This window comes from Dama dama, chromosome X (assembly GCF_033118175.1).
Source record: "Dama dama isolate Ldn47 chromosome X, ASM3311817v1, whole genome shotgun sequence".
Classification (NCBI taxonomy): domain Eukaryota; kingdom Metazoa; phylum Chordata; class Mammalia; order Artiodactyla; family Cervidae; genus Dama; species Dama dama.
The window spans coordinates 86,907,945-87,196,302 of record NC_083714.1 but is presented as its reverse complement, the minus strand read 5'-3'; the positions used below and the strand labels follow the sequence as shown (position 1 = coordinate 87,196,302).

At 38.6% G+C, this 288,358-nt stretch overlaps 2 protein-coding genes and 1 pseudogene across 2 annotated transcripts; 2 read left to right on the top strand and 1 right to left on the bottom strand.

Annotated features, from left to right (window-relative positions):
• The first annotated feature begins 27,641 nt into the window (after positions 1–27,641).
• Positions 27,642–27,742, top strand: LOC133053298 (U6 spliceosomal RNA; annotated as a pseudogene).
• A 33,379-nt stretch (positions 27,743–61,121) lies between these two features.
• On the bottom strand, positions 61,122–272,417 carry NEXMIF (neurite extension and migration factor). The gene is made up of 4 exons (XM_061137755.1): positions 272,371–272,417; positions 66,940–67,065; positions 61,839–66,243; positions 61,122–61,241 (listed from the first exon to the last, which is right to left on the bottom strand). The coding sequence occupies exons 2-4, from the start codon at positions 67,016–67,018 to the stop codon at positions 61,148–61,150; spliced, it is 4,578 nt and encodes a 1,525-aa protein (XP_060993738.1). The 5' UTR covers positions 67,019–67,065; positions 272,371–272,417; the 3' UTR covers positions 61,122–61,147.
• LOC133052039 (EP300-interacting inhibitor of differentiation 1-like) lies at positions 226,052–226,573 on the top strand. The gene has a single exon (XM_061136782.1). The coding sequence runs from the start codon at positions 226,052–226,054 to the stop codon at positions 226,571–226,573; it is 522 nt and encodes a 173-aa protein (XP_060992765.1).
• Positions 272,418–288,358: the final 15,941 nt, after the last annotated feature.

Below are 288,358 nucleotides of genomic sequence, written 5' to 3'. Positions count from 1 at the left end.
GCATCAGTTCTTCCGTGCTCAGCTTTCTTTATGGTCCAACTCACATCTGTACATGAATACTGGAAAAATTATAACTTTGACTAGACGGACTTTTGTCAGCAAATTGATGTTTCTGTTTCTCAGTACTCTGTCTAGGTTGGTCATGGCTTTTCCTCCAAGGAGCAAGTGTCTTTTAATTTTGTGTCTGCCATCACCATCTACAGTGATTTTGCAACCCGAGAAAATAAAATTTGTCACTATTTCCACTTTTCCCCATCTATTTGCCATGAAGTGATGGGACCGGATGCCATAATCTTAGTTTTTTGAATGCTGAGTTTTAAGCCAGCTTTTCCCTCTCCTCTTTCACCTTCATCAAGAGTCTTTTTGTTCCTCTTTGCCATTAGGGTGGTGTCATCTACATATCTGAGGTTACTGATATTTCTCCCAGGATTCTTGATTCCAGCTTGTGCTTTATCCAGCCTGGCATTTTGTGTGATGTACTCTGCATATAAGTTAAATAAACAGGGTGACAAAATACAGCCTTGACGTACTCCTTTCCCAATTTTGAACCAGTCCATTTTTCCATGTCCATTTTTTTTTACTGTTGCTTCTTGACCTGCATACAGATTTCTCAGGAGGCAGGTAATGTGGTCTGATATTCCAGTCTCTTTAAGAATTTTCCGCAGCTGTGATCCACACAGTCAAAGGCTTTAGTGTAATCAGTGAAGCAGAAATAGATATTTTTCTGGAATTCCCTTGCTTCAATTTTATACATATTTTTATATCAACATAAAGCCCTAAAGTCAAGATAATAAATATATCTATACATCCCACATTTTCCTTATTCCACATTTCAATACCTCCCTTCCAAACTTCATCATTTCCTAACCTCCCTCCCCTATCCCCTGTCTATAGACAACCACTGTCACAATTTCTGATTATCTTACTTTTTTGAAGTTTTATGTAAATGGAATCAAACAGTAAGTACTTTTTTTCTGACTGTTTCACTCAGCAAAATTATTTTGAGACTCATCCATATTGTACTGTGACTAGTTTGTTCTTTTTTTCCCTAAAAACTTTTGCATTGTATAGATAAAGCATGTTTCATTTATCCACTCATCTGGCAGTGGACATTTAGACTATCTTTACTTTTTGGCTGTTATTGATAATGCTTCTATGAACATTTGTATGGATTTATGTTATTATTTCTTTTAGGTAAATTCTTAAGAATGAATGGCTAGAACACATGATAGATGGGTTTTACCTTTATAAAAAAATTCCAAAGTAATTACACCAGTTCACATACACAGCACCATAAGAGGGTTCTAGTTGTTCCACATCCTCACTAACATTTAATATGGTTAAGAAATCTGTTGCATTTCTACACACTAAGAACAAACTATTAGAGAAATTGAGGAAACAATATCATTTATCATCTCATTGAAAAGAATGATATACTACCTAGGAATACCTACCTAAGGAAGTAAAAAACTTGTATTCAGAAAACTATGACACTAATGAAAGAAATTGAAAACAACACAAACTGATTAAAAGATATATTATTTTCATGGATTGGAAGACTTAATATTGTAAAAATGACCATATTACCCAAGACAATCAACAGATTCAGTGCAATTTCTATCAAAATATCAAAGGTATTTTTCACAGGACTAAAACAAATAATTTAAAAATTTGTATGGAAACACAAAAGACCCAAATATCAAAAAAAATTTTTAAGAAAGAACAGAGTTGGAAGAATCATGCTCCTGAACTGCAGACTATCTTACAAAGCTACCGTCATCAAAACATTATGGTACTGGCACAAAAACAAACACATAGATCAGTGGAATCAAATAGACCACCCAAAATTAAACCCATGTACTTATGGTCAATTAATCTATGATGAAGGAAAAAGAATATACAATGGAGAAAAGACAATGTTTTCAGTAAGTGGTGCTGGGGAAATTGGGCAGCTAAATGTGGAAGAAGGAAGCTAGAACATTCTCAAACAGCTTATAGAAAAATAAACTAAAAATGAATTAAATATCTACATGTAAGACCTAAACCCATAAAATTCCTAGAAGAAAATATAGATGGAATGCTCTTAGACATAAATCATAGCAATTTTTTTGGATCTGTCTCTGAAAGAAACGGTAATAAAAGCAAAAATAAACAAGTGGGAGCTAATTAAACTTAAAGCTTTTGCACAGCAAAGGAAACTATTGCCAGAAAAAGACAATATACTTAATGGGAGACTTTTGCAAACTATATGATATATAAGAAGTTAATATCCAGCATACAGCCATCATACAATTCAACATAAAAAGCAAACCCAATTTAAAAATGAGCAGAAGACCTGAATAGACATTTTTCCAAAGAGGAAATGCAGATGGCTAATAAGCACAAAAAAAGATGCTCAACATCACTAATTATCAGGGAAATAGAAATCAAAATCACGTGAACTATCACCTTACACCTGTCAGAATGGCTATCATCAAAAAGAACAAAAATGTGGAGCAAAGGATACCTTCATTCACAGTTGGAGGGAATGTAAATTGTTACAGACATTGTGGAAAGCAATATGAAGGTTTCTCAAAAAACTAAAAATAGAACTACCATGCTGTGTTGTGCTTAGTCACTCAGTCATGTCCGACACTTTGTGTCTCCATGGACTGTATGTAGCCCACCAGGCTCCTCTGTCCATGGGGATTCTTCAAGCAAGAATACTGGAGGAATGGGTTGCCATGCCCTCCTCCAGGGGATCTTCCTGACCCAGGAATCAAACTAGGGTCTCCTGCATTGCAGGTGAATTCTTTACCAGCTGAGCTACCAGGGAAGCCCAGAACTACCATTTAACCCCAAAATCAATTCCACCCCTGAATATATATCTTAAACAACAACAACAACACACTAGTTTGAAAAGATAAATGCACCCAAATGTTCATAGCAGCATTAGTTATTCACTATTGCCAATTTATGGAAACAACTTCAATGTCCATCAACAGATGAATGGATAAAGATGTGATAATACTGTAAAGAACTATGTGTGTGTGCTGTGTTTGTGCTCAGTTGTTTCAGTTGTGTCTTACTCTTTGCAACCCCATGAACTGTAGCCTGCCAGGCTCCTCTGTCTATGGGATTTTCCTGGCAAGAATACTGGAGTGGGTTGTCATTCCCTCCTCCAGGGCATCTAACCCATCTAATTCTAGTGTGTCTAACTCGACCTAGAGATCCAACCCATTCCTCCTGCGTCTCCTGCATTGCAGGCAGATTCTTTACCGCTGAGCCACCAGGGAAGCCCCAGAGAACAGTGTGGAGGTTCTTTAAAAAACTTAAAACAGAGCTACTATATGATCTTGCAATCCCACTCCTGGGCATATATCCAGAGAACACTATAATTTGAAAAGATATATGTATCTCAGTGTTCATTGCAACACTATTTACAATAGCCAAGACATGGAAGCAACCTAAAATATCCATCAACAGCAATGGATAAAGAAGGTGTGATATATTCATATAATGGAATATTATTCAGCTAGAAAAAGAATGAAATAATGCCATTTGCAGCAATATGGATGGACCTAGAGATGATCATACTAGGTGAAGTAAGCCAGAGAAAGACAAATATCATATTATATCACTTATATGTGGAATCTAAAAAAAAATTGATATGAATGAATTTCTATACAAAGCAGAAATAGACTCATAAACATAGAAAACAAATATGTTTATCAAAGGGGAAGGGGGGAACTTTCCTGGGGTCCAGTGGTTAAGAATCCATCTGCCAATTCAGGGGACACAGGTTCAATCCTTGGTCTGGGAAGATTCCACATGCTATGGAGGAACTGAGCCTGTGCACCACAACCACTAAGCCTGTGCTCTAAAGCCACGACCACAACTGTTGAGCCTATACACCACAACTATTGAGGCCCACGTGCCCTAGAGCCCATGCTCCACAACAAGAAAAGTCACTGCAAAGAGAAGCCCATGCGCAGCATATAAAGAATAGCCCCCACTTGCTGCAACTAAAAAAGGCTCATTCACAGCAACGAATACCCAGCACAGATAAATAAATAAAATTTATAAAAGTTGGGGAAGGGAGAGGGATAAATAAGGAGTTTGGGATTGACTTATACACTTTACTATATATAAAACAGATAACCAACAAGAACTTACTGTATAGCACAGGGTACTATGCTTAATAGTTTGTAATAAACTCCATGGTAAAAGAATCTGAAAAAAATAGATATATATGTATGTGTAACTGATCACTTTGCTAAAACTAACACAGCATTGGAAAACAATTGTATTTTTGTTTTAAAAGCCACCTCAGTCCCCCCAAAAATGTAATATGTATATTGGTCAACTCAGTATATATGGAATACTACTCAGTCATAAAAAAGGATGAAATTTTGCATTTGCAACAACATTGAGGACTTGGAGGGTATTAAACTAAGTGAAATAAGTCAGACAGAGAAAGAAAATACTGTGTGATATCACTTATATATGAAATTTTAAAACTAAAAGAAACTATTGAATATAACAAAAATGAAGCAGGCTCACAGATATAGAGAACAAACTAGTGGTTACAAGTGGAGAGAAGGAAGGTGGGAGGGGCCATTTAGGGGTAGGGGATTAAAAGGTGCAAGATACTATGATAAAATAATTAAGCTACAAGGATATATTGTACAACATGGGAAATATAGGCAATATTTTATAATAACTATAAATGGAGTATAACCTTTAAAAATTATAAATTACTATGTTGTACACCTGAAACACAACATTGTACATCAGCTATTATTCAATAAAAAATAAACATTTAGTGTGGTTAACATTTTTTGTTTTAGCCATTTATTTATCTATTGGCTATAAAATGTTATATTAGTTTCCTATTGCTGCTGTACAAACTAACATGAATTTAATGCCTTAAAACAGCAGAAATTTATCTTACAATTCTGAAAGCCTGAAGTTTGAAATGAGTATCATAAGGCTAAAATAAAAGCACACGACAGACTGTATTCCTTCTGGAAACTGCAAGAGAAACTCTTCCCTTGCCTTTTCCATCTTCTAGAGGCTACCTACATTCCTTGGCTCGTGCCTGGCCTTTTTCTCCATCTCCAAAGCATATCACTCCAATCTTTGTTTCTGTTGTCACATCCCTTTATTTCAACAGATACTCCAGCTTCTCCCTAAACTGGATTCTGGTGGTTATTTTGGGTCCATACAGATAATCTGGGATGATCTCCCCAGCTCAAGATCCTTTACTTGCTTGTATCTGGAAAGCACCTTTTACAATGTTAGATAACAGTCACAGGTTTCAGGGATTATGATGTAGGCAAATTGGGGGAGAAGCAGCATTATTTACCCTGCCACAATTGATACTTCCTTTTATGTGTATGTTCTTAATAGCTTGAGATAAAATTCACATACCATAAAATTCACCCTTTTAGTAGTTTTTAGCTTCAGTAGTTTTTAGTTCATTAACAAAGTTGTGCAACCTTCACCACTAATTCCAGAACATTTTTATCACCCCAATAAAATATCCTCATACCAGTTAGCGTGTTCCCTCCTACTTTCCTCTCATTCCCTTTTTCCAGCCTTAGGCAAACATTAATCTGCTTTCTGTTTTCATGGATTTGCTTGCTCATTTAATATACATGGAATCATACAATACATGGTCTTTCATGACTGGATCCTTTCACTTAGCATGTTTTCCACATCCACCCATTTTGTAGCTTGCATCAGCACTTTATCATTTATCCTAATTTTATTTTTACTTTTCTTTAAGCACAAAAAACATTTTCTACTGGAGTATAACAATGTTGTGATAGTTTCAGGTGAACAGTGAAGGACTCAGCCATACATTATACAGTATCCATTCTCCCGTAAACTTCCCTCCCATCCAGACTAGCATAGAACATTGAGCAGAGTTCCAAGTGCTATGCAGTAGGTTTTTGTTGGTTAACCATTTAAAATACAGCAGTGTGTACATGACCTTCCAAAAGTCCTTAATGACCCCTTGCCTCCAGCAACCATGAGTTCATTTTCTAAGTCTGTGAGTCTGTTTTGTAAGTTCATTTGTATCATTTCTTTTTAGATTCCACATATAAAAGATGTCATATGATATTTCTCCTTCTCTATCTGACTTACTTCACTCCGCATGACACTCTCTAGGTTCATCCATGTTGCTGCAAAAGGCCTTATTTCATCCTTTTTAATGGCTGAGTAATATTACATTATATATATATATATGTATATATATATATATATATATATATATACATATATATATATACATACATACAAACATACATTATATCTTCTTTATCCATTTATCCCTTCCTCTGTTGATGGACATTTAGGTTGTTTCCATGTCTTGGCTATTGTAAACGGTGCAGCAATGAACACTGGAGTGTATGTATATTTTGGGGCCATGTTGTTCTCTGGATATATGCCCAGGAGTGGGATTGCAGGGTCATATGGTAGCTCTATTTTTAGTTTTTTGAGGAACCTCCATACTGTTCTCCATAGTGGCTGAACCAACTTACAGTCCCACCAACAGTGCAGGAGGGTTCCCTTCTCTCCATACCCTCTCCAGCATTGTTGTTTGTGGGTTTTTTGATAGCCATTCTGGCTGTGTGAGGTGATATCTCATTGTAGTTTTGATTTGCATTTCTCTAATAACTAGCGATTTTGAACACTTTTTCATGTGCCTATTAACTGTGAACAGTGAACAGTGGATAAAGAAAATGTAGTGTATGCAGGAATATTACTCAGTCATTAAAAAGAATGGCCTATTCTTGTGTATGTCCTCTTTAGGGAAATGTCTATTCAGGCCTTCTGCCCATTTTTTGAGTGGGTTGTTTGTTTTGATACTATTAATTGTCATAAGCTGTTTGTAAATTTTGGAGACTAATCCCTTATCAGTTACATCACTTGCAAATATTTTGCCCCAAGTTGTGGGTTGTCTTTTGTTTACTGTTTCCTTTGCTGTGCAAAAGCTTTTGAGTTTAAGTAGGTCCCATTTGTATACTTTTGCTCTTACTTCCGTTATTCTGGGAGGTGGTTTAAAAAATATGTTGCTGTCGTTTATGTCAGAGTTTCGCCTATGTTTTCCTCTAGTAGCTTTTTTTCTCTAGGAGTTTTATCGTGTCTGGTCTAACATTTAGGTCTTTAATCCATTTTAAACTTATTTTTGTGTATGGAGTTGAGTGATCTAATTTCTTTCTTTCTTTTTTTACATGTGGCTGTCCAATTTTCCCAGCACCATTTGTTGAAGAGATTGTCTTTCCAACATTGCGTAGTCTTGCCTCCTTCGTCACAGATTAAAATTGACTGTAGCTGCATGGGCTTATTTCTGGGTTTTCTATCCTGTTCCACTGATCTATATTTCTGTTTTTGTGCCAGTACCATACTGTTTCGATGACTGTGTTGCATTTCTATATACTAACAACTAAAGTTCAGAAAGAGAAATTCAAGAAGCAATTCCATTTACCATTGCATCAAAAAGAATAAAATACCTAGTAATAAACCTACCTAAGGAGACAAAAGACTTGTACTCTGAAAATTATAAGATACTAATGAAAGAAATCAAAGAAGACATAAACAGATGGAAAGATATACCATGTTCATGGATTGGAAGAATCAATATTGTCAAAATGACTATACTACCCAAGGCAATCTGGACTTCTACCCCATGACTCAGTGGTAAAGAATCTGCCTGCAATACAGGAGATGCAGGAGACTTGAATTCAATCCCTGAATCAGGAAGATCCCCTGGAGGAGGGATTGGCAACCCACTCCAGTATTCTTGCCTAGAGAATCCCATGGACAGAGGAGCCTGGCAGGCTACATTCCATAGGGTCACAAAGAGTCGGGCACAACTGAAGCGAAAGAGCATGCATAGATGCACCCAAGACAATCTTCCCTTGTGGCTCAGTTGGTAAAGAATCCGCCTGCAATGCGGGAGACCTGGGTTCAATCCCTGGATCAGGAAGATCCCCTGGAGAAGGAAATGGTAACCCACTCCAGTACCCTTGCCTGGAGAATTCCATGGACAGAGGAGCAGGACAGGTTGCAGTCCATGGAATCGCAAAGAGTTGGACAAGACTGTGCGCCTAACTTTCACTTTCACAAGGCAATCTACAAGTTTGTTCAACGCAATCCCCATCAAATTACCAATGACATTTTTCACAGAAATAGAACAAAAAATTTCAAAATTTGTATGGGGACACAAAAGAACCCGAATAGCCAAAGCAATCTTTTTTTAAAAAAATTTTAATTTTTTATGGCTGTGCTGGTTCTTCGTTGCTGTGTAGGCTTTCTCTAGTTGAGACAAGTGGGTGTTACTCTCTAGCTGTTGTGCGAGGGCTTCTCATTTCAGTGGCTTCTCTTGTTGCAGAGCACAGGCTCTAGGGTGCTTGGGCTTCAGTAGTTGTGGTTCCAGAGCTTTAGGGCACAGGCTCAATAGTCGTGGCACACAGGCTTAGTTGCTCTGTGGCATGTGGGATCTTCCTGGATCAAGGATTGAACCCAAGTCTCTTGCATCTCCTGCATTGGCAGGTGGATTCTTTACTACTGAGCCACCAAGGAAGCCGGCCAAAGCAATATTGAAAAAGAAAAACGGAGCTGGAGGAATCAGGCTCCCTGACTTTAGACTGTACGGCACTTTATCAATTTCTGTAGCTGAACAATATTCTATTGTATAGATGTACTACATATTGTGTATCCATTTTTCAGTTGATAGACAATATAGGTGTTTTCATTTTTCCCCACTATTATGAATAATGCTACTGTGAACATTGTGTAGATATTTTTCGTGGGCATATGCTTAGTTTCTATTGAAATTTCTTTTCTCTTGGAAATGCCAGTTCAGATGGTATTCCTTTGTTTTACTTTTTGTTGTTGTTGGTCAGTCACTGCCAGGTCCAACTCTTTATGATCCTATGAACTGCAGCATGCCAGGCTTCCCTGTCCTTCTCTATCTCCCAAAGTTTGCTCGAACTCATGTCCACGGAGTTGGTGATGCCGTCCAACCATCTCATCCTCTGTTGCTCCCTTCTCCTCTTGCCCTCAGTCTTTCCCAGCACCAGGGTCTTTTCCAGTGAGTCAGCTCTTTGCATCAGGTGGCCAAAGTACTGGAGCTTCAGCTTCAGCATCAGTCCTTACAATGAATATTCAGAGTTGGTTTCCTTTAGATTGACTGGTTTGATCTCCTTGCTGTCCAAGGGACTCTCAAGAGTCTTCCCCAGCACCACAATTCAAAAGTATCCATTTTTCAGCACTCAGCCTTCTTTATGGTCCAACTCTCACATCTATACATGACTACTGGAAAAACCATAGCTTTGACTATATGGATCTTTGTCAGCAAAGTGATGTCTCTGCTTTTTAATATGCTGTCTGGGTTTGTCATAGCTTTTCTTCCAAGGAGCAAGCATCTTTTAATTTCATGGCTGCAGTCACTGTCTGCAGTGGTTTTGTACCCCAAGAAAATAAAATCTTCCACTGTTTCCACTGTTTGCCCTTCTATTTGCCATGAAGTGATGAGACCAGATGCCATGATCTTAATTTTTTGAATGTTGAGTTTTAAGCCAGTTTTTTCACTCTCTTCTTTCACCTTCATCAAGAGGCTCTTTAGTTCAACTTCACCTTCTACCATTAGAGTGGCACCATCTGCATATCTGAGATTATTGTTATTTTTCCTGGAAATCTTGATTCCAGCTTGTGATTGATCCAGCTCTGCATTTTGCATGATGTGCTCTCTATGTAAAACTGCCAAATCATTTTCCAAAGTGTCCACATTTTTTTTTTTTTTTTTTTTTTGCTATAACCTTCCTAGTGGTTGAGATGTAGTATCTCACTGTGGGATTTATTAGCATTTCCCTGAAAACTAAAGATGTCGACCAACTTTTCATGTGTGTATCGCCTATTTGTATGTCTCTTTTGGAGAAATATCTATTCAGATTATTTGCCTGTTTCTTAATTGATTTGTTGTTGAGTTGTAAAAGGTCTTTTATATATCTGGGTATATAAGATCCTTATCAGATAAGTGATTTGCAAATATTTAATCCCATTATTTAGGTAGATCTTTTCATTTTCTAAATTATGTCCTTTGAAGTAGAGGAATTTTTAATTTTGTTGTCTTAATTATCTATTTTTTCCTTTGTTGCTTGTGCTTTTGGTGTCACAACTAAGAAACCATTGTTGAACTCACAGTCACAAAGATTTACTCCTATTTTTCTTTAAGAGCTTTATTGGTTTATCTCCCACATCTAGCTCTTTCATATATTTTGAGTTATCTTTTGTGTATGGTGTGAGGAAAGGCTCTAACTTCATTCTTTTGCATGTGTATATCTAGTAGTCCAAGTTTATTTGTTGAAAATACATATTTTCCCCATTGAATTATCTTGGATTTCTTGTCAAAAAGCATCTATCCATAAATTTGAGAGTTTATTTCTGGACATCCAATTCTACTCAATTGATCTATCTGTTTAACTTTATGCTAGTACCACACTGTCCTGATTACTCTACTGTAGGTTTGTAGTAGGTTTTGAAATTAGGGAAGAGTAAGTGTTCCAACTTTGTCCTTTTTTCAAGATTATTTTGACTATTCTGAATCCCTTGAACAGCCATGTACATTTTAGGATTCACTTGTCAATTTCTGCAATATGGTCAATTTGAGCACTGCCACTTAATATTTAAGTCTTAATTCAGAAATATTGGATGTCTTACTATGTTTAAGTCTTCTTTAATTCCTTTCAACAACATTTTGTAGTTTTCATTTTACAAGTCTTGCATTTTCTTGTTAAACTTATTTCTAAATATTTTATTTATTTTGATGCTATTGTAACAAGAATAGTTTTCTTAACTTCATTTTCAGATTGTCCATTCCTAGTGTAGAGAAACATAGTGGTTTTGTATATTGATCTGCAACATTGCTTAACTCATTTATTTGTTTGAATAGGTTTTTCTTTTCTTTTTCTCTTTTTTTTTTGAGATTCTTTAGTATTTTCTATATACAAGATTGTGTCATCTGCAAATGGAGTTAGTTTTGCTTTTTCCTTTTCAGTCTGCAGGTCTATTATTTAATTCTCTTGCCTAATTGTCCTGGCTAGAAATTCCAGTACAATGTTCCATTGAAGTGACAAAAGGGATATCCTTGTCTTGATCCTTATCTTAGGGGGATATCTTTTGGTCTTCAACTATCATGTACAATAGTTCTATGGGTACTTTTGTAGATATTCTCTTATCAGATTGAGGAATCTCCTGCTTGTAATGAGTTGGGTGTTTTTTGTTTTTTGTTTTTGGTCATGAAAGCGTATTGGATTTTGTCAAATGCTTTTCCATATCAGTTCAAAGGATCATGTAGTTTTGTCCTTCATTTTATTAATACAGTATTTTACATTGATTAATTCTCATATTTAAAACAAACTTTCATTTCTTTGGGTAAGTCCTACTTGGTTCTTGGTTGTGGTAAATAATCCTTTCTACATATCACTGGATTCCAATTTTCTGGTGCTAGGGGTTTTGTTTTGTTTTGTTTTTGAGGATTTTGTATCTATAGTCACAAGAGATATTCAGACCAGTTATTTTTTCCTGAAGTCACTTGCTTCCTGTCTGAAGAATTTTTCTGAGCATTTCTTATAAGGTAGGTCTGCTAGCAACAAATTCTCTCAACTCTTGTTTATTTGGGAATGTTTTTATTTAGCTTTCATTCTTATAAGACAGCTTTACTGGATATATGATTATTGATTGACAGAGTTTTTTCTTTCAGCTCTTTGAATTTATTTATTTTTGATGCTTTTTGATTAGTAGTCACCTGTTCATCTTACTGGAGTTCCCTACATGTGGGGAGTCATTTTTCTCTTGCTGCTTTCAAGATTTTGTCTTTTTCTTTTAATACTTTTACCATGATGTGTCTAGGTATTGATTTCTGCATTTATTCTACTTGCAGTTCTTTGAGCTTCTTAGATTTTAGATTCATGTTTTCCGTCAAAACTCAGAAATTTTCAGCCATTATTTATTTGAATATTTTTCTGCTCCTTTTCTTCTCTCTTTTCCTTCTTCTGATATTATTTTTGTGCATATTTTGGTGCATTTAATGTTGTTGTACACATCTCTGAGGCTCAGCTAATATTTCTTCATTCTTTTTTCTCTTTATTATGAAGATTGCATACTTTCTATTGATCTATTTTCAAGTTCACCATTTTTTTCTTCTGCCAGTTCAGAAGAAAAGTTCAAGTCCACTCTTTGAAGCCTACTAGATCTCTTATAGTGAATTTTAAATTTTGTTATTATACTTCTAAACTCCAGAATTTTGATTTTTAAAACTAATTTATATTTTTAATGATATTTTATTTTTACTGAAACATTGTCATCATACCTTTCTTCAATTTTTTAAGCAAAGTTTTATATAATTCTTTGAACATATTTACTATAATACCAATTCTGAAATATTCGTCTTCTCAACTGATATCTAGGCTCTCTCACTGACAGTTTCAGTTTCTTCTTTTTTTCCCACGTATGGGAAAAACCCATGTATGAGTTACATTTCCTGTTTTTTCTTTTTTGCATGCCTAATTGTAACAGCTCTGTATAATGACCCTCCCTTACTCAGGGTTTATTGTTGTTGTTTGCTTCTTTGTTTAGTGATATGGGTAGACTATTTTATACTCTATTTCCCCTATAGTGTGCAGTTCCCCCTTAATGTCATTCCTCAAAAAGCACAGCTTTGGGCATGCATGCAGTCACCCTGAGATGACAGTGGTTTTAGCAGAGATCTTTTTTTCTCTTTCTCTGATGTCTCTGTTAAGCTATCTACCTCTGCTGGTAACACACAGAGCTATTGGGAATCACTAATTGCCAAGTAATTACCCTGCTGCTTTTGAGATTGCCCTGTGTCATATATTGCTCCTCAGTCCAATCCAATTAAATTTGTGTCCCTTTGTAGAGGTAGGTTTTGAGGTCAGCCTTTGAGTTTTGTTCTGACTACAGGAGGACTTTTCTTATTTCTTTCCCTCATTCTCTCTAGTAAGTTGGTCTATGGTTAGTTTTGCTTATTCTCATGAAGCTACTAGCCTCTTCTTAATTGCTTACTTCCAAAATCTCCAGCATTTCAAAAGCACCCTTTGGCTTGAACTTCCCCATACTATGTTTCAATAAATTCATTTCCCCTGGGGAAAGCATCAGAATTCGCTGTTCTTATGGATCACCTTTCTCCCTGGGGAAAATCTCTGTATCACTGCTCCAGAGCTGGAACTGGGATCAGTGGTCTGTTTCACAATGACACACCTACGTTACATGCACAGTGTGTCTTGGCCTCTTTTGCTGTGGAAAATAGCCTATATGTCAGCTGGAGTGAGGGTGACTGGGGACAAGTGTTTTTGACCTGACATGCCTAGGTTAGAGTTTCCATACTATGATTTAAAGCTGGCTAGAGGAAGGGAGCCACAATCCTCTCAACCAAGCTTAGATGAAACAGAGCTTCAAAATAGGTCTGGGGACAATAAGAAATGCTGGTTGCCCACCCCCTCCTGGGGAAAATCTTCATCTTCTTGGATGCATCTGTCTGCAGTGGAGCTTCTGTCATTGAACTTGAGATTCTCACTGTTTTTTTAAACCAATATTTAGTAGATTTTATTGTATGTGCTGCCAACTGTATATCTTCTTTGGTGAAGAATCTGTTCAAGTCTTTGGCCCATTTAAAAAAACTGAGTTCTTAACGAGTATGAAAGAGGAAATTAATAGTAACAAAATAATAGTGGGAGACTTTAATACCCAACTCACAACTATGGATAGATCAACTAAACAGAAAATTAACAAGGAAACACAAACCTTAAATGACACAATGGACTAGCTAGACCTAATTGATATCTATAGGACATTTCACCCCAAAACAATCAACTTCACCTTTTTCTCAAGTGCACACGGAACATTCTCCAGAATAGATCACATCCTGGGCCATAAATCTGGTCTTGGAAAATTCAAAAAAATTGAAATCATTCCAGTCATCTTTTCTGACCACAGTGCAGTAAGATTAGATCTCAATTACAGGAAAAAAATTGTTAAAAATTCAAACATATGGAGGCTAAATAACACACTTCTGAATAACCAACAAATCATAGAAGAAATCAAGAAAGAAATCAAATTTGTATAGAAATGAATGAAAATGAAAACACAACAACCCGAAACCTATGGGACACTGTAAAAGCAGTGCTTAAGGGGAAGGTTCATAGCATTACAGGCTTACATCAAGAAACAAGAAAAAAACCAAATAAATAACCTAACTCTACACCTAAAGCAATTAGAGAAGGAAGAAATGAAGAACCCCAGGGTTAGCAGAAGGAAAGAAATCTTAAAAATCGGGGCAGAAATAAATGCAATAGAAACTAAAGAGACCACAGCAAAAATCAACAAAGCTAAAAGCTGGTTTTTTGAAAAAATAAACAAAATTGACAAACTATTAGCAAGACTCATTAAGAAACAAAGAGAGAAGAACCAAATTAACACAATTAGAAATGAAAATGGAGAGATCACAACAGACAACACTGAAATACAAAGGATCATAAGAGACTACTACCAGCAGCTCTATGCCAATAAAATGGACAACTTGGAAGAAATGGACAAATTCTTAGAAAAGCATAACTTTCCAAAACTGAAGCAGGAAGAAATAGAAGATCTTAACAGACCCATCACAAGCAAGGAAATCGAAACTGTAATCAAAAATCTTCCAGCAAACAAAAGCCCAGGACCAGATGGCTTCACAGCTGAATTCTACCAAAAATTTAGAGAAGAGCTAACACCTGTCTTACTCAAACTCTTCCAGAAAATTGCAGAAGAAGGTAAACTTCCAAACTCATTCTACGAGGCCACCATCACCCTAATTCCAAAACCAGACAAAGATGCCACAAAAAAAGCAAACTACAGGCCAATATCACTGATGAACTTAGATGCAAAAATCCTTAACAAAATTCTAGCAAACAGAATCCAACAACATATTAAAAAAATCATACACCATGACCAAGTGGGCTTTATCCCAGGAATGCAAGGATTCTTTAATATCCACAAATCAATCAATGTAACACACCACATTAACAAATTGAAAGATAAAAACCATATGATTATCTCAATAGATGCAGAGAAAGCCTTTGACAAAATTCAACACTCATTTATGATTAAAACTCTCCAGAAAGCAGGAATAGAAGGAACATACCTCAACATAATAAAAGCTATATATGACAAACCCACAGCAAGCATCACCCTCAATGGTGAAAAATTGAAAGCATTTCCCCTGAAATCAGGAACAAGACAAGGGTGCCCACTCTCACCACTACTATTCAACATAGTGTTGGAAGTTTTGGCCACAGCAATCAGAGCAGAAAAAGAAGTAAAAGGAATCCAGATAGGAAAAGAAGAAGTGAAACTCTCACTGTTTGCAGATGACATGATCCTCTACATAGAAAACCCTAAAGACTCTTCCTGAAAATTACTAGAGCTAATCAATGAATATAGTAAAGTTGCAGGATATAAAATTAACACACAGAAATCCCTTGCATTCCTATATACTAACAATGAAAAAACAGAAAGAGAAATTAAGGAAACAATAGCATTCACTATTGCAACAAAAAGAATAAAATATTTAGGAGTGTATCTACCTAAAGAAACTAAAGACCTATACATAGAAAACTATAAAACACTGATGAAAGAAATCAAAGAGGACACAAACAGATGGAGAAACATACCATGTTCATGGATTGGAAGAATCAATATTGTCAAAATGGCTATTCTACCCAAAGCAATCTATAGATTCAGTGCAATCCCTATCAAGCTACCAACGGTATTTTTCACAGAACTAGACCAAAGAATTTCACAATTTGTATGGAAATACAAAAAACCTCGAATAGCCAAAGTAATCTTGAGAAAGAAGAATGGAACTGGAGGAATCAACCTGCCTGACTTCAGACTATACTACAAAGCCACAGTCATCAAGACAGTATGGTACTGGCACAAAGACAGAAATATAGATCAATGGAACAGAATAGAAAGCCCAGAGATAAATCCACGAACCTATGGACACCTTATTTTTGACAAGGGCAGCAAGGATATACAATGGAAAAAAGACAACCTCTTTAACAAGTGGTGCTGGGAAAACTGGTCAGCCACTTGTAAAAGAATGAAACTAGAACACTTTCTAACACCATACACAAAAATAAACTCAAAATGGATTAAAGATCTAAATGTAAGACCAGAAACTATAAAACTCCTAGAGGAGAACATAGGCAAAACACTCTCCGACATAAATCACAGCAAGATCCTCTATGACCCACCTCCCAGAATATTGGAAATAAAAGCAAAACTAAACAAATGGGACCTAATGAAACTTAAAAGCTTTTGCACAACAAAGGAAACTATAAACAAGGTGAAAAGACAGCCCTCAGATTGGGAGAAAATAATAGCAAACGAAGAAACAGACAAAGGATTAATCTCAAAAATATACAAGCAACTCCTGCAGCTCAATTCCAGAAAAATAAATTACCCAGTCAAAAAATGGGCCAAAGAACTAAACAGACATTTCTCCAAAGAAGACATACAGATGGCTAACAAACACATGAAAAGATGCTCAACATCACTCATTCTCAGAGAAATGCACATCAAAACCACAATGAGGTACCATTACACGCCAGTCAGGATGGCTGCTATCCAAAAGTCTACAAGCAATAAATGCTGGAGAGGGTGTGGAGAAAAGGGAACCCTCTTACACTGTTGGTGGGAATGCAAACTAGTACAGCCACTATGGAAAACAGTGTGGAGATTTCTTAAAAAACTGGAAATAGAACTGCCATATGACCCAGCAATCCCACATCTGGGCATACACACTGAGGAAACCAGATCTGAAAGAGACACGTGTACCCCAATGTTCATCGCAGCACTGTTTATAATAGCCAGGACATGGATGCAACCTAGATGCCCATCAGCAGATGAATGGATAAGGAAGCTGTGGTACATATCCACCATGGAATATTACTCAGCCATTAAAAAGAATTCATTTGAATCAGTTCTAATGAGATGGATGAAACTGGAGCCCATTATACAGAGTGAAGTAAGCCAGAAAGATAAAGAACATTACAGCATACTAACACATATATATGGAATTTAGAAAGATGGTAACGATAACCCTATATGCAAAATAGAAAAAGAGACATAGAAATACAGAACAGACTTTTGAACTCTGTGGGAGAAGGTGAGGGTGGGATGTTTCAAAAGAACAGCATGTATACTATCTATGGTGAAACAGATCACCAGCCCGGGTGGGATGCATTAGACAAGTGCTCGGGCCTGGTGCACTGGGAAGACCCAAAGGAATCGGGTGGAGAGGGAGGTGGGAGGGGGCATCGGGATGGGGAATATGTGTAAATCTATGGCTGATTCATATCAATGTATGACAAAACCCACTGAAATGTTGTGAAGTAATTAGCCTCCAACTAATAAAAATAAATAAATAAATAAAAATTAAAAAATAATAAAAAATCTGAGTTCTTTGTTTATTATTAAGTTTAGAAAATTAGTTATATATTCTTTGCTGAATATGTGATTTGTCAATATCTTCTCTCAAATGATTTTTTTTTACAAAAGTACAAAGGCAATTCAATGGAGAACTGATAGGATTTTCAATGAATAGTGCTGGAGCAATTGGATATCTGTATAGGAAGGCAAACCATGACCTCTACTTCACATCATACACACACAAAAATGAAATGTGCAGCAAGATAAAGCTAGATTTTCAGAATTGTGACATGAGGGTCTTGGCACATTACCTCTTGTTTTAATTCACTATTTTTTATTGCTTTATAGTATTCCACTGAATGGATATACCACTGTTTATTTATTTCATGATATGTAAATAATACTCCAATAAAGCTGCTTTAAAAATGTATGAACACAAATGCATTTAACAGTTTGGCTGAAACTCAAAAGCTTTCTGTTGATTTAAAGAAGTCAAACAAAATAGTATATACTGTATGATTTCACATACTGAAATTCTAGAAAAGATTAAACTAACCAACAGTGACAGAAAACAGCAATAGCTTCCTAGGGCTGGGGATTTGGGAAGGAAATTGACCATCATGAGGCCTGCAGCAATTTAGGGGAATTCTGTATCTTGTTTGGGGTTGGTGATTATATGTCAATGCTGATTGAACTGTAGACATAAAACAAAATTTTAGGTGATTGAAAAAACAGGGTGGCCCACATCCCAGACCCTCATAAAAATCAGAGAGCCCATCTTGCTTTCAGTGATGGGAACCAGGGCTGCTTCATCTCTACTTGGTGTAAGACAAAAACTCAGTTGAAGAATTTGGAGGCCACCTCAGAGACTCTATCTTATAGGAATGCAATGTAGACTAACCAATTCTTAGCCAGACTAACAAAGCCCTTCAAATTTATATTGGGTATTGTTTACTCTGATGTCATCTAAATATATATACTGCCCATGTTCATAAGAACAGTTTCTAAAAAGCTTAACTTTTTACTCCTAGACATCAAATCTCTTTTTTTGAAAATGATTCAGTCTTGCTCTATTAAGATGCTAGGGTTAGAGGGAGGGAGGCACAACTGGGAGGGTATACATGTATACCTATAGCTGATTCACTTTATCATACAGCAGAAACCGACACAACATTGTAAAGCAACTATCCTCCAAAAATGTTAGTATTCCTATTTTATACTCTGACATTATCAGGGCCCTGTACCCTATCAGTATCTGAGATCTTTCACCAACCTTTTAATGGCCATGTTTTGCCTTAAGGGCATACAAGATATTTGAAAATACTTTTTCCCTAACTCAATCACCTATAAAAAGGGCAATCAAGACTGAGTGATACTAAGATATAATTTAATAACTGGTTTTGTTTTTCAGAGAATATTTACCCTTTGAGACAGAAAATGGTTGTTTTAGGAGGAATAAAAAATTATTTAAAGATATATTGAGATTTAAAGACAAAATGAGAATTAAATTAGCAAATAGTATATTATTTATCATTTGTTATGATGAGCATCATCCCTTATCTTAAAATTTCAATATTGACATTCTCCCCTGAGGGATATGAGTTTTCTTTCTTTCTTTCTTTCTTTTTTTTTAGTGCTACTTTGTTTGATTTAGTTGATTTACAGCATTGTGTTAGTTTTAGGTATACAGTAATGAGTTTTATTTCTAAGACCAGACTGGAATTACGGGTAAAGGAAACTTTCTTTCTCTCTTCTGATTAAATTTCTTAAATTTATGGAATTGTCTTTCATTTTTTTTTTCTGTTTCCCTGATTATCAAAGTGGTAAGCATACAATTTGGAAAATTTGGGAAGTATAGAGAAATATATAAAAAGAAATAAGTCACTCGTCATCTCTACAGCAAGAAGCCACAAGAAATAGTAGACGTACAAAAGAAAAGCAACATTATTTCCAGTTACTGAGAAATTAGCTTTGTCCATCCACTCCCAAATGATTGACCAGCTTAATGAAAATAAGCTAACTTCATTTCCACCAGGATTTCATTGATACACGGGCTTTTAGATGGAGCTGGTCATAAAAAGGGTGAACTACAGATGAAAAGGATTCTATGACAAGTTTTAACTAGAAATCATAAAATAAAGTATTAGCGATGATGGTTCCAGGGACCAACCTCATTTCACTTCTAGTCTGTTTCTTGATCATATCCTGATGGATGTGGTCAGTCCTGTAAGTCCCAATCCAATAAGTCCTGCCTGCTAGGTACTAACATAAAATTTTTGATTATAGTAACTTGGTGTTATAGGCAGGGACTCATGGATAATTGTTTTGACTTAACCCATGCAAAGGTCATAAAGGAAAGATATACACAAGGGGCAAAGATAAATAGAAATTAAAATATTACTTTGTGATTAGTAGAGTTAGTGCCCAGTACTTTGGTACAGGGCTCTCTGCAAAGCTAGGTTTCAGTAAAACCTCAGCTCAAGGTCCAAAAAGGACTTCACATTCTCCTGCCAAGTCCCAGTCTTAGTAATTGACTACTGAATTGATAAGAACTCTTAACTACATGAAATACCAAGTGAAAGACACAGGAAAGCAAGATGGTTGGCCACACAGGAGACTCTGGCTTAGTGTTTTAACATCTCTGAATGGCAAACAAAAAAGCACTAAGGAGAAAGATCTTTTAATCCATAGTGATCAGCCCAAACACACTAGCAAACATGGCTCAAGGGATCCAATCAAATTACTAGGTCTGAAAGAGATGGGAATACCAGACCACCTGACCTACCTCTTGAGAAACCTGTATGCAGGTCAGGAAGCAACAGTTAGAACTGGACTTGGAACAACAGACTAGTTCCAAATCGGGAAAGGAGTATGTCAAGGCTGTATATTGTCACCCTGCTTATTTAACTTATATGCAGAGTACATCATGAGAAATGCTGGGCTGGAAGAAGCACAAGCTGCAATCAAGATTGCCAGGAGAAATATCAATAACCTCAGATATGCAGATGACACCGCCCTTATGGCAGACAGTGAAGAAAAACTAAAGAGCGTCTTGAAAGTGAAAGAGGAGAGTGAAAAAGTTGGCTTAAACTCAACACTCAGAAAACTAAGATCATGGCATCTGGTCCCATCACTTCATGGCAAATAGATGGGGAAACAGTGGAAACAGTGGCTGACTTTCTTTTTGGGGGCTCCAAAATCACTGCAGATGGTGATACAGCCATGAAATTAAAAGACACTTGCTCCTTGGAAGGAAAGTTACGGCCAACCTAGACAACATATTAAAAAGCAGAGACATTACTTTGCCAACAAAGGTCCGTCTAGTCAAGGCTGTGGTTTTTCCAGTGGTCATGTGTGGATGTGACAGTTGGACTGTAAAGAAAGCTGAGCACTGAATAATTGATGCTTTTGAAGTGTGGTGTTGGAGAAGACTCTTGAGAGTCCCTTGGACTGCAAGGAGATCCAACCAGTCCATCCTAAAGGAGATCAGTCCTGGGTGTTCATTGGAAGGACTGATGTTGAAGCTGAAGCTCCAATACTTTGGCCACCTGATGTGAAGTGCTGAGTCAATTGAAAAGACCCTGATGCTGGGAAAGATTGAGGGCAGGAGGAGAAGGGGAAAACAGAAGATGAGATGGTTGGATGGCATCACTGACTCGATGGACATGGGTTTGGGTGAACTCTGGAAGTTGGTGATGGACAGGGAAGCCTGGCGTGCTGCAGTTCATGGGGTCGCAAAGAGTTGGACACGACTGAGCGACTGAACTGAACTGAACTGAACTGAACTGAACTGTGAGGGAGGTAGTACAGGTGAGGAAGCTGTGATCCCTCTCTTTATTCTCACTTTGTGCTTAACTGTCACTCTGAGAGAAGAAACTGTACAATATGTGGATGCCCCAATAAAATTGGGAATCAGATGGTCATAATTCTTTTATAGATGGGAATTTTCTCTAATTGGATCTTAAGGACACAAGTTTTGTCTTCAGATAGCTGGGATAGACAGGCTCACATTCACAGTCTTCTTTTAGTATTACATTCATTGTAGTGGTCCCTCAAGCCTCTTCATCCTTCCTAAGCCCCCCTTTTTCTTCATTATCCATCCTACATATTTAAAATACAGTTAACTTTTGAATAACAGATTTGAATTGCATGAGTTCATTTATGTATATTTTTTTTAAATAAATATTTATCATGTACTATATAGTACCTGATGGGCTTCACAGGTGGCTTACTGGGCAAAGAACCCACCTGCCAATGCAAGAGATGCAAGAGATGGGGATTCGATCCCTGAGTTGGGAAGTTCCCCGGAGGAGGGCATGGCAACCCACTTCAGTATTCTTTTTTTTTTTCCATTTATTTTTATTAGTTGGAGGCTAACTACTTTACAATATTGTAGTGGTTTTTGTCATACATTGACATGAATCAGCCATGGACTTACATATATTCCCCATCCCGATCCCCCCTCCCACCTCCCTCTCCACCCGATTCCTCTGGGTCTTCTCAGTGCACTAGGCCCGAGCACTTGTCTTATGCATCCAGCCTGGGCTGGTGATCTGTTTCACCCTAGATAATATACATGTTTTGATGCTGTTCTCTCGAAACATCCCACCCTTGCCTTCTCCCAGAGTCCAAAATTCTGTTCTGTACATCTGTGTCTCTTTTTCTGTTTTGCATTTAGGGTTATTGTTACCATCTTTCTAAATTCCATATATATGCATGAGTATGTTGTATTGGTCGTTATATGAAACTAGAACACTTTCTAACACCATACACAAAAATAAACTCAAAATGGATTAAAGATCTAAATGTAAGACCAGAAACTATAAAACTCCTAGAGGAGAACATAGGCAAAACACTCTCCGACATAAATCACAGCAGGATCTTCTATGACCCACCTCCCAGAATATTGGAAATAAAAGCAAAACTAAACAAATGGGACCTAATGAAACTTAAAAGCTTTTGCACAACAAAGGAAACTATAAGCAAGGTGAAAAGACAGCCCTCAGATTGAGAGAAAATAATAGCAAACGAAGAAACAGACAAAGGATTAATCTCAAAAATATACAAGCAACTCCTGCAGCTCAATTCCAGAAAAATAAATTACCCAGTCAAAAAATGGGCCAAAGAACTAAACAGACATTTCTCCAAAGAAGACATACAGATGGCTAACAAACACATGAAAAGATGCTCAACATCACTCATTCTCAGAGAAATGCACATCAAAACCACAATGAGGTACCATTACACGCCAGTCAGGATGGCTGCTATCCAAAAGTCTACAAGCAATAAATGCTGGAGAGGGTGTGGAGAAAAGGGAACCCTCTTACACTGTTGGTGGGAATGCAAACTAGTACAGCCACTATGGAAAACAGTGTGGAGATTTCTTAAAAAACTGGAAATAGAACTGCCATATGACCCAGCAATCCCACATCTGGGCATACACACTGAGGAAACCAGATCTGAAAGAGACATGTGCACCCCAATGTTCATCGCAGCACTGTTTATAATAGCCAGGACATGGAAGCAACCTAGATGCCCATCAGCAGACGAATGGATAAGGAAGCTGTGGTACATATCCACCATGGAATATTACTCAGCCATTAAAAAGAATTCATTTGAATCAATTCTAATGAGATGGATGAAACTGGAGCCCATTATACAGAGTGAAGTAAGCCACTTCAGTATTCTTGACTGAAGAATCCCATGGACAGAGGAGCCTGGCATGCTACAGTCCATGGGGTTGCAAAGAGTCGCACACAACTGATGCAACTTATTATGCACGCATGCATGTAGTACATGATACAATCCAAGGGTGGTTGAATCCAAAGATGTAGAACCATGGATAAGGAACTGGTTCCAGCTGTAAATTTATATCTGTATTTTTGACTTAGGGGAGTGGTGGTGCCCCTAAACATCGTGTTGTTCAAGGGTCAACTGTATTTTCAATTTCATTTCCCTTTGACTCTTGTATTCTTTACAGTCTCATCTATTTCCTGTTTGAGAAGGTGCATGCTATGTCGCTTTAGTCATGTCCGACACTTTATGATCCCAGTCTCCTCTGTCCATGGAATTCTTTGTGCAAGAATACTGGAGTGGATTGCCATACCCTTCTCCAGTTATGAGAAGGTACCTTACATTTATAAAAGATAGCTCTCTGAGTGAAATTTATGGCCTAACAGTCTTCACTGTATCAGTCTCTTGCTCATCTATATGTACATCTCTGTCCCCAGCAAGATACCAAGGATTTTGCTCTATGTCACAGTGACTGCTGTTATCACTCTCTGCTCCAAGTTCCTTCAGACTACAAAACCTGCCTTTTAAGGAAGGTTCATCCCTTGTTCTCACAAATGACCCAATAAGGAAAGCACCCTTGACAAATTCCTAAACCAAAAGGGCTGCTGTTGATAACTTCCAAAGGCACTCACCCACTCAGTGAGTACCAGTGTATCTGTTGTCATGTCTTTTTTCCTGAAACCTTGCATTCCATTTGGTTTTTAATAACCTGTAGTATAACCTTCTTTTGCACTCTCCTCCCAGAAGTAGTAGCATATGCTTCTGTTTCTATTTCTTTCTATCTCTCCCTGATTTATTTCTTAAGGTTCTGTACATTCCCTACCATGCATAATGCTAACACTATTTGTTGGACCATATTGTCTTTTGTCTTTCCTTCTCTTTGTTTTGTGTTTTAGACATTTGTTTTCTTAACATACTCTAGACTTTACCTTAGGGGATTCCTCCCATAGTAAGAACTGTAAAGAAAAGAAGTTCTAGGGGCTTCCCTAATGGAGTGGTTAAGAATGCGCCTCCCAGTGCAGGGGATACAGGTTCGATCCCTGCTCCAGGAAGAGCCCACATGCCATAGAGCATGGGCATAAGCCCATATGCCATAACTACCGAGCCAGCACTCTTGAGCCTGCGAGCCACAACTACTGAGCCCAGGCACCCTAGAGCCCATACTCTGCAATAAGAGAAGCCACTACAGTGAGAAGCCCATGAACTGCAACTAAGAGTAGTCCCCACTCACTGCAACTAGACAAAGCCTGGGTGCAGCAATGAAGACCCAGCACAGCTAAAAATAAATAAATAAATACTAAAAAGAAGAAAAGAAGTTCTAGGTCTGCAAAAAGCATTCACAGTTCAAATAAAACTACCTTATCCATCTTCACATCCCTGAATAGAAGAATTTCTTTCAGGTGATATCTTTGCATCCTTCCATTATCTAATCCACACCAGATCCATGCATATTAAAATCCTAGTTTAGTGATTTCATCTTTTCTCCTCTTCCCTTAGAGCTCTAGCTCCCTAAGTGTTATGGGCATCTTCCTCCTTGCTCCAAACTATACCTGCTTCCCCAATCACAAGTGGTGTCTCCTGGAACTCACTAAATAATGCCTGAAGTATCCTATGCCACTCATTGTGGTCTTTTGCTCTTGATTTTTTTCCTGAATATTTTGTAATCTGTCATGAAAAGGACTGTAATCTGCTCTTATTAATGACACTTTGTCTGTAATACTCAGAGGGCTCCTCAATAGTTTTCTGGACCTGGGTTAGTTTGTGGGAAGAGAAGGGGCAATGATAGGTCATTCCAGTTTACTCTCATCTTTCTTTTTCTGTTAAATCTCTTTGACTTATCTTCCTTGACCTAATAATAGAGCATATACCCTCCCTTTTCCTCCTCTATACCAAAAAGCTTTTAGGCCTGGGGACATTTGGGGGGCAGAGTTATCTTTCTTTTCCTTTTCATATAAGCCAAATTTGACCACTAAGATCTTAAGCCTTCTCAATCTTCATTTCCTGATAAACCTCTGGCTTGCTTTCTGACATTTCTAAATCTAAAATGGTCTCCTAGGCTGTGATTCTCTGTTCATTTACAACACGCTGTACTTTCTCTGCCTGCTGCCAATGTCTTTAAGCTGTTGCTGTGCCAACCAGATTCTCGAAGCCAAGGCATTACTTCCAAAGTCTCTTTTAGTGTATTGCTTTTTTGTTCTGACTTTTTCTTTTGAATTCTTGGAAATTTATTCCACTGTCCGCCCCCTCTCCCCCTGCAACCTTAATTGTAAAAGCCGCCATATTATTCCATGTATTTAAGGCTTTCACACTTCTTAATCTGGTTTCTAACAAAATGTACCATCCTTTGGGTCTTTGAAATCAACAACAAGGATCATGGTATACATAAGGGATAGCTAGAACCGATTCGCAAACTTATGAAACAAGAAAGGGAGCCTTAGGAGTATGGCATACAAGTCACACAGAATAAGGTAAGCAGCAACATAATATGGGCAGATGGCACCAACTATAAACACTTAAAGGCCTAATTGTCTCCCACCAAAGTCCAGTTTACAGTCATGACAGAGGGACAGAATGAAAAAAGGGGGAAACAAACTATGGTATCCAAAATAATTCCATTATATTAAAGAGAAAGGATATGTCCAAAGAAAAGACACATAAACTGTCACTGTTTGCAGATGACCTGTTACTATACATAGAAAATCCTAAAGATTCCACCAGAAAACTATTGGATCTAATCAGTGAATTTGGTAAACTTGCAGGATACAAAACTAATGCATGAAATCTCTTGCATTCTTATACACTAACAAAAAGGCAGAAAGAGAAATTAAGGAAACAATCCCATTTACCATCACAACAAAAAAATGCCTAGGAATAAATCTACCTAAGGAAGCAAAAGATCTATACTTATAAAATTATAATACTCTGATGAAAGAAATCAATGAGGACACAAATGGATGGAGAAATAAACCATGTTCTTGGATTTGAAGAATCAATATAGTGAAAAGGAATATACAACCCAAAGAAATCTACAGATTAAATGTAATTCCTATCAAATTACCAATGGCATTCTTTATAGAATTAGAACAATTTTTTTTTTACAATTTGTATGGAAACACATAAGACTCCAAGAGTCAAAGTACTCTTGAGAAAGAAAAATGAAGCAGGAGGAACAGGCTCCATTTATACTTCAAATTATACTAAAAAGCTATAGTAATCAAAACAGTATGGTACTGGCACAAAAACAGAAATATAAATCAATAGTACAGGATAGAAAACCCAGAGATAAACCCATGTACCTATGGTCACCTAATCTATGACAAAGGAGGCAAGAATAAACAATGGAAAAAAGAGTATCTTCAATGAGTGGGGCTGGTAAATCTGGATAGCTACATGTAAAAGAATGAAATTAGAACACTACTTAGCACCATACATAAAAATAAACTCAAAATGGATTAAAGACCTAAAAAGGTCTGCATAGTCAAAGCTATGGTTTTTCCAGTAGTCATGTATAGATGTGAGAGTTGGACCATAAAGAAGGGTGAGTGCCAAGGAATTGATGCTTTCCCAAGAATTGATACTTTCAAACTATGGCTCTGGAGAAGACTCTTGAGAGTCCCTTAGACATCAAGGAGATCAAACCAGTCAATCCTAAAGGAAATCAACCCTGAATATTCATTGAAGGGACTTATGCTGAAGCTGAAGCTCCAGTACTTTGGCTACCTGACGGGAAGAGCCGACTCTTTGGAAAAGACCTTGATGCTGAGAAAGATTGAGGACAGGAGAAGTGGGCAACATAGGATGAGATGGTTGGATGGTATCACTGACTCAATGGACATGAGTGTGAGCAAACCCCAGGAGATAGGGAAGAACAGGGAAGCCTGGCATGCTGCGGTCCATGGGGTCACAAAGAGTCAGACACAACTTAGTGATTGAACAATAGCAACAACAACAAATGTAAGACCAGACACTATAAACTCTTGGAGGAAAACATAGGAAAAACACTCTTTGACATAAATCACAGTAAGATCTGCTTTGAAGCACCTCCTAGAATAATGAAAATAAAAACAAAATAAATAAAAAAGGTCTGCATAGTCAAAGCTATAGTTTTTCCAGTAGTCATGTACGGATGTCTGGTTTGTCATAGCTTTCCTTCCAAGGAGCAAGCATGTTTTAATTTCATAGCTGCAATCAACATCTGCAGTGATTTTGGAGCCCAAGAAAATAAAATCTGTCACTGTTTCCACGTTTTCCCCTTCTGTTTGCCATGACATGATAGGATGGATGCCATGATTTTAATTTTTTAAATGTTGATTTTCAAGCCAGCTTTTCACTCTCCTCTTTCACCCTCATCAAGAGGGTCTTTAGTGGTCACTTTGACAGCATATATACTAAATTTGGAATGTACAGAGAAGATTAGCATGGCCTCTGTGCAAGCACACAAATTTCTGAAGCATTCCATACTTTTAGACATAGAGAACAGACTTGTGGACACAGCACGGGGGAAGGAAAGGGTAGGATGAATGGAGAGAGTAGCATGGAAAAATATCTACTACCATATGTAAAATAGGTCAGTGGGAATTTGATATATGACTCAGGAAACTCAAACCAGGGCTCTGTGACAACCTAAGAGTAGTGGGATGGGGTGGAAAGTGGGAGGAAGTTTTAAGAGAAAGGGCACATATGTATACCTATGACTGATTCATGTTGGTGTATGGCAGAAACCAACACAATATTGTTAACCAAGTACCCTTCAATTAAAAATAAATTAAAAGAGACTCTTTAGTTCCTATTCACTTTCTGCCATTAGAGCGGTAAGTAAGTGTTAGTCACTCAATGGTAGTCCAACTCTTTGCAACCCCATGGATTGTAGCTCGGCAGGCTCTTCTGTCCAGCATTCTCCAGGTGAGAATACTGGAATGGGTTACCTGTGCCCTTCTCCAGGGGATCTTCCCAACCCAGGAATTGAACCCATTCCTGTCCATTTTAGTTCACTGTTTTCTAAGATGTTGATACTCAACCCTGCCATCTCCTGGTTGACTACATCCAACTTACCTTGATTCATGGATATAACAATTCAGTTTCCTAAGCAATATTGTTCTTTACAGCATCAAACTTTACTCTCACCACCAGACACATCCACAGCTGAGCGTTTTTCCCACTTTGGCCCAGCTGCTGCAGTCTTACTGGAGCTATTAGCAATTGTCCTTCTCTCTTCCCCAGTGGCATATTGGACATCTTCTGATCTGGAGGGCTCATGTTCCAGTGTACTATCTTTTTGCTTCTCATGCTGTCCAAAGTGTTCTCCAGGCAAGAATACTGGAGTGGTTTCCTTCTCCAGTGGGCCATGTTTTGTCAGAACTCTTCATTTTCAACCATCCATCTTGGGTGGCCCTGAGCAGCATGGTTCATAGCTTTTTTGAGTTACACAAGCCCCTTTGATATGATAAGGCTATGATTCATGAAGCGGTTCAGTGGTAAAGAACCTGCCTGTCAATGTGAGAGACTCAGATTCAATCTCTGGGTTGGGAGGACCCCCTGGAGAATAAAATGACATCCCACTCAAGTATTCCTGCCTGGGAAATCCCAGGGACAGAGGAGGTCAGAGGCTACAGTTCATGCGGTGACACACACACACACACACACACACACATCCACACACAAATATGTGGCAAGTAAACAATACACTACTAAACTAGCAATGGATCAGTGATGAAATCAAAGAGAAAATCCGAAAACACCTATAGACAAATGGAAATGAAAATGCAATTTTCATTTATATTTGTAAATGAAAGCACAGTCTAAAATCTATGGGATTCAGCAAAAGCAATTCTAAGAGGAAAGTTTACAATACAGTCTTACCTCAAGAAACAAGAAAAATCTCATATAGATAATCTAACCTTACGCCTAAAACAACTAGACAAAGAAGAACAAACAAAACCTAAAGATAGTGAAAGAAAAGAAATCATAAAGATCAGAGCAGAAATAAATGTAATAGAGGCATGGAAAACAATCTCAAAGATCAATGAAACTAAAAGTTGCTTCATTGAAAAGATAAACATAATTTATAAACCTTTAGCCAGACTCATCAGGGAAAAAAGGGAAAGGGCCCAAATCAATAAAATTATAAACGAAAAAGCAGAAGTTACAACTTGCACCACAGAAATACAAAACAACATAACAAAGCAACTGTGTGCCAATAAAATGGACAACCTGGAAGAAATGGACAAATTCTTAGAAAGATACAGTCTCCCAAGACTGAACCAGGAAGAAATAGAAAATATGAAAAGACCAATCACAAGCACTGAATTGAAGCTGTGATGAAAAATTCCCCCAAAACCTAAGTCCAGGATCAGATGGCTTCACAGGTGAATTCTATCAAGCATTTAGAGAATTAACACCTATCCTTCTGGAACTGTTCCAAAATATTGCAGAGAAGGCAAACTTTCAAATTTATTCTATGAGGCCACCATCATGCTGATACCAAAACTAGCCAAAGATACTACACACAAAAGAAAATTACAGGCCAATATCCCTGATGAACATAGATGCAAAAATACTTTGCACATTACTGATGTTTTGAATCCAACCATACATTAAAAAGATCATATACCATGATCAAGTGGGATTTGTCCCAGGGATGCAAGGATTTTTCAATATCCACAAATCAATCAAAGTGGTACACTACATCAACAAGTTGAAAAATAAAAACCATTTAATCATCAAAAAGAATAAAATACCTAGGACTAAACCTGCTGAAGAATACAAAAGACCCATACTCTGAAAACTGTAAGATGCTAATGAAAGTAATCGAATAAGACACAAACAGGTGGAAAGATATATCATATTCATGGATTGGAAGAACGAATATTTTCAAAATGACTATACTACCCAAGGAAATACAGAGAGTCAGTGCAATGCCTATCAAATTACTAATGGCATTTTTTACAGAACTAGAACAAAAAATTTTAAAATTTCTTTGGTGACACAACAGACCCTGAATGGCCAAAGCAATCTTGAGAAAGAAAAACAGAGTTAGAGAAATATAACTCAGCCATTAAAAGAATGAAATAATACCATTTGCAGCAAATGGATAGACCTAGGAAGTGTTATACTGAGTGAAGTAAGACAGACAGAGAAAGACAAATGTTATATGACATGGCTTATGTGTGGAATCTAAAATATTAATACAAACAAACTATTTACGAAACAGAAACAAACTCACAGGCTTAGAGAACAAACTTGTGGTTGCTGGGGTAAGGAAAAGAGGGAAAGGGATAGCTAGGGAGTTTGGGATGGACACGTACACACTGCTACATTTAAAATGGGTGACTAACAAGGGCCTACTGTATAACATAGGGCACTCTGCTCAATGCTACATGGCAGGCTGGATGGGTGGGGAGTTTGAGGGAGAATGGATACATGCATATGCATGACTGAGTCTCTTTGTTGTTCATCTGAAACTATCACAACATTGTTAATGGGCTATACTCCAATACAAAATAAAAAGTTTTAAAGAAAACTTGTTTGTATATTTTACTATGAGTGTTAACATATATTTTGTCCATTTTTCTTTCTATCTTTTTGTTGGAGACTTTGGGATTCTAATTACCAAACCTAGTTCCAGGCTCTTGACAGTGAATGTGCTAAGTCCTAACTACTGGAGTATTGGGGAATTCCCTTGCCCATTTTTCTATTAAGTGATTTTGGTAATTTCCCTTACTAACTATATATTAAGGAAATTAATTTTTTGTTATATGTGTTACAAACTATTCCCCAGTTTCTCATGTGCCTTTTGATTTTATTTATAACATTTTTCCCATGCAGGAAAAAAAGCCCATGATTTTTATGTAGTCAAATTTATCAATCTTTTCTCTAGTAACTTTATTATTTTACTTATTTTAAAAGTTTTTTTTTTACTAAAATATAATGTACATAAAAGTGATTATTATCACATGTCATAAATGTAGTTCAATGAGTTTTTGTAAACTGAATACTTCCCTGTAACCAGCATCCAGATCAATAAATAGAACATGAACAGTATCCATGGTACTCCCACACAGTCACTACCTGTTCCTTCCCACACAAGGTAGTAAATTAGTTTTATAAATTTTCATTTTTAAATATAACATTCAAAAACTCCTTTTTAGGGAAAAGAGTGAATCCAGGAACCCATTTTATTTTTTTAAATGACTAGTTAGTTGTCCCAACACCATTTATTAAATAATAAATAAATAATAAACCTTTTCTCCACTGATATGAAATTTTACCTTTATCATATGTCAATCTCTTTTATGTATTTGAACCTATTTCTAAACTCTTTTTTCCACTGATGTGACTATCTCTTCATGGTTTCTAGCAGAGGAATGACATAGTCTATGCTTTCAAAAGATCATTTTGGCTGCTGTGTGGAGAATGGACTGAATGGTGGGGTAGTGTGCAGGGTGCAAGTAGGGAGAATATTTACAAGGATATTGTAGTAATCTAGGTGAGAGACAACAGTGACTTAGAATAGGAAGTTACAGAATAGAGAAAAGTGGTCATAGATGAGGTAAGATTTGGGCATTTAATTCATAAATCAGTACCACACAGCTCTTTTAATTTCTATATCTATATAATATACTTTAATATACCATAAGACCAATTTCTTCCTCATTAGTATTTTTTCCAGAATTTTTCTTACTTTTCTTGATATGAGCGTTTCTTTATATTAGCTTAAGAATCAGTTTGTTCAGTTTCAAAAAAATCTATTGTTGTCTTTAAAAGATCAAATTAAACTTAGATAGTAATACATACAAGAAAGAATATCTTTGTACTATGAGTAGTCCCATCTGGTAACAGAACATTGAAGACTGTGATTGTCAAAAGTATATAAAGGATTTCTTCATACAGATCTTTTAAGTTTCATATTTTTAAGTCTTGAGGGTTTGTATTGTTGCTATTTGAAACTGGACATTCTCTACCATTATATTTTTATTACCAGTTATTATCTCAAATACACAAAAGGACAAAAAATCAGACATCCATGTTTTTATTATCTAGACTTAACTGAATGTTGACATTTTTCATACTTGCTTCAAATCATTTTAACCTTATTTTAAAATTGAAGTATTATTGATTACAATGTTATATGTTACAGATGGGCAATATAGTGATTCACAATTTTAAAGGCTATATTCTATTTATAGTTATTATAAAATATCCAAAAGTGTACAAGCAATAAATGCTGGAGAGGGTGTGGAGAAAAGGGAACCCTCTTACACTGTTGGTGGGAATGCAAACTAGTACAGCCACTATGGAAAACAGTGTGGAGATTTCTTAAAAAACTGGAAATAGAACTGCCATATGACCCAGCAATCCCACATCTGGGCATACACACTGAGGAAACCAGATCTGAAAGAGACATGTGCACCCCAATGTTCATCGCAGCACTGTTTATAATAGCCAGGATATGGAAGCAACCTAGATGCCCATCAGCAGACGAATGGATAAGGAAGCTGTGGTACATATACACCATGGAATATTACTCAGCCATTAAAAAGGATTCATTTGAATCAATTCTAATGAGATGGATGAAACTGGAGCCCATTATACACAGTGAAGTAAGCCAGAAAGATAAAGACCAATACAGTATACTAATGCATATATATGGAATTTAGAAAGACGGTAATGATAACCCAATATGCAAAACAGAAAAAGAGACACAGATGTACAGAACAGACTTTTGGACTCTGTGGGAGAAGGCGAGGGTGGGATGTTTTGAGAGAACAGCATCGAAACCTGTATATTGTCTAGGGTGAAACAGATCACCAGCCCAGGCTGGATGCATGAGACAAGTGCTCAGGCCTGGTGCACTGAGAAGACCCAGAGGAATCGGGTGGAGAAGGAGGTGGGAGGGGGGATCAGGATGGGGAATACATGTAAATCCATGGCTGATTCATGTCAATGTATGACAAAAACCACTACAATATTGTAAAGTAATTAGCTTCCAACTAATAAAAATAAATGAAAAAAAAATTGGTTATATTCCTGGTGTTGTTCATTATATCCATGTAGCTTATTTTATGCCCAATAGTTTGTACCTCTTAATCCTTTATCCCTATATTGCCTCCCCCCCCCACTGCTTACTTCTCCCCACTGATAACCACTGGTTTGCACATATCTTCAATTTTACTGAATATTGACTCACTTTCTGAATAGCAGTTAGTTCAGTGCACAAATATTTATTTACTCCACAATATATGCCAGACACTACTCTAGGAGCTGTTTGACAAGAGTGAACAAAGAAGACAAAATTTCCTGCATTCTGAAGAGTACATTGAAGTTGGGGGAGATAGACAAAACTCAAAATATCTAAAGAAAATATAGAATGTGTTATATCAGATAAATTAGAAAAAATGACTGGGAAAGTGAATATAGAGTGCAATGGTAGTTAATCTTAATTGTTAACTTGGCTAGGCTATACTACCCAGTTTTTTAATAGAATACTAATCTAGATGTTGCTGTGAAGGTATTTTACAGATGTGGTTAACATCTACAATTAGTTGACTTAAAGATCACCCTAATTAATGTGGGGGCTTGCGTGTATGCTCAGTTGCTCAGTTCTGTCTGAGCAAAGATGCAATAACAGAAATTCTAGCCTGCCAGGTTCCTCTGTCCGTGACATTTTCCAGGCAAGAATACTGGAGCGGGTTGTCATTTCCTTCTCTAGGGGATCTTCCTGACCCAGGGATTGAACTTGTGTCTCCATTGACAGGTGGATTCTTTACCACTGAGCCACCTGGAAAGCCGTAAATAATGTGGGTGGACCTCACCAATCAGTTGAAAGTCTTAAGAGAAAACCTGACGTTTCTTGGAAGAGAAAGAATTCTACCTCAAGCTTGCAGCATCACTTCTTGCAGTGTCCTGCCTGATGGCCTACTCTATGGATTTATGATTGACAGTCCCTGAAATTGTGTGAGCCAGTTTCTTAAGATAAATATCTTATTATAAATATATTAATACATTGTATATAATTTTATACATATATAAATTATGTCCTATTTGTTCTGTTTATCTGAAGAACCATGACAAATGTACAGTTTGGCTTGAGAGGACAGAATCTTAAGGATAAGTTTTTATTTTTATTATTGTTGTTGTTGTTTTGGCCATGCCACACAGCACATGGGATCTCAGTTCCCTGCCCAGGGATGGAACCTGTGCCCCCTGCAGTGGAAGCATAGAGTCTTAACCACTGGATCACCAGGGAAGTCCCAAGGATAAGTTTTATGAATTGGTTCTGGAGTTTCTGGAATTGCTTCTCTAATCTATTAGGTTTAAATACATGAATTACTCTATTTACAGTGGTAAAGAGGGCACTGGGGAAAAATAAATAATCAGACTTTCAGGAATTATTGATCATGAGCTCTGAAATGACATTAATTCTAGGAGACCCAAAAGAACAGTATACTCCACTAGTCAGAGTAAGGCTCATGCCTGTCAAGTGATAATGGATAGCTCAGGCCCATCTCACAGTGAACACAGTGGGTCCTCAAATCTGTCTTGTGGTTATTTTTCTGATCTGGAATGCATAGTTGGAATAGATATAGTCAGCAATTGGCATAATCCTTTCATTGGTTCCCTAACCTATGTAATGAGGTCTATTATGGTAGGAAAGGCCAAGAGGAAGCCACTAGAACTGCTTCTAGGAAACCAAAAGCAATACCACATTCCTAGAGGAACTGCAGAGATTAGTGCCACCATTAATGACTTGAAAGATGAAGGGGTGTTAATTACCACCACACTCACATTTAGTTTGCCTATTTGGCTTATGTAAAAGACAGGCGGACCTTAGAAAATGACAATGGATTACCATAACTTTAACCAGATGTTGAGTCCAATTGCTGTTGCTATTCCAGATGTGGTTTCTTTGCTTGAGAAAATTAATATATCCCTTGGTATCTGGGGGTATTGCAGTTGTTGATCTGGCAAATGCCTTTTATCAATGCCTGTTAGTAAACACCACCAGAAGCAGTTTGCTTTCAACTTCCAAAGCAGCAATACTGTCTTGTTGCAAGTATATCAATTGCTCCACTCCTAATTTTCATACTTTATACAGATCTTTATTGCCTTTTACTTCTATAAGACACTGCTGCTGCTAAGTCACTTCAGTCGTGTCCCACTTTGTGCGACCCCATAGATGGCAGTCCACCAGGCTCCCTGTCCCTGGGATTCTCCAGGCAAGAACATTGGAGTGGGTTGCCATTTCCTTCTCCAATGCATGAAAGTGAAAAGTGAAAGTGAAGTCTCTCAGTCGTGTCCGACTCTGAGCGACCCATAAACTGCAGCCTACCAGGCTCCTCTGTCCATGGGATTTTCCAGGCGAGAGTACTGGAGTGGGGTGCCATTGCCTTCTCCGTCTATAAGACACTACACTAGTTCATTACATTGATGACATTGTGCTGATTTTGGACCTGGTGAGCCAGAAGTGGAAACTACTCTAAACTTACTGGAAAGACATTTACGTGTCAGAGGGTAGGATATAAATCCTACAAAATTCAGAGGCCTTCTATCTCAGTGAAACTTCTAGGGGCTTAATGGTGTTATTTGAAGATATACCTAGGGTGGCTAAGTTGCTGCATCTGACCCCTCCTACAACCAAAATATAGACCCAATGCCAGGTGGGACTTTTTGGATTTTGAAGTTATGTTTCTCATTTGGATGTGCTACTCTGATCCATTTACCAAGTGATCACTATCTATGGTGAAACAGATCACCAGCCCAGGTGGGATGCATGAGACAAGTGCTCCGGCCTGGTGCACTGGGAAGACCCAGAGGAATCGGGTGGAGAGGGAGGTGGGAGGGGGGATCGGGATTGGGAATACATGTAAATCCATGGCTGATTCATATCAATGTATGACAAAACCCACTGGAAAAAATAATAATAATAATAAAAATAAATTAAAAAAAATTTAAAAAAAATGTGAAATTCCACCTATACCTAAAAAAAAAAAAAAAAAAAACCACTAGTTCTGCATGGATCCCAGAAGAGGAGAAGGCTTTGCAACAAGTTCAGGCTGCTGTACAAACAGCTCTTCCATTGGACCATATGATCTAGCAGATCCAGTGTCACTTGAAGTGGTATTTGTCAGTGGCAGATAGGGATTCTACTTGGGGCCTTTGGTAGGACCTTATAAGTCAATCATAGTGTATACCCTTAGGATTTTGAAGCAAAACCCTGCCAGCCTCTGCAGGTAATCACTATGGAGAAATAGCTTTTAGCTGCTTGCTATTGGGCTTTAGTAGAGACTGAACACTTAACCATGAGCCACAAAATTACTATGAGACCTGCGATGCTCATCATGAAATGGATATTGATTCCCCCACAAACCCATAGTGTTGGCTATGCACACTGGCACTCCACTAGCAAATAGAAGTGGTATATAAGATTATGCTTTAAAAACAAAAGATTATGCTTTAGCAGGCTCTGAAGGCACAGGTAAATTAAATAAAGAAATGTCTCAAATACTTATGGCCCCTACTACTTTTATATTACCTCCTTTCTCTCAACCTATGTCTACTGCCTCATGGGGAGTTCTCTACAATTAGTTGACTGAAGAAGAGAAAACTTGGGCCTGCATGTGATATACATGCATATCAAGATGGTTCTGCTTGATATGCATGCAACACTTAAAAGTAGACTGTTCCACCACTACAACCTCTTTGTGGGACATTGCTGAAGGACAGTGATGAAGTGAAATCTTTCCATTGTACAGAACTTTGAGCTGTGAACATGCTTGTTCATTTTTACTTTGAAGCAGAAACGGTCAGAGGTATGAGTGTGTATATACCAATTCATAGACTGTAGTCAATGATTTAGATGGGTAAGCAGTGGCTTGGAAGGAACATGATTGGGAAATTGTTGATGAAAAGGTCCAGGGAAGTTGTATGTGGGTAAGCTTCTTTGAATGGGTAAAACCCTTCACAAAACTGGATATTTGCATCCAATGTGAATGCTCACCAAAGAGTGACATCAGCAGAGGAGGATTTTTATAATCAAGTGGATAAGATGATCTGTTCTCTGAATAGCCATGAGCCACGTTCCTCAGCCACTCCTGTCATTGCTCAAGTGACATGAACAAAGTGGCCATGGTGGTAGGGATGGAATTTATGCATGGACTTAGAAACATCAAGTTCCACTCATCAAGGACAACTTGTCTCCACCCACTGCTCAGTGCTCAGTCTGTTAGCAGCAGAAACCATTGCTTTGTCTCTGATCAGACACAATTTCCAGGGGTGATCAAGCCAGTTATTTGGCGGCAGGTGGCTTATTAATACATTTGACCACCTCTATCATAGAGGGGACAGCCCTTTAGTTTTACTGAAACAAATGCATTAGATATGGACTTGTCTTCCCATCATTCAGTTCTTCTGCCCAAAATACACTCTGTGGACTTACAGAATACCTTACCCACTACTATGTGTTCCAAACAGCATTGCTTCTGATCATGTATCTCATTTTATAGTACTTGAAGTGTGGCAATGGAGTCATACTCATGGAATTCACTAGTCTTACCATGTTTCCCACCATCCTGAAGCGGCTGGGTTGATAAAACCATGGAATGGCTGTATGAAGGCTCAACTACAATACCATCTGGGTGACAATATTTGCAGGGTTGAGGCATGTTCTCCAGGAAATCGTACATACCCTAAATCAGCATCCAATACCTGGTACTGTTCCTCCTATAGCCAAGATTTATGGGTCTAGGAACCATAGGGTGGAAATGGGAGTGACACCACTACTATTACCATAGTTATCCAATAGCATAAATTTTGCTTTCTGTTTCTGCAACCTTATGCTCTGCAGATCTACAGGTCTTAGTTCCAAAGACTGGAATGCTTCCACCAGGAGACATAACAGTAATTTCATTGTACTTGTAGTTAAGAGTGTCACCTTGCCACTTTGGGCTCCTCATGGTTTTGAATCAACAGACAATGAAAGGAGAGAAACTGAACTCTACAACACAATGGAAATAAGTAAGAGCTTGTATGGAATACATTAGATTCCTTAAGGTGTCTCTTAATACTATTATCTTTGTGATTAAAATCAATGTAAAACTATAATAACTCTATTTGGTGGGGCTACTAATGGTTCAAACCTTTCAGGAACAAAGGTTTGAATGGCTTCATCAGGCATAGAACCACAATCAGCTAAGGTGTTTGCCAAAGTCAAAAGGCATATGGACTAAGAAGTGGAATAAGGTAGTTATGAACACCAGTTATGACCATGTGACCAGTTGCAGAAAAAAATCGCTATAATTGTTATGAATACACAATCCTTATTTTTTATGAATATGTTTGGGTGTATATTTATGTCAAATGCCTTTCTCCCTCCATTATCTCCTCATAGAACATAAGATGCATTAATGATAATTAAATTTACATCATAGCATTTGAGTTACAGGATATCAAGGAGAGGAGTGACTCAAAGACTTTGCATACTCTTATGGTGAAAAAGTTAGCACATTTTTCAGATGTAAATGACTTTGTTATTGTATTTATTTAGAGATATGTGTATGGATACCAATTGGACAAGAGTGGGACTGCGATGGTTCATTTTATGTATCAACTTGGCTAGTTTATTGTATCCAGTTATTTAATCAAGCACTTACATAGGTGATGGTGTATGCTAGATGTAGTTTAAATATGCAATCAGTTGACTTGAAGTAAAGATTACATTTGATAGTACGAGTGAGCTTCATCAATTAGTTGTAGGATATAAGAGAAAAAACTGAGATTTCCTGGAGGAAGAAATTCTGCCTCAAGGCTGAGGTGTCACATTCTGCCTAATTTCCATCCTGCAGGGTTTGCCCTAGATCCCACTCAAGACTGCAGCATCAACTCTTTTTGAGTTTGCAGCCTGCTGGCCTGGTCTACAGATTTCAGATGTGCCGGGCCCCACAACCACAATCACATAATCACATGTTCTAATTCCTTAAGATAAAATTATATATATAAACATATATATTATGTTTCTCTAGAGAACCCTGACTGATGTAATTGTGCAGGTGCAATTTTACATAAGATGTTTAGGGAAGGTGGCATTTGAGTACCATTTATGTTTCCAATAATAGTTTATGTATTTTTACTGTTTAAAAATTATTTATTATTTTTATTTATTAAACTTTCATTTTTAGATAGTATAGATTCACAGTTTTTTATAGTTCCATTATATATTACAATTATTTTTTAAGTAGATAAGTTAGGATTTTTCATTGGAATTTCAATATCAAACTCAATTAATAGAATGAATAGACAGAAAAGTAGGAAGATACAGATCTGAAAAGCACTATGAACCAATTCAACATAATTAAGATTTATACAATTTTCGCACAACCACAGGATACAAATTCTATTCAGGTCCCCATAGATTATAAACCAGGAAACACTGGAACATATCCAGGAACATGAAACAAGGTGCAAAAGTTTCATGGTCTAAAGGTATTGAAACTATAGAGAGTCTGTTCTCTCATCACTGTGGAGTTATGTTAGGAATCAAAAACAAAAGATATTTGAAAATAACCATTCTGGTTCAAGATGGCAGAGTAGAAGGATATGCACTCATCTTCTGCAAGAGCACCAAAATCTCAACTAGCTGTTGAACAACCATCAACACTGGAACTCACCAAAAAAGTATACCCCATGTCCAAAGACAAAGAAATTGAGGCAAGATGGTTGGAGCGGCACAATCACAATAAAATCAAATCCCATACCCACCAGGTGGGTGACCCACAAACTGGAGAACAATAATACCAAAGAAGTTCCCCAATGTTGTGAAGGTTCTGAACCATATGTAAGGCTTCTGCACCTGGGGATCTGACAAAAGGACTGAGAATCCACAGGGAATCTGACCTTGAAGGCCAGCGGGATTTGATTACAAGACTTCCATAGGACTAGGGGAAACAGACATTTCAGTCTTGGAGGGCACAAACAAACACTTGCATGCACTCAGACTCAGAGGAAAGGAACGGTGACCCCACAGGAGAATGAACCAAAACTACCTGCTAGTGTTGGAGGGTCTCCTGTGAAAGTGTGGGTGGGCAGGGGCTCACCACAGGGATGGGGGCACTGGCAGCAGCAGTCATGAAATATCCCCCTTGGTGTAAACCCTCTTGGAGGTCACCATTAACCCAAATACAGAGCCAGTAGACCCGAGGTCTGGGTCACTTCTGGTCAAAAAACTATCAGGGAAGGAGTGTAACATCACACATCAGCAGTTAATTGGATTAAAACTTTACTAAGGCAAGACCCAGTTTTTCCCACCAGCAGTCCCTCCCATCAGGAAGCTTACACAAGCCTCTTAGCTTTCTCCATCAGAGAGCAGACAGAAGAAACAAGAACAACCACAGTCTCACAGCAACTAAACAAAAATCACTTTACAGAAAGTTAATCAGCATGAAAAAGCAGAACGTTATGTCTCAGATGAAGGGACAAGTTAAAATCCCAGAAAAACAACTAATTGAAGTGAAGATAGGCAACCTTCCTGAAAAAGAATTCAGAATAATGATAGTGAAGATTCAGGATCTCAGAAAAACATTGGGGAAGATGCAAGAAATGTTTACCAAAGACCTATAAGAACTAAAGAACAAACAAACAGATGAATAGTACATTAGATGGAATCCATAGCAGAATAACTGAAGCAGAAGCACCGATAAATGACCTGGAGGACAGATGGTGGAAATCACTGCCGCAGAACAGAAAGTAGAAAAAATGATGAAAAGAAATTAAGACAGCCTAAGAGACCTCTGGGGCAAACATTAAGTGCTGTCCCCTACATTATAGGGGTCCCAGAAGGAGAAGAAAGAGAGAAAGGACCTGAGAAAATACTTGAAGAGATCATAGCTGAATACTTCCTAACATGGGAAAGGAAATAACCAACCAAGTCCAGGAAGCACAGAGAGTCCCAGGCAGGATAAACCCAAGGAGGAACACACCAAGATACATAATAATCAAACTGACAAAAATTAAAGACAGAGATAAAATATTAAAAGCAACAAGGGGAAAACAAGAAATAATATACAAGGGAACTCCCATCAGGCTATCAGCTGATTTCTCAACAGAAACTCTACAAGCCAGGAGGGAATGGCATGATATATTTAAAGTGATGAAAGGGAAGAACCTACAACCAAGAATATTCTACCCAGGAAGACTCTCCTTCAGATTTGATGGACAAATCAAAAGCTTTCCAGACAAGCAAAGGTTAAGAGAATTCAGCACCACCAAACCAGGTTTACAATAAATGCTAAAGGAACTTCTCTAGGCAGAAAACAAGAGAAGGAAAAGCCCTACCTACAGAAAATAAACCCAAAACAATTAAGAAAATGATAATAGGATATATGGATAATAACCTTAAATGTAAATGAACTAAATGAACTCACCAAAAGACATAGACTGTCTGAGCAGATGAAAACATGTGCATGTATGCACTTCCACTTCCATATCACTCTGCTTGACCCCCCAAATTGTAAGTAATTTTATATTGTTAGGTTAGTCATGTTCCCATTATGGCTTTCAACTATAATCGTCTTTTATTTTTTGCCTGGTTATTGATTGTGAAAACTGATAAACATCATTTACTATTGTGATTAGGTAACTATTACTCACTTAATACCATTGTATTGGTTAACAGAAAAATAATAGAACTCTATATGACCAAAACTACCATTTAATAGAAAAACCTATAATCACTTTTAAAAATCTAGATGTATATCAGAATCATCTTGGAATTTTTGGAAAAATACAAATGCCTAGGAATTGCATTTTATTCACCAGCACTCCAGATACGTTCCTAATGAGCAGTCATGTTTAAAAACAACTGGACTCTATGAGGATCTTTTACTTTTATATAGTTTGTTTCACTTTTTCTATTTCACATTCAGTGCTCCCATTTCATTTAGTTTATGTTTTCCAATTTCTCCATATCTTTTTTTTTTATGTCCTTTCACGCATAGTAGAAAGGCTCTTGTATACATATATACATAATGTGTACAATATATGTATTTCAGAAAACTTATGAATTTTTGCCTAGCTAAAAATTTTATGACATTTTGATTCCACTTGTTTGACTTAATATAAATACAATGCCAGATTTCTAATTAAGAAAACAGACATGCAACAAGCAACAAAGGTTTGCGGTCTAACACATGGAACTATAGTCAACAACTTGTATTAACCTATAATGAAAAGTAATTTCAAAAATAATATATGTGCTTATATATAAAACTGTATCACACACCAAAAAATAATTCTATTTTTTGAAATCTAGTAATGTTTATCTTTTTGCCAGTTTTTTAAATGTCCTATGGAAATCTAATAACAATGTATGAGATACAAAATTTTAAATATATTTGCGTAGCATATGATTAATATAAATTAATTAAATAGAAGTCTATTGTTTTTAAAGTATTAGTGACATAATTTTAGATCCTCCTATTCTTATTTTTCTGAACTTGATAAAATATTCTCAGAGAAATGTTAGTATGTCTCACTATGATTATATATTTTTTCTTTTCCCTGATATTTCTTCTGATTTTTGCTTTATGTATCTTTGTTTCTTTGTTGTTAGGTGTCTAATGGCTTATGATGTCCACCTCTTTTGTGAATTATACCTTTTATCATTAAAAATATTTATATTTGTTCCCTTTAAAAATAAATTTAATTAAAAATAGATATTTGAAAATAACCCGCATATTTTCAAGTGTAATATAGATTCAGTTTTATTGACCTTTTCTTTTACCTAGATTTTGCTCTGGTTTTCGATGTTGTTGATTTTGGTTCTTTATTATTTCCTTCCTTCTTACTCTGGCTTTGTTTTGCTTTTCTTTTTCTAGTTTCTTGAGTTAGAAGTAGGATTACTTCTCTGAGACCTTTCCTGTTTTCCACTGTAAGCAGTTAGTGCTATAAATTTCCCTCTTAGCACTTTAACTGCCATCCCATATATTTTGGTATTTTGTATTTCCATTTACATTTAGCTATTTTTTTTTCCTTTCAAGACTTCCTTTTTGACTGATGAATTGTTTAGAAGTCTAATTTCCACATTTCATGATTTTCCTCTATCTTTCTATTATTGACTCCAAGTTTGACTCCATTGTGGTCAGAGAACACATTCTGTAGGATTTCAATTCTTTTAAACTTGTTGAAGTTTGTTTTATGGTATGGTCTACCTTGATGAATGTTCCATAGTGAAGTACAAGTTGCTCAGTCCTGTCTGGCTCTTTGTGATACCATGGACTATACAGTCCATAGAATTCTCCAGGCCAGAATACTGGAGTGGGTAGCCTTTCCCTTCTCTAGGGGATCTTCCCAACCCAGGTCTCCTGCATTGCAGGCGGAGTCTTTACCATCTGAGCCAGGGAAGCCAAAGAATACTGCAGTGGGTAGCGTATCCCTTCTCCAGCAGACCTTCCCGACCCAGGAATTGTCTTCTGCATTGCAGGCAGATTCTCTACCAACTGAGCTATCAGGGAAGCCTGATGAATGTTCCATAAGCTCTTAAAAAAATTCTGCTATTTTTGGGTGGGGTGTCTTATATATGCTAATTGATACTGTTGGTTGATGGGTACTGCTATATCCTTACTGATTTTCTGTGTAGTAAGTAGATCTATCAGTTGCTGAGAGTGAAAAATGGGAGTTTCTAAGGGTTGATTTGTCTATTTCCTATTTTGACTCTATAAAGTTTTGCTTTGTGAATTCTTGGGCTTAGGTTTTTGATGTGTACACATATAGGATTATTAATTCTTCTGGGGGGATTTACCTTTGTATTCTATTTAAAGGTTTTATTTGTATCTAGTAATAGTCTTTTCTCTGAAGTCTACTTTATCTGACACTATGTAGGCACTTCTGCTCTTTTGAATTTATGTTTACATGGTATATCTCTCTCGATCTCTTTTCCCCCAACTCATCTATATAATTAAAGTTGAAGTGAGTTTCTTATAATAAGTACATAGTTGGGCTGTATTTTTGGTTTTTTTTAATTTACTTGTCCAATCTCTGCCTTTTGAATGGTTTAGACCATTTTAAATGTGTTTAGACCATTTAAATTTAAGATGATCATTAATTTGTTAATACTTGTTTATCATTTTATTGTTTATTTCCTGTTCATTTCCACTGTTTCTTATTCCACTGTCTTTCTCTTATTGCCTTCCTGTGAGTTATTTGACCAATTTTTACAATTTTATATTTATTTATGTGTAGTTCTTTGGGGTGTATTATTTTCTATAGCCTTCTTAGTGGTTGCTCTGGGTATTACAATATCCATACATGACTTATTATAGTCTGATGATATCACATCTCAATTGTGATGTGGAAATCTTACTTCCATTTAGGTTCTTGTAGGCTCCTAATTTTAAAATATTATTGTTTTGAGTATCAGATGGAGTTTTAATTCTTTGTTTCAATCTTCATGTCTGATAGGGGTTGAATTGTGCTTCCTCAAAAGATATGTTAAAATAGGAACACTTAGCTCCTCAAAATGTGACCCTATAGGGTCATTGCAGATGAGACCATACCAGAGTAGGCTGGACCCTTAATCCAATCTGACTGGTGTCCTTATAAAAATAGGAGAGACAGAGAAACAGAGACATACACAAGGAAAGCTCCACATAATGATGACAGCAGGGATTGAAGCACTACAGCTACAAGCCAAGTATTGCCAAAGATTGTCAACACATCATCAATAACTAGGGAGAGGAAAGGAAGGATTCTCCCCCTTAGGTTTCAGAAGGAGCATCTCCTTGCCAGCACTTTGATTTTGGAGCATGTCCCTGCTTTCAGAACTGTTAGATAATAAATTTTTGTTTTCACAAGCCACACAATTTGTGATACTTTGTTATAATAGCCTTAGGAAACTGATACAGATTTTGGTAGTGGGAAGTGAGGTGCTGCAGTAAAAATTACCTAAATATGTAGAAATGGCTTTGAAATTGGGTAATAGATAGAGGTTGGAAGAATTTTGAGGTGCTTGATTTAAAAAAAAATGTAGATTGTATTGAAGAGACAGTTGGTAGTAATATGAACATTAAAGGTACTTCTTGTATCAGAATCAGAAGGAAATAATGAACCAGTTATTGAACACTGAAGGAAAGGTGATTGTTGTTATAAAGTGTCAAAAAGCTTGTCTGAATCATGTTCTGACTTTGGACAGAAAGTAAACTTGCAAGTAGTGAACTTGGATATTTAGTTGAGATTTCCAAGCAAAGTACAGAAGACAGGGCCTGGTTTCTCCTTTCTGTTTATGATTAATGCATAGAGAAATAAACTGTGGAATGAACTGCTAAGTGGAAAGGAACTAGACAAGTAATAGAAATAAAAGATATCAAAATTGCAAAAGAAGAAGAAAAACTGACACCATTTGCAGATGACATGATACTACATACAGAAAACCCCCAAAGACTCCATCAGAAAACTACTAGAACTAATAAATGAATTTAGTAAAGTTGCAAGATGCAATTAACACAGAGAAATCTGTTGCTTTTCTATACACCAATAATGAACTCTCAGAAAGAGAAAGCAAGAAAACAATCCCATTTATAATTGTGTCAAGGAGAGACCTACACTCTCAAAACTATAAAATACTGATGAAGGAAACTGAAGTTGATGCAAATAAATGGAAAGGTATCCCTTGAATCAGAAAAATTAATATTGTTAAAATGTCCATACTACCCAGGGCAACCTACAGATTAAATGCAATTCTATCAAAATATCCATGACATTTTTCACAGAACTAGAACAAATAATCCTGATATTCATATAGAACCACAAAAAACCCCAATTGCCAAAGTAATCTTGAGAAAAAAGAACTAGGTTAGAAGTATTATGTTCCCAGAAGTCAGATCATACTACAAAGCTACTGTAATCAAACCACATAGTACTGGCACAAAAACAAACACATAGATTAATGGGACAGACTTGACAGCCCAGAAATAAACCCACAAACTATGATCAATTAGTCTATGACAAAGGATGCAAGAATATACAATGGAGAAAAGACAGTCTCTTTGGTACATGGTAGTGAGAAAATTGGACAGTTACATGTAAAAAAATGAAATTAGAATATTTCCTCACACTATATACAAAAATAAACTAAAAATGGATTAAATAACTAAATGTAAAACCTGAAACTAAGAGCCTCTTGATGAAAGTGAAAGAGGAGAGTTAAAAAGTTGGCTTAAAGCTCAACACTCAGAAAACTAAGATCATGGCATCTGGTCCCATCACTTCATGGTGAATAGATGGGGAAACAGTGGAAATAGTGGCTGACTTTATTTTTTTGGACTCCAAAATCACTACAGATGGTGATTGCAGCCATGAAATTAAGAGACACTTAATCCTTGGAAGGAAAGTTATGGCCAACCTAGACAGCATATTAAAAAGCAGAGACATTGCTTTGTCAACAAAGGTCCATCTAGTCAAGGCTATCGTTTTTCCAGTAGTCATGTATGGATGTGAGAGTTGGACTATAAAGAAAGCTGAGCACCAAAGAATTGATGCTTTTGAACTGTGGTGTTGGAGAAGACTCTTTTTTCCCCCATTTATTTTTATAAGTTGGAGGCTAATTACTTTACAATATTGTAGTGGGTTTTGCCATACATTGACATGAATCAGCCGTGGAATTACATGTATTCCCCATCCCAATCCCCCCTCTCACCTCCCTCCCCACCCCATCCCTCTGGGTCTTTCCAGTGCATCAGCCCCAAGCACTTGTCTTCACAGTCCCTTGGACTGCAAGGAGATCCAACCAGTCCATCCTAAAGGAGATCAGTCCTGGGTGTTCATTGGAAGGACTGATGCTGAAGCTGAAACTCCAATACTTTGGCCACCTCATGCGAAGTGCTGACTCACTGGAAAAGACCCTGATGCTGGGAAAGATTGAAGGCAGGAGGAGAAGGGGACGACAGAGGATGAGATGGTTGGATGGCATCACCAATTCAATGGACATGAGTTTGGGTAAACTCTGGGAGTTGGTGATGGACAGGGAGGCTTGGTGTGCTGCAGTTCATGGGGTCACAGAGTCAGACACGACTGAGCGACTAAACAACTGAAATCCTGAAATCATAAATCTCATAGAAAAAAACATAGGTGGATCACTCTTTGACATAAATCATTGCAATAATTTTTTGATCTGTCTCCTAAAGCTAGAGAAATAAAAGCAAAAATAACAAATGGGACTTAATTACACTTAAAAGCTTTTGCACAGCAAAGGAAACTGTTGACAAAACAAAAAGACAATCTACTGAGTGGGAGAAAATATTTGTAAATTATATGACCTATAAGGGGTTAATATATTAATACAACAAATATAAACAGTTCATACAGCTCAATATCAAAAAAATCGAACAACCCAATGAAAAAATGGGCAAAAACTAGGAATAAAACTATCATGTGATCCTGAAAGCCCACTACTGGGTATATACGCTGGAGAAAATCATAATTCAAAAAGACATATATATCCCAATGTCCATTGTACCACTATTTGCAATCACCAGGACATGGAAGCAACCTAGATGTCCATCGACAGATGAATGGATAAAAATGTATACATATACAATGTACACATATACAATGGAATATTTACTCAGCTGTAAAAATGAACGAATTTGAGTAAGTTGAAATGAGGGGGATGAACCTAGAGCGTATTATACAGAGTGAAGTAAATCAGAAAGAGAAAAACAAACACTGTATGTTAATGTATATATGTGGAATCTAGAAAAATGGTACTGATGAACATATTTGCAGGGAGAAATGGAGATGCAGATGTAGAGGACAGTCTTGCAGACACAGCAGCAGAAGGAAAGAGTGGGACGAGTCAGGAGAGTAGCACTGACATATGTACATACTACCATGTGTAAAATAGCTAATGGAAAGCTGCTGTATAACACAGGCAGCCCTGTCCTGTGCTCTGTGATCACCTAGAGGGGTGGGATTAGGGAAGAGTGGGAGGGAGGCATATACTTATGGCTGATTCCCATTGTCATATGGCAGAAACCAACAGAACACTGTTAAGCAATTATCCTCCAATTAAAAAAAACCCTAAAAATATATTAGAATGCCAACTCTAAGGTTAAAAAATGGGTAGAAGACCTGAATAGACATTTTTCCAAAGGAGATATACAGATGGTCAACAGCCATATGGAAAGATGCTCAACTTTGTTAACCATCAGAGAAATACAGATTCAAACCATAATGAGCTAACACCTCACACCTGTCAGAATGGCTATCATCATAAAGCCACAAGCAAGAAATGTCTTCAAGAATATGGAGAAAAGAGAACCCTTGTACACTGTTGGTGGGATTATGAATTGTTGTGGCCATTGTGGAGAAGAGTATGGAAGTTCCTCAAAATCTAAAAATAGAATGACCATTTGATTTACCAATTCCATTCCAGGGTATATATATTTTTAAAAGTGCTAATTTGGAAATATACATGCACCTCAATGTTCATGGCAGTGTTATTTACAATAGCCAGTGGGCTTCCCTGGTGACTCAGACAGTAGAGTCTACCTGCAATGTGGGAGACCTGGGTTTGATTCCTGGGTTGGGAAGATCCCCTAGAGAAGGAAATGGCAACTCACTCCAGTATTCTTGCCTGGGAAATTCCATGGACGGAGCTGGCAGACTACAGTCCATGGGGTCACAAAGAGTTGGACATGACTGAAACACTTCACTCACTTTAGGATATGGAAGCAACTGAAGTGTTCACCAACAGATGAATGGGTAAAGATGTGGGATACACACACACACACACACACACACACACACACACATATAATAGTTATATAGATATTTACACAATAGAATATCGATCAACCATAAAAAAGAATGAAAATCTGCCATTTACAACAATGTGGATGAACCTGGAGGGTATTATGCCAAGTGAAATAAGTCAGAAAAAGACAAATATTCTGTTATCACTTATATGTGGGATCTAAAAAAAAAAAATCAAACCTAAAGACAAAGTGAGGTATGTCTTCATTTTATGTGTATGTGTTCATGAAAGGGTGGTTAATTCAAAGTTGGTATAATTCTGACAAAAGATGGAAGGAATTTCTATTTAATGGCTATAATAATATAAAAATGTTGCAGTAGCATAACAGATTATTTCACATACTTGCCCATTTTGAAACTAATTATGGTCTTTCTGATAATTTTTTAATTTGAACTATTTCAAAAGCTGCACATCATCAAACTCTCAATATTTTGTATTGTACTATCTCAAATTTTCATAATTAAAATTCCTATAAAATGTCATCAAATTGGAAAACATGAAGCATTGCTCTCTGATCTCATCTCTCTACTCCTTTCCAGCCATACTAGCTGTCTTCTAGCTCCTTAAGTATTGCACATTTCTCTCTGCCAAAGGATCTTTGTATGTGGTATTTCTGGGAAGTTCCCTACTCTCATTTCCATATTCCTCTTCACCTAGGCCAATCCTACTCATCCTGAGTGTGCCCGTCCAAGTATCAGGTCAGGTTTCTTTATTAGTGGTTCTCATAAAACTATGTTCCTTTCCTTCAGAGCTCTTATATCAGTTTTAAATCATATGTTCATAATTAAAGTGGTTTTTTAAACTAACATAAGTTTTATGAGGAGAAAGTCAAAGTCCAATTTTGCTCACCATCAGTATTCTCAGTACCTAGCATAGTTCCTAGGGCATAGTAGGTGCTCAAAAGAATTTGTTTAATTGATTAATGAACAAGTGTCCATAGTTGCTTCATTAATTTCTAATTTTGCCACAGAAGCTCAATATAATAATAGCTGATATATATGGAGTATCTTATACATGTACCAGCCACTATTTTAAATTCCTTTTTAAAAATTAATTAATTTTTTAAAATTGGAGGCTAATTAATTTACAATATGGTGGTGGTTTTTGCCATACATTGACATGAATCAGCCACGTACATGTGTCCCCCATCCTGAACCCCTCTCCCACCTCCCTCCCCATCCCATCCCTCTGGGTTGTTCCAATGCACCAGCTTTGAGTGCCCTGTTTCATGCATTGAACATGTATCAGTCATCTATTTTACATATGATAATGTACATGTTTCGATGCTATTCTCTCAAATCATCCCATGCTCGCCTTCTCCCACAGAGTCCAAAAATCTGTTCTTTATATCTGTGTCTCTTTTTCTGTCTCGCATATAGGGTCATCATTACCATCTTTCTAAATTCCATATATATGCATTAATATGCATTAATATATGTGTTTTTCTTTCTGACTTACTTCACTCTGTATAATAGGCTCCAGTTTCATCCACCTCATTAGAAGTGATTCAAATGTGCTCTTTTTAATAGCTGTCTCACTTCCCAAATTCTGTGAGATTGGCACCATAATTATTCCCATTTTACTGATAGAGAAATTGAGGTAAGCCTTACTGTTAACAAGAGGGGAATATTGAATTCAATTCCAGGCATTCTACTTCACACTCCATGCTTAAATGCATCGAACCCAACCTCTTCATTTCCCAGATGGAAAAATGGAGGCCAAGAAGGGAACTGACTTGTCTAAGTTCTTAAAATGAATTTAGTGGTAAAACCAGGAATAGAACCAAGGTATCTTGATTAGTAATTTATAACATTTAACTACTTCATTCTGCTACTGATAATAAATTAACTCTGACAGAACTATTACACATATGCAATTACAAGACATATTATTATGTTTAATATAATGACTTCCAATTTCATCTTTAAAGATGGCATCTTTCTCCAAATAAAGATCAAAAGTTTTTTGAGCTAGGAGTTTACTAATTTTTGTAGTTTTAGCCTAATAAAAAGACAAATACTTGAGGGTAAGATGCTGGAGTGATTTCTAAGAAACCAAAATAAGAACTTTTAAGAAAACACCTATACATACCTGTTAAACAATAGCAAGTGTTAAGTATTACCTGGCTGCCCACTTGGTTCAAAGACTTCACAAGTGTGATCTTTAATCCACAATAAGTTTATGGGAACAATAATCTTGTTATACTAGTTTGGTTTTTGTTTAAGCAGAAACTTGGATACAGAACTATCAAAGCAATATCACAAATTTTGCAGTTATTAAATGGATCTAGGCTCATTCTCAACTGATTTCAAAATAGGGGGTAGAGTGGAAGATTAGATATTGATTACAGGGAGTGGTGTTTTGTGACATTATTTCCTCCATAACAATGAATGGAAGGTTCCCCACACCCCCTGCTCAGGTCCTTAAGCGCAGCAAATCACTATAGGTAGATTTCGTTTTATTCAGCTTTGCTTTATTGCACTTGGAAGATACTGCATTTTTTACAAATTGAAGGGTTGGGGCAACCCTGCATAGAGTAAGTCTATCGGCACAACTTTCCCGACAGCATTTGTTCACTTCATGTCTCTGTGTCACATTTTGGTAATTCTTGCAATATTTCAACCCTTTTCATTATTATATTTGTTATGGTGATCTGTGATCACTTATTGTTACTCTTATGACTCACTGAAGGCTCAGGTGATGGTTAGCACTTTTTTTCCAGCAGTGAAATATTTTAAAATTAAGATATGTACTTTTTTTGGTAGACATAATGCTATTGCACACTTTAAATAGACTGCAGTATAATTAAACATAACTTTTATATGCACTGAGAAGACAAAACATTCATGTGACTTGCTTTAGTGTAATATTTGCTTTATTGTAGTGGTCTGGAACTAAGCCTGCAATATCTCTGAAGTATATACCTGTAGTAACTTTACGTGACATTATTAAACTGACCAGTGGGTGTTTTTCTTATTAAATTATACCTCTCTGCTGTATATGTGAGCTCCTAGAAGGCAAGGCATGTGCTTTATACAGTTGACACAGGGCTTGAGGCACTGACCCTCTGCCCAGTTGAAAAGCCACATGTAACTTGACAGCAGGCACTCTGGATCTGCAGTTCTGCATCTGTGGACTCAACCAACCTCAGACCCTATAGGACTGTAGTATCTCCTACTGGAAAAGGTCTGCATATAAGTGGACCTGCACAGTTCAAATTCATGTTGTTCAAGGGTCAAGTGTATTTAAACTTTTGTTTTTTTACCATCTAGCACAATATCTGGCATAGATGAATATTTATTGAATAATTGTTATCAGTATTAGTTCTTATAATCATATTTTTGAAGTGGTACAGGCAATATAGTTTATGCTAGAAATAAATGTCTTTAGTTAGAAACATGGGCTTGGATGGGACAAGCACAGAGTACGTTGTCAGCTTGGGTGAAAAATCTTTAAAGACTATTCATTGCATGATCTTGAGTAAGTTTACTATACCTCTCTGTGTTCCAGTTTTCTTAAATGTAAAGTGGAGAAAATGCCTCTTTTGCAGAGTTGTTGTGAGAAATAGTAATTCATTAAAGTGCCTGGCACATAATAGACAATAAATAATAGCTATTATCTTGCATCAGTGGAGAGGAGGAGATAGACTAAAACTCCATTATACTGTGGGGAAGATATCTTGGAGAATTCATGCCCTTAATATGGGAGTTCCTAATCTGTGAATCCTCTGAAATTCTATGAAAACTTTTGAGTATGTTCATTTTCAGGGGGCAAAGGCCCATTGATTTCATTAGATTCTTAAAGTGGTATGTGGCCTGAAATATTTATTAACTACAGCTCCAATTATTTTAAATAGAACACTGTATAAAAGGAGTGTGATAATCACTCTCCCCCAAATTAAGTCCATTAAAAGCTCAACTCCAAGATGTATCAAATGTCTTTAGACAAAGGACTTGCCATCTTCCCCATGAGCTCTGGTACTGTCTCAACTTTGATCAGGAGTCAGGAAGAAAAGGATGTGAAATCACTGGGAAAATAGAACCACTTATTCACTACAACCATGCCATTAGTTTAGTTCAAGAGGAATCTTTCTCTAGGGCCATATTCACCAGAATACACCTCTGAATCCTGCACAGAGTGAAGAATATACATTTGTGATAATTCATCACATAAGAAACTCATAGAAATTGGGAAAAGCAAAGACTCAGAATATTAGAGGGACCCAATTGTGAGGGCTTTACCTGCTCTGTCCCTCATTCTCTATCCTCCCCCACTTCCTTGGTCTGGAAACTCAAAATCTCTTTTTATTCTTTAAAGCAATGGCTTGAGAGCTTGGTTTCAGTCTTTCATAGTCCTGGTAAAGAGAAAAAAGACAGTATAGTGCATTTAAATAGAGGATTGCCTGATTGTCTTTTGGTGTTAAAATGATCTTCTGTGAATTGATAATGACTAGTTTTATTTTAAGTGTCTTTACTTATCAAAATAAAAAGGTGGTAACTATAAAGACGCCCCCTCCATCTCTTTTTCCTTATTTAAAAATTTCCCAAATCTGAAATTTAAGTCTGAACTAAGACAATGCTGCAATAATCCAGGTGAAATATCATGAAAGCTTGAATTAATGCAGTGTCAATGAGCAGGGGGATAGAAAGGCAGGAGAATTGGATATGAGGATAGAAGAGAAAAGAATTGCTAGTGAACCTTGCTTTCTGGCTTGGGTCACTAACTGGATGAATGGCAGTACCATTCACTGAGCAAGAACATACTCAGGGGATATACGAATAATGAAATGATCTTGAATACAAGTCTGAAGAACTTGTAGAATGTCCAAGTGGATATAACCAACCTATAACTGGAAATATAGGATGGAAATGCAGGAGAGATTTGTGGAAATCTAAGTGATAGTTCAAGTGGTGGAAGTGGATGAGATCCTCAAGTGAGAATAGAGGGTCACTTTCTCATACACATTTTTTTTTTTTCAATTTCTTTGAGTATATTTAAAACCAATGAAGTGGCTGTTGGCTGTGTGTGCCACAATGACCTTGTGGTTATCCGGAGCTCTAGGCTCTCATAGGTGGCTCACATGGACTGGGCACTTGGAAGCAAAGTCATTTTCTAGACATAATCAATATTAAAATACTGAGCACCGTGGGACGAGAACTTAAGAAAGTCTCAGTTAAAAAGAATTATGAAAAATCTGATATCTTTTGGGTACCAGACAAATTAACATGCATTACTTTCTAATAAACAGCTTTGACACTTTGAGATGACTGTATCTCTGTAAAATCCATCTGGATCAGAAAATAAGGACATCATTTGTTCTAAGTCCTTTGAAGACTAGACACACTAGAAAATGATTCTCCACCTCAAGGGGTAGAAAAAACCCTCTGCACAAAACTTACCCAGTGCTCCTCAAATTTTAACATGAACACAAATCACCTAGGAATCTTGTTAAAATTGAGATTCTGATTCAGTAGAATTGTTGTAGAGCCTGGAATTCAACATTCCTGGTGAGTTCTCAGATGATGGTAATACTCCTATTCCTATTCAAAGTGTTACTCAAAGCATGGTTAGAATCTTCGATGGCAATTTGACATTGATCAGTCGGGCTTCCCTGATAGCTCAGTTGGTAAAGAATCTGCCTGCAATGTAGGAGATCACTGTTTGATTCCTGGGTTGGGAAGATCCACTGGAGAAGGTATAGGCTACCCACTCCAGTATTCTTAGGCTTCCCTCATGGGTCAGCTAGTAAAGAATCCGCCTACAATGCAGGAGACCTGGGTTCGATTCCCTGGGTTGGGAAGATCCTCTGGAGAAGGGAAAGGCTACACACTCCAATATTCTGGCTGAGAGAATTCCATGGACTGTGTGTATAGTCCATGGGGTCACAAAGAGTCGGACATGACTAAGCAACTTTCACACACAGTGGACTTGTCTCAAATATGGTACCAATTTTTTGCAATTCTTTCCTTTTTTCCTATGTTACGTTTGTCTTGAAATGTAATTTTACATATTGAATTGAATATATTAGAGCTTTTGTTTTGTATATCGCTTTAAATTTTACTTTTAAAAATTCACTCTATTGTGTTTTATGATAGTATTAGTTTGTAATGGATTGGAGGAAAACATTGGTCTTTCATCACAGACAGTTTGAGAAACATTGATCTAGACAATGAAGAACTTTTTATTTGGGACATAGAATTTAATTAGAAATGGTTGGTTTCTGTTACATATGATTCTAAAGCAGTATTTTAAACTTTTCTTTTTTATTTATTCCATAAACAATAACAAAACTCAGCTAAGTAACATTATGACAGTTTCACCATACACTCAATCACAAATATTTAAAACCTTTGCAACAAGAACAACAAAACCAGAGGTGTTACAAGAATAATTTACAAGAAAATCTATAAAACAGCAAGAAGCTCACAAATGTTCATTTTCTTTTGCACAATATCACTACACTCGTTCACAACATGTTTTGTGTTACAAAATTCTCAACAAAAGTGTATTTTTTTCTTTGTATTGTGGTTTCTAAAACCAGAAACTTTGAAGTAAATATCCTTTTATTAGCACCTAGTGGTGCAGAAAAAGGAAAATTCTCACATACAGACACTTCACAGCACTTTTCTAAGAAAAATATACACTTACAAAATATGTTACAAATTGGCACACTTAAAAATATACAAGATTTTGTAGGCGTCTTAAGAGTGATCCCTAAGCTTTATTCTTCGATTGACTCTACAGATTATTTATAAAGTTTAACTCTAAAAGAAAAAGGCAAATAATTTCCTAACATTTTAAAGTTGCAGTGTCATATGTCAAACAGAAACTTAGGTTACATTCATAAAAAGGGCCTTTAACACTTTTAAATTTTCTTAAATGCTTAAGGGGCTTGGGAGAGGAGAAAAAATGGGGATAATCATTTTATTTAGCACCATAAATCAGTAACTTACTAAAGAGGTGCATTCAGTTTTATGGAAATTAAATTAAGGACTAGTACATTCAAAACTCTGTAGGCAGCAAACTCTAATCAATGCTACAGGAATCCCAGTAGAGCATCTCAAGCTTTCTCTCATTCTCACTGGGAGTCAAAAACAAAACGCCTCTTATATTTTTCATTCTAAGCCTTTTCTTTTGTGCTGTAAAACTAGGCATCGCTCAAAGAGGCAAAATGATTTAAATATCTCCTTTCTTCTTTGTGAAGGGGGTGTCTTTCTCAGATTCAGAAATCACCGAGCTTGTTAGATGGACAGACGTCCTTTCCATATCATGTTGATGAGTGTTTCTTTAGTATCTTTAATATCTATTTACTCAGATACCAATTTTAAAAGCCTCATTCACACCGTAAACTTTGAACTAAACCTCTTTCTTTTACATTGTCCTTCTCCAATGCTTTATCTCTTAGTTATTACTCTGAAATCAAAAGTACATCTCAAGTATCATGTAGCTGCATAGGGAGCTCTGCTTCATGACTGTAGCTACTGTTTAGTATTCTGAGAAAAAAAAATGTACCTTAAAGGGTAGCCTGAGTACTGCCATCAAAATTAGTCCACGCTGGCTGAGGACCTTCAAGCTGATACTGTTTCCCAAGTTAAACAGCCCACCTAAAGTTTTTTCTATCTTATTTTGTTCCTTGAGAAAACTTTTCAAAATTCCTGGGCTACACTTTGTTGACAAGATCCCTATTTGTTACTAAAAATACTTGATTTTGGTACTAAGTCTTCCAAACACAATGATGGGCTTAGTGAATTTTATTATTAGAAAGTCAATCTCATGTTAGTTTTATTTCATAAAAAGAACATATTCCTGTAGTGATGAGTAGTCACTTAAAAATCTCTAAATGAAAACAAAAACTCCTTAAATTGGACAATTTCTCAATAATACAGGAGAAAACCAATACTTCTAGTTCTAGCACCAGTTAGGACTAGTTAATGCTTCATTCTCTTCAGCACAGAAACTTAGCTCTCTTTCATTCTTGGAACTGTTCTGAGAGCATCTGTGAATTGAAGATGTGGCAGATCTGCATCAGACTGGTTCAGCTTGTTAAGACCAAGCTTGGTTAAGAGGTTCTTGGGTATGGGTTTTCTCCTTTAGGCAGTAACTGCTAATTAGAACTCACTAAAATGGAAATTTACTAGAACTGCAGAATCTCACATAACAGGACAAAGGATGCTAGCCAGAGTTGTTCACAGCTTGTGAGCATCCTTTATGCCTCTCTCTCTTTTATGCACACTTGCCCCTTCCCTATCCTGCCTGCACACATGCAGATGCTTCTTAAGAAGCAAGGAAAAAGGTCAGAGAAGGTGAAAGTTGTCACAAAAGTCCATCTAGCACCAAGGACTTCAGGAAGATGGCTAAAGAAGTGATGGTCAAGGTAGTGCCGGAGGTTTGAAAACATTGAGGAAAAGGTAAGGCCTTAACACATAACTACACAAAGTAACAAGTCAGAAGAGAGATCTGTGAGGAAGCTGGTATATGAGACACTGGAGAGGCCATGGGTTCAAGTCAGTTATCAAAGACCAAACATAACACTGAGAGTCTCAAAGAACATTGGTCAAGGCCACTATTTCAGCACCCTGCTCCTTATAGTCCAACAACTCACCAGGGCAGAAAGGGATCAGATCTTTCCTTCTAGATCTTCAAGGAAAAGGAGTTTCCAACTTTCCTTAGTCATGTAATATAATTCTGCATATGTGTGCATGTGTATCTGCATTTAAAATTAGATTTGAAAGTAGCCAAGGCAATGAAAAGTAATTAAGAGTATGAAAGTTTCCCTTTGAACTTCCATAAGAAAGTAGCCTGGCTAAAGTTCTTATAGTCTGACACTTTGGGGAGGTGGAATATAAGATTATAAAAAATGAATCAGTTGTAATGAGATGGATGAAACTGGAGCCCATTATACAGAGTGAAGTAAGCCAGAAAGATAAAGAACATTACAGCATACTAACACATATATATGGAATTTAGAAAGATGGTAACGATAACCCTATATGCAAAACAGAAAAAGAGACACAGAAGTACAGAACAGACTTTTGAACTCTGTGGGAGAAGGTGAGGGTGGGATGTTTCAAAAGAAAAGAAGAACATTTTTAAGATCAAGAACTGAAATTAAGTAAGGAGAATAATAGAGAATAACACTCCCAGGAAAGAAAAGATTAAAGGGGATTCTGTTGGGGAAGGAATTATAGGAAGAAGCTTCTTAGAGAGAAGAGAGTAGGGAGTGGCAATCAGGAAATTCAGACCAAGGAAAATTCCAACAGCTGATTTCAGATATCTATGATAGGGTTAAAACACTACCTTTCTGTCACTGGTCCTCACTCCACTAAGGCAGATGGTTGAATAAGGAATCTCCAAAAGTCAAGCCTATTATGTTGTTAGAGGGAGCAAAGGATTGAGAGAGCAGAGACAAGACCAACAAAGCTTCCCAAACTGAAGACCTCAGAACATGATATACTGAGAGGGATATAGAATGCAATTTAGAGAACAATCATCTTCTGCCTAATCCTGTTGTTCATTTCTCAAACTCGGTTCCTTGTTATGTTTCAGTACAAAATAATTGGTTTTAAGCCACTAATTTAACCTTAAAAACATAAAATTAACTGTAGGCAAAGAAAAAAGGTACTTTAAAACGGCAGTTCTCTTTGGAGAAAGGGATAAACCACGTCCTAGATTAGGCTCCTAATGGGCTCCATAGGAGCGACTGAAAGAGTATCCATTCCAAAGGATTCATGATAGCAAGTTCTGACAAGGAAATTGTTTGTTTCCAACAGTTTTAGGCTGTCCGTCTATCCCACCTCACCCCATTTGCTAAAGCTGAACTGATACTGAGGAAAAGTGGGACAACCACTCCCATATTTATTTTTATAAAACACACTGTACTCATGGAACATTTTCTTTATTCCTTCTTTCATTGCCACCATTTGATTACATAGAAAGCACTCCATTCCTGTAAGCTGGTGACTTTGAGATTTGGAGTCTTGGGGATCAGAATACAGGCAGAGTTGATTCCAAACTAAATTCAGCTGGAAAATAGAAAAATAAAAACAAAACAAAGACCAGTTCCTAGGAACCAGCCATAGCATTTAGTAAAAACAGCTAGCTATCAGAGTGGAGAAATAGAAGAAAATGTTCCCATTTGATTGTTTTTCCTTTTGAATGGCTGCTGAAGAGCAGGAGACATGTCATATCTGGTACTTTTCCATTAAGTAATTTTCCAGGACTCACCACACACTAGTGTCAAAACCTTGGAATAGGCCTGAAGCAGCCTCACAAAATACTCTTCACCCACTCATCCCCACAGACATACACAATCACACCATCAAGAAGAAATGTTTGTTCATTTTACTACCTAGTTGTAAGTAGTAGAGCTGGCTGGTAAAAGGAATCATGGACTGGGAAGTGTGTATACTTATATATATGACAGGCTTCCTTCCACTTCTCTCTGACTACTTTCAAATGTTGCTTCTCTGTTTGTGAATATATTTAGGTGGCAATGACTAGGTAGGTTCATATTTTGCTTAAAATTTTCCTTTTGAAATATATTCCCTTTTTTAAAATCCCCTTTTCCCCCACCCACCTATTCTCCACCCTCCCACCCACAGCCTATATATCCACAAGTTAATAGGTTAGTAACAATATTAGTAAGAATAGTAAGAGTAACAACAACAACAACCAACAACATTAATAATATTAATCCCCTATATCTGTATAGCACTTTACGATCTACAAAGCGCTTTCACATCCATTATCTCATCTGTGCCATAATGCATCAGTCATCAGACACACAGGCCTTCAACTGTGCAAGGAAAAGAGATCAAATGTTAGAAGTCAAGTGGTGAATAAAAGGGAAGAAAAAGCTAGTTGTGAGGGATGTTGGGGCTGTGAAATTTTTTAAAAAGGGAAAGGGCTAAATAAAAAATGTGATTTCAAAAATTTATATAAAAGATTGAGATTTAAGTTTAGTGTGTGGCATCAGATACTCTAGTCATCCTCAGACTAAGTATATATGGCCCCAATTAGTTGTTACAAATTATTCAGTTTATCAAATATATGTATGTGATTCATAGGCATCGAACTGAGATACCTTAACATTTCCTTTAAATGACATTGGCATTGCAAGATTAAACACTTAACACTAAAGCCATGATATGAGTGCACTTCTGACAAAACTGGAATAAAACATTTATGAAACTACTTAAAAGCAATCTATGTATTTCATTTATCTTAGTCTTGATTTTATAGCTATTTTATAATTTATCCCAGACTATTATAAAATATATAAAACTGAGATATAAAGTATCAGCAATATAACTTTGCACTTTAAATAATTTTCAGATACAGATTTTCCTTTTAGAAAACAAACTTTAAAGCAGCTGCTTTGTTTCCTTGTAAAAGTTTCTGTAAATGCATATACTTGGGTCCCTGATGGACTTAGCTGTTGTGACTTTCAGACTTTTCCAACACTTTAACCCTTAGACAATGGAACAAACAAACCTTTTTGTGCCTTATTTAATGGTTCATGTTTCCACACAGGACAGTAGAATTTTAATTTTAAAAATAAGGTATGTATTCTTATATTTTAAATTAATTAATGAGCTTTAAACTGTGGGGGTGAATATGTAAGATGAGGTAAGGAAATTTGGCACATTTCAAACAGTATCCTTTAAGTTTTGGTAAATTGTGTAACACAACATATTTTTCCACTGTGATCTACAGGTGCTATCCACATAAGTGGGGGTGGTTAATAGCAATAATCACTGGAATGTTTCTAGTAAATTAACAGGGACAAGTTCCCCAAATACTCACAACCAAATGTTGATATAGAAGTAAAAATATATACAATACAGTCACTTGTTTGTAGTTTGGCACAATGTTTTCCTTTATTTCCCCTTGGATAAATAGTGCATAAACTACTTGTGCAACTGTATGACTTCTAAAGTCTTTTACATAGAACATCAGATTAAAGTTTGCTTCTAAAGACTTATTCCCACACTTTAAAATTCTTTTCTTTAAGCACTTACATGTCAACATACATACCACAAGGCATATTTTGAAAGAAATAAAACACAAACATCAAATGTCTTTCTGGAAAATGCGAGTCTCTTCTTCAAACACAGGTAAAACCCAAAATGTTGTTTCTGCTTTTAGGAGATTGTAGTCGGAATCCCTGCAGAAAAACCAAACAATTTATGCCATCTTAGTTAGATTTAGTGTATGTCCCACAAAGGGATCATACAATCTAAATTTGTTTACATCATACTAGATGCTGTATGATGCAGAAAAAGATACCAATAGTAGGGGGCACTAGAAAGCACTCCTAATTGCCTTATGATGAGATTTTGTTTTCCAAATTATGCTCCTTTTGTTTAAATCATCTTGGTTTTTTGGTCTATATAACTTTTAAATTCTGTTGGTCAAAATTTTTCTTACTGCAAAGCCCTTCCCTTCCCCAAATCATTCAAAAGCATATTTTAGTTGTATTTTCTCAGTAAGTAAAAATCAACGCTGACTAGCAGAAAAAGTAGCCTTGTCAAAATTTATCCCTAGTCAAGCCACAACAAAATTGCCCAATCTTTTGGTTGGCTTAGAGGTATAGGGATTTTCATGCACTTTTTTCTTTTTGTTTTAATTTGAAAAAGAAAGGAATGGGACAGTTTCTTTCATGCAAACTTTTGCTTTTAAGAGGGAAAAAATGAGGGACTGTGGGCTTAGCAGAGTAGGAAAGCTAAGGTGCATCATCTCAGCCATTTTGGTGCAGTATTACCTCAGTTTTTCAAAAGAAGCTGTCCCAGCCTCATCCTTGTGGACCTGTTCTCGCTCCATGCGCTTTCCCTTACACTTCTCTTCTCTCAGGGCCTTGGAGCTGGTTTTGTGACGATATAACTTTTTGTGTGTCGGTACATTATTGCCTAAAGTGCTCAGGTTATTAAGCTTTTTATCAAAGAAGGCAGAGCGAGAGTCCTCATTATAACCAGACATGCTTGCACGACCAGGATCACCTATCACTGCTTTCCCATTGCTTTTACTCACACCCTTGATAGACCTGTGATTCTTAGTGGCTCCTGGAGAGCCATTGTTGACCTTTTTCTTAGATTCCTGTGGTGTCCCAGCCAATATTTTGAGGGTTTTTAATTTTAGACTATTGGACTCAGGGGAGTAGAATATATTGGGGTCCCCATGGTGCTCCATGGGTTCCCAAAGGGGTTCTATGGAGGCCATCATGAACCTCTGCACATCTGCCATACCAGAGGCAATGTTGGACAAGATATATGAAGGCTCCTGAAATTCCCGTTGGTCATCATCCAAAAGGTTGTTGGTGTTGGTGCCCATGTTCATGTCATTCCAACCTGGGCTGCTCTCCTTCCCCAAAGACCAGTCTCCAGAAAGTCCCTTCTGACTTAAAGACCAGTCTCCCGAAAGTCCCTTCTGACTTGGCATCTTCATAGAGGCCACAGGGCCATGTTGGATACATTCAGCCAATGTCTTCCCCGTGGAGGATATGCTGTTGATTTGGCCTCCTCCACGACTGATGCCAATTTGCATTTTCTCTCCATTGATTGCAGCCATGAATTTCCCTTTCTTTGCTGACTTAGGAACCTGGCGGGAGGTTTTGCCAGGTGGTTTTTCAATCCCTTTGTTGTTGCCTTTGGGGGATTTTTTCCTGTTGTTTTTCTGAGAAGAGCTTTGGTTCATAGCCCCACTCTTGCTGGGTGAACTTTTCTTTCTTGATTTTGGCACCTTGCTGCTGGTACTCATTTGACTAGATGGATCATTAAATGTTGATAAGCAAGGGGCTTTCTGGAGCAGGCTGACAGAATCCTCATCATTGAACATATGGAACTGAAACTGATGGTTATTTAAAGTAAATCCATCATCCACTTGAACCTGCCGTGAAAGGGTACTGCAGTCCCACTTGATTTTCTCCATATTGCCCAGTGTTCCTGGGACACCCTCTTGGAATCCTTTTAGTGTTCCTAGTGTCTTGATATTCTCACATCTGGTAATTTGAGGGGAAAGACTGGGAGTATCAGGTGGAGATATCTCTGAGAGAGAAGAGTGGCGGAATTTGTCAGGAGTGAAGTTGGAGATATCCAGAAGGTCAGTGGACTCCTTTAGTGGTGCTATCTCATCAATGCTCTGCTGGATCACCAGCTTGGGGCTGCAGTGGGCCAAGAAGTCATCAGCAATATCATCATCACCATCCTTTTCACAGGATTTCAAGCTTAAGGAGCAATAATTGCTTGAGTTGACAGACAGTGGGGCAATGGAATCAAAGCTAAAGAGCCGCACATCGTCCATATTGACTGGACCCTGCTGGAAAGGAAAGCAGACCTCTCCATTATTAAAGTGACATAATTGGTAAGAGTCATCAGATGAGAGCTGGGTGTCTTGCACAGAGGTATATATGACCTTGTTGCAACTACTTCCACCACTATTGAGACAGATTGGATTGTATGTTGTAGCTGTGAGGCTATTTTCCATGGAGACTACTTGGGAGACTCCATATTCACTGGACTGGGTTGGAGCTATCTCCCTTGAGACTTCAGCAATGAATTCCTGGGAGCCAGAAACAGGTTTGTTGTGCCACACATCTCCATAGCTGTTTGATTCCATTTTGAAGTTTTGGGATGACTGAAGCAGCTGAGACTCAGCAGGTGAGGAAAGCACACAGTCCTGGGCAGGTTGGAGAGGTACAAATGATTTTTCTGTTTGAGTGAGCCTGTCTTCATTTTGCTCTGGAGAATGATGATTGAAGTATGAGATACCAGTATTATTTGACAAGTCAGAAGCATCTAACAATGTCTGTAGATACCCTCCAGGAATAACAGGTATATTGTTGGCAACATGAGCAGATGATAGAGGCATTTCAGAAGAGCAGCTGGTTGGTAGGAAAGTAGAATTCTTAGCAACCTTTGTCTCATGAAATTCAGATAGATGAGAACTGTTTGAGGTCCCAGGAATAGCTTCATTCTTTGAATTAGCCTTGGAGGATTGGTTTTCCAAAACAGGACTCATTTGAACAACTGGCTTGCTTTCTTGCCCAGCTTTGATTTTCTTGGATTTTAACCTGGCTTCACTTTTAAATTTGATTTTGTTAAGCACTTTCCTCTCTGGTCCCTTAAATTGACCATCTTGGGCTTTGACTTTCTCTGAGTCAGGACCTGTGATGTCATTTAAATGTGATCCATTTGCACAACTGGGGGAAGCCAGAGGTGCTGACTTCAGTGTGCCTTTCAGGCCTCCATCTTCTTTACAATTATTAGTTTGCCTCTCATCATTGCAGAATGAAACCTGCTTACCACTTGCTGACGTTTCTATGGATGGGATTCTTTGAATCCTGTGCCTGTTGCCAAGTTTAGATTTTCGTTTACGAGCAGGTGGCAGAAATGACATCTCAAAGCTACCTGGTTCAAAGCTTTGCTTTTGGCATAAGGATGTTTTGCTGGAGTCTGCATTGCTGTTTCTCTGCTTTTTCTTCTTTTGCCAGAAGCCCTTCAAGGGAGCCAGCTTGGCATATTTGTTGAGCTGATTTTCACTCAAATTAACTGTTGTTTCACTGGCATCCACTCTACCCAACTTCACCAGCATGTTTTTCTCACCTTTAAAACGGTTGATGATAATATATTTGATAATAACAGGGGGCTCCTTACGGGTTACTTTTCTTCTCTTTTTGGGACACCATTCATCATCATCTTCTTCTATAGAACCACCTGGCAGCCATTCCTTCCTCTCATTTACTTTTTCACCCTCTAGTGAGTCAACATCATACAGATAATCTTCACTATACCTGACTTTTCTCTTGGCTCGTAGCCCATAGTTCTGCTGGGAGGAGGAGCTGCCAGAATTAGTGTCCCGAGCCATATAGCGGCTACAGTCCTTGATCTCCCCCATGGTATCAAATGAGACCTCAATGAAGGAACTACCATCACTGAAATTCCCTGATGCTTCCAAGGAATTGGCAAGATGGCCTTGCTTTAGATTCTTAAATTGCTCTACTTCAGTTCCACTGCATGGTTTATTTAAGGCAGATTTTTCTTCATTATCCTTCCCATCTTTTTTCTCTGCACCTTTTTCTTCCTGGCCTTCTTCTTTGCCTTTCTTCTTGTCCAGGTTTTTATCTTCCTCCCCCCAGATAATGCTCACATCAGGGACCTTGAATTGGGAAAATTCGCTACTTTGCTTCAGGGCCCCAGTCTTAGACTCCCGCTTGGGGCAGGTAGTAAAGACACTGGGAAAAAAGTTGAACTGGGCATCCTCCTGCATCAAAAGGGTGGTCTTGTCTCGAACATTGTCCTGGAAGGACTCATATCGAATTTTCAGGGAGCAGACATCACTGCCCAGTGTTGACTCATCATCATCAAACATGTAGTTATCCACATCTTCTTCAGAGAACAGGTTGACAGACAGCTCGTTCTTGGAACAGAGGTCAAGTAGTTCGATCTTACTCTCACTAATGAAGGTCTCAAAGTAACCCCAATCCTGATTGGAATTTGCCAGCAAAGCCTCTTCTGTATTGCACTTATCTAACAGTAATGCCTCATAATAACTTTTCTGACCTGGGTCCTCCAAGTCAATGTCAGGTTTCTCAGCTTCTCGTCTATCTCCTGCCCTTGATTTGTGCAAGGGGAAGCCTAGGAGCTGATCTGAGAGAAGCTGTTCTCCGTATTTCATGTTTTCTCCAGCATTAATACACTGAATCCCTATATCAGAGACTGCACAGGTTTCATAATCCCTGTTTAGATCACTGACTTTTAGACTGATCCCTGGCTCAGGATCTACTGCATCCTTGGATTCCATGAAGCAGCCCAAGCAAGTCCGGCTTGGCTGCATGAGGCAGTCCCCATTCAGAGCTGACATGCCTGCAGGCTCCATTATGGCAAATGGAGCTTTCTCACACTCATTGGGCAATGACCATGTGTTCAGGCCCTTTGCAACACCAGATGTAAGGGAGATGGCATTCACAGAAGCACTATTAGCAGTATGCTCAGGTGCTTCAATCAGGCCCAAAGGAGAGGGAGGGCTTTGCATACAGGGCTTCTTAGAGGGCAGAGGCAGGAGACCTCTGGGGTACATCAGGTTCTCTTTTTGAGCCACCGGTATAGACTGGATTGGTGCAGCAGCCTCTAGAGCTGCAAATGACTTCATTGCCACATCCTGGTCCTCTGAATCTAGAGAAAAGGGGGGAAATGACAGAAATAAAGTTAAAGATCTTAGACCAGACTCATTAACTCTTTCCCTTGATCAGTTTCTGGTACTTGATCTTAATGTATAAAAGGTAAGCTTCAGCTTCTCTAACTTTAGAACTAGAAATTACAAAGTTAAAGAATGACCCTGATTTTGTACTGAACATTTATGTGAGTGAAAAGTAATTATTTCTTTAGGTTCAGCTTTTTCTTCAGACACACACAACACCCTCCTCAGAAATGAGGGGAAAATGGATTGCTTGATCAATTGGAAAGTTAAAGCTTTCAGGGTGGGAAAATGCTCAGATGGGATATATTCATGATTTTTAAACTCTAAGGCATATTCCTATCCTTCAGACTTACCTCTGTTTTGGAAGCTTCTACAGAATCTAGACATTTCAAACTTCATATCAAAGTAGATTTCTAATTCACTACGAATTTAGGGGAACCTAAGTATTCATTTGATAGAGATAATTTCAGAGAGCAAAGGGGTTGGATTAGATACCTCCTAGAGACCCTTCTAGTCCAGTTACAGATTTAGTGGGATAAAGTTTAGGATTAATACCTATCTCAGAAGTATCCTAGACTTAACTTGCCCCTGCTCTTTTGATACTGAAAATCTATAGCAATAACAAAGGACTACTGGGAGAGCTATTGCATATTATAATTAAATTCCCTTACCATTTTCCTTGACCCCATTAATCATAGTGTTTTCTCCGTTGGTTGAGGCAACAATAGCCTTATCTTGTTGGTTATCCATGAATGGAACCTCTTATTGTTTCATTCCAAGTCCAAATGCTGTTCAACCTGCACATTTCAAATACATAATAATATCAGTCACTAAATTTTTTCTCTGTTTTAAGGTTATTTCAGCTAGAGAGGTCTTAAAAGCTTTACTGGAATTTACCTGTTTCCAGACTGGCTTCATAGACAGTCTTGTTTTTTGTTTCATAGCTTATACATGCCATATAAGTCAGTTTGGAAATTCACACTTCATTCATACATTCTAGATCCTTCTATCCCCTCTTGGCTATCATACTATTAAAACAGAAGTCTGAGGAAGCAGGCAAACTTACATCTTCTTTCAGATAGTAACACATTTAACCACTTCCAACCCCTGGCTAAAACAAGGCTGTAAAAATGTTTCCACAGATTACTGATCTATACTTATATTCCCCTTTCAGGTAATGAAATAAAGAACAGCTGCTTCAGACAAATATTACTAGCAAAAATTAATGTATCATGAAATATATACATGAGCAATGCACTTAATTATCAAGAATTGTCTAATCTTGTCAGATACAACAAGAATACTGTGTCATGGAACATATAAGTGCCACTGTAACTTTACTCTGGGATGCTGTTTTCCTGAGAACATAAATTTCTCCTCAGAAAAAAATCTGACCAAGCACCCAGGATTCATTGCTTTGAATTAAATGCAAAAAAGTGTTGAGAATAGAGATAATATGCTTTGGCAAAAGAGAAGAGGTGGAGACTGGTATGGGAGTTTGATAAGTTGGGAAGGGGAGAGGAAGGGAGCACTAGGTTCTAGGCTGGATACAGTTACAGAAGTTCTCTCATTTTGTACTTATAATCACCTTGTAATTTTGGCTCTACTAGGTTCTTATTTGTTTTCTTTTTCTGGGCCATGCCACGCAGCTTCTGGGACCTCAGTTTCCCCACCAGGGATTGAATCTGGACCATGGCAGTGAAAGCACTGAATTCTAACCTCTAGACCACCAGGGATCTCCCTTATTCCCTTAATTTTTTTCAAAAGGGCAAACTGAGTATCATAGATACTGGCTTAGATACTAATAGAGATACTATCATAGATACTAACAATGATTATTAATTATTTGGGCCTTTTTTTCCCCCTACAGAATCAGAAGGCTAAACCCTGAGCAGAAAATCCTTTAGTCCTTTCCTATGACTTTTTAAATCTCAGTTCTAAATGACACAACTTAAAGGTATGCATTTTCACACATTTTAATTTATACCTTGGCTGTTTATAAAAAAAGATTTGGGAGAAGGATTATAATTTTTTATGCTTGCAATACAAACATCTCTGCACTTGTTTTAGCTCTTCCCTATCGATCAGCATTTTAGGCTAACAAATTTCACAGGGTTATTAAAATCTATTTTGAGCTAAAATTGATTAGCATGTTTGGAATAATGTACAAGCTGCTTTGCTAATCATAGTAAATCATGCAGTGTAATGGCATTGATATAACATTAGCATGGAGACAGGTATTTTGAAGCAAGAAAATGCTCAGTTAAAGTGGAAAAGCAACCTCTCCTACTTGACTTTCCCTCAGTTGGGTCTGAAGAAGGCTCACAGATCTTGTCCTAGTAGGTTGCTCTACTCTTCCCCAAAGGCCTTTAGGGCTCAGGTCTCAGAGTCTAGATGACCCATGCCTACAATTATGTTGGGGGCTGTCCTTGGCCTTTCCCAACTGGGAAAAAATAAGGCAAGAAAGTAATTCATGTTTCTGCCTATGGATCTGGGACAACATAGCCTTTGGGGCGAGTAGTGCTAATCTCTGGGATACGAGTTTAAATTAATTCAACAAATTTACTATGTACTACCTGTGGTCATGGTGGTGTACCAGAAACTGCAGTGGAAAAGATAGTTGACTGAGACTAGATCCTTGCTCTCAAGGTGCTCAGAATTTATGGGAGAAAACAAGTCATAGACAAATGCTAATAAATATATTTTATTCACTGAAATAGAAGGAAAAAGTTTCTATAGGAGTTCAAAATAGAAATTATTCCACTTTTAGAAAGGAGGGAAATCAGTGAAGAATTCACTAATGGCAGCATTTGATTTGGACCTTGAAGGATGGTGTTCCAGGGAGTAGGAATGGGGGATAATAGAGGAGAGAAAGGCATTCTAGGCTTCAGGAATTTCATGAGTTGCCATGAATCTCTCCCTACTCCAGTCAACCTAAACAACTGCTACAGAATCATAGGTCTGACACTTTCCTTGCATATAACACCCTTTTCCTTATTTTTTTCATTGCTCCTTTTAAAAAATTACTTTATTTTAAGTGAAACAAAGATGAATATTTTTTATAATAAAATATACAATTCACCAAGAAGATAGACATCATAAACCATTAACAGCAAAGCCTTAACAACAAAGAAACAAAGATACAAAAGCAAAAATCAGAAGAAATATAAGTGAAAAGAAAAAATATATAATCATAATGAGACATATTAACATTGCTCAGGGGCTATGTTATCAAGTGCAGAAAAAACAAGAATAGAAGCATCTTGAATGATGTCATTAATAATCTAAATATAATAGATTTACATTTAATTAATTTATATTAATCATATGCTACATAAATATATTCAAAATTTTGTGTTTCATAAGTTGTTATTAGATGTTCATAGGACATTTAGAAAAACTGGTAAAAAGATAAACATTACTAAATTTCAAAAAATAGAATTCTTTTTGGTGTGTGATTCAGTTTTATATATAAGCACATACATTGTTTCTGAAATTATTTTCTGTTGTAGGTTATTACAAGACATTGACTGTGGTTCCTTGTGCTATATAGTAAACCTCTGTTGCTTGTTGCATATCTATTTTTTAAAAATTAGAAATATAGCATTCTATTTATACTAAGTCAAACAAGTGGAATCAAAATTGCATAAATTTTTTAGACAAAAATTCATAAGTTTACATATATATATTTGTAAGTTATACATATATATATATGTATACGAAAGATTTTCTACTATGATTGATAAAGGCTTGAGAAAGAACATCAAAGAAAAAAGAAGAGATGGAGAAATTGGAAAACATAAACTAAATGAAATGGGAGCACTGACTATGAAATAGAAAAATGAAACAAACTAGATAAAGGTAAAAGATCCTCATATAGTCCAGTTGTTGTTAAACATGGCTGCTCCATAGAAACATATCTGGAGCTCTGGTGAAAAAAAATACCTGGGCATTTGTATTTTTCAAAAAATTCCAAGATAATTATGATATGCATCTAGATTTTAAACAGTGATTACAGGTTTTTCTATTAAATGCTAGTTTAGGTGATATAGAATTCTATAATTTTTCTGTTGCCCAATCATGATACAATGATATTAAGTGAGTAATACTTACATAATCACAATAGTAAAAGATGTTTATCAGTTTTCACAATCAATAGTCAGACAAAGAATAAAAGATGGTTACAATTGCAAGCCATAATGGGAACATGATTAATCTAACAATATAAAATAATTACATACAATTTGGGGGGTCAGAGTAATGTGGTAAGTGGAAGTGCATACATGCACATGTTTTCATCTGCTCAGTCAATCTATGTCTTTTGGTAGGTGCATTTAATCCATTTACAGTTAAGGTAATAATTGATATGTATGGCCCTATTCCCCTGGAGAAGGGAATGGCAACCCACTCCAGTATTGTTGCCTGGAGAATTCCATGGACAGAGGAGCCTGGCAGGCTAAAGGCCATGGGGTAGCAAAGAGTCAGATATGACTGAGTGACTAACACTTTCACTTTCATGATCCTATTACCACTGTTTTGGGTTTATTTTCTGTAGGTGGGGCTTTTCCTTCTCTTGTTTTCTGCCTAGAGAAGTTCCTTTAGCATTTATTGTAAACCTGGTTTGGTGGTGCTGAATTCTCTTAACCTTTGCTTGTCTGGAAAGCTTTTGATTTGTCCATCAAATCTGAAGGAGAGTCTTCCTGGGTAGAATATTCTTGGTTGTAGGTTCTTCCCTTTCATCACTTTAAATATATCATGCCATTCCCTCCTGGCTTGTAGAGTTTCTGTTGAGAAATCAGCTGATAGCCTGATGGGAGTTCCCTTGTATATTGTCATTTTTCCCTTGTTGCTTTTAACATTTTATCTCTGTCTTTAATTTTTGTCAGTTTGATTATTATGTATCTTGGTGTGTTCCTCCTTGGGTTTATCCTGCCTGGGACTCTCTGTGCTTCCTGGACTTGGTTGGTTATTTCCTTTCCCATGTTAGGGAAGTATTCAGCTACGATCTCTTCAAGCATTTTCTCAGGTCCTTTCTCTCTCTCTTCTCCTTCCGGGTCCCTATAATGCGAATGTTGGTGTGTTTAATGTTGTCCCAGAGGTCTCTTAGGCTCTTTTCATTTCTTTTCATACTTTTTTCTATATTCTGTTCTGTGGCAATGATTTCCAACATTTCTGTCCTCCAGGCCATTTATCCGTTCTGCCTCAGTTATTCTGCTATGGATTCCTTCTAGTGTATTATTCATCTGTTTGTTTGTTCTTTAGTTCTTTTAGGTCTTTGGTAAACATTTCTTGTATCTTCTCAACCTTTGCCTCCATTCTTTTTCTGAGATCCTGAATCATCTTCACTATCATTAGCTTGAATTCTTTTTCTGAAAGGTTGCCTATCTCCACTTCTTTAGTTGTTTTTCTGGGGTTTATCTTGTCCCTTCATCTGGGATATAACTTTCTGCTTTTTCATGCTGAGTAACATTCTGTAATGTGCCTTTGTTTAGTCTCTGCTGGGTTTTGGTTCTTCTTGCTTCTTCTGCCTGCCCTCTGATGGAGAAGGCTAAGAGGCTGTGTAAGCTTCCTGATGGGAGGGACTACTGATGGGAAAAACTGGGTCTTGCTCTGGTGGGTAGGGCTCTGCTCAGTTCAGTTCAGTTCAGTTGCTCAGTCATGTCCGACTCTTTGTAACCCCATGAACTGCAGCACGCCAGGCTCCCCTGCCCATCACCAACTCCTGGAGCTTACTCAAACTCATGTCCATCAAGTTGGTGATGCCATCCAACCATCTCATCCTCTGTTGTCCCCTTCTCCTCCCACCAAGAAGGTTTACCCCAATGGGGACCTTTCCAGACAGTTACTGCCAGTCCTCCCCATCCCTGTGGTGAGCCTGTGCCAACCCATGCCTCCACAGGAGACCCTCTAACACTAGCAGGTAGTTTTGGTTTGGTTTCAGTAGAGTCACTGCTCTTTTCCTCTGAGTTTTGGTGTGTGCAAGGGTTTATTTGTGCCCTCCAAGACTGGAGTCTCTGTTTCCCCCAGTCCCGTGGAAGTCTTAAAATCAAATCCACCTGGCCTTCAAGGTCAGATTCTCTGGGGATTCCCAGTCCATTTGTCGGGTCTCCAGGGTGGGGAGCCTGATGTAGGGTTCTGAACCTTCACAACAGTGGGAGAACTTCTTTGGTATTATTGTTCTCCAGTTTGTGGATGACCCACCAAGTGGGTATGGGATTTGATTTTATTGCAATTGTGTCCCTCCTACCATCTTTCTGGAGCTTCGTCTTTGTCTTTGGATGTGGCGTATCTTTTTTTTTTTTTTTTTTTGGATAGGTTCAAGCATCCTCTGTTGGTGGTTGTTCAACAGCTAGCTGTGATTTTGGTGCTCTTGCAGGAGGAGATGAGTGCACATCCTTCTACTCCACCATCTTGAACTGGAAGCCTCTTTTTTATTATAAATTAATGTATTTTAATTGGAAGATAATTACTTTACAAGATTGTGATGGGTTTTTTTGGCCATACATCAACATTAATTGCCCATAGGTATACATGTATCCCCCCATCCTGAATCCCCTCCCACCCCCCTCCACACCCTATCCCTCTAGGTTTTCCCAGAGCATCAATGCCCTGCTTCATGCCTCGAACTTGCACTGGTCATCTATTTTACATATGGTACTGTACATGTTTCAATGGTATTCTTTCAAATCATCCCACACTTGTCTTCTCTCACTGATTCCAAAAGTCTGTTCTTTATATCTGTGTTCCCTTTGCTGCCCTGCATGTAGGATCATTGGCACCACATTTCTAAATTTCATATATACCTGTTAATATATAATATTTGTCTTTCTCTTTCTGACTTACTTCACTCCGTATAATAGGTTCCATCTCATTAGAACTGACTAAAATTCATTTTTTTTTTATAGCTGAGGAATATTCTATTGTGTATATGTACCACAACTTCCTTATCCATTCATCTGACGATGTACATCTAAGTTGCATCCATGTCCTCAGTTCAGTTCAGTTGAGTCACTCAGTCGTGTCCGACTCTTTGTGACCCCATGAACTGCAGCACGCCAGGCCTCCCTGTCCAACATCAACTCCTGGAGTCCGCCCAAAACCATGTCCATTGTGTTGGTGATGCCATCCAATCATCTCATCCTCTGTCGTCCCCTTCTCCTCCTGCTCTCAATCTTTCCCAGCATCAGGGTCTTTTCCAATGAGTCAGCTCTTCGCTTCAGGTGGCCAAAGTATTGGAGTTTCGACTTCAACATCAGTCCCTCCAATGAACACCCAGGACTGATCTCCTTTAGGATGGACTGGTTGGATCTCCTTGCAGTCCAAGGGACTCTCAAGAGTCTTCTCCAACACCACAGTTCAAAAGCATCAATTCTTCGGTGCTCAGCTTTCTTTATAGTACAACTCTCACATCCATACATGACTACTAAAAACAATAGCCTTGACTAGACAGAACTTTGTTGGCAAAGTAATGTCTCTGCTTTTTAATATGTTGTCTAGGTTGGCCGTAACTTTCCTTCCAAAGAGTAAGTGTCTTTTAATTTCATGGCTGCAATCACCATCTGCAGTGATTTTGGAGCCCAGAAAAATAAAGTCAGTCACTGTTTCCCCATCTATTTACCATGAAGTGATGGGACCGGATGCTGTGATCTTAGTTTTCTGAATGTTGAGCTTTAAGCCAACCTTTTCACTCTCCTCTTTCACTTTCATCAAGAGGCTCTTCCGTTCTTCTTCACTTTCTGCCATAAGGGTGGTGTCATCTGCATATCTGAGGTTATTGATATTTCTCCCAGCAATCTTGATTCCAGCTTGTGCTTCATCCAACCCAGCGTTTCTCATGATGTACTCTGCATATAAGTTAAATAAGCAGGGTGACAATATACAGCCTTGACACACTCCTTTTCTTATTTGGAACCAGTCTGTTCTTCCATGTCCAGTTCTAACTGTTGCTTCCTGACCTGCATACAGGTTTAAGAGGAAGGTCAGGTGGTCTGGTATCCCTTTCTCTTTAAGAATTTTCCTCAGTTTCTTGTGATCCACACAGTCAAAGGTTTTGGCATAGTCAATAAAGCAGAAAGAGATTTTTTTTTTTTTGAACTCTCTTGCTTTTTCGATGATCCAGCTTTTTCAATGATCTCTGGTTCCTCTGCCTTTTCTAAAACCAGCTCGAACATCTGGAAGTTCACAGTTCATGAATTGCTGAAGCCAGGCTTGGAGAATTTTGAGCATTACTTTACTAGCGTGTGAGATGAGTGAAATTGTGTGGTAGTTTGAGCTTTCTTTGAAATTGCCTTTCTTTGGGATTGGAATGAAAACGGACCTTTTCCAGTCCTGTGGCCACTGCTGAGTTTTCCAAATTTGCTGGCATATTGAGTGCAGCACTTTCACAGTATCATCTTGTAGGATTTGAAATAGCTCAACTGGAATTCCATCACCTCCACTAGATTTGTTCGTAGTGATGCTTCCTAAGGCCCACCTGACTTCACATTCCAGGATGTCTGGCTCTAGGTGAGTGTGAGTGATCACACCTTCATGATTATCTGGGTCGTGAAGATCTTTTTTGTACTGTTCTTCTGTGTATTCTTGCCAACTCTTCTTAATATCTTCTGCTTCTGTTAGGTCCATACCATTTCTGTCCTTTATTGAGCCCATCTTTGCATGAAATGTGCCCTTGGTATCTCTAATTTTCTTGAAGAGATCTCTAGTCTTTCCCATTCTATTGTTTTCCTCTATTTCTTCGCATTGATTTCTGAGGAAGGTTTTCTTATCTCTCCTTGCTATTCTTTAGAACTCTGCATTCAAATGGGTATATCTTTCCTTTTCTCCTTTGCTTTTTGACTCTCTTCTTTTCACAGATATTTGTAAGGCCTCCTCAGACAGCCACTTTGCGTTTTTGCATTTCTTTTCCTTGGGGATGGTCTTGCTCCCTGTCTCCTGTAAAATGTCACGAACCTCCATCCACAGCTCATCAGGAACTCTGTCTATCAGATCTAATCCCTTAAATCTATTTCTCACTTCCACTGTATAGTCATAAAGCATTTGATTTAGGACTTACCTAAATGGTCTAGTGGTTTTCCCCACTTTCTTCAATTTAAGTCTGAATTTGGCTTCCATGTCCTAGCTAATGTACATAGTGCCACAATGAACATTGGGGTATATGTGTCTCTTTCAATTCTGATTTTCTCGGGGTATAGTCCCAGAAGTGGGACTGCTGGGTCGTACAGCAGTTCTATTCCCAGTTTTTAAAAGTAACCTCCACACTGTTCTCCATAATGCTTGTAACAGTTTGCATTTCCACCAACAGTGTAAGAAGGTTCCCTTTTCTCCACTACTCTCCAGCATTTATTGTTTGCAGATTTTTTGATGACGGCCATTCTGACCATTGACAATACCCTTTTCAATCAATACTCACTTTCATTCTCTTCACCTCTACCTATACTCCAAAATATTTTAACTTAATTTTCTAGACCACTTTTTGCTTCCAGGTATCTTGCTTGATATTCTCTGTGCCTGGAATATCTCTCCCTACTCTTTCTCCTTCCTCTATTCTTCCCTTCCTCCCTTTCCAGCTTTTGTTTCATTTCCCTCTCCTATTCCCTTCTCAAAATTTCCTGACACTTTCCTTGATTCTTCCTACCACAAACAAAATTAATTTTTTCCCTTCTCTGTGTTCCCAAAGAACTTTGCTCTTCTCCATGTTTATCATCTTATATAAACATTACTTCTTTATATCTGATACCCTCAAAAGACTAAGCACCCCTCACCTCCACAGGGCTTAGCTCAAATAGTGTTTAGAATATGGTATATACTCTGTAAAAGTTGACTAGAAGATGATGTTGAATGATAGAAAATGATGGGGGAGAATTTGGGGGAACAGTAGTTTTTTCCCCCTAAAACATCAGGTATATATAAGAAGCTATGGTTGAAAAGATGAGAACTATACTGTGGAGGCCACCCAAATCTTAGTTAAAGAAGGCACTGAAGGGTTTTAAGCAGAGAAATACTATGATTAGAACATTAGGACCTGTGAGAGAGGGAGAATCAGAGGTAAGAAAATATGTTAGGAGACAATGTTCAAGTGTGAGCGGTCAAGAAGTTTAGAATTAGGGAGGAGGAAATAAAAATGGAAAGATTTTAGATTTGAGTAAATTGCAGAGGTATGCTGTAGAGATTTGGAAAATGATTTAGATGTGGCAGGTGAGGGAGCAGGAGTTGGCATATGGAGACGAGAGAGGTCAAAGAGTTAATTTATTGTTGTTTAGTCACTAAGTTATGTCTGACTCTTTGCAATCCCATAGACTGTAACCTGCCAGGCTCCTCTGTTCATGGGGTTCTCTAGGCAAGAATACTGGAGTGGGTTTCCATGCCCTCCTCCAGGGGATCTTCCTGGACCAGGGATTGAACCTGCATCTCTTCTATTGGCAGGCAGATTCTTTACCACTGAGCCACCAGGGAAGCTCTCAAAGAGTTATTAAATGATTGTAAAAGGAGCATTAGGAGTGGTTGGATTCCAGACCAGAGTAACCCCAGAAACACAAGTTCCAGGATGTTTATGAGAACAAAGCAAGATGAATAATAAGCCTGATCATCAGGTCCAACATCTATAATGAAGCTGAAAAAGGTCTTAGCTGGAAAGGAGGCAACTGACCAGCAACCTGATATGGATGGAGAAACTACAGGTTTGGTTAGGGACTGGAATGGATCAATGAAATGAGACTGTTGTCGCACACAGGTCCACAGAAGTTCTCCAGGTTAGCCTAGCCAAGATCTATCTAGTCTAAATCTTCCCAGTTCAACTTCAGTCAGCTGATGGATGACAGAATCAGCATTAGTACAGAGAGTACATAGTTATCCATAATGCTGCTTGGCTAATTCAACTTTCTAACATCTACCAGGATTTCAAGATACTAGATTAGGTATATGGAAATGTGATGTTTTTAAGTACAGAAAACATGCTTAAATGAGAACTCATACAAGTTTTTTAAATATTAAGGATAAGAAAGACATCAAAAAAAGATGATCACAGTAAAACACTAAAAAATTCTATATATCTCAGAAGTATGGTATAATTCTATGTCATCTTTAATGATTAATAGTCCAAAATTCAAAAGATATGCACAAAAACTCATTTAAGAACTGACACCATAGGATGGATGAAGTACAACCACTAACTAGCTGGGTAACAAGGCTCTGCATGTTCCATCTGCCTTGATTTTTGGCAGACATAAGTCTCAGGGAGGGGTCCTCTTTGCTGTTAGGTACCTGGGCAGCAGCGATAGCGGCTGCATTTTGGCAAAGCTCAGTGGTTCAATATTTGGATCTCCATTCCTCTTATTTTTTCTTCCCTCACTATTATCTGCACCATCCTTTCTGATAGCACTGTAAAGAAATTCCGAAGAAGAACAAGTTCATAGGATCATAAATCAATGTGAAAGTATGTCAAAATGCATTGTCCAAAAATGGGCCAAAGAACTAAACAGACATTTCTCCAAAGAAGACATACAGATGGCTAACAAACACATGAAAAGATGCTCAACATCACTCATTATTAGAGAAATGCAAATCAAAACCACAATGAGGTACCATTACACGCCAGTCAGGATGGCTGCTATCCAAAAGTCTACAAGCAATAAATGCTGGAGAGGGTGTGGAGAAAAGGGAACCCTCTTACACTGTTGGTGGGAATGCAAACTAGTACAGCCGCTATGGAAAACAGTGTGGAGATTTCTTAAAAAACTGGAAATAGAACTGCCATATGACCCAGCAATCCCACTTCTGGGCATACACACTGAGGAAACCAGATCTGAAAGAGACACGTGCACCCCAATGTTCATCGCAGCACTGTTTATAATAGCCAGGACATGGAAGCAACCTAGATGCCCATCAGCAGATGAATGGATAAGGAAGCTGTGGTACATATACACCATGGAATATTACTCAGCCATTAAAAAGAATTCATTTGAACCAGTCCTAATGAGATGGATGAAGCTGGAGCCCCTTATACAGAGTGAAGTAAGCCAGAAAGATAAAGAACATTACAGCATACTGACACATGTATATGGAATTTAGAAAGGTGATAACGATAACCCTATATGCAGAACAGAAAAAGAGACACAGAAATACAGAACAGACTTTTGAACTTTGTGGGAGAATGTGAGGGTGGGATATTTCAAAAGAACAGCATGTATGCTATCTATGGTGAAACAGATCACCAGCCCAGGTGGGATGCACGAGACAAGTGCTCCGGCCTGGTGCACTGGGAAGACCCAGAGGAATCGGGTGGAGAGGGAGGTGGGAGGGGGGATCGGGATTGGGAATACATGTAAATCCATGGCTGATTCATATCAATGTAGGACAAAACCCACTGGAAAAAAAAATAATAAAAAAAAAATAAAAAAATTAGCATTAAAAAAAAAATAAAGCACTACAAAGACACTAGAAAACCTTATGTGCAATAAGATGTGAATTAGAAGTGGACAGAAACAAGGAGAGGCATTCATGGGCTCAAGTTGGGAGTAGCCAGCCTCCCCACTAGACTTATAAACTTTATTATTTTATTTTTAACTTTTAAAAAAATTTAATGGGACTTCCCTGGATGTTCAGTAGTTTGGGATGAACCTGCCAATGCAGGGGACACAGGTTCACTCCCTGGTCCAGGAAGATTCCACATGCCATGGGGCAGCTAAGCCCATGTGCCACAACTACTGAGCCTGCTGACCCTAGAGCCCATACTCTGCAACAGAGGAACCATCTCAGTGAGAAGCCCATGCACTGCAACTAAAGAGTAGCCCCCACTTGCCCCAACTGGAGAAAGCCCATGTGCAGCAACAAAGACCCAGCACAGCCAAAAATAAATAAATAAATAAATAAAAATTTAAAAATTTATATTGGAGTACTGTTGATTTACAATGTGTGCTAGTTTCAGGTGTACAGCAAAGTGAATTAGTCACACATATATATACCACTCTTTTTTAGGTTCTTTTCCCATTACAGAGTATTGAGTAGAGTTCCTTTGAGTTGAGTTCCCTGTGCTATACAGTAGGTTAATTATCTGTTTTATATATAGTAGTATGTACATTTGAATCCCCAAATCCTAATTTATCCCTCCCCTCATTTCCACTTTGTAAACTTTAAGATTGTTTTCTATGTCTGTGAATCTATTTCTGTTTTGTAAATAAGTTCAATTGTATCATTTTTTCAGATTCCATATATAAGCAATATCATATATTTACCTTTCTCTGCCTGACTTACTTCACTCAGTATGACACTCTCTAGGTCCATTCATGTTGCTGTGAAGGACATTATTTCATTCCTTTTTATGGTTGAGTTATATTCCATTGTATATATGTACCACACCTTTATCCATTCCTCTATCAATGGACATTTAGGTTGCTTCCATGTGTTGGTTATTGTAAATAGTGCTGCAGTGAACATCGGGGTGCATATATCCTTTCAGACTATGGTTTTCTCTAGATATATTCCTAGGAATGGGATTACTGGATCATATGGTAACTGTATTTTTAAAATACAGTTCATTCTGTATATATGTATATACAGTATACATGTATATACAGTTCATTCTGTATATATGAATGTATAAAATACATTCATACTGTTCTCCACAGTGGTTTTATCAATTTACATTCCCACCAACAATGCTGGAGGGTCCCCTTCTCTCCATACCCTTTCCAGCATTTATTGTTTGTAGACTTTTTGATGATGGCCATTCTGACCAGTGTGAGGTGATACCTCACTGTAGTTTTCATTTGCATTTATCTATTAGTTAGTGATGTTGAGCATCTCTTCATGTGCTTTTTGGCCATCTGTATTTCTTCTCTGGAGATATATCTGTTTAGCTCTTCTGCCCATTTTTTGACTGGTTTGTTTGCTTTTTTTATATTGAGTTGCATGAGCTGTTTGTATACTTTGGAGATTAATCCCTTGTCAGGTACTTCATTTGCCAATGTTTTCTCCCACTCTGTGGGTCATCTGTTCATTTTGTTTATGGTTTCCTTTGCTCTGCAGAAGCTTGTCAGTTTGATTAGGTCCTATTTGTTTACTTTGGTTTTATTTTCATTACTCTAGGAAGTGGATCAAAAAGATATATTGCTGTGATTTATGTCAGAGTGTTTTGTCCATATTTTTGTCTAAGAATTTTATAGTATCCAGCTTTATACTCAGCTCTTTAATTCATTTTGAGTTGATTTTTGTGTATGATTTTAGAGAGTGATCTAATTTCATTCTTTTACATGTAGCTCTCCAGTTTTTACAGCACCACTTATTGATGATATTGTCTCTTCTCCATTGTATATTTTTGCCTCTTTTGTCATAGATTAGGTGACCATAGGTGCATGGCTATATCTCCAGACTTTTTATCCTGTTCCATTGACATATATTTCTCTTTCTGTGCTAGTACCATACTGTTTTGATTACTGTAACTTTGTAGTACAGTCTGAAGTCAGGCAGCCTTATTCCTCCAATTCTGTCTTTCTTTCTCAAGATTGCTTTGACTATTTGAGGTTCTTTTTGTTTCCATACTAATTGTAAAACTTTTTGTTCTTGTTCTGAGAAAATGCCCTTGGTTATTTGACAAGGATTTCATTGAATCTGTAGATTGCTTTGTGTGGTATTGTTATTTTCACAGTATTAATTCTCCCAATCCAAGAACATAGTATGTCTCTCCATCTGTTTGTATCATCTTTTATTCCTTTCATCAGTTGTCTTATAGTTTTCTGAATATAGGTCTTTTGCCTCCTTAGGTAGATTTAGTCCCAGGTAATTTATTCTTTTTGATGCAGTGGTAAATGTGATTTTTTCCCCTTGATTTCTCTTTCTGATTTTTCATTGTTAGTGTATAGGAATACAAGAGATTTCTGTGTGTTTATTTTGTATCCTGCGACTTTACTTAATTCATTGAAGAGTTCTAGTAGTTTTCTAATAGCATCTTTAGGATTTTCTGTGTATAGTATCATATCATCTGCAAACAATGACAGTTTTACTTCTTTTCCAATTGGGATTCCTTTTATTTCTTTCTCTTCTCTGATTGCCATGGTGAGGTCTTCCAAAATTATATTGAATGATAGTGGCAAAGACATCATTGATTTGTTCCTGATCTTAGAGAAAATGCTTTCAGTTTTTCACCATTAAGAATGACGTTTACTGTGGATTTGTGGTATATGGCTCTTATTATGTTAAGGTAGGTTCCCTCTATGCCCACTTACTGGAGAGTTTTTTTAAAAATCATAAGTGGACATTTTATGCATCTATTGAGATGATCATATGGTTTTTATTCTTCAATTTGTTGATGTGGTATACCATACTGATTGATTTGCGGATATGGAAAAAATCTTGCATTCCTGGGATAACTTCAACTTGATCATGGTGTATGATCCTTTTAATGTGTTTTTGGATTCAGTCTGCTCATATTTTGTTGAGTATTTTGTGTCTATGTTCATCAATGATACTGGCCTGCAATTCTCTTTTTCTGTGTGATATCTTTGTTTTTGGTATCAGGATGATGTTGGCCTCATAGAATGAGCTTAGGCCTTCCTCTGCAATTTTTGGTAGAGTTTCAGAAGAGTAGGTGTTAACTCCTTTAAATGTTTGATAGAATTTGCCTGTGAAGCCATCTAGTCCTGGACTTTCGTTCATTGAAAGATTTTAGTCAGTTTCCATTTCAGTACTTGTGATTGTGAAATTGAAAGTCCTTCAGTTGTCTCCAACTCTTTATGACCCCATGGACTGAGTCCATGGAATTCTCCAGGCCAGAATACTGAAGTGGTTAGATGTTCCCTTCTCCAAGGGATCTTCCCAACCCAGGGATTGAACCCAGGTCTCCTGCATTGCAGGCGGAGTCTTTACCAGCTGAGCCAGGGAAGCCAAAGAATACTGGAGTGGGTAGCCTATCCCTTCTCCAGCAGATCTTTCCGACCCAGGAATCGAACTGGGGTCTCCTGTATTATAGGTGGATTCTTTACCAGCTGAGCTACCAGGGAAGCCCCGAAACTTGTGATTGGTCTGTTCATATTTTCTATTTATTCCTGGTTCAGTCTTGGAAGGTTGTACCTTTCAAATAATTTGTCCATTTCTTCTAGTTTTTCCTTTTTATTGGCATTGTCCATTTATTGGTTGCTTGCAGTATTCTTTTATGATACTTCATATTTCTGTGGTGTCTGTTGTAACTGTTTTTTTTTCCTATTTTTATTGATTTAAGTTCTCTACCTTTTGTCTTAATGTGTCTAAGTTTTATTAATTTTATCTTCACAAAGAACAAGCTTTTAGTTTCATTGATCTTTGCTATTGTTTTCTTCATCTCAATTTTATTCATTTCTGCTCTAATCTTTATTATTTCTTTCCTTCTACTAGCTTTGGCTTTTGTTTGTTCTTCTTTCTCCAGTTGTTTTAGGTGTAAGGTTATGTTGTTTATTAAAGGTTTTTCTTGTTTCTTGATGTAAGGCTGTTTTGTTATAAACTTCCCTCTTAGAATTGCTTTTGCTGTATCTCAGGTTTTGGACCATTGTGCTTTCATTATCATTTGTCTCTAGGTAATTTTTTTAATGTCCTCTTTGATTTATTCAATGATCCATTAGCTATTCATTAACATATTGTTTAGCCTCTACATGTTTCTGTGTTTTGTTTTGTTTTATTTATTTATTTTTTTTAGTTTTATTCCCCTGTAATTTACTCCTATTCTCACAGTGTTTTGGTTGGATCGATTTTCTTAAACTTACAGAGGTTTGTGATGTGATCTGTCCTGGAGAATTTTCCACGTGCATGTGAGAAAAAAAATGTATTCTGCTTCTTTAAGATGGAATGCCCTAGAGATATCAGTTATGTCCATCCAGTTTACTGTGTCATTTAAGTCTGTGTTTCTTCACTGATTTTCTGTCTGGATGATCTGTCCATTGATGAAGGTAGGGTGTTAAAGTCCCCTACTGTTATTGTGTTACTGTTGATTTCCCCTTTTATGGCTGTTAGTATGTGCCTTATATATTGGGGTGTCCTATGTTTGGTGCATATATGTTCACAATTGCTATATCTTCTTCTTGGGTTGATGCCTTGATCATTATGTAGTGTACTTCCTTGCCTCCTGTAACAGTCTTTAAAGTCTGTTCTGTTTGATATGAATATTGCTACTCCAGTTTTCTTTCGATTTCCATTTGCATGGAATATCTTTTTCTATTCCCTTACTTTCAGTCTGTATGTGTCCCTAGGTCTGGTGTTGGTCTCTTGTAGACAGTATATATCTGGGTCTTGTTTTTGCATCCATTCAGCCAGTCTACATCTTTTGGTTGGAACATTTAATAATGTGAACATTATTTACATGCCAGGTAATTATCAACATGTATACTTCTATGACCATTTTCTTAATTTTTTGGATTTGTTTTTGTTGGTCTTCTTTCTTCCCTTCTTTTGTTCTCTTGTCTACCTGTTTGATAACTATCTTTAGTGTTACATTTGGGCTGCACTTTCTTTTTTGTGTGTATATCTATTTTAGTTTTTTGGTTTGCAGGTTCTATGATGTTTTGATATAGCAGTCTATATATGTACAGGGTTGTTTTAATTTGCTGGTCTCTTAATTTCAAATGAAATGTCCATTTCTTACATTTGTATGCTTCTCATCTCATGGTTGCTGGTTTTGATATCATATTTATGCACTGATGATTTCTTACTATTACTTTTTCATGTTTGCTTTGACTAATGAGTTTTCCCATTTGTGATTTTCTTGTTTCTAGTTGTGGCCTCTTTTCCCCTCTGCCTAGAGAAGTTCCTTTAGCATTTGTTGTAAGGCTGGTTTTGTGGTACTGAATTCTCTTAGCTTTTGCTTGTATGTAAAGCTTTTGATTTCTCCATCAAATCTGAATGACAGTTTTGCTGGGTAGAGTGTTTATTTTTTCAGGTAGAATATTCTTGGTTATAGGTTTTTCCCTTTCATCACTTTAAATATATCATACCACTGTCTTCTGGCCTGCATGATTTCTGCTGAAAAATCAGCTGATAACCTTATGAGGATTGCTTGTATATTATATTTGCTTTCCCCTTGTTACTTTTAATATTTTTCTTTGTAGTTCATTTTTGTCAGTTTGATTAATATGTGCCTCAGTATGTTCCTCCTTGGGTTTATCCTGCCTGGAACTCTCATGGGCTTTCCTGATAGCTCAGTTGTTAAAGAATCCACCTGCAATGCAGGAGACCCTTGTTTGATTCCTGGGTTGGGAAGATCTGCTGGAGAAGGAATGGGCTACCCACTCCAGCACTCCTGGGAACTCTCAGTACTTCCTGAGCTTGGGTGGCTGTTTCCTTTCCATGTCAGGGAAATTTTTGGCTATAATATCTTCAAATATTTTCTCTCCCTTTCTGTTCTTCTTCTGGGGCCCCCTATAATGTGAATGTTGGTGCATTTAATGTTGTCATAGAGGTCTCTGAAACTGTCTTTTCTTTTCATTCTGTTTTTCTTTATTGTGTTCCATGGTAGTAATTTCCACCGCTCTGCCTTCCAGTTCACTTATTCTTTCTTCTGCCTCAGGTACTCTGCTACTGATTCCTTCTAGGGTATTTTGCATTTCAGTGATTGTGTTGCTCATCTCTGTACCTCTGTTTGCTTGTTCTTTAAATCTTCTGTCTCTTTGTTAAGCATTTCTTGTACATTCTCAGACTGTGCCTCCATTCGTTTTCTGAGATTTTGAGTCATGGCTTCCCTGGTAGCTCAGACGGTAAAGCGTCTGCTTACAATGCAGGAGACCTGGGTTTGATCCCTGGGTTGGGAAGATCCCCTGGAGAAGGAAATGGCAACCCACTCCAGTATTCTTGCCTGGAAAATCCCATGGACTGAGGATCCTGGTAGGCTACAGTCCATGGGTTCGCAAAGAGTTGGACACGACTGAGCGACTTCACTTTCACTACTATAATTACTCTGATTTATTTTCCAGGTAGAATTTCTATCTCCTATTCGCTTACTGTTCTTGTGGGTTTTTTGCCTTCTTCCTTCAACTGTAACATATTTCTCTGTTGTCTCATTTTGTCTAACTTTCTGTTCTTGTGGTCTCCTTTCTGCAGTCTGCTCGCTTGTATTTTCTCTTGCTTCTGGTGTCTTCCTCCAGTGGGGGCAGGAGCTTGGTTGGACCAGGAGCTTGTGTAGGCTTCTTGGTTGGAGGGACTGGTGCCTGCCTTCTGATGGATGAGGCTGAGTCTTTTCCCTCTGGTGGGCAGGGCCACATCAAGAAGTAAGTTTTGAGGTGGCTATGAGCTCAGTATGACTTTAGGCAGCCTATCTTCTGATAGTTGAAACAGTGTTCCTATCTTATTTCCTGTTTGGCCTGAAGCTTTACAGCACTGGAGCCTGTAGGTTGTTGGGTGTGCCTGGGTCTTTTTGCTGAAATGAGGACCTCACACCAGTTACTATTTGTTGGGGCCTCTGCTATCAGTGTCCTTGTCCCCACAAGTGAGCTATAGCCAACCCTTGCCTTCCCAAGAGATCTTCCAAAACCTCTAGTTTGGTGTAGCTCAGGTTCATATGAAGACACTGCTTTGTGCTGGATCCCAGTGCATGTGAGACCTTGTGGTGCACCCTCCAAGAGTGGAGTCTCTGTTTTCCCCAACCTTGTGGAGCTCCTACACTCAAGCCCCACTTGCCTCAAAGCCAAATGCTTTCAGGATTTTCCTTCTTGATGCCAGACCCTCAGGCTCCCTTGGAGGATTATTTTTTATGTGGAAACACCTCTGTTCTGTGTGGGTTTGATATTTTTTGGTGCAAGAACTGTTTTTAGATATCTGCCACCTCTTTCCTTGCTGTATTCTGATCATTATTCCCTTGATAGGAGGTGTGACTGATGTGGTGACCACAGCCTGCACTGGGTATTGAGCATGGCATCTCTGCTGTGCTGTGGTTGTCACTGCCCTTCAGTGGCAGGGTATCTGCTTCCTGGCTATTGGAGTTAGAGGCCCCAAGGTCTGTTTCTTAGCTGTGTTTCTCATCTTCAGTGTGAGGTAGGTGGCAGTGGAGCACTCCCACTGGAAAAGAAGTCACTGAGTATTCCTTCTCTAGAGCTGTTCACCTGTGAGTATGCTCTGTTGTGTCACCTTTCACCCACTGTGTGAGCTCTCGGATTACAATGTAGGTAGCACTGCTCTCAGCCCCACTTTAACAATGTATATGCTGGCAACTGGCCTTGATGTCTCTTAGGTGTTGTTTTCACCAGGCCACCAGCGTTGATCCACTGAATTCAGGTCCCAGGATTGCATTAAGTGTGGAACAGGACCTGCTGTGGGCACTATTGGGCTCACACTCTGGCTTGGCCAACCCCCATATGCACGTGCCCACAAAATTCACAGTTGCTAAAGCCAGACTTGTCTTGGCTGTGGGAGCACTCATCGTCCATTCAAATGTTCTTCAGGCACTGAGTTTACAAAGTCAGTTGCAAGGGTATAAATTTGCAGTTTGTGCAGCCATGAGGTATAAATTTGCAGATTGTGAAGGTATAAATTTGCAGTTTGTGCAGCTCTCTTTCCTTAGTTGCATGGTTCTTGGGGTTCAGCTTAATTAACTATTAAGCCCCACTTCTTTCTGTGGGCTACCCACAGGTATCTGCTCCTGAGGCTGCCCTGGAGCACATGAGGAGGGGACGTGAAGGAGGAGGTGGCAGCCAAGAGCACGAGAGCCCATCTGGGCAGGAGCAGGTGTAGAGGAGAAGGTCGTGACTGGGGGTACAAGAGCCCATCCTTTTGGGGATTGAGCACAGAGAAGGACATGATGGTTAGGGGCATGAGAGCCTGCCCCAGCAGGAGTGCTTCTTACTGCCTGGGTATGCAGGGGCTAGCACACAAGGAGAGAGGCTGCAATGGTGGCCCTGCCTTTTGCATGTCACTCAGTGGTGCTTCACTTTCACGGTGGTCCAGGCTTCTTCCACGAGCAATGCTCATTACAGAGCTCCTCACTACCATCCCCTAAGGCTGCCTTCTCATAGCCAACAGTAGTCCCCTCCCCAGGTCTTCTCTCCAAACCCCATTTTCTAGTACCTATTCCCCATCTGCACTGGCAGACACACATGTTAGGCTGGGGAGCACACGGCTGTGGCACAGACCATCTGCATAGGTCTCACTCTGTCCTGCCTGCCTCAGACCAGTAGTTGGGCTCTCCTCTGAGCCCCTGAATCTCCCCTTCTGTTGCAACAATCTCCCCACCAGTGAGGGGGTTTCCCCAGATGCAGGAACCTATTCTCTTCCTCAGCAACCCCCCAGGGGCACAGGTTCCATCCCACTTCCTCTCCTCTTCCTTTTCCCTTCTGGTTTCCTTCACTCTACCTGGTTACACAGGGATCTGTCTTGCTTTTAGATGTCTGAGGTCATCTGCTAGTGTTTAGCAGGTGATTACAGAGAATTGTTCCATTTGTAGATGTATTGTTTTTTTCTTTTTCATTTTTTTTTTTTATTGAAGGACAATTGCTTTACAGAATTTTGTTGTTTTCTGTCAAACTCAACATGAATCAGCCATAGGTGTACATATATCCCCTCCCTTTTGAATGTCCCTCCCATCTCCCTCCCCACCCCACCCCTCTAGGTAGATACAGAGCCCCTGTTTGAGACTCCTGAGCCATACAGCAAATTCCTGTTAGCTACCTACTTTACATATGGTAATGTAAGTTTCCATGTTACTCTTTCCATACATCTCACCCTCTCCTCCCCTCTCTCCATGTCCATAAGTCTATTCTATGTCTGTTTCTCCATTACTGCCCTGTAAATAAATTCTTCAGTACCATTTTTTCTAGATTCGGTATATGTGCAGTAGAATACAAAATTTATCTTTCTCTTTCTGACTCACTTCATGCTGTATAATAGGTTCTAGGTTCATCCACCTCATCAGAACTGACTCGAATGCATTCCTGAGTCAAATGGCTGAGTAATGTTCCATTGTGTATATGTACCACAGCTTCTTTATCCATTCATCTGTTGATGGACATCTAGGTTGCTTTCATGTGCTAGCTATTATAAATGATGCTGCAATGAATAATTAGATACATGTGTCTTTTTAAATTTTGGTTTCCTCAGGGTATATGCCTAGGAGTGGAATTGCTGGGTCATATGGTGGTTTTATTCCTAGATTTTTAAGGAATCTCCATACTGCCTTCCATAGTGGCTGTATCAATTTACATTCCCAGTAACAGTGCAACAGTGTTCCCTTTTCTCCACACCCTCTCCAGCATTTACTGTTTGTAGACTTTTTGATAATGGCCATTCTGACCTGTGTGAGGTGATAGCTCATTGTGGTTTTGATTTGCATTTCTCTAATAATGAGTGATGTTGACCATCTTTTCATGTGTTTGTTAGCCATCTGTATGTCTTCTTTGAGAAATGTCTGTTTAGGTCTTTCCCTACTTTTTGATTGGGCTGTTTGTTTTTCTGGCATTGAGTTGTATGAGTTGCTTGTATATTTTGGAAATTAAACCCTTTGTCAGTTGTTTCATTTGCTATTGGCAACTCACACAGTTCAAGTTGGCAACTCACAGAAGCTCCCTCCGATTGTCCTCAGGGCACTCAGGCCCGGACCCTACCCCAAGCAATGCCGCCTAAGAGCTCCCGGGACGGATCTCCATCCTTAGCTCTTTTGTTTCACTTTTTATCTTTTATATTTTGTCCTACCACCTTTCGAAGACAATGGGCTGCTTTTCTGGGCGCCTGATGACCTCAGCTAGCGATCAGAAGTTGTTTTGCGAAGTTTGCTCTGCGTTCAGTTATTCTTTTGATGAATTTGTAGGAGAGAAAGTGGTCTCCCCGTCCTACTCCTCCGCCATCTTGGCTCCTCCCTCTCATTTGCTATTATTTTCTCCCATTCCGAGGGTTGTCTTTTCACCTTGCTTATAATTTCTTTTGATGTGCAAAAGCTTTTAAGTTTAATCAGGTCCCACTTGTTTACTTTTGTTTTTATTTCCATTACTCTAGGAGGTGGGTCATAGGAAGAGAGGATCTTGCTTTGATTTATGTCATTGAGTGTTCTGCCTATGTTTTCCTCTAAGAGTTGTATAGTTTCTGGTCTTACATTTAGGTCTTTAATCCATTTTGAGTCTATCTTTGTGCATGGTATTAGGAAGTGTTCTAATTTCATTCTCTTACATGTAGCTGTCCAGTTTTCCCAGCACCATTTATTAAAGAGGCTGTCTTTGCCCCATTGTATATTCTTGCCTCCTTTGTCAAAGATAAGATACCCATAGGTGCATGGGTGTATTTCTGGGCTTTCTGTCTTGTTCCATTGATCTATATTTCTGTTTTTGTGCCAGTACCATACTGTCTTGATGACTGTGACTTTGTAGTATAACCTGAAGTCAGGAAGGTTGATTCCTCCAGCTCCATTCTTCTTTCTCAAGACCGCTTTGGCTATTCAGGTTCTTTTGTATTTCCATATAAATCGTGAAATTTTTTGCTCTAGTTCTGTGAGAAATGCCATTGGTAATTTGATAGGGATTGCATTGAATCTCTAGATTGCATTTGGTAGTATAGTCACTTTCACAATATTGATTTTTTATACCCAGGAACATGGAATATCTTTCCATCTGTTTATGTCATCTTTGATTTCTTTCATCAGTGTCTTATCATTTTCTGTGTACAGTTCTTTTGTTTCTTTAAGTAAGTTTATTCTTAGATATTTAATTCTTTTTGTTGCAATGGTGAATGGGATTGATTCTTTAATTTCTCTTTCTGACTCTTCATTGTTAGTATATAGAAATGCAAATGATTTCTGTGTATTGATTTTGTATCCTGCAACTTTGCTAAATTCACTGATTAGCTCTAGTAATTTTCTGATACTATCTTTAAGATTTTTTCTGACCTAGATTCCTTTTGTTTCCTTTTCTTCTCTGATTGCTATAGCTAGGAATTCCAGAACTAAGTTGAATAATAGTGGTGAAAGTGGATGACCTTGTCTTGTTCCTGATCTTAGGGGGAATGCTTTCAGTTTTTCACCATTGAGAATAATGTTTGCTGTGGGCTTATCACATATGGCCTTTATTATGTTGAGGTAGGTTCCTTCTATGCCCATCTTTTGAAGAATTTTAATCACAAATGGGTACTGAATTTTGTCAAAGCCTTTTCTGCATCTATTGAGATTATCATATGGTTTTTATCTTTCAATTTGTTAATATGGTATATCACATTGATTGATTTGCATATATTGAAGAATCCTTGCATTCCTGGAATAAACCCAACTTGATAATGGTGTATGAGCTTGTTGATGTGTTGCTGAATTCTGTTTGATAAAATTTTGTTGAGGATTTTCGCATCTATGTTTGTCAGTGATATTGGCCTATAGTTTTCTTTTTGTGTGTTTTCTTTGTCTGGTTTTGGTATCAGGGTGATGGTGGCCTCATAGAATGAGTTTGGAAGTGTTCCTTCCTCTGCAATTTTTTGATAGAGTTTTAGAAGGATAGGCATTAGCTCTTCTCTAAATGTTTGATAGAATTCTCCTGGGAAGCCATCTGGTTCTAGGCTTTTGTTTTTTGGGAGATTTTTTTTTTATCACAGCTTCAATTTCAGTACTTGTAATTGGGTTGTTCATAATTTCTATTTCTTCCTGGTTCAGCCTTGGAAGATTGAACTTTTCTAAGAGTCTGTCCATTTCTTCCAGGTTATCCATTTTATTGCCATATAGTTGTTCATAATAGTCTCTTATAATTCTTTGTATTTCTGTACTGTCTGTTGTAACCTCTCCTTTATCATTTCTAATTTTGTTCATTTGATTCTTCTCCCTTTTTTTCTTGATGAGTCTCATTAAAGGTTTGTCAATTTGTTTATCTTCTCAAAGAATCAGCTTTTAGTTTTATTAATCTTTACTATTGTTTCTTTCATTTCATTTTCATTTATTTCTGCTTGGATCTTTACGATTTCTTTCCTTCTACTAATTTTGGGTTTTTTGTTGTTGTTGTTGTTATTTTCCCAGTTGTTTTAGGTGTAAAGTTAGGTTGTCTATTCAATGTTTTTCTTGTTTCTTGAGGTAGGATTGTATTGGTATAAAATTCCCTCTTAGGACTGCTTTTGCTGCATCCCATAGGTTGTTTTGAGTTGTCATGTTTTCATTGCCATTCGTTACTAGAAATTTTTTGATTTCCCTTTTGATTTCTTCAGTAGCCTGTTGGTTATTTGGAAATTTGTTGCTTAATCTCCATGTGTTTGTGTTTCTAACAGTTTTTTTCTTGTAATTGATATCTAGTCTCATAGTGTTGTGGTTGGGGAATATGCTTGATATAATTTCAGTTTTCTTAAATTTACTGAGGTTTGATTTGTGACCCAAGATGTGGTCTGTCCTGGGGAATGTTCCATGTGCACTTGAGAAGAAGGTGTATTCTTCTGCATTTGGATGGAATGTTCTGAAGATATCAATGAGATCCATCTCATCTAATGCATCATTTAGGACTTGCGTTTCCTTATTAATTTTCTGTTTTGATGATCTGTCCTTTGGTGTGAGTGGGGTGTTAAAGTCTCCTACTATTGTGTTACTGTCAATGTCTCCTTTTATGTCTGTTAGTGTTTGTGTTATGTATTGAGGTGCTCCTATGTTGGGTGCATAGATGTTTACAATTGTTATGTCTTCCTCTTGGACTGATCCCTTGATCATTACGTAGTGTCCTTCCTTATCTCTTGTAATCTTCTTTATTTTAAGGTCTATTTTGTCTGATATGAGGATTGCTACTCCAGTTTTCTTTTTTCCCCATTTGCATGGAATATATTTTCCATCTTTTCACTTTCAGTCTATACGTGTCTTTAGGTTTGAAGTGGGTTTCTTGTAGACAGCATATTTATGGGTCTTGTTTTTGTATCCATTCAGCCAGTCTGTGTCTTTTGGTTGAAGCATTTAATCCATTTACATTTAAAGTAATTATTCCTATTGCCATTTTCTTATGTAGATGTATCCTTGATGCATTTATGGGAAGAGGTAAACTCCATGACCTCCTACACCCCTGCCGTTTTGAGTCCTCTTAACTCAAACTTTTAGGCCATAGGTAGCTCAACTCTACTGGCACATCTCAGAGTTCCTTTACTTTTGTGAAATAATTATATTTTCAAGACTTCTGTCTGATGTCTCTCTCAAGTCCAAGGAACAAGTAGTAGAGAAGCCCAGGCACTGTTTGTCAGGTAGAGAATGCATATTTATTTACTCTTTACTCTTATTTTCAAAGAGTCCCTTTCTTCTTGTTGTCAGACCCATATGGGAAGTATAATGACACATTAATTACAGGGAGACTAACCTGGAACACCCATTTATGTGTAAAAGATGGTGAATATTTGTAAGAACTGTTTTACTGTAGCTTGGCAGTTTGTGAGAATAGAAGAATTGTGTTTATGCAAGAACTGTGTTTATACAAGAATTGTGTCCTAATCACAGAGTGCCTTCATTGCCAGGCAGCATTAAGTTACATTTAAAGTTTGAGTACAATAATTGTAGGCTGAATTATCTTTTAACTTTCTCTGTATGGTTTCTAATATCTTTTGTTATTACTAATCTAGACTGTTAAATGAATTTTAAAACTATTATTAAATTATTTTAAGAAATATAATCATCAAAACACAGGGCTGAAAAGATCTTAGAAGACAGTCAAGTCCCTAAATCCCCATTTTACAATGGGGTAACCAAGTCTCACAAAGGAGAAGCTTCTCAGTCAGTGTCATACAGTGAGTTGGTAACACAAAACATTCTTTGAAAAACCCCCATGGCACCAAGTTACATATGAGGTAAGATATACCTTATAAATAAAAATAACCACTAATGAGAGGACTACCAACCTTTTGTCTTTACTGGTGGGAATACTGTCACAAATAAGAAAAATGTCTTTGTTTATCCCAAGGTGGGGAGTGGAAGGGAGTGGAGAAAAAGCCAAACCCCAAACCCATCTGGGAAGGAAGCACTGGTATTCCAACCTTTGAATTCTAGGGCTTTGTATAGATATAACATTTCCAGAAACATTTCTCTCTCTCTCTCTCTCTCTCTCTCTCTCTCTCTCTCTCTCTCTCTCTCTCTCTCTCTCTCTCACACACACACACACAAACACACACACACACATGCATGATGTTCATGTATACTCAGAAAAAAATCATAGTGTCTTTTCTCATTGTAGAAGTAGAATGTGGCATATTAAACTAAAGTTGGAAGATATGCAGAGGTGGGAATTCATTTGATCTGGAAGTGCTGAGATAAACTCAACTACTTAATAATGCCTAGTCAAAACACCAGTTGAAATTTTATATGTGGATTTGAGGGACCAGAGATACCATGACAAGTAAAAAGGCTTTTGAAAAAGTCCCAAGTGATCATAGTAGATTCCTTTTATAATCTTTTACTTATCTTTTACTTCATCTTAATCCCTAAAGCAGATAACAAAAATATAAACATCAAATCAACTATTATATTTATTTAGAACCCCTAAATAATTATAATTTCCGGATTGTAAAATTACTCATTTCCAGATAGATAGCTATTTTTAGTAAGTAGACAAGTATGTGTGCTCAGTCACTCATCTATAAATGGTTCCAAGTAAGTTGAGGACAACACATAACCAAATACAAAACATCCCATAAGCTAAAGTGATACCACTAACCTGGCCCAGGAATTTGGAATCAATCATGGTCCTACTGGAGTCATCCCGTGAGATGAGCTAGCTGTTATAGCTAACTGGGTTCTTCATTTTTACCACTGATAAAATCTCTGGCCTTCCTTCCTAATTTCAGAGATAGTTCTAAGGCTTTCCCAGTATGTGTACTTGCAAGAGGGGTACCTGTCCTCTATTCTAAGCAGTGAAGAACAGTATAGTTCAGCATTGATGAAGATCTATGGATCTGGGACTTCATTGAGTACCTACTTCCTTGTGTCTTTTGGCTATGTGGAAACTAGAACAAACAGCTGGTTGGAAGACTGGGACTGTCACTAGTGTGAACATATGCTAACTACTTACACAACTATTAAATACCTGTTTTATATGTTAGACTATGCCAAGAGAAAAAGAGAAGTGAGAAGCAAAAACTCTACTACCAAGCCACTTATAGTCTAGGAGATGTAGGAGTACACTTGGTATAGCAGGTATCTCTCAGTGTGATAAATATTGAAAAGTGAAAGTGTTAGTCACTCAGTCGTGTATGACTCTTTGTAACCCCATGGACTGTAGCCCGCCAGGTTCCTCTTCCATGGAATTCTCCAGGTTAGAATACTGGAGTGGATTGCTATTCCTTTCTCCAGGGGATTTTCCTGACCCGGGGATTGAACCCAGGTCCCCACATTGCAGGCAAATTCTTTACCATCTTAGCCATGCAGGAGACATGATAACTCTTCAGTTCAGTTCAGTTCAGCCACTCAGTCGTGTCCGACTCTTTGCGACCCCATGAATCGCAGCACACCAGGCCTCCCTGTCCATCACCAACTCCTGGAGTTTACTCAAACTTGTGCCCATTGAGTCAGTGATGCCATCAAGCCATCTCATCCTCTGTCGCCCCCTTCTCCTCCAGCCCCCAATCTCTCCCAGCATCAGGGTCTTTTCCAATGAGTCAACTCTTCACATGAGGTGGCCAAAGTATTGGAGTTTCGGTTTCAGTGTCAGTTCTTCCAATGAACACCTAGGACTGATCTCCTTTAGGATGGACTGGTTGGATCTCCTTGCAGTCCAAGGGACTCTCAAGAGTCTTCTCCAACACCACAGTTCAAAAGCATCAATTTTTCAGTGCTCAGCTTTCTTCACAGTCCAACTCTCACATCCATACATGACCACTGGAAAAACCATAGCCTTGATCAGATGGACCTTTGTTGGCAAAGTAATGTCTCTGCTTTTTAATATGCTATCTAGTTTGGTCATAACTTTCCTTCCAAGGAGTAAGTGTCTTTTAATTTCATGGCTGCAGTCACCATCCGCAGTGATTTTGGAGCCCCAAAAAAATGAAGTCCGACACTGTTTCCACTGTCTCCCCATCTATTTCCCATGAGGTGATGGGACTGGATGCCATGATCTTAGTTTTCTGAATGTTAAGCTTTAAGCCAACTTTTTCACTCTCCTCTTTCACTTTCATCAAGAGGCTTTTTAGTTCCTCTTCACTCTCTGCTATAAAGGTGGTGTCATCTGCATATCTGAGATTATTGATATTTCTCCCGGCAATCTTGATTCCAGCTTGTGCTTCTTCCAGCCCAACATTTCTCATGATGTACTCTGCATATAAGTTAAATAAGCAGGGTGACAATATACAGCCTTGATGTACTTCTTTTCCTATTTGGAACCAGTCTGTTGTTCCATGTCCAGTTCTAACTGTTGCTTCCTGACCTGCATACTGGTTTCTCAAGAGGCAGGTCAGGTGGTCTGGTATTCCCATCTCTTTCAGAATTTTCCACAGTTTATTGTGATCCACACAGTCGAAGGCTTTGGCATAGTCACTAAAGCAGAAATAGATGTTTTTCTAGATTGGCTCAAATATTTACTTTTCTGTGTTGACTTTACTTTCAAACAATTCTGCTAGCCTTATTAATCTCCATGATAGGTATTTCAGATACTGGTCCAACTAATATTTTCTTCACTAAGGGGGAAAATTTCCCCCTGACCCATAGGCCCAAGGCTTAGAAAAATGATCCATCTTGGATCACTCCATGAAGATAAGTGCAGTTTCCCACTTGACTATGGACTTGCTCTTGTTAAATACACAGCTGCTAGGCAACCCTTAGCAAGTGGTGAGACTACTGTTTCAAACCCCACCCCACCCTCCTCACAGTCCTTTTGCACATATGCTTGTAGTAGGCAGAACTTGACATTCACTCTCAAACTGATAGGCTGGTAAATGGCTGGATTTTTTCACAACCAGATCTGTCACCACCAAAGGTCAGAGGTCCCAGACATCCTTCACCAGTAAGTAGACTCCACCAGACTGTCTCTTTGTATAGTTACTTATATATAGAGAAAAATACTTTAAGATGAATCTGACCATTTACAATAGTATTTTTATAACTGCTATAGAAGTTTTACTCAGCACAGGAAGGAAAAATTCCAATAACCCCAGAAAAGCACCCAGCAATCCAATGCCATATATTCACAGACTACATACCTCTTTCTAATCAGAAGGATTTTTGTCATATTGTTTTAATTTTCTACATGGGGCCAGGAAAGGTTATCCAAGGGAAGAAGAGAAAGGATAGGTGTACAAAGTGGGGATACATCAGAAAAGAAGAGGGGTTGAATCTAAGAATATATATGTTGCCATTCTAGTTGGAGTTCTGCAACAACAGCCTAGCAATCATCTATCACTACTATCTCTCTAGTCTGGCCTCTGGAAATTCATTACTGTAACCAATAGCCAAGGCAGCAAAAAAGCCCTCATAGCAACAGAATCTGTGAAATAGCACTCAGCTCAAGCCAATCCTGGATAAAGCCGTAAAGATGGCATTCTGGGACACTGTGCTCATTAAAGTCTAAATAGGAAGCACCACATTGCATGCGCAATTCCAAAGCCTACATTTGCTGAGCAGCAGCAGTCAGCTCTGTAAGACTTGTCCCAATTCCAGCAGCCAAGTCAAAAGCAGGGAAGAACCCTCAGGGCCAGACGTTCTGGAGGTTCACCTACTGATGAGAAACCCAGGTCCTGGAAAAGGCAAGAATAAGTGCTGTTCTTTCCTAGTGATCCTTTCCTAGGTTCCTTTGCTATCTCCTCATCTACTGGCAGGATCAAGTGTTTTTCAGAAGGACTGTTGTCTTCAATGACAGCAAGTATTTATCTTTTCTATGTCAATATCTGGGCTCATGTGCAACTTCTAACCTGAGCCGTCCAATACAGTAGCTACTAGTCACATGTAGTTATTTAAATCTAAATACAAATTAAAATTAAATAAAATTAAAATTTCAGTCTCTTAGTCACATGAGTCATATTTCAAGTGCTAAGTAATCACATGTGGCTACTGGTTACCATATTGGACAGCACAAACACAGAACATTTTCATTATCAAAGAAAGTTCTACAAGATAGAACTGTTATTCTTACTCTCCAATCATCTAGTCACCTTCTCTGCATTTTTAGCACTTTATTTATCTTATTGGTTTCACAAAAGAGAATTGATCTCATCATATTCCTCAATTCATCAGTAATCAAAATAAAGCTTCTTTTTTGTCATTCTTCATTTATTCCTACACTCTTCCATAGTTAATCACTGCAGTGTGGTAAATGTCTATTTTTGTACATGTTCTTTTTAAAGAACATACTGTTTTATGTGTATATTATAAAATTTTATGAAAATGATACCATGCTATGCTGCTGCTGCTGCCGCTAAGTCACTTCAGTCATGTCCGACTCCGTGTGATCCCATAGATGGCAGCCCACCAGGCTCCCCCATCCCTGGGATTCTCCAGGCAAGAACACGAGTGGGTTGCCATTTCTTTCTCCAATGTGCGAAAGTGAAAAGTGAAAGTTAGTTGCTCAGTCGTGTCCGACTCTTAGCGACCCCATGGACCGCAGCCTACCAGGCTCCTCCATCCATGGGATTTTCCAGGCAAGAGTACTGGAGTGGGGTGCCATTGCCTTCTCCGATACCATGCTATAGATCTCATTATTTTAATTTTACTATGAATCATGTTTTTAAGATTCATCCATACTTCTATGTGCATATCTAATCTGTTGTTTTTATCTGCTGCATAATGCTTTATGGTATTCACCCACCACATTTAACCTATTTGCTCTCATTATAATTATAAAACCTAAGATTCCTGGCTTGGGCTTCCTAGGTGGCACTAGTGGTAAAATTCTTGCCTGGAGAATCCCATGGACTGGCGGGCTACAGTTCACAGGGTGGCAGAGAGTCGGACATGACTGAAGCAACTTAGCATGGCATGGCAGGATGCCTGTGTTAGCATTTTATAGAACTCGTGGCAGAAATTCCTGGCTCACAGAACATCTTCAAAGAAAATCATATTAAGAATACTTGTAATTTGAATATATGACCTCACTTTTAATTGTGGGTATCTTCACTCTCTGGGGGCTTCCTTGGTAGCTCAGACAGTAAAGCCTCTGCCTGCAATGTGGGAGACCCAAGTTCAATCCCTGGGTTGGGAAGATCCCCTGGAGAAGGAAATGGCAACCCACTCCAGTACTCTTGCCTGGAAAATCCCATGGATGGAGGGGCCTTGTAGGCTATAGTCCATGGGGTTGCAAAGAGTCGGACACGACTGAGCGACTTCACTTCACTTCACTTCACTCTCTGGAACACACTCTTGTCCTACCCTTCAATAGTGTAATTTACTGGTATTCCTTTTTGCCTGTTAATGATCACTGTCCATTTTTTGCTTGGCTCTTGTCTTATAGGAGGAGGTCTCTTCTCTATTCTTGATTCAAAATAATGTTTCTTTCATTAGTCTTTGGTTCCTATTACCTGGACTCAGGTTATGTTCCTTATCTCTTCTGTTTATTTCTGAGTCTTCCTGTAACTCCTTTTCTTTGCCTTGCTGCCACTCAAGATTCAGTTCAATAGGCAGTTTCCTGGCTAAAGTTTTCACTGAGCAGTGGGGGTTAGAAACCTAACAGGAGACAGGATTGCTGCACTGATAGCCAGAGACAGTCAGCAACTAGTGGGAGGGTTCATGCTTTGTGTTAGCTTGACACACTAGGGAAATAACCTTTTAATTCAATGCAGCATACTTCATTTATTGTAGTGTTATCCAGTTTGAAGATATTATGGAAAACATCTCCAGAGAGACTTAAGATTTCAAAATCATCCTGAGTTTGAACTTAATCCAACTACTCCAGAAGGCTAAAACAATGCAAGATGACATTTCAGACACTTCATATGCCAGGCATTATTAGGCCAGATAATGTCGTGCCAAATTAGAATGTTTGTCTCCTGGGTAGGAAGGAGGATTGGTGGGAAGGAGAGGTTGTAGGTATGTGCTTTAATTAAAATCACCTTTCAGTATTAATGACTTAACATTTAAAAAATGATTAATCTATAGAGATACAAAGAAGGAATTGAACAGGGGATACCTGATGTCATTATGGTGGCAGAAAGGGAACAAAAATATGTTCTAATCATCTTTGATAAGGGATGAAACAAATTGGAACTCATTTAGAGGAAAAAGTCCAGGACAAGGGGATCCAAAACTGATGGAAGAAAACTGATGGAACTCAGAGAAGAAGATTCAAGATGTGTTTTCTGTCTTCCAATGCTTGAAGAAGACCAATCACAAAAAAGTGAAACTAAATTTGTGATTTTTTCCTATTTCCTACCCAGTGGCATTCAGATGTCTTTTTAAAATTTTGATTGAAATATTGTTGATTTACAATGTTGTGTTTAAATTCTGCTGTACACCGAAGTGACTCAGTTTTACATACACGTGCTGTGTGTGCTCAGTCGCTCAGTTGTGTCCTACTCTTTGCGACCCTACGGACTGCAGCCTGCCAGGCTCCTTTGTCCAAGGGGATTCTCCAGACAAGAATACTGGAGTGGTTGCCATTTCCTCCTCCAGGGGATCTTCCCAACCCAAGTATCAAACCGAGGTCTCCCACAATGCTGGCGGATTCTATATATATTCTTTTTCACTACGGTTTATCACAAGATATCGAATAAAGTCTCCTGTGCTATACAGTAGGACCTTGTTGTTTATCTACCCTATGTATAATAGTTTGCATCTGCTAGTTTCATTTAGTCAGACCACACTGGGAAGTAACTTGAGGGAGGAAGACTGTAGTTCAACATATGAATCAACAGAAATGTCCAGAGACAAAATGGGTGTTGAGGGAGGAGCACAGGAGAAAGAGGGAGCTCAGTGGCTCTATTCAAGCAGAGACTGGGCAAAAGTTCAGCAACATTAAAGAACAGATTTGAGTATTGGATGGAGAAGCTGGACTAGATGATTCGGATACCTCATAATTCAATGTGATAGCAAGAAAATAATTTGCACAAATCTGAAACAAATTCAAGGAGCTGTTAAAGCTATATAAAAAAATACAGCAAAGCCAATAAAATTGGGTCCTACTCAAGCTACTCCATAATATGTGTGAGAAAGAGAATAACAGAAGACATTTCCACACTGACACCAATACCACCTTGGATATGGGCCCATAGCAGTAAGGAGCATGGCCTGTCCATGGACTCAAGCCATATTGAGTCAAGTTTTTATAAAGCACAGAGAGACTCTCTCAGGAACAAGGAGCTTTGGGCACTGGAGAAATGCTATTAAAACATGAAATCTTTAGTTTTTTTTCTCAGCCAAAGTCATGACAGTTTTTCCAAAGCAATTAGGATACATGAAAATTGGCCTAGGTAGATAAGGATTCATGCCTTCAATACATTGGCACTACCTCCTTTCCCAACCTAAACAACAACAACAACAAAAAAAAAACGTGTTTTCTCCAGGAAGGCCTTGACACATTTTTCCAGGGCTCTGCCCAGAGTTTGAAAGCTCAATGACATGACACTCCACTTGGCTGGATTTTATTGCCTGCTGTACTTTTCAGTTTTCCTTCTAGCCCAGACTTGATTATAATCAAGGTTTGCAGAAGGCACACAACATGCAGGAAACCTGTCACATTGCCAGTTAAGTACAAACGTATTCTGAAAATGAAAATGAAATGTCAATAGAATGAAAAGAAACTCACAGCTTCTTCAGAAATGTTGAATAAAGACGGAGACATGAACGTGCTTTTAGCTTAGCAATTCAGTCCCAGTCCTGTTATATAATATTCCATCATCTCCCACATCTGTATACTCTATATATTTATCAAATTTTTTGTTTTAGCACATTTATAATGAAGACGTCAATGTTGCTTTCATAAATTTTATTTAGTGATACATGGTTGCTCTAGTTTTCCAAAACAACAAACATACTTTGCCCCAGCCACCCAGTAAACATGACTATTCACAATCTTCAGGTCTCACCTGTGTGTTAACAGGACAAAAGACACTTTATGGCCTAGGGAATTGCTCCAGTATGGCGGTAGTTTCTAGCATCAGAATTGGTTATTTTGAAATCCCTGATTACACAGATCAGATTTATTTCAATAAATCTGGTCTGTGGAATCAAAGATCCCAAATCAACCTTAAGGCTATAGTCCAAAAGTAGTTACCAGTTACTGTTATACATCCCCTCAGTGCCTAGTAAGCCTAGGTTAGGGCTTAGTAAATATCAGTTTCTTTTTCTCCCCTTTTCTCTCTACACCTATTTCAGTTCCAGAGGCAGGTGGTACATGATAATAATAATAGCTAATACTTAAGTAGTGCTATCTTCCTTCAGAGATGGATAAAGGTAGGGTTGGGGAAAATAAATTAATCAGTATTGAATGAAGTTAGTAGGCTGGCTGCTAGTCTCAGCTATGTGATTCTGGGGACATCATTTAAACCTGCCAAGCTCCAGTTTACTCATCTGTGAAACAAGAGTACAGGTTTCCCCTGCTATCTGAAAGAAGAGTACTCCTAGAGAAACTTTTGTAAGTCAAAATGGTGTAAATGAAGAAGCAATTACCTTAGGACACATCTTGCTAATTGATACACAGAATAAAGATAAAGCACAGATGCTCACAGACACAGTTCAACACAATGGTGGTGTGATGTTGAAATACTGAGTGTAGTTCCTGGAAAGGAGCTTGGTAGTGCCACTCTCACTGATCTGGGTGCACACTGCCTCTTGTAACAGCTCTCTGCAAACAAACACTGAACACTATTTTTGATTTTCATTTTTTTTTCAGTAAAAGTGAAAATCGTCTTCTGATTTACTTCAGTTTGTGGAAACAGGTACTAATGTAGGTCTCTCATAAAAGTGAAGTGGTGGAAAGAAAATTTTCAAAAAGTGGGGGATACATGTAATAGTTACCTCATAGGGTTAATGTGAGAGTTAACTGGTTTATGAATATACATAAAGTAGCACAGCACGTGGTTCACAGAGGGTCCTCAGAAGTAGTAGTTATCTTCTCCCTCCCCAGGCCAGAGTACTATTTTTAAAAATTCTGGCAGGATACTCTTAAGTTGATAGGTGAAATCCCCAGGATCTTTGGGGGTAGTTCAAGGCAGGAGGCACAGAAACCAGCTTTGAAGCAACTCAACAGGTTGGAAGAGAACTACCTAAATGGGGCAGTCTGGTCCTTTCTTCATCTTTCCTGTTGATCTGTAAGATATTTTGTGGTACTTATAGCAATGGGAAAGATAAAGTTCCTATGATCGATCTATTTGGTGCCTGAAAAGTATTCCTAAATTGCGGGGGGGGGGTGCTTTAGAACCTGATGTGACATGGTTTAAGATAAATTAAAAAACTTTGCCCTCTGCCATGCAACTGAGCTCCCCCATGGCTGTAGACTGGATGGTTTTACATGGCTTTAGTATAATTCTACTTTTTATTCCCCCCTTCCCCTCCCCACTAGTGCTATCCTGGTGACTGAATCTTGCCTTTCCCCCATGTCCTGAGAAGCTGATGCTGTTAATCTCAAAACAGCCTGAGGTCGAATCCAGAAACCATTTGGGAATTTAGGTGGAGGGAGGAAAGACGGTTTTGCCCCAGAAAGTTGATGACAAAAGCCTCTGTTACCTCTCCCTTCCAACCTCTCCTGGGGGAAAAAGAAAACCCTCTATTTACACTACCTGCCTCTGCTGAGAAGGAGACTTAAGAGAAGTGGGATCAATTCCTGGATATGAAAACCGCCTCGAGTAGGAAATGGCAACCCACTCCAGTATTCTTGCCTGGAGAATCCCCATGGACAGAGGAGCCTGGTGCGCTACATTCCATAGGGTGGCAAAGAGTTCAATATGACTGAGGTGACTTAGCGCACACTCACACCTCTACTGAACTTCTTACATTCAATGACAATTTCTATCTTGCTTATTGCCTCACCTAGTTATGCATCAAGCTTTGATGTAGTATCCCTATATTCATCTGTTCCCAACAGATATGAAGGAAACAGGACCTTCTGGGGAAAACAAACAAACATGCCATTAAAGCTTTCATTCCAAAGTCCTTAACTCCTTATTTCCTCAGGTATCGACTACCTCCTGTTTTCCAAATGCTAATTGAGTTTTTTTTTAAAGGCAGCTAGTTCTTGAGAGGATGACTGGTATGTGTGTGGTGGGGGAGGGTAATGGGAGGAGTCAAGTTACAATTACACTTTTTAGTCAGAAAAAAACAAATCAGATGGTAATCAAATCCAAGGAGAAAACATAGATTAAAGTCTTTACTTTCTAAATCTGTTACTTAACTAAACACAGCTGTTAAAGATGATGTCTTTGTTGTGCATGTGTATCTATAATAATGCTGTTATTAGTATTCAGATATGATGCTGAGAACTGTCCCCATCTCTAAGATATGCACTCAGAAGGACTTTCTCCAAGACTGGGAGATTCTACACTGATCCATCTACAATCTCACTTGGTTACTCTATATCCACAGTATGGGAAGGGAAAGAAACTAACATTTATTGAGTGAAATTCTACCAAGTACTTTAAATATATTTATTATCCTAATTTAGCCTCCAACTAATAAAAATAATTGAAAAAAAATGGTCTTGTGAGATATATATTATAATCTCTTTAATATATAAGAAAATTGAGATGCAGAAGAAAGTTAACTCTTTCAGGCTCACCTATCTAGCAGGAAGAGAATCAGGATTCAAACCTAGCACTGAGTTTCTCCAAATCTCACAGTACTTCCACTCATCACAGGCTTCTTCCAAGATGCCTGGGCTGAGGGCCAGGGTTCAGTCTTTGGTGGGACCATAAAAGTGGACTAACTCACCCCAAGACTGATAAGACAACTTTAATTCAGTAACATGCTGCTATAAACAATCCACTTGAACTTTTTTACATATAAAACATCCCTTGAAAGGAAATAAAGAAGGAAAGGAGAGAAGAGGTTGCAACAGGTTCCCAATCTGAAAAATACCTGAAATCAAGAAACAGCACTTATTTGAGGGTTTTTTTTAAGGTCAAACTTACCAAAAGACACCCAACACAATAGTGTCTTATCCAAGAACAGACTTTTTCACAGCTAAGAAAGTAATATATACTATTTTTCCATGACCAGTCCTAATTAAACTGAAGGAATTAAGTGAATATGATGATGGGGCTATACAGGACTTGACAGTTTAGTACAATTATTACATTCGTCCTGATATATCCTGAAAACTACCACCCAGTGAGTCAGGAAAATAAGCATCATCTCTATTTACAGATGAGAAAACTAAGGACCAGGGAAGTAATGACATAAAGTTGTTGAGATGGGGCAGGATGGGCCCTGAAGTCGTGAATGCTATTGTTTCTTCAGTATAGTTTTAAGTAGGGGAGTGACATGATCAAAATCATATTTTAATAGTAGTCAACTCAGGATGAATCATGAGAGTTAGAGCTGTAGAAGAGAGGAATGTTGGACTAGAAGCTAGGGGCTCTGGGTTCTAGTCATAGTTTTATCACCTTTATTAACCTGTGAAACTGCCAAAGGAAGATAAATATCCCTGCCATTTCTCTTTAACAGGACTCCTGGGTACTCAAATGAGAGAAATAATGGATATAAATATGCTGAATATGTCATCAGATCCTTGGTGACTAGAGAAATTAGTCAGTTTTTAATAAATATCCTGGAGGATCATTCATTCTGTTGTCACCTAAGTACACAGTCATGACAATCTAAAACATTCTTAGTGAAGAAATAAGACCTGAAAATATGCTCTAAGCTTTTGGATACTTTAGGTACTTTTTAAAATTGAAGGATAGTTGATACACTTGGGAGTACCAGACCACCTTACCTGTCTCCTGAGAAACCTGTATGCTGGTCAAGAAGCCACAGTTAGAACCAGACAGGGATCAACTGACAGTTAAAAATTGGGAAAGGAGTACAACAAGGCTGTATATTGTCACCTTGCATATTTAACACAGAATATATCATGTGAAATACCCAGCTGGATGAAGCACAAGCTGGAATCAAGATTGTCGGGAGAAATATCAACATCAGATATGCAGATGATACCATTCTAATGGCAGAAAGTGAAGAGGAACTAAAGAGCTTCTTGATGAAAAAGGGTGAAAGAGGAGAGTGAAAAAGCTGGCTTAAAACTCAACATTCAGAAAACTAAGATCATGCCATCTGGTCCCATCACTTCATGGCAAACAGAAGGGGAAAAACTGGAAGCAGCGACAGATTTCATATTCTTGGGCTCCAGAATCACTGCAGATGGTGACTACAGCCACAAAATTAAAAGATGCTTGCTCCTTGAAAGAAAAGCTATGACAAACCTAGACAGCATATTAAAAAGCAAAGACATCACTTTTGCTGACAAATGTTCATATAGTCAAAGCTATGTTTTTTTCTAGTAGTCAGGTATGGATGGATGTGAGAGTTGGATCATAAAGAAGGCTGAGCACCGAAGAACTGATCCCTTTGAATTGTGGTGCTGGAGAAGACGCTTGAGAGTCCCTTGGACTGCAAGGAGGTCAGTCAATCCTAAACAAAATCAGTCCTGAATATTCATTGGAAGGACTGATGCTGAAGCTAAAACTCTAATACTTTGGCCACCAGATGTGAAGAGCTGATTCATTGGAAAAGACCCTGATCCTGGGAAAGACTGAAGACAATAGGAGAAGAGGGCAGCAGAGAATGACATGGTTAGATAGCATCACTGACTCAGTGGACACGAAATTGAGCAAACTCTGGGAGAAAATGGAGGATAGAGGAGCCTGGCGTGCTATGGCTCATGGATGACTTAACGACTGAACAACAACAACAAAGTTGATTTACGATATTATATTAGCTTCAGGTGTACAGCATAGCAATTCAGTATTTTTACAGATTACATTCCATTATAGCCTATTACAGGCTTTCCCAGGTGGTAAAGAATACGCCTGCTAATGCAGGAGACATGGGCTTGATCCCTGGGTCGGCAAGGTCCCCTGGAGGAGGAAATGGCAACCTGCTTCAGTAATCTTGCTTTTAAAATCTCATGGACAGAGAAGCCTGGCAGGCTACAGTCCATGGGGTTGCAAAAAGTCAGACATGACTGAGCATCCATGCACACCTAATAGGTTATTACAAGACAGGGGCTATAATTCTCTGTGCTATACAATATATCCTAATTGCTTATCTATTTTACACATTGTAGTCTGTAACTGTTAATTTTACACCTCTCCTTTGTCCCTCCCCTCTTCTCTCTCCCCTTTGGTAAACATCAGTTTGTTTTCTACATCTGTGAGTCTGTTTCTGTTTTGCTACATACATTCATTTGTATTATTTTTTTAGATTCCACATATAAGTGATATCCTACATTATTTATCTTTCTGTCTGAGAAAGAGACACTTTCAAAAGTGAAACACTTTGTTTCACTTCACACAATATCCTCCAAGTCTATGCATGTTGCTGCAAATGGCAAAATTCTGTTCTTTTTTGTGGCTGAGTAGTATTCTATTGCATATATGTACCACATCTTCTTTACCCATTCATCTCTTGATGAGCCATTTGGGTTGCTACCTTATCTTGGTAATTATATATAATTCTTCAATGAATAGTTGGGTGCATGTATCTTTTTTAATTAGTGTTTTCATTATTTTCTGGATATATAACCAGGAGTGGAACTAACATATCATATGGTAGCTTTATTTTTAGTTCTTTGAGAAACCTCTATACTGTTTTCCATAGTGGCTGTACCAATTTCCATTCACACCAATAGCGTATAAGGGTTCCCTTTTCTCCACATCCTCACCAACATTTTTATTTGTGTTCTTTTTGATAATAGCCATTCTGACAGGTATGAGGTGATATCTCATTGTTGTTTTGAATTAGGTACCTTTATTGAATTAAGAATACAATGAATGTGATAGAATTGCTGACTCTCATCTGGCTACCTCTTTACCTAACCTGAGTTTCCTCAGAACTCGCTAGGACCCAAAGGAAGCAGCCTCATTTAAAGATCAAGGTATATGCAAGAAGGCAGGCAGAGCAAGCTTATGAATCATAGGAGAGAGCAAGATAGCATAATGCCTCCTAACATCTGCCATCATGGGGTGCAGGATGAAGAGAAAGAAAATCTCCACATTCACATTTTAATTTTTTCCCAATACTCAGATAGCTTAATTAATTTTCATAATATACCTAGATAAAATTCTTAGACCAATGAGTCCAATATTAGGCTTGCCTGTGGGCTATAGACAAGCAGCAGCATCTTGACATCTATGACAAGGTTTTGGGGGAGAGAAAGGAGATTGTTATCTTAATCCATGTTTTCTTTATTCCCCTCTTCTTGCTCCACCTCTTACTGGCTCCCTTTCACTTTTGGTCTGTCTTCCCAATTTTCTTGATTCAACTAGTTTTGTGCTATCATTCACCTCTTCTGGTCACAAAATGTTCCAAAATATTTATAATAGTTGTGAAATATTTGTTCACATTCAGATAGGGTAATCCCATACCCATTGTCCTTTACAATTTGTCTGAATTTGTGGGTTCTTTCCTGCCAGAATGCTGGGACTTGAGAAGGTGAAAGCCAGTATTATAAAGACAGTGTCTGAAATGTGTTCAAGTTATTAACAGTTCAGAACTCTCACTGATACTACCTAATAAAAGGCACTTTGCGGTTTGCAAATACAACACAGAATCAGTTTAGAGTCTGTCATTTTGCTCATGCCTTGCTCATTACTGAGCTTGCTCTGCCAGAGAGGTATTCTTGGGTTCTTGAAATATAAAGAATTGAGACAAGGAGTTGGAGTTTTCCATTCAATGGGTATGGAGAGTTGAAAATTTTTTCAGTAGGTTAACATGACAAAGTCTGTTGCTACTTCTTACCTCTGCCCCCAGCTTAAATATACTAGGGCTCAATCCTGTTACCTCATGGTGGCAGATCTAGCTGCTGATACTATCTAAACCTCTGCTGTAATCCATTTGTCATCAAGAAGCTTTGGAGTAATAAGGCAATTTGTGATTTATTCCATTTCGATTGAGAAGCCACAGTGGCCTCAGAATTGCAATATCTGCTAAATTACTATGGAGAATTATGTAATACTTTAGAGCCAATGATTTCCAAATATTTAATTACAGCTAAGTGATTTCTTTGGTATTTTTCTGTAGATTTATACTGAAAACATACTTTAAATATTTATTTACTTACAGGTGATGCTAATGGTAAAGAACACATCTGTCAATTCAGAAGACGTTAAAAGATGCGACTTCCGTCCCTAGGTCAGGAAGACCCCCTGGAGGAGAGGATAGCAACCCATTTCAGTATTCTTTTTTTTTTTTTTTCATTTATTTTTATTAGTTGGAGACTAATTACTTTACAATATTGTAGTGGTTTTTGCCATACATTGACATGAATCAGCCATGGATTTACATGTGTTCCACATCCTGAACCCCCCTCCCACCTCTCTCCCCATCCCATCCCTTTGGGTCATCCCAGTGTACCAGACCTGAGCACATGTCTCATGCATCTAACCTGGACTGGTGATCTGTTTCACATTTGATAATATATATGTTTCAATGCCATTCTCTCAGATCATCCCACCCTCGCCTTCTACCATAGAGTCCAAAAGTCTGTTCTATACATCTGTGTCTCTTTTTCTGTCTTGCATATAGGGTTATTGTTACCATCTTTTAAAATTCCATATATATGCATTAGTATACTGTATTGGTGTTTATCTTTCTGGCTTACTTCACTCTGTATAATGGACTCCAGTTTCATTCACCTCATTAGAACTGATTCAAATGCATTCTTTTTAATGGCTGAGTAATATTCCATTGTGTATATGTACCACAGCTTTCTTATCCATTCGTCTGCTGATGGGCATCTAGGTTGCTTCCACGCCAGTATTCTTTTTTTTTTTCCCTCACTCCAGTATTCTTGCCTGAAGAATCCCATGGACAGAGGAGCTTGATGGGCTATGGTCCATAGCACTGCAGAGTCAGACATGACTGAAGCAACTCAGCATGCTTGCATGCACTTATTTGGCTTATTTATTTATTTAACCATAAAAGTGATCAAGGACCAGGGGACAAGATGTACAGGGTACTTTACCTGGAAATGGCCTGGAAGCATTTGTACTATCTTAGATAAAATCCTGGCCCTCTTGAACAGAGAAGGAAACCCATTCAAATAGAAGGGGAATTTCTCCAAAAATATGAACATGCAAAAAATTTCAACATGTACTGCAGATAAATAGAGGGTGTTCTTATTCTAGTATGCCTGACTGGGTGGTACAGACAGCACTCACAGGTAAATGGCAGTAAGCAGCTCTTGCTGCCAACATCTCTCATATGCTATCTTTCATTTTTTTCTTGAGCTCTTCCAAGTGAAGCTACACCACAGTCAAGGTTCATGAGGAAATACAGGGATGTAGATTTTGAACCAGTTAAACTGGAATCACATTACCCTTAGGAGTGGCCTCACTTTATTCATAGGGAGTATGATTAACTTACTCTTCCTTGTGAACCCAGCTTCCTTGGTGGCTCATATGGTAAAGAGTCTGCCTGCAATGTGGGAGACCCAGGTTCCATCCCTGGGTCAGGAAGATCCCCTGGAGAAGGAAATGGCAACCCAATCCAGTATTCTTACCTGGAGAATCCCATGGACAGAGGAGTCTGATGGGCTACAGTTCATGGGATCACGAAGAGTCAGATACGACTGAGCAACTAACACTTTTTTTCTTCAAGATTAACTTATATATGATGAACAAGTCAACTTTTTAAGGTTAAAAATATAGTATTTACCCTGGACAGGTTATACATCAGATTTATTAGCTGCTGACCACTCCCCCAACATAATCCCAACCCAACTGCAGGAAATTATATGAACTGAAACCCAGGCTGCTATGTAAGCAGCTGCTGATAGGACTGAGTTAAATTCCACATATTTGCAACTGCTTAAAAAGCAAGCTGGAGAATACTTTGACTGCCTTCAGATGAATGCAAGTGAGTCCAAAAACCTAAGATGACTTATCACCTCATGATGTCTAATGATAAGGGTATTAACATTTATCCATCACTTACTGTATACTAGAAGGTTGATATTATTTGCATTTAACTCTTACAAAAGCCCTGTGAAGTAAGAAGGTATTAACATTGTTATTTTATAAATTAGAAAACTGAAGCTTCTAAGAGAGTTTAAGGTAACTTGCTCAAATGCACACAGCCTATTACCATGGTGCTAAGATAATATGTTCAGGCCACATACAGAAATTTTAATAGCAGGGAGAGATGTGTGTGTGTGTGTATGTGTGTGTGTGTAAAAGTGAACAGTACTTTCCTAAGTAACTAAGAACATTGCTACTTCAATATTTTTCTCTTATCTTCATGTAATTTCCCCTCCATTTGCAGTCTTTTTGTGCCTGTGTTCAGTATGTCTTTGGAACTTTCTTAATTTCTTTTCAGAGATGAAAGAGTCCTTCATTTTAATCCAGGCACACAAACATAAATGCTGAGTCTTCCAGCTCTAAGAAAGCCTAGAAAAGATTTTTGCCCATGCTTGCTGCTGGAAACAGGTCAGTTGCAGAAACCACTCATTGATTCAACTCTGGGAATGCACTATAGTTTCAGCCTATAGGTGAAATAACCATTTATTGTTAAAATGTATTTATAAAGGAACAGGCACTTTTTTCCCCACAAAAGTCATCTATGATGTCAGAGTTCTGTTAACTGAGACACAACCTGACTTTTTTTATGACCCATTGTTCTTGTTCTTGTTATTTTCTTTTTTAGCCAATATCTTGTTTTCAATAGTCATTCTTCATGTCTATCATCATCATCCTACAAGGGGAACTAACAAATGGGTTTTTGATAGTAGGTGCCTATCTCTACTTTAATTCACCCTGCATATTGTTTCCAATCACACTGTACATCAATATCCTGGCTCAATTACTCAAAATGAATCATCACCTCTTATCATATCAAATCTAGTCTCCTCTACAAGGCTTTCAAGGATTTCCATAATCTGGCTCCACCATACCTCAGCAGCCACACCTAGCACTATGCACAGCACTCGATATGCTGCTGCTGCTGCTAAGTCACTTCAGTCGTGTCTGACTCTGTGCAACCCCATAGACGACAGCCCACCAGGCTCCCCCGTCCCTGGGATTCTCCAGGCAAGAACAGTGGGGTGGGTTGCCATTTCCTTCTACAGTGCATGAAAGTGAAAAGTGAAAGTGAAGTCGGTCAGTAGTGTCCGACTCTTAGCGACCCCATGGACTGCAGCCTACCTCCGTCCATGGGATTTTCCAGGCAAGAGTACTGGAGTGGGGTGCCATTGCCTTCTCTTGACATGCTTACTGTCCCAATATACACAAGATTTCCTTGCATTTTTCCTTTCTGCCTCTCTAAATTCAACCTTCCAAGGCCCAGACCACTAACAATAAAACCTTTTTTTTCCCTTATGTTTTGTGGACCCAACCAGAATTTGTGCTCCTGAAAGCAGGCTTTCAGGATTTTACATCTACTGCTGTACCATACCTGTACACAGTTCTGGGTATGCAACAAGGAATCACTAGATCCTTGCTGCTTGATTCCAAAAAAATATTTCCTTTGGGAAATCTTTTTTTCATTTATTTTTATTAGTTGGAGGCTAATTACTTTACAATATTGTAGTGGTTTTTGCCATATATTGACATGAATCAGCCATGGATTTACATGTGTTCCCCATCCCGATCCCCTCCCGCCTCCCTCCCCATCCCATCCCTCTGGGTCTTCCCAGTGCACCAGCCCTGAGCACTTGTCTCATGCATGAATTTAGAACACAGATTTATATAGTTTATACTTGGAAATGTCTGGGAGAAGATAGACTCAGTTTTGATCTGCTTGTTACATTTTACTAATTGGCTTTAATGTACTTCCTCCACCAGAGTCAGTCTCCTTTAATTATTCCTGAGCATTCTTTAGGGAATTCCACCAAGATACCAAAGGGAAATGAAATCTAACTACATTTAAATGATGTAATTGCCATTGGCCTTTGTACCAAACACAGATAAAGGTTGAATTTCTTTCTTTCTTAATGTTAACTTTAATCAAAGTGTACAAATGAGCTAAACCTAAGCAAACCTGGGTATACAATGAGGCCTGGCATTCTATAACATAATGTAGTTGGAAGCATGATTCACATATGTGATAAAATTGTGTGCTTTCAACATTTCTTGACCAATCTGATAAAACTGTCTTACATTTCCACAGTAGTTTATAGGTTATAAAATATTTCATATCTGTTATTTTGTTTGATCTCTGTAATAAAACTATAAAACAGATATTATCTCTCTTTTGTGTAAGGTGAAACAAATTCAGAGTCAGAAAAATTAAGAAACATACCCAAAGCCTCGAGCCAGGAGAAGAAAGAAACAAGGCCTAAACCTAGGTACAGAGAAATTGGGTGGGGAAGGGACAGTAAAGCACAAAAGGGGCCTGGTAACTTAGCCAAACATCAACTGTGTGCTAGGTACTGTCAGATGACACAAATATGAACCATAGTCCTACCCTACAGGCACATAAATGTGTGAGAAATATATATATATATAAAGGCTAGACAACTGTTAGTTAAAAGAAAACTAAGTCCCAATGTCTTCACACCTAATGTTCCTTTTCCTACAATTCTGTTGCAAGGATCCAGTTCCCACTTACCACCTTCTGTCTCTTCTCTCTTTGGTGCTCAGAGGCCACCTTCTGAAATAGCTACAAAAGAGACTCTGCTGAAGCCCTATGGCTCCAGAGAAAGAATAAGAGCACATTAGTTGGAAAGGAATATTGGGAGAGGATGCTAGGGTCTCATGCAGAGACAACCAAATCAGGAAGTTAGTGGTGTGAACATATGAGAGCAGGATTTGTATTTTGGTCCATTACCAAATTACCAAATAGCAAACTATAAGAAGTATGTTTGGAAGACAGAGTCAAAGGAAGAGTACATGGAGAAAGAGGTAGAGGAGGAAAAGAGGGAAAGAGAACAAGAGAGAAATCTTAGGTTTGGTGTATATGAAATTTATACAAAGATCTACTCTCTTACCAGGATATAGTATAGCTCTGTTAATGGAGGCCAGTAGTTTATTGATACTTGTCCTTGAGGACAAGGCAGGGATGGACTAATTTAGAATTTGGTAAGTCTTTGCAATCAATATAGGGAACCAACCAAATGACATGAATAATCTGAAAGTCTGTAAAGTGTAACAGTAGGTAGGTAAGAACTTGAGTGCTCTGAATCAAAATGGTGGCTAAATGACAGTGCTGCTATTGTTTAGTTGCTAAGTCATGTCCAACTCTTTTGCGGCCCTAAGGACTATAGCCTACCACACCACTCTGTCCATGGGATTCTCAGGCAAGAACACTGGAGTGGGTTGCCTTTTCCTTCTCTGGGGTATCTTCTTGACTCAGGGATCAAACCTGCATCTCCTGCATTGGCAGGTGGATTTTTTACTATTGAGCCACCAGGGAACCCCATTCTCTGCTAAATCCAGAGATTAAAAAGGTCAAGGGAAGGGAAAGTGGCTTAAGGATGCATCTCTCCCTCAGTAGCTCCATTTACTTTAAATTCTTCTTATTTACTATGCCAGAGAGAGGTCTCTAGGAGCTGGCAGCATCTCCTAGGAAGGCAAAATCCTTATTACCATGACAAAGAATTCTGAAACTCTTTCAAACTAGCAAGAGGACTCCTTCTGAGCTTAGGTTTGGAAATTTGGCAGCTAACATATTATACTACTTAGTAATTTAGAATATTTTAATAAAATAAATTTCATATTCAGAGTTGAACAAGCCAGGAGGCAGAAGGGGCCATCATTTCTAAATCCAAAAGTGTCCACAGAAACCAGAAAACCCTAAGTCCCCCTACTATAGACCATTCCCCAGTATGAGGCCACCTACATGGGCCTTATTTCCTACCATTTCACGTCCCAGCATTTCTACATGGCTTTCAAGACCTACCTCCAAACAACTCCTGCTACCCTGGTTATTAGGCTTGGCTTTATTACTCAACAGACATGCTCTTCCTTCTATCTTCCTATGTGCTGTCATTGATAGCTCTATCTGGAACACCTTCTCCTCTGCATCTCACCCAGTGAAATTATACCCATATGTCAAAGTCCATCTCCTCCTTAAAGTCTTTCCTGACTATTAGATCTCCCTCATATCTGAAGAGTAAATGTGATCTGTAGTAAGGATAATGGAGGCAGTGTGGTGGAGAACTTAAAATAGTGCTAGAAGATTAGGAGAAATTTTGAATTCAAGTTCCAGGTCTGCCAGTAAATAGAGTAAATGACTTTGGCAATGTTATCTAAACTTCAATTATTTGTGTTTTATTATATTTCTACTCCATTATTCATTACTTGTCTACCCTATGCTTAGTGTTGAATCCTATCTAAGTCTTTCCATTAAGGATTTTACAGTCTACTAAATGAGATGTGTATATAAACAATTAGAAGCAAAAATAGGAAAAATGGTTAAATGTTAAGAGAGCATCATAGAAAGTTCTTCAAGAGGTTAGAGGAAGTTTGCATTTCCCTATGTAGAAAATAGCATTGGAACTTGCCCTTGGAGCATGAACAAAAGTATTCTATGGATCAAAAAATATATAGGGAAGTGTTAGGAAACAATACATATGAAAATGCCATACAAATGCAAGGGCCAGTAGTATTTTAACTGGGGTGAGTGGTAGGAGAAGTTGTTCCAAGGAATGATAAAGTGGAGCAATGAGTGCTTCAGTCCCTAATTACAACCTGCCAAATACTTTTCTTCAGAAGAAGCAATGGGCTCCCTTGATGTCAGAGTTGCCCTTTTCTGCCAGCACACAAAAGAGCCTACATTACATTGAACTCTATGAAAACTTTCCAGAGCCACTTGCAGCAGGGGACTCAGAAAGAGCCTCAAATAATACTCAGTAACTCTGGCAGCAGACGGCCAATTTGAGGAGAAGCACTGCTATGTCTGACATACCTCCAAGACAAAGGGTAAAAGAACATACCAGCAATATGAATGAGCTGGTTTTTATCTTATATTCAGGATAAGGGCAACTGTCTCAGGTCCCACTGTTAAGCAGTTGGTGGTGGTGGTGGTGGGGCACTACAGCAGCTACATAGGTATAAAGCAGAGGAGGAATCTGACAGCAGCTGAAATATAACATGTACTCTCTCACCAAAGTTCCAGCAAGAGGCTTGTTGTCCATCGGTAAGATCCTCCCTCCTCCAAGAGGTTCTCCAATCTACTGGTTGCAACCACCAACTAGGTTCAGATAATACAGACCATCCTTTGGTAAACGCTTTCAGCAGTTTTAGGTATGAGTATGTGTGTGCCTCCTCAGGATGACCCTCCTTCTCCCCCTCTACACAAAGAAATCATTCTAATGTACAATGCTAAATTTCATTTCCATAGTCTTTTTCTTCAACCTTAGAGGACATTTTGGGGGGGGGGGGACAAGGTTTGGCTGGCCATCTAGTCCAATATTTAGCTCAAAATGATATTCCAACAGTATCCAGGTTCATATAAACTCATCTAAATTAAATTCAATTCAGACACAAATTCACCATTGGTATTAGTTTTATTATTAATTATAGTTTTTTACTGGGCTGTGCTCAGGGTTTGTTAGGAAGCACCTGCCTATGCCTTTTTTCAAATGTTCAATTCTGTATCTTCCTTGGAAGGGTTAGATACTTGCCAAAACTCCTTCATGGGTGGAACAATTTCGCTTGTGCACCCCTCCTCAAGAAATATATAGCTAATGATGAGAACATACGGTGTCAAACTGAAGAGGGACAAAATGGTTCTGGTGACAAAATTATCTCTATTACAGACAAAAACTCCTCGATTTGGAATTTTTTTCACAGCCTCCCATTCACTGCTCTGAGGAATTACCTTGCAAATGTCCATTATTACTCTCCTCAGACATACCCTAGGGACAGCTCTAGCCTTCATTACTTATTTGTAGTAATAATACCTTGCATTTAAGGTACTGCCTATCATGTGTATCATATAACATATGTGAAGTGAAATCAGTCACACAGTCATGTCTGACTCTTTGCAATCCCATGGACTGTAGCCATTCAGGCTCCTCTGTCCATGGAACTCTCCAGGCAAAAATACTGGGGTGGGTGCCATTCCCGTCTCCATGGGATCTTCCTGACCCAGGGATCGAACCCAGGTCTGCCTTCATTGTAGGCAGATTCTTTACCATCTGAGCACAAAGGAAGCCCTTATATGATATATTTATTTATATTTAATTATAATTTAATGTATGTATTTTATAATATACTGCTTTATCATACATGTATACACAGTACATTACATTCACAATAATTTAATACCTATCTGTGAAGTAAAGAATTAACCCAGCAGGCCTGCATTACTCAAATTGTACACATTCTCAGAAGGGCCTACTTGTATGACTAGACTTTGGCTGGCTCCTAGGAACTGAGGTCTTAGAATGTTCCCTATGCTACTGATTAGGGCACTGTGCATGCCTGAAGTCTTGAACCACATTATACCAACTTGTGTGGATAGTTTGTGTAAAAAATGTAATTTATGCTGAACATCTGTTTTCTTTCTTTGGAGCAGGGGCGGGGGAGGTTGTTCTGAAGTTTTGGTAACTATAGTCAGCACTAGAGTTACCCAAATAAAAACCCTGGACTATTAGGCAAAATAAAACTTCCCTGGCAGAAAACATTTTGCATGTGTTTCTGAAGTTCATTGCTGGGGGATTTAGTATGTCCTGTGTGACTCCACTAGGAGAGGACTCTTGGAAGCTTCTACCTGGTATGCTCCAACTTGTGTCTTGTCTACCATTTTCCTTTACTGATCCTTCTTTTAATCCCTTTGCTGAAAGGAACTGTAGCCTGACTATAATGACTTCTGAGTCCTGCAAATCCTTCTATCACTCACACCAGTGAATCTAGGGGTGAACTTGGGATTCAACAATACAATCTTACAATGTCATGAGGATTATCACTTCCATTTTACATGTAAGGAAACTGAGTTTCAGAGAAATCAAAAGACTTCAAGAGTGGAGTTAGTGCATGAGCTGAAACTAGAAAACAATTCTCTCCAAATCTCATTCTTTTCCTATGACATTAAATTCTTCCCTAAGTAAATTTTGTTGAGCTTGAAGGAGTAGATAAAATGGTATCAGGTATCTTTCAGCTCTGACAGACCATAACTGTATATCCAGAAGCCTACATAAAAAAAGAAGTACAACTTTAAAAAAATTAATTAATTTATTTTAATTGGAGGATAATTACAATATTGTGGTGGTTTTTGCCATACATTGATATGAATCAGCCATGGGTGTACATGTGTCTCCCATCCTGAAGCTCCCTCCCCATCCCATCCTTCAGAATTGTCCCAGTGCACCAGCTTTGAGTGCCCTGTTTCATGCATCAAACTGGCCACCTATTTCACATATGCTAATATACATGTTTCAATGCTATTCTCTCAAAACATCCCACGCTTGCTTTCTCCCACAGAGTCCAAAAGCCTGTTCTTTATATCTGTGTCTCTTTCGCTGTCTCGCATATAGGGTCATCGTTACCATCTTTCTAAATTCCGTATGTATGTGTTAATATACTGTATTGGTGTTTTTCTTTCTGACTTACTTCATTCTGTATAATGGGCTCCAGTTTAATCCACCTCATTAGAATTGATTCAAATGCATTCTTTTTAATAGCTGAGTAATATCCCACAGCTGAGTAATAAGTAATTGACTCTATGTAATTTAAATTTTCCCAGATTGACTCTGTGACCCATGAACTGCAGCACTCCAGGCTTCCCTGTCCACCACCAATTCCTGGAGCTTGCTCAAACTCATGTCCATTGAATTGGTGATGCTACCCAACCATCTCACCCTCTGTCGTCCCCTTCTCCTCCTGCCTTCAATCTTTCCCAGCATCAGGGTCTTTTCCAAAGAGTTGGCTCTTCGCATCAGGTGGCCAAAGTATTGGAGCTTCAGCTTCAGCATCAGTCCTTCCAATGAATACTCAGGGTTGATTTCCTTTAAGATTGACTTGTTTGATCTCCTTCCAGTCCAAGGGACTCTCAAGAGCCTTCTCCAACAGCACAGTTCAAAAGCATAAATTCTTCAGCACTCAGCCTTCGTTATGGTCCAACTTTCACATCCATACACAACTACAGGTAAAACCATAGCTTTGACTACATGGACTTTCATTGGCAAAGTAATGTCTCTGCTTTTTAATATGCTGTCTAGTTTGGTCATAGCTTTTCTTCTAAGGAGCAAGTGTCTTTCCATTTCACAGCTGCAGTCACCATCTGCAGTGATTTTGAGCCCAAGAAAATAAAGTCTGTCACAGTTTCCATTGTTTCCACATCTATTTGCCAAGAAGTGATGGGACCAGATGCCATTATCTACATTTTTTGAATGTTGAATTTTAAGCCAGCTTTTTTTCACTCTCTTCTTTCACCTTCATCAAGAGGCTCTTTAGTTCCTCCTTGCTTTCTGCCATAAGGGTGGCATCATCTGCATCAGTTCAGTTCAGTCACTCAGTCGTGTCCAACTCTTTGTGACCCCATGTGACTGCAGCCCACCAGGCTCCCCTGTACATCACCAACTCCCAGAGTTTACTCAAACTCATGTCCATCAAGCCAACTTTTTCACTCTCCTGTTTCACTTTCCTCAAGAGGCTCTTTAGTTCTTCTTCACTTTCTGTCATAAGGATGGTGTCATCTGCATATCTGAGGTTATTGATATTTCTCCTAGCAATCTTGATTCCAGCTTGTGCTTCATCCAGCCTGGCATTTCTCATGAGGTACTCTCCATATAAGTTAAATAAGCAGGGGACCTCCTTTCCTAACTTTGAGCCAGTCAATTGTCCCATGTCCGGTTCTAACTGTTGCTTCTTGACCTGCATACAGGTTTCTCAGGAGGCAGGTAAGGTGGTCTAGTTTTCCCATATCTTTAAGAATTTTCCACAGTTTGTTGTGATCCAAACAGTCAAAGGCTTATAGCATAGTCAATGAAGAAGAAGTAGATGTTTTCCTGGAATTCTCATGCTTTTTCTATGATCCAACAGATGTTGGCAATTTGATCTCTTGTTCCTCTGCTTTTTCTAAATCCACCTTGAACATCTGGAAGTTTTTGGTTCAGGTACTGTTGAAGCCAAGCTCAAAGAATTTGGAGCATTACCTTGCTAGTGTGTGAAATGAGTACAATTGTGCAGTAGTTTGATCATTCTTTGGCACTGCCTTCTTTGGGATTGGAATGAAAACTGACCTTTTCCAGTCCTGTGGCCACTGCTGTTTTCCAAATTCACTGGCATATTGAGTGCAGCAGTTTCACAGCATCATCTTTTCGGATTTGAAATAGCTTAGCTGGAATTCCATCAGCTCTACTAGCCTTGTTCGTAGTGATGTTTTGTAAGGCCCACTTGACCTTGCACTCCAGGATTTCTGGCTCTAGGTGAGTGATCACACCATCCTGGCTATCTGGGTCATAAAGATCTTTTTTCTATAGTTCTTCTATGTATTCTCACCACCTCGTCTTAACATCTTCTGCTTATTTTAGGTCCATACTGTTTCTGTCCTTTATTGTGCCCATCTTTGCATGAAGTGTTCCCTTGGTATGTATAATTTTCTTGAAGAGATCTCTAGTTTTTCCCACATATTGTTTTCCTCTATTTCTTTGTATTGATTACTGAGGAAGGCTTTTTTTAAAATCTCTCCTTGCTATTCTTTGGAACTCTGCATTGAGATGGATATATCTTTCCTTTTCTCCTTTGCTTTTTTGCTTCTCTTCTTCTCTCATCTATTTGTAAGGCCTCCTCAGACAACCATTTTGCCTTTTTGCATTTCTTTTTCTCTGGGATGGTTTTGATCACAGCTTCCCATACAATGTCACGAATCTCTGTCCATAGTTCTTCATGCACTCTATCAGATCTAATCCCATGAATCTATTTGTCACTTCCACTGTATAATCGTAAGGGATTTTATTTAGGTCATACCTGCATGGTCGAGTGGTCTTTCCCTACTTTCTTCAATTTCAGTCTGAATTTGGCAATAGTTGGTGATATGAGCCACAGTCAGCTCCCAGTATTGTTTTTGCTGACTGTCTAGCACTTCTCCATCTTTGGCTGCAACGAATATAATCAATCTGATTTTGGCATTGACCATCTGTTGATGTGCATGTGTAGAATCATTTCTTGTGTTGTTAGAAGAGGGTCTTTGCTATGACCAGTATGTTCTTTTAGTAAAACTCTGTTAGTCTTTGCCCTGCTTCATTTTGTACTCCAAGGCCAATACTGATACTCCAGGTTATAAGGGAACAACCTAGCCCAGAGTATCAAAGTCAATCAAGAATTCCATATGAAACCCCAAACAGTAATATCTACTGAATATGCCAATGTTTACTTCGTAAACTGAAGTAGTATTGATTTTGTGAGGGTAAGGAAGCTATAAAATTAGCTCCATTTGGAATGAAGCTGATGTAGTTTCTTTTCTTTCTTTTTTTTTCAAGTTGATGTATTTTCAACAACTGCTAAAGCAAAAAGAAAAATTTTAAAATACTGGGTCACTTTAATAACTAAATATCTACCTGTCCTGATGCAGGAAAAATGGATCATGTCTTCAAGACTGAGTTTTACTTTATTTTCTTTTTAAGAATATTTACTTATTTTTGTATTTTATTCATTTGTTATTTATTTGGATGTTTTGGTTTTAGTTGCAGTACACAAAATCTTCATTGCATCATGTGGGATCTTTTGTTCCAGAGTACATGACTCTCTAGTTGTGGCATGCAGGCTCAGTAGTTGCAGCACACTGTCTCTCCAGTTGCAGTGTGCGGGTTTAGTTGCTCTGTAGCATATGGGATCTTAGTTCCCTGACCAGGGATCAATCCCATGTCCCTTGCATTGCAAGGCAGACTCTTAACCACTGGACCACCAGGGAAGTCTCCTATTTATTTGTTTGATTGCACTTGATATTTAGTTGCAGCATGTGAACTCAGTTACAGCATATGGGATCTAGTTTCCTGACCAGAGATTGAACCCAGGTCCCTGCATTGGGAGCGTGAAGCCCTAGCCACTGGACCACCAGGGAAGTCCCCAAGACTAATTTTTAAATGTATGATACCACCTAATATATGTATCTTTTTATATTCTAATATTATTAAAATTTAATAATTCACATTTGTGTGATAAATTCATAATGTACTTATATATTTCATATTTTTCACCTTATGTTGATCCCTAGCAATAATCCTACATGTGAATGGGAAGGTGTTATCCTCACTATACAGATATCATGGATAGAAGGCTAGGAGAGGCTAAGCACTAGATAGCTGGCATTAGAATACCAGTATCAATGTTCCAAGCTTCCTCTGCTTTGTAGATAGGCCAGTGGCACTAGTGGTAAAGAATCTGCTTGCTAATTCAGCAGACACAAAAGACATGGCTTTGATCCCTGGATCAGGAAGATCCTCTGGAGTAGGAAATAACAACCCACTCCAGTATTCTTGCTTGGTAAATTCCATGGACAGAAGAGCCTGGTGGGCTACAGTCCACAGGTTCGCAGAGTCAGACATGACTGAGCTCACACACATACAGCAAGGGACACAAACATGATGAGATGCTGCATACCCCATTCCAGGTCAAAACTCATTATCTAACCCAAAGTTTATAATTACACAAGTTTATTTGTTTTTTGGGTATTTTTTTAATTTTGATTTTAAATTTTTTTCATTTATTTTTATTAGTTGGAGGCTAATTACTTTACAATATTGTAGTAGTTTTTTGCCATACATTGACATAAATCAGCCATGGATTTACATGTGTTCCCCATCCTGAACCCCCCTCCCACCTCCCTCCCCATCCCATCCCTCTGGGTCTTCCCAGTGCACCAGCCCTGAGCACTTGTCTCATGCATCCAACCTGGGCTGGTGATCTGTTTCACACTTGATAATATACATGTTTCAATGCTATTCTCTCAGATCATCCCACCCTCACCTTCTCCCATAGAGTCCAAAAGTCTGTTCTATACATCTGTGTCTTTTTTTCTGCCTTGCATATAGGGTTATCATTACCATCTTTTTAAATGCCATATATATGCATTAGTATACTGTATTGGTGTTTTTTTTTTTCTGGCTTACTTCACTCTGTATAATGGGCTCCAGTTTCATCCACCTCATTAGAACTGATTCAAATGTACTCTTTTTAATGGCTGAGTAATATTCCATTGTGTGTATGCACCACAGCTTTCATATTCATTCTTCTGCTGATGGGCATCTAGGTTGCTTCCATGTCCTGGCTATTATAAACAGTGCTGTGATGAACATTGGGGTACATGTATCTCTTTCAGATCTGGTTTCCTCGGTGTGTATGCCCAGCAGTAGGATTGCTGGGTCATATGGCAGTTCTATTTCCAGTTTTTTAAGGAATCTCCACACTGTTATCCATAGTGGCTGTACTAGTTTGCATTCCCACCAATAGTGTAAGAGGGTTCCCTTTTCTCCACACCCTCTCCAGCATTTATTGCTTGTAGACTTTTGGATAGCAGCCATTCTGACTGGCGTGTGGTGGTACCTCATTGTGGTTTTGATTTGCATTTCTCTGATAATGAGTGATGTTGAGCATCTTTTCATGTGTTTGTTAGCCATCTGTATGTCTTCTTTGGAGAAATGTCTGTTTAGATCTTTGGCCTTTGGGTCTTTGGCCTTTAGATCTTTGATCTTTGGGTCATTTATTTCTCTGGAATTGAGCTGCAGGAGTTGCTTGTATATTTTTGAGATTAATCCTTTTTCTGTTTCATCATTTGCTATTATTTTCTCCCATTCTGAAGGTTGTCTTTTCACTTTGCTTATAGTTTCCTTTGTTGTGCAAAAGCTTTTAAGTTTAATTAGGTCCCATTTGTTTAATTTTGATTTTATTTCCAATATTCTGGGAGGTGGGTCATAGAGGATCTTGCTGTGATTTATGTTGGAAATACTAGCCAACATGAAACCCAAGCCTAGTTTCCTGAATTAGTAGTGAGGTACATGCTATGACACATAAATATTGATTATATTTCCTGATTTTGACTCAAATATCCCTTTACTAAGAAAAGAGGAGAAGATGATACAATTTTAACAGTCTCCCAGAAACTTCCAAAGATTTCTGACTCCCATGGGGCTAGCAAGTACCCTGCCATCTAGTGGTCATTTATAGAAATTTCATCTTTCTGGTGCCCATGAGAGGAACATCCTTTGGATATTCCATTTTCCTTCCATAGGGAATATGGTATGAAAGTGATCACTATTCCAGTCAAGCTCAGGAGCAGATACCCTACTGCACCATACACACATTCTCCAGTCAGACTTCTTGGGAGGAGATTGAATTAAATATAGTTTAATCACAGCAGCAAATGCACTCCAAGGTATATACCCAAGTGAACCTATGTCCACAAAAAAACCTGCATGTGATGTTTATAGAAACTTTATTCATAATTTCTAAAACCTATAAACAATCAAGATTTCTTTCAATAAGATAATGGATAAACATCTTTACAATGGAATATTATTTAATGATAAAGAGGAACTATTTAAAAGAACTATTTGAAAGAACTACTGTCATGTGCAACAACATGGATAACCCTTAAATGCATTTTGCTAAGAGACAGAAAGCACACATAAAGCCTACATATTGTATAATTATATTCATATGACACTTTGGAAAAGGTAAAACCATAGGGAGGGGATTCTCATCAGTAGATTCTGGGTGTTGGGAAAAAGGAGGGTAGTTGATAACAAAGGGTATACACAGAAGAATTTTGAGAATGACAGAACACTTCTTAGTGGTTCTGGGGTGATGAATACATGATACCATGCATTTTTCAAAATCTATAAAACCATAATTCATAGATAATGAGCCTTAGGGTATGCACATTAAAAGATCAACCATGATGTCAAGAGATAAAGGATGGAATGAAGACTGTGACAAAGGAATCTGTGTTACAAATGTGCTAAATAACTGCACTAGGTGAGGATATGTGACTTAACTTTGGAAAATCATGTTTTGACTGGAAACTACAAGAGCAGGAAGACAAAAGCTGAGGACATTCATTACCACTAAACCTACCCTACAGGAAATCCCAAGGGGAGTGTCTCAGGTTGAAAATAAAGGCCAAAACTCAAAGTAACTCAGAGTCATATGAAGACATAAAGACCTTTAGCAAAGTTAAACTAGTGAGCAAATGTATAAGCCAGTATTTCTGAAATTTTTATTTCTAATTCTTTTTATTAATATTATCTACAAGATTTAAAATATGCTATTTGTGGCATCAATAATATAAGGGAAAAGGTGTTGTTTAGAGCTTTTTTAAAATTCATTTTAACTCACATTGGTTTCAATGTATGATAGACTGCTTTAACTATGGGATGCTTAGCTTTCATTCTTTGTTACAGCTGAGTAAAGTTCCATTGCATATGTGTATATAGTGTGTATATATATACTGCACTCAATATGCCAGCAAATTTGGAAAACTCAGCAGTGGTCAGTTCAGTTTCGTTCAGTCGCTCAGTCATGTCCGACTCTTTGCAACCCCATGAAGTGCAGCACCCCAGGCCTCCCTCTCCATCACCAACTCCCAGAGCCTACCCAAACTCATGTGCATTGAATCAGTGATGCCATTCAACCATCTAGTCCTCTGGCATCCCCTTCTCCTCCTGCTCTCAATATTTCCCAGAATCATGGTCTTTTCAAATGAGTCAGTTCTTCACATCAGGTGGCCAAAGTATTGGAGTTTCAGCTTCAACATCAGTCTATCCAATGAACACCCAGGACTGATCTTTAGGATGGACGGGTTGGATCTCCTTGCAGTCCAAGGAACTCTCAAGAGTCTTCTCCAACACCACAGTTCAAAAGCATCAATTCTTTGGCGCTCAGCTTTCTTTATAGTCCAAATCTCACATCCATACATGACTACTGGAAAAACCATAGCCTTGGCTATATGGACTTTGTTGGCACAGTAATGTCTCTGCCTTTTAGTATGCTGTTTAAGTTGGTCATAACTTTCCTTCCAAGGAGTAGAAATCTTTTAATTTCATGGCTGCAATCACCATCTCCAGTGGCTTTGGAGCCCAGAAAATAAAGCCAGCCACTGTTTCCCCATCTATGTGCCGTGAAGTGATGAGACTGGATGCCATGATCTTAGTTTTCTGAATGTTGAGTTTAAGCCAACTTTTTCACTCTCCTCTTTCACGTTCATCAAGAGGCTCTTTCATTCTTCTTCACTTTCTGCCATAAGGGTGGTGTCATCTGCATATCTGAAGTTATTGATATTTCTCCTGGCAATCTTGATTCCAGCTTGTGCTTCATCCAGTCCAGCATTTTTCATGATGTACTCTGCATATAAGTTAAATAAGCAGGGTGACAATATACAGCCTTTATGTACTCCTTTTCCTATTTGGAACCAGTCTGTTGTTCCATGTCCAGTGCTAACTATTGCTTCCTAACATTGTACAGGAGACAGGAATCAAGACCATCCCCAAGAAAAAAGAAATGCAAAAAAGCAAAATGGCTGTCTGAGGAAGCCTTACAAATAGCTATGAAAAGAAGAGACGTGAAAAGCAAAGGAGAAAAGGAAAGATATACCAATTTGAATGCAGAGTTCCAAAGAATAGCAAGGAGAGATAGGAAAGCCTTCCTCAGCAATCAATGCAAAGAAATAGAGGAAAACAATAGAATGGGAAAGACTAGAGATCTCTTCAAGAAAATTAGAGATACCAAGGGAACATTTCATGCAAAGATGGGCTCAATAAAGGACAGAGATGATATGGACCTAACAGAAACAGAAAATATTAAGAAGAGGTGGCAAGAATACACAGAATAACAGTACAAAAAAGATCTTCACGACCCAGATAATCATGATGCTGTGATCACTCACACTCACCTAGAGCCGGACATCCTGGAATGTGAAGCCAGGTGGGCCTTAGGAAGCATCACTAGGAACAAAGATAGTGGAGGTGATGGAATTCCAGCTGAGCTATTTCGAATCCTGAAAGATGTTGCTGTGTAAGTGCTGCACTCAATATGCTAGCAAATTTGGAAAACTCAGCAGTGGCCACAGGACTGGAAAAGGCCCATTTTCATTCTAATCCCAAAGAAAGGCAATGCCAAAGAATGCTCAATATATCACACAATTGCACTCATCTCACATGTTAGTAAAGTAATGCTCAAAATTCTCCAAGCCTGGCTTCAGCAATACATGAACCATGAAATTCCAGATGTTCAAGCTGGTTTTAGAAAAGGCAGAGGAACCAGAGATCAAATTGCCAACATCTGCCGTATCATCAAAAAAGCAAGAGAGTTCCAGAAAAACATCTATTTCTGCTTTATTGACTACGCCTAAGCCTTCGACTCTGTGGATCACAATAAAGTGTGGAAAATTCTGAAAGAGATGGGAATACCAGACCACCTGACCTGCCTCTTGAGAAACTTGTATGCAGGTCAAGAAGCAACAGTTAGCACTGGACATGGAAGAACAGACTGGTTCCAAATAGGTAAAGGAGTACATAAAGGCTGTATATTGTCACCCTGCTTATTTAACTTATATGCAGATTACATCATGAGAAACACTGGGCTGGAAGAAGTACAAGCTGGGATCAAGATTGCTGGGAGAAATATCAATAACCTCAGATATGCAGATGATACCACCCTTATGGCAGAAAGTGAAGAAGAATGAAAGAGCCTCCTGATGAACGTGAAAGAGGAGAGTGAAAAAGTTGGCTTAAACTCAACATTCAGAAAACTAAGATCATGGCATCCAGTCCCATCACTTCATGGCAAATAGATGGGGAAACAGTGGAAACAGTGGCTGACTTTCTTTTTGGGGGCTCCAAAATCACTGCAGATGGTGATTGCAGCCATGAAATTAAAAGATGCTTACTCCTTGGAAGGAAAGTTATGACCAACCTAGATAGCATATTAAAAAGCAGAGACATTACTTTGTCAACAAAGGTCCATATAGCCAAGGCTATGGTTTTTCCAGTAGTCATGTATGGATGTGAGAGCTAGACGGTGAAGAAAGCTGAGCGCCGAAGAATTGATGCTTTTGAACTGTGGTGTTGGAGAAGACTCTTGAGAGTCCCTTGGACTGCAAGGAGATCCAACCAGTCCATCCTAAAGGATATCAGTCCTGGGTGTTCATTGGAGGGACTGATGTTGAAGTCGAAACTCCAATACTTTGGCCACCTGAAGCGAAGAGCTGACTCACTGGAAAAGACCCTGATGCTGGGAAAGATTGCAGGCAGGAGGAGAAGGGGATGACAGAGGACAAGATGGTTGGATGGCATCACTGACTCAGTGGACATGAGTTTGGGTAGGCTCTGGGAGTTGGTGATGGATATGGAGGCCTGGCGTGCTGCGGTTCATGGGTCATAGAGTCGGACACGACTGAGCAACTGAACTGACTGACTGACCTGCATACAGGTTTCTCAAGAGGCAGGTCAGGTGGTCTGGCATTCCCATGTGGTCATAGAACTGAAAAAGTCAGTTTCCATTCCAATCCCAAAGAAAGGCAATGCCAAAAATGTTCAAGTTGCCATACAATTGTGCTCATTTCACATGCTAGCAAGTTCAGTTCATTTCAGTCGCCATGTTAGCAAGATTATGCTCAAAATCGTTCAAACTAGGCTTCAGCAGTATACGAACCAAGAAATTCCAGATGTACAAGCTGGATTAAGAAAAAGCAGAGAATCCAGAGATCAAACTGTCAATATCTGCTGGATCACATAAAAAGCAAGGGAATTCCAGAAAAACATCTGCTTCTGCTTCATTGCCTACGCTAAGGTCTTTGACCACATGGATAACAACAGACTGTGGAAAATTCTTAGAGATGGGAATATCAGACCACCTTACCTGTCTCCTGAGAAACCTGTATGCAGGACGAGAATCAACAGTTAGAATCGGACATGGAACAATTGACTGGTTCAAAATTGGGAAAGGTATACATCAATGTTGTATATTGTCACACTGCCTATTTAACTTCTATGCAGAGTACATCATACAAAATGCCAGGCAGGATGAATCTCAAGCTGGAATCAAGACTGCCAGGAGAAATATCAATAATCTCAGATATGCAAATGATACCACTCTAATGGCAGAAAACAAAGAGGAACTAAATCACCTCTTGATAAAGGTGAAAGAGGCGAGTGATAAAGCGGGTTTAAAAGTCAACATTCCAAAAACGAAGATCATGGCATCTGGTCCCATCACTTCATGGCAGACAGATGGGGAAAAAGTGGAAACAGTGACCTATTTTATTTTCTTGGGTTCCAAAATCACTGTGGAGAGTGACTGCAGCCATGTAAAAGATGCTTGCTTTTTGGAAGAAAAGCTATGACAAACCTAGACAGTATATTAAAAAGCAGAGACATCACTTTTCTGATAAAGATCCGTATAGTCAAAGCTATAGTTTATCCAGTAGTCATGTACAGATGTGAGAGATGGACCATAAAGAAGGCTGAGTGACAAAGAATTGATGCTTTCGAACTCTGGTGCTGGAGAAGACTCTTGTGAGTCCCTTGGACTGCAAAGAGATCAAACCAGTCAATCCTAAAGGAAATCAGTCCTGAATACTCATTGGAAGGACTGGTGCTGAAGCTCCAATACTTTGGCTACCTGATGGGAAGAACTAACTCATTGGAAAAGACCCTGATGCTGGGAAAGCTTGAAGGCTGGAGGATGAGAGGACAACAGAGGATGAGATGGTTGTGTGGCATCATCGACTCAGTGGACATGAGTTTGAGTAAGCTCCAGGAGATGGTGAAGGACAGGGAAGCTTAGCGTGCTGAAGTTCATGGGATTGCAAAGAGTTGGACATGACTTAGCAACTGAACAACAATAACAATAGATATACATGTTACATTAGATATTAGATATACATGTTACTTCATTCATTCATCTATTGATTAATACTTGGGTTGCTTCCGTACTCTGGCTATTGTAAGTAATGCTGCCATGAACACTGGTATAATTGTAGTTTTCTTAATTTGTGTTTTTTTTTTTTTTTTCTTGAGGTAAATACCCAGAAGTGAAATCCCTGGATCTATGACTGTTCTATTTTCTATGATTTGAGGAACTCCCATACTGTTTTCCAACATGGGTGCAACAATTTACAATCCTATGAATAGTGCACAAAGGGTAGTATTTTCTCCATATTCTGATAAATATTTGTTATTTATTGTGTTTTTGATAGTAGCCAATCTAACAGGTGTGCAGTGATATTTCATTGTGGTTTTGATGTACATTTCCCTGATGTTTAGTCATGTTGAACATTTTTTCTTATGACTCTTGGCCATCTGTATGTCTTCTTTGGAAAAATGTCTGTTAAGGGCCTCCACTCATTTTTTACATTAAGTGGTTTGTTTTATTTTTGGTTGAGTTGAATGAGTTCCTTGTATAGTCTAGATATTAACCCTTTATGAGATATATAATTTGCAACTATCTTCTCCCATTCAGTAGGCTGCTGTTTCATTTTGTTGATTGTCTCCTTCACTGTAGAAAAGATTTTTAGTTTGATGTAGTCCCATTTATTTAGGTTTGCTTTTGTTGCCTTTGCCTGAGGAGACAGATAAAAAAAAACCACTAAGATTAATGTTAAAAAATGTACTGTCTATATTTCTTGTAGATTTATGGTTTCAAGCCTTACATTTACGTCTTCAATCCATTTTGAATTTATTTTGTGTAATGTGAGAAAGTAGTCCACTTTGATTCTTTTTAATATAGCTGTCAGGTTTTCCCAATACCATTTACTGAATATAATTGTATCATATATATACATATCTGTATATAATTATATATTCTTGCCTCTTTCATTGTATATTAATTGACCATTTAAGCTTGAGTTTATTGCTGCCTTCTCTATTCTATTCCATTGATTTATGTATCTGTTTTTGTACGAGTAACATTCTTTTTTGATTACTGTAGCTTTGCAGTATAAAGTCAGAGGTCATAACACTTTCAGCTTTGTTCTTTCTTAAGATTTCTTCGGCTCCCATACCTTCATTTTTAAATACAATTTTCCAGTAAAAGGAACTAGGGTTCTTTGGAGAATTGGTAAATTCTAGGACTAGGGAAAGGAAAATCAAATAAGCCTAAAGTATCTTGTAGTACCAGAAAATAAGGCAGTACTGAAAAGATAACATGAAGGGGGCATTTCAACGGGCCACAGGAGCCAAACTCAAAGAATTCCTGATGGACAAAGCTGTGAGAACTTTGAGCAACAAAATAAATAAATGAGGTAGTATTGGATTAATGCTCAAAGTATAAAACAAATATATGTGAGTTCATACACATATAAATGTAAGAATAAATTAAGGTATAAAAGATACAGATATTCCTTATGGATGATTCTAAATAATATGTGTAGATACTCTCCCTTCCTGAAGGACAAGCTTCAGTGGGGCCTACACTTAGTGAGCTACTTCCAAAGAACAGAGAATGGAAAGGCAAAAAAAGAAACTTTACTTTGGATAAAAATGGCAAATATTAGATTAACAAAGTGATCAAAGTTAAGTAGTGATATTAGTGATACATCTTGTTATTATGTTATTGCTGTTGTTCAGTCACTAAGTTGTGTCTGATTCTTTGTGCACTCATGGACTGTAGCATTTCAGGCTTCCCTGTCCTTCACTATCCCCTGGAGTTTGCTCGAATTCATCTCCATTAAGTCTGTGATGCTATCTAACATCTCATTCTCTTCTGCTCCCTTCTCGTTTTGCCTTCAATCCTTCCCAGCATCAGGGTCTTTTCCAACGAGTCAGTTCTTCACATTATGTGGCCAAAGTCCTGGAACTACAGATCAGTCCTTCCAATGAATATTCAGGGTTGATTTTCTTTAGGATTGACTGGTTTGATCTCCTTGCAGTCCAAGGGACTCTAAATAGTCTTCTCCAGCACCACAACTTGAAAGCATCACTTCTTCAGCATTCAGCCTTCTTTATGGTCCAAATGTCACATCCATATATGACTACTAGAAAAACCATAGGTTTGACTAGATGGAACTTTGTCAGCAAAGTGATGTCTCTGCTTTTTAATACAATGTCTAGGTTTGTCATAGCTTTCCTTCTAAGGAGCAAGTGTCTTAATTCCATTGCTGCAGTCACCATCCACAGTGACTTTCAATTTTTCCCCTTCTGTTTGCCATGAAGTTATGGGACCAGATACAATGATCTTCATTTTCTGAATGTTGAGTTTTAAGCCAGCTTTTTCACTCTCCTCTTTCACCCTCAACAAGAGGCTCTTTAGCTCCTTTTCACTTTCTGCCATTAAAGTGGTATCATCTGCATACCTGAGGTTGATGATATTTCTCCTGGCAATCTTGATTCCAGCTGGTGATTCATCCAGCTCAGTGTTTCACATGATGTACTCTGCACAGAAGTTAAATACGGATGGTGACAACATACAGCCTTGTCCTACTCCTTTCCAAATTTTGAACCAGTCAGTTGTTCCATGTCCAGTTCTAACTGTTGCTTCTTAACCAGCATACAGGTCTCTCAGGAGACAGGTACGGTGGTCTGGCATTCCCATCACTTTAAGAATTTTCCAGTTTGTTTTGATCCACATGGTCAAAGGCTTTAATGTAGTCAATGAAGCAGTGTATAAAAAGTGTAGTCAACAGTATAGTCATTGAAACAGTCAATGAATAGTGTAATCAATGGAAAAGAAGTAGATGTCTTTCTGGAACTCCTTTGCTTTCTCCATGATTCAGTGAGTGTTAGAAACTTGATCTCTATTACTTCTGCCTTTTCAAAATCTAGCTTGTACATCTGGATGTTCTTGGTTCACATACTGATGAAGCCGAGCTTGAAGCCTTTTGACATAATCTTACTAGCATGTGAAATGAGTGCAATTATATGGTAGTTTGAGCATTCTTTGGCATTGTCTTTCTTTGGGATTGGAATGAAATTGACCTTTCCAATCCCGTGGCCACTGCTAAGTTTTCCAAGTTTGATGACATATTGAGTGCAGCACTTTAACAACAGCATCTTTTAGGATTTGAAACAGCTCAGCTGGAATTCCATTACCTCCACTACCTTTGTTTGTAGCAATGCCTCCTAAAGCCCACTTGACTTTGCACTCCAGGATGTCCAGCTCTAGGTGAGTGACCACACCATTGTGGTAATCTGGGTCATTAAGATTGTTTTTCTGTAGTTCATCTCTGTATTCTTGCCCCCTCTTCCTAGTCTCTTTTGCTTCTGTTAAGTCCTTACCATTTCTGTTCCTTATTGTGCCCATCTCTGCATGAAATATTCCCTTGATACCTCCAATTTTTAAAAAAGAGATCTCTAGTCTTTCCCATTGTATTGTTTTCCTCTATTTCTTTACATTGTTCATATAAGAAGGCTTTCTTATCTTTCCTTGCTATTCTCTGGAACTCTGCATTCAGTTAGGTATATCTGTCCCTTTCTCCCTTGTCTTTTACTTCTCTTCTTTCCTCAGCTATTTGTAAAGCCTCCTCAGACAACCATTTTGTCTCTTGCATTTCTTTTTGCTTGAGATGATTTTGGTTACTGCCTCCTGCACAATATTAGGAACCTCTGTCCATAGTTCTTCAGGCACTCTGTTAACCAGATCTAATCCCTTTATTCTATTCATCACCTCCACTGTATAAGTGTAAGGGATTTGATTGAGGTCATACCTAAATCATCTGGTGATTTTTCCTACTTACTTCTATTTAAGCCTGAATTTTGCAATAGGAAATTGGTGATCTGCGCTACAGTCAGCTCCAGGTATTGTTTTTGCTGACTGTATAGAGCTTCTCCATTTTTAGCAGCAAAGAATATAATCAATCTAATTTCTGTGTTGATCATTTGGTGATGTCCGTGTGTAGAATCTTCTATTGTGTTGTTGGAAAAGGGTGTTTGCTATGATCAGTGTGTTCTCTTGACAAAACTCTGTTAACCTTTGCCCTACTTCATTTTGTACTTCAAGGCCAAACTTGTCTGGTACTTCAGGTATCTCTTGACTTCCTACCTTTGCATTCCAATCCCCTGTGATGAAATGGACATTTGGGGGGGGGGGTGTTAGTTCTAGAAGTTCTTATAGGTCTTCATAGAACCTGTCAACTTCAGCTTCTTTGGCATTACTGATCGGGGCATAGACTTGGATTACTGTGATGTTGAATGGGTTGCCTTGGAAATGAACTGAGATCATTCTGTCGTGTTTTGAGACTGCACCCAAACACTGCATTTCAGACTCCTTTGTTGAATATGAGGGCTACTTCATTCTTTGAAGGGATTCTTGCCCACAATATTAGACATAATGGTCATCTGAATTAAATGTGCCCATTCCCATCCATTTTAGTTCACTGATTCCTGAGATGTTGATGTTCAATCTTAACATCTCCTGCTTGATGATGTTCAATTTTCCTTGGTCGGTGGACCTAATTCCAGGTTCCTATCCAATGTTGTTTTTTACAGCATTGGACTTTACTTTCACCACCAGACACATCCACAACTGAGCTTCATTTTTGCTTTGGCCTAGTTGCTTCATTCTTTTTGGAGCTATTAGTAATTGCCTGAACTCTTCCCCAGTAGCATTTGAATACCTTCTGACCTGGGAGGCTCATCTTCCAATGTCAAATCTTTCTGCCTTTTCATATTGCTCATGGGATTCTCACAGCAAGAATACTGGAGTGGTTTGCCATTTTATCCTCCAGTGGACCACGTTTTGTCAGAACTCTTCATTATGACCCATCTGTCTTGGATGGCCCTGCGTGGCATTGCGCATAGGTTCATTGAGTTACACAAGCCTCTTAGTCACAACAAGGCTGTGATCCATGAAGGGCATATAACGTACCCTCCTTGATATAATGTGATGAAAATGGCACTTTACTTCTGTGGTAGTCTTCTCCAAAAGGTCTTCCTTGGGGGCTTGTTGGTAAAGACTCTGCCTGCCAATGCAGGCAACACAGGTTCAATCCCTGGGTCGGGAAGATCTCCTGGAGAAGGAAATGGCAACCCACTACAGTATTTTTGCCTAGGAAATACCATGGACAGAGCAGCCTGTTGGGCTATAGTCCATGGGGTCACAAAAGGGTTGGACATGACTTAGTGACTAAACAACAATAACAATAGTCCTCTCCAAAACCAATAATCCCAGTGTGCTCATGAGAAAAACACCAGACTAACAGAAATTGAGAGGCCTTCTACAAAAATTCTAACTAGTATTCTATAAAAATGTTAGTTATGAAAAAAAAAAAAGTAAAAACTGAGAAACTGCCAGAGATCAGAGATGAGTAACGACACATGATGATTAAATGCAATGGACTGATTAAACCTTGGACTGGATTCTAGTACTTTTAAAAAAAGACATTAATAGGAAAACGGGTGATATCTGAATGAAGTCTGGAGTTTAGTTAGTAGTAATATACCAATGTAAGTTTTTTTTTTAAATTAGAGGATAATTACATTAAATACTGTGATGGTTTTGCCATACATCAACACGAATCATCATTAGGTATACACATGTCCCCTCCCTCTTGGACTCCCATCCCACCCCCTCCCCATCCCACAACTCTAGGTGGTCACCCCTCTCTGTGGCTTTGGGTTCCCTCTGTCATACATCTAACTCCCAAAGGATATCTATTTTACGTATGGTAATGTGTATGTTTCAATGCTACTCTCTCATCTCATCCCACCCTCTCCTTCCCTAACTGTATCCAAAATGTTTGTGTCTCCTTTGCTGCCCTGAAAATAGTATCACCAGTACTATCTTTCTATATTCTATATATCTGCATTCATGTACAGTATTTGACTTTCTGATTTACTTCACTTTGTATAATAGGTTCTAGGTTTATCCACCTCACTAGAACTGACTCAAATGCATTCCTTTCTATAGTTGAGTAATATTCTGTTGTGTATATGTACCACAACCTCCTTATCCATTCATCTGACAATGGATATCTAGGCTGCTCCTATGTCTTAGCTATTGTAAATACTGCTGCAATGAACATTGGAGTACATGGGTCTTTTTCAATTATGGTTTTCTCAGGGTATATGCCCAGTAGTGGGATTGCTGGGTTGTATAGTAGCTTTATTCCTAGGTTTTTTAAAAGTTCTGTTCTCCATAGTAGCTGTATCAATTTGCATTCCCACTAAAAGTGTAAGAGGGCTCCCTTTTCTCCACACTCTCCAGCATTTACTGTTTGTATATTTTTTGATGATGGCCATTCTGACCAGTGTGAGATAATACCTCACTGTGGTTTTGATTTGCATTTTTCTAATACCGAGTGATGTGAAGAAATGACTCATTGGAAAAGATGCTGATGTTGGGAAAGACTGAAGGCAGGAGGAGAGGGGACAACAGAGAATGAGATGGTTGAATGACATCACCAACTCGATGGACATGAGTTTGAGCAAGCTCCAGGAGCTGGTGATGGACAGGGAAGCCTGGCATGCTGCAGTCCATGGGGTTACAAAGAGTCAGACAAGACTGAGTGACTGAACTGAATAATGAGTGGTGTTGAGCATCTTTTCATGTGTTTATTAAGCATCTGTATGAATTCTTTGGAGAAATGTATGTTTAGGTCTTCTGGCAGTTTTTGATAGGGTTGTTTGTTTAAATGGTATTGAGCTATATGACCTGCTTGTATATTTTGGTGATTAATTCTTTGTCAGTTGTTTCATTTGCTGTTAATTTCTACCACTCTTAGGGTTGTCTTTTCACCTTGCTTATAGTTTCCTTTGTTTCACAAAAGCCTTGGAGTTTAATTAGGGCCCATTTTCTTATTCTTGTTATTTCCATTATTCTAGGATGTGGGTTACAGAGGATCTTTGTTTTCCTCTATGTTTTCCTCTAAGAGCTTTTTTGTTTCTGGCCTTACATTTAAAATTTAATCCATTTTGACTTTATTTTTGTGTATGGTGTTAGGAGGTGTTCTAACTTCATTCTTTTCCACATAGTTGACCAGTTTTCCTACCACCACTTGTTAAAGAAATTGTCTTTTCCCCATTGTATATTTTTGCCTCCTTTATCAAAGATATTGTGCCCATAGCTGCATGGATTTTCCCCCCATTTATTTATATTAGTTGGAGGCTAATTACTTTACAATATTGTAGTGGTTTTTGCCATACATTGATACCATACATTGATTGATGTATACATTGATGATGCCATACATTGATTCATTGATATGAATCAGCCATGGATTTACATGTGTTCCCCACCCTGAACCTCTCTCCCACCTCCTTCCCTATCCCATCCCTCTGGGTCATCCTAGTGCACCAGCCCTGAGCACTTGTCTCATGCATCCAACCTGGACTGGCGATCTGTTTCACAATTGATAATATACATGTTTCAATGATATTCTTTCAGGTCATCCCACCCTCGACTTCTCCCATAGAGTCCAAAAGTCTGTTCTATACATCTGTGACTCTTTTTCTGTCTTGTATATAGGGTTATCATTATCATCTTTCTAAACTCAATATATATGCGTTAGTATACTGTATTGGTGTTTTTCTTTCTGGCTTACTTCACTCTGTATAATGGGCTCCAGTTTCATCCACCTCATTAGAACCGATTCAAATGTATTCTTGTTAATGGCTGAGTAATATTCCATTGCGTATATGTACCATTGCTTTCTTATCCATTCTTCTGCTGATGGGCATCTAGGTTGCTTCCATGTCCTGGCTATTATAAACAGTGCTGTGATGAACATTGGGGTACACGTGTCTCTTTCAGATCTGGTTTCCTCAGTGTGTATGCCCAGGAATGGGATTGCTGGGTCATATGGCAGCTCTATTTCCAGTTTTTTTTAAGGAATCTCCACACTGTTCTCCATAATGGCTGTGCTAGTTTGCATTCCCACCAACAGTGTAAGAGGATTCCCTTTTCTCCACACCCTCTCCAGCATTTATTGCTTGTAGACTTTTGGATCCATAGCTGCATGGATTTATCTCTGGGCTTTCAATCTTGTTCCATTGGTCTATACTTCTGTTTTTGTTCTTTTACCACACTGTCATGATAACTGTAGCTTTGTAGTATAGTCTGAGGTCAGGAAGGTTAACTCTTCCAGATTCATTCTACTTTCTCAAGATTGCTTTGGCTATTCAGGGTCATTTGTGTTTCCCTACAAATTGTGAAGTTATTTGTTCTAGTTCTGTATGCAGGTCAAGAAGCAACAGTTAGAACCACATGTGGAACAACAGACTGGTTCCAAATTGGGAAAGGAGTATGTCAAGGCTTTATATTGTCATCCTGCTTATTTAATTTATATGCAGAGTACATCATGCGAAATGCTGGGCTGGAATCAAGATTTCTAGGAGAAATTTCAATAACCTCAGATACATAGGTGATGCCACCCTTATAGCAGAAAACAAAGAACTAAAGAGCCTCTTGATGAAAGTGAAAGAGGAAAGTGAAAAAGCTGGCTTAAAACTCAACATTCAAAAAATGAAGATCATGGCATCTGGCCCCATCACTTCATGGCAAATAGATGGGGAAACAATGGAAACAGTGACAGACTTTATTTTCCTGGGCTCCAAAATCACTGAAGATGGTGACTGCAGCCACAAAATTACAAGATGCTTGCTTCTTGGAAGAAAAGCTATGACCAACCTAGACAGCATATTAAAAAGCAGAGACATTACTTTGTTGACAAAGGTCCATCTAGTCAAAGCTATGGTTTTTCCAGTAGTAATGTATGGATGTGAGAGTTGGACTATAAAGAAAGCTGAATGACAAAGAGTTAATGCTTTTATTTATTTATTTTTTTTTTTAGTTAATGCTTTTAAACTGTGGTGTTGGAGAAGGCTCTTGAGAGTCCCTTGGACTACAATGAGATCAAACCAGTCAATTCAAAAGGAAATCAGTCCTGAATATTCATTGGAAGGACTGATGATGAAGCTGAAACTCCAAGACTTTGGCCACCTGATGTGAAGAACTGACTCAATGGCAAAGACCCTGATGCTGGGAAAGATTGAAGACAGGAGGCGAAAGGGATGACAGAGGATAAGATAGTTGGATGGCATCACTGACTTGGTGGACATGAGTTTGAGCAAGCTCCGGGAGTTGGTGATGGACAGGGAAGCCTGGTGTGCTGCAGTCCATGGGGTCACAAAGAGTCAAACACGACTGAGTGAATGAACTGAACTGAGTTCTGTGAAAAGTACTGTTGGTAGTTTGATAAGGATTGCATTGAATCTATATATTGCTTTGAGTAGTATAGTCATTTTCACTATATTGATTCTTCCTACCCATGAACATGGTATACCTCTCCATCTTTTTGTGTCATCTTTTATTTCTTTCATCAGTGTCTGCATATATATAAGTATCTGCATATAGGTCTTTTGTCTCTTTAGATAAATTTATTCCTAAGTATTTTATTATTTTTGTCACAACGGTGAATAAGATTGCTTCCTTAATTTCTCTTTCTGATTTTTCATTGTTAGTGTATAGAAATGCAAGGGAGTTCTATGTATTCATTTCATATACTACAACTTTCCTATATTCATTGATTAGCACTAGTAATTTTTTGATGGTATCTTTAGGATTTTCTATGTAGATAATCACATTATTTACAAACAGTGAGAGTTTTAGTTTTTCTTTTCCAATCTGGATTCCTTTTGTTTCTTTTTCTCCTATGATTGCTGTCGCTAGGACTTCCAAAACTATGTTGAATAACAGTGGTGAAAGTGGGCACCCCTGACTTATTCCTGAATTTAGAGGAAATGCTTTCACTCTTTCACCATTGAGGATAAGGTTTGCTGTGGGTTCTTTGTATGTGGCCTTTATTATATTGAGGTATGTTTCTTCTGTGCCTACTTTCTGGAGAGTTTTTATCATAAATGGGTGCTGCATTTTATCAAAGGCTTTCTCTCCATCTATTGAGATGATCATGTGGTTTTTGTCTTTTAGTTTGTTAATATGGTGAATCATATTGATGGATTTGTGTATACTGAAAAATACTCACATCCCTGGGATAAAGCCTACTTGATCATGATGTATGACCTTTTTAATGTGTTGTTGGTTTCTGTTTGGTAGAATTTATTGAGAATTTTTGCATGTATGTTCATCAGTGATATTGGCCTGTAATTTTCTTTCTTTTTTGTGTGTGGCATCTTTGTCTGCTTTTGGTATCATAGTTATGGTGGCCTTGTAGAATGAGTTTTGGATTTTTCCTTCCTCTGCAATATTCTGGAGGAGTTTGAGCAAGATAGATGTCAGGTCTTCTCTAAACTTCTGGTATAATTTGCCTGTGAAGCCATCTGGCCCTGGGATTTTGTTTGTTGGAAGATTTTTTATTACAGTTTGAATTTCTGTTCTTGTGATTAGTCTGTTCATATTTTCTATTTCTTACTGGCTCAGTTTTAAAAGGTTTTACTTTTCTAGAAATTTGTCAATTTCTTCCAAGTTGTCCATTTTATTGGCATATGGTTGCTCATAGTAGTCTCTTATGATCCTTTGTATTTCTTTGTTGTCTGTTGTAACTTCTCCTTTTTCATTTCTAATTTTACTGATTTGAGTCTTCTCCCTTGATTTCTTGATGATTCTGCCTAATGGTTTGTCAATTTTGTTTATCTTCTCAAAGAACCAGCTTTTAGTTTTATTGATTGGTGCTATAGTCTCCATTTCTTTTTCATTTATTTCTGCTCTGATCTTTATGATTTATTTCTTTCTACTAGCTCTGGGTTTTCCTGTTTGTTTGTTTGTTCTTATTTTTCTAGTTGCTTTATGTGTAAGGTTAGGTTATTTATTTGACATCTGTCTTGTTTCTTGAGGTAGGTTTATATTGCAATAACTTTCCCTCTTAGCACTGCTTTTACTGCATCCCATAGGTTCTGACTTGTCATGTTTTCAGTCAGTTGTTTCTAGGCATATTTTGACTTCCCTTTTGATTTCGTCAGTGCTCTGTTGGTTATTCAGAAGTGTATTGTTTAACCTTCATGTGTTTGTGTTTTTTATAGTTTTTTCCCCTGTAGTTAATATCTAATCTTACAGCGTTTTGATCAGAAAAGATGCTTGAAATGATTTCAATTTTTTAAAATTACCAAGGCTAGATTTGTGGCCCAGGATATGATCTATCCTGGAGAATGTTCCATGTGCAGTTGAGAAAAAATTGAAGTCTATTGTTTTTTTGGTAAAGTGCCCTATAAATATCAATTAGATTCAACTGGTCCATTGTGTTGTTTGAAGTTTGTGTTTCCTTATCAATTTTCTGTCTGAATGATCTGTCCATTGTGTGAGTGGGGTATGAAAGTCCCTCAATATTATTGTGTTCCTATCAATTTCCCTTCTATTAGTTGTTAGCATTTGCCTTATGTATTGAGCTGGTCCTATGTTGGGTGCATATATATTTATAATTGTTATGTCTTCTCGGATTAATCATTATGTAGTGTCGTTCTTTGTCTCTTGTAGTGGTTTTTATTTAAAGTCTATTTTATCTGATATGAGTACTGTTACTCCCATTTTCTTCTGATATCTATTTGCATGGAATATATTTTTCTAGCCCCTCACTTTCAGTCTGTATGTGTCCTTAGGTTTGAGGTGGGTCTCTTGTAGACAGCGTATGTAGGGGTCTTGTTTTTGTATCCATTCACCCAGTCTATGTCTTCTGGTTGGAGCATTTAGCCCACTTACATTTAAGGTAATTATTGATATGTATGATCCTGTTACCATTTCTTTTATTGTTTTGGGTCTGTTTTTATAGGCCTTTTCTGTGTTTCCTCTCTAGAGAAGTTCCCTTAACATTTGTTGAAGAGCTTGTTTGGTGATTCTGGATTTTCTTAGCTGTTGCTTGTCTGTAAAGCTTTTGAATTCTCCTTAGAATCTGAATAAGATCCTTGCTGCATAGCGTAATCTTGGTTGTAGGTTTTCCCTTCTCATTACTTTAAATATATCTGCCTTTCCCTTCTGTCCTGCAGAGTTTCTGTTGAAAGATAAGCTGTTATCCTTATGGGGATCCCTTTGTATATTATTTGTTGCTTTTCCCTTGCTGATTTTAATATTTGTCCTTTGTGTTTAATATTTGTTAGTTTGATTAATATGTGTCTTAGCATGTTTCTTCTTGGGTTTATCTTGTATTGGACTCTCTGGGCTTCCTGGACTTGGGTGGCAATTTCCTTCCCCACATTAAGGAAGTTTTCAACTATAATCTCCTCAAATATTTTCTCATGCCCTTTCCTTCTGTCTTCTTCTGGGACACCTATGATTCAAATGTTGGGACACTTAATGTTGTCTCAGGAGTCTCTGAGGCTGTCCTCATTTCTTTTTATTCTTTTCTCTTTATTCTGCTCTGCTTCATTTATTTCCACCACTCTGCCTTCCAGCTCACTTATCCATTCTTCTGCCTCAGTTACTCCACTGTTGTTTCCCTCTAGTGTATTTCTAATCTCAGTTATTGCATTTTTTGTTGTTGATTATTATTTAATTCCTCTAGGTCTTTGCTAAACATTTCTTGCATCTTCTTGATCCATGCCTCCAGTCTATTTAACCGTTCTTCCATTTGGTTTTCAAGGTTTTGGATCATCTTTACTATCATTATTCTGAATTCTCTTTCAGGTAGACCCCTTATTTCCTCCTCACTTGTTTGGTCTGGTGGGTTTTTACCTTGTTCCTTCACTTGCTGCATATTTCTCTGTCTTTTCATTTTGTTTAGTTTACTGTGCTTTGGGGTCTCCTTTCTGCAGGCTGGGAGGTCATAGTTCCTATTAATTGTGAAGTCTGCCCCCCATGGGTGGGGTTGGACCAGTGTGTAGTGATGGTTTCCTGGTTGGGGGAGGCTTGTGCTTGTGTTCTGGTGGATGGAGCTGGATCTCGTCTCTCTGAAAGGCAGTGCCATGTCCTGTAATGAGTTTTAGGGTGTCTATGTGTTTGGTATGCTTGGTATGGCTTTGGCAGCCTGTCTGCTAATGTGCAGCATTGTGTTTCTGTTTTGTTGAAGCACTGGTGTGGGGCATCCAGGCACTGAGCTTGCTGGTCCTTGGGTGATGGGCTTGGTTATGGTGTGGAGATGGGGGCCTTTGGGAAGGCTGTCACCTATTAATGTTCCCTGGTGTTATCATTTATCTGGGGGAGCAAAGTCTTGGGCTCGGATCTCCCACCTCAGGGTTTTAGGCTCTACCCCCTCTGTAGCCCAATATCTCACAAGCCACACAGCACAGAAGACAAGTCCCTAACATTCAGCAGCCAAGAACATCCAGCATGACTTACATCAAAATCCTCTAATATTTCTAAGAAGGTCTCTGGACCTGTTGTGGGCACCATGGTGTTAGTTCAGTCTCAGATCTGGCCTTATTCCAGCTTGTACTTGCTCTTAAAGTTCACAGTTGCCCCTAAAGTCCACAGTCTGTTTCCTCCTGGGCATGAGGGGGTGAAAGCTGAGGCTCATCAGGGCTCTTGCTTTCTGGGGCTGGGGAGAAGGGAGGATATAGCAGCCACAACTGGAATGTACTGGGGAGTGCCTGGGGTCATAGAGACCTGTTGGATGCTATTACAGTATGAGGCAGGTTGTGAGTTCCCCAGAGGAAAATGGCCCAGGCTGGTGGTCCCTAGAAAGAGCTCAGCTGTTTAAGCTCCCATCAAGGTGCAGGCAATAACCTGTGCCTGCTCACAGCCTGGTGGTAGCTGACAACTTTGCGGTCAGGCCTGCATCAGCAATGTTTTATTTTCTGCCTCAGGCTTTGGCATTGGCAGTCACATCTAATTCCCCAACTGTGTGGAAGTATTCTTCTCAGAATATCCTCATGGCCACCAGCCCCCGACCTCTCTCTGGAACCTTTGCTGGAGCCTCTGCCCCCTGCCCCCACCCTCTGATGCAGGCTGAGTCTTGCTAGCCACTTCTGTTGGCTTCTTGCCCTCAGCCTCTGGTCCGGGCTGAGTCTTGTGAGCTGCTTATCAGCTGAGAAAAGGTGTTTGGCAGCAGCAGTGATTTCTGTGAATTTTCTCTGTGTTTTGCCCTCTGAGCCGGCAAGGCTGCATGGCACTCTGAGGTTTGGTAGCTCCCCCTTAGCCTAATGCACGGAAACTTTTCCTCCTTCACAACTCCCTCCCCCAGTTGAGGCACAAGTTCCCATCCTGAAATCCTTTGTCTCTTTTTATGTCTTTATCCTTTGTCCTATCTTGTTCTAAGGAGACTGACTTGCCTTTTTGGAGGTTTCAGGTGTTCTGCTGTTGTTCAGAAGTTGTTCTGTAGGAGTTGTTCCAAGTTCTGATGAATTTTTGATATACTTGTAGGGAGGCAGGTGATATCCCCAACTTACTCCTGTGCCATCTTCTTCCACCTCGTCAATGTAAGTTTTGGTAAATATACCATAGTAATATAAGAAAATAACATTATCAGAAACAGTGAGTGTATGGAAACTCCCTGTACTATTATTGCAACTTTTCTGTAAATATAAATTTAATTTAAAATAAAAATTTTAAAGTTAAGCCACATGGAGTATGTGAAAATGTTCTCACACAGAGAGAATTAGTTTAAATAGATATACCAGTCAGATTCCTCCTTAACATACGACTGGGCAGGAATAACAGCCTTCTGAAGGCAGAGGTCCACCATTATCTTACTGTGTGACCTTAAGGAAGTTCCTTTCTTCAACTCGGGGCTTGAATTTGCCATCTGTACCATGAAGGGTTGAACAAGATGGTCTCCAAATGTCCTTTCAGATCTACCCATTCTGAGCTCCTTTTTAGTTGCATGAAAGGCAGGAACAGAGCCTAAGAGCTTCTCTTGGGTTTGCTTTACAATACCAGCTGTTTTACCAAACACAAGCTCAAAGCAAAATGTTCCATGTGAGTTCCAATCACCAGAAATGCCAGAGAGATGGGTTCAGTAAGAAGCAGGATGAAACCGCATAAGCCTCCTTCCTGGGTAGAGTTCTATGTTCTACAAGAAATGAAAGTAGTGTGAAATCCATCTATATGTAGTGTTTTTAAAAAGGGAGAATGAACCAAAACTTATATTTCTATGGTTAAAATACATGTTGCTTCTTGTTAAGCCATAGCCACTCAATCGCACTGGCTAAGAAGAACACGTTGCCAGCAAACCAAAGTGCCTTCAAAATATCACTCTTCCTGCTCACTAGATATGGAGAGGTAATATTTGAAAGCGAGTAATGTCTACCTCCCAAGGAGAGTTGGAGTCACTCAGGGCAATCATAAAACTATTATCCCTGCTCTTGAAGGCCATTTGTCAGGCTTGACTCTTCATGGAAATAACAGTTAATTCCCAAGAACCAGAATGTGCTAGCTTCATACCTTAGGAAAGAGATGGCTGAAAAAGCTGTGCACCTGAGGGTGCAAAGATAGTGACTTTCAAAGATAGTGACTCTGTGTGATAAATATATATATTTTCATATATATATATATTCACATACAGTACACCTTCACAACTCCTTCACAACTCCCTCCCTCATTTGAGGCACAAGTTCCCATCCTGAAATCCTTTGTCTCTCTTTATGTCATATTTTTATGCCATATATATAAGTAAATATGAATATATACACATATATATTCACACAGAGTATACCAACCTCAAAACTAAAGGGCCATATCACCATCTTATAAAAGATTTAAACTGCCAAGTCTTCCTAGCCCATTCTAGACCGACTACAGCCTGAGGGAAGATTAAAAATATTAGAGGTGGAAAATAAACGTAAAATTCAATGTAGATATCCAAATCTTATCAACCTGCAAGAGAAGTAAGGAGTGCCTCAGTTGGAAAGGAACACAAGGTTATTCTGCCACCACCACATTCAGCTGTGCTCAAACATAATAGCTGCTTTTATATTTCATTCTTCCCTTAATCAGCACTTTCAAGAAGCCCAATAGCCAGTCTGACAGACAACCTGAGAAACACTGGGTTTTGTCTGAAATTCATGGATTTGAAGTGAAAAGGGCTTTCTGCAGGTGTTCTTAGAGTAGCATCTTGCTTCCTTCATTGTATTTAGAGAATTTCTATAAAGAGCAAGGGGAATATTTGGGCCCAGTTACTATGATTTTCTTACCAGGTAAAAAAATTTTTTAAACCCTTTTTACCCCAGTACATTTGCTGCCAACACAGAAGCTCCAGTTAAATGACAATAGAGTACAGGTTTTTTAATCTTAATTTCTACAATTTTCCCCACAAAGAAACAAAATTATGGTTATTTCTTCTATTAACATATCCCTATTGAAGCTAACTTAAAATACATAGTCTCATGGCCAGTGTTCAATAATGGAACATTCTCAGGATAAATTGAATAATAGAGGAAAGGAGAAATCAGAGAGAAAGTTCCATGGGAGAGAAGGGCAAAGAAAAGGGAAAGCAGAGAAGAAAAACAAAGAAAGATGGAAAGAAAAAAGGGAAATAAAATAGTTGAAGAAAAACAGAAGAAAAAAGAAGTAAAGGGAAAAGATGATAGTGAGATAATAAAGCAATGAAGAAAAGCCTCAACTTGCCACTGCTTTTTAATTTTATTGAGTAGTTATACTGTAGACCTAAGAATGTTTGTTGCTGGGTGTGAGACAGATTGGATTCCAACTGCTATTTTTGCACAGAGGGAGATTTTCACAAAGGCCAGATGAAGGCCTGGCTCTCCTTCACAATAAGTCCACTGACTCATTTTCAACCCAGCTATAGGATTTTATCAGAGCAGGTAGTTAATGATACAAATTCAAGCTGGTTTCATAACTCCCAAAAGAAAATGCTTTCTATCTCTCACAAAATTAAAGGTCAAGTGGCCCCCTCTCCCCACTGCTATTTACCCCACTGGCCAGTAGCACACGTGCATGCACACACACACACACACACACACACTTCCTTACATTTGGGGATTTAGGGGGCCCAAAACAATAATGAACTCATAAAACCCAGTAAAAGAACATTATATATTGATAAAAGAATCTATCAAGAAAATATACTAATTATAAATATGTACACACATAACATCAGAATCCCAAAATATATGAAGCAAAACTTGACAATTGAAGGGAGAACTACACATTTCTATAATAATATTTGGAGATTTCAGTATCCCACTTTCAATAACGGATATAGCAACTAAATAGAAGATCAATGAAGATATAGAAAACTTGAAAAAAGCCATAAACCCTTAAGGCCTAACAGAAATATAAAGAACACTAGACCCAACGACAGCAGAACACATTTTTCTCAAGTGCACATGGAACACTCTCCAACCAGGCTATATGTCATGCCATAAAACAAGTCTTGATAAACTCAAAAAGATTAAAATCATACAAAGTATCTTTTCTGAAATAGAAATCAAAAATAGAAAACAAGAAATTCACAAAAGTAGATATTGAACAACACATGCTTTAAAAACAAACAAGACAAAAAGAAATCACACAAAAAATTAGAAATTAAGATGAAAAAAATACAAAACATATCAAAAATTATGTGATGTGGTGAAAATGGTGCTTACAGGGTAGTTTATAGCTATATATGCTTATATGTAAAAAGGAGAAAGATCTAAAATCAATAACTTAAAGAGCTAGAAAAAGAATAGCAAACTGAGCCCAAAGAGAGTAGAGTGAAAGAAATAATAAACATTAGAGTACAAGTAAGTTAAAGAGAGAATAGAGAAGGAGAATCAACAAAATTGTAAGTTGGTTCTTTGAAAAGATCAACTATATTTACAGATCATTAGCAAGACTGATAAGGAAAAAAAGAAGATAAGACTCAAATTACTAAAATCAGAAATGAGAGTAGAGACATTACTACCAGCTTTAACAGAAATGAAAATCATCATAAGAAATAATATGAATAATTGTATCCCAAAAGAGTAGATAAGCTATATAAAAAGGACAAATTCCTAGAAACATACAAAACTACCAAAATTGTTGTTGTTCAGTTGCTCAGTCATGTCCGACTCTGCAACCCCATGGACTGCTGTATGCCAGGTTTCCCTGTCCTTCACCAACTCCTGGAGTTTGTTCAAACTCATGTCCATCAAGTCGGTGATGCCATCCAACCATCTCATCCTCTGTCATCCCCTTCTCCTCCTGCCTTCAATCTTTCCCAGCATCAGGGTCTTTTCTAATCAATCTGCCCTTTGCATCAGGTGGCGAAAGTATTGGAGCTTCAGCTTCAGCATTAGTCCTTCCAATGAATATTCAGGGTTGATTACCTTTAGAACGGGCTGGTTTGATCTCCTTGCTGTTCAAGGGACTCTCAAGAGTCTTCTCAAGCACCACAGTTTGAAGGCATCAATTCTTCAGTGCTCAGCCTTTTTCATTGTCCATCTCTCATGTCCGTACATGACTACTGGAAAAACCATAGCTTTGACTACATGGATCTTTGTAGGCAAAGTAATGTCTCTGCTTTTTAATATGCTGTCTAGGTTTGTCACTGCTTTTTTTCCAAGGAGCAAGCATCTTTTAATTTCATAAGTAAAGAGAATGGATCATTAATCAAAACACTCCTAAAAGAGAATTCAGCTTCCCTGCTGAATTCTATCAAACATTTAGAGAAGAGTTATTTAACACCAATTATCCTCAAACTTCACTTCATGGGAAATAGATGGGGAAACAGTGGAAACAGTGTCAGACTTTATTTTGCGGGGCTCCAAAATCACTGCAGATGGTGACTGCAGCCATGAAATTAAAAGATGCTTACTCCTTGGAAGGAAAGTTATGACCAACCTAGGCAGCATATTAAAAAGCAGAGGCATTACTTTGCCAACAAAGGTCCGTCTAGTCAAATCTATGGTTTTTCCAGTGGTCATGTATGGATGTGAGAGTTGGACTGTGAAAAAGCTGAGCATTGAAGAATTGATGCTTTTGAACTGTGGTGTTGGAGAAGACTCTTGAGAATCCGTTGGACTGCAAGGAGATCCAACCAGTCCATCCTAAAGGAGATCAGTCCTGGGTGTTCATTGGAAGGACTGATGATGAAGCTGAAACTCCAATACTTTGGCCACCTCATGTGAAGAGTTGACTCATTGGAAAAGACCCTGATGATGGGAGGGATTTGGGGCAGGAGGACAAGGGGATGACAGAGGATGAGATGGCTTGATGGCATCACCGACTCAATGGACATGAGTTTGATTAAACTCCGGGAGTTTGTGATGGACAGGGAGGCCTGGCATGCTGCAATTCATGGGGTCGCAAAGTCAGACATGACTGAGCGACTGAACTGAACTGATCCTCAAACTCTTCCAAAAGTGGAAGAGGAGGGAACATTTCCCAACTCATTCTATGAGGTCAGCATTACTCTGATACCAAAGCCAAAGGTATGACAGGAAAACTGAAGAACAATATTGCTTAGAAATATAGCTGCAAAAATCTTCAAGCAAACAGAATCCAGCTGCATATTAAAAGGATTAAACATCATGACCAAGAGGGATTTATCCCAGGAATGAAAGTGTGGTTCAATATACAAAAATTCATCAATATAATATACCACATTAATAGAATGAAGGAAAAAACATCATTTCAATGGATGCCAAAAATTATTTGACAAAATCCAACAAGTTTTGTGATTAAAAAAAAAAAAGACACTCAACAAACTAGGAACAGCAGGGAATTTCTTCTATAGTAAAGGACTTTTATGAAAAATCCATAGAGTACCAAACTCAATGGTGAGAGACAAAAAGCTGTCCCCCTAAGATTAGGAATAAGATGAGAATGTTCACTTTCACAGCTTCTATTCAACACTGTACTAAAATCTTTAGCCTGAAAAATTAGGTAAGGAAAAATTAAAAAAGGAGGCCAAGTTGCAAAGGAGGAAACTATCTCCATTGATAGAAGACAAGACTGTTTATATAGAAAATCCTAAAAAATCTTCCAAAACACCACTAGAATCAATAAGCAAATTCAGGAAAGTTGCAGGATATAAAATAAACACACAAAAATCAGCTGTATTCTTTTTTTCCACTTTATTTTTTTAATTGAAGGATACTTGTTTTACAGAATTTTGTAGTTTTCTGTCATACATCAGTAAGAATCAGCCATAGGTACACCTATGTCCCCTCCTTCCTGAACCTCCCTTCCAGCTATGTTCTTAATGAGCAATTCTAAAAGGAAATTTTAAAAAATTTCATGTTAATTAATTGTATTTTTGAATGCATACATGCATCGTAAAATTATTTTAGTGTACCTAACATTTTGAACTTATTAATGTTTCAAGAGATTTTTCTCCTGTCATTGTTATATAGAAAAAATTATATCCTTTGAATAGACTACGGCATGTTTATTTCTTTCTTTTTTTTTTTTTTAACTTTGGTCATTGTTTTAATGCTATCTTTTTTTTTTCATTTATTTTTATTAGTTGGAGGCTAATTACTTTACAATATTGTAGTGGTTTCTGTCATACACTGACATGAATTAGCCATGGATTTACATGTATTCCCCATCCCGATCCCCCCTCCCATCTGCCTCTCTACCTGATCCCTCTGGGTCTTCCCAGTGCACCAGCCCCGAGCACTTGTCTCATGCATCCAACCTGGGCTGGTGATCTGTTTCACCCGAGATAATATACATGTTTCTTTATAACATAAGTTAACTTGCCAATTTTAAAAATCAGGATACTGTGATTAACAAAAAAGAAACAATTTCATTTACAATAATATCAAGAAGAATAAAATACTTATGAATGAATTTAACTAAGGAAGTGCAAGAATTGTACACTGAAAACTACAAAACAACATTGAAAGAAATAAGAACTAAGTAAATAGAAAGACATCCTGTGTTCCTGTATGGGAAGACTTAATATTGTTAAAATAGCAATATTGAAAGGATCTAAAGAATCAATGCAACCTTCATAAAAATCTCAGTGACCTTTTTGCAGAAATAGAGGTTAATCTTAAAATTCATATGTAATAGTAAGGGACTCAGAATAGCTAAAATAATATTTTAAAAGAATGACAAATTTGGAGGACTCACACTTTGCAATTTCTAAACTTACTGCAAAGCAACAGTAAATGAAAAAGTGTGATGCTGGCATGGGGAAAGAAATATAGATTAAAGGAATATAATTTAGTTTTCAGAAATAAACCCATAGATGTATGATTAGAGCTCAACAGGGGTGTTGAGGCCATTCAATGAGGAAATAGTCTCTTCAACAAATGCTGCTGGGGCAACTGGAGAGTCACATGCAAAAGAAAGAAGATGTACCCTTACCTCCACACCATATAAAAATTGTAATGAAAATCAATCAAAAACCTAAATGTAAGAGCCAAATCTATAAAACTCTTAGATTAAAACCAAAGGCATAAATCTTCATGACCTTGGGTTTGACACTGGTTTCTTAGATAACACCAAAAGTATAAGTAACAAAAGAATAAAATACATGAATTGGATTTCATCAAAATTAAAGACTTTTGTGCCTCAATAGGCACTATCAAGAAAGTGAAATACAATCCAAAAACTGGAAAGAAATATATGAAAATCATGTATCAAGTCTACTATCCAGAATATATAAAGAACTCTTACAACTAAACAAAAAGACAAAAAATCTTGGCCAAAGGACCCAAACAGATATTTTTCCAAAGAAGAGCTACGAATGGTCAACAAGCAAATGAAAAGATGCTCTATGTCATTAGTCATCAGAGGAATGCAAATGAAACTACAATGAGATACCACTTCACACCCACTAGGATGGCTATAATTTTTTCTTTTTTTTTTATTATTATTATTTTTTTTCCAGTGGGTTTTGTCATACATTGATATGAATCAGCCATGGATTTACATGTATTCCCAATCCCAATCCCCCCTCCCACCTCCCTCTCCACCCGATTCCTCTGGGTCTTCCCAGTGCACCAAGCCGGAGCACTTGTCTCGTGCATCCCACCTGGGCTGGTGATCTGTTTCACCATAGATAGTATACATGCTGTTCTTTTGAAATATCCCACCCTCACATTCTCCCACAAAGTTCAAAAGTCTGTTCTGTATTTCTGTGTCTCTTTTTCTGTTCTGCATATAGGGTTATCGTTATCACCTTTCTAAATTCCATATACATGTGTCAGTATGCTGTAATGTTCTTTATCTTTCTGGCTTACTTCACTCTGTATAAGGGGCTCCAGCTTCATCCATCTCATTAGGACTGGTTCAAATGAATTCTTTTTAATGGCTGAGTAATAGTCCATGGTGTATATGTACCACAGCTTCCTTATCCATTCATCTGCTGATGGGCATCTAGGTTGCTTCCATGTCCTGGCTATTATAAACAGTGCTGCGATGAACATTGGGGTGCACGTGTCTCTTTCAGATCTGGTTTCCTCAGTGTGTATGCCCAGAAGTGGGATTGCTGGGTCATATGGCAGTTCTATTTCCAGTTTTTTAAGAAATCTCCACACTGTTTTCCATAGTGGCTGTACTAGTTTGCATTCCCACCAACAGTGTAAGAGGGTTCCCTTTTCTCCACACCCTCTCCAGCATTTATTGCTTGTAGACTTTTGGATAGCAGCCATCCTGACTGGCGTGTAATGGTACCTCATTGTGGTTTTGATTTGCATTTCTCTAATAATGAGTGATGTTGAGCATCTTTTCATGTGTTTGTTAGCCATCTGTATGTCTTCTTTGGAGAAATGTCTGTTTAGTTCTTTGGCCCATTTTTTGATTGGGTCATTTATTTTTCTGGAATTGAGCTGCAGGAGTTGCATGTATATTTTTGAGATTAATCCTTTGTCTGTTTCTTCACTTGCTTTTATTTTCTCCCAATGTGAGGGCTGTCTTTTCACCTTACTTATAGTTTCCTTTGTAGTGCAAAAGCTTTTAAGTTTCATTAGGTCCCATTTGTTTAGTTTTGCTTTTATTTCCAATATTCTGGGAGGTGGGTCATAGAGGATCTTGCTTTGATTTATGTCGGAGAGTGTTTTGCCTATGTTCTCCTCTAGGAGTTTTATAGTTTCTGGTCTTACATTTAGATCTTTAATCCATTTTGAGTTTATTTTTGTGTATGGTGTTAGAAAGTGTTCTAGTTTCATTCTTTTACAAGTGGTTGACCAGTTTTCCCAGCACCACTTGTTAAAGAGGTTGTCTTTTTTCCATTGTATATCCTTGCCTCCTTTGTCAAAGATAAGGTGTCCATAGGTTCGTGGATTTATCTCTGGGCTTTCTATTCTGTTCCATTGATCTATATTTCTGTCTTTGTGCCAGTACCATACTGTCTTGATGACTGTGGCTTTGTAGTATAGTCTGAAGTCAGGCAGGTTGATTCCTCCAGTTCCATTCTTCTTTCTCAAGATTACTTTGGCTATTCGAGGTTTTTTGTATTTCCATACAAATTGTGAAATTCTTTGGTCTAGTTCTGTGAAAAATACTGTTGGTAGCTTGATAGGGATTGCACTGAATCTATAGACTGCTTTGGGTAGAATAGCCATTTTGACAATATTAATTCTTCCAATCCATGAACACGGTATGTTTCTCCATCTGTTTGTGTCCTCTTTGATTTCTTTCATCAGTGTTTTATAGTTTTCTATGTATAGGTCCTTTGTTTCTTTAGGTAGATATACTCCTAAGTATTTTATTCTTTTTGTTGCAATGGTGAATGGTATTGTTTCCTTAATTTCTCTGTCTGTTTTTTCATTGTTAGTATATAGGAATGCAAGGAATTTCTGTGTGTTAATTTTATATCCTGCAACTTTACTATATTCATTGATTAGCTCTAGTAATTTTCAGGAAGAGTCTTTAGGGTTTTCTATGTAGAAGATCATGTCATCTGCAAACAGTGAGAGTTTCACTTCTTCTTTTCCTATCTGGATTCCTTTTACTTCTTTTTCTGCTCTGATTGCTGTGGCCAGAACTTCCAACACTATGTTGAATAGTAGTGGTGAGAGTGGGCACCCTTGTCTTGTTCCTGATTTCAGGGGAAATGCCTTCAATTTTTCACCATTGAGGGTGATGCTTGCTGTGGGTTTGTCATATATAGCTTTTATTATGTTGAGGTATGTTCCTTCTATTCCTGCTTTTTGGAGAGTTTTAATCATAAATGAGTGTTGAATTTTGTCAAAGGCTTTCTCTGCATCTATTGAGATAATCATATGGTTTTTATCTTTCAATTTGTTAATGTGGTGTATTACATTGATTGATTTGCGGATATTAAAGAATCCTTGCATTCCTGGGATAAAGCCCACTTGGTCATGGTGTATGATTTTTTTAATATGTTGTTGGATTCTGTTTGCTAGAATTTTGTTAAGGATTTTTGCATCTATGTTCATCAGTGATATTTGCCTGTAGTTTTCTTTTTTTGTGGCATCTTTGTCTGGTTTTGGAATTAGGGTGATGGTGGCCTCATAGAATGAGTTTGGAAGCTTACCTTCTTCTGCAATTTTCTGGAAGAGTTTGAGTAAGATAGGTGTTAGCTCTTCTCTAAATTTTTGGTAGAATTCAGCTGTGAAGCCATCTGGTCCTGGGCTTTTGTTTGCTGGAAGATTTTTGATGACAGTTTCGATTTCCTTGCTTGTGATGGGTCTGTTAAGATCTTCTATTTCTTCCTGGTTCAGTTTTGGAAAGTTACGCTTTTCTAAGAATTTGTCCATTTCATCCAAGTTGTCCATTTTATTGGCATAGAGCTGCTGGTAGTAGTCTCTTATGATCCTTTGTATTTCAGTGTTGTCTGTTGTGATCTCTCCATTTTCATTTCTAATTTTGTTAATTTGGTTTTTCTCTCTTTGTTTCTTAATGATTCTTGCTAATGGTTCATCAATTTTGTTTATCTTTTCAAAAAACCAGCTTTTAGCTTTGTTGATTTTTGCTATGGTCTCTTTAGTTTCTTTTGCATTTATTTCTGCCCTGATTTTTAAGATTTCTTTCCTTCTGCTAACTCTGGGGTTCTTCATTTCTTCCTTCTCTAATTGCTTTAGGTGTAGAGTTAGGTTATTTAATTGGTTTTTTTTTCCTGTTTCTTGATGTAAGCCTGTAAATAGCAAGTGTTGTTGAGGATAGAGAAATTGGAATACTGACACAGTGCTGGTGGGAATGCAAAACACTGCAGTCCCTATAGAAAACAGTTTGGCAGTTCCTCAAAAAGTTAGCCATAGAATTACCAAACAATCCTGTAATTCCCAAAAGAATCAAAAGCAGTGTTCAAATAAAAATGTGTACAGGAATATTCATAGCAGCACTATTCACAGTAGCCAAAAGGTGAAAATAACCCCAATGTATTCAATGAATGAATGAATACAGTGTGTGGTTTATCCATTCAGTAGGATATCATTTAACCACAAAAAGGGATGAAGTACTCATACAAGCTTTAACATGAATAAACCCTGAAAATATTCTAAGTGAAAGATTTGTTGTTGTTTAGTCATTAAGTTGTGTCCAACTCTTTGCAGCACTGTGGACTGTAGCCCACCAGGATCCTCTGTCCAAGGGGTTTCCCAGGCAAGAATACTGGAGTGGGTTGTCATTTCCTACTCCAAGGAATCTTCCTGACCCAGGGTGAACATGTGTCTCTTGCACTGGCAGACAGATTCTTTATCACGGTGCCACTAAGGAAGCCCCTAAGTGAAAGAGGTCAGCCACAAAAGGCCATTTGTTGTATGATTCTACCAACATAAAATATCCAGAATAGGGAAATCCACAGAGACAGAAAGCAGATTAGTGGTTGCCAGGGGCTGAGGAGAAGGGGAAATAAGGAGTGACTGCTTAATGGATATGATGTTTCATTCTGGGGTGATAAAAATGTCTAGAACTAGAAAGTGGTGAAGGTTGCACAACACTGTGAATGTTCATATTAAATACCACTGAACCATACACTTTAAAATGGTGAATTTTTAGAGAACAGCATCGAAACATGTATATTATCAAGGGTGAAACAGATCACCAGCCCAGGTTGGATGCATGAGACAAGTGCTCGGGGCTGGTGCACTGGGAAGACCCAGAGGGATCGGGTGGAGAGGGAGGTGGGAGGGGGGATCAGGATGGGGAATACATGTAAATCCATGGCTGATTCATGTCAATCTATGGCAAAAACCACTACAATATTGTAAAGTAATTAGCCTCCAACTAATAAAAATAAATGGAAAAAATAAAATGGTGAATTTTATGCTTTATTAATTTTACCTCAATTTTTTAAAACAATGAAAAATTCAGCTTTTAAAATTTTCACAGCTTACTGAATTTCAGGAAAGAGTTTGAAATGAAACTCCCCCTGCTTACATTGCTTAACAGACTCAAAACCAATTAGGCAAACTGTTACAGATAAAAATGTAGGAGAAAAAGTCCTGAATTGGGACTCAACCTAGTTCCCAACCTAGCTTGCCACTAATTTGCAGGTGACCTTGATAAAATCCCATCTTTCTGGCCCCCAGTTTCTTCTGTAAAATGACAGTGTATGTGGAGAGGGGTCGCTAAATTCTTTAAGGACCCTTTTATCATGGAAAATTTGATCATAAGTGAAATATTGGTTCACTGAAAGCAATACCAACAGTGCTCTGAGAACTTTCACAATTGTAAAGCTACTATTAGCTTTTCTAAAAACTTGAAAAAAAATTCTTCATTCTGTTCCTATTTACTTTTTAAAATTGGACTCAGTGGGGAAAATGCCAGGGTGGGATGATTTGAGAGAATAGCACTGAAACATGTATATTACCACATGTAAAACAGATAGCCATTGCAAGTTTGATACATGAAGCAGCCGGTACTCTGGGACAACCCACAGGGATATGATGGAGAGGGAGATGGGAGGGGGATTCAGGATGGGGGGGACACATGTATACCTGTGGTTGATTCATGTTGATGTATGTTGATTAAAATTAATTAATTAAAAATTATAAACAGTGAAAATCACTTTTCTTCTACAGTTCAATGAGTTTTGATAAACACACACAGTGATATACCCACTACCACAACAATTAAGATACCTAACAGTTCCATCACCCAAGAAATTGCCTTGTGCTCTCCCTTTGGAGGCAATCCTTCCCTAATCCCTGGTAACAACAGATCTGTTTTCTGTCCCTATGGATTTGTCTTTTTCAGAATGTCTTATCCTTTTTACAGTTACAAAATACTTATTGCAAAAATAGATCATATAGTAGAATTTATTTAGCTGATCGTCTGCTAATGGACATTTCAATTGTTTCCAATATTTTGCTTCAAAGGCTTTCAGATATTGAGCACTTATTCTGTGCCACGCCCCATGCTATAAATATATTTCCTTTATCCATTTGTTTATAATCATCCCCATAATGTTGCAAGGTACCCACAATTAACTCTGCTTTTCTAAAACAAACAACCAAAAAACACAAACCCATCTAACCAGAAGTTAAATAACTTGTCCAAATCACACAGCCAATAATTATTATGGGCTTGCCCAGTGGCTCAGTAGTAAAGAATCCGTCTACAATGCAGAAGACACAGGAGACCTGGGTTTGATCCCTGGGTCAGGAAGATCAAACCACTTTGGAAGACAGTTTAAATTGAACATATTCTTACCATATGATCCAGTAATTATGCTACTTTGCATTTATCAAAGTGAGCTGAAAACTTATGTCCATACAAAACTTGCACACAAGTGTTTATAGCAGGTTTATTTATAATTGCCAAAACTTGGAAGCAACCAAGATGTCCCTCAATAGGTGAAGAATAAACACACCATGGTACATCTACACAATAGAATATTCAGTTCAGTTCAGTCACTCAGTCGTGTCCGACTCTTTGTGACCCCATGAACCGCAGCACACCAGGCCTCACCAACTCCCGGATTCCACCCAAACCCATGTCCATTGAGTCGGTGATGCCATCCAACCATCTTGTCCTCTGTCATCCCCTTCTCCTCCTGCCCTCAATCTTTCCCAGCATCAGGGTCTTTTCAACTGAGTCAGCTCTTCACATCAGGTGGCCAAAGTATTGGAGTTTCAGCTTCAACATAGAATATTATTCAGCAATAAAAATAAATAAGTTATCAAGTCATGAAAATTACTGACCAGTATTCTTGCCTGGAGTATCCCATGGACAGAATAGCCTGGCAGACTACAGTCCATAGGGTCTTAAAGAGTTGGACATGACCGAAGCAACTGAGACACAGCACAATAATTATCACAGCAAAGGAAGAGTTCAAACTCAAATATAAGACACTCTCCTCAATCTCATTAGTACCTCCCCACATTCTGACACATAAATAAGGCCAGTACTATCATTCTTTGAAGACAAATAATATTTTAATATAGATTTTCTTCTTTTTTATGAATCAGTGTTGATACATTATTAACTGAAGTCTATAGTTTACATTAGGGTTCACTCTTTGTTGTACATTCTATGGGTTTTGGCAAATGTATAACAATATGGATCCACCATTACAGTATCATACAGAATAGTTTCACTGCCCTAAAAATTCCCTGTGCTCCACCTGTTCATTCTTCCCTCCCTCACCTCAAATTTCTGGCAATCACTGACCTTTTTTACTATTTCCATAGTTTTTACTTTTCCAGAATGTCATATATTTAGAATACTAGAGCACATATTCTTCTCAAGTTGACTTCTTTCACCTAGAAATAGACATTTAATGGGTTTCTGAGGCATTTATGAGTCTTCCTCATAGACCGATGTGCAAATCTCAAGCAACTGGCTTGCATAAGTGTCATATAAAAGGTTTCTTCTTTTGAGAGCACCAAATCTTCAAACAATGTCTTACTTTCCTCCCTCTAGTATTTTCCATACGAGTTCCTTTTAGTTTTTAATTTGGTATTCAGCAATTTTCATGACTTGATAGCTCATTTATTTTCATTGCCGAACAATATTTTATTGTGTGGATGTACCATGGTGTGTTTATTCTTCACCTATTGAGGGACACCTTGGTTGCTTCTAAGTTTTGGCAAATTATAAATAAATCTGCTATAAACACTTGTGTGCAAGTTTTTGTATGAACACAAGTTTTCAGCTCACTTTGATAAATACAAAGTAGCATAATTACTGGATCATATGGTAAGAATATGTTTAGTTTAAACTGTCAAACTGTCTTCCAAAGTGGTTGTGCTATTTTTCAATCCGATAAGCAATGAACTCCTGTTGCTCCACATCCTATCCAGCATTTGGTGTTGTCAGTGTTTTGGATTTTTGCCATTCCAATAGGTGTATCTATTATATTATATACTGCTATTTCATTGTTGTTTTTTTAAACCTGATCTTTTTTCTAGTAAGAAACACATACCCAAAAAGTTACCATATAAACCATTTTAAGTGCATTTCAATAGTGTCAAGTATATTTACACTGCTGTGAAACTGATCTCCAGACCCTTGCAGAACTGAAACTATACTCATTAAACAACAACTCTTCTTTGCTCCGTTCCTCCAGCCCCTGGCAACTATCATTCTATTTTCTATATCTATGAATTTGACTACTGTGGATATTTTGTATAATTGTACTTATACAGTATCATCTTTTTGTGACTGGCTTATTTCACTTTGCTGCCAAGGTTCATCAATGTTGTAGCATGTGATGGAATTTCCTTCCTTTTTATATGATGCATAGTATTACATTGCATGTATATACCAGATTTTGCTTATTCATTCATCCATCGATGGACATTTGGGTTGCTTCTACCTCTTGGCTATTGTGAATAGTACTGTTCTGAACATGGATGTGCACAGTGATGTTTAATTTTGCAATTCCTTCATGATATAAGATATTTGGCATCTTTTAATATGCTTACTTGCCATTGGTATATATTCTTTTCAGATCTTTTACCTGTTTCTTAAATTAAGTTGTTTGTTTTCTTATTGTTTAGTTTTTAAAGTTCTTTATATATTTTGGACACTGGTCCTTTAAAAGAGAACATTTCTTCCCAGTCCATGGTTTGTCTTTTTATTTTCTTAATAGTGTCTTCCACAAAGCAGAAGTTCTAAGTTTTAATAAAGCCCAACTTACTAACTTTTCTTTAATGGTTCATGCTTTTGATGTTGTATCTAAAAAGTCATCACCAAACACAATGTCACCTAGATTTTCTCCTTTGTCATCATCTAGAAGTTTAATAGTTTGCATTTTACATTTTGGTCTATGATGCATTTTGAGTTAATTTTTGAAGAAGAGTTAATGTCTTTGTCTAGATTTACTTTTTTGCACATGGATGTCCAATTGTTCCACCAGCAGTTGTTGAAAAGACTATCCTTTCTCCATTGAATTGCCTTTGCTCCTTTGTAAAAGATCTGTATTTGTGTGTGTGTATTCTGTTCTACTCATCTATTTGTGTATTCTTTTGCCAATACCACACTGTCTTGACTACTATAACATTATAGTAGGCCTTAAAGTTGGATAGTGTCAGTCTTCCAGCTTTGTTCTTCTCCTTCAATAATGTGTTGGCTATTCTATGTCTTTTACCTTCCCATATAAACTTTAGAGTGTTTGTTGATATCACCAAATAACTTACTGAGATTTGACTGAGATTGGGTTAACTCTATACATAAGTTAGGAAGAATCAACATTTTGATATTATTGAGGCTTTCTGTCCATACACGTGAAATATCTCTCCATTTATTTAGATATTTGATTTCTTTCATTGTATCTTTGTTATTTTCCTCATATAGATCAGGGTTCCCTAATAGTTCACCTGAATCCGCCTGCAATGCAGGAGACCTGGGTTCCATCCCTGGGTTGGGAAGATTCCCCTGGAGAAGAGAACAGTTACACACTTCAGTATTCTGCCGTGGAGAATTCCATGGACTGTACAGTCCATGGGTCACAAAGAGTCGGACACGACTGAGTGACTTTCACTTCACTTCATATAGATCATATTTTTATATATTGTACATATTTTGTTAGGTTTATATATAAGTATTTCATTTTCTGGTGCTAATTTAAATTGTATTTTAAATTTAAAGTTCTAGTTTTTTTATTGCTGGTATATAAGGAAGCAGTTCACTTTTGTATATTAGCCTTATATACTATAGCCATGCTATAACCACTCATTATTTCCAAGAAGGTTTTTTGTCATTGTTGATTCTTTGGGATTTTCTACATAAACAATCAAGTCATCTGTGAACAAAGATAGTTTTATTTCTTCCTACCTAATGCCTTTTGTTTCCTTTTCTTGTCTTACTGTATTATCTAGAACTTTTTGGTAAAAAGTTTAGTAGAACCAGTGAGAGGGACATGTGGCTTCTCTTGTTCTCCATTTTAGCAGGAAAACATCTAGTTTGTCACCATTAGCAGTGATGTTAGCTGTAGATTTTCAGTAGTTGCTGTTTATCAAATTAAGGAATTCCCCTCTATTCTTAATTTACTAAAAGTTTTTTTAAATCAAAAAACAGTGTTAGATTTTGCTAAATGCTTTTTCATCACCTATTGGTGTGATCATATGATTTCTCTTCTCTAGCCTGTTCATGGATGTTCTAGCCTGTGGTGGAGTACATTAATTGTATTTCAAATGTTGAAAAAGCCTTGTATACTTGGAATAAAACCTACTTGGCTGTGTTGTATAATTCTTTGTATACATTATTGGATTGGTTTGCTAATATTTTTGAGGATTTCTGCATCTATGTCCATGAGACATACTTGTATATAGCTTTCCTTTCTTGGTCTTTGTCTGGTTTTGGTATTAGGATAATGCTGGCCTTATAAAATGGCTTAGGAAGTGTTCCTCCTACTTCAATTTTCTGGAAGAGATTGTACAGTTTCTTCCTTAAATGCTTGGTTATATTCACCAGTGAACCAATATGGTCCTGGTGCTTTCTGTTTAGGAAGGTAAATTATTGCTTCTATTTCTTCAATAGCTATATGGGCTCTATTACCTTTTACATATGGCATTCCCTGGCTCTCTAATCTCTAAACAAAGATGACCCCTTCAAATGAAATGGAAAGGAGCTTTCTTGTTGTTGGAGGAGGAAGTACATTTCTGCCTTCTAAAAAAAGTTCTAACACTTTTCTGTCACATCTGTAACATTATTTCTAGTAGGAATAAAAAGCAAAAATAAAAGTCATAATATAATTAAAATTGTAGGACCTTTCCTGTGCTCAGATGGGGCAAAGGCAACTGTTCACTTCAGGGTGTATGATTTGGAACCTATGAAACATGGAACTCTGTTACAGGAGAAATCTGAACAAAATCACCAGAAAGGTCATATAACTGAATTTACATTGTTTTTTCTTTATTTGTGGAAACGTCAGAGGAGCTAGTCACCCCCAGCTTAATAGTTCAACAGCCTAAAATATCCAACCAGAAATTTTGGGTCAACATTGAACACTAAGCAGAGACCTTAGTTCAGTGGCCTCATTTAGCAGATGATTCATATAACATGCTGGAGCTTGAACTCAGGTTTCCTGATGCCAAATCCATTGTTCTTTCTACTGTAGTACAATACACACTGCTTTTGCAGCCCTCCTCAATATCCATACCCACAGTGCCTAAGTTTCAAGACTTTCCAATCACACTTGAATCTCATGCAGTGTTTATCACACAGTAGGTACTCACTGTTTGGCTGAATGATGAGGGTGTTCAATTTACTACTGAAGGAGCAGAAATCAGAGTGGAACCCAGGAAAATCAAAGCCAGTTTGGTGGAATTGGTTTCTAAACAGGATTACAAAATAATTCTACGAGAGGAGGCTCTCTCAAGGGGAAGAAAGAAAATATATCGACATCACTTTGGTATTTTGAAAAGAAGAAAATTTCAGTGTGCTTTCTTCTCTAGACAGAGAAAGATAATGAGTGCAATTTATAAACTGAATCATCCTTGTACTACTTGAAAACTGCATTCCTTTGTAATTAGGATTTTAAAGAAAATTACAATTACAGAAAGCTTGTCTCAAGGATAAGAGTCCTTTTAATTTATTTTAATTTTTAATAAATGCTAGACTTCAAGGATAAAATGGGGAGAGATGTGGGGGTGGAGGCTTTCTAGTGGGTTTACATTAAATATCATACATTAGTATGTAAATTACTGTTCTTGCTTAATCTTGTGCCAATCATACAGCTCTAACTTTAAAACCTACGCAATATGGTCTACCATAGCCTTGGCAGAAACAGATCAAAGTAAAAGTAACCTAAGCTCTAGTTTGGTGGAGTATGGCACAATAAAAGGGCACTAAATTGAGCATTAGCAGCTCTGGGTTGTAGTCCTATCTAGGACATTATTATGTCACCTTAGGCAATTCATTTCTCCTCTAGGCCTTAGTTTTCTCATGTGTAAAATGGTCCTAACAACTTCTAAGGGTCAATGTAAGGATCAAATGAAATAATACAAATAAAATTTATCAACTGCTCTACGAATCAGAAGTGACATAATGGCTCAGCAGAGCAACCTCATTTACTTCTTCCAAAACTCAAAATGGATTGTTCTTCCAATGATCAAACTGGAATCAAAGGACTGTAATACAAAATCCAAGGATTACTCATAACAGCTAATATTTATTAAGTACTTATGCCAAGCACTGAACTTTATATACATTATCTCACATACTATTTACAACATTTAATATTAACAACTGAGACATTCAAGATGGTGGAGGAATAAGACAGGGAGAGCACCTCCCCCCCTTCATTGCACAAATACATCAAAAATTCATCTGCAAATGGAACAACTCTTACAGAACAACTTCTGGACACTGGCAGAAGACCCCAGACTTCTAAAAAGGCAAGCCAACCTCCTCAGAATGAGGTAGGGAAAAAAGATAAAGATAAAATAAGAGACGAACGATTTGGTATGGGGACCTATGCCTCAGGGAGGGAGTCATGAAGGAGGAAAAGTTTCTACACACTCAGAAAACCGCTCACAGGCAAGGATGGGGAGAGTTTCAGAACCACAGAGGGGAATGCAACAACAGGTGCTTGGAAGGCAAAATGGAGATAACTCATCACAGAGAAGTTAACAGCACCTCTCAGCCAATAAGCAGTTATGTGCCCACTGCAGCCAGTGAGGGCTAGGCACTGAGGTTCAAGCATTGAGGTGGGGGGTTAGACCCCCGGGATAGAACCAGAGTTGACTACTGTGAAGATATTCTCAGGGGGCTAGTACAACACAGCTGAGGGAGTCCAGAGAAAAGCCTGGGCCCACCTGAGAAGCAAGAGATCATTGTCACGGGGACCCTCTAACTTTCCACACTCACAGATGGCAGGACCCCGCCTTCCTGAGTGCCAAAGGTGGGATGACCTGGCTGTGGTCTGTGACTCCAGAGGTAGAAAAGCTAGCACAACTGCAGTTTGCGATACCAGAGAGGGAAACACAAGCTGCTTGGGTGCCAGAGCTGGCATGGCTGCCAGGGGTGGAGGACAGGAGGCCGCTACGGTCCCAACCCCAGGGGTCTCAGCTGCCACCAACCTATGAGAGGCATGGGTCACTGTCCATACCTTCCTGGGAGCCTGAGCAGCTTAGTTCTGCCAAGGAACCCACAACCCAAGGTCAACAACCCCTGGGGAAACACACAACCTGCCTCAGACTGTGGTGACTTCCTGCAGGTCTCGGCTGTGGCAGGCATTCCCCACATATCCCAACTGTGTCTGCTGTGCCTTTCCCTCTCCCCAACTCAACTAAGTAAGTGAACCCCAATAAGCTGCTACTTTCACCCCCTCCTGCCTGGGCAGGCAACAGACACAGGAGGGTGGCCTACAAGCAGAGGCAGGGCCAAAACCAAAGTGGACCAACAGGGAGGCTGTGTGAGCAAAGAAGAGACGGAAATTGCAGGTGCAGTGGATTAAATCCCCACAATTAGCCTGAGACTATGGGCTTTGGGGCAATTGTGGACTTTGGGAGCAAGTACAAGCTGGAGTAAGGCAAGATCTGAGACTGAGCTGACACCACACTGCCCACAACAGGTCCAGAGACCTTTGTAGAAATAACTGGAGAACTTGCTGTGTAGGCAGATTGACTGGAGCAAGCTGTAGTAAGGACACTGTCTTACTATGGCTCTGTATTTTTTTTCTTTTTCACATTATTCTAATGTTGTTCTTTTTGTATTTTTACTTTAATTTTTATAATTTTTTCCCTTTTAAAAAATATCTTATTTTTAAATAAATTCATTTTGTTTCCTATTTTTATAGTACTCTTTAGTTATAGTGTATTTTTTCTCATGTTTTTGATATTGTTTTCTTGCTAGTTTAGTTTTTAGTATTCATTTTCACTTTTGAGTTTGTTCATTGGTTTGATTTCTCTCTTCTCTTTTCATTCCTGTTTTTATCTTTTTTCCTCTTTTTTATCTCTTCTTTTCTCCTTATAAGTGTGTGAGTTTATTTGGCTGTTCTGGGCTGTTGAGCATTACTTTCACCATTAGTCTTGGGGTTTTGTCTTCTGTGCCTGTGAAGTCTCAGTGCTACAGTCAGGGGTAAAGCTTGAACTCCTGAGGTGGGAGACCTGAATTCAGGACTTTGAACCACCAGAGATCTCCCAAACCCACGGAACATTAATCAGAGAGAGCTCTCCCAAACGCTCCCATCTCAACACTAAAACCAAGCCCCACCCAAAGGCCAGCAAGCTCCAATGCCAGATGCCTCATATGAAGCCTTCAGTAAAGCAGGAACACAAACTTTCCCATTAGCAGACAGGCTGCCCAAAGCCATATCAAGCCCATAAAAACCACAAAACACAGTATTGGACACAGAACTGCCATTTAGAGATACAAGATCTAGCTCCATCCACCAAAACACAAGCACAAGTCCTCCCAACCAGGAAACCATCACAAGGCACTGATCCAACCCCACCCATGGGGGGCAGACTCCACAAATAAGAGAAACTATGACCTTCACGTCTACAGAAAGGAACACCCAAACACAGAAAATTAAAGAAAATGAAAAGACAGAGAAACATGCATCAGATGAAGGAACATGGTAAACACCCACAAGACCAAATAAATGAAGAGCAAATAGGTAGTATAACTGAAAAAGAATTCAGAATAATGATAGTAAAGATGATTCAAAATCTTGTAAATAACATGGAGACACAGGTAAATAGACTGGAGCCACAGATAAAGAGGATACAAGAAATGTTTAATAAGGACCTAGAAGAAATAAAGAATAGAAAATCACTGATGATCAACACAGTAACTGAGATTAAAAATATACTACAGGGAATCAATAGCACAATAACTGGGGCAGAAGAATCGATAAGTGAGCTGGAAGATAGAATGGTGAAAATAACTGAAGCAGGGGAGAATAAAGGAAAAAGAATAAAAAGAAAAAGGGACAGTCTCAGAGACTCCTGGGACAACATAAAGCACACCAACAATTGAATTATAGGGGTTCAAGAGAAGAACAAAAGAAAGGGTATGAGAAAATATTTGAGGTAAATACAGTCAAAAACTTCCCTAACATGGAAAAAGAAATAACCACCCAAGTCCAGGAAGACCATAGAGTCTCACAAAGGATAAACCCAAGGAGAAACATGCCAAGACAGATATTATTCAAACTAATGCAAGTTAAACACAGTGAAAAATATTAAAAGCAGTGAGGGAAAAGCAACAAATAACATACAAGAGGATCCCCATAAGGCAAACAATTGATCTTTCAACAGAAGCTTTGCAGGCCAGAAGGGAGTGGTATTGTATACTTAAAATAATGAAAGGAAAGAAGGTACAATCAAGATTACTCTATTCAACAAGGATCTCATTCAGATTTGAAGGAGAAAACAAAGGTTTTACAGACAAGCAAAAGCTAAGATAATTCAGCTGTACCAAACTAGCTTTACAGCAAATGCTAAAGGAATTGCTTTAGACAGGAAACACTAGAGAGAGGATATATAAACAAGACCCCTATATTGTTGCCTACAAGAGACTCTCAGATGTAGGGACATACAAAGACTGACGGGAAAAGATATTCCATGCAAACAGAAATCAAAAAAAGTCAGAGGAACAAATGCTTATATCAAATAAAATAGACCTTAAAATAAAGAACATTACAAGAGACAAGGAAGGACACTATATAATGATAAAAAGATCAATCCAAGAAGATATAACAACTATAAATATATATGCACCCAACATAGGAGCACCTCAGTACCTAAGGCTAGCAACTATGAAAGGGGAAATTGACAGTAACACAATAATAGAGGGAAACTTTAACACTTCACTCACACCAATGGACAAATCATTCAGACAGAAAGTTAATAAGGAAACACAAGCTTTAAATGATACATTGGACCACTTGGACCTAATTGACATCTACAGCATATTTCAACCCAAAACAGTAGATTTCACTTTTTTCTCCAGTGCACAGGAACATTCTCCAGGATAGATCATATCTTGAGCCACAAATCAAGCCTTGGTAAATTCAGAAAAATTGAAACCATTTCAAGGATCTATTCTGACCACAACAATATAAGATTAGATACCAGCTATAGGAAACAAACTATATTAAAAAAAAAAACCCACAAACACATGGAGGCTAAACAATATGCTTCTGAATAACCAAAAGTTCAATGAAGAAATCAAAGAAGAAATTTTAAAAAAATACCTAGAAACAAATGAGAATGAAAATATGACTACTCAAAACCTATGGGGTGCTGTAAAAGCAGTGCTAAGAGGGAAGTATATAACAATACAAGCCTACCTCAAGAAACAAGAGAAACACCAAATAAGCAACCTAACCCCACACCTAAAGCAACTAGAAAAAGAAGAGCCAAAACCCCAAAGTTAGCTGTTGTTCAGTTGCTAAGTTGTGTCTGACTATTTGCGACCCCATGGACTGCAGCACGCCAAGGCTTCCCTGTTCTTCACCATCACCCGGAGTTTGCTCAAACTCATGTCAATTGAGTTGGTGATGCCATCAAATCACCTCATCCTCTGTCACCACCTTCTCCTCCTGCCTTCAGTCTTTCCCAGCATCAGGGTCTTTTCCAATGAGAGAGCTCCTCACATCAGGTGGCCAAAATATTGAAGCCTCACCTTCAGCATCACTCATTCCAATGAATACTCATAGTTGATTTCCTTTAGGATTGACTGGTTTGATCTCCTTGCTGTCGGTTCAAGGAACTCTCAAGAGTCTTCTCCAGCACCACAGTTCAAAAGTATCAATTCTTTGGTGCTCAGCCTGCTCTGTGGTCCAACTCTCACATCCATACATGACTACTGGGAAAACCATAGCTTTGACTACATGGACGTTTGTTGGCAAAGTGATATCTCGGTTTTTTAGTATGCTCTCTAGGTTTGTCAAAGCTTTTCTTCCAAGGAGCAAGCATCTTTTAATTTCATGGCTGCAGTCACCATCTGCAGTTATTCTGGAGCCCAAGAAAAGAAAATCTGCCACTGTTTCTCCATCTATTTGCCATGAAGTGATAGAACCAGATGTTGTGATCTTAATTTTTTGAATGTTGAGTTTCAAGCCTACTTTTTCACTCTATTTCACCCTTGTCAAAAGGCTCTTTAGTTCCTCTTCACTTTTTGCTATTAGAGTGGTGTCATCTGCATATCTAAGGTTGTTGATATTTTGCCCAGCAATCTTGATTCCAGCTTGTGATTCATCCAGCCTAGCATTTTGCATGATGTACTCTGCATGTTAGTTAAATAAGCAGAGTAACTATATACAGCCTTATTGTACTACTTTCACAATTTTGAAGCAGTCTATTGTTCCACGTTTGGTTCCAACTGTTGCTTTTTGACCTGCATACAGGTTTCTCAGGAAACAGGTAAGGTGGTCTGGTATTCCCATCTCTTTAAAAAATTTCCACAGTTTGCTGTGACCCACACAAACAAAGACTTTAGCATAGTCAACGAGGCAAAAGTAGATGGTTTTAAGATATCATAAAGACCAGAGCAGAAAGAAATGAAAAAGAAATGAAGGAGACAATACCAATGATCAATAAATCTAAAAGCTGGTTCTTTCAGAAGATAAACAAAATCGACAAATCATTAGCTAGACTCATCAAGAAAGCAAAAGGGTAAAGACTCAAATCAATAAAATTGAAAATGAAAAAGGAAAACTCACAAAAGACAACAAAGAAATAGAATCATAAGAGACTACTACCTGCAACTTTTCCAGTCCTGTGGCTACTGCTGAGTTTTCCAAATTTGCTGACATATTGAGTGCAGCACTTTCACAGCATTATCTTTCAGGATTTGAAATGCCTCAACTGGAATTCCATCACGTCCACTAGCTTTGTTCGTAGTGATGCTTTCTAAAGCCCACTTGACTTCACATTCCAGTATATCTGGCTCTACGTGAGTGATCACACCATCGTGATTATCTGGGTCATGATCTTTTTGTACAGTTCTTCTGTGTATTCTTGCCACCTCTTCTTAATATTTTCTGTTTCTATTAGGTCCATACCATTTCTGTCCTTTATTGAGCCCATCTTTGTATGAAATGTTCCCTTGGTATCTCTAAATTTCTTGAAGAGATCTCTAGTCTTTCCCATTCTATTGTTCTCCTCTATTTCTTTGCAATGATTGCTGAAGAAGGTTTTCTTATCTCTCCTTGCTATTCTTTGGAACTCTGCATTCAAATGGGAATATCTTTCCTTTTCTCCTTTGCTTTTTGCTTCTCTTCTTTTCACAGCTATTTTGCTTTCTTCATTTCTTTTCCATGGGGATGGTCTTGATCCCTGTCTCCTTTACAATGTCATGAACTTCCGTCCATAGTTCATCAGGCACTCTGTCTACCAGATCTAATCCCTTGAATCTATTTCTCACTTCCACTGTATAATCATAAGGGATTTGATTTAGGTCATACCTGAATGGTCTAGTGGTTTTCCCCACTTTCTTCAATTTAAGTCTGAATTTGGCAATGAGTTCATGATTTGAGCCACAGTCAGCTCATGGTCTTGTTTTTGCTGACTGTATAGAGCTTCTCCATATGTGGCTGCAAAGAATCCAATCCCAAGGAAAAGCAATCCCAAAGAATGCTCAAAATACCAAACAAGTGCACTTATCTCACACGCTAGTAAAGTAATGCTCAAAATTCTCCAAGCCAGGCTTCGGCAAAACGTGAACCGTGAAATTCCAGATGTTCAAGCTGGTTTTAGAAAAGGCAGAGGAACCAGAGATCAAATTGCCAACATCTGCTGGATCATCAAAAAAGCAAGAGAAATTCAGAAAACATCTATTTATGCTTTATTGACTATGCCAAAGCCTTTGACTGAGTGGATCACAAGAAACTGGAAAATTCTGAAAGAGATGGGCATACCACACCACCTGACCTGCCTCTTGAGAAATCTATATGCAGGTCAGGAAGCAACAGTTAGAACTGGACATGGAACAACAGACTGGTTCTAAATAGGAAAAGGAGTATGTCAAGGCTGTACATTGCCACCCTGCTTATTTAACTTATGTGCAGGGTACATCATGAGAAACGCTGGTCTGGAAGAAGCACAAGCTGGAATCAAGATTGCCAGGTGAAATATCAATAACCTCAGATATGCAGATGACACCACCCTTATGGTAGAAAGTGAAGAGGAACTAAAGAGCCTCTTGATGAAAGTGAAAGAGGAGAGTGAAAAAGTTGGCTTAAAGCTCAACATTCAGAAACCTAAGATCATGGTATCTGGTTCCATCACTTCATGGGAAATAGATGGGGAGACAGTGGAAACAGTGTCAGACATTATTTTGGGGGGCTCCAAAATCACTGCAGATGGTGATTGCAGCCATGAAATTAAAAGATACTTACTCCTTGGAAGGAAAGTTAATGACCAATCTAGATAGAATATTAAAAATTAGAGACATTACTTAGCCAACAAAGGTCCGTCTAGTCAAGTCTATGGTTTTTCCAGTGGTCATGTACGGATGTGAGAGTTGGACTGTTAAGAAAGCTGAGTGCCAAAGAACTGATGCTTTTGAACTGTGGTGTTGGAGAAGACTCTTGAGAGTCCCTTGGACTGCAAGGAGATCCAACCAGTCCATCCTGAAGGAGATCAGTCCTGGGTGTTCATTGGAAGGACTGATGCTGAAGCTGAAACTCCAGTACTTTGGCCACCTCATGCGAAGAGTTGACTCATTGGAAAATACCCTGATGCTGGGAGGGATTGGGGGCAGGAGGAGAAGGGGACGACAGAGGATGAGATGGCTGGATGGCATCACTGACTCAATGGACATGAGTTTGAGTAAACTCCGGGAGTTGGTGATGGACAGGGAGGCCTGGCGTGCTGCGATTCATGTCGTTGCAAAGAGTTGGCCACAACTGAGCGACTGAACTGAACTGAACTGAACCTGCAACTTTATGCCAATATAATAGACAACCTCAAAAATGCACAAATTCTTACAAAAGTATAACTTTCTAAAACTGAAACAGGAAGAAACAGAAAATATGAACAGTCTAATCACAAGCAGAGAATCTGAAACTGTAATAAAGAATCTCCCAACAAACAAATGCTCAAGGCCAGACGGCTTCACAATTGAATTTTATGACAAGTTTAGAGAAGAACTAACACCTATCCTGGTAAAACTCTTCCAGAAAATTTCAGAGGAAGAAAAAAAACCCAAACTCCTTCTATAAGACCACCATCACCCTGATACCAAAAGCAGACAAAGATGCCACAAAAAAGAAAATTACAGGCCAATATCACTGATGCCAATGCATGCAAAAATTCTCAATAAATTCTAGCAAACAGAATCCAACAACACATTAAAAAGATCTCACATCATGATCTAGTAGGCTTTATCTCAGGGATGCAAGCATTCTTCACTATACACAAATCCATCAATGTGATTCACCATATTAACAAAATGAAAAATAAAACCATATGATGGTTTTTATAAAATAAAAACCAACAGATGTAGAGAAAGCTTTGACAAAATTTAACATCCATTTATGATAAAAATTCTCCAGAAGGTAGGCATAGAGGAATATGCCCCCACATATTAAAGGTCACATATGACAAAACTACTGCAAACATTATTCTCAACAGTGAAAAACTGAAAGTATTTCTTCTAAGATCAGGAAAAAGACAAGGGTGCCCACTCTCACCACTATTACTCAACATAGTTTTGGAAGTCCTAGTCATAGCAATCAGAAAAGAAAAATGAAAGGAATCCACATTGGAAAAGAAGTAAAACTCACTGTTTCCAGATGACATGACATAGAAAACCTAAAGATGCCACCAGAAAATTACTAGAACTAATCAATGAATATAGGAAAGTCACAGCATATAAAATCAATACAGAGAAATCCTTCATGCTTATACACTAATAATGAAAAATTGGAAAGAGAAATTAAGGAAACATTCACTGTTGCAATAAAAAGAACAAAATACCTAAGAATAAACCTACCTAAAGAGACAAAAAAACCTGTATGCAGAAGAGTATAAGACACTGATGAAGGAAATCAGAGATGACATAAACAGTTGAAGAGATATACCATGTTTGTGGATTGGAAGAATCAATATTGTGAAAATGACTATGCTACCGAAAGCAATCTACAGGTTCAATGCAATCTCTATGAAACTTCCAATGGTATTTTTCACAAAACTAAAACAAAAAATTTCACAATTTGTATGAAAACACAAAAGGCCTCAAAGAGCCAAAGCAATCTTGAGAAAGAAAAAGTAAAACAGAGCTGAACGAATCAACTTTCATGACTTCAGATTATACTACAAAGTTACAGTCATCAAGACAGGTTGGTACTGGCATAAAAATAGAAATAATGATCAATGGAACAACATAGAAAGCCCAGAGATAAACCCAGGCACCTATGGGCACCTTATCTTTCAAAAAGGAGGCAAGAATAAACAATGGAGAAAAGACTGTCTCTTCAATAAACGGTGCTGGGAAAAGTGGACAGCTACCAGTAAAAGAATGAAACTAGAACACCTTCAAACACCACACACAAAAATAAATTCAAAATGGATTAAATTTTAAATGTAAGCCTTTTTGAAATAATAAACCTCTTAGAGGAAAACACAGTCAGTACACTCCTTGACATAAATCACAGCAAGATCCTCTATGATCCATCTCCTAGAGTAATGGAAGTAAAAACAAAAATAAACAAATGGGACTTAATGAAACTTACAAGCTTTTGCACAGCAAAGGAAACTATAGAAAAGGTGAAAAGACAACCCTCAGAATGGGAGAATATTATAGGAAATGAAACAACTGGCAAAGGCTTAATCTCCAAAATATACAACCAGCTCAATATCAGAAAAACAAACAACCCAATCAAAAATTGGGCTTAGAAAAAAAAATGGGAAGAAGATCTAAACAGATATTGTTCTAAGACATACAGACAGCTAATAAACACATGAAAACATGCTCAGTATCACTCATTAGTAGAGAAATGTGGACCAAAACTACAATGAAGCATCACTTCAGACTGATCAAAATGGCCATGATCAAAAAATCTAGAAATAATAAGTGCTGAAAAGGGTGTGGAGAAAAGGGAACCCTCTTGCACTGTTGGTAGGAATGTACATTGGTACAGTCACTGTGGAGGACAGAATGGAGATTCCTTAAAAACTAGAAATCAAACTACTATATAACCCACCAATCACACTATTGGGCATATATGATGTTCATTTCAGTTCAGTTCAGTCGCTCAGTCGTGGCCAACTCTTTGCGACCCCATGAATCACAGCACGCTGGGCCTCCCTGTCCATCAACAACTCCCAGAATTTACCCAAACTCATGTCCATTGAGTTGGTGATGCCATCCAGCCATCTCATCCTCTGTCGTCCCCTTCTCATCCTGCCCCCAATCCCTCCCAGCATCAGGGTATTTTCCAATGAGTCAACTCTTCGCATGAGGTGGCCAAAGTACTGGAGTTTCAGCTTCAGCATCAGTCCTTCCAATGAACACCCAGGACTGATCTCCTTTAGGATGCACTGCTTGGATCTCCTTGCAGTCCAAGGGACTCTCAAGAGTCTTCTCCAACACCACAGTTCAAAAGCATCAACTCTTCAGCACTCAGCTTTCTTCACAGTCCAACACTCACATCCACACACCATACATGACCACTGGAAAAACCATAGACTTGACTAGACAGACCTTTGTTAGCAAATAATGTCTCTAATTTTTAATATTCTATCTAGGTTGGTCATTAACTTTCCTTCCAAGGAGTAAGTGTCTTTTAATTTCATGGCTGCAATCACCATCTGCAGTGATTTTGGAGCCCCCCAAAATAACGTCTGACACTGTTTCCACTGTCTCCCCATCTATTTCCCATGAAGTGATGGAACCAGATGCCATGATCTTAGGTTTCTGAATATTGAGCTTTATTTTTTTTTCTGTTTATTTTTATTAGTTGGAGGCTAACTACTTTACAATATTGTAGTGGTTTTTGCCATACATTGACATGAATCACCCATGGATTTACATGTGTTCCCCATCCTGAACCCCTCTCCCAGCTCCCTCCCTATCCAATCCCTCTGGGTCTTCCCAGTGCACCAGCCCTGAGCACTTGTCTCATGCATCCAACCTAGGCTGGTGATCTGTTTCACCCTTGATAGTATACTTGTTTCAATCTTATTCTCTCAGAATATCCCACCCTCGCCTTCTCCCACAGAGTCTAAAAGTCTGTTCTGTACATCTGTGTCGCTTTTCTGTTTTGCATATAGGGTTATCATTACCATTTTTTTAAATTCCATATATATGCATTAGTATACTGCATTGGTCTTTATCTTTCTGGCTTACTTCACTCTGGATAATGGGCTCCAGTTTCATCCATCTCATTAGAACTGATTCAAATGTACTCTTTCTAATGGCTGGGTAATATTCCATTGCGTATATGTACCACCGCTTCCTTATCCATTCATCTGCTGATGGGTATCTAGGTTGCTTCCATGTCCTGGCTATTATAAACAGTGCTGTGATGAACATTGGGGTACACGTGTCTCTTTCAATTCTGGCTTCCTCAGCGTGTATGCCCAGAAGTGGGATTGCTGGGTCATATGGCAGTTCTATTTCCAGTTTTTTAAGGAATCTCCACACTGTTCCCCATAGTGGCTGTATTAGTTTGCATTCGCACCAACAGTGTAAGAGGGTTCCCTTTTCTCCACACCCTCTCCAGCATTTATTGCTTGTAGACTTTTGGATAGCAGCCATTCTGACTGGCATGTAATGGTACCTCATTGAGGTTTTGATTTGCATTTCTCTGATAATGAGTGATGTTGAGTATGTTTTCATGTGTTTGTTAGCCATCTGTATGTCCTCTTTGGAGAAATGTCTGTTTAGTTCTTTGGCCCATTTTTTGATTGGGTCATTTATTTCTCTGGAATTCAGCTGCAGGATTTGCTTGTATATTTTTGAGATTAATCCTTTGTTTGTTTCTTCATTTGCTTTTATTTTCTCCCATTCTGAAGGATGCCTTTTCACCTTGCTTTTAGTTTCCTTTGCTGTGCAAAAGCTTTCAAGTTTCATTAGATCCCATTTGTTTATTTTTGCTTTTATTTCCAATATTCTGGGAGGCGGGTCATAGAGGATCTTGATGTGATTTATGTCGAAGAGTGTTTTGCCTATAGGAGTTTTATAATTTCTGGTTTTACATTCAGATCTTTAATCCATTTTGAGTTTATTTTTGTGTATGGTGTTAGAAAGTGTTCAAGTTTCATTCTTTTACAAGTGATTGACCAGTTTTCCCAGCACGACTTAAAGAGGTTGTCTTTTTTCCATTGTATATTCTTGCCTCCTTTGTTGAAGATAAGGTGTCCATAGGTATGTGGATTTATCTCTGGGCTTTCTATTTTCCTCCATTGATCTATATTTCTGTCTTTGTGCCAGTACCATCCTGTCTTGATGACTGTGGCTTTGTAGTAGAGCCTGAAGTCAGGCAGGTTGATTCTTCCAGTTCCATTCTTCTTTCTCAAGATTACTTTGGCTATTCGAGGTTTTTCGCATTTCCATACAAGTTGTGAAATTATTTGTTCTAGTTCCATGAAGAATACCGTTGGCAGCTTGATAGGGATTGCATTGAATCTATAGATTGCTTTGGGTAGTATACTCATTTTGACAATATTGATTCTTCCAATCCAAGAACACGGTATATTCCTCCATCTATTTGGGTCCTCTTTGATTTCTTTCATCAGTGTTTCATAGTTTTCTATGTATAGGTCTTTTGTTTCTTTAGGTAGATATACTCCTAAGTATTTTATTCTTTCTGTTGCAATGGTGAATGGTATTGTGTCCTTAATTTCTCTTTCTGTTTTCTCATTGTTAGTGTATAGGAATGCAAGGGATTTTTGTGTGTAATTTTATATCCTGCAACTTGACTATATTCATTGATTAGCTCTAGTAATTTTCTGGTAGAGTCTTTAGGGTTTTCTTTGTAGAGGATCATGTCATCTGCAAGCAGTGCGAGTTTCACTTCTTTTCCTATCTGGATTCCTTTTATTTCTTTTTCTGCTCTGAATGCTGTGGCCAACACTTCCAAAACTATGTTGAATAGTAGTGGTGAGAGTGGGCACCCTTGTCTTGTTCCTGATTTTAGGGGAAATGCTTTCAATTTTTCACCATTGAGGATAATGCTTGCTGTGGGTTTGTTGTATTTAGCTTTCATTATGTTGAGGTATGTTCCTTCTACTCCTGCTTTCTGGAGAGTTTTTATCATAAATGGATGTTGAATTTTGTCAAAGGCTTTTTCTGCATCTATTGAGATAATCATATGGTTTTTATTTTTCAATTTGTTACTGTGGTGTGTTCCATTGATTGATTTGCAGATATTAAAGAATCCTTGCACTCCTGGGATAAAGCCCACTTGGTCATGATGTATGATTTTTTAATATGTTGTTGGATTCTGTTTGCTAGAATTTTGTTAAGGATTTTTGCATCTATGTTCATCAGTGATATTGGCCTGTAGTTTTCTTTTTTTGTGGCATCTTTGTCTGGTTTTGGAATTAGGGTGATGGTGGCCTCATAGAATGAGTTTGGAGGTTTACCTTCTTCTGGAATTTTCTGGAAGAGTTTGAGTGACATAGGTGTTAGCTCTTCTCTAAATTTTTGGTAGAATTCAGCTGTGAAGCCATCTGGTCCTGGGCTTCTGTTTGCTGGAAGATTTCTGATTACAGTTTCGATTTCTGTGCTTGTGATGGTTCTGTTAAGATCTTCTATTTCTTCCTGGTTCAGTTTTGGAAAGATAATTTTCTAGGAAGTTGTCCATTTTTTCCAAGTTGTCCATTTTATTGGCATAGAGCTGCTGGTAGTAGTCTCTTATGATCCTTTGTATTTCAGTGTTGTCTGTTGTGATCTCTCCAGTTTCATTTCTAATTTTGTTGATTTGGCTCTTCTCTCTTTGTTTCTTAATAAGCCTGGCTAATGGTTCATCAATTTTGTTTATCTTTTCGAAAAACCAGCTTTTAGCTTTGTTGATTTTTGCTATGGTCTCTTTAGTTTCTTTTGCATTTATTTCTGCCCTAGTTTTTAAGATTTCTTTCCTTCTACTAACCCTAGGCTTCTTCATTTCTTCCTTCTCTAGTTGCTTTAGGTGTAGAGTTAGGTTATTTATTTGACTTTTTTCTTGTTTCTTGAGGTAAGCCTGTAATACTATGAAATTTGCCCTTAGCACTGCTTTCACAGTGTCCCATAGGTTTTGGGTTGTTGTGTTTTCATTTTCATTCGTTTCTATGCATATTTTGATTTCTTTTTTTATTTCTTCTATGATTTGTTGGTTATTGAGAAGTGTGTTATTTAGCCTCCATATGTTTGAGTTTTTAAATTTTTTTTTCCTGCATTTGAGATCTAGTCTTACTGCATTGTGGTCAGAAAAGATGACTGGAATGATTTCAATTTTTTTGAATTTACCAAGGCTAGATTTATGGCCCAGGATGTAATCTATTCTGGAGAAAGTTCCATGTGCACTTGAGAAAAAGGTGAAATTGATTGTTTTGGGATAGATATCAATTAGGTCTAGCTGGTCCATTGTGTCATTTAAAGTTTGTGTTTCCTTGTTAATTTTCTGTTTAGTTGATCTATCCATAGGTGTGAGTGGGGTATTAAAGTCTCCCACTATTATTGTGTTATTGTTCATTTCCCCTTTCATATTCATTAGCATTTGCGTTACACATTGCCGTATGTATGTTGGCATACCAGCATATGCCTTACATATGCCGTACATATGTTGGGCGCATATATATTTATAATTGTTATATCTTCTTCTTGGATTGATCCTTTGATCATTATGTAGTGTCCTTCTTTGTGTCTTTTCACAGCCTTTATTTTAAAGTCTATTTTATCTGACATGAGTATTGCGACTCCTGCTTTCTTTTGGTCTCTATTTGCATGGAATATGTTTTTCCAGCCCTTCACTTTCAGTCTGTATGTGTCCCTTGTTTTGAGGTGGGTCTCTTGTAGATAGCATATATAGGGGTCTGTTTTTGTATCCATTCAGCCAGTCTTTGTCTTTTGGTTGGGGCATTCAACCCATTTACATTTAAGGTAATTATTGATAGGTATGGTCCCATTGTCATTTACTTGGTTGTTTTGGGTTTGCGTTTATACAACCTTTCTGTGTTTCCTGTCTAGAGAAGATCCTTTAGCATTTGTTGGAGAGCTGGTTTGGTGGTGCTGAATTCTCTCAGCTTTTGCTTGTCTGTAAAGCTTTTAAATTCTCCTTCATATCTGAATGAGATCCTTGCTGGGTACAATAATCTGGGTTGTAGATTACTCTGTTTCATTACTTTAAGTATGTCCTGCCATTCCCTTCTGGCTTGAAGGGTTTCTATTGATAGATCAGCTGTTATCCTTATGGAAATCCCTTTGTGTGTTATTTGTTGTTTCTCCCTTGCTGCTTTTAATATTTGTTCTTTGTGTTTGATCATTGTTAATTTGGTTAATATGTGTGTTGGCGTGTTTCGCCTTGGGTTTAACCTGTTTGGGACTCTCTCAGTTTCTTGGACCTGTGTAACTATTTCCTTCCCCATTTTAGGGAAGTTTTCCGCTATTATCTCCTCGAGTATTTTCTCATGGCCTTTCTTCTTGTCTTCTTCTTCTGGGGCTCCTATGATTCGAATGTTGGGGCATTTCACATTGTCCCAGAGGTCCCTGAGGTTGTCCTCATTTCTTTTGATTCTTTTTTTCTTTTTTCCTCTGTGCTTCATTTATTTCTACCATTCTATCTTCTACCTCACTTATCCTATCTTCTGCCTCCGTTATTCTACTGTTGGTTCCCTCCAGAGTGTTTTTGATCTCATTTATTGCATTATTCATCTTTAATTGACTGTTTTTTATTTCTTCTAGGTCCTTGTTAAACATATCTTGCATTTTCTCAATCCTTGTCTCCAGGCTATTTATCTGTAACTCCATTTTGTTTTCAAGATTTTGGATCATTTTTATTATCATTATTCTAAATTCTTTTTCAGGTAGATTCCCTATCTCCTCCTCTTTTCTTTGGCTTGATGGGCATTTTTCATGTTCCTTTACCTGTTGGGTATTTCTCTGCCTTTTCATCTTGTTTAGATTGCTGTGTTTGGAGTGGCCTTTCTGTATTCTGGTGGTCTGTGGTTCCTTTTCACTGTGGAGGTTTCTCCCAGTGGGTGGGGTTGGACAATTGGCTTGTCATGCTTTCTTGGTTAGGGAAGCTTGTGTCAGTGTTCTGGTGGATGGAACTGGATTTCTTCTCTCTGGAGTGCAACGGAGTGTCCAGTAGTGAGTTTTGAGATGGGTCTATGTGTTTGGTGTGACTTTGGGCAGCCTGTATGTTGACGCTCAGGGCTATGTTCCTGCGTTTCTGGAGAATTTGCACGGTATGTCTTGCTCTGGAACTTATTGGCTCTTGGGTGGTGGTTGGTTTCAATGCAGGTATGGAGGCTTTTGGATGATCTCTTATCACTTAATGTTCCCTGTAATCAGGAGTTCTCTGGTGTTCTCAGGTTTTGGGCTTAAGTCTCGTGCCTCTGGCTTTCGGTCTAATTCTTCCAGTAGCCTCAAGGCTTCTCCAACTATACAGCACTCCTTTTGAAGACAATGGGCTGCTTTTCTGGGTGCCTGATGTCCTCTGTTAGTGATCAGAAGTTGTTTTGTGCAGTTTGCTCAGCGTTCAAATGGTCTTTTGATGAATTTGTAGCGGAGAAAGTGGTCTCCCCGTCCTATTCCTCCATCATCTTAGCTACTTCCCTGAATGTTGAGTGTTAAGCCAACTTTTTCACTCTCGTCTTTCACTTTCATCAAGAGGCTTTTTAGTTCCTCTTCACTTTCTGCCATAAGGTTGGTGTCATCTGCATATCTGAGGTTATTGATATTTCTCCTGGCAATCTTGATCCACCTTGTGCTTCCTCCAGCCCAGCGTTTCTCATGATATACTCTGCATATAAGTTAAATAAGCAGGGTGACAATATACAACCTTGACGTACACCTTTTCCTATTTGGAACCAGTCTGTTGTTCCATGTCCAGTTCTAACTGTTGCTTCTTGACCTGCATACAGGTTTCTCAAGAAGCGGGTCAGGTGGTCTGCTATTCCCATCTCTTGAAGAATTTTCCTCAGTTTATTGTGATCCACACAGTCAAAGGCTTTGGCATAGTCAATAAAGCAGAAATAGATGTTTTTCTGGAACTCTCTTGCTTTTTCAATGATCCAGCAGATGTTGGTAATTTGATCTCTGGTTCCTTTGCCTTTTCTAAAACCAGCTTGAACATCTGGAAGTTCATGGTTCAGGTATTGCTGAAGCCAGTCTTGGAGAATTTTGAGCATTAGTTACTAGCATGTGAGATGAGTGCAGTTGTGCAGTAGTTTGAGCATTCTTTGGGATTGACTTTCTTTGGGATTGAAATAAAAACTGACCTTTTCCAGTCCTGTGGCCACTGCTGATTTTCCAAACTTGCTGGCATATTGAGTGCAGCGCTTTCACAGCATCATCTTTCAGGATTTGAAATAGCTCAAGTGGAATTCCATCACCTCCACTAGCTTTGTTCGTAGTGATGCTTTCTAAGGCCCACTTGACTTCACATTCCAGGATGTCTGGCTCTAGGTATATGCTGAGGAAACCATAATTGAAAAAGCATGTGTACCCCAATGTTCACTGCAGCATTATTTACAATAGCTAGGACATGGAAGCAACCTAGGTGTCCACCTACAGATGAATGGATAAAGAAGTTGTGATACATATATACAATGCAATAATACTCAACCATAAAAGGGAATACACTTGAGTAAGCTCTAATGAGGTGAATGAACCTAAGTCAGAATGAGAAAAATAAACATCATGTATTAACACATATATACAGAATCTAGAAAATGGCACAAATGAAACTATTTGCTGGGCAGCAATGGAGACACTGACATAGAAAACAGATTTTTGGACATGGTCAGGGAAGGAGAGGGTGGGACTAATTGAGAGAGTAGCACTGAATCATATACATTTCCATATGTAAAATAGATAGCCAGTGGAAATTTCCTGTATGACACAGGGAACCCACACCCAGTGCTTTGTGACAGCCTAGAGGGATGGGTTTGGGCGGCAGGTGGGAGAGAGATTCAGGAGGGAGGGGACATATATATATACCTATGGCTGATTCATGTTGATGTATGGCAGAAACCAACACAATATTGTAAAACAATTATCCTCCAATTAACATAAATAAACTTTATAAAAGATGATGCTCCAGAAGAAAAGAGCCTAGGAAAGGAAAATAAGTTCATGTAAAAGAAAGGAGAGGGGAATTTTCAAAAGAAATACATTGTCAAAAGTTACAAATGTCATGTAGAAGTAACATAAATATAAATTAAATATGCATAAAAATTGATACATATACAAATTGAAGCCAACAATTCTATATTGCATTTTCTTATAAATAAAGTGTATTAGTAATAAAAATATAATCAACTATGCAAGAGAAATTACTATTATCCATATTTTACAAAGCAAAATAGTGAGGCACATTAAAGAGGCAGCAACATAGCTATGGTCCCATAGTAAGCGTAACAAAGAGGAATTCAAAGCAACTTATGTTCAAAAGCTTAGTATATACTCTCCTACCTCCATATAGTCCAGACCACAAAAAGGCTTGCTATAATTGTATATATAAACAGTACATTTAAGATCCCTCACCCTGGCACCCATGGTCTTCCAAGATATGGCTTACACAGTTTACCTTTCCAGTGTCATCTCCCAATATGACTTCCCCTTTCATTTTCTCTTTCCTTCCATATATCACAGGTAGTTCATGTGCCATGGGATGGGTTCCTTGCCATTAGTGCATAAAACAGTATTCTACTTGAAATAGAAGTTGTCTGCATGTCAGGTTCTCATCGTTAATAACATTCTCCTATGTCTAGTATTAAAAACTGAAATTTACATATTTAGCATAGTAAACTTATAGACAAATCCAAACACTCCACCAGTTTCATATATTCACTTACAGCTCTGTTTCTTAGCTAGTAGCGGTTTTAACATAGCCTAGATTGAGGAGACAAGCAGTCAGAGGTAAGAATGTTTGCAATTACATGCTGTCAGCAAAAGTCATCTACTTCTCTCAGCAAGGTAGTTAGAGTCACCTAGCCATCACTCTGAGCCTGTAAGCTAGTTAGAGTCTTTGAACCCACCTCTGCCCCCCTCCACAAACTTGGAGGGGGAATGAGCAGTATCATAAAGTTTCCCACTTTGTTGGCTACCCACAGCACAGTAACAGGATTATCAGTTTCCTCATAGGGTTCCAGGATACTAAACTCTTGAGTTATGTAGGAATAAAGCCTCTGTGTTGCTTGCCCTTGCTTTCCAGGAATTAAGAAAAATCTGTAAGTAAGGGGGTTGGGTATGGTATAAATACTCATCTGAACATAAGAGAAGGAAAATTTTAGCTTCAAAGAAAATATTTATGTGATTCAATTAATCCCTCCCCTTTCAACTATATAACTAATCATAATTTGCTGAAAACCATGCTGCAATGATTTAGTGAAGATTAGAGTTCAGAATTGGACCTGGGAAATAATTAGGAGGTAGAATTTCATGCTGTCAGTATTTCTAGCATTCTGCCTCAATAAATAGTGACTAACATATCTCAGAAGCTATTCTATTCACTATTATTAATAATCACTAACAATAATTCATTTGGTACATATAATTGACACATAGGCTCCAAACAACTTCCAAACTTAAGTAAAATTGTGCACCATATACATGTATCCCCTCACACCAAATTAATATATAGTTTCCCTAGCTCAATAGCCTCTTTTCAAAAATATATTTAAACAAACTTCTTTGTTAACTACTTAAAACAGATATTTATCAAATTATTTAGAATCTTTAATCTTCACTGTGTTTAATATTTCATATTCTTTTGACAAGTAATGAGTTAATATATCATATCCTTCATAAAGATGCCAAATTAAGCTCATTTTCTCTTCATTCAAGAAATTGACCAGCTAAACATTAAATAGGGCAATATGACACTAAGAGGAGGAGAGGAAGGCTAAAGATCAGAGTCAGGGCTACAAGAGATAGAACAAGTCTCAGGAGGACAAGAAATAGAATTACAAAAAGTTGAGAGTAAAAGAAAATCAAAGGAAAGAAGATAAGATTAGAGAAAGATATCTAAAGGTAAAGATTCAAGAAAAGCCTATCATTATTTCCTTCCTTTTTTCAGAAACACAGAGAGTTTAACTGCTTGCCCAAGGTCATAAAAGAGGCAAAACTAGGACCAGAGGCCAAGTATTTTGACTCCAGGTGCATCACAACTGTAGCTTTCTCTGCTGGTGTGGCTGATCTCTGGAAGCTGAGTTAGGAGAATCTACTCTAATGAACAGACACAAGTCTAAGAGTAACACTGTTTTTTACTCCCAGAGAATACTGGTCTACCTATTTATGTTCTTTATACTTTAGTTCCTCCTACTGTCAAACAGCAATCATAACAACAGGCCCATAATTCTCATGGAGGATGTGAGGCTAAAGAATAGAAGTGTGAAAGCACTTAGGAAAGAATTATTTCATTCAATTGAGATTCTTTAAGGAGCTTCAATAATTAGAGACAAAAAGCAGACAATTCAGTCTACACATTACTCTGCATTAAATCCAAAATTAAAACAAAACAGAAAGCAAAATGAAAGGTAGATGGCTAAAATAACATGCTGAAAAAACTCATACTGTAAATAACTGTTGCAAGGTCCCTCCTTGAGACAAAGCACTTTTTAACCAAGTACTGTCCACAGGTGCCACCAGAGACTAGAGAAACTCTATGCAATCTAAAGGCAAGTTCTGTGAATTCTGACAATGGGTGAGATTAAACCAGTATTCTATTCAAGAAAATAGGTTCTTGTGAAAGCATCTAGGTAAGAATATGTACATACATGAATATAAACATACATATGCATTTTTTTCACATAGCTAGTAGCTACATCAGAATTAGAAGCTATATCAGAACTGGGATTATTATAATCACAGCATTTCAGAGCTTGACAGTACCTTAGCATTGGTCGTGGACACTGCTACTCAGAATCAGAATTTCTGAGTTGATTTGTTATAAAGAGAGATTTATTGTCATCCCTGTAGCACATCTCAAGAAGATGGACAATGGGCTGCCCATTCTTACTCCAAAGAAATGGTGCTGCCAGGATATTGATATATTATTGTGTTTAATCATCACAATCAGTTGCCAAGGCAGAAATTATTGTCCTATTTTGCAGGTAGGAAAACTCTGAGCTCAGCAAGTTTAATTGGTAGACCCAAAGGGAAAAGCCAAGAACCAACCATTAATCAGTCAGATCCCTCCATTTTACAGATAAGTATGCATTTCAACTTTGTACTTTGTATCCTGCATGATTGCACATGAACAGTAGCTCTGGGAACAACTCTAAAAGGCATATAGTCATCTTGCTGGTGTTAAGTCTACATTCACAGTACTGTTGTGGAATCCAAAGAATTATAGAGGCTCACAGTAGTATACAGATCCAGGATTAAATATTCTGAAACACTTATTACACTTCAACTCAGCCATGTGGCAGGTCTCATGTTAGTTACTGCGTGGGAGTTCACTTCAGTTCAGTCGCTCAGTTGTGTCTGACTCTTTGTGACCCCATAGACGGCAGCATGCCAGTTTTCTCTGTCCATCACCAACTCCCAGAGCTTACTCAAACACAGGTCCATCAAGTCGGTGATACCATCCAACCATCTCATCCTCTGTCATCCCCTTCTCTTATTGCCTTTAATCTTTCCCAGCATCAGGGTCTTTTCCAATGAGTCAGTTCTTTGCATCAGGTGGCCAAAGTATTGGAGTTTCAGCTTCATCATCAGTCCTTCCAATGAATACTCAGGACTGATTTCTTTTAGGCTGGACTGGTTGGATCTCCTTGCAGTCCAAGGGACTCTCAAGAGTCTTCTCCAGCACCACAGTTCAAAAGCATCAATTCTTCAGCACTCAGCTTTCTTTATAGTCCAACTCTCACATCCATACATTACTACTGGAAAAACCATAGCCTTGACTAGACGAACCTTTGTTGGCAAAGTAATGTCTCTGCTTTTTAATATGCTGTCTAGGTTGGTCATAGCTTTTCTTCCAAGAAGAAAGCATCTTTTAATTTCATGGATTTAGTCACCATCTGCAGTGATTTTGGAGCCCCCCCAAAAATAAAGTCTGTCACTGTTTCCATTGTTTCCCCATGTATTTGCCATGAAGTGATGGGACCAGTTGCCATGATCTTAGTTTTCTGAATGTTGAGTTTTAAGCCAACATTTTCACTCTCTTCTTTCACTTTCATCAAGAGTCTCTTTCGTTCTTCACTTTCTACCATAATGATGGTGTCATCTGCATATCTGAGGTTAATGATATTTCCCCCGGCAATGTTGATTCCAGCTTGTGCTTCCTCCAGCCAGACATTTCGCATGATGTAATCTGCATATAAGTTAAATAAGCAGGGTGATGATATACAGCCTTGAAGTACTCCTTTCCCGATTTGGAACCAGTCTGTTGTTCCATCTCAAGTTCCAACTATTGCTTCTTGACTTGCATATAGATTTCTCAGGAGGCAGGTAAGGTGTCCTGGTATTCCCTTCTCTTTAAGAATTTTCCACAGTTTCTTGTGATCCACATAGTCAAAGGCTTTGGCACGGTCAATAAAGCAGAAATAGATGTTTTTCTGGGACTCTCTTGCTTTTTCTATGATCCAACAATTTGATCTCTGGTTCCTCTGCCTTTTCTAAATCCAGCTTGAACATCTGGAATTTCATAGTTCATGTACTGTTGAAGCCTGGCTTGGAGAACTTCTTTCATTACTTTGCTAGCATGTGAGATGAGTGCAATTGTGCGGTACTTTGAACATTCTTTGGCATTGACTTTCTTTGGGATTGGAATGAAAACTGACCTTTTCTAGTTCTGTGCCCACTGCTGAGTTTACCAAATTTGCTGGCATATTGAGTGCAACACTTTCACAGCATCATCTTTTAGGGTTTTCCATCACCTCCACTAGCTTTGTTCATAGTGATGCTTCCTAAGGCCCACTTGACTTCACATTCCAGGATGTCTGGCTCTAGGCTAGTGATCACACAATCGTGGTTATCTGGGTCATGAAGATTTTTTTTTGTATAGTTGTTCTATGTATTCTTGCCACCCCTTCCTAATGTCTTCTGCTTCTGTTAGGTCTACACTGTTTCTGTCCTTTATTGTGCCCATCTTTGCATGAAATATTCCCTTGGTGTCTCTAATTTTCTTAAACAGATCTCTAGTCTTTCTCATTCTATTGTTTTCCTCTATTTATTTGCATTGATCACTTAGGAAGGCTTTCTTATCTCTCCTTGCTATTCTTTGGAACTCAGCATTAAAATGGGCATTTCTTTCCTTTTCTCCTTTGCCTTTAGCTTCTCTTCTCTCATCTATTTGTAAGGCTTTCTCAGACAAGCATTTTGCCTTTTTGCATTTCTTTTTCTTGGGGATGGTCTTGATCACTGCTTCCTGTACAATGTCATGAACCTCTAATCATAGTTCTTCAGGCACGATGTCTATCAGATCTAATCCCTTGAATCTGTTTGTCACTTCCACTGTATAATTGTAAGGGATTTGATTTAGGTCATGCCCGAATGGTCTAGTGGTTTCCCCTACTTTCTTCAATTTCAGTCTGAATTTGGCAATAAGGAGTTCATGATCTGAGCCACTATCAGCTCCCAGTCTTGTTTTTTGCTGACTGTATAGAGCTTCTCCATCTTTGGCTGCAAAGAATATAATCAATCTGATTTTGGTATTGACCATCTGGTGATGTCCATGTGTAGTCTTCTCTTGTGTTGTTGGAAGAGGGTGTTTTCTATGACTAGTGTTTTCTCTTGGCAAAACTCTGTTAGCCTTTGCCCTGCTTCATTTTGTACTCCAAGTCCAAGTTTGCCTGGTACTCCAGGTATCTCTTGACTTCCTGCTTTTGCATTTCAGCTCACTATAATGAAAAGGACATCTTTTTTAGGTGTTAGTTCTAGAAGAGCTTGTATGTCTTCATAGGACTGTTCAACTTCAGCTTTTTCAGCATTACTGGTTGGGGCATAGACTTGGATTACTGTGATATTGAATGGTTTGCCTTGGAAATGAATAGAGATCATTCTGTCATTTTTGAGACACCCAAGTACTACATTTCGGACTCTTGTTGACAGTGAGGGCTACTCCATTTCTTTAAAGGAATTCTTGCCCACAGTAGTAGATATAATGGTCATCTGAGTTAAATTCACCCATTCCAATCCATTTTAGTTCACTAATTCCTAAAATGTCAATGTTCACTCTTGTTTCTCCTGTTTGACCACTTCCAATTTACCTTGATTCATAGACATAACATTCCAGGTTCCTATTCAATATTATTCTTTACAGCATCGGACTTTACTTCCATCACCAGTTATATCCACAATTGGGTGTTGTTTTTGCTTTGGCTCTGTCTTTTCATTCTTCTGGAGTTATTTCTCCAGTGTTTTCCAGTAGCATATTGGGCACCTACTGACCTGGGGAGTTCATCTTTCAGTGTCTTATCTTTTTGCCTTTTCATACTGTTCATAGGGTTCTCAAGGCAAGAATACTGAAGTGGTTTGTCATTCCTTTCTCCAGTGGACCACGTTTTGTCAGAATTATCCACCATGACCCATCTGTCTTGGGTGGCCCTACACAGCATGGCTCATAGTTTCATTGAATTAAACAAGGTTGTGGTCCATGTGATCAATTTGATTAGTTTTCTGTGATTGTGGTTTTCATTCTGTCTGCCTTCTAATGGATAAGAATAAGAGTGGGTTGGAGTTTGGGAACAGACAAAAGAGAAGCATAGTCCCTGTCCCTGGGGAGCCTCTAATTTATCTAGGAAGGCTGTGTCTGATGCATGTGAAACAAACGATTTGACAACAATACAAGGTAGACTGTATAACTGACACAAAGCCAACATTACATGACTGAATATATAACTGGCATGAGACAATTACAGAACATTAAGACTAAATATATAATTAACTTCCTGCTTTTAGCTCTATGTTGATTCATAAACGACACCCCATATATTTTTGTGTTCTAATGGAACCTAAGGAAACTTTCTATTTGCTTTAGTTTCTAGATAAAATGGGCTGAGCTCTGGGACTGGTTTGGCAATGTTCCAGTTCCTACTGTTAGTGAGTTTCTTCACATTTCCAGAGAGGCCCCTAGAGGGCACAGAATTTTTAGATCAATGGTATGAATTGTGTCAATTTAAATCACTCATCAGGAAGAGTCAGTTTAATCAACATTTCTATAAAGAATGCATACTTCTTTAATCCTAATACATATTTCTTTACAATTCAGATGCAGGATTTATTTTCAGAAGATATGTAGGTATACAATTAAAGCAGTGATTTATATGTTATATTTTTAAGATTAATTTTCAGCTTCATCATGAAACTAAATGATCAACTTTTTATTTTATGCAACAAAGGTAACTGAAATAAATTCTTTCATGATCATTTGGAAATATCTGAAATTAAGGCCACGATCAGGAAGCAACAGCTAGAACTGGACATGGAACAACAGACTGGTTCCAAATAGGAAAAGGAGTACATCAAGGCTGTATGTTATCACCCTGCTTATTTAACTTATATGCAAAGTTCATCATGAGAGTTGCTGGGCTGAAGGAAGCACAAGCTGGAATCAAGATTGCCGGGAGAAATATCAATAACTTCAGATATGCAGATGACACTACCCTTATGGCAGAAAGTGAAGAACTAAAGAGCCTCTTGATGAAAGTGAAAGAGAAGACTGAAAAAGTTGGCTGAAAGCTCAACATTCAGAAAACTAAGATCATGGCATCCAGTCCCATCACTTCATGGCAAATAGATGGGGAAATAATGGAAAGAGTGGCTGACTTTATTTTGGGGGGGCTCCAAAATTACTGCAGATGGTGATTGCAGCCATGAAATTCAAAGATGCTTACTCCTTGGAAGGAGCTATAACCAACCTAGATAGCATATTAAAAAGCAGAGACATTACTTTGCCAACAAAGGTTCATCTAGTCAAGGCTATGGTTTTTCCAGTGGTCATGTGAGAGTTGGACAGTGAAGAAAGCTGAGCACTGAAGAATTGATGCTTTTGAACTGTGGTGTTGGAGAAGACTCTTGAGAGTTCCTTGGACTGCAAGGAGATCCAACCAGTCCATCCTAAAGGAGATCAGTCCTGGGTGTTCATTGGAGAGACTGATGTTGAAGCTGAAACTCCAATACTTTGGCCACCTGATACGAAGAGCTGACTCATTGGAAAAGACCCTGATGCTGGGAAAGATTGAGGGCAGGAGGAGAGGGGACGACAGAGGATGAGATGGTTGGATGGCATCACTGACTCAATGGGCATGGGTTTGGGTGGACTTCAGGAATTGGTGATGGACAGGGAGGCCTGGCGTGCTGTGATTCATGGGGTCGCAAAGAGTCAGACACGACTGAGTGACTGAACTGAACTGAAGGCCACTATCTTATTAGTGTCAAAGGCATGATCCTCTCAGGGTTTCAAATCTGAGGGACTTGGAGCCATTCCTATGCCCTAAAATCTATCAGAGTCACCAAATCTAATCTCTATCATGCTTTATCAGTGCTAATAGTGCCCAATAGTAAGACCTTGTTTCCTCAAAGTTGGGTTAAGGCAACAACTTTCTAGATGCCCTCTTTGCCTTGAAAACATTTTCTACACTGCTAGCAAAACATTTTCTTGAAAAATATCCCTTTGCACATGTCCTCATCTCCCCACTCAAAAACAGTTAATGGTTCCCCAGTTCTCACTGTGACATTAGCTTGGTATTAAGGAGCTTTATGATCCTAGTGTATTTCAACATCCTCAACCACTACACCCTAATATGAAATTCTGACCCCCAAAACAATCGTCGCACTTACTACCTCCCGCCATGTGACAGTATTTCCATTTCTGTCTCTGCACCTTAACACTATTCATTGACAATACAGAGAATTCCATTCTTTTCCTTGAATTCCAGATGTCCTTCACTATCATGTTCAAGTCTTGTGTGTGCTTGCTGAGTCGCTTCAGTTGTGTCTGACTCTTTGTGACCCTACAGACTGTAGCCCACCAGGCTCCACTGTCCATAGGATTTTCAAGGCAAGAATAGTGGAGTGGATTGCCATGCCCTCCTCTATGGAATCTTCCTGATCGAGGAATTGAACCCGCATCTCTTATGTCTCCTGCATTGGCAGGCAGGATATTTACCACTAGCGCCACCCAGAAAGCCCATCATGTTCAAGTCTTGTCTTTTTCAAAAAGTTTTCTTCAATACTTTAGCTCACAATTACATTTTTCTTACTTTTAAAATTTATCTATTTAAAACTTTCCCCCAGATTTATTGAGACATAACTGACATATACCATTGTGGAAGTTTGAGGTGTTCAATGTGTTGATTTAATTCACTTAATTTATAATATATTTTGAAATGACTACCATAGTAGCATTAGTTAACAGTTTGAAAACCTCACATAACTACCATTCTTTTTTTGTTTGTTTCTTTAATTATGAAAGTATGATAACACATTTATAGGAGACTTGAAACATACAGGAGAAAGTTACATATAGTTCTACTACAAGTTACTTTTAAGTAGATAAATTAAGATTTTCAGTTGTAGTTTCAATATCAAACTCTCAATATTAATAGTATGAATAGACAGAAAAGTAGACAGATATACTAGACATGAAAAGCACTAAGGACCAATTCAACATAATTAAGAATTATGTTGAAAAATTACATTACACACAAAAAAAATTATATTTTTCACTCAACAGCAGGATACAAATTCTATTCCAGTTCCCATAGCCTATAAACCAGGAGACACTGGAACATATCCTGGGACATAAAACAAGGTGCACAAATTTCATGGTCTAAAGCCATTGAAATAATACAGAATCTATTCTCTTATCACTGTGGAATTATGTTATGAATCAGCATCAAAAGACATTTGAAAATAACCCATATACTTTCAAATGCAATGTGACATTTACCAAGAGCGATATTTGACTTAGCCATTGAAAGCCTCAATAAAATTAAAAGACTGAAAAAACACAGAGGGTGACTGCAGAGAAGAAAGCACATTAATGAGAAATTAATATTAAGGATACATTTAAAAATCAATGTATTTGGTAATTAAAATGATGGGTGTATCTAAGAAGCCATAACAAGGAAAATTAGAAACTATTTGTATCAGAATAAAATGAAAAGAGAATTTATCAGAGTTTGTTGCACGCAGCTGAAGCTGCTCAATGCAACTAAATACAATGTGGAATCTTGAATAAGGCATAAAAACAAACAATATATATATGCATAAAATTTTGTGAAAAATGAACAAAACCTGTGTTTTAGTTAGTAATACTGCAACATTTGTTAATTTCCTATTTATTTACAACATTGGTTCAGCTCCGCCACTCAGATGTCCAACTCTTTGTGAACCCATGGACTGCAGCACGCCAGGCTTCCCTGTCCATCACCAACTCCCAGAGCTTGCTCAAACTCATGTCCATTGAGTCGGTGATGCCATCCAACCATTTCATCCTCTGTTGTCCACCTCTCCTCCTGCTTTCAATCTTTCCCAGCATTAGGGTCTTTTCCAATGAGTCGGCTCTTCACATCAGGTGGCCAAAGTATTGGAGCTTCAGTTTCAGCATCAGTCCTTCCAATGAATATTCAGGACTGATTTCCTTTAAGATGGACTGGTTGGATCTCCTTGCAGTCCAAGGGACTCTCAAGAGTCTTCTCCAACACCACAGTTCAAAAAGCATCAATTATTTGGCATTCAGCTTTCTTTATGGTCCAACTCTCACATCCATACATGACTACTGGAAAAATCATAGCTTTGACTAGACGGACCTTTGTCAGGAAAGTAATGTCTATGCTTTTTAATATGCTGTCTAGGTTGGTCATAGCTTTTCTTCCAAGGAGCAAGCTCTTTTAATTTCATAGCTGCAGTCACCATCTGCAGTGATTTTGGAGCCCCCCACAAATAATGTCTGTCACTGTTTCCATTGTTTCTCCATCTATTTGCCATGAAGTGATGGGACCAGATGCCATGATCTAAGTTTTTTAAATGCTGAGCTTTAAGCCAACTTTTTCACTCTCCTCTTTCACTTTCATCAAGAGGCTCTGCAATTCCTCTTTGCTTTCTGCCATAAGGGTGGTGTCATCTGCATATCTGAGGTTATTGATATTTCTCCTGGCAATCTTGATTCCAGCTTGTACTTCATTCAGCCTGGCATTTCACATGATGTACTCTGCATATAAGTTAAATAAGCAGGGTGACAATATACAGCCTTCACGTGCTCCCTTCTCAATTTTGAACCAGTCCATTGTTCTATGCCTGGTTCTAACTGTTGCTTCTTGACCTACATACAGATTCCTCAGGAGGCAGGTAAGGTGGTCTGGTATTCCCGTCTCTTTAAGATTTTTCCAGTCTGTTGTGATCCACACAGTCAAAGGCTTTGGTATAGTCAATGAAGCAGAAATAGATGTTTTTATGTAACTCTCTTGCTTTTTCGATGATCCAACTGATGTTGGCAGCTTGAACATCTGAGAGTTCTCGGTTTATGTACTGTTGAAGCCTAGCTTGGAGAATTTTGAGCATTACTTTGCTAGCATCTGAGATGAGTGCAACTGTGCAGTAGTCTGAACATTCTTTGGCATTGCCTTTCTTTGGGATTGGAATAAAAACCGACCTTCTCCAGTCCTGTGGCCACTGCTGAGTTTTCCAAATTTGCTAGCATCTTGAGTGCAGCACTTTCACAGCACCGTCTTTTAGGATTTGAAATAGCTCAGCTGGAGTTCTATCACCTCCACTAGCTTTGTTCATAGTGATGCTTCCTAAAGCCCACTTGACTTCGTATTCCAGGATGTCTGGTTCTAGGTGAGTGATCATACCATTGTGATTATATGGAGGATGAAGATCTTTTTTGTATAGATCTTCTGTGTATTCTTGCCACCTCTTCTTAATATCTTCTGCTTCTGTTGGGTCCATACTGTTTCTGTCCTTTATTGTGCCCATCTTTGCATGAAGTGTTCCCTTGGTGTCTCTAATTTTCTTGAAGAGATCTCTTGTCTTTCCCATTCTATTGTTTTCCTCTATTTCTTTGCATTGACCACTTAGGAAGGCTTTCTTATCTCTCCTTGCTATTCTTTGGAACTCTGCATTCAGATGGATTTATCTTTCCTTTTCTCCTTTGCCTTTCCCTTCTCTTTCAGTCTTTTGTAAGGCCTCCTGAGACAATCATTTTGCCTTTTTGCATTTCTTTTTCTTTGGGATGGTTTTGATCACAGTCTCCTATACAATGTAATGAACCTCCATCCATAGGTCTTCAGGCACTCTATCAGATCTAATCCCATGAGTCTATTTGTCACTTCCAATGTACAGTCGTAAGGGATTTGATTTAGGTCATACCTGAATGGCGTAGTGATTTTCGCTACTTTCTTCAATTTCAGTCTGAATTTGGCAATAAGGAGTTCATGATCTGAGCCACAGTCAGCTCCCAGTCTTGTTTTTGTTGACTGTATAGAGCTTCTCCATCTTCAGCTGCAAAGAATATAATCAATCTGATTTTGGTATTGACCATCTGGTGATGTCCATGTGTAGAGTCATCTCTTGTTTTGTTGGAAAAGGGTGTTTGCTATGATTTACCACCCTGTAAATACTATTTATAGCATAGTATTTCTTTATATTCTCAGAATTTTATTAAAAGTTTCAAGTCTCATTCAAACTTTTTTTGAAAAATCAGTTCTATAACCAGCTTTCTAGACTTTTAGCAGTAATAGTAGGTGCCAGAATAAATGGAACTATATCAAAGGTTTGAGTGAATATAAATTATAAATCTAGCATTCTATTCATACTTAGTAAAACAAGTGGAACCACAATGCCATAAATTTTTTGGCTAACCAAAAATTCATGTTTTCTAAATGCATATATGATATTATACATACTATATATGTATGTATGTATAAAAAAGCTTTTCTACTAGATAAACACTTGAGAAAGAACAACAACAAAAAAGGATGGAGAAATTGGAAAACATAAAGTAAATCAGATGGGAGCACCTAATATGAAATAGAAAAGGTGAAACAAACTAGATAAATGTAAAAGATATCATAAAGTGCAGGTTTTTTATACATGGCTGCTCATTAGAATCACATCTGCAGCTTTGGAGAAAAAAACAATACCTGGGCATTTTTATTTTTCAAAAAAACTCCAAGAAAATTCTAACGCACATCTGGATTTTGAAAAGTGATTACAGGTTTTTCTATTAAATGGTAGTTTTAGTGTTATAGAATTCTATTATCTTCTGTTGACCAATCATGATACAACAGTATTAAGCAAATAATAGTTACATAATCACAGCAGTAAAAGATGTTTATCAGTTTTCACAATCAATAGCCAGACAGAAAATAAAAGATAATTACAACTGCAAGCCATAATGGAAATATGTTTAACCTAACAGTATAAAGCAATCTTTATTTTGGAGATCCAACCAGTCCATCCTAAAGGAAATCAGTTCTGAATATTCATTGGAAGGACTGATGCTGAAGCTGAAACTCCAATACTTTGACCACCTAATGCGAAGAACTGATTCTTCGACCCTGATGCTGGCAAAGATTGAAGGCAGGAGGAGAAGTGGACAACAGAGGATGAGACGGTTGGATGGCATCACCAACTCAATGGACATGAGTTTGAGTAACCTCTGGGAGTTGGTGATGGACAGGGAAGTCTTGTGCTGCAATTCATGGGGTCACAAAGAGTCGGACATGACTGAGCGACTGAACTGAACTGATAAAGTAATTACATACAATTTGGGGGTTAAATAGAGTGATATAGTAGGTGGACACATATAGATACTGTCATTCACTGTCAGTTTGTGTCTTTTGGTAGGTGCATTTAATCCATTTACAGTTAAGTGAATTATTCATATATATCAGATGGTAAAGAATTGGTCACAGTGCAGGAGACAGGTGTTTGATCCCTGGGTCGGGAAGATCCCCTGGAGAAGGAAACGGTAACCCACTCCAGTATTCTTGCCTGAGGCATGGACAGAGGATCCTGGCAGGCTACAGTCCATGGGGTCACAAAGAGTTGGACACAACTGAGCGACTAACACTTTGGGCTTCCCTGGTGGCTCAGACAGTAAATAATTTGCCTGCAATGCGGGAGACAGGAGATTGATCCCTGGGTCAGGAAGATCCCCTGGAGAAGATAATGGCAACCCACTCCAGTATTCTTGCCTGGAGAATTCCATGGAAGGAGGAGCCAGGCAGGCTACAGTCCATGGGGTCGCAAAGTGTCGGACATGACTGAGGGACTAACGCTTTAACTATTATGATCCTATTACCATTTTCTTCATTGTTTTGGGTCTATTTTGGTTAGGTCTTTTCCTTCTCTTGTGTTTCCTGCCTAGAGAAGTTCCTTGAGTATCTGTTGTAAAGCTGGTTTGGTGGTGCTGAATTCTCTTAACTTTTGCTTGTCTGAAAAGCTTTTGATTTCTCTGTCAAATTTGAATGAGAGTCTTCCTGAGTAGAGTATTCTTGGTTGTAGGTTCTTCCCTTTCATCACTTTAAATATGTCATGCCATTCCCTTCTGGCTTTTAGTTTCTGTGAGAAATCAGCTGATAATCTTATGGGAGTTGCCTTGTATATTATTTGTTATTTTTCCCTTGCTGCTATTAATATTTTATCTGTCTTTAAATTTTGTCAGTTTGATTACTATGTGTCTCAGTGTGTTTCTCCTTGGGTTTATACTGCCTGGGACTCTGCGCTTCCTGGACTTGGTTGACTATTTCCTTTCCCATGTTAGGCACATTTTCACCTATTATCTCTTCAAATGTTTTCTAGGGTCCTTCCTTTCTTGTCCTTCTGGGACTCCTATAATGTGACTGTTGGTGTGTTTAATGTTGTCCCAGAGGTCTCTTAGGTTGTCTTAATTTTTTTCATTCTTTTTACTATGTTCTGTTTTGTGGCAGTGATTTCCAACATTCTGTTTTCCAGGTCAGTTATCCATTCTTCTGCCTAGGTTATTCTGCTATTGATTCCTTCTAGTACATTGTTCATTGCTGTTTGTTCTTTAGTTCTTCTAGGTCTTTGGTAAACATTTCTTGCATTTCCTCCATTCTTTTTCCAAGATCCTAGATTATATTCACTACCATTATTTGAATTATTTTCCTGAAAACTTGCCTATCTTCACTTCATTTAGTTGTTTTTCTGGTGCTTTATCTTGTCCCTTTATCTGGGAAATAAACCTCTGACTTTTTATTTTGATTAACTTTCTGTAATGTGGTTTTTGTTCTGGCCCCTGTGAGACTGTAGTTCATCTTGCTTCCTTCTGTCTGCCCTCTTGTGGGTAAGCTTCCTGATGGGAGGGACTGGCAGTGGGAAAAACTGGGTCTTGCTCTGGAGGGCAGGGCCATGCTCAGTAAAACTTTAATCTCTGCTGATGGGTGTGGTTGTGCTCCCTCCCTTTTAGTTTGTTGGGCTGAAACAACCCAGCCCTGGAGTCTACAGGCTCTATGGTAGAGTTAATTATGACCTCCAAGAGGGTTTACACCAAGGGAGACCTTCCAGGACTGCTGCTGCCAGGGTCCCCATCCCCATCCCCATGACAAGCCACTGCTGCTCCATGCCTCCACAGGGGACCCTCTGACACTAGCAGGTAGGTCTGGTTCAGTCTCCTGTGGGGTCACGGATTCTTTACCTTATGTCTTGGTGTGCACAAGGTTTTGTTTATGCCCTCCAAGACTGGAGCCTCTGTTTCCCCCAGTCCTGTGGAAGTCCTGTAATCAAATTCCACTGTCTTTCAAAGTCAGATTGCTTGGGGATTCCTAGTCCCTTGGCTGGATCCCCAGGCTGGGAAGTCTGATGTGGGGCTCAGAGCTTTCACAAGCATGGAAGAACTTCTTTGGTATTATTGTTCTCCAGTTTGTGGGCCACCAATGCAACAGGTATGGGATTTGATTTTATCATGATTGCACCCCTCCTACTTGTCTCACTGTGGCTTCTCCTTTGTCTTTGGACGTGGGGTATCTTTTCTTGGTGGGTTCCAGTGTCCTCCCGTCGATGGTTGTTCAATAGCTACTTGCGGTTTTACTGCTCTTGCAGGAGGAGGTGAGCACACATCCTTCTACTCTGCCATCCTACCATTTCTTTTTGTAGTGAGAACATTAAAGATCTACTTTCCTAGCAAAGTTCAAGTGTATAATACAAAATCATTAACTATAATCACCGTGCTTTACATTAGATCTCCAGAGCTTATTCATCTTATAACTGGAATTTTTGTATTCTTTGACCAACATCTTCCATTCTCCCCACCCCTTGTCCTCGACCCAGCCCCTCAAAACCACCATCCTATTCTCTGTTTTATGAGTTTATCTTGTTCAAATTCTACATATAAGTGAGATCATACAATATTTGTCTTTGTGTGACTTACTTCACTTAGCATAACACCCTCAAGTTTACCCATGTTGTTCCAAATGGCAGGAATCCCACATGGCTCAGTGGGTAAATAATCTACCTGCAATGCAGGAGATATAGGGGACATGGGTTTGATCCCTGGGTTGGGGAAACTCCCTGGAGGAGGGAATGGCAACCTACTCCAATATCCTTGCCTGGAGAATCCCATGGACAGAGAAGCCTGGTGGGCTACAGCCCATAGTGTCACAAAGAGTCAGTCACAGCTGGTCACAGCGCACACACACACACACACACACACACACACACACATAACATCTTTATCCATCAGTGTTAACAGACACACATTGTTCCCATATCTTGGCTATTGTGAATAATGCTTCAATGACCATGGGAATGCAGATAGATACCTCTTCAAGACTCTGATTTTACTTCAGATTTTATCTGATTTTATTTCCTTTGGCTATATACCCAGAAGTGTGACTGCTGGATCAAAGGGTAGTTATATTTTTAATTCTTTTAGGAACTTCCATACTGTTTTTCATAGTGGTTGAACGAATTTACTCTCCCACCAACAATGCACACTGGTTCCCTTACTTCCACAGCTTCACCAAGAATTGTTACTTCTTGTGTTTTTTACATTTTGGGGGGCTCCAAAATCACTGCAGATTGTGGCTGCAGCCATGAAATTAAAAGACACTTACTCCTTGGAAGGAAAGTTATGACCAACCTAGGCAGCATATTAAAAAAAAAAAGAGACATTACTTTGCCAACAAAGGTTCATCTAGTCAAGGCTATGGTTTTTCCAGTAGTCATGTATGGATGTGAGAATTGGACTATAAAGAAAGCTGAGCGCAGAAGAATTTATGCTTTTGAACTGTGGTGTTGGAGGAGACTCTTGAGAGTCTCTTGGACCACAAGGAGATCCAACCAGTACATCCTAAAGGAGATCAGTCCTGGGTGTTCATTGGAAGGACTGATGCTGAAGCTGAAACTCCAATACTTTGGCCACCTGATGCGAAGAGCTGACTCACTGGAAAAGACCCTGATGCTGGGAAGGATTGAGGGCAGGAGGAGAAGGGGATGAAAGAGGATGAGATGGTTTGATAGCATCACTGACTCAATGGACATGAGTTTGGGTAGGCTCCGGGAGTTGGTGATGGACAGGGAGGCCTAGCGTGCCACAGTTCATGGAGTCACAAAGAGTCGGACACGACTGAGCGACTGAACTAAACTGAACTGATTCTAACGGGTATTGGGTGGCATCTCACTGTGGCTTTGATTTGCATGTCCCTGATGATTAATTATGTTGAGCATATTTTCATGTATCTATTGGTCATTTGAACATCTCTGGGAAAATATCTAGTCAGGTTTTTTTGCTCATTTTTAAATTGGATTTTATTTTTTTACTATTGAGTTCTGTCAGTACATTATATATTTTGGGGATTAACCCCTTATCAGATATATGATTTGCAAATATCTTCTCTCCTTCTATAGGTTGCCTTTTCATTTTGTTGTTTCTCACCAAAACAATAAGCATTTATGCTATCTTTACTTAGAGTAAAGTTATCTATGTGCTAAATTAAGTGAACATATTTTTGAATCTTAATAATCTAAGGTAAGGTTTTTTTTAAGAAATTCAAGTACCATCAATATTAGAGGAAATTAAAATATTGGCTTTTGTAGCTAATTCTTCAGCCTCTTCCTTTATAGATTGGAAAATATATATTCCTGCTTTTTAATTCCCAAATGATTTATTCTATTTATAATTAATATATAATGAATAAGCAAACACTCTACACTTAAAGATAAAAGCACTACTTTTAAAAGCTAGATTAACATTTTAATGGCTTTTGATACTCCTCCTGCTTTAAGTGTGCTCCTCTCCACTTGGTATGACTTTCTTTAAAACCTCATCAGTAAACATAAATCCCTAACCCTGAAATTGCTTACTTTTATATGAAGGGGTGACAGCAAAATATCCAAGTAACTCCTTTTCTCCAGCAGTTGAGGACTTGGTACGAAAATGAATTTGACATAGCATAGCATCTGCTGTGACCTATTAAACTCTCCCAACAACTTAAATGATAATATAATTAAATCTGTAAGCATTAAGATATTAAAATATATTTTTGTATGTAGACCTCTTACACGATGCATTTTAATACACTTTAGAGCCCAATTTGAAATCTGATTTATCCACCTAAATTATTCTTATTCACCCTATTCTGTCTTCACTTGTACCATTAGAACATGAAAGTATATTTTATTCACTGTTGTGAAATAAAAGAACTTGAGAGATTCAGAGACATTTTATTTAGTTAGGTTTCTAATCTAGGCAAAGCCCTCAGTGAAACAAATAATTGCTGTTTGGAATATAAAGCTAAACAGTAATTCAATACATCAATTTGATATTTTTATTCTTAGTCTTTAGCCATTACAAACAGACTCAAAAGAATGGAAGATTAATGTGCCATCAAGGCTATTGTTGGTCTTAAACTATCAGTTCCTACTAAAGAAGCCCCACATTACACTAGTCATCACACAGTTTATATATCATGGTCCACATTCCAGAAGACTAAAGCAAGACAATAAAAACTTCCCACACCATCTTTTATGAATAGTGAAAGAAAATACACCAGATTGCTTTAACAGTCCACATACTGCTGGTCAGGTAAACCTTAAAAGTCTACCTGAATTACAGCCCTATCTGATGCTCAAGTACTTCCATTGAAGAGTATGCTCACTATCTTCTGAAAGTAGTTATCAAATTCCATGCTCATGTATGTTGAGATAAACTTTCTTTTCCCATAGCTTCGGCCATATCATAGACATCTAATTTCTCTGTCTTCCAAGCCTTTGATATATATAAATACAGAAATCATGCCACCTCTTCCCAGTCTTCTCTTTTTTTAAGGTAAACAACCTTACTCCTTTAGTCTTTTCTATAACTCCACTTTCTTAATAATAATAGCCCTGATTTCTTTAGTCTTAGGTGATGTTACACAGTAGAAATGTATGTATGTTAGTCGCTCAGTCGTGTCCGATTCTTTGCAACCCCATGGGCACCAGGCTCCTTCATCCATGGGATTTTCTAGGCAAGAGTACTGGAGTGGGTTGCCGTTTCCTTCTCCAGGGAATCTTCCCGACCCAGGGATCAAACCCAGGTCTCCCACATTGTAGACAAACACTTTACCGTCTGAGCCACTAGGGAAGTCCAGTATACAGTTGAAAAGGCAACTTTAATCTCTATGCTTTGGTAGAAAACAACAGCTTCTTTTAAGAACCCTATTCTGCTTTTTCTTCAAATACTTCCATCATTCCTTATCCAACATTATCTTCTTTCTCTCCTTCTCCTTTCTTCTTTATTTTTTAACTGGCCATCATGCAACATGAAGAACATTTAAATTATTTGTGATATTTACCTTGACTGGTTCTAAATTTTAAACTGAATTTGTCCTTTCGTAGGTTTCATGAGGCACTTATATCTGGAAACTGAAAAAGTCAAACTCATAGAATTAGAGAGTAGAATGATGGTTGTCAGGAATCTGGGTAGAGAAAACGGGGAGATGTTGATCAAAGTTACAAACTTAATGTTATAAGATGAAAACTTCTAAAGATCTAATGTACAGCATAGTGATTATAGTTAATGATACTGTATTATACACTTGAAAGTTGCTAAAAGAGTAGATCTCAAATGTTCTCATCACATAAAAGAAATGATAATTATGTGAGGTGATGGATGTGTTAATTAACCTTATGGCAGCAATCATTTTGCAATATATACGTCTATCTATCAAATCATCACATGGTACACCTCAAACTTATATAACATTCAGTGCAGATCAGTCGCTCAGTCGTGTCTGACTCCTTGCAACCCCATGGACTGCAGCATGCCAGGCTTGGCTTCCCTGTCCCTCACCAACTCCTGGAGATTGCTCAAACTCATGTCCATCGAATCAGTGATGCCATCCAACCATCTCATTCTCTGTTGTCCCCTCTCCTCCTGCCTTCAATCTTTCCCAGCATCAGGGTCTTTTCCAATGAGTCAGCTCTTTACATCAGGTGGCCAAAGTATTGGAGTTTCAGCTTCAGCATCAGTCCTTCCAATGAACACCCAGGACTGATTTCCTTTAGGATGGACTGGTTGGATCTCCTTGCAGTCCAAGGGACTCTCAAGAGTCTTCTCCAACACCACAGTTCAAAAGCATCAATTTTTCAGCACTCAGCTTTCTTTATAGTCCAACTCTCACATCCATACATGACCACTGGAAAAACCATAGTTTTGACTGGACACACCTTTGTTGGCAAAGTAATGTCTCTTCTTTTTAATATGCTGCCTAGGTTGGTCATAGCTTTTCTTCCAAGGAGTAAGCGTCTTTTAATTTCATGGCTGCAGTCACCATCTGAAGTGATTTTGGAACCCAAGAAAATAAAGCCTCGCACTGTTTCCATTGTTTTCCCATCTAGTTACCATGAAGTGATGGGATTGCATGCCATGTTCTTAGTTTTTTGAATGTTGAGTTAAATGTCAATTATATCTCAATAAAACTGGAAGAAAAATATATTTGTTCTGAAGAATACTGTTGCAACCTGAAATTGCTTGCAGAGGAGCTGTTTATGTTAGAGACACAATAATACAAACTTCAGAATAAGAATGTGTTCTGGACATGTTTGCCTGTCATATATAATTTGTAATTTGAAGACAAATGCTGTCAAAATAGAATCAGTTTCATTCTTTCCAATATTATCTTTTGTATCCAAATATGGAGCGCCTCAAATGGATCATTTACCTTAAAAAGGCTCTTATAAACATCTAACTAATTCTTAGTATCTAATACCTATCTGCTCAATTAAACAGTAGCTATCCTAGGTCCACCGAAACTACTAATGTAGTTTTAAAGATATAGTGTCAGAATTGTAGATGATCTTTCCCACTCACATTATAATTCTTACTTGCCTGATTTCTTAGGCCTGGTTTTATATCTTCCAGACTCAAATATGCAAATAGATAGGCAGATATGCAGATAATGATATGTGGCTTCCAGTAACTACTTTTTTTAACCATGTTCACAAAGTATTAGAGGCAGACAGGTACTTTGATAAACTTTTTAATCAAGAATGATTATGAGGGGGCGGTCCTAAGATGGCGGAGGATTAGGATGGGGAGACCACTTTCTCCCCCACAAATTCATTGCAAGAACATCTGAACGCTGAGAAAATTCCACAAAACAACTTCTGAATGCTGGCAGAGGACATCAGGCACCCAGAAAAGCAGCCCATTGTCTTCAAAAGGAGGTAGGAAAAATATAAAATATAAAAAGAGCGACAAAAGAGGGAGGGATGGAGATCTGTCCCAGGAAAGGAGTCTTAAAAAAGAGAGAGGTTTCCAAACATCAGGAAACACTCTCACCAACGAATCTGTGGTGAGCCTTGGAACCTCAGAGGGCAACATAACTGGGAAGAAAAATAAATAATAATTAAAACCCACAGATTACGTGCTTAAAGGCAACTCCCAGCGGAGAAGCAGCACAGGCGCTTGGATCCACCACTAGCAAGAAGGGATTGGACAGGGAGGCGTGGGCTGCATTGCTTAGGGTAAGGACCGGGCCTGAATGCCCCGAGGGCAATCTGAGGGAACTAACTAGAGATAGCAACCCAGACTGTCAGTTAGCTATCCTGTGAAAAGCGCTGCCCTGGTGGCTCAGACAGTAAAGTGTCTCCCTGCAATGTGGGAGACCCAGGTTTGATCCCTGGGTTGGGAAGATCCTCTGGAGAAGGAAATGGCAACCCACTCCAGTACCCTTGCCTGGAAAATCCCATGGACAGAGGAGCCTGGTATGCTACAGTCCATGGGGTGGCAAAGAGTCAGACATGACTGAGCAACTTCACTTTAACTTTCAAGACACTGCCAGGCCCGCTCACAGAACAAAGGACTGATCAGAGCTAGCCAGCTGCGGACCGGCCCATCCCCCACCAGAGACAGGTAGGCAAGGGCAGCCAGAGCCAGAAGGGGGCAACCCCGGCCCCAGAGAGGCATCATCTACCAAACCGCAAGCAGGCTTCATTGCTAACCAAGACTCCCTGGGATTCTGGATGGTTGACATCTGCCAGGAGGGTCACAGCCAGAGATCAGCTCCCCAGAGGAGACATACGGCACACCTGAGAAGGCGTGCTTGTTGTACACCCAGAAAACCAAGCAGCAGGGATGGGGGAGGTGATAAGTTGCAGCCCCAACTCGGGGAGACTATGCTCACCAAGCACCTGGTTACCTGAGCTTCTCGGACCCGGGAAGGGCACAAAACGCAGACCCAATCAAGTCTGTGCCTTTGTGGAGTACCCGAGAACCTGAACCTGAGTGGCTTAGACCTGGGAAGTGCACTCAACCCAGAGCCCGACTCAAACAGTTCCCGGCAGAGCAACCTAGAGCCGGAGCAGTGTAGACTGGGAAAGCACACACGCCATGAGCAGGGGAAAACCCAGTGTGGTGGAGACACTGGGAGCACTACCCACAGACGCCAGTGATATTTGTTTGCAGTGTTCCTCCCTCCTCACAGCACGGCTCAACAAGTTAGCCTAAAAAAAAGTGACCACCACCGCCCCCTTGTGTCAGGGTGGAAATTAGACACCGAAGAAGCCAGCAAACAGAAGCTAAAATAAACAGAAGGAACCGCTTTGGAAGTGACAGGTGCAATAGATTAAAACCCTGCAGTTAGCATCAACTACATAGGAATGGGCCTATAGATCCCGAGAAGTGTAAGCTGGATCAAGTTACTATCTGAAAATGAACTGACCCCACACTGTTCACAACAAAACCAGAAAAAGTCCTAGATACATTTTTACTATTATCATTTTTTAATTTTTTCTTAATTTTTAAGTCCTCTATTACTCCTTTAATTTTCATTTTTATAACCTATTACTTCACAAAAAGACCCTATTTTTAAAACAAACTTCATATATATATATATTTTTTTCGTGACTCTGTTTTTTTTCTTTAATATTGTATTTTTGAGAATCTAACCTCTACTCTAGATTTTTAATCTTTGATTTTTGATTTTTTTTTTATCAATTTTGTACCTTTAAGAACCCAATCTTCAGTACCCATTTTTACCTGGGAGTGAGATTACTGGCTGGATTGCTCCCTCCCCCTTTGGAATCTCCTTTTTATCCACCAGGTCGCCTCTATCTCCTCCCTCCCCCTTCTCTTTTCTACCCAACTCTGTAAATCTCTTTGTGTGTTCTGGGCTGTGGAGAACACTTAAGGGACTGATTATTGGCTGGATCAGTCTCTCTCCTTTTGATTTCCCCTTTTATCCTCCTGGCCACCTCTGTCTCTTGCCTCCCTCTTCTCTTCTCGGTGTAACTCTGTGAACATCTCTGAGGGATCCAGACTGTGGAGAGCACATAGGGAAGTGATTACTGGCTAGCTTGCTCTCTCCCCTTTTGATTCCCCCTCTTCTCCTCCTGATCACCTCTATCTCCCTCCTTCCTCTTCTCTTCTCCATGTAACTCTGTATACCTCTCTGGATGTCCCTCACTGTGGAGAAACTTTACATTATTAACCTAGATGCTTTATCATCAGTGCTGCATAGATGGAGAAGTCTTGAGGCTACTGGAAAAATAAGACTGAAAACCAGAGGCAAGAGGCTTAAATCCAAATCCTGAGAACACCAGAGAACTCCTGACTCCAGGGAACATTAATTGATAGGAGCTCATCAAACACCTCCATACCTACACTGAAACAACGTACCACCTAAGGGCCAACAAGTTCCAGAGAAAGACATACCGTGCAAATTCTCCAGTAACACAGGAACATAGCCCTGAGCTTCAATCCACAGGCTGCCCAAAGTCACACTAAACCCACTGACATCTCAAAACTCATTACTGGACACTTCAGTGCACTCCAGAGAAAGGAAATCCAGCTCCATCCACCAGAACACCGACACAAGTTCCCCTAACCAGGAAACCTCAACAAGCCACCCGTCCAACCCCACCCACACTGAGGAACCTCCACAATAAAGCAGAACCACAAACTGCCAGAACATGAAAAGGCTACCCCAAACAGAGCAATATAAACAAGGTGAGAAGGCAGAGAAATACTCAGCAGGTAAAGGAACAGTATAAATGCCCACCAAACCAAACCAAAGAGGAAGAGATAGGGATTCTACCTGATAAAGAATTCAGAATATTGGTAGTGAAAATGATCCAAAATCTTGAAAACAAAATAGAGTTACAGATAAATAGCCTGGAGACAAAGATCGAGAAGATGCAAGAAATGTTTAACAAGGACCTAGAAGAAATAAAAAAGAGTCAATATATAATGAATAATGAAATAAATGAGATCAAAAACACTCTGGAGGGAACCAACAGTAGAATAACAGAGGCAGAAGATAGGATAAGTGAGGTAGAAGATAGAATGGTAGAAATAAATGAAGCACAGAGGGAAAAAGAAGACGTAAAAGAAGTGAGGACAACCGCAGAGACCTCTGGGACAATGTTAAACGTCCTAACATTCGAATCATAGGAGTCCCAGAAGAAGAAGACAAAAAGAAAGGCCATGAGAAAATACTTGAGGAGATAATAGCTGAAAACGTTCCTAAAATGGGGAAGGAAATAGTCACTCAAGTCCAAGAAACCCAGAGAGTCCCAAACAGGATAAACCCAAGGCGAAACACCCCAAGACATATATTAATCAAATTAAAAGATCAAGCACAAAGAATAAATATTAAAAGCAGCAAGGGAAAAACAGCAAATAATACACAAGGGGATTCCCACAAGGATAACAGCTGATCTTTCAATAGAAACCCTTCAAGCCAGAAGGGAATGGCAAGACATACTTAAAGTGATGAAATAAAATAACCTACAGCCCAGATTACTGTACCCAGCAAAGATCTCACTCAGATATGAAGGACAAATCAAAAGCTTTACAGACAAGCAAAAGCTGAGAGAATTCAGCACCACCAAACCAGCTCTCCAACAAACACTAAAGGATCTTCTCTAGACAGGAAACACAGAAAGGGTGTATGAACTCAAACCCAAAACAATAAAGTAAATGGCAACGGGATCATACTTATCAATAATTACCTAAAATGTAAATGGGTTGAATGCCACAACCAAAAGACAAAGACTGGTTGAATGGATACAAAAACAAGACCCCTATATATGTTGTCTACAAGAGACCCACCTCGAAACAAAGGACACATACAGACTGAAAGTGAAGGGCTGGAAAAACATATTCCACACAAATAGAGACCAAAACAAAGCAGGAGTCGCAATGCTCATATCAGATAAAATAGACTTTGAAATAAAGGCTGTGAAAAGACACAAAGAAGGACCCTACATAATGATCAAAGGATCAATCCAAGAAGAAGATATAGCAATTATAAATATATATGCACCCAACATAGGAGCACCACAATATGTAAGACAAATGCTAACAAGCATGAAAGGGGAAATTAATAATAACACAATAACAGTGGGAGACTTTAATACCCCACTCACACCTATGGATAGATCAACCAAGCAGAGAATTAACAAGGAAACACAAACTTTAAATGATACAATAGACCAGTTAGACCTAATTGATATCTATAGGACATTTCAGCCCAGAACAATGAATTTCACCTTTTTCTCAAGTGCAAATGGAACCTTCTCCAGGATAGATCACATCCTGGGCCATAAATCTAACCTTGGTAAATTTTAAAAAACTTAAATCATTCCAAGCATTTTTTCTGACCACAGTGCAATAAGATTAGATGTCAATTACAGGAGAAAACTACTAAAAATTCCAACATATGGAGGCTGAACAACACGCTGCTGAATAACCAAGAAGTCACAGAAGAAATCAAAAAAGAAATCAAAATATGCATAGAAATGAATGAAAATGAAAAGACAACAGCCCAAAACCTATGGGAAACTGTAAAAGCAGTGGTAAGGGGAACGTTCATAGCAATACAGGCTTACCTCAAGAAACAAGAAAAAAAATCAAATAAATAACCTAACTCTACACCTAAAGCAACTAGAAAAGGAATAAATGAAGAACCCCAGGGTTAGTAGAAGGAAAGAAATCTTAAAAATTAGGGCAGAAATAAATGCAAAAGAAACTAAAGAGACCATAGCAAAAATCAACAAAGCCAAAAGCTGGTTCTTTGAGAAGTTAAATAAAATTGACAAACCATTAGCCAGACTCATTAAGAAACAAAGGGAGAAAAAACAAACCAACAAAATTAGAAATGAAAATGGAGAGATCACAACAGACAACACAGAAATACAAAGGCTCATAAGAGACTACTATCAGCAACTATATGCCAATAATGGACAACTTGGAAGAAATGGACAAAGTCTTATAAAAGTACAACTTTCCAAAACTGAACCAGGAAGAAACGGAAAATCTTAACAGACCCATCACAAGCATGGAAACTGAAACTGTAATCAGAAATTTTCCAGCAAACAAAAGCCCAGGACCAGACGCCTTCACAGCTGCATTCTGCCAAAAATTTAGAGAAGAGCTAACACCTATCCTACTCAAACTCTTCCAGGAAATTGCAGAGGAAGGTAAACTTCCAAACTCATTCTATGAGGCCACCATCACCCTAATTCCAAAACCAGACAAAGATGCCACAAAAAAAGAAAACTACAGGCAAATATCACTGATGAACATAGATGCAAAAATCCTTAACAAAATTCTAGCGAACAGAATCCAACAACATATTAAAAAAATCATACACCACGACCAAGTGGGCTTTATCCCAGGAGTGCAAGGATTCTTTAATATCCGCAAATCAATCAACGTAATACACCACATTAACAAATTGAAAGATAAACCATATGATTATCTCAATAGATGCAGAGAAAGCCTTTGACAAAATCCAACACCCATTCATGATTAAAACCCTCCAGAAAGCAGGAATAGAAGGAACATACCTCAACATAATAAAAGCTATATATGACAAACCCACAGCAAGCATCACCCTCAATGGTGAAAAATTGAAAGCATTTCCCCTGAAGTCAGGAACAAGACAAGGGTGCCCACTCTCACCACTACTATTCAACATAGTGTTGGAAGTTTTGGCCACAGCAATCAGAGCAGAAAAAGAAGTAAAAGGAATCCAGATAGGAAAAGAAGAAGTGAAACTCTCACTGTTTGCAGATGACATGATCCTCTACATAGAAAACCCTAAAGACTCTTCCAGAAAATTACTAGAGCTAATCAGTGAATATAGTAAAGTTGCAGGATATAAAATTAACACGCAAAAATCCCTTGCATTCCTATATACTAACAATGAAAAAACAGAAAGAGAAATTAAGGAAACAATACCATTCACCATTGCAACAAAAAGAATAAAATACTTAGGAGTATATCTACCTAAAGAAACAAAAGACCTATATATAGAAAACTATAAAGCACTGGTGAAAGAAATCAAAGAGGACACAAACAGATGGAGAAACATACCATGCTCATGGATTGGAAGAATCAATATTGTCAAAATGGCTATTCTACGCAAAGCAATCTATAGATTCAGTGCAATCCCTATCAAGCGACCAACGGTATTTTTCACAGAACTTGACCAAAGAATTTCACAATATGTATGGAAATACAAAAAACCTCGAATAGCCAAAGTAATCTTGAGAAAGAAGAATGGAACTGGAGGAATCAACCTGCCTGACTTCAGACTATACTACAAAGCCACAGTCATCAAGACAGTATGGTACTGGCACAAAGACAGAAATATAGATCAATGGAACAGAATAGAAAGCCCAGAGATAAATCCATGAAGTTATGGACACCTTATCTTTGACAAAGGAGGCAAGGATATACAATGGAGAAAAGACAACCTCTTTAACAAGTGGTGCTGGGAAAGCTGGTCAACCACTTGTAAAAGAATGAAACTAGAACACCTTCTAACACCATACACAAAAATAAACTCAAAATAGATTAAAGATCTAAATGTAAGACCAGAAACTATAAAACTCCTAGAGGAGAACATAGGCAAAACACTCTCCGACATAAATCACAGCAAGATCCTCTATGACCCACCTCCCAGAATATTGGAAATAAAAGCAAAACTAAACAAATGGGACCTAATGAAACTTAAAAGCTTTTGCACAACAAAGGAAACTATGAGTAAGGTGAAAAGTCAGCCCTCAGATTGGGAGAAAATAATAGCAAATGAAGAAACAGACAAAGGATTAATCTCAAAAATATACATGCAACTCCTGCAGCTCAATTCCAGAAAAATAAATGACCCAATCAAAAAATGGGCCAAAGAACTAAACAGACATTTCTCCAAAGAAGACATACAGATGGCTAACAAACACATGAAAAGATGCTCAACATCACTCATTCTCAGAGAAATGCAAATCAAAACCACAATGAGGTACCATTACATGCCAGTCAGGATGGCTGCTATCCAAAAGTCTACAAGCAATAAATGCTGGAGAGGGTGTGGAGAAAAGGGAACCCTCTTACACTGTTGGTGGGAATGCAAACTAGTACAGCCGCTATGGAGAACAGTGTGGAGATTTCTTAAAAAACTGGAAATAGAACTGCCATATGACCCAGCAATACCACTTCTGGGCATACACACTGAGGAAACCAGATCTGAAAGAGACACGTGCACCCCAATGTTCATCGCAGCACTGTTTATAATAGCCAGGACATGGAAGCAACCTAGATGCCCATCAGCAGATGAATGGATAAGGAAGCTGTGGTACATATACACCATGGAATATTACTCAGCCGTTAAAAAGAATTCATTTGAACCAGTTCTAATGAGATGGATGAAACGGGAGCCCATTATACAGAGTGAAGTAAGCCAGAAAGATAAAGAACTTTACAGCATACTAACACATATATATGGAATTTAGAAAGATGGTAACGACAACCGTTTATGCAAAACAGAAAAAGAGACACAGAAGTACAGAAAAGACTTTTGAACTCTGTGGGAGAAGGTGAGGGTGGGATGTTCCAAAAGAACAGCATGTATATTATCTATGGTGAAACAGATCACCAGCCCAGGTGGGATGCATGAGACAAGTGCTCGGGCCTGGTGCACTGGGAAGACCCAGAGGAATCGGGTGGAGAGGGAGGTGGGAAGGGGGATCGGGATGGGGAATATGTGTAAATCTATTGCTGATTCATGTCAATGTATGACAAAACCCACTGAAAAAATAAATAAATTAATTAATTAATTAAAAAAAATAATTAAAAAATCCACAAATCAATCAATGTAATACATGACATTAAAAAATTGAAAAATAAAAACCATATAATTATCTCAATAGATCCAGAGAAAGCTTTTGACAAAATTCAACATTCATTTATGATAAAAACCCTCCAGAAAGCAGGAATAGAAGGAACATACCTCAACATAATGAAAGCTAAATACAACAAACCCACAGTAAACATTATCCTCAGTGGTGAAAAATTGAAAGCATTTCACCTAAAGTCAGGAACAAGACAAGAGTGCACACTCTCACCACTACTATCCAACATAGTTTTGGAAGTTTTGGCCAGAGCAATCAGAGCGGAAAAAGAAATAAAAGGAATCTAGATTGGATAAGAAGAAGTAAAACTCTTATTGTTTGCAGATGACTTGATCCTCTACATAGAAAACCCTAAAGACTCCACTGGAAAATTACTATAGCTAATTAATGAAAATAGTGAAGTTGCAGGATATGAAATCAACACACAGAAATCCCTTGCATTCTAATACACTAACAATGAGAAAACAGAAAGAGAAATTAAGGAAACAATTCCATTCACCATTGCAATGAAAAGAATAAAATACTTAGGAATATATTTACCTAAAGAAACAAAAGACCTATATATAGAAAACTATAAAACACTGGTGAAAGAAATCAAAGAGGACACAAATAGATGGAGGAATATACCGTGTTCATGGATTGAAAGAATCAATATAGTGAAAATGAGTATACTATCCAAAGCAATCTATAGATTCAATGCAATCCCTATCAGGCTAACAATGGTATTTTTCACAGAAGTAGAACAAATAATTTTACAATTTGTATGGAAATACAGAAAACCTTGAATAGACAAAGCAATCTTGAGAAAGAAGAATGGAACTGGAGGAATCAACCTGCCTGACTTCAGGCTCTACTACAAAGCCACAGTCATCAAGACAGTATGGTACTAGCACAAAGACAGAAATATAGATCAATGGAACAGAATAGAAAGCCCACAGATAAATCCACACATCCATGGTCACCTTACCTTCGACAAAGGAAGCAAGAATATACAATGGAGAAAAGACCATCTCTTTAACAAGTGGTGCTGGGAAAACTGGTCAACCACTTGTAAAAAATGAAACTAGAACACTTTGTAACATCATACACAAAAATAAACTCAAAATGGATTAAAGATCTAAAAGTAAGGCCAGAAACTATAAAACTCCTAGAGGAAAACATAGGCAAAACACTCTCCAACATAAATCACAGCAGGATCCTCTATAACCCACCTCCCAGAATATTGGAAATAAAAACAAAAATAAATGGGAGATAAATAAAATTAAAAGCTTTTGCACAACAAAGGAAACTATAAGCAAGGTGAAAAGACAGCCTTCAGAATGGGAGAAAATAATAGCAAATGCAGCAACTGACAAAGAATTAATCTCAAAAATATACATGCAACTCCTGCAGCTCAATTCCAGAAAAATAAACCACCCAACCAAAAAATGAGCCAAAGAATTGAACAGACATTTCTCCAAAGAAGACATACAGATGGTTAACAAACACATGAAAAGATACTCAACAGCACTCATTATTAGAGAAATGCAAATCAAAACCACAATGAGGTACCATTTGACACCAGTCAGAATGGCTGCTATCCAAAGTCTACAAGGAATAAATGCTGGAGAGGGTATGGAGAAAAGGGAACCCTCTTACACTGTTGGTGGGTATGCAAACCAGTACAGCCACTATGGAGCACAATGTGGCGATTCCTGAAAAAACTGGAAATAGAACAGCCATATGACCCAGCAATCCCACTGCTGGGCATACACACCGAGGAAACCAGAATTGAAAGAGACATGTGTACACCAATGTTCATCACAGCACTGTTTATAATAGCCAGGACATGGAAGCAACCTAGATACCCATCAGCAGACGAATGGATAAGAAAGTGGTGGTACATATACACAACGGAATATTACCCAGCCATTAAAAAGAATGCATTTGGATCAGTTCTAATGAGGTGGATGAAACTGGAGGCCATTATACAGAGTGAAGTAAGCCAGAAAGGAAAACACCAGTACAGTATACTAATGCATATATATGGAATTTAGAAAGATGGTAACGATAACCCTGTATGCGAGACAGCAAAAGGAACACAGATGTATAGAACAGTCTTTTGGACTCTGTGGGAGAGGGTGAGGATGGGATGGTTTGGGAGAATGGCATTGAAACATGTATATTATCATATGTGAAATGGATCGCCAGTCCAGGTTTGATGCATGAGACAGGGTGCTCTGGGCTGGTGCACTGGGATGACCCAGAGGGATGGGATGGGGAGGGAGGTGGGAGGGGGGTTCAGGATGGGGAACACATGTACACCCATGGTGGATTCATGTCAATGTATGGCAAAACCAATACAATATTGTAAAGTAATTAGCCTCCAAAAAATTTTTAAAATAAAAAAAAAAAAGAATGATTATGAAACAGGTAGTCATACACTGGTAAATGTTTAACTACCATTTTTAGGTGTGAGGAGGACTAATTTGTTGCCTTTGCTGATTTCCATGGGACAAAAACCTCCACTCTAGCTAATTTCAAGCTACCAATCACTATACAAGAACTTGTCACTGAACATAAGCTTGGAACTAGGAAGTAATGTGCACAACTGGTTGTCAAGAGCTGATTCAAGCCAGTTGCAACACACCACTGGATACTGGCTTGAAATAAATTAAAACAGATTCCTCTCCACCCCACTCCACCCCCAAGGGAAAGAAAATCATTCCCAAGACATTTTGTCTTGTTTCCTTCATGGGTAGACAACACAAAAGGCAGATTAAAACAAAGAGATATCCCATACAATTGATGCATGTAGTTTCTTAATTACATAGGGAAGAAAATAGTATGTCCCCTGCTACATTTTTATTGAGAAGACAAGATTACAGAAAAAAAAAACACAAAGAAAATGATGAAAACAAGGGTTGGAGACAGGTTTAAATTACTTGCATCTTTCAGCTTGCAAAAGAGAATGTTGTAGAGTAGAGAAAGAAGGGGGGTGTGTTTGTAGAAAGGAAAATCATTCTTTAATAGAAAAGGTTTTTAATCTGTTTTGGAGGAGATAAAAGGAGGAGGAGAAGTGTGACTATCTAGTAATCTCCAATGACGGCAGAAAAAGAAAATGGAGCTTAAACTGCAGTGGAAGGTATTTGAAGTACTATGTTGAAAGAGATGACAGAATTGTAGGAATACAGTATGCACCATGTAAATTTCCAAGTACTACATCATTTCAAAGACTCCTATTCTGTTGCTGTGCTCCAGGTATCCAGTAGAAGTTAAAACAGTTATGCTGATAACCACGTAATTGATCATATAACTAACCTACTCTAGGCTTTCCTGAGTAGGAAAGGAGGGAATTCCCTGGCACTCAGGGGATTAGGACTCCATACTTTCACTCCAATGGCCCAGATTCAATCCCTGGTTGGGGAACTAAGATCCCATAAGCAGCATAGCATAGCCAAAAAAATATGCTTAAAGAAAGAGTAGGAAAGGAATTGGAAGTCTAGATTGGTATTATTATAAAATTAATGCTACTAACTTGCTGTGCAATTTCAGGTCAGTTTCTCATTTATTGACATCTGATTTCTTCTCCAAAAGAGCAGACTTTAAATTATAGTAATACCCTCCATCTCACAGATAAAATGGGTTATTATTACTCCTGATTTTAGTGATTTTCTTGCCTACGAGGCAAGACATGATAAATTAAGCTGAAGTCACTTAGGGCAACAAACCACTGTAGGAAAACAGTGTTACATTAAGGTTCTTGTCATCTTAGCCTTACAAAGAAGTGGAAAATCTCATCTTTACCACAGCCCCTGAAATTTTCCCCCCTCTAATCTTCTCTTTCCTTATCAGTGCTAATGGAGTTAATAGCCAACAATCCCCATTAGGGGCCATGATTTCTCCCATGTATCTAAAATTAAAACAGCTCATGATTTACCACACCTACACATACTGAGAATCCACCTTGCACAATTATCTAGAAAAGGCACACATGATAGTTTTAGACAGGACAGAAATTAATTTCTGCCCAATCTTCTACACATTCCAATAGTCCTATATGCCAGCAAACACAAGAACTGTCTTTTTAATCTCCCTTACACTAACCAGATTCTCATTTTGGCTACCTAAGAGGGAAGTATTAATACATATTAATTACATCCTTACACAAACAGACTATATAATTATAATTGTTCTGTTTCCTGCTTTTCTCACATTGCACAGTTCAGCCAATGCATCAGAAAGATAATGAACAGAAGAAGAATTTCTTCACTGTCTTTTCCTGCCCTCTTTCTTCATACCACCTGTGCATTTTTTTAAAAAGTACTCTTCCATCTATAAAGGTAAAAATGCAAACACCAGAGAAGGGCTGTGAACTACTGTGAAGAAAACAAACCAAGAGTAACAGTGCAGGTCTGAAAATGAAAGGGTCAGGTTACCAGAGTAGTCATCCATGAGGACAAGGATTATATGTGACTATCCACTTAATTTTTTATAAGTGGAAGGGAAATCTTCATTGGGAACATAATAAAATGCTTAAGTGAGACACTGAAAGGAAAAAATAAATTCTGAGCTTATGGAAAGCCACAATGATTTCTTATTTAAATGGCATAGCACACAGATATAGTCTATAAATATGTATGTGTATGTATATGTATATGTGCGTGTGTTTCCAAATAACTGGTGAAAAAGAAGAGAGTAGTAATCACTGTAGATGGAAGAAGTAATTAAAGCAGATCCCAAGTAGCAAATACCATGGACTTACAAGCCTCGGCCCTATAAAAAACTAGTTTCAGTCCAGAATAAACTGGAATATGAGTAAGTATAAATTTTAATTAAAAATAATGAAAAGTGGAACCCAGAAAGCCCTGATGTTTTGATACAGATGCATGTGTATGCACAATGTGTTAAAACCTGTATATGGAGGAACACAGTCCCTACAAACTGAGTGATAACTAACCAGACTAGACATGGGGAAAGCAAAGAAATAAATAATTTAATTAATTAATTAATTAAGAATTTTTAAATTTAAAAGCAATTTTATAAAGGAAACCCTTATGATACTAGATATATTAATTTAAATATAAAATTTGTTTAAAACAACAGAATCAAAGTGGAGTAATTTTACCTTAAATTTGTTTTCCAAAGTATGTTTTGAAAACATGTAATAATATCTTTTGATTAACATATTACTATGCTCCCAATGATGCTTTCTCTATATCTGAAATGGTCATGCCCAACAGCCAGTTTGCCAATAGGCTGTTTCTTGGATAGGTGCTATTAACAACACATGGCAACAATGCGTGGGTATACTTTGAATGCTCTAGACAGTGTGCACAACTTTTGTTCTGCTTCAGGATCCTTACTTTTCTTTAAACTGTTGGATTTTTAAGCTCTGCCTTAAGTTCTCAGTTGTGCTGAAATTGAAGAGTTCTCGCCAATAAACTGCATCCTACCATGCTGTGCTGGGCTGTGCTCAGTCGCTCAGTCATGTCTGACTCTCTGAGATCCCATGGACTGTAGACCGTCAGGCTCCTCTGTCCATGGGGATTCTCTAGGCAAGAATACTGGAGTGGGTTGCCATGTCCTCCTCCAGGGGATCTTCCCAACCCAGGGATCAAACCCAGGTCTCCCACACTGCAGGCAGATTCTTTACTGTCTAAGCCACCAGGGAAGCCCAAGAATATTGGAGTGGGTAGCCTATCCCTTTCTCCAGGGGATCTTCCCAACCCAGGTATCGAACCAGGGTCTCTGGCATTGCAGGTGGATTCTTTACCAGCTGACCTACCATCACTTCAGATCAGTTCAGTTCAGTCACTCAGTCGTGTCTGACTCTTTGTGACCCCATGAATCGCAGCACGCCAGGCCTCCCTGTCCATCACCAACTTCCGGAGTTCACTCAAACTCATGTCCATTGAGTCAGTGATGCCATCCAGCCATCTCATCCTCTGTCGTCCCCTCTCCTCCTGCCCTCAATTCCTCCCAGCATCAGGGTCTTTTCCAATGAGTCTACTCTTTGCATGAGGTGGCCAAAGTACTGGAGTTTCAGCTTCAGCATCAGTCCTTTCAATGAACACCCAGGACTGATCTCCTTTAGGATGGACTCGTTGGATCTCCTTGCAGTCTGAGGGACTCTCAAGAGTCTTCTCCAACACCACAGTTCAAAAGCATCAATTCTTCGGCGCTCAGCTTTCTTCACAGTCCAACTCTCACATCCATACATGACTACTGGAAAAACCATAGCCTTGACTAGACGGAACTTTGCTGGCAAAGTAATGTCTCTGCTTTTAAATATGCTATCCAGGTTGGTCATAACTTTCCTTCCAAGGAGTAAGTATCTTTTAATTTCATGGCTGCAATCACCATCTGCAGTGATTTTGGAGCCCCCAAAAATAAAATCTGACACTGTTTCCACTGTTTCCTCATCTATTTCCCATGAAGTGATGCGACCAGATGCCATGATTTAGTTTTCTGAATGTTGAGCTTTAAGCCAACTTTTTCACTCTCCCCCTAGTCCAGTTGTCATTAAAAATAATTATCTGGGGAAAGTAAATACATATGTCCCACCCTGTGATAATCTCACTCACTGAGTTATTATAGATCATTCATCTCTTCTCAGCACTTTGTGCCATTAAAACTGTTAACATAATTTGCCTCACATTGTTCTTTAGTTCTCTTAACCTAATTAGACTAAAAACTAGGTGGTGGCAAGATGCAACTAGGTGGCAATTTATCTTGCATTCCCCACAGAGCTTTTCACATACTAAGTATTCAATGCCAGTTAAGAATAGCCCTTTGGGTCTTCTCCTAGGGATCTGTGAGAACAGTCCGAGTCCCAGACTCTTCTTTGGGCAGTACCATTGAGGCAGTACCACAGAGTACAGTTCTAACTGTAACTCTAGCATTTTTAATTGCTCTATCTAGGATTTTAAATCATCAGTATTAATGAAAGCTCTCAAAACTTATGGGTCCTGTTTTGGGTTTTCAATACTTTCCCCCATCTCCTAAGCCTCCTTCCTCCCTACACCACTTACCTCAAGACAACAAAGAATAGTGGCTTGCAGTAAACCTTCTCAACTCCCCTGGCGAGCCTCATGAACACCTAATACAGGGGGGCTAGAGAGGAGAGACAGAGGAAATTTCTCATTCACAGATGATTGCCTGATCTCTCTTTAAGTGAACTAACAAAGCTTGGTTACTCATCTAAACCAAAATAGCTTCTCTATACTTCTGGCTGTAACTATATCAAAGTTCCAAAATATTTTGGAAGAGAATAATTTGAGAGTTATTAGATCTGTGATTCAACTCAATAAGTCAATAAGCATTTTCAGAATGCCTTCTATGTACAAGGTGAGATAAGAAGGAATACAAACACAATAGACTAGGATACCATCTTAACTGTATCTAGTATTACATCCTGCACCATTTTTTTCAGAAAAAAACAGTTGAATATGAATGCTTTAAATGGGCCAGGGGTTGCCCTGATTGATTAGAGATTTACAGATATAACAACTGGGGTAGCTAAATAAATAAATAAACCCCAGCAGGGCAATTATTTGTAAAGATAATTAATGATAATCTATTATTAACTATTGTTAACTATCAAGTAATTAAGTGCCCCCTGACTACAGGAAATAGAATCTCTGAATCAGATCTTAATTAGATCTTATTTATTAACTTATTAATATCTCCTATGTGCATGACTTGGTAATTGGTGCTGAAGGGGAGGAATTACTAAGAGAGGTAGATGCCATGATAAATAAGGATGACCCAATCATAATTTTCCCTATGCTATAAAATAGAGGCCATACCCCCTTGCTCTACCACGAATATATTATGCCTTTTTTCCCTCCTTCAGGAATCTCTGTGAGGATACACAAGGATTAAAGTAAAAAATAAAATTGCTGCATCCCCCCCCCCAAAAAAAAGGCAAATTCTCAATTGAGACACTGTTCAAATAATTCACATTCTCCCCCTTGTTTGGGGTAAGCGCTAGAAACCCCAATAAAGATTCAAACATTATAGTATACAACAAATATAGATCAAGAGCTCAAGGTATATTGAAGGAGTGGAGGAATGAAGGAGACAGTCAGCAAGAGAGCAAGGAAATTGAAGAAGCTAAGCATATGGGACTACATGGCTAGCTAGCTAACAAATGAATCAAGTTCTACTGTTTCCAATATACACAGAGCCATTCCAACATTATACAAACTCACTTGTGATGTAATTCAAGAATTTAAATTCTTGAATTCAAGTGGACAATATATTTGACCACTGACAAAAACTGAGTTTCTACTTAAACCTGACTCATAATATGCTTTAAAAATAAACAATAACAATTCAAAGGGGAAAAAAAACCTATATACAAAATCCCCTAAACCCTTCTTTCTCAAAACATTTTCAATTAGCAGCTCCCAAGAACAGTACAGGGCTTCCCACGTGGCTCAGTGGTAAAGAATCTGCCTGCCAGTGCAGGAGACAGGGGTACAATTCCTAGGACAGGAAGATTCCCTGGAGAAGGAAATGGCAACCCACTCCAGTATACTTGCATGGGAAATCCCATGGACAGAGGAGCCTGGTGGGCTATAGTCCAAGGTGTCGCAAAAAGGATCAGACACAACTTAGCAACTAAACAAACAAGAACAGTGTAACAGAAGAGGAGGCATCAAGCTTATTTCATTTCACAACTGAATCTTTCTGCACAAGTTGTAGAGAAGATTCTTTCCTGACAGCAATTTTGTTATCCACCTCAGGCTTACTTAATGTGTTTTCAGAAATCCTGCTTTGAGACTTTTCAAATAGAAACAATTAGCACCCATTGTAATTAGCATCTTCTTTCCCAAAGCTAAAGGCTCTACTTTACCAAAACCATAGATTTTCCCAGCCACCCTCAATTGCTTCAACTGCTAGCTTTATGCTCCTAGCTTTATAGGGGAAAACCATCTTCATTTTTTCTTTTTTTTAATGGAAGACAAGTTGATATACTTGGTTTCATGTGTATAGCATGATTGTCATTGTTGTTCAGTTGCTAAATCATGTCCAACCCTTTGCAAACCCACAGATTATAGCATGCCAGTCTTCCCTGTCCTTCACTATCCCCAGAAGTTTGCTCAAATTCATGTGAATTGTGTCAATGATACCATCCAACCATCTCATCCTCTGTCATCCCCGTCTCCTTTTGTCTTCAATCTTGCCCAGCATCAGGGTTGTTTCTAAAGAGTCAGCTCTTTGCATCAGGTGGCCAAAGCATTGGAGCTTCGGCTTCAGCATCAGTCCTTCCAATGAACATTCAGGGTTGACTTCCTGTAGAATTGACTGGTTTGATCTCCTTGCAGTCCAGGGGACTCTCAAAAGTCCTCCAGCACTACAATTTGAAAGCATCAATTCTTCAGCACTCAGCTTTCTTTATGGTACAACTCTCACATCTATACATGACTACTGGAAAAACCATAGCTTTGACAACACAGACCTTGGTTGGCAAAGAGAAGTCTTTGCTTTTCAGTGCACTTTCTAGATTTGTCATAGCTTTCCTTCCAAGGAGCAAGCGTCTTTTAATTTCATGGCTGTAGTCACCATGACTTTCAAATAAATCACCCTAGAAAACTTGAACTTGGTTCCAAATGATGAAGCTGCTCCACTATCAAAGGATGAGGGCCTGTCACCTTAGGGTAGATTCTAAGCAACATGCTGCAGGCTCTGGAGACAATCTCTAGGGAGAAGTGCCCAAAACACTTAAGTAATGGCAGTTTTTTGAGAATAATGTTTCCTAAAGTGACCAATTTGAAAGCGGAAATATGTATTTACACATGTAACTGTTGACTTTTTAAAGAAAATATTATTATTATTATTATTGCTGGTTTTTTTTCATTTATTTTTATTAGTTGGAGGCTAATTATTTTACAATATTGTAGTGGGTTTTGTCATACATTGACATGAATCAGCCAAAGTCTACAAGCAATAAACGCTGGAGAGGGTGTGGAGAAAAGGGAACCCTCTTACACTGTTGGTGGGAATGCAAACTAGTACAGCCACTATGGAGAACAGTGTGGAGATTTCTTAAAAAACTGGAAATAGAACTGCCATATGACCCAGCAATACCACTTCTGGGCATACACACTGAGGAAACCAGATCTGAAAGAGACACGTGCACCCCAGTGTTCATCACAGCAATGTTTATAATAGCCAGGACATGGAAGTAACCTAGATGCCCATCAGCAGACAAATGGATAAGGAAGCAGTGGTACATATACACCATGGAATATTACTCAGCCATTAAAAAGAATTCATTTGAATCAGTTGTAATGAGATGGATGAAACTGGAGCCCATTATACAGAATGAAGCAAGCCAGAAAGATAAAGACCATTACAGTATACTAATACATATATATGGAATTTAGAAAGATGGTAATGATAACCCTATATGCAAAACAGAAAATATTGATTATTTTTAAAATATTTTAATGACAATCTGATACTTTGTTATTTTTATTTTTATAAAATTTTAATTAATTAATTGGCTGCTCTGGGTCTTCATTGCTGTGCATGGGCTTTCTGTAGTTCTTTCTGTGTAGGAGCTACTCTCTAGCTGAGGTGTGAAGGCTTCTCAGCACTGTGGCTTCTCTTGTTGTGGAGCACAGGCTTCAGTAGTTGTGGCCAGTGGGCTCAGTAGTTGTGGCTTGTGGGCTCTAGAATATAGGCTCAATTGTTGTGGCCCATGGGCTCAGTCACTCCAGGGCACATGGGATCCTCCCAGATCAGGGATCGAACCTGTGTCTCCTGCATTGGCAGGCAGACTCCTCTCCACTAAGCCACCAGGGAAGCCCAATTTCCTAGACTTTTATCAGTAATACAAGGTGCCCAAATACATGGAACTATATCAAAGTTGAGTGAATATAAATTAGAAATCTAACATTCTATTCATACTAAGTCAAACAAATGGAATCAAAATGTCATAATTTTTTTCACTAGAGAAAGATTCATAGATTTTCTAAAATATAATATACATTATATATATATATACCCATATATATATATATATATATATACACACATACATATACACACAAAAGCTTTTCTACTCTGCTCGATAAAGGCTTGAGAAAAAACAACAACAAAAACAGAGAAATTTGAAAACATAAATTAAATGAAATGGGAGCACTAAATATGAAATAGAAAAAGTGAAACAAGCTAGATAAAAGTAAAACATCATCATATAGCATAGTTGTTTTTAATCATGATTAGAAACACATCTGGAGCTTTGGAAGAAGAAAGCAATACTTGGGCATTTATTTGCATTTTTCAAAAAATTCCAAGATGCATAAAAATTCTCTTATGCATCTGGATTTTAAAAAATGATTACAAGTTTTTCTATTAAATGATAATTTTAGTGATATAGAATTCTATTATCCTCTGTTGACCAATCATGATACAGTGGTATTAAGTGTATTCACTTAATTAATAGTGATTAATAACTACATAATCACAATAGTAAAATCACATAAAATATGTAAAATCACATAATCACAATAGTAAAATATGTTTATCAGTTTTCACAATCAATAGCCAGACCAAGAAAAAAAGATAATTACAATTGCAAGCAATAATGGAAATATGTTTAACCTAACAATATAGAATACTTACATACAATTTGGGGGGTTAAGTAGAGTGATGTGGTAAGTGGATGGGCATACATGCACATACATCTATTCATCCAGGAAGTCTGTGTCTTTTGGTTGGTGCATTTAATCCATCTACAGTTAAGGTAATTATTCATACATATGTTCCTGTTACCATTTTCTTAGTTCTTTTGGGTTTATTTTGTGTAGGTCTTTTCTTTCTCTTCTGTTTCCTGCCTGGAGAAGTTTCTTGAGTTCATGTTGTAAAGCTGGTTTGGTGGTGCTGAATTCTGTTAACTTTCGCTTGTCTATAAAGCTTTTGATTTCTCTGTCAAATCTGAATGAGAGTCTTGCTGAGAATAGTATTCTTGCTTGTAAGTTCTTCCCTTTCATCTCTTTGAATATATCCTGCCATTCCCTTCTGGCTTGTAGTGTTTCTGTTGAGAAATCAGCTGATAACATTATGGGAGTTCTCTTGTATGTTATTTGTCATTTTTCTTTGTTGCTTTTAATATTTTATGTTGGTTTTTAACTTTTGTCATTTTGATTACTATGTGTCTCGGTATGTTCCTCCTTGGGTTTATCCTGCCTGGGACTCTCTGCACTTTCTGCACTTAGTTGACTATTTCCTTTCCCATGTTAGGGAAGTTTTCAGCTATTACCTCTTCAAACATTTTCTTGGGTCCTTTCTCTCTCTCTTCTTCTTCTGGGACCCCTATAATGTGAATGTTGGTGCATTTAATGTTGTCCCAGAGGTCTCTCAGGCTGTCTTCATTTTTTTCATTCTTTTATCTATATTCTGTTCTGTGGCAGTGATTTCCACCATTCTCTCCTCCCAGGTACTTGTCCATTCTTATGCCTCAATTATTCTGCTATTGATTCCTTCTAGTGTATTGCTCATCTCTGTTTGTTTGTCCTTTAGTTCCTCTAGGTCTTTTGGCAAACATTTCTTGCATCTTCTCAATGTTTGCCTCCATTCTTTTTCTGAGACCCTGGATCATCTTCACTATCATTATTATGAATTCTTTTTCTGGAAAGTTGCTTATCTCCATTTCATTTGGTTCTTTTTCTAGAGTTTTATCTTGTCCCTTCATCTGGGACAAAACCCTCTGCTTTTTCATTCTGATTAACTTTCTGTGATGTGGTTTTCCTTCTAGCTGCTGTTGGATTGTGTTTCTTCTTGCTTCTTCTGTCTGATCTCTAGTTCATGAGGCTAAAGGGCTTCTATAAGCTTCCTAATTGGAGGGACTGATAGTGGGGAAAACTGGGTCTTGCTCTGGTGGGCAAGACCCTGTTCAATAAAACTTTAATCCAATTATTTGCTGACGATGGGGTTGTGCTCTCTCCCTGTTAGTTGTTTGGTCTGAGGTGTCCCCACTCTGGGGTCTACAGGCTCTATAGTAGACCTCCAAGGGGACTTGTGCCAGGGGCCCCTTCCAGGATTGCTGCTGCCAGGGCCTCCATCCCTGTGGGGAGCCACTGCCAACCCACACCTCCATAGGAGACCCTCCAAAACTAGCAGGTATGTCTCATTCAGTCTCCTGTGGGGTCACTGCTCCTTTCCCCTACATATTGGTGCACACAAGGTTTTGTTTGTGTCCTCCTAGAGTGGAATCTCTGTTTCCCCCAGTCCTGTGGAAGTCCTGAAATCAAATCCCACTGGCCTGCAAAGTCTGATTCTCTGGGAATTCCCAGTACCTTTGCCAGATCCTCAGGCTGGGAAGCCTGATGTGAGGCCCAGAATCTTCACAACAGTGGGGGAGTGGGGGAACTTCTTTGGTATTATTGTTCTCTAGATTGTGGGTCACTCACTTGGTGGGTATGGGATTTGATTTTATCGTGTTTGCACCTCTCCAACCATCTTGCTGCAGATTCTTCTTTGTCTTTGGACATGGGGTATCTTTTTTTGGTGGATTCCTGCATCCTCCTGTTGATGGTTGTTTCACAGCTAGTTGTGATTTTGGTGCTCTTGCAGGAGAAGATGAGTGCACATCCTCCTACTCCACAAGGCAGATTCTTAACCACTGGATCACCAAGGAAGCCCCTCGGTTACTTTATAATCACAGTCCATATATCTTGTCTCTTGACCTCAATTACAAGTGCTTCTTGGCAAGGACACTTTTCAAGGTGGCAGCATGCACACCTTCTTCATAGATCTTAAAAGACATCCATGTGAACTGAAGGTTATGAGTTAAATAGTAATAGTAACAATAATAATAGTAATAAATAACACAATATAAAATTAAAATTAGAGTACATATTTTGTATAAGACACTTGCTGAGCATATATATTCATCCTATGCATTAAATGCCTCTTTAGTGAACTGAATGGTCAGGCAACTCAGAGACTTAACTAACACCTCCCCATTCCTCTACCTGAACTGCTCAGTCTTTTTTTTTTTTTTTTTTTTAATTTTTTATTATTATTATTATTATTATTTTTTTTTTCCAGTGGGTTTTGTCATACATTGATATGAATCAGCCATGGATTTACATGTATTCCCAATCCCGATCCCCCCTCCCACCTCCCTCTCCACCCGATTCCTCTGGGTCTTCCCAGTGCACCAGGCCGGAGCACTTGTCTCGTGCATCCCTCCTGGGCTGGTGATCTGTTTCAGTTTTAAGGCTGAATTATTTCTTTGCCTTTAGTCAATGATAACAGCTCATGTCAAGTCTGGACTGCTTATTTACCAATGTTATTCTGCATTCCCATAGACAGAAGCCCTTACTTCTGAATAACATTCAAAGGTTATGATTAGTCTCTATGTCTTATTTTTCTCCTGTGGTAAAAAAAAAAGTGTCATTATTTATCTAAAAATTGATAATTACCTTTAGGGAAACTACTGGTTTGGAATGTAATTAATACAAATGACCTACTCCCCCATGATAAACAAACCAAATCCAAGTCAGCAAAGAAGTCAGATGTTTAATATTGGTCCCATGTCCTCAAAGTACCATGGACTTGAACCACATTAATAATTGTACTAGTTTAATGTAGCTGCTATAACAAATTACCACAAAAGGAGTGGCATAAAACAACAGCAATTCACTCCCTCACAGTTCAAGAAGTCTAAAATCAAGGTGTCACCAAGGCACACTCTCCTTTGGAGGCTCCAGGGGAGAGTCCATTCCTTGCAGCTTCTGGAGGCTGATGCCATTCCTTGGCTTATGGCTGCATCTTTCTCTGCTCCATCTTCACATTAACTTCTCCACGTGTCTCTTTTCTTCTGTGTGCTTGTGCTATCTTCCCTTGCATCTTTCTTGTAAGGACACATGTAACGGCCTTTAGGGCCCACCCAGATAATCCAGGGTGATTGCCTCATTTTGAGATCCTTAACTTAATTACATCCACAAAGACTCTTTTTTTCAAATAAGGTAACTTTAACAGGTTCTGGGGATTAGGGTATTATTAATAAATTATCTTCTTGAGGGCTACCATTTAACCCACTATAATGATCAATAATTAAAAAATAAAGACACTTATTAACATCTCATTAAACGTTCAAAATAGCTAAAAAACTAAGAAGGAAGATTTTGTTAGAAAAACTGAATATGTAAAAAATAGTAGTGGTTGTTAATATGCTTACCAAGACAATGGAGATACTAGTTGAACATACAAATAGGCACAAATTGTATCTTCAGTTACATCTGCCTATAAAGATAGTACAACTAGGAGTGTCACCATTTCAAAACAATAAAGATAAGCCTATAAAACTATAGACTTTCAATGAGATATTATCTTGAGAATAAAAGATGCTAGGTATAAGTATGGAAAACAGGAAGAAGGCAAGCCATTTTTGATCCAGAGATATCTTTAAAAACATGTGATACTCTCATTCACTTGGGATTAAGGTGGGGTACCTTCGACCCACCTTGATGATTATGACTCACTGGTACTAATACTTCCAATCCACAGTTCTAATTAGTGTTGGCACTCATTTACTTTTTTTTGAATATTCAGGAAACAGAGGAATGTGCTAAATGCTATAGAGCAGTGGTCTTAAAACTGTGGCCTGTATCATGAAGATTTTTCAGTGAATAAGGAAGCAATGATAGTTTCAAGGGAATCCACTAGAAGATCTTAAACATCCATCTGTATTCTTTCATAAATCTGAACTGCCTGAGAATCTGAAAAAAAAAGGGTCTCCTTGAACTATGGGCCCTTCCCCATCTTTACTAAAGAAATGCATACTTCTTACCTGTGCACAGAGTCCCATGGTATAAAAATCTCCAAGGCACTAAATAAAGGAATAATTCCAAATATTGGTGTAGATGCTAAAAATGTCAATTATTCTATTAACTGGGCAAAACATCGTTTTGCAAGGCAGATAGCATCTAATTCTTTTATCAAAATTAAAGGAGGATGTTCAGCTTATAAATCATTAAAATACTTTTTGATAATAGACCATTGTAATTTGTGGCAAATAACTTGAAAGGAGATCAAAGAATTGGGTAACAATGATAAAATTTCCATTCCCATTCCATTACACGAGCAAGATTATGCTCATTTATATTAAAAAAAAAAAACATAAAGAGGTGGAAAAGGAACTCCTTGCGGGGAGGTTGAGCTGCTTGCACTATGTCTGAAATGAACAAGCTGTCCGAGCTCTATGAGGAGAGCAACGACCTGCAGATGGATGTGATGCCTGGCGAGAGCGACCTTCCACATATGGAGGCAGGCGGCGGGAGCCGGAAGCTATCCCCGAACCCCTCCCACGCCGGGGCCCAGATGGAGGAAGGCCCAATGCAGGAGGAGGCAGCCCAGCAAATGGGGGAGCCACAGGGGCCCCGAGGCCTAGCTTGCCGGCCTAGCCCTGGGGAGCAGCCAGGCGAGATCGCGGGCTCTGATTTCGAGAGCGATGACTATCAGGAAGAGAAGCCTCTCAGTGGTGCGGGCTACAGAGTATCGGCGGCCCTTGAAGAAGCCAACAAGATGTTTCTGAGAACCTCCACAGCCATAGAAGCAGCTCTGGATGGCGGGTTTCAGATGCATAATGAGAAGACCCCGTTTGATCAATTGGCTTTTATCAAAGAGCTTCTTTCACCTACGGTTGTCAATCGTCTAACCAAAGAACTCAGCTGTAGTGAGATTATTGATTGAGAGAGAATAGTTAAATGCTGTCAAGAGAGGAGGACACTGCTTGAGGAGAGACTCAGCATTTCACTGTCTTTTGGGTTCATTCCAAGTAGTTCTGTGACAATGAAAACCTTGAATTTTTTTTATTTATTTATTTTTTTGCAGAGTAGAATAAGGTAGTGACTGCACAGTTAAGAAAAAGGAAGAAAATTGTTAAAGAAAAGTATCTTAGTTCTGTTGAGTCCTGTTTTGAAGAATGTCCTGAGACACTTATGGCTTTGACGTTGTTGTTTATTCAGATTAATTTCTTTGCATTGGGGAAAATATATTTTATGTTTCACTGTAAGGAATGGCTTTGCAAGAATAAGTTATGACCAAGACAGACTTCCAGTACAAGAGTCCACTCATATTAATTATATAAGAAAAAGTAACTGATTTATCCACCTTAGGACATGAGATGTCTTTGAGTTATTTGGACTGAAAGAATATTGAGAAAACTTTAAAGATTCAACTTTGTGATCTATCCAAGTTGTGGTTATCAAAGGGTAAATTTTTAGTGTAAAATAAATCTTCTACTGAGTATTCTTCAGTATCCCAAAGGATAATTAAGTCCCAAAAGAAGTGTGTGTCATGTGTGCTATATCTTAAAATGTTTCCAAGAACAACTGAGATTTTGTTTGTACATGTATCTTGATCATTTTTAAAGTTACTATAATCTTTAATTCAAGAAAAATCATTGCCTTGAACATTTTTATAAGTCAAAACTTAAGATGCCATTAATAAAGTTTCAAATTTAGACAGTAAAATGTACATGAAAGTACAAAGAACACAAACTATTTCAAACATCAGTATACGCTAGAGAATTTTCTGTTTCACTTGCTCTTTTTTTTCATTTAACTTTACAGGCAAAAGACTCTGGTTGAACTTCATAATGTAAAAACTGTTAAGTGAAAACTTTCCAGTAAAAGGAAAGCCCTACATCTAAAAAAGACACTATGAACAACCCTTAAAAGTTTTTAATCTGCCCAGAAATCCACCTCAGTATCTGAAGTTTCCCTCTGTCTCCTACTCTAATTAAGTTTGTTTTTTGGTTATGCACCAGCATTCAAGATAATAAAAGTTTCTTTTTCTATGTGAAAAAGAAAGAAAGAAAGAAAGAAAACTGATGCTAAGCCTGTCATACTCTGGCAATAATTAATACCTATCTATAGGCATGTCAACTAATTAAAAAGGTACTATCCATTTCATTTATATATATTTGTTATAAAAGTTTTATAATTTTAATGAAGATTCATTCCAGATGACTTTTAACCTTATGGATTTAGGGTTTCAGGAAAAAAATTCAAGTATATACATGTATACATATAGTTCAAAACAGCTTGTGATATAGTACCTTGAGAGGTAAAAGAGAACTAGACATTTAGACAAACAAGGACATCATTGCTCACATTACCAAGGAAAGCTTCATGGAAGTATAGTTCAGTTTTTCAATACAATTCAGTTAATATCTAGGCATGTATCATTTAGCACCTACAGTAAGTATCAAGGTACCATTGTTTAGTGCCATGTAAGGTTTCAAAAGAAACAAAACAAAGTCTCTATCTTCTCAGCATATATAATTTGGTTAAGGAGGATAAGAATGGTAAAGATTTCATTAGTCAGAGGTGAAAGATGAGTAGTTCACAGGTGGATAGAATAGTATGGACCTGGGGGGAGGGGAAGAGGCAGAAAAAGGCAAGAACATAACAAATGAAGAACAAGTCATCCAAAAGCAGGATATGTGACATTTGACCATTTAGAAGTGTTATAAAATGGAAAAGCTTCAAACTGAAACACCTAATCTGTTAGATCTCTAAAGTACAATGGCTATAGTGCTGAAAAACACTAAGTTAAAGCTAAAGAAAAAAAAGCTACAGAATTCTGTAAGATAGCAAATTTGTACTGAATAAACTAAAATTAGATAAGGATTAAAATTAGTTTTAAAAGGCATTTTTACACAAATAAAAAATGGACCAATTATAACCAGATTTTTACTGGGTTAAGATAATTTACGAAGGGACAGGTAGGTTATGGTACCATAGGTAAGTAGATTATGGAAGACTCCATACCCAAGGCAGTCATAAGCTTCAGGCCATAAGTGTGTGTGCATACTTGGGGGAGGCAGGTAAGACAATGAAGGGTGGAAAAAACATTGGGAGGGCTAGATTACAGCACTGGCAAAGGGTCTAATGTGCTAGAAAGTAACCACTTCAAATTAATGTTTGGGGAGTGGAATATTCAAGAAGATAACTGAGGGCCAAAGGAATGAAAGTAGAAAGATCTCTCTCATAGACTTTGCCATCAAGACAGATTTTTGTTTTAGGGAAGTTATCAGATACTCATAACACTAATTGATTTTCACAAAGAAGTACATAGATGAGGTCTGTTTGGGAAATGTCTGCTACATTTTGGCTTGGAAAGAAAAAATATTTGCTAGTGCACCTGGGCTCCTTCATACAAAATTTAATTAACATCTCTTAGAAGGAAAGCTCACTGTGGTCCCCAGCTATTTTGTGAAGCTCCTCTCTCAGGTATGCTGTGACAAATTAAACCTGAGCAAATGGTTTCTGTCATGTGTTTAGTACCAAAGGGATAGCAGTCAGAAGAGGAAGGAGATAGGTTTGAGATATTAAACTAAAGAGAGAAACAGGAAAATGCCATTGACTAGGAGGATTCTCCGAATATACCTGAATCCTGATGGCTACATATCTCTCTTTTTGCTAACCTGATGACTCTTTTGGATCTGGGGTGGGAGGTTTCAGAATGAAGAAATAGAGAGTTTTCTAGGCTACCATTTAAGTCAATCTTTTGAAATATTATTCCTAGAAAAATTACTATGGCTCTTCTTTCTTATGAACTTACAAGCAAATAGGGGGATCCATTTAAGAGACAAAAGAGATATCACAACTGAATGTAGTACATGAACCTAGAATGGATCCTGAATTAGAAAAAAAAATATAATGGATATTATTGGGTCAATTGACAAAATAGGAATACAGAAGATAAAGTAATTATCTCAATGTTAAGTTTACTGAACTGTGATCATTTAAGAGAATTTTCTTATTCTTTGGAAACATACACTAAAGTAGCTAGGATAAGGAGACATGATGTATGCAAGTTATTCTAAAATGGAAAAAGATTATGCACATACACAAGAAAAAGTGATAAATAAAGTGAGGCTAAATATTAACAATAGGCAAATCTGGATAAAGGGTATACAGGTATTCTTTGTATTATTTTTTGCAAAATTTCTATAAATTTGAAATTGTTTAAAAGGACTATTCACTTTTCCATCAACAACAGAAAAGTCATATATATTTAGGAATTCAGAGTGACATCAGCAGGAATGATAAAGATCTCAGAAAAATCCCTTCCTTCATTCAACCAATGAGATCACTGGCAAACACTGTTATTAATTAAGATTTTTGGAACTTGGAAAATTAACCAAAGGCTTGCAGCAATCCAGGAAGTGATATTTTAAAAACTAAAAATAGAGTTACCATGCGATCCTTAAATCCCACTCCTGGGTATATATCCAGAGAAAACTATAATTTGAAAAGAAACATGCACCCCAATGTTCACTGCAGCACTGTTTACAATAGCAAAGACATGGAAGCAAACTAAACGTTCATCAAAAGATGAATGGGCAAAAATGTGGTGTATATATATATATACATATATATATATATATATACATATATATACATACACACACATATATATAATGGAATATTCCTCAGCCATAAAAAAGAATGAAATAACATCATTTGCAGTAACATGGATGATCTAGAGATTATCATACTAAGTGAAGTAAGCCATACATAGAAAGACAAATATCTTTTTTTAATTACATTTTTCATTTTGTGTTGGAATATAGCTGATTAACAGTGTTGTGATAGTTTCACCTGGACAGCAAAGGGAGACAAATATGATATTGCTTATATGTGGAACCTAAGAAAAAGATACAAATGAACTTATTTACAAAACAGAAATAGACACACAGGCACAGAAAACAATCTTCTGGCTACCAAAGGGGAAAGGGGGAAGGGATAAATTAGGAGGTTGGGAATAACATATACATAGTACTATATATAAAATAGATAAGCAACAAGGACAGGGAACCATACTTAATACTTTGTAATAACCTATAAGGGAAAATAATCTGAAAAATAATTTTTTATATATATATATGTATATATATATTTATCACTGTGCTGTATACCTGAAACTAACATAACATTGTAAATCAACTATGCTTCAATTTTTTTAAAAAAGAGGTAGAAATGAAAATCCAGCAAACATTTATTCAAGAAAAATGGTTGTATCTCAGTAAGACTGAGATTTGGTAGTTTTTAAATTTTCCCTATTCCCATCCCCATCCCCAACTCCAAACTAGTCTTAAAAACTGCTGCTGCTGCTAAGTTGCTTCAGTCGTGTCCAACTCTGTGCGACCCCATAGACGGCAGCCCACCAGGCTCCCCCATCCCTGGGATTCTCCAGGCAAGAACACTGGAGCGGGTTGCCATTTCCTTCTCCAATGCAGGAAAGTGAAAAGTGAAAGTGATGTTACTCAGTTGTGTCTGACTCTTAGCGACCCCATGGACCTCAGCCTACCAGGCTCCTCTGTCCATGGGATTTTCCAGGCAAGAGTATTGGAGTGGGTTGCCATTGCCTTCTCCAGTTTTAAAAACTAAGAGCCCACAATTACCCTGAAAACCAGCAGACACAGGAGAATGTAGAATGGGACTGGAGCTTTCTCAAACTCCATTTTCAGATAATTGCCATTATTTGACTTATTGGTTCCCTGGAATATCCCACTCACAAGCCTTGCTTTTATTTAAGCTGACTGAGATCTCTCCCAGTACAAACATCCTTTTCCCCAGGGGCATTTGTTGAAAACAATCTGTGGCAGTTGTTTAACATCATAGTTGTCTAAGGCAGTGGATAACAGATGGGGCAGACAGGCTAATGAAAAAGCTTAAAAGGAAAAGCTGGGGAAATATCTATGGGGGTTTGAACAACTCTGACATATTCCTGGGAATCTCAATGGCCATGTTCATGTGTAGAGCTGTGATCACGCCCAGGGCCATGTGCATGCTCAGGAATACCTGATAAGGGTCTCAGCTCTCACATCTGGTTGACCTTGAGCCTCTATACAAGCAGGGAGTGAGAGCTAAAGTAAAGATGTCAACTACCTGCTTAAGTGTCGAGGACATGCCCCCAACATACACAAAGAGCCCCTTAGCAAAGACTGGGAGATTTACTGGTTCCAAGTAGCAACCTAGACATCCCTCAACAAATGAATGGATAAAGAAGTGGTGGTACATATATACAATGGAATATTACTCAGTCATAAAAAGGAATGAAATGGAGTCAGTTATAGTGATGTGGATGAACCTAGAGCCCGTCATACAGAGTGAAGTATGTCAGAAAGAGAGAAACAAATGTCGTATATTAATGCATATATATAAAATCTAGAAAAATGGTACTGATGAACCTATTTGCAAGGGAATAATAGAGACACAGATACAGAGAATGAACTTGTGGACATATTGGGGTAAAAAGAGGGTGGGACAAACTGAAAAAGCAGCACTGACATATGTATACTACAATGTATAAAATAGATAGCTAGTGGGAAGCTGCTGGAAAGCACAGGGAGCTCAGCTCAGGGCCCTGTGATGACCTAGAGGGATGGAATGGCAGGGATGGGAGGGAGACTCAAGATAGAGAGGATGTGTGTATACATATGGCTGGTTCACACTGTTGTACAGCAGAAATTAACACAATATAGTAAAGCAATTTTATTCCAATAAAAAATTTTTAAAAAGGAAATCTCAGTCCAATCATTAGCTCAGCATTAAGCTAGCCAATCAGAGACTTAAATGGCCAAGTACGAAAAAGAATACAGACTCTACAGATTAATTCAGAAAATAAGCAACTACAAAAAACCCTGAGAAGGTAGTAGAGGATCTGATTTCCAGATACACCACTGTATAACTTAAAACATTCAGTTTCAACAACAACAACAACAACAACAACAACAAAATCATTACCAAAAGCCAAGAAAGTATGACCCATACAGGGGATAAAAAGTAGAGCAATCAATAGAAACTGTTCCTGAGGCAGCTCAAATGTTGAATTTACTAGACTTTAAATTGGTTATTAAAAGTATTTTTCATGAACTAAAGTAAATAATATCTAAACAACTAAAGGAAAGTATGAGAACAATATCTCACCAAATAGAGAATGTTAATATAGACATAAAAATTATGAAATGAACCAAACAGAAATTCTGAAACTGAAAACTAAAAATGAAGTGTAAAGTTCACTAGAAGAGCAAGATTGCACATTTGAGCAAGCAGAAGAAAGAATCAATGAACTTACTGCTGCTGCTGCTGCTAAGTCACTTCAGTCGTGTATGACTCTGTGCAACCCTATAGATGGCAACCCACCAGGCTCCCCTGTGCCTGGGATTTTCCAGGCAAGAGTACTGGAGTGGGTTGCCATTGCCTTCTCCAATGCATAAAAGTGAAAAGTGAAAGTGAAGTTGCTCAGTTGTGTCCGACTCTTAGCGACCCCATGGACTACAGCCTACCAGGCTTTTCTGTCCATGGGATTTTCCAGGCAAGAGTACTGGAGTGGGGTGCCATTGCCTTTTCCACAATGAACTTGAAAATAGGTCAATTTTTGATTAACAAGTCTAAGGAAAAGAAAGATCAAAAAATGAAGAAAAATGAACAGAGCTTTACAGACCTGAGAGACACCAACATACACATGACGGGAGCCCCAGAAGAGAAGACAGTACAAAGAGGGCAGAGAGAATATTTGAAGAAATACTGGCCAAAATCTTTCCAAATTTGAAGAGAAACATTAATCAACACATCCAAAAAGCTCACAAATTCCAAGTAGGATAGATTCAAAGAGCTCTGCATCTAGACATACTATACACCTATGATAAGTTCATCAGGATTATTTTATTTAGATGTTGGTATAGAAATGGGAGGGAAAAGGCTAGTGAGAAGAAAAGGAAGAGAAAATCCAGGGGAAAAAAGTTAGAATTTTAGATGATTGTTTATCACTCAAAGACCAGGGCTGTAGTATTTAGTATGTGAAAAAATCAGGGAAGTAAATTTCAGGAAAGCCATATAAAGAATATACAGTAAAGAACACTCCCATTTCAAGAATGTAGTGGCATTTAGAACAGTGGTCTGATATTGAGCCATTGCTGAACATTGGTCATAATATCTATAAACTACATAATTGAAATATGGGTCGTCCATAGTTGTTTCCCTTGCACAATTATTGGATATTTCATCTTCTTTTTAATCCCACTCTGACTTCTCATAATCTAATAACATGTAGGTGAAGCTTATTTTTAAAAAATCACAATAATATACTATAAAACTCAACAGAAAAAACATGTAAATCATGTGATACTTGGGATTACTTGTACCATCACTTTTCTCCTTTGTCATAGATAATAGAGAAACAACCATATATTGATATTCAAATGGACTCTCTTTTATCAAACCAAGGAAATATCTTCAACATTATGCATCACCGTTGAACTGTATCATATATGTTAATGGCTGAAGGCTCAACTACAACTCCTGACCTTCAGGAACTTAAGTGCCCTCCCAATGCAGAAACCCTACACAAACTCAGAGGGGCAGCAAAGGAGGAGGAATGGAAATCAAACATAACCTCCCAAGGAAGTCCACAGACTAAACTCCCTCTTCCATCAGCAGAACTCAGAATTCAGCATTGTGCCATCCATGAATCTCATCTGACATAATGAGGATGGCCTAAGAGAAGAGGAAAGGAGGGACTCTGAAAAGGGCCAGGTTTCCAGGACTTTACCAACACTAACTCTTGGTACAATATTTGGTCATTCACAGAGCCCCACCACTGTGTTACAAACTTTAGCCTTTTGCACACTGTAGGTAGAGGTTTTACAAGAGTTTGCAATTCCTTCAGGGCTACACCAAAGGAATTCTTACTCCAGTCTTCGTTTCTACTCAAACACCAGCACTGTGGTAAAGCCTAAAAGAATGAGCTTCATTCATTACCTATAATGTCAAAATCGAAAAGGTTAATCACCATTAGTCCATGGAAATAAGGAGCAGATAGGAACTTATCTATCACACAAATGAAAGGGCTCTGAATTGAAGCCCACATACAAAATGACAAACATATACCCAGATGCTCTGGCATCCCTTCTGTACACCAAACGGCTGCATTCCTTCCTCCAATGTGCACTGCTCTCTCCTTGGATCCTGCATGTGCACAACTGCAGTGCCTGGGTTCATCACAGTATCTTTTTATGTGTAAGATTGTTGGGGGAAAGCCTAGGCAATCATCACAAGTGCCACCCCCTACTTTTCCTCTCAGCTCAATCTAAGAGAAAGAACCCAATCTGTCCTAAAATCCCAGGAGCACCTCTTAAGACAGCTTCTAGGCACTTCCAGCCAGATTTGTATCCGAAAACTGACAGCAGCCCCTGATGCCTGCTCTACAAGTAGGAATTGAGGCATATGAAGTCTGGGAATCACTAGAGTCAGAAGTGATACAGAGACAAAGAGACATACCCAGGCAAGCGCTGGCAGGTATTTCTGGTCCTCAGGTGTGCACTATATCTACAAACCCAGAGGAACCCAGTACCTCGAGTGAATATCCCTTTAAGTTCAACATGATGCACACTTCATTTCTTCACAGTATAGTAATACTATTCAGGTGCTCTGAGAGTCTTTCCTATATTTACTTCCATGGATAACCCCCAACATACACACATGTATAGTACATGTGTGTCTGCATGCACATACACAAAGAGAAAGAAAAACAGCAAGTATGGTGGAAAAAAGCAGAGACCAAATCAAAACAACTTCTATCAGACCCAGGCTCTCCACCTAGATTAGAGTTTCTCAAGATGGCCACTGCTAATATCATGAGCCAGATAATCTTTTGTCATGGGCAGGAGTGGGTGGCAGTGGCAAGGCTCTCCCGTCAATTGTATAAGGTTTAGAAGCATCCCTGCCCTGTTCCCATTAGATGCCAGTAGCAACACCTCCACCTAGTTATGACCAGAAATGTCTTGAGACATTGCTAAATGTCCGAAATGGCAAATTTTTCCTCTTTCCCCTTGAAGATCACCAACTTAGACCAAAAGGGTCTGCCCAGCATGGCTCCAACCAGTGCACAAATTGCCACATTACAAAAATATATGCAAGATTAACTAGTCAATCCTTTTAGCAGAGAGTCAGGGATTTTCATAACCAGAAGTCCCTTTCAACAAAAAGAAAGTATCCCTGCCACCTAATAATGAGCCTCCTCTATGAAAGCCTATTCTAAGATTGTCTTGACTTTCTTCTGACAACTTCCCACATCGTGTTCAAGCACCAAATGACCCAGTGGGCCTCTCCACATGTGATTTCCTGCCAAATAGTTTTCCACAATAGCTCTGTCAGCAAATTTTCATATTTGTCAAGCAAATTCATATAGATGTGAATATATATATTTTTCCATTTCCAAAAATAACAGGAAAGGAATTAGACTAGAGAACTGATGGGCTTCTGGTTCAAGATGGTGGAGTAGAAGGACATGCTCCTCCTGTGAGAGCAACCAAAATCACAACTAGCTATTGAATAACCATAAACAGGAGGACACTGGAACCCACCAAAAAAATATATCCCACGTCCAAAGACAAAGAAGCTGCAACGAGATGGTATGAGGGGTGCAATCATAATTAAATCACATCCCATACACACCAGGTGGGTGATGCACAAGCTAGAGAACAATAATATCAAGAAAGTTCTCCCACTATTGTGAAGGTTCTGAGCCCCACGTCAGGCTTCCCAGCCTGGGGAACCAGCAAAGGGACTGAGAACTCCCCAGGGAATCTGACTTTGCAGGCCAGTGGGATTTGATTTCAGGACTTCTACAGGACTGGGGGGAAAAGAAACTCCACTCTAGGAGGCACAAACAAAATCATGAGTGGACCAAGACCAGGAGAAAGAAGCAGTGACCCACAGGACACTGAACCAGACCTACCTGATAGTTTTGAAGGGTCTCTTGTGGAGGCATGGGTCAGCAGTGGCTCCCCACGGGATGGAGGAACTGGCATCAGCAGTCCTGGAAGGGGCCCCTTGGTGTAAGTCCTCTTGCAGGTCACCATTAACCTTTCTATAGAGCTGGTAGACTCCAGGGTTGGGTTACCTCAGGTCAAACAACTAACAGGGAGGGAGCACAACCCCACCCATCAGCAGATAATTGGATTAGAGCTTTATTGAGCCCTGCCCACGACAGCAAGACCCAGTTTTTCCCACCATCAGTCCCTCCCATCAGAAAGCTTACAGAAGGCTCTTAGCTTCATCCACCAGAAGGCAGACAGAAGCAAGAAGAAACACAGCCCAACAGCAGCTAGAATGAAAACCACATCACAGAAAGTTAATCAGAATGAAAAAGCAGAGAGTTATATCCAGATGAAAGGACAAGATAAAACCCCAGAAAAACAACCAAGTGAAGTGGAGATAAGCAACCTTCCAGAAAAAGAATTCATAATAATGATAATGAAGATGATCCAGGGTCTCAGAAAAAGAATGGAGGCAAACATTGAGAAGATGCAAGAAATGTTTGCCAAAGACCTAGAGGAACTAAAGAACAAACAAACAGAGATGAACAATACACTAGAAGGAATCAATAGCAGAATAATTGAGGCAGAAGAATCAACAAGTACCTGGGAGGAGAGAATGGTGGAAATCACTGCCACAAAATAGAATATAGACAAAAGAATGAAAAAAAAATTAAGACAGTCTGAGAGACCTCTAGGACAACATTAAATGCACCAACATTCACATTATAGGGGTCCCAGAAGGAGAATAGAGAGAAAAAGGATCTGAGAAAATGTTTGAAGAGATAATAGCTGAAAACTTACCTAACATGGGAAAAGAAATAGTCATCCAAATCCAGGAAGCACAGAGAGTCCCAGGCAGGAACACACCAAGGACACATAGTAATCAAACTGACAAAAATTAAAGACAGAGATAAAATACTAAAAGCAACAAGGGAAAAATGACAAACAACATACAAGGGAACTCCCATAATGTTATCAGCTGATTTTTCAACAGAAACTCTACAAGCCAAAGGGAATGAATGGCATGCTATATTTAAAGTGATGAAAGGGAAAAACCTACAACCAAGAATACTCTACCCAGCAAAACTCTTGTTCAGATTTGACAGAGAAGCCAAAAGCTTTCCAGACAATAAAAAGTTAAGAGAATTCAGCACCACTAAACCAGCTTTACAACAAATGCTAAAAGAACTTCTCTAGGCAGGAATCAAGACAAGGAAATGATCTTACACAAAATAAACCCCAAACAATTAAGAAGATGGCAATAGGATCATATATATGGATAATTACCTTAACTGTAAATGCATTAAATGCACCAACCAAAAGACATAAATTGGCTGGGTGGATGAGAATGGTTGTATGTATGCACTTCCACTTACCACATCACTCTACTTAACCCCCCAAATTAACATGTTTCCATTATGGTTTGCAATTATAATTATCTATTTTTTTTTTTTGGTCTAGCTATTGATTGTGAAAACTGATAAACATCTCTTACTATTGTGATTATGTAACTCTTATGCACTTAATACCATTGTATCATGATTGGTCAACAGAAGATAATAGAATTCTATATCACTAAAAAACAATTATTTAATAGAAAAATTTGTAATCACTTTTTAAAATCCAGATGCATAAGAGAATTATCTTGGAATTTTTTGAATAATGCAAATAAATACCCAAGTATTGCTTTTTTTCTCCAAAGCTCCAGATGTGTTTCTAATGAGCAATCATGTTTTAAAACAACTGGACTATATGATGATGTTTTACTTTCATCTGATTTGTTTCACTTTTTCTATTGCATATTCAGTGCTCCCATTTCATCTAGTTTATGTTTTCCAATTTATCTCTTTTTTGTTGTTTTTGTTCTTTCTCAAACCTTTATCAAGCATAATAGAAAAGCTTTTGCATACACATATGTATTATGTATAATATAATATGTGTATTTTAGAAAGTTATGAGTTTTTGCCTAGCAATAAAATTCATGACATTTTGATTCCACTTGTTTGACTTAGAATGAATAGAATGCTAGATTTCTAATTTATATTCACTCAAAAGTTTGATATAGTTCTATGTATTTTGGCATTTAGTATTACTGCTAAAGTCTAGAAAATTTCATCTTAGTGATTTAAAAAAATTGAATGAGACTTGAAACTTCTATTCTAATTCTGAGAATATAAAGAAATACTATGCTTTAAAAAACTAGGAAATTAACATGTGATACAGTATTATTAACTAAAGTACAGGTTTTGTTCAAATTTCACAAAAAAAGATTATTTAAAAGAAATTTCTAACTATTAAAATGGACTGAGCTGATAGTTGCACTTCTCTGTAAATATACTGAAAGCCACTGTATACTTTAAATGACTGACTGGTATGGTATGTGTTTTATATCTAAATGAAGCCTTTTAAAAAAAGAACTGATGATGGGTTAAGTATAGTGGAGCTCATTTATATCCAAAAATCCTTACTGGCTCTATCTTCAGTTAGCTGTTCGGTCATGAACTAGAATGGGCTAATAATCCATGCTCTGCTTATCTACTGAGGTGTGAAGAGGATCAAATCAGATAATGAGTGTGAAAGTACCTTGAAAATACAAAGTGAAAGTGAAGTATCTCAGTCGTGTCCGACTCTTTGCAACCCCGTGGACTGTAGCCTACCACGTTCCTCCCTCCATGGAATTCTCCAGGCAAGAATACTGGAATGGGTTGCCATTTCCTTCTCCAGGGGATCTTCCTGACCCAGGAATCAAACCTGGGTCTCCCGCGTTGCAAGCAGATGCTTTAACCTCTGAGCCACCAAGCCCCATACAATTATGTTTATTATTTCCACTAATTTCCAGGTTTGCAAAACTGAGAGGAAGAAATAAGCTCTCATGAAGCAGGATTGGATATTCTAATTCCCAGGGCCATAGTGGAAAGGTAGAAAAGAATGGGATGGGAAAACAACTTATTGGACTTCGAAAATGAAATCCACAGTGAGATGGATGGATGCCAAGTACTAACATCAGATGGTAAAAGATTTCCTGTAGTTAGGGCACAGAAATGTTAAATATCAAATGGGCATGGGAAGCAAAATTATAAAGGAAACATCATTTTACTTAAAACTTTAAGTAAATTTCCTCTAAATTTCAAAAAACATTCTCTCTCAAACTGCGTGACTTGAAACACAAGTATTTCTCAAAACATGAATACTAATAGATGTTTTCAGCAAATGAGTTTAGGAGAAGTTTCAACTATAGAGTCACAAAATACATAAACAGAAAGATTGGGAAGATATGTAGTAGGGAAATTGTTCTATTTTGTTTAACCCATTATATCCCTTAACATATTTGACCTGAGAACCCTATCTCTAAATCTATCTTTCTTTCTGTTTCTTTGTCAAGATCAGACTGAGAAATGTAACACTCAAAGGATTTCAGAATCAAAATGGACTAGAAAGAAAATGAGTCAGTAAGGTGATTGCTGAGCATACATGTGATAGCATGTTTAAAAATACAAGCCAGAATGATGAATCCATCTTCCCAGAGCACTGATCAAATTTTTCCTAAGGTAGCATATCTAGTTCTGAGCTCCCAAAGGCCATGAAAAAGACAGAGCTAAAAAAGACTATGAAAGTGATAAAATTCATTAAAATAATGAGTTGAAAGATCTATGTTATGTACAAATTAGATAGCAGAAGGATAACTTAATAAGAAACGAGGGAGCAACAAGGAGTGTTCAATGCACAGCTATAACCAAAGACACACTGCTCTTGAGTCTGCTTTAGTTTCCTTCTCACTGTCTGCTTGCTGCAGGTCCTTTCTGACTCAATTTTTCTCTTCTTCTACCAAAGATATACTCAGTTTCCTCCTCTGCTCCTCAGCTCACTATACTACACATTCCAGTTCTTGTCCCATAGCTTCCTACCCCCATTTTGGTTGCATGCCAGATGACTTGATCCAATCCTAGGTATTAGATCCTAGACCGATGTGTCTCTCCTGTACTTCACAGGAGAGGTATATGTTGCATGTGAGGAAGATACTCCTAACAGAGTGGGTGTAGGATATAGGATTTCATGGACAGTATTAAAAATGAATACCCATCTACCTTTTTAATTAGGTGCAACTTTATTTTGAGGAAATAATACAAACTACAGAAGAATAGAAGCCAAGCAAGACCAAGAAAATCCAGAATCTACATTTTACAGCAGTTGGAAATTGGCAACTAGCCTGAAAAACACGAGTGGAGTCAAATACAGGAACTCTAAAGAGTCTCAGACAAAAATTAAAAAGGGAAACCCCAATATTAAATAATGTGGCTGTGCCTGAAAACACATCATTTGAATTATGTACATGTTCACAAACTTATTCTTGACTACTAGGTTAGAAAGACATTTTATTCCTTTTCCAAAAATTCTCAACAGAACCTCCAGCCACAAGGACAAACTCATCCTCCTTTGCAACATTTGAGGATTTCCAAATTTGGAAACTAAATGTTCAACTCTTTCAAGCCATATGGCAGAGGGACAGTGACTGAATACTCAGTGGCTAACTGTGAAACCACAAGAGATGGTGAGAAACATGGCCACAGCCAGCTTTTTAAGCTTTGACCCTGCTTGCCAGACCAGAGAGCAGCACAGGGTAGGGGAACAAGCCAAATAGTGGCAAATCTACACACCGAAACTGAATCTTGCAGTATCCTTTCTGCCAGAGCCACAAAGTAAATAAGGAGAGAGAAAAAAATCCCTTTCTCAAAACAGACCTAGAGTGGGTGTGTGGCTTCAATCCGACAGTCTCATTTTACTTCAGTGCTTTTGGGCAGAGTGGGGAGGAAGAAAGGAGAGAGAGGAGGAGGTGAGAGAAAAAACACAGCCATTTTTGTAAATTAAATTTCAGAATCTTTTCATTATGCAGCTTCGACTCATTGAGTTTTTTTCCTTCCAGCCCCCTCCTCCTCCTTCCTTAAAACTCTTGCTCCATTCACTACCCACTCCTTCATGAACACACACACACACACACATACACACACACACATACACGCACACATAGTGTTGCCCTTGATATGAATCAAAGCAGACAGAGCAGCTCTGCCTCAGTACTTGCCTCTGAAACCAGGAATGTAAACAATATTCAGGAGGTTTTTTGGCCTTTAGAAGGGTTTTAACAATAATGGTGCATTTCCACTTTTACTCAGAAAAAGCTGAAAGGAAACTAAAAGGTTTATTAGGTACAAATATTGTACTTCTTCTACATCAGTAAATAATGCCAAAGTGGAAGAATGGCAGTGTGTGGCAACATACTGAATGATGCTGTTTCTGGTAATCCTACAGCAAAAGCCTTTGTGAAGTTTTATGCCATTAATCACATTAAATTGACCTCTGAGGGCCAGGACATAATGTTCTATTATTGTTGTGTGATTGTTTGTTTTTACTATTTAATAGCTCTCATTTTAAAGCTTAAGCTTAACTTAAATAGGGGATGATGCAGGCAAAAAAACAAGCGATTCGAAGTTTCACTTGATGAATCTGTCCAGGAAAGAGTATGAGATTTAGACACAGATGCTTAGGTCTCTGGCCAAAGAGAAATTATCAATGTGACGCATAAGACTGGGGAGTCTAGGGCTTCCATTTTGAATTAATCAAGCTGTGTTCTTTAGACATTTGATTAATTTATTCTAATTCTCAAAAATGGCTGCTGTTCCCCTCACCTTCCAAAGCCCAAACTGGAGTGACATGGTGAAGAATAGCACAGAAACCTGCATGTTCACAAGCTGGGCTAGTACAAAACATTTCCCCAGGGTCAGAAACACTTGCATGTACAAGGAGCTATTTTGAGGGAAGTTTTACTAAGTCCTAAATATGTATTTTTTTCTCTCTCAGAGATTCTATGAAGCAAAATTAGTTGACTGGGCCATAGGCCATAAAACCTAATTAGTTCTGTAAGGTTGTTTAATGTTTAAGCCTAACTATCAGTGGACAGCCATACCAAAGAGGTTTTCAGAATTCAAAGCCTCAATGCAGAGGGACAAAAGCTAAACACAAGATAGAAAGGAATCAATTTTTCTTTTTAACTTGGGCACCAAGGGAAAACAAAATCCTGAGGAGGGAAAAGAGAAATTGGTTACATGGCTTTCAGGATTCTACAGGGCTCTGCGGAATTAACCAAAGATCTTACACTGGACTAACAAAACATCTAAAACATCTACATTTTTCTTTCTAGGCACTCAGGTTACTGTGCACATAGTATATTCTTCATCCTCTTCACAGCCTAGTAAAATAGGAGAAGCAGGTATTCTCCACCACACTAATATACCTTAGAGGCTTTGTCCTCCTGTCAGAGTCTCCAGAGTTTTACTGCTGAGTGATACAGATGCATACTGCATAAGCAGAATTGAAGTGCTGCCTCTAATTCAGCTTCATCAAAGCTTAAATCCACAGAACAATGATCAACTTTGCATATATTTTCCAACATCAGCCACCTCATTTGAATGGCACTACTTTAATGACAATAAATGTTGCATGGGCACCATGAAGTGAGAAACATCACCCTGAATTAATACCCCATCTGCCTGCCATCTCACTAAGATCCTGAGGCATGTTTCAAAGCAAGCATAGGAGAATTTATACCTAATTAAAATCATAGGGGAAATGGAATTTCAGAGACAGAATTTAGTTTCTTTTTTAGAATTAGAGTATTTTTGAGGTGTCAGACTATTCTGTCCACCAGATTTGCTGAGGAGGGAGGGTAGAAGAGGAGAGGGAAAAGGAGAGAATATATATATATATATATTTTTTAAATTTTATTATAAAATAATTTTTTATATATGGTGATTTAGGTGTCAAGGAAGTATTAGAAAGTGGACTGATTTTTGCCCCTACATTTTTGTTTTTCCCCTACATGTCTAAGCCTGGCACTGCTCTTCTGTTGGAATCAGAAATATATATATATATATATATATATATATATATATATATACACACACATATATATTTATTAATATACAGCTTCCTCGGTGGCTCAGCTGGTAAAGAATCTGCCTGCAGTGCAGGTGACCCAGGTTCAATCCCTGGGTTGGGAAGATCTCCTGGAGAAGGGAATGTCAACCCACTCCAGTATTCTTGCCTGGAAAATTACATGGACAGAGGAGCCCTGCAGGCTATAGTTCATGGGGTCGCAAAGAGTCAGACATGACTGAGTGACTAACAGCAACATTAATACACATGTATGTATATTTTGGGAGAAGTGACAGTGAACAGTTGAAGGATGAAGAAACAAGAGTCCAAATAAAAGGACTTGGTTTTTTTTAGAAGTTTAGTATCTATCTTTGCCATTAAGTTCTAAATCCTCAGGCTGCAAAACAAATGAAAGAATAATAATCTAAAAGTTTTCTTGTTTCTCACCCTCACATTTTTTAAAAGACTTAAAGCACTCATGTAATGAGGGAGCTAAGACTTACACAGACTATCTTATGTGTGGCCTTAAAGTCACAGCCAAGCAAGCCATTTTGTTCTATGCAGCAAAATTATTACACTTAATCTTGTACATTCAACAAACGTGGGAGAGAGAAGAGATGAGAGAATGAGGAGATATGGCACCCAAGATGGAAGTGGGAACACTGGGTTCAGATAAGTTGGAGATTTTAAATTTATCCAGCACATAATCAGATAACATCTATGGATGGTGTGGAAGCTTTTCCTCAAAGTCTTAACTTAGGCTCATCAGACCCTTTGCAAAAATTCTTATCCCCTACATTTATTCAAAGTTGCCCAGCCACCAGGGTCAGTCAGGGCCATGTGGACCTGGAGTCATTACCTGGCCCTGTCATTAACTTAGATACCCTTATCTAGGGAAGGAGCATATTGAATAAATTTACATTGACTAATACTTTGAGTGGAAAAGGAGAATTAAAAAGTTCAAGTTTCCAAAAGACTTAGCTTTTCTTTAAGTAAAAAGAATCAGCAGAATTCATAATCCTCACTCAATTCACCTCAGAACCTCTTGCAGATAGCAAAGAAGTAAAGTTCATAGGTTCAAATAATTAAAAGCCAGTCCCATCTCCCCTTTTACTATAGCAGATTCAACTACTCAGTCATGCTTCCAGGTTCCTCCATCATCCCTCCTCAGAGATCCATCTCAAAGATCCATAAAATATTAAAGCTAAGAGAACTTTCTCACCAACCTCTCTACACTTGGAGTAGGTATTTGTGTCTAAGCCCACTTACTCCCTGCCCCATCCTTTATCACCAGAGTTGAAAAGTCTAGTTCTCAGTCCCTTTGCTACCCTCCTCCTTCTCTGGGTACTCACCCTCCCTCAGTCCTGAAACTCAGCCTTTCCCATTTGCCAGCCAAACATAAAACCACCTCCTTCCAAATACTCCTTACTGCAAAATTCAGGCTTAAATTAAGAAAGTAGGGAAAACCACTAGAGCATTCGGGTATGTTTAGGTGCTAAGTCGTGTCCTACTCTTAGCAACCCCGTAGACTTTAGCCTGCCAGGCCCCTCTGTCCATGGGATTTCCCAGGCAAGAATACTGGAGCGGGTTGCCGTTTCCTTCTGCAGAGGATCTTCCTGACCCAAGGATCGAAACCACGTCCCCTACGTCTCCTGCATTGGCAGGCAGGTTCTTTACAACTAGCACCACTTGGGAAGCCCAAATCAAATCCTTTATGATTATACAGTGGAGGTGATGAATAGATTCAATGGATTAGATCTGGTAGACAGAGTGCCTGAAAAACTATGGATAGAGGTTCATAACATTGTACAGGAGGCAGTGACCAAAACCATCTCAAAGAAAAAGAAAAGCAAGAAGGCAAGAAGGTTTTCTGAGGAGGCTTTACAAATAGTTGAGGAAAGAAGAGAAGCAAAAAGCAAGGGAGAAGGGGAAAGATACACACAACTGACTGCACAGTTCCAGAGAATAGCAGGGAGAGAAAAGAAGACCTTCTTAAATGAACAATGCAAACAAGTAGAGGAAAACAACAGAAGGAAAAGACTAGAGATCTCTTCAATAAAATTGGAGATACCAAGGGACTATTTCATGCAAGGATGGTCATGATAAGGGACAGAAACAGTAAGGACCTAACAGAAGCAGAAAAGATTAAGAAGAAGTGGCAAGAATACACAGAACTATACAAGAAATGTCTTAATGACTTGGATAACTGTGATGTCACCTACGGCCAAACATCTTGGAGTGTGAAGTCAAGTGGGCCTTGAAAGTGAAAGTGAAAGTCACTCAGTCATGTCTGACTCTTTGTGACACCATGGACTATGGAATTCTCCAGGCCAGAATACTGGAGTGGGTAGCCTTTCCCTTTTCCAGGGGATCTTCCCAACCCAGGGATCGAACCCAGGTCTCCTGCATTGCAGGTGGATTCTTTACCAGCTGAGCCACAAGGTAAGCCCAATATTACTGGAGTGGGTAGCCTATCCCTTCTCCAGCAGATCTTCCCAAACCAGAAATTGAACTGGGATCTCTGGCATTGCAGGCAGATTCTTTACCAACTGAGCTATCAGGGAAGCCCTTAGGAAGCATTACTATGAAAAAAGCGAGTGGAGGTGATAGAATCCCAGCTGAGCTATTTCAAATCCTAAAAGATGATGCTGTTAAAGTGCTTCACTCAATATGCCAGCCAATTTGGAAAACTCAGCAGTGGCCACAGGACTGGAAAGATCAATTTTAATTCCAATCCCAAAGAAGGGCAGTGCCAAAGGATGTTCAAACCACCGCACAATTGTGCTCATTTCACATGCTAGCAAGGTTATGCTTGAAATCCTTCAAGCTAGGCTTCAGCAGTATGTGAACCAAGAACCAGATGTACAAGCTGGGTTTATAAAAGGCAGAGGAACCAGAGACCAAGTTGCCAACATTCGTTGGATCATGGAGAAAGCAAGGGAGTTCTAGAAAATCATCTACTTCTGCTTCATTGACTACACTAAAGCCTTGGACTGTGTGGATCACAACAAACTGTGGAAAATTCTTAAAGAGATGGGAAAACCAGATCACCTTACCTGTCTCCTGAAAAAAACCTATATGTAAGTCAAAAAGCAACAGTTAGAACTGGACATGGAACAACTGACTGGTTCAAAATTGAGAAGGGAGTACATCAAGGCTGTATATTGTCACCCTGTTTATTTAACTTCTACACAGAATACATCATGTGAAATGCTGGGCTGGATCAATCACAAGCTGGAAACAATATTGCCGGGAGAAATATCAACAACCTCAGATATTAGATACCACTTTAATGGCAGAAAGTGAAGAGAAACTGAAGAGTCTCTTGTTGAAGGTAAAAGAGAGTGAAAGAGGAGGCTTGAAATTCAACATTCAAAAACCTAGGATGAGGGCATCCGATCCCATCATTTCATGACAAATAGAAGGGGAAAAAGTGGAAGCAGTGACAGATTTTCTTTCCTTGGGCTCCAAAATAACTGAGGATGGTGACTGCAGCCATGAAATTAAAAGACACTTGCTCCTTGGAAGGAAAGCTATGACAAAGCTAAATAGTGTCTTAAAAAGCCAAGACATCACTTTGCTGACAAATATCCATATAGTCAAAGCTATGGTTTTTCCAGCATTCATGTACGGATATGAGAGTTGGACCATAAAGAAGGCTGAGTGCCAAAGAAATGACGCTTTCAAATTGTGGTGCTGGAGAACTCTTGAGAGTCCCCTGGATTGCAAGGAGATCAAACCAGTCAATCCTAACCCTGAATTGATTTCAGCATGAGAAGGACTGATGCTGAAGCTGAAGATCCAATACTTTGGCCATCTGATGTGAAAAACTGACTCACTGGAAAAGACCCTGATGCTGGGAAAGACTGAAGGCAAAAGAAGGGGTGGCAAAGGATAAAGTGGTTAGATAGCATCACTGACTCAGTGGACATGAATTTGAGCAAACTGTGGGAGATAGTGGAGGACACAGGAGCCTGGTGTGCTACATTTCACAGGATAGCAGTTTGACACAACTTAGTGACTGAACAACTTTCTTCAGCCCATCATGGCCATTAGGTGGCGCTGCAGACAGTTAGCTCACTCTTCAACTCCTTGGCAGCAGGCTCTTTGGGTATGGCAACCGTTGATGCTGGAGAGTTGTGATCTGAAATACTCTGTAAAAAGCACAATTTCTGATTTGTACAAATGGTTTTAAGATTAAGGGAGTGATCAGGTAGAAACATAGAAAAGTGTTCTTGCTTTCTTTTTTCTCCACATCAGTTCTAGCCTGCATGACAAGACTTACTATTAATATCTTCTTGCCTTGTTCATGAATGAACAGATATCCTAGGAATAAAAGTTGGCGCCTTTTGCCAAGTCTCCCAGTACAATCTCTGAAACCCCCAAAATAGAACAGAAACTGGGCACTGGAGTGTGCATGTGTGACAAAATATTGCTGTATAAATTATTTGGGGTTATATACTATTTGGGATTAGCTGCACTTCAGCACCTTTCCATTAGAATTTGATAGTTGGTGAAAAAGAGACAAAGCTAGCTGCCTAATATCTGCAGCAAGCAAGGACAATTAGAAAACATTCATTTTTGCTCTGTTCACACTTCTATTCCCAAACCAACCATATGCTTTCTAGGTTTTGGCTTGACCACCTAATTGACATGTACTAGCATACAAAAATGATTTTTTTAAAAAGTATTTCATAAACGTTCACCTTTCCAACTTAGTTTTCATATTTCATTTTATATCAAGAAGCTAAGTTCAGCCCATATGCAAATGTACAGACAATTCCAATTAAGGACGAAGATCTGACAAACAAATGTTAGCCTACACAGTCAAAATGTAAACAAAACATAAAGGTTACTGGAGTATGAGTCAAGAGAACTGGGTCTAACTCATATGGCAACTTTGGACAAGGCTCCCTCTCTTTGAGACTTTCTTTTCTGGGTATACCACTACATGCCCTACCTGCTTCACAAAGGGATTAGAAGGGTCAAAGAAACTACTTTCTAAATGACTTTGAAAAACATTAAGCTGTGCTCAAAGCAGAAGCATTATATTTCCCCTAAGGGTCTTCATTCTTATACAGAGTCATTTATTCATTCAGTGATAAAGTCTGTGTACTATATAGTATCACAAATAGATTCCAGAAGTGGAACTACTTTCAATTTCTCTAAAAGGTTTTTTTTCTCTTATACAAATATTTTTTGCCAAGCTGAAATCTCAGTTTCCTGACAAGGGATTGAACCTGTGGCCATGGAAGTGAAAGCATCAAGTCCTAACCACTGGACCTCCAGGGAACTCCCTCTCTCAAATTTTATAATGCAAAGTTTTGAAGGGTAAGAAGAGTGGGAGGAGGTAGTTCAAGTAACTGACAAAATGGAATGTTTCCAGAAGAAAGCAACTAGGAGAGAAAGGAGTCAATAAATCTGTCACATGAAGAATGTCTGAAGGAATGCGTGGGAAATGTTTAGTCTGGAGCAGACTACAGGAGCTAATGATGACTGTTTTAAAAAAATCTAAAGGCCTATCACACACAAGAGAGATTAAGTTTTTTCATGGCAGAAGGCAGACCAAAAATCAACCAGGCTCAAAATTTAAAAAATTAACCCATATGATGGAAATGTGTCAAAAGGGCACAGGAGTCAACTGAAAAAGCTCCCAACGGCCAAAGTTGGAACAATTTGAGAAACAAGTAAGGTAGTATTGGATCATAACCCAAAGTTTAAAATAAATATTCATGAGCCAATACTGGTACAAATAAGTGACTGAATAAATAAATTAATAAATAAATGAGAGAGAATAGCACATCTCCAGTGCATAAAAATTCCAGATCATTTATGTAGACATTCCATCCTCATGGAAGTGGTGCATAATGCCCCAGTCTTAAAGTATAGACCGCCCAAAGTAATTCCTTCTAAACAGTACATAATGGAAATAAGGAAAAAATAAATTAACTCTGGAGAAACCTAACAAACACTGCCTTGGTCAGGTGCTCATGGTCAGCATCAGCAGTGATAAATCATGTTGATAGTATGTTGATATGATGTGATGAGAATAGTATTTTACCTTTGTGGTCTTCCTCTCAAAAACACAGTATCCCAATATAACCATGATAAAAACATCAGACAAATCCCAACTGAGGGACATTCTACAGAATACATAACCACGAATCCTCAAAACTGTTAAGGGAGCACCAGCTTTGGGTTCCCTGCATCATACATCAAACTCGCACTGTTCATCTATTTTACATATGGTAATATATATGTTTTAATGCTATTCTCTCAAATAATCCCACGCTTTTCTTTTCCTATTGAGTCCAAAAGGGGTGGGGGGGGAGGTGTGAGGGGGGTTCAGGATGGAGGGGACAATGTATACCTATGGCAGATTCATATTGATGCATGGCAAAAACCATCACAGTATTATAATTATCCTCCAACTAAAATAAATAATTTTTTAAAAACTGTTAAGGGAAAGTGTGAGAAGTTGTCACAGTCAAGAGGAACAAAGGAGACATGATGACTAAATGTAATGTGGTATCCTGAATGGGATACTGGAACAGAAAAAGGATAATATGAGGATACTAAGAAAATACAAACATAGACTTTAGTTAATAATAATGTAGTAACATTGGTTTGTAAAGTCCATCCTAAAGGAGATCAGTTCTGGGTGTTCATTGGAAGGACTGATACTGAAGCTGAAACTCCAGTACTTTGGCCACCTCATGCGAAGAGTTGATTTATTGGAAAAGACCCTGATGCTGGGAGGGATTGGGGGCAGGAGGAGAAGGTGACGACAGAGGATAAGATGGCTGGATGGCATCACCGACTCAATGGGCATGAGTTTGAGTAAACTCCAGGAGCTGGTGATGGACAGGGAGGCCTGGTGTGCTGCAATTCATGGGGTTGCAAACAGTTGGACACGACTGAGCGACTGAACTGAACTGAACTGAACATTAGTTTGTTAATTATGACAAATGTGCCATAATCATGGAAGATATTAATAATAGGTGAAACTGGGTGTTCACTATATGGGAACTCTCTACTCTCATCACAATTATTCTGTAGCTCTAAAACTGTTGTGAAGAAAAACAGGGAAAGCTACAAGAAAACATATTTCAGTTCAATTTAAGAATAGGCTTTCTAAAAAAAATAAAAGGCATCCAAATTGGAAAGGAAGAAATAAATTTATCTCCATACACGGATGATGTGATTATATATACAGAAAAACCTAAAGATTCCACAAAAGACCTGCTGGAACTAATAAACAAGTTCAGCAAAGTTTCAAGACACAAAACCAACATGCAAAACTCAGTTGCATTTCTATATACTAAAAATGAACAAGCCAAAAAACAAATTAAGAAAATTATCCCATTTATACTAGCATCAAGAAGAATAAAATGTTTATGAATGAACTTAAACAAGGAGGTGAAAAACTTGCATACTGAAAAGAACAAAATGTTGCTGAAGGAAACTAAAGACACTGATAAACAGAAGACATTCATGTTCAAGGCTTATAAGACTTAATATTGTTAAGATATCAAAGCCACCCAAAGCAATCTATAGACTCAATATAATCTATATTTTTAAAAAACCCAATAACATTTTTTGCAGAAACAGAAAAATTCATCCTAGAATTCATGTGGAATTTCAGATAGCCAAAATAATCTCGAAAAGAATAACAAAGCTGGCAGCATCACACTTACTGGTTTCAAAACTTACTACGAAGCTATAGTAACTGAAAAAAACATGGTACTGGGATGAGGACAGACATATAGACCAACGGAATAGAACAGAGAGCCCAGAAATAAGCTTTCACTATATGGTTAAAAGATTTTCAAGAAGGGTTCCAAGACCATTCAATGGGAAAAGGGCAGACTTTACAACAGATCGTGTTGGGAAAACTGGATATCCACATAGAAAGGAAGTTGCACCCTTACCTTATACCATATACAAAAATTAACTCAAAATGGATCATTGTAAGAGCTAAAACTATAAAATATTTAGAAGAAAACAGAGGAGGAAAGCGTCATAATGTTTGATTGGGCAATGATTTCTTGGATATGATATCAAAAGCAGGTAAGAAAAGAAAAAAATTAGACTATTAAAATTAAAAACTTTTGTGGATCAAAGGAAACTACCAACAATGTAAAAATTTTTTGCTAATCATATATTTGCTAATCATATAATCTGAAGAATATATCCAGAATAAATTAAGAACCCTTACAATTTAGCCAATAAGCCCATGAAAAGATGTTCAATGTAACTAATCATCAGAAAAATGCTCATTAAAACTACAAGATACCACCTCACAAACATTAGGATGGCTATTATAAAAAAATAGAGAATAATAAATGCTGACAAAGATATAGAAAATCTGGAACTCTTACTGTTTGTGGGAATATAAAATGATTCACCTGCTATGGAAAACAGTATTGCAGTTTTTTAAAAAATTAAAAATAGAATTACCATATAATCTAGCAAGTTCATTTCTGGGTATATACTGAAGAAAATTGAAAGCAGGGTCTCAAAGGAGTAGTTATTCACAGCAACATTATTCAAAATAGCCAAAAAGTGAAGCAAGTCAAATGTCCATTGACAGATAAATGGATAAACAAAATGTGATATAAACATACAATGGAATATTATTCAACGTTTAAAAGGAAGTAAATTCTGACACATAGTACAACATGGATGAATCTCGAGGACTTCATGCTAAGTGAAATAAGCCAGTTACAAAAGGATAAATGAATACTACAGGACTCCACTTTCGTGAGAAACTTTGAATAGTCTAATTCATAGAGACAAAAAGTATAATGGTGATTTCCAGGGTCTGGGGAGAGGGTAGAAATGGAGAGTTATTATTTAATGGATACAGAGTTTTAGTTTTACAAGATGAAAAGAGGTCTAGAGATGGATGGTGGTGATGGTTGTGTAACAATGTGAATGTACTTAACTCCACAGAACTGTACACTTTAAAATGGTTAAGATGGCACATTTTTGTAATGTGTATTTTGCCACAATTAAAAATAATAAAATAAAAAGAATGAGCATGGAATGGACTGCCTTTGGGAGCAGTTACCTGCCTGTGGATACATCTAGGCAAGGTAATCTAGAAAAAATAATTAATGTAGCAAGTAAAAATTATTTAGATGACTTCCTAGTTACCTCCAAGAGGCAAAAAAACATTTGTGGCCAAGATGTCAATGTAAGGTTTAATGAGTAAACGTACAAATGTCCAGGGTGGTAGTGCTTCTAAATGTAATTTGCTGCACAGAGCACCAGTGAGGCACGACTTATACTTGTCTTCTGTTAGCAGGCAGTTAGGAAGTATGCAACTGTTGGTTTACCTGATTCCATTATACACCTTTCAGTCCCAGGGAATCCTGCTGAAGAACATGTTATATATGCAATTTATAACCCCCAGAGCATAACTATCTTACACCCAGTCTTAGAAATAGTCCTGTACACATAGCTCTCCCCTAGTAAAACACAATTTCCCTGAAATGTGGGGATATTTTACTCACCTACCACTCCATTATTACTCCTACCACCTCCCTTGTCCCAGTTACAGTATCCTATACGTAGTAGGTATTCTTTAAGTACATAATATCTATGAATGACTTTGAACTTCAGATAAATGGAGTGAGAAAGCCCCTTTAATAACCCTTCCAGAAGTTAAGGGCCTGTCTCAAATATCAAGGCAGTTCCAAACCACCATAAGCGCCTTTAATGTATATTAAGGTCTCTCTCTGCCTGACTGGTGAGTTTGGATATTAGTCTTCTCAAGTCCTAAGACTGGAACTTACACAATTGGCTTTCTCGGTTCTTAGGCCTTTGAATTTAGACTGGAAGTACACTGTTGGCTTTACTGGGTCTCCAGTTTGCAGACAGAATTTTGTGGGACTTCTCAGCCTCTATAATCACATGAGCCAATTACTTATTTTGTGTGTGTATTACACATACACACACGCACACACTATTGATTCTTTCTCTCTGGAGAATCCTAATACAGATTTTGACCAAAAGTCCCCTTCATGACATTTAAAATATTTGATCATAATGATTCAAAGTTACAGGCCAGAAGACTCATAAGGGAAGCCAAGTATACAGATACAAACCTATCACCAATTGGGTGAGTTTTAATTTCAGGTCAAAGATTAACTTTCTATTTGGCCAGAGCCTTACTTGCTAACTCAAAAATGGGAAGGTAGCAATTAACTAGATCAGTGGTTCCCAACCTGAGGTTCCTGGTCTTATCAGACCACAACGGTAATCATCAGGATCCTCAAGTCATTTTTAATATTTCAAACCTTTAAAGAAAACAGAGTACTTAACTGTCATACAGCTGCCCCAGTTATCTAAATGCCAAATTTCTTTGCTTTTCCCTGGAATTACAGCAACCAAGCACAATAATATTGCTTATTTATGCTGATTAGAAGCTCTGAGATACACATATGTGTTGTATATGAACACAGAAAACTATTATTTAATAAATGTAACTTTTTCAGAAGAAATAACCTCTTTGGAGCACTAGGCCTTATGAAAAATGATTAGAAAAGGGTTTGGGAGGGCTTGAAAATATTGGGAAGTACTGATCTCACAGATTTGTGGCTGAGGTCCCTTTCAACTCTTCCAGGTCCCATATCTACTTGCCTCTCTTGTCTTTCCTAGTGAAGACTGCAGTCTTCACCTAACTGAGACACTGGAAACATACTAATAATGGACTTCTTGGTTTGCGACCCTCTTTGGGTCTGAGGACAGCTGTGACATTTCTGCAACCTCCTATGTCCCCTACACCCACACATTCAGACATGACTGGTTAAGTGGGGGGCTTTACATGGGCAATAAAAGGCAAGATTTCCCATAGCCAAGCTGGCCAGCACACAGGCAAGTTCGCTGCAGTTTAAATGCTGTAAGTGCCACTTCACATTTCCCAAAGCCTTTGATAGGTGTAGCAGGTTCAGACTCCCACAGAGAAGTTGTCTGCCCAGTTTGAAGGAGAAAAGCTCCTCAGTGCCTAAAGCCACTCCTTGTTATAAAGGCAGCTTTAGCTCTGCAGCTTTTGCTGGGGGGAGGGGAAAGAGGTGTGGAAAGAAGCTCCCTTGAATTGAAACTTGAATCTGGGGATAAACACAGCTGGGATTTGGTCCAACACTGGCTTCTATAACCTGGAAACAAGAGCACCCTATGTCCTAGCAAAATACACATTTGCTGAGTCTCGTCCTGCCTATTTCTAAACCTCAATCAACTGCAGAAATAAGTATCTTTAAAAAGAAAATCTTTTGGCAGGGGAAAGGGCTCTTTTTAAAGGAATTTGATTAATTATTTCAATTTAAAATCTTGAACATTTTTAATCCCACAGTCCTCACTAATTTGCAAGCATACACTCACTCATGAACACACACAGACACTTACACACACACACACCAGCCCTGCGCGAGCTTGAGGCAGAAATGCAGTTAGCCACTAGCATGACTCCTGCCTTTCCAGCCCTGTGTGAAAGAATAGAGCCTGGAACTGAAAAATTGAACCTGTCAAGTGCTTTTGAACAACTACTGTGAATTGACATTTGGCCCACCTAAAGAAAATCACAGGCAGCAAGGGCAAGTTAGCAATGAACTAAACTGATTAAAGCAGAAGCATGGTGAGCTTCAATGAGCTAAGGTCTGACTTTCTAAGACCCAAGACGACCAGGAATACCTGTGCTTCCATTTAACTTTATTTTATTTTGTAATCTCAGCATTCTGCTTTTTTTTTTTTTCTGTGTAACCTTGAGTGAGTAGCTTAATCTTTCGGTTCTTCATTGTTTCAAACACACTGAACTGTCTAGAGTGACAAACCATCACCTCTCTTCCTGCAGGTCTTGATAGTTGAATGTAGTTTGGCATGTACAACAATGAGTGCAACCAAAATTGTACTCAACAACTCTAATCATGTATGTGCATGTGTGTAGAAGTGATGTGGCTTAGTCAGGGATGGAGCCCCCTCTCACATAAATGCTGAGGAAGTTTTAAACACTATTGTCCTGTCTGGGTTGCAGCTTGGAAAAATTGAACACCTGACCTCACCCTCATAGAACAGGGAAAACAATCACTGTCTCTTCCTTGGGGTGGCTTCTCTGAGCCTGGAAGCCTGAGAATTCACTCCTCGTGGGCCTGAGGGGCACTGCTACACTTGGAGGTGGAGGGGTGTGTCAGGGTATCTCTTGGTCACACTCCAAATTTCTGACCACAATCTAACTGTTATATATGAATAATTCAGGAGCAGGAGCCCTGAAAATGTCAATCTAGACTTTGTTGTTGTTGTTGTGTAGAAGAACAAGATCTAGTCAAAGGATAGGAACCATCTTGCTGGGGAATATAGCATGGTCCTTGTTTCTTCTCTGCATAAGTCCCTGCCTAAGATATCGATATTTTAATGGTTATATAGCAAAAGTGTGCCTTAAAAATTATTCATTGGCAAGATTTCAATATACAAACCTGTCTTTTGAAAACTGTGCATTATGACATTATAATGTTAAGTGGGGAAAAAAGCAAGGTACAACCACAGAAACATTAAAAACACACAGGAAAAAAGTTCAGAAGATAAAAATATTAAAGTGGGCAGTACTTGATTTCTTCATTTTTAAACTCTTCCATATTTCCCATACTTTATTAAAATGGATTTTTTATAACAAATGATTTCAGTTTTAGGTTTCCCTTTTCTCTTTTTTCACCATGGAAAGGTTTCATGTACAGGATATGGAGTCAGGGGTCTCAAATAAATTAGATGGACATATGGCCTTCTTAAGTAATTTTCCTTCTCTGGGCTTCTATTACTCCTTCAAAAAATGAGGTAGGAGACTGACAAGGCAGTATCCCTAGAGACCCTTCCAATTTTGCTCTTCAATGTTTTATAGCCAAAATCACTGAGCTGGCTGAGCTGCCTAAAGCCTTTGCAAATTGTTCTCTGGTCCTAAAAGCTATCAATTAGTTGGATTCTCCAATTTTCCTGTAATGTAATTAGGTATTACTTTATAATGAAAAATATCATGAAAAAGTAAGGTACATGTAATTGACTCTACAATACAGCTATCATAAGAAAAAGAAATGTAAAAAAGAAAATGGAATACATCCCTAAACAAGGTGTTGAATGAAGGAAAAGAAAGCTAGCTGCAGAATAACACATTTATTAGGATATTGTTATTTATGTAAATTAAGAAAGACACACAGGACAATTCTATATATTGCTTCTCACTCTCTTTTTAGTCCCTCAGTCATGTCTGACTCCTTGTCACCCCATGAACTGTAGCCCACCAGGCTCCCTTGTCCATGGAATTCTCCAGGCAAGAATACTGGAGTAGGTAGCCATTCCCTTCTCCCAGATGATTTTCCCAACTCAGGGATCGAACCTGGGTCTCTTGCACTGCAGGCAGATTCTTTATCATCTGAGCTACCAGGGAAGCCCATATGGATATATAAATTATATGGAAGAATACAACCAAATTAGTCTTTGCCTCTGGGAATGAATGGAGAGGAATAGGGGATTGAATTTGACTTGTCTATAAGGTGTTATTTCTTCCACTGGGAAAAGATCTAAAGCAAACTTTACATTGAAAATGCTAACAGTTGTTGTGCAACATGAATAAGGTCTGGAGATCAGCTATACAACATAGTGCTTAGAGTTAACAATACTGTACACTTAAAGATTTGTTAAGTGGGTAGACATGTTAAGTGTTCTTACCACAATAAAAAAAAATATTAAGTTTGTCAATTCTGAGTCAAGATCCAGGTGTGTTTGATATATTATTGATTCTCAATGCTTTTCAGTATTTTTCTAATCACAATAAAACATGCCATTTTTAAAAGCAAAAGGTTGATTATTTCTTTTCTGTATTTTTCAAAATCTGTTAAATGTTCATGGATTATTTTGATACATGGTAAATGAATTTAATCTCAAAACTAGGGAAATGGAAAAGAGAAAAAAGTAGTGGGACAAAGAAAAATGAAAGAAGGGGTCACAGAATGAGATACAGAGAAGCCCTGGGAGCCTCAAGAACTTTTGGCCCAAAAGTAACCAACAAACTCCATAAGCCAAAGATTTAATGAACGGACCTATTGCAAGATGGGGGCTTTTGGGTGTTTCATCCCCCATCCTTTACCATACATATTTAAAACCCCACTCTGTCTCATTGATTTTCTGCAGACAGAAACTTCCAGTGAGTCTCCTCCAATTACCTAGCCTTTCAGGGACAAATTTTCCATCTTGCCTTCCAAGGCGGCTGCTACAACACCACAAATCACCTTCTGCCATCCTTTCTTGAGCCAAACTCCTACTGATTTCCAGAAATCATATGGGGAATATGATTTTCTAAATTTATTCCCTCACAGTACTCAGCTCACAATATTTTTTAAACTAAATGTCTTACTGTAAAAGTTGAACCTGCTGAAGATAAAAGCTTTTCCTTTTTCCTCTATTGTCCTTCCCAAGCTAAATCCCCCTCATAGTCAGAAATGCCATTTTATCCTACAACTCAAGAAATTTCAGTCATCTTGGTTCTTTGCTGCATACTGGTTGACAATTTGATCCATTTACTTTATCAATTCACTGTCTCTTGATTTCTCCCATGGCCCCTTTGTCAGCTCTTTTCCCCTAGGCCTCCTTGCTTTCTGTGGGCACCTCACAGTATGATATTTTTGAATGGCTCTTCCTACCCTGACCTTCTGCCACACGTAGGAGCCATAGCTCTTAGTTGATGTAACTGAAGTGCTGGTTCCAGACTTAACTCTCTAAGGGTAGCAGTGACCTTGCATCCAGCCACACAATATGCCAGGAAAGCAGCTATAGTCAAAGGAGATATGGATCATGGGCAACATCAAGTGGAAGGTTGAAGGCCCTGCTGATAAGTGAAGAGGGTAGGCTGTGAAGGCGAGGAAGAGTTAAATGAAATGGATGAACACAGGCTTCATGTGTTCAGAAGTGATAGTCCCTCTTACCTCACAATTCAGAGACCACTGACAGAGCAATCTAAGGGAAGGGATCAGGGCTTGGTCTATAGTAATCACTTTGTCCCTGATTTACAGTATGGCTTTGTGAAATTCACTTTAAAGTACCAGAGACTCAATTCCCCCATCTGGAAAATGTTACCATCATGGAAATTGTTGCTGTGGGAAAAGACCTTATAGATTAGATCTAGACCAAGCCCTCATTTCATGGTTTGAAAACTCAAGCCCAGGAAAGGGAAGCAACTTGTCCTGTGTGGTCTTCAATATTTACCTTTCTTAACTCCATGAGGTTGTTTGTGAGATCACATGAAATAAAACATAGGAGCCCTTTTAATCCTCTAGAAGAGAGGGGCTATAGAATTCTAAGGTGTTATTTTTGGCAGCCTTAGTGCCTTTGTTCCCTTAACATAACTGTCTCCTGAATGAAGACACACCAATCTTAGTTTTAACTTTCTCAGGACCACTGAACACATGGCTGTCTCTCTCAGCTGGCCATCTCAGCAACAAGTGCAAACAACAGCTCTCTGCCCTATTATCCACTGCTGCTTCTCCCACCTCAAACTATCCCAGCTGCTTGAGCATTCCTTCTATCTGACAGTCTGGAAACAACTGGTAGCCCCAGAGTCCTCCTCTGAACTCTGTAGCCAATACTGACTTACATCGTGTGACATCCAGCATTTCCGTGCCATAAGAAGGACACAGAAGAAGGGAGAAGCTCATTATAGAGGGACTGCTAGAGGGATCTTGGGAGTGAGAACAAAGCCATGCAAATCAGAGAAAGGCTGAAGAAAAGGACAGAGGGCAAAATAAAAAGCATACGTAGGATCACACTTTTACAGTGCATACTATGCCAAAATGGCTCTTCATCTAAAAGAGTAACTTGAGGGTGTTCCTCTCTAGTATGTGGCCTGGCTGTGTGACTCAGAATTCTGTATTCTTAAGTCTAATAAGCTTATTTTTCAGAAAATAAAAGAACCCCATTCCTGGCATTAGCTGCATCCACTTTAGGCCTCAATTAACCAATGGTGCTCAGTACTGGAAGATATAAAAGTCATATCTGAGGGTCAAATGGCAGAGGTGAGAATCAAAAAGGAGAGATTAGTCCACCTACCTGCTTTTCAGCATCTTTCAGTAGTTGGCTAAAAGTGACTTATGCCTTATGAATCATGAGTTATCAGGGTCAGCAATATCATGACATTACCACCTTATCTGGTCAATAAACAAATGGGTTTTTTCCATTTATTCAAGTGCTAAATATATGTACATGTAGCAACCAAAGCACTATTGAAATAGAGCAAAAAAAAAAAAAAAAAAACAGTGGCTTATAGGAAAGGGTGAGATAAATGACAAGGAAGGCTAAATCTAGGTTCTCTTCTCAGATCTATATAGCAATATTCTGATACTGGCCCCTCTGCTTAACCAGTGACCACTGTCTTCAAAATTAACTGGTGTATTTGCAGCCTCCTTGAGAGACAAAGTGACAAATTTGGATTCTGGTTGCTCCTACTGTATTATTTCCATATGTCTGAGTAACAGACCAGGAATACTTACCTCTTCCCCACAAATGCACATATGGAAGGATCTAGGTGAGCCAAGGGCTTGGATTTACAACCTACACTTGATCTTGTGTTATCAAGTATGCCTACCTCTCTGTCTTCACAGTGTAATTTTCAAACTGTTTCTTCCTCAGATGACTGTCTTTTTGTTTAGCTTTAAGTCAAGCCACATAAATCTGAAAAAACTCATGGTAGCACTGCATAATTCCCTTTTCTTTCACTTATTTAGCCAAATGAATTTGACTATATCATTTATGAAACATCTTAACATACCAAGGCCACAGCTTTACACATATAGGATTTGTTATGGGAAAATGCAATGTGACTTATAGACTATACATATGACATACATTAAATAGACAATGAGTAAACCTCTTCTCTTACTGAGATGTAAAGTACATAGGCAGCCCTACGCAAACACCTGAAGATGTACTCACAAATATAGAGATCCAAGAAGGGAAAATGTTACTGAACTACCCCAAGAGGAAATTGAGAATACTGACTCTACGTTAAGGAAACTCCTACAAATCTAAGCAAAGAGAGATTTGAGAAGGCAACAGTTATGCCAGTGTACAAAGAAGCTGTGTAACAGGGTCTACTGACTCTCTGGGCCTTGGTCAAAGAAGTGCCAACAAGTCAACACAGCTCTGTAAAGGACAGAGCTCTTTCACAAATGCTGCCACCATGCAAACTGGCTAAGCATGCTGGAGATAAATGACATAACAGGGGGCCACCAAGATGCCAAATAAACCCTAGATTCTACAAATCAATGGACTGCCCTCTTCATGACCTACTCTTTTCTGTTAATGTTTCCTCAATCAACTGTTACTTCAGTCATAGAGGTGAGTTTGTTGTTATGAATAAATAAACTTCTCCCCAATAGGAGAGAATTTCCCTTTAACAAAATGAAGTGTGACAGGAATCTGCAACATGTTACTCCACCTCTCTTACAAAGATTGAGAGGAAGAAACATATTTAATACTTGGTATAGTTTCTATCAGCTCTCAGTTCAGTTCAGTTCAGTCGCTCAGTCGTGTCCAACTCTTTGCGACCCCATGAACCACAGCATGCCAGGCATCCCTGTCCCAGAGTTTACCCAAACTCATGTCCATTGAGTCGGTGATGCCATCCAACCATCTCATCCTCTGTTGTCCCCTTCTTCTCCTGCCCTCAATCTTTCCCAGCATCAGTGTCTTTTCAAATGAGTCAGTTCTTCGCATGAGGTAACCAAAGTATTGGAGTTTCAGCTTCAGCATCAGTCCTTCCAATGAACACCCAGGACTGATCTCCTTTAGGATGGACTGGTTGGATTTCCTTGCACTCCAAGGGACTCTCAAGAGTCTTCTCCAACACCACAGTTCAAAAGCATCGATTCTTCTGCGCTTAGCTTTCTTTATAGTCCAACTCTCACATCCATACATGACTACTGGAAAAACCATAGCCTTGACTAGATGGACCTTTGTTGACAAAGTAATGTCTCTGCTTTTTAATATGCTATCTAGGTTGGTCATGACTTTCCTTCCAAGGAGTAAGCGTCTTTTAATTTCATGGCTGCAATCACCATCTGCAAGGATTTTGGAGTCCCAAGAAATAAAGTCAGCCACTGTTTCCCCATCTATCAACTCTACTATGTTGATAATGTCCAGCTGAGTTCCTTGTACACATACCTTTGTAGTATTCATAGTACCACATGCTTTGGAAACAAACCCCAGCCACAGACCTCAAATCCAATAACTAGATCCTTGTATTTTACTTATTCCACAGTATCTCACACCAAACCTCAATTTTTATAGGACCAACCTTCCTTCCTCACCTCTGGTCTTCCTATGACAGCCATCTACATAGGTATTGTTCATTATGGTTGGTAGCCACTAATCACATATGCTTATTAAGCACTTGAAATGTGACTGAATTCCAACCCCTCGCCAGAAGTAATGAGAAGCCCTGCCTCCAAGTGTCAATAGAGGCTGAGGGGGGAACCTGAACTTCCACTTCCACCTGGCAGTAACAAAGGCATCACACTCCCTTCCCCTGCTGAAGCAATGTAGAAAAGAGCTAGGTAAAACAGAAGGTTTGAATAAGATCCTGAGTCTCATAATGTAATACAAAAATGTCCAGGTTTCTATTAAAAATCACTCGTCATACCAAGAACCAGAAATATTTCAAGCTGAATGAAAACAGGAAATAAATAGATGTCAGAGCTAAGATGACAGAGGTATTAGAATTAACTAGCAATGATTTTAAAACAGCCATGATAAAAATGCTTCGGTAATAAATTACAAATACTCTTAAAACAAATGAAAAATACAAAGTCTCAGCAAAGAGATATAAGATACATGTTTAAGGACCAATTAGAATTTTTAGAAATTAAAAATATAATAACTAAAATTCTAAAAAATATCAATATATGGGCTCTAAAATATAATGAAGAGGACTAAGGAAAGAATTAGCTAACTTGAAGACCAAATGATATAAATTATGTAATCTGAACAATAAAGAAACTCAAATTGAAAAATAATGAACAGGGTCTCTGTGAGGCTATAAAGAAATATCTAACTTTCCTGTCATTAGAGGAGGCCTGGAACTATAGGATAAAGAAGGCAGGACAGAAAAAAGTGTTCAAAGAAATAATGGCTGAAAACTTCCCAAACTTGGCAAAAGACATAAACCTACAGATTCAGGAAGCTAAGAGTATATGCAGGGCAAATATCCTTCAGGAACACAGGGGAAATCAAGAAATCTAAGATGAAGGAAAACCAAGAGAATGTGTTGCTAACAAACCTGCACTAAAAGAATGACTAAAGGAAGGTCTCTAAACAGAAAGAAAAATATAAAAGAAGGAATCTTGAAACCTCAAGAAGGAAGATAGGACAACAGAAAGAGTAAAAGTAAGAAGTAAATACAATTGACTTTGCATCTCCTGTTGAGTTCTCACAATTATGTTTGACAGTTGAAGCAAAAATCACAATACTGTTTGGTGTAGTTCTAAATATATATAAAGGAAATATCTAGGACTATAATGTTATCAATGAGGGAGGATACAAGGACTTAAAGAGAGGTAAGGTTTATTTAAGCAGGTAAAATGTTGATACTAGCAGACCGTGATAAGTTATGTACAGGAATTCTGGAAAACAGTTTTGCAGTTTCTTAAAAAACTAAACATACACTTACCATATGACCTAGTAATCACACACTTGGGCATTTTCCCCAGAGAAATGAAAACATGTTCATACAAAAAACTTTACACTAACCTGTACAGCTTTCTTTGTAATAGCCAAAAACTGGACACAACCAAAATGTTCCTCAGGTAAATGGTTAAACAAACAGGTTTCAAGGTAGCTCAGTGGTAAAGAATCCACCTGCCGATGCAGGAAAGAAAGGAGACCCAGATTTGATCCCTGGGTCAGGAAGATCCCTTGGAGAAGGAAATGGCAACCCATTCCAGTATTTACCAGTATTTATGCATGAAGAATCCCATGGACAGAGAGACTGGTGGGCTGTAGTCTATGGGGTCACAAAGAGTTGGACACAACTGAGTGACTGCATACACACACATGCAACCTGTACAGCTTTCTCTGAAATAGCCAAAAACTGGACACAACCAAAATGTCCCTACCAGGTAAACGGTTAAACAAACAGCAATATATACATACCATGGAATACTACTCAACAGTATAAAGAAATGTACCATTTATATGCAAGACAAATTAGATCTCAAGGGCATTATACTGAGTGAAAAAAGTGAACCTGAAAAGGTCACATACTCCATGACTCTATCAATAATTTTTGAAATGACAAAACTATAGATTCATTTTTTAAAAAATATTAGTGACTGCCAGGGTTTGGAGATAGAGGGCGTGATGGGGTGAATGTGACTGTAAAAAAAAAAAAAAAATAGGTAGCACAAGACAGATCTTTTTTGGTGACAGAATAGTACTTTATCTTGATTGTGTTACTGGTACACAAATCTACACATGTGATAAAATGACATAGAACTAAACAAACCTGCTGTTCTAACATCAAGTTCAAGGTTTTGGTCTTATACTATAGTTAGGTAAGATTTAACTATTGGCAGAACTAAGTGAAAGGTACATAGGACCTCTCTGTCCTTGAAACTTCCTGTGAATCTATTATTTCAAAATGGAAAGAAAAACAATCAAGTCACTGTCACTACTATAACCTGTGAATATGTCAGGTTATATGGCACAGGGGAATTAAGGTTGCAGATGGAATTAAGTTTGCAAATCAACTAACCTTGAGATGGGGAAATAATCCTGTACTATTCATCCAAGTCGGAGAAGGCAATGGCACCCCACTCCAGTACTTTTGCCTGGAAAATCCCATGGATGGAGGAGCCTGGTAGGCTGCAGTCCTGGGGGTCGCTAGGAGCCAGACATGACTGAGCGACATCACTTTCACTTTTCACTTTCATGCATTGGAGAAGGAAATGGCAACCCACTCCGGTATTCTTGCCTGGAGAATCCCAGGGATGGGGAAGCCTGGTGGGCTGCCATCTATGGGGTCGCACAGAGTTGGACACAACTGAAGCGACTTAGCAGCAGCAGCAGCAGCACTCATCCAAGTAGACTCAGTGTAATTACCAAGGTCTTTAAAAGTAGAAGAGGGAGGCAGGAGAGTGAGCTGTCAGAGAAGGAGACGTGACAATGGAAGCAAGATTGAAGTGATGCAATGTAAGGAATCAATCCATTATTGCTGACTTTGAGAATGTAGGGAAGCCATGAACCAAGAAATGTAGGCAGAATCTAGAAGCTGGAAAGCAGAATCTAGAAGCTGGAAAAGACAAGGAAATGGAGTCTCCCTTACAGCCTCCAGAAAGGAATACAGCCTTGCTCATACCTTAATTTTAGCCCAGTGAGACCTATTTCAGATTCCTGAGCCCTAGAATTGTAAGATAATAAATTTATGTTGTTCTAAACCACTGAGCTTTTGGTAATTTGTTACAGTAGCTACAGAAAACTAATACAATCACCAACTAGGAGTTAAAAACTAACCCACTCAAAGATGGCTTTTTGCAGAGTACATTCAATTCATTAGTCAGAAGTCAATAACTAAGGACTGTAATCTTGAGTTATATATATTGAGTTATATATATTGTAATCTTGAGTTGTATATATTATATATATTGACCATGGCTATATACTATGGCTAATGCAATCTGCAATTCCACATCACCAATGATATCAATAATAGAAATCTTGCCTCAGAATTGCAGGGAAAAGAAACATGTTACTCCTTATTAAGTGGGGCATGCTAAGCCAATGCAAACATAAGAATAGAAGCATTTGTGCCATGGAGGCTGGAAATCTTGTTTCAGTTTAGCTGGAGATTAACTATTTGTCAGAGAATTTTCTCCTGTGTTAGTAAAGAGGGCATTTATACTTATTTTCTAACAGGGCGAATGTAGAAATCATAGAAAAAATGCATTACATTAGAAAAAGAATGGGGTTAATAAAGTTGGTAAAAAAAATCTCAGCATAAACAAAGTTAATTTTTTATGACAGGAGAATCTGTTTCATTCTTTTCTCTTCTTCAGTATCCTAGTGCTTAGCATGTAGTAGATGCTCAATAAATGTTTGCTGAATCGAATTAGAAATGATCATTAATGGAGCCTTTCAGATTTAGAATTCCAGTAGTCCTCATACTCTGCCATACTCCAAACTGCTAAGAATAGAAACAAAGGGACAGGCAAGAAACATTTATTCATAGATAGGAATACCACGTATTCTTACCATTGCAATTGCATAGCATATATGTGGCATGCTTGCAGAGGTTAAGGAGCATTGCCTTTAATATATAATGTTAGATTTCCAGGATGGCTAACATTGCAAAAGGCCCATGAGTCCCAAGGGTCCTTATGAAGATATCTGGACACCACCTCCCTCTCTGGCTCCATCAACATACTTAACAATCAGTGCTAGCAAGAGTTTCCTATTTTTGTCAAGACAAAATTTCTCTTTGGCCAAGAGAAATACATATATATAGAGAGAGAACTGAAGACAGAGCAATGGAGGCAGGTGTGAGTGAGCTTTTATGTAATGTATTTTATATACTAATAATGAACTTGCAGAGGTTGAATGTTGAACAAAATCTGAAAGTTAACAAGTCAAAGATTTGGAGGAACTAGCCCTGACTTGGCTTTGGTGAAAACAGTAATGGCAGAATGAGTAATAAGTGATTCTTTTTCATAATAAAAAGAATGCCTGTGAAGGCTAATCAGAAAAATGCTTATAACGGTAGCTGAGAGTTGTGAACCACAAGTATACTAATAACAGGCTTTTTTGAAAAAGTCGTCTTCATGTCTCCCCTTTCAAGTTACCTTGACGATGACAGTCATGCAACAGGAATTCTTGTAACAACTGGGCAAAGGCTAGTGTAGAGGTTTTTAACTCACAATGTATGGTTGAACTCCCTGAAAATGCATGAAAGTGTCATATCTTTAAATTAGCACAATTCTGAAGAGGGTATCCTTGGCATTCATCAAATTTTCAAAAGGGTTCATGCCAAAAAAAGGTTAGGAACCACTGAGCTAGACAGTGATGGCCCATTTTTTCTACTTCCTTACTTAGTAAAACTCCTCTTTAGAATATGTTCTAGTGACTTAGTAAATAAAGAGACAGAGGGTCTCTGTTCAAGCAAGTTGCAGAGACCTGGTCTCTGGGTTAATAAATCACATGGATGCCTAGAATGACATGGCAAATATTGGAAAGGAAGATGGGAAGAATTCATTAGCACCACAAAATTTAAGTTACTGCAATAGGCAGGAAAGAAAAGATCATTATTGATATTTCAACTCAAATTCACATGTGGATTTCACCTTTGGGATCATCCTCCTGCCACCTCACCAGGTTCTGGACTGTCTCCCAAGCCCTAGATATCAGCTGACATGTATATGTTCAGGAAATGTGGACTCATTTTCACAGTGGCCTAAGTAAAGCTCAATTATGAAGGGGAAGCTTGGAAACATTTACAAAAGCAACTCTAAATGGCTTCACATTTTCTTCTTGTCTACATTATTTCTTTTTCCATAGCAAGCCAGATTTGGCCTGTGGGCTATAGTCTTTTTTGACTCTGGCCCTAGATCAATGAAAACCAATCACAGATACTTAAGACTGGAAGGCAGTTTAAAAAGTCATCTTGTCCATTACAGAAAAAACGAATAGAAATATACATAATATAGGTTTTATATATATATATATATGTATGTATATATAATTCATATATTTGTATATTTGGCAAGACCAATATTTGGCAAACTATTCTGGACACAGAAGTACCTGTGAACTTCTCAAAACATGTTCTAAAAAGAAACTAACACAACACTGTAAATCAACTATACTCCAATTTAAAAAAAAAATTTTTTTAAAAAGAAGAATTCAGGGAATTTCATGATTTCTCTGTACGGCCTTGGATTCAATCCCTGGTCAGGGAACTAAGATGATACATGCTACAGGGAGGGCTAAATAAATAAATATTTAGAAACGAAGAATTCACACCTCAGTTGCTACCACCCTTTTTTGTCTTACAACTATTCATACTATGGTCAGGATGATCTTTCTAAACCTGAATGCCTTCTGATATGCTTTAAGCCTACAAACTATTACCAGTCTTTCATGAAAGAACAGCCACTCTCTAGCGAGCAGACAACACCTGTTTGTGTGTGCATGTGTGTGTATGTACACGCGCAAATGCATTTTGGAGGGATATCTTTAGACCCAATAATCTAATTCCATCAAGCCCAAAGCTTGAATTATTTCTTGTATTCTTATCCTCCAGAAAGACTTCTTAGCTAGGAAAAAGACAGACTGAACTAGTTAAGGGATTATTACATTTCAAAGCTCATTCAGATTTTACAAATAAAACCACCTCCCCAAATCAAGAAACACATTTGATTTAAAAGTGACCTACAGTAGGGTGACCATAGAAACTTTTTGTCAAAAATGGGACACTTGAGAGTAAAATAAGTATGCTGGGACAACCAGGTATAATCCACAACATATGGCCACCCTACTTACAGTCTTCCATAGAAGAAATGCTTTAACTTACCCTCAACAAAATGAATCTCTATTCCTTGTTGTCAATGGAGGATGGCTTAACACCACTCCAGTAGTCATGCCCACAGTATAATTTTGTTCTCTAACCTCTAAACCTCCCCAGGTTAAACATTAGGAACAACCTCTTGCTTAGGCTAGCCACATAAAACTTAAGATAGGCTATTGAGGGAGAGAGGTATAAATTTTAAATGGGATTTTGGGGTGTTTGAGAAAATCGTAAATAATTAACTATATCAAAATCACCCTACTGAAGATGGAGAAATGACTTATTGAAGTTCCTTTTAGAAAAATTAAAATTATGTTCATAGTAGCTGATCCTGAAGACATCAGTCCTTTTTCTACTGGAGAACAAGAGAGGGAAAGACACTGAGCCACAGTGCTTATCTATAGAAAATGAGACCAAAAGGAACACATTCCTTAGCAGAGGCCTGCAAACCACAGTAGGCAATGAGGGACTGGCCTCACCCTCATCTGTAGCTGGCCCAGAAAAGGCCTTACCATCAGTAAAAGGCAGCTTCCTCCCACACCCCACTTTCCTGGTTGACCCCACCCCAGACCACATTCCCCAGTGTATAATGTGCTACTGTGGCACAAGGACAATGTTGTTTGAGAAGAGAGGAAAGCTCACCTCTGTCTAAAATGAAATTTTCTGGGAGAGAGAAAAGGTCTGAGGTTAAAGGTAGCCTCGAGTGATACCGTTTTGTCCAGTCCCCTTTGTTTTGTTTCCAAGCAGCCCTGGAGAAGTGGCATGAAGAGCCCAACCAAGTTCTTTGTGTCTAACCATATGACATTGGGTTTGAAAAGGTTTTCTGGTTGAGAAACTGTCAATTAGGGAGCTAGCTGATGGGCAACTTTTCAGAGGAGGCAATGGGGGAAAAAAAGAAAATGTCCAACTCTGAAGTTTTTACGATAGGAAAAGTAGGAAAGCCAGATGACCTATTCCTTAGTATATCATTTCTCTTCCCTATCATCTACTTTGGTTCTTCTCTCCTTTTGCTTACTGCAAGAAGGAACACCTAAACCATATATGTGTCACCAGATAAATAAGTTTAAAGATAATATAACAGAATCAAAGGCCAATTAGAATCTCCTTTTATCCCTTTACTAAGGGTTTGGAGAAAAACAAAGTATTCACTAGAACTGGACTTAGGAACACAGAAACTGAAATCAATGGTTCTTTGGTTAGGCTGGTACCTCTCCTAAGCAAATTCTTCTGTGCAACTGGGATCTCTACCAGTGACTGTGTCAGAAAGTCATGAGCATGTATGTTTAAAATCCAGCCCTTACCACTTTTTTCATCTCTCTTCTCTCACTTCCTAAACACAGGCAACACTGCCACATCTTTAGCTGTCTCTGTTCACTGAGTAGTTTACAGGTAATCATACAATTGTGAAAAAAAAAAAGGGAAGAGAGTCAGAGTGAACAAACTGGAGAGAAAGCAGCAGTGTGCTGTACTTGTTTGGCTTTGGCAACAGGGTGTAATAGGTTTGCTTGTGTGTGTGTGTTTCAAAAAGCATTGATGCATCGAATATTTATTCACTGAACAGGTTGATTTATTTAACAGACTTGACATATGTCAGATTCTACCATGTGCTTACATAATTGTTACCCATTTATCAGAGCTGTTATTTAGCCAAATATTTGTTTTGAAAGCATTTTCCTTTAAATGACTTTCTCTAGCCCATTGCACAATCAATCTATGGTTCATTTTAATTATGTAATGTTATGCTATATTATGTTAACAACAGCTATTTGGTGGAAGTCTCTGAAATCTCATCTTCCAGGGCCATTTCATCTCCACCCTAAATTTATTTCTTTTTCCCTTTGTAATAAATTTCTGGTTAAAATCACATCATAGGGAACATTTTAAAAATATGTATAATGCTTTTTCATGTTATGCTCTTTTACACTTTTGATTTCCAGAAAAAATGCAGTTTCTCAACATCCTGCTAAAATCACAGATCTGAATATTAATAACCTAAAAAACTGGCTATAAGGACAAAAGTATGATTGTGTGTGTGTTGAGGGTGTGTGTCTGTGGGGTGTGGAAAAGCAGTTGGAACAGCAATGGGAGAGCTAGGTGCATAATTAGAATAAGAGAAAGTAAATGGAATCAAATTTCAGAACAAATTTTGTTGAATCACCCTTCTCCATCTGAATACACGTGCAGAAAGAATTATATTTTTTCAACTCAAATGCATTCAGTTTATCTAGGTTCTGTGGGAGGTAAAATATTAGAAGGTATTTCCAAGAAACAAAAATGTTTAATCACTAGCTGCCATGCCTAGTTTGAGTTCCTCTACTATAAATATGCCAAATGCAAAGGCAAGAGGCTTGTTTTGACCTCCCAGGTCAAGAAGTGTGGGGACTAGTAAAGATGAGGTGTGGGAGTGAGGAAGGGAAATCCCACCATCACACAAGTGAATCTCTGACCTAGTAAGCAAATACGTTTGTGTTGTTACTGTTGGGTAAAATGTACAAGTCTTCCAGAAATTAGACACTGTAATAAAAATGTACCAGCCCAAATTTAAATTGCTCACTAGACAGATGGTTAATTATATTCACAGCCACATATTTCACTGGGATAGAGTTTCAGACACTCAGCCAGTTTTATTTGATTAGCCGGTTTCCCAGTTAATATGTAAAATGACAGTTACATAGGGCTTTTTTGTTACCTTCTAAAAATATATTTTAAATAAGTATAAATTCCCCTCAGCCATGAGAATTTCATGGCTGTAAGTAAAACGTTTGGTCATGTTAACCTATGTGTAAAAGATGTAAGAGAGATTCATCCTTTGAAACCCAAATGGTCTCTATAGTTCAGAGAAGACCATTGGAGCACATTTTCTCACCAAGCAAAATATCTCAGCAACTATCAGCACACTCTTCTCCACGATCAAAAACAACAGAAGAGATATTCAAATCCCAGGGTAAAGTGTTTTAGATGCTTTTTAAAAACAGCCCTGGGAGGCCTACACACAAATCATGTCTTTGCAGATAACAGTGTAGAAAATGGAACGCTAGGAAAAGGCCACAGAGCTAAGTATATTGCTGTGCACAGAATTCAACAATATGCTGGGAGCCGAAACCCAGAAGCAAAATACCAAACCCACTTATTCCAAACTGCAAACAGAAGCTCGAAGAAAATCAAATGTGTTGGTGTCGAAATGGGGATGCCATTTTTTTTTTTTTTTTTTCACTTAGAAAAAAGACAGAAAACCTTGGGCGGGTTATTCGGTCCCTCATGGATCAGACAGAAGCAGTCATGCTGAAACCATTGGATTCCTCAGCAGAACGGCGCCAACTCAGCGGCGCGTTTTCCACACTTTCCCAGAGCCTGGCCCGGCTCCCCGTGTGGGCTCGAGGCCTCCCCGCCCCACCGGGTGTGAGAGAGCGGAGCGGCCGTGTGCTGCCGGGCGCGGCAGAGTGAAGCGCCAGAAGCCACGCAGGAAAGCGTCAATTCGACTGCCACCGAGAGCGGGAAGGGGCAATGGGCCAATTACGCAAAGGTGACATGCCGCGTGGGGCTCTATAGGGCTCCCAACTTAGACCTGCCCACGGCCCTGGTTCGGTGGTGAGTGTTCAGTGGCGCTCTGTGGTCGCCAGTGCAGCCCAGCGGGCACGGAAGGTGTCGGCGACCGGGCTTCGCACCTTTGGCCCTGACTCCTGGTCGCAGCCGCCTCATGGGTTTGCCCACTGACACCGGAGAGTGCAGTGTTAGTGCCCGTTCCCCAGCCAGGATCTCCCCGGCGCCGGCCTGCAAGGAGGCGGCACTCAGCTGGTCCCCGCCGCCCAGCTCTGAGCGCTGTGGCTCCGGCCCGCTCGCTTCCCCTCCCCCTCGCCCTCACCCCCTCCCCCGGCGCAAGCACACAGGCCTTTCCTAGATTACAGTGCCTGTCGGGGCTAACCGGGATCTCTAGCCCTCGCGGCCTCACTCCCTCATATACAGACAGACACACGCACGCCATTCTCACACAGACGTCCTCCCTTCTGTTTCCCCGTCTTCCTCTTCTCGCTCGGCTTCCCCCAACGCGTTCCACCCCCTGCCGCCGCCACCCCGCGTCAACCGGGAAGCCGGCGAGAAGGCCGGGGGCTGGATGGCAGCGCTTGTACTCACCTCCCAGGCCGACTCCGGAGACACGCGTCGCCGGCGGACTCAGGCAGCTGGCGCTGGGGCTAGCGCGGCCGCAGTCAGGGCTGGGCTGCTGCGGTCGCCGCAGCTGCTCAAGCTGTCCCCGCCGCCGCTGTTGCTAGTGCTGCCGCCGCCGCCGCCGCCTCTGCCTCAGCTCCATGCGCCGGGCCCGCCAGGTGGACGCGCCTCTCTCCCTCAGGCGCCGCCGCCGCGGCGGTGCTGGATGGCTTCAGAGCTGTCTGGTTATGGCCCTAAAACTCAGCGCCTCAGTGGCCGCCGGCTGCTCCTGGGGTCCGCTTTTCTAGTGCACCGCCGACTGCTCCGGCCGGGGCTATCTCACCAGTGGGCTGCGCGCACCGCGCTGGAGCCTGCTGAGCGCCGTGGCTGCGGCCGTCCGCAGGAGGGAGAGAGGAGGGCGGCTGCTACTGCCGCTATCGCTGTTAAAGCTATTGCTAAATGCTGCTACTGTCGCTACTGCCACTGCTGTGGCGGCGGCTGCTGCTGCTGCTGCTGCTGATGCTACTGGTTTTCCTTCCCGGGTTCTCCCCCTGCCTCTTCCCCACTCCTCCTCCCACCCCCCCCCTTCACTTTCTCCACCTCCTCCTCCTCCCCCTTCTCTTCCCTCGCCGCTTTTCTCAGAGCCTCTGCGGGCGCTGCCTGGTCTCCTCTTCTCCGTGAGCTGCCTCTGCCCATTCAGAAAGGTGCCCAGAGTGGGATTGCCTCGGCTGCCACCATCGCTATTGCCCCTGCCATTGTTTCCTCCAACACGGCTGTTCTTGCTGGACCCGTTCCCCCCTCTACCTCCCTGCCCTACCACAGCCCTCCTTTTTCCTCCCGCGCTCTCTACCCTCTCTACAGTCCCTTCCCATGTGCCCCCTCCCACTTTGTCCGTCTGTCCCTCCCTCCCCTCAGGCGCCCGGGAGCGCGCACTGCGCGGCCACCTGTCATAAAGGGCGCGCACCCCCTTCCCCACCCCCACCCCGCCCCCCACTTTCATTCTCGCAGCCAGTCCAGTCCACCGCGCCAGTGGCGCGTTCTTCCCTGGCAGACACGCAGCTGGACATCACTCTCCCACGCCTTTTAGGGTAGTTACGTGTACAGAGAGGGCGCTCTGAAGTTTGGGGAAGAATATTTCAATGTTCAAAGGAGACGCTTCTCCCACCAAGCGAATAACCATTCAACCTCTACCTACCCTTAACTTCAGAGTCTAGGCCTTCAGGAGGGTGGGTTGTGTTGGAAGGGCTGGATGGAGGGCCATTTTCCAGAGAACTGGAGATGGCTGGGTGTTTTTGTTTTTGTTTTTTGTAATAAAGAAGAAGAGAAGGAGGGACCATGAATATGCCTGGAAGGAAATGGGATGTACCTGACTGCTTGTCCTAGAGAAATCCCTTAGGTGGTCATTTACTATCGGAATACATGGGAACCCTACAGGAAAAGCGAGCCATTCGAGAGCAACTTAGAAGGGACCATTCAGCGCTCCTGGAACCCTGAGTGTAAGGTTGGGGCCTAAGCCCCTGAGTCATCACCACTAAGAACCAGGGCAAATGATGGAAATGTTAAGTGCTAGAACAGAAGGTACAAAACTAAGCTACTTTCTGTGCACTTGTTCTAGCAAGCCTTTACCAAAGCACAGTTTCTCCTATCTGGCAGGGCCCAATTTCAGATATATTTGCTGCCACAACTGCAATGTCATTTTGCTGCCAAGGTTCAGACTTTGAGACCTTATATATGCAACTATCACCATCACCCTCAGCAGAACCTCTATGACCTGTCACACAACCCTTTCTGAGAAAAGCACAGACTGGGAGGGTCTGTTTCCCTTTTCTGGCAAAGCAGGAAAGACAAATGTTCTAGATATCCCATTGCCAACAAGGTCTGGGTTACCTTTTCTAGTCTGGGGCATTCTCCATGAGTCTTTCTTCACTGAGAAGTAAAGAATCTGGGCACAGGGAGTCCTTTTACAATTCCTCATCTCCATGCCTTGGGTTCTGCCATTCCACCTGCTTGGAACACTCTTGTCCTTTCTCCCTATCATTTTATATCTGTTAAACTCATCCATAAATAATAGCTCATCTACAAGTAATTGATAATTATTGAGCCCCTAACATGTGCCAGATTCTATGCTAAGCAATTTACATGAATTATTTTATTTAAGCCTCACAATAAACACAATTTTATTATTCCCATTTTACAGATGAGAAAATTGAGTCACAAAGAAGGTACATATATGTATCTTGAGAATAAAAAGAATATCTTATTTATCTTGCATTTGTCAGGCACTGTGAGAATATATTTGTGTCTTTCAGGCACTGGGGTAAATGTGAAGAAAAATAAGATTCCCTCAAAAACAAACAGAAAGGTTAAATATGTGAAATGCCACCTCTCTATTGGCTAGATCTCAGTGGCCACAATGGATTGCTATTTTCCCATTGTTGGAAAGCACATTGTTTTCACCTATATTAACCATATATGCTAGTTTTCCTTTTAGAATCAGTCACTTTTTAGTTACCAGTTCTAATTTGTGTCAGTGACCTTCACCTAGAGAGTACCAGGAACACACCCAAAGTTGAACAAGTTAGGTTTATTACTTGTTATGGTGAAGGAGAATGCACACCATAGATGTTATGGGCTGAAGTGTTCCCCCTTCCAAATTCATATGTTGAGCCCTAACTCCTAAATACCTCAGAATGTATTTGGAGTTGGATCTTCAAAGAGGTGATTAAGTTAAAATGAAGTGGCTAGGGTGAGCCCAAATCCAATATGACTGGTGCACTTATAAGAGGAGAAAATTTGGACATACAAAGAGACACTAGGAGAACATGAGTACAGAGAAAAGATCATGTGCAGACACAAGAAGAAGGCAGCCATCTGCAAGGCAAAGAGAGAAGTCTCAGAAAAAACCAAATATGCCAGCACCTTGATCTTGGACTTCTAGCCACCATAGAACTGTGATAAAAATTTTAAACCACTCTGTCTATGGTATTTTGTTATGACTGCCCTAGCAGAATAATACAATATGAAACTACAAGATGTCTTAGTAAAAGAGTGGTAGAAAGGTCTTATTATAGGATTTGGGCTTTGGTTGGGTGATTTGGGAGAGTGTCTAAGAAAGTAGGGGTTCATTCTATATTGAATGCTATCAGAAAGCAAGGGCAATTCTATGATTGTGCATCTTAATATATCTTATCTATAGGGAAGGTGATTAAAGTGAGATTAAAGTGAGAATTAATCTTTTGTGGGTGGCACAGTGACCTTGTCTTTGTCTGTGCTTAGACTAAATTATGAAGCAGCTTTGCTTTCTCTCACCGTATCATGTTCTTGGGGTAACACTGTCTGATGTGGGTATTTTGTGAGATTGTTTACATCCAGCAGGAGAACAACATGGCCTACCTGTGCCTACCTGTGAGTGCTAGGCCAGCTTTCAGATGTCAAGAGCTGCTTTTGTTCCTTTCTCATATGTGGCTACTTAACACCATTCATTAGTTGCAACTAACTTGGCCTTAGGCAAGTTACTTCTCTGTGCCTCAGTTGCCTTACCTATACTTGAGGGAAATTAAACATATAATAGTGTGGGAACTATAAACAGAGGAATATACATAATGTCCTTAGAACAGGGCTTGCAACACAGGCAGCATTCATTGAATACAGGCTATTATCTATTTATCTCTTCTCCAACATACCATTTAGCATGAATTACATGTAGTTATGTGTTGATACACTCTCTCTTACTGGACTATAACTTCCCTGAGGACAGGGATACTGTCTGTTGCCATAGTAATAACAGATAACTTTCACTGAGTGCTTTCAGTGGGCCAGGCACTATTGTTAGCTGTAGTTACTCCAAGAAAACTTCAGAGGCCCCATTCTTACCTGTAGTCTAGCCTGGGTGTCCTCCTCTATGCTCCTACAGCACCTATGTTTACCTTAATCACTATACTCAAAGTACGATACTGATGCTATCTGCTTATGTGTCTTCTTCCCTTCCTATACTGTTCACTTATAAAGGGGAGAGTAGGTACTTTTAAAAATTTACAAATAAAAATTCTATATGTTTAAGTGTACGATGTGATATTTTGATACATGTATAAATTTTGAAATGATTACCACAATCAAGCTAATTAATACATCCATTAACCAATGATCATACCAGTCAATCCTAAAGGAAATCAGTCCTGAATATTCATTGGAAGGACTGATGCTAAAGCTGAAACTCCAATACTTTGGCCGCCTCATGCGAAGAACTGACTCACTGAAAAAGAGCCTGATGCTCGGAAAGATTGAGGGCAGGAGGAGAAGGGGACGACAGAGGATGAGATGGTTGGATGGCATCACCTACTTGATGGACATGAATTTGAGCACGCTCCGGGAGTTGGTGATGGACAGGGAAGCCTGGCATGCTGCAGTCCATGGGGTTGCAAAGAGTCAGACATGACTGAGCGACTAAACTGAGTGAACACATCCATTACCTCACATAGTTATGATTTTTTTTAATATGGTGAGAACACAATATCAAATCTCTTAGCAAAGTTCAAGTATAAAATACAGTATTATTAACTACAGTTATATTCATCCTGCATAACTGAAACTTTATACCCTTTGATCAACAGCTCCCTATTTCCACCATACTCAGCCCCTACCAAACACATTTTTGAGTTCAATGTTTTTAGATTCCACATATAAGTGAGATCATGGAGTATTTGTCTTTCAGTTTCTGGCTTATTTCACTTAGGATAATGTCCTTTAGGTTTATCCATGTTGTTACAAGTGCCAGGATTTCTTTCTTTTGTAAGGTTAAATAATATTCTATTGTGAATGTGTGTGTGTGTGTAATATTTTATTTATCCAATCATCCATCGGCAAATATTTAGGCTGTGTCTTTGAAATGAACATGGATATCTTCAAGATACTAATTTCACTTGAAATCAGATACTTGTAACTTTGGTTCCCATGTCTTATCACAGTGCCCAGCACAACAGAGGTTCTGCATATAAAGGCATTCATTGGATTTTCAGTCCATTCTTTACTTTGTCTGAAGTGGAACTCAGGTCAAAGTAGGTATCTTGTCTTAGCTCACATTGCCCCTTTCTCTGGGGTTTTATTGACTGAAAAAGTAACAAAAGATTTCTTACATAGTGTTCTCCCTGTATGGTAGATCTAAAAGAGAGAATCACCATAAGACTTCAATGCAGGAAGGTGCCATTTGGGAACAACTAGCCCCTGCTATTTAACAGTCAACTGTAACATGTCCATTGGGACAAAGTGGAGTAATGAAGGAGACTAGGATCTAGACCTTGGGTTTTGACCTTAATTTTGCTGTTGACAGACCGTGGTATTCAGCAAATCACTGAACCTCTCTGACCTTCAATTTCTCCATGGGGGAAATATATAGAGCATAATCTCTTTATTCGCCAGCTAATAGAGCTTGATAACAAAAATTAAAGAGTATTTACTGGAGTTTCTCTTTGGGAAAAATATTTACTTCTTCCATTATTTCCATGTTGCATGCATGGATGACTCTTAACCTCTGGAACTGGTGTTTCAAAATGGCCACAGCCCTTCCAATGCCAAGCAAGTGCCATGAGTGTGAAGGTTTTTCAGCCTGCCATACTCCCTAAAAGTTCCACAATTCAGCCTATTCCCAGTGAAGCAGTGAAGGGAACTATGGTGCCTGGAAACTTTGGAGACATAAGAGGGGTTTCTATGCTGGAGTTGGACCCAGAAAGTTTCTTTCCATCATGCTGAGGAAAGACATAGGATGTTTTTCAACTCAAATTTGTGTTCTACCTTAGCCATAGGGATAAAATAAGGTGAGTGACAGAATAGCATTATCATAGTATCACATGCATATACAAGGGCGGAAACTACCATATTACTTTTCATATAATGTATCACCATTGTGCCCAGAGACTATGTAACAATCATAATAACAGCCTCTGGCTGGGACTTTATGGCACCTTTCCCTGGCGAATTCCAAATAATGGCCCAAAGGAACTCAGGGGGTCCAAATTTGAGAGGGCAGTGAGTTGAAACCAACATTAGCTATTCCTCTTGTTTGAGGGGCAACACCCAGCACATTTAGGGCTCCCATTAAATATAATGGAACTGACAAATTTCCTCAGTACTTCATTCCTTTGTCCTAAACAGCATTAGGAAACTATAGCTTTCTCCATCCTGACAATAGACAAATGTGTCCCTTTTTTTCCTTTCCCTAGAAGGGTTCTTCAGAGTCCCTTGGACTGCAAGGAGATCAAACCAGTCAATCCTAAATGAAATCAATCATGAATATTCATTAGAAAGACTGATGCTGAAGCTGAAGCTCCAATACTTTGGCCACCTGATGCAAAGAACTGACTCATTGCCACGATGCTGGGAAAGATTGAAGGCAGGAGGAGAAAGAAACAACAGAGGACAAGATGGTTAGATGGCATCACTGACTCAATGGACATGAGTTTGAGCAAGCTCTGGGAAATGGTGAAGGACAAGGAAGCCTGGCATGCTACAGTCCATGGGGTTGCAAAGATCCAGACACTACTGAGTGACTGAACAACAAAGGTTTGTCATAACTTTGCTTCCAAAGAGCAAGCGTCTTTTAGTTTCATGGCTGCAGTCACTGTCTGCAGTGATTTTGGAGCCCAAGGAAATAAAATTCATCACTGCTGCCACTTTTCCCCCTTCTGTTTGCCATGAAGTGATGGGATTAAATCCCATGATCTTAGTTTTTTTTAATGTTGAGTTTCAAGCCAGCTCTTTCACTCTCCTCTTTCACCTTCATCAAGAAGTTCTTTAACTCCTCTTCACTTTCTGCCATTAGAGTGGTATCATCTACATATCTGAGGTTGTTATCTCTCTGGGCAATCTTGATTCCAGCTTGTGCTTCATCCAGCCCAGACAATGCAGAATGAGGGCTGAGAGAGAGATGAGAATAAGTCAGGGCCTTTTTGATCAGGAGACCAAAGGGGTTTGAAGGTCCCTGGGCATGTGCCAAGTAGGGGTGACCCTGAGAGAGAAGAAGGACTGTGCTAGGCAGTGAGGAGAAGAGCATGAGGAAGTGCCAAGGAGGAATGGTCAACAGTGTATTTGGGAGCTAGTGACATGTCCATCATGGACAGGGATTGCTCTAAGGAGGAAGCCAAATTTGGATGTGTTGAATGGGTCCAAATTGGGGAGGCTTTGGAATTGTATAGCATTTTACCCTTGAATTCTTGTTCTCTACTTTATACTGAATAAATGTGGAAAATAAAGATCATGGTCACACGTTAGTTATCTAGATGAGGCACTGAACCTTAGTGTTCAGATTATAGCAATGGTAAACATTTGTGATTTATGATGGACTTTCATCATAATGACATATATCATGTCATTCTTTCATGACACTCTATTAAAAAAAAACAGTGCCCCACTGTGGACATTCCCCTCTTTGAAGCCTTAAAATGAACAAACAAAACCTGTTGATTGAGTTCATTGTTCTTCGAAGGTAGAGCTGGGTTGTAACATCTGGGCTCACAAATCAAAGCCAAATGAGAGAAGTACTGATTCCAATCAAGTGTATCTAGGGTGTCCTGCCCCCATTTTCCCAGCATGCTCAGGTGCCTTGGCTGTTGTATTCAAAGCCAGCCTAAGCAGTGACAACTTCTCCCACTGAGCACTTTCTCAGGATAAGCCTCTAAAATATTCTAAGACAGGCTGAGTGACTTAAAGTTAGAGAAAACCATTTGCAGAGGTTTGTAGAAAACCATTTCCATCTTCAGTTGCCATGGGCCATTGGAGAAGCCCTAGATGAAGCCATAGGCCCTAAGTAAGGTGGGGGCTTCCCAGATGATGCTAGTGGTAAAGAACCTGCCTGTCATTGCAGGAGACGAAAGAGACAGGTCTGATCTCTCAGTTGGGAAGATCTCCTGGAGGAGGGCATGGCAACCCACTCCAGTATTCTCACCTGGAGAATCTCACAGACAGAGGAGCCTGGCGGGCTACTGTCCATAGGGTCACAAAGAGTCAGACACGACTGAAACGACTTAGCACAGCACAGCACAGCACAGCACAGCACAGCACAGGAGTATGGGTGGGTGGTGAGGAAGTGTCCAGACTTAGAACAGGACCATGGACAGAGATCAGCAGGCATCTTTAACCAGATCCCACAGTGAAATGCAGCCCTCCATCATGTGGCTGTACATTCTGTGTTCTGTGGATAATATATGGAATGTGTGATGTGGGTTTTGGGCTTCCTTGGGTTGGGCACCATCAGAGTGCCCTGTACAGTGTGATTTCCCCCTCAGGACAGGCTCACAGGCCTTATTTAGTGTGGGAGGTATTAATAGTGTCAATTGTACACTGTTGGAAACTTCAGTGTAGTCTTGTGGTTTGAACAGTAGTCTTAGAGTAAGGAGACGAGCCAGACTGAGCTCAACAAACCCTAGAAACATCTGATTCAGGGCTTCTTGGACATGGTTCCCTTTTCTCCTTTAAAGAAAGGACCCTGAAGGACTCCTTTTCATATAAAATCCAGTACTCCAGAGTTTGCCTTATTCCCTAACTGCCACCAACCCAGGCAGAAGAAAGCAAGGTAAGCTGTGTTGTAGTAGAAAAACACTAAACTTGAAACAAATGACCTCGAGTTCTGACCCTTACTAATATAATCCTGGACAGTTTACAGAATCTTCTCAAAGCCACAATCTCTTCATTTGTAAAAAGGAGATAACAATTATAATCTCTACCTCACAGAAAGAAGTTTATGAGTAAGGCTTGGCACATACAAGAATAAAATAAATGTGTCTGCTTGTGCATGTATTCTATAAGTTCCTGAAATCTCCCTTTCTGCAGTAAATCTTTCCTAAGTCATTGATGAAATTATGAGTTTCCTTCTGTCTACACTAGTAGTTCCTATTATATCTTCCTTTTACTCTGTTATTAGCTGATACTCTTGTTGTTGATGTTGATAATGGTGGTGATGATGGTGAGATGATGATGGTGATAGGACAATGTGGTAAATAATGACTGTCTCAGATCATGGGACAAATAATACAGATAAAGGGAGAGAGAGAGAAGCTAGGAAGGAAACTAGCTCTGGTTGAGATTGAACCCTGACCTTCCCTGAACTAACCTATCCAGGTCCATCCATATAAGCAATCATGTCAAATCCACAAGGACACTGCACTGGGGATTATGCAGCAAAATGTGTGGTCTAAGTAGATCCTGCCCAGAATGGAAGATGTGTTTCAAAAGAGTAAGTGCAGAATAATGCAAGAAAAGAGATGTTCCCACCCATCTAACACAAATGCTCCCTGAGCACTCTCTTTGGCTAAATACAAACCAATCTATTGGCATCTAGGAAATGTGGAGTCAGTATGCACCCAGAGCAATCAGTGAGTGTCCTCACCTTTGTTAAAAAAACAGGGTATTCTCTCTTGTTACTTCAAACCTTCAAAATCTTCAATTTCTTCCCAAAGTTTGAATAATAAAATGTCAAAATCCCTAGGTTGATAACCATGAAACAGTTCCAATATCTTTCTAGTTCTATGTAGCTGTTGCTGCAATCACAAGAACATCCTCCATTTAATATGTCCATATCTTTGTTCGTGCTTTTCTCTCAGCCTGGAATGCCCTTTCTGCACTTCTGTACATCAAAATCCTTCTCTTCCTTTAGGGTCCTTGAAGTGTCATGTCCTATCTAATGTCTTTCTTAAATCCCCTTGTGTTATTTTCCTGGGACTGCTGCAACACATTACCACAAACTTGGCGGTTTAAAATGACATAAATTCATTGTTTCACAGTAGAGGCCAGAATTCCAAAATCAAGTTGTCAGCAGGGCCATGCTCCCTCCAAAGGTCTAGGGGAGTATCTTTTCTTGCTTCTTCCAATTTCTGGCATTCCTGGTATTCCTTACTTTGTGGCAGCATGACCATAATTTCTGCCTTCATCTTCATGTGACCTTCTTGCCTGTATCTCTGTATTGCTCATCTTCTTATATAGACACCTGTCATTGGATTTAGATCTTATCTAGTCAATCCAGGATGATGTCATTGAGAGATATGTCATCACTTAATTAAGACCCTTTTCCACATAAATTCACATCCATGGGTTTGAGGGGGTTATGACTTGGGTATGTCTTTTCTAGGAGGTTACCATTCAACCAACTACATCCTCCAAGACTAAATCAACATCCCTTTCTTTTGACCTTGTACAGCATATTCCGTAATATATATTAGAGGTTTGTGAATACAATTCTGTCTGTCTCACCTGGCGGCAAATTCTGCAATTTCAGGGACTATGTCTTATTCATCTCTGTGTAAGTCATTACTTATCCCAATGCCTGATATATAGTTGATGTTCAATTGGTTATTGCCAACATTTTTAAATGGTGAACATTTTACTTCTGGAATTGAGGGAAGCAGCTATGGAAGGCAGGCTGGAGCAATAAAGTACTATTTATCAGAGTTATGATGTAGAGTAAGTGCCTCTAGAAAAGTATTGGCTCCCCCCATCTCCAGGAGGCATTTGTTACTCCTTGCAGTATTATACTTCAAGCAGCAAGAATTTCTTTAGAATTACCAATTCAAACTATACTTTCTACTTTAGCATATTTAACTGACTATGTGCGAAATGTTATGCTAGGCATGACACAGAGATACATAAATCCACAAGATATAGATATTTCCCTTTATGAGCTTAGTGTCTATACAGAAAGGAAACATATACACATATGACATTTATGAGGTCAGATACAAGCACCTGCAGATAGGTGTGACTGAGGGACTACTGCCAAAGATAAGTGAGAGAGTCATTTTGTTGTTGTTGTTCAGCTGCTCAGTTGTATCCAACTCCCTGCACCCCCATGGACTACAGCACACCAGGTTTCCCTGTCCTTCACTATCTCCCGGAGTTTGCTCAAATTCATGTCCATTAAAAACAAGAAAAAACATCTATTTCTGCTTTATTGACTATGCCAAAGCCTTTGACTGTGTGGATCACAATCAACTGTGGAAAATTCTGAAAGAGATGGGAATACCAGACCACCTGACCTGCCTCTTGAGAAACCCATATGCAGGTCAGGAAGCAACAGTTAGAACTGGACATGGAACAACAGACTGATTCCAAATAGGAAAAGGAGTACATCAAGGCTGTATATTGCAACCCTGCTTATTTAACTTATATGCAGAGTACATCATGAGAAACCCTGGGCTGGAAGAAGCACAAGCTGGAATCAGAAGCACAAGCTGGGAGAAATATCAATAACCTCAGATATGCAGATGACACCACCCTTATGGCAGAAAGTGAAGAAGAACTAAAGAGCCTCTTCATGAAAGTGAAAGAGGAGAATGAAAAAGTTGGCTTAAAGCTCAACTTTCAGAAAACTAAGATCATGGCATCTGGTCTCATCACTTCATGGGAAATAGATGGGGAAACAGTGGAAACAGTGGCTGACTTTATTTTTCTGGGCTCTAAATTCACTGCAGATGGTGATTGCAGCCATGAAATTAAAAGATGCTTATTCCTTGGTAGGAAAGTTATGACCAACCAAGACAGCATATTAAAAAGCAGAGACATTACTTTGTCAACAAAGGTCTGTCTAGTCAAGGCTATGGTTTTTCCAGTGGTCATGTGTGGATGTAAGAGTTGGACTATAAAGAAAACTGAGTGCCAAAGAATTGATGCTTTTGAACTGTGGTGTTGGAGAAGACTCTTGAGTGTTCCTGGGTGTTCATTGGAAGGACTGATGCTGAAGCTGAAACTCCAATACTTTGGCCACCTAATGCAAAGAGCTGAGTCATTGGAAAAGACCCTGATGCTGGGAAAGATTGAGGGCAGGAGGAAAAGGGAACAACAGACGATGAGATGGTTGGATGGCATCACTGACTCAATGGACATGGGTTTGGGTGGACTCCGGGAGTTGGTGATAGACAGGAAGGCCTGGCATGTTCATGGGATCACAAATGGTTGGACACAGCTGAGCAACTGACCTGAACTGAACTGAAGTTAGTGATGCCATCCAGCCATCTCACTGTCTCTCTGTTCTCCCCATGCCCTCAATCTTTCCCAGCATCAGGGCCTTTTCCAGTAAGTTGGCTCTTTGCATCAGATGGCCAAAGTATTGGAGCTTCAGCATCAGTCCTTCCAGTGAATATTCAGGGTCAATTTTCTTTAGGATTGACTGGTTTGACCTCCTTGCTGTCCAAGGTACTCTCAAGAGTCTTCTCTAACACCACAGTTTGAAGGCATCAATTCTTTGGATCTCAGTGGTCTTTATGATCCAAGTCTCACACCTGTACATGACTACTGGAAAAAACCATAGCTTTGACTATATGGATCTTTGTAGCAAAGTGATGTCTCTGCTTTTTAATATGCTGTCTAGGTTTGTCATAGCTTTTCTTCCAAGGAGCAAGTATTTTTTAATTTCATGACTGCAGTCACCATCTGCAGTGATTTTGAATTCCAAGAAAATAAAATCTGTCACTGTTTCCACATTTCTCCCATCTGTTTTCCATGAGTTGATGGGACTGGATGCCATAGCTTCATTTTTTGAATGTTGAGTTTCAAGCCAGCTTTTTCACTCTTCTCTTTCACCCTTATCAAGAGTCTCTTTAGTTCCTCTTTGCTTTCTACCATTAGGGTGATGTCATCTGCATATCTGAGATTGTTGATGTTTCTCCCAGCAATCTTGATGCCAGCTTGTGATTCATCCAGCCTGGCATTCAGCATGATGTACTCTGCATATACATTAAATTACCAGGGTGACAATATACAGCCTTGACATACACCTTTCCTTACTGTGAGCCAATTCATTGTCCCATGTCCAGTTCTAACTGTTGCTTCTTGGCCTGCATATGGGTTTCTCAGGAGACAGGTAAGGTGGTTTGGTATTCCCATCTCTTTAAGAATTTTTCACGGTTTGTTGTGATCCACACAGTCAACGGCTTAAGTGTAGTCAATGAAGCAAAAGTAGATGTTTTTCTGGAATTTCCCTGCTTTTTCTATGATACAACAGATGTTGGCAATTTGATCTCTGGTTTCTCTGCCTTTTGTAAATCCAGCTTGTACATCTGGAAGTTCTCAGTTCATGTACTGTTGAAGTCTAGCTTGAAGGATTTGGAGCATTACCTTGCTACCATGAAAAATGTGTATTACAAATATTTTGGCATGTGTCCACTCTCACACTGAACTGAGAATTCCTATCTCCTTGAGGGCAGGAAACTTGCTTCCTTCTCTTTGTCTTTCCATTCTTCAGGCATATATTTGTGGAATAAAATATTTAAATAAGTGAATGAGCTGAAGACTTTATGCATACTTTTATACCAACCATGGCCACACAGATGAGTGCTCCTAATGGATTCTTCCAAAGAACAGTTGATTCTCTTTTGAGCCTAGTTTGGTCAACATGTGTATCAACAACCACATGAGACTGAGCTAATTGCCGGCTCCTCATTCAACATGAGGTCACCCTGACCAGGACCACTGTCTCTACAAGAGGTTCAATTCCAGGGTTGGTGTGACCCTAAAGATAACCCATCCCATAGAAGATGCCCTCATGTCTCCTTGCCTGAAGTCAAATGGCAATACAGAGGGAGGGGGGTTTAGAAGAGGAAGTAGGAAGAGCAAAAAGGACAGTAGGGAAGGAAAGAGAAAGGAGACAAGGAGGGAAAGATGGGGTGGGGGTAGAAAGAGCTAGGAAGGAGGGGTAACAGAAATAAGCAGATGCGCCACCTTAAATCAGATGATGGATGTTTTAGGTATTAGCTAATTGTGCCATCCTCGTGTAAAATAATATCCATTGAATTCTAGTCATGCACTCTGACTAACAATGAACACCTGTGCCCTTTACACTTTGCAAGAATAGTAGCAAGGTACAGTTGACATAGGCTCTTGGTGTGAGGCAGATATATATTCAAGCCCTGAGCTGTGTGACTTTGGGCATAGAACAACTCTCTGAGGCTCATTTTCCTCATATTTAAGATGGGAATAATATCTACTTTGAAAGATTATCTACCTTACAAAGATTAGTGGTACTATATATGAAGTGCTTGGTAAATAGGAGGTCAACAAATGATAGCTACTATTATTATGTGCTTTCAGGAGGCTGCATAGTGAAAAAACACAGACTTCAGAGACAGATCAAGGTTTGAATCCTATTTCTGCCATTACCAGCTGGATTTCACATCCTCCTTCTGAGAATTAACTCTGTCACCCTTTGAATTGCTACCTACGAGGTACAATATAAGAGACTGAAGCATGGTCTCTGGAGTTTTAAACCTGGTTTATTGTGTAACCTAACATTTCAGAGCCCTACTTTCCCCATTTCAAAAGTGGGAGGAATAAAAATAGTACCAATTTCCTAGGGTTGTTGTGAGGATTAATTGAGTTAATTTATGTTAGATGCTTAAAATTGTTTCTGGCAGATACTAAGATCTCAAAAAAATTACCTATTGTTATCCTAAAATACTTTATGCACTTACCATATCATTTATTTCTCACAGCATCCTGTGAAACGTGTATTCCATTCTCATTTTACAGTTAAGAAAACTGAGGCTCAGGCTTCTTCAGACTCCTATAGGTAGTAAATGACAGAGCCTAGACTAAAAGGTGTTTTCTCAGTAGCTTTAATGTGTCCCTCTTCTCCTCCACTTTAAACCCTAATACCTACACTGTTTCTCAGTGCTTTTCATTGAATGCCATACAATGTTTCAGGTGTGCCAGAAACTCATTCTGGAAATGCAGTATAGACTCATTCTCTACAGACATGCTGATGGGCTTTGAGCCTACTTGTTAGAAGAGACATGACTTCTGAACATTCACCTACATATCTATCACCTTCTATGAAAGCTAGATCTACCACTTACTGCTCTGCAGAAGTTGTTGAATATTGTCTTCCTCCAGAAATCAGAATTCTCTTTCTTTGTACATTTGGTCATCCTGCCAACTTGCTTTCACTTTTGTCTGACCTAATCAGCCAGAATCTAAAGCTCTAAAATATTAATTTCCACAAACACACTTATAACCCAGCGAAGTTGGTTAAAAACACATTTATGTAAAGAAAATTCTAATTCTCTATTGACTTCCATTATAAAGTTAACAGCATGTTTCCATGGAAACTGTCCCCATAACACACTGAATCAAAGCTCTTGGTGAAGAAGGGTCAACTGTGCTGTGTTGCCTAGGACTGGGCAAGACTGGGCAGTGTGTGAAATGATGTACATGAAAACAAAGTGATATATAAATAGAAGATAGTATTAGTAGTAAGAGCAGTAGAAGCATCCACTCTTGGCCCCACAGCTACTCTTGCTTACTTTCAGTTTCTGTAGGGGCTTCCCTACCTTTGATCTTTGTAAGCTGTACTCTACCCTCCACCCCAATACCTATCATGAGCACTCCTTATCATGCCTTGTTGTTTTCTTACTTCCATAGCACTTACTAATACTAATTGTTTTACATATTTATGGGGTTTTTTGGTCCCTCTCTCTTTAGAATGTAAGCAACATGATAATGAAGTTTGTTTGTTTGATTTCACTGTTGTATCCCAGAGCCTGGAACATCTTGCCTGATATATATAGGTGTTCAATAACTATTTTTTGTGTATGATGGTTACCTTTACTTATTTATTTTTTATTGACACATAGTTGATTTATAATGCTGTGTTAGTTTATGCTGTACAGCAAAGTGGTTCAGTTTATGTATACATTCTTTTCATATGGCTTATCATAGGATATTGAATATAGTTCCCTCTGCTATACAGTAGGACCTTGTTTATCCATCTTGTGAATAATAGTTTGTATCTTCTAACCCCAAACTCCCCATCCACCCTTCCCCCACCCCCTTTGGCAACCACAAGTCTGTTCTCTATGTCTGTGAGCCTGCAATAATTATTTATTGAACAAAGGAAGGGATGAATGAATGATTGAATGATGACTGTTGCTCCCTCTGTATGAAAAATCTCATCTATATGTCTCAACCTCCTCCACAACCTCTGAATGCAGCAGAAGTATCA

Bases quoted from the DNA above. Each gene is read 5' to 3' on its own strand.
- LOC133052039 (XM_061136782.1), top strand. From the start codon at position 226,052: ATGTCTGAAATGAACAAGCTGTCCGAGCTCTATGAGGAGAGCAACGAC.
- NEXMIF (XM_061137755.1), bottom strand. From the start codon at position 67,018: ATGGATAACCAACAAGATAAGGCTATTGTTGCCTCAACCAACGGAGAA. The intron at 66,244-66,939 runs GTAAGGGAATTT...CCTTTTCTCTAG, and splicing joins TAATGGGGTCAAGGAAAATG to ATTCAGAGGACCAGGATGTG. The intron at 61,242-61,838 runs GTAATACTGCAC...GTTTTTCTGCAG, and splicing joins GCTTCTTTTGAAAAACTGAG to GGATTCCGACTACAATCTCC.